This window comes from Periplaneta americana, chromosome 8, assembly GCF_040183065.1.
Source record: "Periplaneta americana isolate PAMFEO1 chromosome 8, P.americana_PAMFEO1_priV1, whole genome shotgun sequence".
Lineage (NCBI taxonomy): Eukaryota > Metazoa > Arthropoda > Insecta > Blattodea > Blattidae > Periplaneta > Periplaneta americana.
In genome coordinates this window covers 130,935,862-131,224,219 of record NC_091124.1, presented here as the reverse complement: position 1 = coordinate 131,224,219, position 288,358 = coordinate 130,935,862, and the positions used below count along the sequence as shown (strand labels likewise).

The following is a 288,358-nucleotide window of genomic DNA, read 5'->3' as shown; positions in this document are numbered from 1 at the left end:
TGTTGAATTGTATCCTTATCATTTGCAACGTGTACAGGCCCTGTCACCAGCAGATTACCCTGCACGAGTTAGGTTCTGTCAGTGGTTCTTGCAGCAGTGTGGTGTAAATCCGAACTTTCCTGCCTTAGTATTATTTACAGATGAAGCACAGTTCACACGAGATGGCATAACAAATTTCCACAATCAGCATGTATGGGAGTATGAAAACCCACGTGCAACTGTTCCATCTCATCACCAGGTGCGGTTCTCCCTCAACATGTGGGCCGGTATCATTGGTGATCGATTAGTTGGACCCCATGTACTTGTAAACAGACTTACGGGGCAGGCGTACACAAACTTCCTGGAAAACACCATACCTCATGTTTTAGAAGACACTCCACTGATCAATCGTCAACACATTCACTTCTTGCATGATGGCGCTCCTGCACACTTCAGTCGTACGGCTCGCCGGTACTTGGATCGAAGGTTTCCTGGTCGATGGATAGGTAGAGGTGGCCCAATTGCTTGGCCTCCACGCTCACCTGATCTGAACCCTCTCGATTTCCGGATACATGTTGTAATGAACTATTTTGATTGTCTACATTTGGGAAATACATACTTGAAATTATGCCCCGTATTTTTTAAACATTCTGTATATTCATCCATGCTGAACTGTTTATCTGTTGGAACCATGTGGAAAGTTGAAGTTATCACTGGAGCAATGTAACACTCTTTGGAACAGTTGGAACAGGTTATATCACGAAACTGTTTCGATACAGTTTCAAATAAACTGTTCCAGATTTTTTTACCCATCTCTAGTTCATAAACCCTCGTTCACACTTTTCAAGTAACTTGAATTCAAGTCACGTGATTTCAAGTATCAGGTCGCAGTTCAGACATATTCAAGTTATTTTGTTTTGAAGTAGGATAAAATGGCGTCGATGGATGTTTTATAATTAGGAATTTCTGTAGTAGCAAGCCTCCGTGCCAGGAAAATGATAAATATATTGAAGACATGAACGACGCATTGTTCAGTAGGAATTAGATTAGTAAGAGAAATACACGACCATTGACCATTACAAATAGAATAAGTGAAATCTTCAAGTAGATTTAATAATTCTTATCGCAAATGTAATAAAATATGAGCAAGTTTGATTTGCCATAATTGAAAATGATTATCTTGAAGCTGCTACAGTTTCCAAAAAAATCTATCAACCACATTGAATCATGCCAGTTTCGGCGATAAATCTCATCCCTCCAAGCAAAACTCCTCTCCTCTTAATCCCTCTTATCTTTCTCACTTCTTCTCTATCTACAGTTTAATGAGTTTTTTTATTGTCTTTCATAGGCTATCTCATCTGTGTCCACGTTAAAATATCTGCTTTTCAGTTCTTCAATGAATTCTTCCTTTCTTGGCAACTTCCTTTGCATTTCTATTACGAAACTCTGCAGTTTCTATAATTCGCAGGCCTTCCTGAATTTTATACAACTTCATAAACTCAAATATTTGGTAATTATTTCACTTACTACTGTTTCCTATTATTTTTAAGTTCCCAGTAGAACTGAAAAAACAATCAGCTGTTAATTTAACGCTCTTAAAACAGCTGTTAATTTAAATTCCCGCGCTTTTCTCCTTGAATTCAAGTTATCAAGTGACGTTCCCACTTTTCAAGTGTCCTTTCAAGTCAAGTAAAAAGTAGAAAGGGCTCAAACTTCACTTGAAACTTAAATCCAAACCGTTAATTGATTTCAAGTCAACTTGAAACATAGTTCACACTTTTCAAGTTCGTCTTTTCAAGTGACTGAATTGAAGTTAGTTGAAAAGTGTGAGCGAGGCTTAATATCCATAGCCTAGTTTTTAATATGTAAATCGTATCTACATAAAGCAAGAGCTTATTTAAATTGTAAAGTAACTGTAATTTGTTTGATGAAGATTGTTGCATGGTAGTAGAAAGAAGGAAACAGGCAAAATTGAAATTATTACAGGATCCAGCTGAGGCGAATAGAGATAATTATTTCAATAAACGGCGGGAAGCAAATCGTACGCTTAGGAATAAAAAGAGAGATTACTTGAAGGAAAAACTGAATGAGGTAGAAACAAATAGTAAAAATAAAAACATTAGAGATTTGTATAAGGGCATAAAAGAATTCAAGAATGGATATCAGGCAAGGGTAAACGTGATTAAGGATGAGAATGATGACTTGCTTGCAGACGCTCATTCAATCCTGAACAGATGGGAACACTATTTTGGACAACTACTAAATATACATAGGGCAAATAGAAATGATCGGGACGAAATTCAAATACAAGCTGCTGAGCCATTTATACCCGAACCCACACTTTCTGCAGTCGAAATTGCGATAGAAAATCTGAAAAATTATAAGTCTCCAGGTATCGATCAAATTCCAGCAGAATTAATACAAGATGGTGGAAGCGCATTATCTACCGAAATTTATAAGTTGTACTTGCTATTTGGGAAAAGGAAATTGTACCAGAACAATGGAAGGAGTCCATAATCGTACCTATCTTTAAGAAGGGGGACAAGACTAACTGTAATAACTTTCGAGGAATATCACTTTTGTTGACGTCGTACAAAATTTTGTCGAATATTCTTTTGAGAAGATTAACTCCATATGTAGATGAAATTACTGGGGATCATCAGTATGGTTTTAGGCGTAATAGATCAACTGTTGACCAGATATTTTGTATTTGACAGATAATGGAGAAAAAATGGAAGTATAAGGGTACAGTGCATCAGTTATTCATAGATTTCAAAAAGACATATGACTCTGTTAAGAGAGAAGTTTTATATGATGTTCTTATTGAATTTGGTATTCCCCAGAAACTAGTTCGATTAATTAAAATGTGTCTCAGTGAAACGTATAACAGAGTTCGTATAGGTCAGTTTCTGTCAGATGCGTTTCCAATTCACTGTGGGCTAAAGCAAGGAGATCCACTATCACCTTTACTTTTTACCTTTGCTCTAGAGTAGACATGTCAGAAATGAGGCATTCATTGTGCATTTATGTGCGCGGATCGTCGTTCTGTGCGGACTGCATCATTCAGGAGTTGCTCTTACCAGTTCTTAGCTGGAGGGGTGTACAATAATTTATTCTGCGCTTCTAGTGTTGGATTAAATAGGCATTTGTACATCATAAACACACTTAGCAGAAGGAAAAAAAAAGTTATTATCAGTGTCTACATTTGATACTTGTAATACAAGAAACATTAAGCTTACTCAGTTATACTTTATAAAGTAGTGATTTGTAAAGCATAATTTATTAATATGATTTTTATGTAGTATTTGAAGAAAAAATATTGCAGTAATTTCGAAACAACAAAAAACGAACAAGTATTTCATTTTACGTAGTAGGTACTAATTATTTTAAAGTAATAGACCCTACTCTTTCATTGTTTCTCATTGGGACCATTGGTACACAAATGTTGAAGAAAATATTATACTTACAATTAATTACATGCAGTAGAACATTGTGAAGTTTTTACACTGAAATCATTTCCTTGCTGTATGTCAATATAAATTAATAATAATATTAATAAATAATATAAATTAAGCTTAGAATTTAAATTCACACATATGGCATAGTTTATTTGAAAACGTTGAGAGTAAATATCGAAAAGTTGGGAGCGTTACTCAAAGAAATTAAAAGTGTAGTTCACAAGCTATGAAGCGACTATATTCTCTTCATGTCAGATTTAAAGATTTATTAATATAAGTATATTGAATTAATATTGTGACGTGAGATGGAAAATTTGCCATTATATATTTTTCCAGAAAATTTTTCCACCTTGCAAATAGTTGTTTTCTTCTCTCCTTACAACCTCAAGAGCCTCACATGTATTCCTCACTATGTTCCTGTGTATTCAGCGTAATGCTCTGTAATGTCGCTTCTATATACGACTACTAATTGAACATTAACATTTTCTCCGACAGAATAGCGAATAAATTCCTCTTCCCATTCTGTACGAAACGTTCTTTCCTGCTCGTAGAGAGACAGAGGGTTTGTAGAGCGACATTTTTACCGACACTGATACCTTCAGTATGTGAGCGAGACAGAGAGCAATGTACAGGAAACTCCCCTTACCAGTATGAATGACTTTGATTACACGATGTAATCACGATACCCAGTTTGGTCACCGCTGATCTACATGAAACAACTGCGGTCTCTATGGAGACGATGCATGACAACAATAGCAATGCCGTTTCTGTGTTACATACGTTCTGAATACATTGCAAGATGTTCCGTTCATTCAGAACAGCGCTCAAATATTTTACCGAAAACCGAAGACTACGGGAGTTTGCAGTAACATCAATCGAAGTAGGGTCTCTGTTAGGCGCAGATTACGGCATATATACAATCATCACCGGCGACAAACGCATTGTTCCTCAGGGCCCCTATCCCAAAGAGGTCATATTAAAGGATAGGCACAGGCGGCCGGGACTGCGGGAGGAGGACCTGAATTCACCATCAGAGAAAGAGATCAAGGTGACCGACTACACAAAATATAAGCCTCGACCACCAGAGCCAGGACAAGAGCCAGACCAGACTGGTCAGGGCGGGCAGTTGACAGGAGAAGAAACCCCACCGCCAAGCATCTTTATTCCTCACGACAAGAGAAACACCGGGCACTTAACGGTTGTGGAGGGGGGGGGGAGTTGAAGAGAGTTTACTCAGAAGACATAGCTCCAGAAATTCCCGAACAGGGCCAAGATGCAAAGAAGGGGGACGACAAACCGTCCTCGCCCCCTCCCCCACCCCCTCAACAATAAGGTATGATTACCATTTAATACGAGAAAAATTCGTACCGGCACCGGGAATCGAACCCAGGACCTCTCAGCTCTGCGCGCTGAGCGCTCTTTCCAACTGAGCTATGCCGGGACACGATCCTTGGCGCCGGCCTAACCTCTCTCGTAATGTTTCGGCCGGCGCCGTGGATCGTGTCCCGGCATAGCTCAGTTGGAAAGAGCGCTCAGCGCGCAGAGCTGGGAGGTCCTGGGTTCGATTCCCGGTGCCGATACGAATTTTTCTCGTATTAAATGGTAATAATACACATTGGCTACTTCATAGTACTGTAGACGTGTAATATTCAATGAGGTAGGCGAGACCTCATACATAATGAATATTGACGTATTGTAATAAGGTATGAGTTTACACATTCAACTTACAGTATATAAGTTTTATATATATATATATATATATATATTTGATGTCAACATTTACATCCATGTCATGTGGACCTCACAATTTCTGTAGCCTATTCGGTGCCACAATTACGTTCATTACAGATATACCTTTTATAGACGCTCTTATAATTTAACTTTTGACCTCATTTAAATTGTTCAGCATTCACACCTTTAAAATCTAACAACTAAATTTAGATCATTAAAAAATTGACACTTTTACGACTGTGTTCTTGATTTTCAGTACACTTATATCAAACACACACAGTTTCTAATAATACTTGTTACTAAAACATACTAATTGTCCAATAAGTTCGTTATTGTGTCTGTTTTTTGTGTACATTTCAATTTCAGATCCCACTAATTTTCTACATATTATACTTCGCTATCCTAGCTAGCCTCCTCCACCATACTACTCACCTATTTTCATTATCTCTATCGTTTTACTTAATTTCCTATTTCACTCCTCTAATTCATTCAAAATGGACACTTTTAACACTCCGTTCTTTATGTTCAGTTCACTTAGACTATATCGAACACACACTGTTTCTAATAATACTTGTTCTGTTTCTTGTGTACATTTCATTTTCAGATCTTACTAATTTTCTACATATTATACTTCGCTATCCTAGCTAGCCTCCTCCACAATACTACTCACCTATTTCCATTATCTCTATCGCTTTACTTAATTTCCTATTTCACTCCTCTAATTCATTCAAAATTGACACTTTTAACACTCCGTTCTTTATGTTCAGTTCACTTAGACTATATCGAACACACACTGTTTCTAATAATATTTGTTCTGTTTCTTGTGCACACCCTTAGACAAAAAGAAAAAAAAAATGACCGGACTCTTGAAGCGTAAATTTGTCTAAGTTCCGTTCGGCTGTGCGCCTGATACATAAGGCAAAAATCAGAGTAGCAAGGACGAAACCAGCAAGATCCAAGAACGTACCGAAATTTCCCATAACTATGGTCCAGGCACCCAACTATGGTCCAAAACGCATTATGTTCTATTTAGTCCCCCAAGAGTTCGGTGTTTGCCATTTAAGGCGCCACTTTGATGGAATTGTGTTCCCCATAGATGCTTCTATCTACCATTACACGTGGCAATGATATGGATGCTTAACAAGATCAGTGTGCATCGTTCTATTGTATGTGTGAAGACATGAAATCATTCAGTTTGTGATTATGTTTTATTAAGATCTCCTCTGTAGAATTAGTACGTTATAGATACCTGATTCTTTGTACAATTAAACCTGGCTATATAGTGTTTACTTTCACGTAATAATTACACTGGCAGAGGGTAAGGACTCTGCGTGAAAAATGTTTAACCTCAAGGCTAGAAGTCAGTCCTCAACTATGTACCACGATTTTTCGTGGACCATAGTTGTATTTCATTTTGAAATATTTGTTACAATAAAATGTGATCAATGTGATTATTTACTTCTGCAAATACGGTATCTCAGTATATTCTAAAACACTATTTAACATAATAGGCAAGTAAGCAAAGAAACAGGCTGTTCCAGCATCAATGGTACTAGCACGAATGATGGTCCGGTAAAATGAAAACTTCAGGGTAGAAGGAAAACAAGCGATGAAATTGAATTGGATACAGATTATGATTCAATTTCAGAATTACAAGAGAAGTGGAGATTCAAAGGATCGAAATAAGGCTAATGAATGTAGTTCTCAGTACGATAAATAAACATTATCAGTAATTGATTTGCTTAATATTTTGCTAAGAATATGTTAGTTTATTTTGATACCTTACTTTTGTTCTTTGATATACATTCACCTGCAAAAAAACGGGCCATCTACATTTTCTTTCAAATTTTTGAAAATTATAGAATTTTTTAAAAGATTGTAGGTGTGCTGAGGTTCATTTTGTTATTCATTTATTTTGTGATACGTAACACTGTAATACTGAATACGTAATAGCCAACAATGATCTGAAAAGAAGATTCGTTCTTCTTGTAATATTGTGTATAAACTTCTTGGACTCATTTCGAGCTAAGCTGGGGATGTCTACAGACTGGTAAGCTCTTTTGAGGAAGTATTGGAGTACTTCATTGTATACAAACGTCACTAAGTCCTACCGATTCAGCAAAAGGGTTGCATTGATAGAAGCGTTATGTGGCTGCAGTTCTTGGGATTCCTCGATCGACCTTACAACGAATGTACCATCGCTTTAGAGAGACAGGAGGTTATTCCAGGAGACCCGGTTCAGGGAGAAAACGAGTAACTTCGGCTCGTGACGACCATTTTATTGTCCTAAACACATTAAGAAATCGCCATTCCACAGCTATTGAGACTAGAAGAGCCTTCCAGAAAATAAGACAAGTTAATGTGAGTGAGAGAACTGTAAGAAGACGTCTAGATGAATGTGGGCAGATTTCAGAAGACCAGCTAAAGGCCCAGAATTGCTCCAGCAACATCATGTTGAACGATTACGTTTTGCTCGCAATCATGCTAATTGAAACCTGGGGGATAGGCGACGAGTGCTCTTCAAAGATGAATCGAGATTTAGTTTACAGATGGACGTGAAAAAGTGTGGAGAAGAGGAGAACGTTCTTCTTCATGTTCCTTCAGTTTATGTTTCAGTTTCCAAGGTGGGTCAGTAATGATATAGGGTGACATGTCGTATGAAGCTCACACAGAACTTGTTTTCATTAATGGAGGTGCTTTGACTGCTCCAAGATACATCGAAGAAGATCTAATTTAACATTATGGTACCATATGACCCACTTATTGGTGAAACGTTCCTGTTAATGCATCACAATGCACGCCCTCATGCTACAAGGATCGTGGATGAGTTCCTTCACGACGTTGGATTGAATAAGATGGCATGGCCAGCAAGATGTACTGACATAAACCCTATTGAACATGTGTGGAGACTGCTAGTGAAGCGAGTTAGATGCCTTCTAACTCCTCACAGCAACTTACAGCAGCTCCGAAATGTTCTAAGTAAAGAATGGAATAGAATCGACCAGACTGACATCCAGAATCTGATCGAAGGGTTGAATCGGCGAATGGGAGGTAATACCCGCTATTACCAACATCTGGGTGGCCACAAAATGAGTTGAACATTTGGAAGAAAATTGATATAATTTGTAAGTTTTTACACCTTTTAATTATATCCATTGTTTGGCGTTGAAAATAATAGCGCAAATGATAATGAATAAGTTTTTTTTTCTGGGAAGCAATGTTTCCTTCATTTTTCATAAAGGATTTTCTGATTCTCACCTCGTAAAAAATTGAGAAACTTTAGGTGGCCCGGTTCTTTTGCCGGTGAGTGTAGTTGTTCTTTATTGCAGAAAAATGACTTTCAGATTTCACTTGTTTATTGAGTGTTTATGTAATTTGTACTAATAAAAAGAATCCATGTACTTTTCATTTATTTTTCGTATTTCTGTGCTAGATTATGTTTCTACCCTTAAATTAGAAACTCAATGTAGTGATTTACGAATTATTACAACTCCAGCTATAGTCCATTCATGCTTTCAAGCATGAATATATTAGTGGACCATAGTTGGGCAACTCAGAATACCACTATGTACCAATGCTTATTATTTTTTTTAACATTTGTAATTAAATAATTTTACACACATATGCCATTATTTATTTAATATAAACTTACAAGAGTCCGAAGCCAAAATTTCACTTAATCTGGATGAATAATACTGAATATACAAAGAAAAATGTGACAAATGTGGACCACAGTTAGGGGAAACTATACGGTACAATACTCTTATATCGGCAAACAACGGTTTGAACTGTGTATGTGTCATAGTTCCGTGGTAAAACTCTCGTATCCGCCTTCGCATAAGTATATATATATATATATATATATATATATATATATATATATATATATATATATATATATATTGTTTCGTTTTATTTTTTTCTCTACCTAGAAACAAATTAAACATTTATTAACGTGCACAGGAGTTTGGATTAGTTAAAAAATTAAACAAAAACATTCAGTAATATCGGAGACTTCTTCCTAATTACCCTTGAATTAAAATAGATGCTCAGTTCTTGGATCTTCTCCCTTCTCCATAAGGAGTATTGTTCAGTTACCGGTACTAAAATTAGTATTAGTAGTAGTAGCAGTAATAATAATAATAATAATAATAATAATAATAATAATAGTCTAATAATAATATTGCAAACAACCAGAATAATAACAATAATTATAAATGTAATCTTCATCTTAGGATGTTTGGTGACGTATACACGTCCGTTGATGTGACATATTAATGAATTTAAATACTATTAAATTTAAATACTATTATAGTCACAATCATGCCATGGTAAGAAAGAAAAATTTCACAACCTCGAGCGGGAATCGAACCTGCGATTTTTTTTCTCCGGTTAGGCGCTCTACCACTGAGCTATCGAGTTCGTCTCACGCCAAACGCTTGGAATTATCCTTTCATACTGGCGACTCGATGTCGAGGTGAAATTTTTCTTTCATACAATGGCATGATTGTGACTATAATAGTATTTAAATTCAACAATAATTATATTCATAGTATTACAAACACAATAATAATAATAATAATAATAATAATAATAATAATAATAATAATAATAATAATAATAATAATATTATTATTATTATTATTATTATTATTATTATTATTATTATTATTATTATTATGTTAATAGTATTGCAAAAACGAGATGAATAATGTTAAAGACAAAACCAATACGTTCCAGTTATTGGTTACACTCGTAAATAGTGCCGTTACATATCTGCTTAGTAAAAACTCCGTGGTAACAGCCTTGCTTCTTGTGTAGGCGATTCAAGGTCGTGTACCCCGTAAGAACGTCAGATGTTTATTTCTATACTGATGTGTAATTTATTTAGAGAGATCTGGAACTTCTGAAAACATGTAACTGCGCATATTAAACGTGAAACAACCATTCTCTCTTGTCATTATCAGGGGTAACATGGCTGACAGAAGGCATAGGCCAGATACGTGTAGGCAAGATCTTCTTTCTCTTGTGAGGGAGGCCGGATTTTCCGCTACTGTGGCAGGTAGGCGACTAGGGCCCGATTGTATAAACCATTTAATCTTAGATCAGAGGTTAAATTGATCCTTGTTTCAGCTGAACTTGGAATTTTGTGTTGTATAAAGTCTAATCTGAGATTAATTTGTCTCAAACTAAAGTCAACTTTGACTGAAGAAATTTCTCCGATTAAGTTAGACGATCCAAGTTCAGTTATTTCTTTTCTGTTTGAAATATACGAGTGACAGATTGTGCAAATAAAATATCCATTATTATTAATATTAATAGATATGTTAGGTACATATATATATATATATATATATATATATATACACATATTTCTTTCAATTTCTTGCCTTAATACACAAAGGAGTGCACGATTCCACAGCTAGAAGATGAGTAAGATTATCCAGAGAAGGAATTGAACAACGTTAACCAGGTTCTGGTACAAGACGTGTTTAAACTCGTGCATAGAATGCTGCTTTAGTTGCAGAAGTAGAAGCGAACCCTCATCAATCTGCTTCTTCAATTAAAGTAAATGCCCGTTTCCCTGGATCTTCTCGCACTGTCATAAGGCGTCTATGGGACGTAGGACATTATCCAAGAGTGGCAGCAACGAAAGGGTGCATTACTGATATGACCACAGATTATTCCGCCTTGCATTTGGAGAGGAAAATGTTAATTTCGATTGGAATAAGGTAATATTTTCAGACGAAGTTACTTTTTCCTCTGACAATTACGGGCGGCAAGTAGTCTACCGTTCACGGGGATCCCGATACGATCCTACCCATGTGACAACTCGCTTTCGCAGTGGCCGTGTATCTGTTCCATGTTGGGGCTGGATATCCAGTGACGGCCTGGGTGTTCTATGGCGTCTCGACGGAAATCTTATTGCCCAACAATACAAGGTCTTATTGGAAAATGTTATGTTTCCCTCTGTACGGATGATATATCCTGATAATGATGAGATCATATTTCAACAGGATAACCATCGTGTTCACACATGTGCCGAGATCATGAGATGGTTTTCAGAGAGGCCATATATCAGACTGATAGAATGACCTCCCTGTTCACCAGATCGGAATGTCCTAGAAAATGTGTGGTCGGAGGTGAAGAAAACTGTGAACGCGATGATAAATACAATGCCACAAAAGATGCACTCTGGAACATTATAAAGGACGCTTGGGATCGTGTATCTTCACGTCGACAGTACCTGAGACGCCTGATCGCATCCATAACCCGTAGGTTGCAGGCAGTTATACATGCGGAGGGATTACATACCCGGTGTTGAATTTTTTTTGTCTATTTTGATTTTTGTTTATTGGTCTCCGAGATGTATTTCTTTATTTATTTAATACAAAGAAAAGGATTATGTTTGTTTATTCCTATCTCTTTAAATACAAGATACAAGGGAAAGGAATGCTATTAGCCTGTATATCTAGCTTGCCCTTTGTAAATATTTAACTTTCTGTTAAATATTTCACAATACTGGTTATTATCAGTATATAAGAAGTAAAAAATGAGAATGAAAAAACAAAGCATAAACTGAGATTCGAACTCGAAACCTCTCGAATACAAGACCACAATACTACCGACTACGCTATGCGAGAGAGAGTCGATAACTGTTCTCTTTAAGAAGAATTTTATATAATCATCAGATAGTGGTGACAGTGGAATGTTGGAAACATTTACTACAGAAGAAATTCGTCCGCGTGTATATCATGCTCTGACGAATGCACCCGAAGTCTTCCGAATCGGACATAGATTCTGGAGCCCGGTCATTTTTTTTTTTCTCTAAGAGTGTACGTTTCATTTTCAGATCCCACTAATTTTCTACATATTATACTTCGCTATCCTAGCTAGCCTCCTCCACCATACTACTCAACTATCTCTATCGTTTTACTTAATTTCCTATTACACTCCTCTAATTCATTCAAAATTGACACTTTTAACACTCCGTTCTTGATGTTCAGTTCACTTAGACTATATCGAACACACACTGTTTCTAATAATACTTGTTCTGTTTCTTGTGTACATTTCATTTTCAGAGCTCACTAATTTCCTACATATTATACTTCGCTATCCTAGCTAGCCTCCTCCACCATATTACTTACCTATTTTCATTACCTCTATCGTCTTATTTAACTTCCTATTACACTTCTCTAATTCATATTTCAATTTACTTACTAAGTCCTTAGTCGTCTCTTCCATAGCCGTCTCTGCACCTGAAACGTCCAATTCACCATTTTTTGTTACAAACTCGTCATTCTTTTTCTTCACTTCACTTCTCACCATTTCAGCTCTTGCACTCACAGAAACAATTTCACTTCTCCTCTCGGCACTGACCTTCCTTCCCACTAATCTGGTTAAATCACTTGAGGTTCTATTCATAGATATTTCGCGAGTCCGCGCTACGAGCGTGCTAAACTAGCCCCGGCTATCGACTGTTACTTGTACGAGATTCATATCATATCATATCTTATCGCTAACACTGGTTTATGAATGCGAGAAACGTTAGTTCGCTGATCATCCACCGGAAGCTCGCGCTAAGAATATCTATGAATACGGCCCTTGAATTTTTACTCGTGTCACTAAACTTCATTGCATTTGTGGTACTTACGCATCTCATATCTGATTTCTTCACATATGTTTTCTTCTTCTGTATTCTTGATCTCAGCATTTCCTGGTTTTGTCTCGCTTCCTCCGGCGCGATCTGCAATTCAGCAAATTCTCTGTCGTCTACACGTACCTGGTCAACGATCTTGTTATGATAGTAACTCTCCACCACAATTACTGATTGAGCAGACTTTCCATCACTTGTCACGTATATTTTGTTCCAGTTCGAATTCCGATCTTCATTTAACCTCTGTTTAGTTGGGCTGGTCGGTATTAATCCATGCCAATGATTTTCTTCAATTTCCCCACTTTCCACTTTGTGCGATAACTGCGGTTGCTTCATTTTATTTTTCTCTTGACCATTCTTCTTCCTCACGATTGTAATTCCATCAGTTTGCCCATTCGTACCTTGTGCTCTCGTGTCTTCAGATCTCCTCCGCTCTTTTGCATATTGATATTCTCGCTTCTTCGTACTTAATCCAAATATTGGATGATCTTCATTTGTCTTGCAGAATTCTACGTCATAGAATTTCCCATTGATTTTTAATTTGTCTTCATGTAATTTTGCAAAGTGTCCATTCGCTCTTGCCACCTTCATAAAAGGGAGTAGTAGCCTCCTTTTACATCTGATCTCGTAGCTCAGGTCATTTCCAACTCTCATTCCCGTTCCTCGCACTTTGGTAAGTGCCTTAATATTTTTTCTTTGGTTACTATATTTGAGAATCTTATCACAATAGGCCTTTTATATCCTAATCCGATTCTCTAAGTCTCCTCGATGTCTTCTGCTCTTACCTTCAGTTTGAAGATCTCGTAGCATACTCTGCGTACTGCCTCCCCGGTTTTTATTGCGAATTCACGACCCTTTTCGTCTACTCCGAAGAATAACAATGTCCTTTTTCTTTGATTTATTTCGTACTGCTTAATTTTCCTCTTCATTTGTTCTATTTCTTGTCTCAACAATTCAGTCTTCTCACTGTCTCCCTCTATGTTTGTCTTAACACTTTAAATCTCTTGTCTGTAGTCACTTGATTCATTATTATTTGTTCTTTCTTCATTATTTAAATCTCCTTTTTCCGATCTACTAACTCTTTCGCCCCTGCTAATGTCTTCTGTTGTACACTCCTATGCATTTTCACTTTCTTGGATTGAATCTCCTGTAACATTTCCTGAGGGCAATGCCTCTATCTTGCAACGTCAGAGCCGCGCTCAACTTGCGTCCGTTCACTACCAGTGATTCTTGACAACTGTGACTTACAGATATGCAGTGGCTGCGGGATTGAAAATTATTGATTCACATTTCAATAATTGTTTTTCATGTACACATGAGAAAACGTATTACAAAAATATAGTCTTAAAATAAATAATAGTCACTGTCAAGTTAGCAGTCCGAAGATTGGTTGGAACCTCGTGCCCAGACACCACATCACGCAGTAGCTGTCCAATGTTTGGGTCCTCCAGCTGCTCCCTCCTTATGGCGGTGTTATCCCATCCTGGGCTCGGCTGGGCGGCAAAAGCTCGGACTGCGTGGGTGGCATCTCGCTCTTCTACTTTCAGGCAATGTTTGCAGCCATCCGGGCATGGGCGTCGTGACAAGGCATCAGCGTTGGAATGTTTCTTCCCTTGGCGGTTCAGAGGTGAAGTTGTACCCTTGCAGACATTGAAACCAACAGGCGATCTGCCCCTCCAGATTCTTGAAGCCCAATAGCCAGGTGAGTGCAGAATGGTCTGTCCACAGATGGAATTCCTGGCCATACAGGTATTTGGGGAAATGCTTCAGGGCTTCCTCAATGGCAAGCAGTTCTCTACGTGTCACACAGTAGTTTCTCTCAGCCTTGGATAATGTTCGGCTGAAGTAGGCAATCACCCTCTCTTGTCCGTCCTGTTCCTGAGAGAGTAATCCGCCGATGCCTACGTTGTTAGCGTCCGTGTCGAGTATGAACTTCCTTCCAGGGATGGGGTATTCCAGTACAGGAGCAGTGCAGAGCGCCTCTTTCAGTGACTGTAAGGATGACTCCGCCTCGTCCGTCCACTGGAATTGTTGTTTCTCCTTGGTCAGCTGAGTTAGAGGCTTAGCGATGTTGGCGTACCCAGCTACGAACTTTCTGTAATAAGTGCAGAGGCCGAGAAAGCGGCGCAGCTCCTGCTTGTCCCTAGGTCTCGGCCATCCTCTGACTGCTTGAAGTTTCTCTGGGTCCGCGGCCACTCCGTTGGTTCCTTCTACATGCCCGTAGTAGCAGCTTCTTCTGGAACAGATGACATTTCTCCGGGTTCAACTTCAGCCTGGCTTGTCGCAGTCTCTCGAACACTTTCCTCAGGTTCGACAGTTGGTCGCCGAAGGTCTTGCCGACCACGATGACTTCAAGGTACAGCAAACAGGTGTCGTATGTAAGGCCTCTCATTACGGACTCCATTAGTATCTGGAATGTAGCCGGGGCGTTGCAGAGGCCGAACGGCATAACGGTGAACTGCCATAGTCCCTGGCCTGTAGAGAATACCGTTTTCTCCTTGTCCTCAGGATGTAACGCCAACTGCCAGTATCCTGACTTGAGATCCAACGTCGAGAAGCACTCTGCTCCGGCCAGGGTGTCCAAGGTGTCGTCAATTCGTGGATAGGGAAAGCAGTCTTTCTTGGTGACGTCATTCAGTCTTCTGTAGTCCACGCAGAAACGCAGATCCCCATTCTTCTTCTACACCAGCATCACAGGTGATGACCAAGAGCTGTCGGATTCCTCGATGACCCCTCTGGCTTTCATGCCCTCCAGTTGACTGTCAATCTCCCTCTGTTTAGTTATAGGGACGCGTCGAGGAGGTTGTCTGATTGGGTGAGCATTTCCGGTGTCGATGCATTGATGAACTTTCTCCGTTCTCCCGTAGTCATTTTCAGACAGACTGAACAGTCCTGAAATTCTGTCAGTAGATCGTGTACTTGTCTTCTTTCTCTTGTGCTTAAATTCTCCGTCAATTCTCGAGCCAGCTCTTTCAATGATGTTTCTAGAGCTGGACATGGTCGGTGGTACACCTCGTTATCTTCCAGAGACGTCACAGACACTACAGGTTCGGCGCTACCTAGTACAGTTCCGCTAGGCACCTCCTTGTCCCGATTGGTGACATTCAGGACCCTCACCGGTACCACCTTCTGGCTCTGGAGTAGGGATCTGCCAATATAAACCCCATCTATCGGAGTTGTCTGCGAATCGAGGAGCAGGTTTCTCTTAGGTTGTCCGTCCAGTCTTGCCGTCACCACCATCTCGCAGTCTGCTGGGATTGTCACTTGATTCTCCAAGGCGAGTCTGCTGGCCATGGGTTGGTCTTCGACGTCCCTCAGGAACACTTCATCCTGACCAAATCGGAGGATACGGCGCCGGACTTCCACCGTTGCATCGAAGGTCCGCATGGGGTCGAGTCCCAGGATGACGTCTTCAGTGATGTTGGCGACGAACACACACATCTCCAGTCTCCTCTTTCCCAAGGTCAAATCCAGGAAAACCCCTTTCTGGATGGGAAGGCTCTCGCCTGAAGCAGTACGTAGCTCATATCAGCGCAACGGCGTCCTCCCAGGTAGACCACGCATGACTTCCGGTCTGGCGGTGGTGAGCGACGCCCCGGTGTATACCAGTACTCTGCATGGGCGGCCTCTTATCCATCCGTCAGCAATCAGCCCATCGTCGCATCTTCTGTTAACCGTCTTCGTGATCAGCCGTGGGGATGGTGATGACGGCGCCGACATGCCCCTCCTCGTATCGGCACCTTTTAGTTTTTCTCTCTGTGACCAGATCGGTCACAGTTCTTCCTTAAGTGTCCGTGTTCGCCGCAGGACCAGCAGGTGGGAACTCCTCGTCTCCGTAGCTCGGGTGACTTCGGTTGACGTTCCTCGACGTCGGCCGCCGCGACGCTCTTAGCCCGGTGCGATGCCGAGACGTTCGCCGTCAACTTGGGTGCCTCCATTCCTAGGGCCGCCGCCAGAACTGCGTTGATGGTACGATACTCTGCCAAGAGTAGCTGTTGTCTGATTTCGGGGTCTCGAACTCCGCTGCCGAAGTTGTAGGCCGCATCTCCAGCGATGAAATCAGTAGGTAGGCCCCTGAGGGCCTTATGGTCCAGTTGTTCCAGCGCCATTGCAAATTCTTGTAGTGACTCGCCAGACTGTTGGACCCTCGTTTTCATTTGGGTCCTGAATGCTGCCGCAAGATGAAGGTCACCATAACGTCCCCCCAAAGCCGCCATTATCTCAGCGGCTGTCCCGTCTTCTGGAACGCTGTGATGAATCTCTGACGCCTGTCCCTGAAGCGCGCCCAGCAGCTGAGTTGTTTTCTGTGTTGGCGTCCACCCATTGTGCTCTGGGATGGTCTCGAACTGGCGACGGAATATCGCCCAAGACGTCGTACCGTCGAACTTCGGCGTCTTAACGTGGCAATGTCTGGCTGAGGGCTATGATTCCACAGGGCCACTACATGAGGTCCTCAATTCTGTCGCCGATCTTTCCACGGCCCGTTGAACTTCCTCGGCAATTATCTGTTTCTGTTCTCTAGCCTGGCGATTCACCAATGCGAGTATGTGCTTGTTTTCTTCAGCATGTTGGTCCATTAACACACTCGTCTTTTCCAGCAACTCACTTGTTTCCTCTTGACAACATTCGAGAGCGCGAATTTTGCTGTCAAACTGGTCTACATCCTTTCTTAGTTTGGCCACTGTCTCGTTTATAGTTGGAAAATTTTCATTTAGTCTGTCAAAATCGGCTATAAGTTCGTCTTTCGCGATGGTAACAATTCCATCTACCCTGGCTGAAACGCTACCAATCTGCATAGCGACGTCCGTTTTCACACCACTTATGTCGCTTTTCACGTCTGCTTTTACTTCACTGATGTCGCCTTTCACTCCACTTATGTCACTTTTCACTTTACCTATGTCGTTCTTCACCTCACTAATATGTTTCTTCATTTCTGCTTTCATTGCCGTGATGGCTTCAGGATTTGTTGTAGGTTCTCTATTATGTCGATAGTATCTTGCTTCCGACACCAGTTCTAACTTTATTACAAAACAAGAATGTAATTTTATCGTTTCACAATAGTCACTTTCTATAATTTAGTTTAAATACTCCCGTCAACAATGGGATTTCCACTCCACACAGTAACACGGTATTCGTTATCGCACTCCACAGACGACAATGACAATTTACTTGAATTATTGAGAACAACAATGAACTGTTAATCTTAAATAATTTTCACAAAGCACTATTTACAAATCAGAACTGTCAGTTCTCAGTTCACAGTTCGTTTGCCTTGGCTAGTTCTTCTAGCTCAGTTACTCAAGTTCACAGTATCTCGAACCCAAGACCTTCAGAGACAGTCCACTGAACTTCGAACTCAGGTTTCCCAACTGCGGTCCACTGCACTCAAACTCAGGGCTTTGGACGCTCACACAGCTGCGGACACACTCAAGTCGAACTCCGGTCTCGAAGCTGGCTCCGCTGCTACACAAGACTGGCTGGCTTGCTATCCACCGACTGTAACAACTGCTCAAGTTCACTCGCGTGCCGTATTTTATAAACAAACCATAGTTACGAGAAAGTACGATGCTAGAAATATCCACGGATGTCCAGAAGATGGCACTCTCGAAATCTCTGGATTTCTCCCCTCACTCCGCTGTCGCTATCTCTACTCTCCTCTCTACGCCACAGCACATGCCCCAGGAAGCAGATGCGCGCGCAACTTCCGACCCTAACCACGGCCGAACTTGCCCTTCTTCTGACAGGTCGTTAGATCGCATCTCGGCTGTCACAATATCATATTACTATATTGCTTTATAATTAATGTTAACATACAGTATTATGTTAAAACTAAGTAATAAGAAATATTTTAATATGAGAAATTTAATATAAACAACGTGACAATTTTAATGTGTTCTCGCCATGGTGTTAACAGTATCTGGTATGTCAAAAGACTTCAAGTCTTTGCAATAATATCGCAATTGACTGTACTTCATTTTTTTCCAGATCCAAGCCCTCTCCGCCCTACTGGTGCAGGTCACTACCACCACGGCCGGAGTCACACCAAACGCCGTCGCCCCATCTGGAGCTCCTACTCCGCCACTCCATCAACAACGCCCTCGCCGACCACCTGGCGCCGGCCAGTACCATCATGGCTGAAGTCACACCAAACGCCGTCGCCCCCATCTGAAGCACCTATTCCGCCACTCCATCAACAACGCCCTAACCGACCACCTGGCGCCGGTCAGAGCCATCATTGCCGAAGTCACACCAAACGCCGTCGCCCCATCTGAAGCTTCTACTCCACCACTCCATCAACAACGCCCTCGCCGATCACCTGGCGCTGGCCAGTACCATCATGGCCGAAGTCACACCAAACGCCGTCGCCCCCATCTGAAGCACCTATTCCGCCACTCCATCAACAACGCCCTCGCCGACCACCTGGCGCCGGTCAGAACCATCATGGCCGAAGTCACACCAAACGCCGTCGCCACCATCTGAAGCTCCTACTCCACCACTCCAACAACGCCCTCGCCGATCACCTGGCGCTGGCCAGTACCATCATGTCCGAAGTCACACCAAACGCCGTCGCCCCCACCTACTCCGCCACTCCATCAAAAACGCCCTCGCCGACCACCTGGCGCCGGCCAGTGCCATCATCGCCGAAGTCACACCAAACGCCGTCACCCCCAACTGAAGCTCCTACTCCGCCACTCTATCAACAACGCCCTCGCCGACCATCTGGCGCCGGTCAGTACCATCATGGCCGAAGTCACACCAAATGCCGTCGCCCCCATGTGAAGCTTCTACTCCGCCACACCATCAACAACGTCCTCGCCGACCATCTGGCGCCGGCCAGTACCATCATGGCCGAAGTCACACCAAACGCCGTCGCCCCCATCTGAAGCACCTATTCCGCCACTCCATCAACAACGCCCTCGCCAATCACCTGGCGCCGGTCAGAACCATCATGGTCGAAGTCACACCAAACGCCGTCGCCAACATCTGAAGCTCCTACTCCGCCACTCTATCAACAACGCCCTCGCCGCCCACCTGGTGCAGATCAGTACCATCATGGCCACAGTCACACCAAACGACGTCGCCCCCATCTGAAGCTCCTACTCCGCCACTCTATCAACAACGCCCTCGCCGCCCCCCTGGCGCCGGTCAGTACCATCATGGCCGTAGTCACACCAAACGCCGTCGCCCCCATCTGAAGCTCCTACTCCACCACTCCATCAACAACGCCCTCGCCGATCACCTGGCGCTGGCCAGTACTATCATGTCCGAAGTCACACCAAACGCCGTCGCCCCCACCTACTCCGCCACTCCATCAAAAACGCCCTCGCCGACCACCTGGCGCCGGCCAGTACCATCATCGCCGAAGTCACACCAAACGCCGTCACCCCCAACTGAAGCTCCTACTCCGCCACTCTATCAACAACGCCCTCGCCGACCATCTGGCGCCGGTCAGTACCATCATGGCCGAAGTCACACCAAATGCCGTCGCCCCCATGTGAAGCTTCTACTCCGCCACTCCATCAACAACGCCCTCGCCGACCATCTGGCGCCGGCCAGTACCATCATGGCCGAAGTCACACCAAACGCCGTCGCCCCCATCTGAAGCACCTATTCCGCCACTCCATCAACAACGCCCTCGCCGATCACCTGGCGCCGGTCAGAACCATCATGGCCGAAGTCACACCAAACGCCGTCGCCCCCATCTGAAGCTCCTACTCCGCCACTCTATCAACAACGCCCTCGCCGCCCCCCTGGCGCCGGTCAGTACCATCATGGCCGTAGTCACACCAAACGCCGTCGCCCCCATCTGAAGCTCCTACTCCGCCACTCTATCAACAATGCCCTCGCCGCCCACCTGGTGCAGATCAGTACCATCATGGCCACAGTCACACCAAACGACGTCGCCCCCATCTGAAGCTCCTACTCCGCCACTCTATCAACAACGCCCTCGCCGCCCCCCTGGCGCCGGTCAGTACCATCATGGCCGTAGTCACACCAAACGCCGTCGCCCCCATCTGAAGCTCCTACTCCACCACTCCATCAACAACGCCCTCGCCGATCACCTGGCGCTGGCCAGTACTATCATGTCCGAAGTCACACCAAACGCCGTCGCCCCCACCTACTCTGCCACTCCATCAAAAACGCCCTCGCCGACCACCTGGCGCCGGCCAGTACCATCATCGCCGAAGTCACACCAAACGCCGTCACCCCCAACTGAAGCTCCTACTCCGCCACTCTATCAACAACGCCCTCGCCGCCCCCCTGGCGCCGGTCAGTACCATCATGGCCGGAGTCACACCAAACGCCGTCGCCCCCATCTGAAGCTCCTACTCCGCCACTCCATCAACAACGCCCTTGCCGCCTACCTGGTGCAGATCAGTACCATCATGGCCACAGTCACACCAAACGACGTCGCCCCCATCTGAAGCTCCTACTCCGCCACTCTATCAACAACGCCCTCGCCGCCCCCCTGGCGCCGGTCAGTACCATCATGGCCGGAGTCACACCAAACGCCGTCGCCCCCATCTGAAGCTCCTACTCCGCCACTCTATCAACAACGCCCTCGCCGCCCACCTGGTGCAGATCAGTACCATCATGGCCACAGTCACACCAAACGACGTCGCCGCCATCTGAAGCTCCTACTCCGTCATTCCATTAAAAACGCCCTCGCCGTCCACCTGGTGCAGGTCAATACCATCATGGCCACAGTCGCACCAAACGCCGTTGCCCCCATCTGAAGCTCCTACTCCGCCACTCCATCAACAATGCTTTCGCCGCCCACCTGGTGCCGGCCATTACCATCATGGCCGGAGTCACACCAAACGCCGTCGCCCCCATCTGAAGCTCCTACTCCGCCACTCTATCAACAACGCCCTCGCCGCCCACCTGGTGCAGATCAGTACCATCATGGCCACAGTCACACCAAACGACGTCGCCCCTATCTGAAGCTCCTACTCCGCCATTCCATTAACAACGCCCTCGCCGTCCACCTGGTGCAGGTCAGTACCATCATGGCCACAGTCGCACCAAACGCCGTCGCCCCCATCTGAAGCTTCTACTCTGCCACTCCATCAACAACGCCCTCACCGTTCTCAATCTAACACAAGTGCTTCTTAATTTTATTGAAAAATTGACGATTTATTCAATATGTATATCGCAGAACCATTACTTTACCTTCCCGTGATTTATGTAAAATTATTTTAATGACAATTATTTATTTCCACTGCAAGTACATATAAAATTTATGTATTGAAATATTTTAAATCTTGTATACTTGATCATATCATTAAGTTTTCTCCCTGCATTGCTGACAACACAGTAAGTGCATTATAACAGAATCGAGGAAACTGGAAAAACGAGGCTTCTTGGCCTCGATTTTTTAACCGATTTCCTTTACATGATGAAAGAGAGATGGAACGGAGAAAAATTCTCTCCGGCGCCGGGATTTGAACCCGGGTTTTCAGCTCTACGTGCTGATGCTTTATCCACTAAGCCACGCCGGATACAATCCCGACGCCGTTTAGAATCGTCTCAGATTAAGCTCCATCTCTTGGGTTCCCTCTAGTGGCCGCCCTCTGCACTACGTCATAGATGTCTATGAACGCAGGACCGAAGTCCATACATGTGTTGAGGTGCACTCAGATGAGTGACTGATTGGCCGGGATCCGACGGTATTGGCGCCGTCTTAAATCACAAAGTGATTTATTACGCATATCATATATATTTTGATGTACCGAAGTACATATGATATTTCCATGCAGATATTCGGCGTCATCACATGATGAAAGAGAGATGGAACGGAGAAAAATTCTCTCCGGCGCCGGGATTTGAACCCGGGTTTTCAGCTCTACGTGCTGATGCTTTATCCACTAAGCCACGCCGGATACAATCCCGACGCCGTTTAGAATCGTCTCAGATTAAGGAACCCAAGAGATGGAGCTTAATCTGAGACGATTCTAAACGGCGTCGGGATTGTATCCGGTGTGGCTTAGTGGATAAAGCATCAGCACGTAGAGCTGAAAACCCGGGATCAAATCCCCGCGCCGGAGAGAATTTTTCTCCGTTCCATCTCTCTTTCATCATGTGATGACGCAGAATATCTGCATGGAAATATCATATGTACTTCGGTACATCAAAATATATACGATTTCCTTTATTCTTTTACGCAATTAACGCACGTGGACAATGGACATTATCATAATATTAATTCGAATAATAAAGAAAGACGGTAATTATATTACTAATACTATGCTAGTTACTTATGCCTTTTTTCAATGAACTTTGATTTCGTTGAATTTTTTTTACTTTCTATCTACCGTCACCGCCTCTTTATCCCTCCCTCCCTCCTCCCTCTCTTCTATCCTTCCCCGCTCTCTCTCTCGCAATATTTTCTCTTAATACCGACTATCTTAATTTCCTACAGTATCATTAGGCCTATATTTAAGTTTAACACGTATTTTTGCCTAGGGGTGGGCTCGAAGTGATGAAGTTAACCTCACCAGCAGGACACTTCAGCGATCATGCCCACATTAGGTTCAGAAATAATATCTATACTAATAATGAATCTGTAGCCGAAATTTTTCTGGTAATTTTCGATTTTCCAGAAATAATTGGTCCTAACATATACAATTAACCAGCCTGAAACCGAAAATCTTTTTTTTTTTAATTTTGTTTGTATGTCTGTCTGTCTGTCTGTCTGTCTGTTACCTTTTCACGCGATAATGGCTGAACGGATTTCGATAAAAATTGTAATATAAATTAAGTTCGTTGTAACTTAGATTTTAGGCTATATGGCATTCAAAATACATTATTTAAAAGGGGGGTTATAAGGGGGCCTGAATTAAATAAATCGAAATATCTCGCTTATTATTGATTTTTGTGAAAAATGTTACATAACAAAAGTTTCTTTAAAAATAATTTTCGATAAGTTTTATTCCTTGAAACATTTTGATAGGACTGATATTTAATGAGATAAATGAGTTTTAAAATTAAAATAACTGCCATCTAAGGCCGTGTAATGAATTAAAAAACAAATGGCTTCGTCTATAAGGGGCCTTGGACAGCAACAATCGAAAGCTATGAAAGATAGCCTACAGAGAATGTTTCTGTCTGTATGAAGTAATATCGGAAGCTAAATTAACCGATTTCTATAATTAATTACACTAGTCTACAAATTTTAACTTTGAAAATTGTGCCGAAATGAAACATTGTTACTATCCATATATTTGCCATGCTGAATCCAAAAATGGAACCCATTTTTCAGCATCACCCTCAGATTTTCAGTTATTACCCTTATTACACTTCTGAAAAGTTCGATACTAACTAAGCAGTTCCACATTTTTAATATCTAATGCAGAATGCACAAACATAATCTTCCACTATTATAGTGGTGTTAGTACTAAAAATAAAGTATCCTTCATATTATAATGATGTAAATGGCTATTTATATTTACGTAGTGGAAGGCAGGCATCGCTTTAAAACACTTTTTTGTGTATGTTGTAATATTCTCTCTTAGTATGAATCAGCAGTAATCACTCATCATAGATGGATCCAATCAATGGCGGCTCGTGGGTATTGAATTAAGGGGGGCTGCATACAAAAATAAACCAAGCAACTTTTTTTTTAAAAGATTAGTTCCATGCGCCTTATCTTGTAAATTGTGTTTAAATGAGACAGGCTCATGCCAGTAGATTTACTGGCATTTAAAAGAATCCTGCTGACAAAATTTCGGCACACCGGCGACGCTGATATAACCCCTGCAGTTGCGAGTGTCGTTAAATAAACCATAATTTAATTTTTTATATGAAGATTTGAACCTTAGAAATATCTAACTGGCGATGTTGTAGTTGGTTATATATACATGATACATCAATAAATGAAAAAAATAACTGAGCCAGAAATTGAATTCAGGATATTCAAGAGTACGGACCAGGGCGCTTGCCTCATTTATTGTGATGTTAGATGTTTCAGATTCCATTATGGTTTGAAAACATTCTAGCAATGCCTACTTATTCTCATGAATAACATTTACTGTTCTCATTTTAAATCCATCTTGTTGCCCCAGCTGATGGAATTATCTTTGAAACACATTAATCTAATACAGACTGTGTGGAGATCGACAGAAGAAAGCAGGGATACTGGATAAATTAGCAAAAAATATGCGAGCCTTTGTATTATGTTTAGCGGCTCTTTCCATTATGATGGGCACTTCATTTCACATTTCTCCTGAATTGTTAAGGTACTGAACTGAATAGACTGTAAATAGTGTACAGAATTAAACATTGTTGCACTTGTTATACTCACAACCGAGCCCCTACAGCCGAGGCTGCGCAGAAGTTTAGAGTACGGACAAATTGAAGCTTGCGTCCGCCGCCATGTTTTGGGGAAAGCGCCGGATAGCAGAAGGCTGTGTTATGCAATGTTGAATGTTTAATTCGTATGTTTGTGTATCTTATAAATCAATCTGAATGGATAAATGAAAAAAAATTATATTAACATTTAAAGCAACCATGTTATGGACATAACCAAGCGTACAGTAGTTACGTTAGTTTGACAAGAAACAAAAGAAGACTGGAACAATTTGATACTGAAACCAAAGACATTGTATAGTTATTTGATAACATATATAGCGAACAGAAATACAAATGCATATTGTAGTAATAGTTCAGATGAAAAGAAAATTATCAGTATTAACTATTATTAACAAAACACTGCCAGCTATGTAAGGCATTACATTAGGCCTATATTTTAAACACAGGTTTGCTTTCATGTGAACAAGAAACGAACAATTATTATTTATCTGCTTTCATTTCACATAATAGACACCTGTAAAATAAAAACAAGTACATAATGTTTAGTTTGAAATATAAGTAGGCCTACCATACATTAATTTATTATCACAACTGTAGTAAGAAATAAACGTCACATGCATGAATCAGTCATATAGGCCTAATAGAACTGAGGTGTAGTTTACAGAACATCTTGCCTATTGGTTCATCATTATTATTATTGATTTCGTTAAATCTTGTCTTTGAACTTTTTTATGTAAAGTCGTGTTGTACTGGTAACTTTAAGCTATATGATGACACCTGTTCTTTATGTAGTACTTTCTTTTAGTTGGCTATTTAACGACGGTATATCAACTATTAGATTATTTAAAATTGATGGTATTGATGATAGCAAGATGGTATTTCGAGAGATGAGGCCAAGGATTCGCCATAGATTACCTGACATTAGCCTTACGATTGAGGATATCGAAATAAAAAACTCAACCAGGTAATCAGCCCAAGCGGGAATCGAACCCGCTCCCGAGCGCAACTTCGGATCGGCAGGCCTTATTCGACTGAGCTACGCTTCTTCATGTAAGCCTACTTCTATGGTCAGTTTAATAAGTTTAAAATGTGATTCTCGGGGGGAATCTGGGAACCCATTTTCTAAAATATGTTCCTATAGTTGTAGAAAGATAGTACAAATGTTCTACTGTTATCACATTGTTTTTCACACTATGTAAGAGAGACCCTTGGATGGTAATCTGCTATATTCTCTCTCAACATCTGTATAATCGCTCTTTCATTTAAGCGACACATTTCTATAATCTCAAATGATGATATGATAAGATTCCGATTATTCTTTCGTTAAAGAAAAAAGAAAAGAGATTTTGTTTACTGCTAATATGTACGATAAATTGACCATATTTTCTTAATGTTAAGAACAAAGCGAGCAATGCAAACACATTTTCACAATATTGTCATTGAGAATGATGTAAGAATGAGGGAACTGCAATGAATGTCTGCAGTTGAAAGTTCTAAAGAGTGATATCGCCTCTGATTCTCAAAACATTGAGGATTATTATTAAAGTGCGTTATGTGTTTGGAAAATATCATTGAATATATAGCCATCTTTTTAGCGGACATCCCCCTCTTTGTAATATAACTTAAATAAGTTATTTACGTATTTTCTACCGTATATAAAATAACATAAGTAAAAACATCCCATGTTTTCTGTCATTGGAAATATAAATAAACTAATAAGTCTATTTATGAGCAATATAAAGCTTTTATATTTAAAGCAATGCTTAGTTACAGTATTTATATTTATTTATTATACGTTAGAAAATACGTAAATAAGTTTAGTTATATTACAGTGCAGTTGGATGTCCGCTAAGAAAACGCCTATATACACAATGGTATTTTCTAAACTCGGAATGATTTATAGAAACAATCATTTGTGCTCCCCAAACATGGCGTCGCGCGAACCTGCGCGAGAGGTTTCAAATTTGTACACGACACCAGCGCCAGTTGTGTGTCTAGATATATATATATATATACAACGTCTTTGCTCACAACATTAAAGAAAATGTATTTAAAACTGCGCGCTACTGACAAACTGCTGCAAATTTTGCAGCGCCTGGGAACTCTGGAATCACGGCAAGGGGCAGCAGGGTGAAGGGGTAAAACTAAAGCGCAAAGCATCCGAGACGAGACTGGCAGCTCCAGGGGAGGAAATGGCTTCACCCCATAGTCCTTGTCTCTGGTTTCGATCTGGCAGCACCAGGGGAGGAAGTGACTTCACTAACGATTGCGTGCATGTCATTGAGAGCGAAATTAAAAAAAAAATCGACCCGCTAAATATAGACTGTATAATAAATGTAATTCACAACATTAAACGAGACAAGAGCCACAAATGTCTGGGGGTGCTGCAGCTCCGCAGCCCCTCTTCGAAAGCCGCCCCTGGATCCAATCTTCCTTCATAACGCTGTTCCATCTGTAAAATGTATTGGTGAAAGCGTTCCCTTTGTTTGTCACGCACTGCACCCAAGTTTTTAGGAAAGAAATCTAAATGAGAATGCAGGAAGTGAATTTGACAGACATCCTGCATCCAAAATTCTTATAATTTTGAAAAAGATTCTGAACTAGTTCGTCATGATTTTCTTCCTTCTTGTTGCCGACGGACCCATTCACAACACTTTTAAATGAGTCCCATGCTGCACGTTCGTTTGGAGTTAATTTTTCTAAAAAAATTGGTCACCCATCACTTTTTTAATCTGAGGTCCAATGAATATTCCTTCTTTTAATTTTGTATCACTCAGACCAGGGAATATTCTCCTTAGATATTTCAGACCTTCGCCTGTTGTATCCATACCTTTCATAAAGTTCTTCATGAGCCCTAATTTAATGTGTAAAGGATGGAGATATATTTTTTGTGGGTCCACTAAAGGTTTAAATTTTACATTATGTTTTCCAGGAGTGAAATCTTCTCTTCTTGGCCATTCCTTGACTGTATAGTGATGTTGGGTATCTCGGCTGTCCCAAAGGCACAGGAAAAAGGATATTTAGTGAATCCACTCTGCATTTCATGTAGAAGACTTTAAGATCCCGCAAATATGCCAACAATGGTTTTCATATTTTAATGGCTTCAAGAATACGACACATGTTTTTGTACTGTATGTTTCTTTCATTGCTGCGCTGTATGCTACAGATATGGAGGGAAGTTTATTGCAATTGTGTAACAAAATGGCTTTCAGACTTATTTTAGAAGCATCTATAAATAAGCGCCGCTCTTCAGCATTATGTGTAATACCTAGTTTTAATCTGTCCATTTACATCGCTGCATGCACAAACTCCAGAACCTGTAACTATGAAAAATGGTAGATCCTTATTTATGTTTCTAAATACTGAAACATTAGCATCTTTATCCAGCACCTTCCATTCCTGAAGACGAGATCCTAGAAGCTCAGTCAGCTGTTTAGTTAAGTACAAATCACGTATACCAACCATTGAGTTCTACCTATGTTATTAAATGTGGCTTTTCTTCTCTCTCTCTTCATCTGGGATGTAGACGTCATCCCTTGGTGTAGAGGGCTGCACATCATCAGATGACGTTATGTCAGGTTCCGATTCTTCTTGGTATGTAGAAGGTGGAATGGGAACAGGTAAATTTTCTCCGTAAGGTATTGGTCTTATAGCTGACGGGAGATTAGGATACTGAATGAGTCTCTTATTTTTTTAAGAAAATCCAGTAACATTGATTAAGCAGAAATAACAATCATCTTAGTGGTTTTTTTTTGCTCACACCATACCATTGGTTCGGAAAGTTTTTAAAACTACGCCTTTGCTTCTTCATTTCATTTCACACAGAACAGCTCACACTACTAACAAAACCTCTACACTCGAACTAAACAAAGTACAGACTGTCTCTGTTTTCATTACCAGGTACCCTATAAGTCTATCTTATCTTTCAAATATCAACAAACCATGATTCAGATGTGTCAAGTGAAGAGGGACTTGGCATAATGGATAGAAACCAAAGAAGCGCTGCTACATATATACTAGGTATTGAAAAATGTGTATAAATTCTATATTTACAACATTAAATTATTGAAATTTATTTCATGTGTACCTTGCTAAATGGGAATACGTATGCATATATCAAAATTAAACTTAGGCACCTGTGGCTTCCACCAATTTCCTCAAGCGGCCGGTAATGGAATCCACAGTCTTCTGGAGGAAGTTGCGTGGGGCATTGGTGATAATGCCCCGAATCCGTGATTCCAATTCTTTATCGTCTCTGAACGGATTATGGCATTCCTTCCTTTCTCCATTTGGCACCATCTCGAACGAAAACAACGGGAATCCACACTTCATAGCGAGCAGCAATCTGCGCACTCTCGCGAACACATAGGTGATCGACCATCTTTGCTATTGTTGCGCGAACTGCACCTCACGGCCATCATCTATACTATGGACGAACAAAAGTTCAAATTCTATTAAATGATTTATATATGCACACAATTTTCATTATGGTTTCATCGACATTAAAAATTCTACAGCCAATTAATAATACCTAGTTACTTCCCGCCCGCACTGTATTTATGGCTATTCATAAAATATAACATTGTTGCAGTGCTCAGAAACCTGACGTGATGGGCAAAATCTGATTACATATTCGTAATCAGCGCATCAGACTTGGTAATAATCAGCATTCTGTTTGTCGGCACAAAAAATGTTGTAGACTAGTGTTATTATTTCACCATTGAAAAGTTTAGTTTCTCTAGATGGACATAATGCTATAATGTTATTACAGTAACTTCTGATATAATATAATATAATATTATATTATATTATATTATATTATATTATATTATATTATATTATATTATATTATATTATATTATATTATATTATATAATTTAAGTTATTTGAAGGGTTCACAACCATAGTTGGCCAAGCGCCATTTACTGAATGCGTAGAAAACAAGGGTTAAAATTAAGTTATTAGTTATTACCATATATCAATGGAAACATATAACAAGTAAAATAAAATATACACATTAAATCTAAATTATGTCAATCTTCATTAAACTATGGTTGCATGTAATAAAAATTAAGAAACAGGTTAAAGGAATTGTCATTGCACCAAATGAATGTCTCTGGACCAAAATGATCGCATTTTAATTATTTGGATGCAATTTAAATTAAGTAGCATATTAAACGATTTATCCTTCTATCAAACATGAATGTTCCCTGGATCAAACGTCCTATTTTAATTATGTAATTACTTTATATTTATTTCTAACGGGTGCAGCGGAGCGCACGGGTACAGCTAGTTTTAAATATGTACGCCTTACATGTTTAGGATTGAATATGAATAAAAGAGAGTGTATGAGTGCAAGACTCCGCTCTGTTTTTCTTTTGTCTTGATGTCTTGTTGTTATTTCTGTTTACAAATCAAGCGTTATAAATAATTTAGAACAGAGATATAGTCTATTCAAGGGGTAAATTAGAGATATAAGAGAAATTCAGGCTACAGGAGATCTCTAATTTTTTGTTTCGAAGAGTGTACATTGCAACAATGGAAATAAAATAATTTCCGTATTCATTTCAATCTGTTTTCGGTGGGCTGCAAAATATTGTAAGTCTACACTAGCGTTATCAGAGAGAGACTAAACGGAGCAGAGCGCTCCACTATGACTCGTTGCGTGCTCCGGTGTTTCCACAGACATAAGCAAGTTCACCCTCCGACTGTACTCTCTAGCTCCACAACCGGGTTTGGAGCTTACAACTCTGACACTACTGGTCTACACCATATGGCATACACATTTTAAACTATAAACTTCAAAATGCATATTACAAAATAATAAACAAAATCAAAATAATGTGCTATTAGGAAATAGGCTACTAGAAACAAATCCATCAAATTTATCAAATCACTTATCATCATCCCACAAGTGTAGTTGTCTGAAATCGGGAATAATACCAGTCTTTGCAATTATTGTAAGCTGATACTTTAAATTAACGTCCGTAAGTCTGGATCTCGATTTTGGTTTAGCAGCTTTATCTGCGTAAAAAACTATTCGCATATCTAAGTGGAGCCAAACATTGATACAATTTTCATAGTGAAACTATGTAGATTTGGGTATATTAATTTACAAAGTTATTTATGTATGTCCAAGCCAACAATGTTAGTTCATTTACTTTTGGTAAGTGTGTCATTTTGTAGACAACCTCTATCTGCAAATTTAATCGAACATGTCGGACAGCAACAAGAAATGGGTTTAAAAATAATAAGAAATCGTTCTCCAAATTTTTAAAATATGAAATCTATTACTGGAATAATTGTATGATTAAATTGTCTATCACTTGGGTGGTATTATAATTGACTACATAGATACATTGAAAATGTTGAATTTTTTTTAAATAAATAAAATGGTGTCGAGACAAACCATTTACTTATATATCATAACTAGTGGCTTGTGCAGCAAATGCTGCTAACTAAGTTCATTAGAAGTTCAAATTAAAATTTTTCAAATTTATTTCCAATGAAGAATGCCAGATATTTTGGAAGTTATTTCCTTCCATAATAATGAAATATACTCCTCTGAATGGTTTTCTTCATGCTAAATATTGTTTATTGAACCTATACATCTATACATTTTCAGTTCTTGAGTTTCGATGCGAAAACGCAAGTAACATCGTCAGGACGATCAGTCGGTTTTACATGTGGGAGTGAAGCAATAGCTATTTAGGTTATTGCGGTTAGAGTTATGAAAATATCAGATTTGCCATGCTTTCCAACAATAGACATAGCGTCTTGGTATAGCTGCTGCTTGTTTCATGAACTACCTTGAAATGTAGAGGGTAGAATAATTTTATCCTGCCAAGAGATCTTGATAAAGTGATCGGGACACAACGTTTTATAGGCCTTTTATTTTTTCAGTAAGTAATACCTTTTGGTCTTCCCTTAGGCATTATAATTTTTGCGCTTCCTCCAGACAATACTTAAGAGAATCACACATATAAATATCTATATCACTTACTTACAAATTGCTTTTAAGTAATCCGGGGGTTCATTGCCACCCTCATATAAGCCCACTATCGATCCGTATACTGAGCCAGATTAATCCAGTCTCTACCATCATATCCCACCTCTCTCAAATCCATTTTAACATTATCCTCCCATCTATGTCTGCGTCCCTCAAAGTCTTTTCCCTTCAGGTCTTCCAACTAACATTCTATATGCATTTCTAGATTAACCCATACGTGCTACATGCGCTGCCATCTCAAACATCTGGATTTGATGTTCCTAATTAGGTTAAGAATGCAGTGCGTGTAGTTCTGCGTTGTGTAACTTTCTCCGTTTTCCTATAACTTCATTCCTCTTAGCCCCAAATATTTTCCTAAGCATATTATTTTCGAATACCCTTAATCTTTCTTCCTCTCTCAAAGTGAGAGTCCAAGTTTCACAGCCATAAAGAACAACCAGTAGCATAACTGTTTTATAAATTCTAACTTTCAGCTTTAAATATCTACACCACACCACCATTAAATATAATATAAAAAATACCCATAACACTTGATTAATAATTATACAAATATTTCACTTGTAAAAACAATATTGTAACAGCCACATCGAGACTCGATCACGCGTCCCGCAAGAGGGCAGGTCGCGCGGGAGTCGGTACGGGCTCCACTGAGACTGTGGAGCGGCACGCGGGGGGAGATGATAGGAGAGGAGAGGAGGCGACACGCTGTTCCGCGGACGTGACGAAGGGAGAGGGGGAAGTAAAGCAGCTAGTGACTGAGGGGGAGAAATCCAGAGAATTCGAGAGTGCCATCTTCTGGAACATCCGTCGAAATTTCTAGCATCGTACTTTCTCGTAACTATGGTTTGGTTATAAAATACGACACGCGAGTGAACTTGAGCAGCAGTTTAGTTAGTTGTGGTAGTCGTTGGACAGCAAGCCAGCCAGTCTTGTGTAGCAGTGAAGCCAGCTTCGAGACCGGAGTTCGACTTGAGTGTGTCCGCAGCTGTGTGAGCGTCCGAAGTCCTGAGTTTGAGTGCAGTGGACCGCAGTTGGGGGACCTGAGTTCGAAGTTCAGTTGAAGGTTTGGGGTTCGAGATACTGTGAACTCGAGTGACTGAGCTAGAAGAACTAGCCAAGCCAAACGAACTGTGAACTGAGAACTGACAGTTCTGATTTGTAAATAATGCTTTGTGAACATTAGTTAAAATTAGCAGTACATTGTGGTTCTCAATAATTCAAGTAAATTGTCATTGTCGTCTGCGGAGTGCAATAACTAATACTGCGTTACTGTGTGGAGTGGAAATCCCATTGTTGACGGAAGAGTTTAAATTATTGGAAGTGACTATTGTTGAAACAATAAAATTTCATTATTGTTTTGTAATAAAAGTTACAATATTGTTACCTTATGTAAGTTTTGTATAGAATACTACACATCCGTCACTCAGTAAATATTATAGAAATGAAGATTTACTTCAAATATTCTCTACGCCTACTTATATAAACCCAAACGATTCACTTTCATATCATCAATAAAGCATTAATCTGTATAATTAGTGGAAAATACATCTTGGCATTCACTATAATAATATTTCATTTCTAATGGTAATAATGTCATCAAACATTCTAAGTTTTGTAGTTTTTAATATCAAATACACAGACAGCTGTACTTAGAAAATTACACACCAGAGAATCTGACATGTAAATTCTTTTTAATAAGTCATGAAGTTTTTAATAACCAATATTACAGAAACGTTCTGAAAAAGTTACACGAATGAAGATCGACATATTGGCATTATAGTGTAAGAGAATCTGAGCCATATGAACTCAAATATGTCAGAAATCCTGCAAGTCGTAGCCTTCGTGAGATATTGTTCATTGTAGTGTGTTTGTGTTTTGTTTTATTCTGAAAACCCATTATATATTTCTCAAAACTGATGACAGATTGATTTTGGAAAATACGAAAATGATGTAGGAAAATTGACATTTCACTGAAAACTACTATTTTTCTGAAAACTTTGAGTTCCAAGCTTCAAAATGAGGGACCATTTATTAAAATCCGTTCAGCCGTTTTCCCGTAATTTCCATTACCAGTTCAAATTATATATACAGAAGTATAAAATTACATATATTCAAAATCAGTTACATAATAAAAAGGGATTAGCCTATAATATACAATTTATAAGACATAAACTGCTCGAGATAAATTCGACGATTAATTTACTTGAGATATAATATAAAATTAATATACTAATAGAAGAATACATGTGGGTTACAAGACATGAAAAGTTGAATAACAAAACCGTAACTGTGTTACGCTTGTATTATTATTTAGAATACAGAATGGTAGTTTTAGGAGAGTAATTTTAATAATTTTTACAATGGTTTTACCTTAACGTGTTCGAATTGGCCCCCTTCAGTACTATTACAAATGAGGAGTCCACTGCAAGAGTGATGGATGTCATTTGGAATACATTTTTCAGGAGAAGCAATTGAAAGATTGAAATGCTTAGTGCTCAAAGCTTAACTGTGATTTTCCTGCAATTCTACCCTGCTTATGCATTCACGTGACATAATAGATATACAAGAAGAAACTACTCGATCCGCTGTACGTTTGAGAATACAAGTGCGCTGCCTGCTGATAAGTAACGTCAAATTTCTTTTTTTTTACTTTGATTGCAATAATTTGTATCTAATATAAGTTGAATAACAAAAACGTAACTGTTTTACGCTTGTATTATTGTTCAGAATACAGACGGTAGTTTTAGGAGAGTAATTTTAATAATTTTTACAATGGTTTTATCTTAACGTGTTCGAATTGGCCCCCTTCAGTACTATTACAAATGAAGAGTCCACTGCAAGAATGATGGATGTCATTTGGAATACATTTTTCAGCAGAAGCAATTGAAAGATTGAAATGCTTAGTGCTCAAAGCTTAACTGTGATTTTCCTGCAATTCTACCCTGCTTATGCATTCACGTGACATAATAGATGTACAAGAAGAAACTACTCGATCCACTGTACGTTTGGGAACACACGTGCGCTGCCTGCTGATAAGTAACATCAAATTTCTTTTTTCACTTTGATTCAGTGGCGGCTCTTGAACTTGTGGATTGGGGGAACTGCAGTAGATTTTGGTACATACAAATTTCACTTCTTGATATCATTACTAATAAGTATAGCACAAAAATAAATGCACTACATATCGAAAAATCAAAACTTCCTGACTTAGTTAGGAGATGTCTGTGGCATCATTTGCCATAATCGCTAAAAAAAACTGATACCATCGATTTCAGTCTGAATTTCAAATCGGCAGACACTCAATATGCAATCTACCAGTTCATCCTGAATTGTTCTAGAATTACCTTTAAACAGTGGCATGTTCCAAATGATTTGTGAGAGACTTGTTTAGATTACTCACGAATTACACCAGAGTTCATCGAATCGTTTTTTCATCATGTCCCCTAAGGGGAAGTTCATATTGGCCACAAAATTTGATACAATCGATATTTTTTTAAATAATTTCACGATTTTTCCTCATTTCTTGATTATGTTTGAGAATGTTTGTTCTGTTCATTTCACTTAGTTGCGCAGCAATAATAGTTTTTCCTAACATAGCCAATGAAACGACATTTTTCAGGTGAGACTGCGAAGTTTTGTGCTTTTTAATTTTTAGGGGCGAATGTCCTAAATCTGTCACACCACTCCTAGTCTATGCAGTATCATCACCGATGAGGAGACATGGAAAACAAAATACAGATTTTTTTTTTTGTTCACATCCACGTAACTACAAATGCTTAGCGTAAATGTTATTGTTATTCTTCCTTACATATATGCACTATTTCGGCTGGATGAAGCTTGAGTAAGATTTAAGTCGGGTAACGGACGACCCTGCAATTTCACTTCATTACATCAATCTTCTCCGCAAGGGAAAGTTGACAAAAATAAAATTAATATTCTGTAATTCACACACTCTCATGCTTGCACATTTGCACTGGTTAAGTTACGGTACTAAGACGTCACACCAAAGCAACAATGTTCTAAAACTGAAAAAGAAGTCTCTTTCGTATTTTACGTGCTATATCAAAAGGATTCTACTCGTGCAATCATTTTGAGTTAAGGCAAATCCTACGATTCTACTGGAGACTGGATATATACGTAACAATAAGGCAAAAGAGAATATTAATTTCGTTATATTAACTCGATAAGATTTTACAACAATAATTATGTGAAGAGAAAATAAAAATGTTGTCATTAAGTTTCAAAGGAATAGAGCAGGGCTGTCGAACAGTGCTCTCAAACTGTGAACCGATTAATCTGTTTCCTACCGTAGCTGAGCTGGAACGACAGCCAGCTCGCTGTAGCAGTGTTCTGTACGCAGTGTCTTTATCAACTCTGGCGGCTAGTATGGATATGGAACGACGATTCAATAGTGAGTGGACAGATAAATATTTATTTATCTTAAAGGACGGAAAGGCACATTTCTTAATATGTAGAAAAGTACTTGGATACATTAGCCATCATAATATCAAAAGGCATTTTAATTCTACACGTCATGCTGAAACTTATGGACCAGAAAAGTTATCCGGTTTCACTCGTGAAAAGGCTGTAGAAGAATTAAAATCAAGATTGGATTCAGAAAACCATCATCATCGAGTATTAGTAGAATAAGCTTGGTTCGTGCTAGCTACAAAATTTGTGAAATTATTGCAACGGCTTCAAAGCTATTTAGTGACGGAGTATTTGTGAAAGGCTGTCTCATAGTTGTTGCAAAAGGGGTATGTCCGGAATATGTTAATGATTTTAAATCTATATGTTTGACTCGTAATATTGTTGCAGAGCGCGTATCATAAATGGGAGATAACTTGGAGGAACAACTGATAGCAAGAATGAAAACTTTCACTTATTACTCACTATAGCTCTTGATGAAAGTACCGACCGGAAAGATACGGCGCAGCTAGCTACAGTATATCATAAGGAGTGTCGATTCAGATTTCAATGTTCATGGAGATCTTGTAGATGTCATTTCACTAAAGAATCGAACTCGAGGAGATATTTTTGAATCTGTAACAAAAACTATGAACAAATTTCAAGTCACGCTAAAAATAATTAATTTTATGCATCAAGACAGTTTACGTTTCCGAACTTGAAGTTGCACTGCTACAAGACATACACACAAAGTTTATATTTTAAACATGATATTAACAACATTATTATTATGATCTATTTCCGTCACTAACAAACAACATTCATGGAATGACCAAGTAGATAAAACTCTGTTATTATTATTATTATTATTATTATTATTATCATCATCATCATCATTATCATAATTCATCCTCATGTAGGCTACATTCTTTGTTTATTGGAGTTCATCAAGTGCAAATCTAAACTGAGTTCCTAATCAATTGGTAAGATGTATAAAAGTTATCAAAGTACCAGCCGCCGCAGTTTCGCTTTTGTTTACTATCATTCGGCCGAACTGCCTGCAACCTGTGTTCAACCGTTGCATGGTAAGGGAGGAGAGTGAAGGCTCTGCAGTTCACACCTCGAGAGCGCTGTTCGACATCCCTGGAATAGAGAATCCATTTGACGTAGCATTACAATAGCGACGTGGGAGTGGAGGAAAGATTTTCCCTTACGGCCTGGCTCTGCAAGCCACTGCAGCGAAATATGGGTTTTAACAGCGGCAGTTTCCCTCTGCTTCCCTTCACCTCTCTACCCCTTCACCAAGCAAGACACACTCTCTAAGAGCTGCCCACCCTGCAGATCCCAGGACGACTTTGAATGCAGTGTCAATTCCAATACAGTCGACGCGCAAAAAGATTATGCTAAGATAATAGTACATATTCCTGGCCAGATGAAATATAAAGCAATTTACTAATAAAAGCTGTAACAATTCTTCTACAAATTAAAGCAAATATTATTATTGTTCTGTCAAAGCAGGGAGTGCTGCAGCTCCGCAGCTCTTATAGACGAGCCGCCCCTGCTTTGATTGCAATAATTTGTATCTATAAGTTGTTTTACGACAGAATTTTTTTTTTTTTTTTGATAATTAGGCCTACTTCGAAGCAGCCGATGAATTTTGTTTAAAATCAATAAATAAAGCATAATATTTACATGTTGTTTAAAAATTTATTAAGGTTAAAATTCTTCAAGGCACTTTGTCATTATCAACATTGAAAAATTGTTATTATTTGGCATAATAGTAAATAAATGTTGATAAAATAACATTTCCTTTTCATATTGCAAACAAAACCTTTTTGACAAATGCGTTGCTTGTCAGTGGAATGAGTAACAATAATTTAACTTATCTGATTAATGCAATTGAAATTACGTACTTCTACAGGAAATGCATTGGCCGTTTTTATGATTATTTATTAAACAAATAATTAGCAAGAAACAATCCGTATAAACAGTAACATGAAAGTTTTTTGCCGGTGGTTTGCTTTGAGGAAAGAGATATCTACATAATGCAAAAAATCCTAAATTTAATAATAACTTGTTTAAGCACATGTCTTGTGTTTGTCATCTGTGAAACATGGCTACAAGATGTTCGAGACAACTCGAATGTTTGTTTTTTTGTGATGTGAACGCATACTGAAATGTGTGCTTGCGTAACGCTGCCACAGATGCTTGTGATGGCTGAGTGGTTCTGGAATAATCAATTCGTCCCTTTGTGATCAGTTTTTTACCATAGTTCCGTTGAAATAATTTTTTTGTCATGCGTCAGTTCCGTCCGAAGGATTTTTGGTTCGTTATTCATTTCCGTCTCAGCATTCCCATCTTCAATGCTAATACATTCCCATTTTGCAGGCGTAGAATTGTCTGTAACGTAAAAAATTGACTTACATGTTTTCATGAACGTTACAGGTAGATTAAAAATGCTATTTGTGGATTGTTATTAAATTATGTTTTTTTATTTAACGACGCTCGCAACTACCGAGGTTATATCAGAGTCGCCGGTGTGCTGGATGCACTACATAATAAGGGGTAGATCATTTCTTTCCAAAATTCGATGTTGTGAAAAGATGAAACGTTGTTTAAAATATCAATAAACTGCTCGCTATTCAAAAAATAAATAATAAAGTACAGTGGAAACTCTTAAGTTCGACATCCTATAGTTCGACTGCTTACGTAGGAGAATTAGACACGCCACTTTACGGACACTAAGAAATGGGTTTGCCATTTAAATAGGAATTGGTCCTGTGTCTTGTAGTGATACTTTTGTTAAAGAAAAACAGAATATTTTATTGATTAGGACATCCATATTTAATCACTGACTTTAAATTAATGAACACTTCTTTTTCTATTTCAGAATTGTGCCGTTTGTGAGACGGAAATGTCGAAACTCACTGTGCGCATACACAAGTCTCGGGGTGGACAGGAAATGCAAGTGCAGTACTGTATTCGTTGATAAATAACCAATAAGAATTTGTATTCATTTCACCTGCCACATCCACCACCTTTATTGGACTGAACTTTCAATTCTGTTTTGTCGAACTTAGGAGAGTCCACTGTACAAAATTAAACCGTTGAGCTGCTAAATCTATTATTAAAACTAAATCAAAGTTAGCTTAAATAAAATTCCAAGAAATCGATAAAATATAATGTATCAATAACATAAAAAGTAACAAATCATAATAGTAAGATATAACAATTCCAAAAAATAACTATTTCGATGACATTACGTCTCTCAACATCTTCAAGTGTGCATCCTCTCCTAATTCATCTTCTACGTGGCCGCGTGGCTATCTTTGCAGTGTTTTTGAATATCACATTTACTTGCTGTAATAATTGTGTTACATAGAAGAATGTTCTACCGCCGTCCGTTAATTATAAATGCCACGGACTACCAGGTCGGGTCTCCTTATCAATTATTTTGCTCGATATCACTTGCCCTGCCGTGATGAACTCGCCACTGATCCAGTATACTTTAAAGGTGGTATGGTCGCCTGTCCAGTCAAGACACAGAGCAAGCAGCAGGTACAGTAGGGGAGGTAATACTTGGCCTGTGACCTTATCATGCGCCGTGACTATATCACCAAGACGTATGGCTGGGGAAGATAAGTTTTAGTCTGAGATAAACGTCCGTGTTAGTAGATTCGTATAATATTAACCAACATGAAACAAACCCTCTTTCTCATAGCTCAATTTATCCCCTCTCGTCGCGCAGTTGGTATAGTGCTGGCCTTCTGCACCCGACGTTGCGGGTTCGATCCCAGCCCAGGTCGATGGCATTTAAGTGTGCTTAAATGCGACAGGCTCATGTCACTAGATTTAGTGGCATGTGAAAGAACTCCACATGTATTGTGGGTCCCTATCACCACGGGATGGCTCGTCCTCAGGTTGCGGATCGAGGAGGCGGCCTCCAGATATGGAGGGTAGCTGTGAATGTATTGAATAAGCAGTCGCGGACAGCCGATGAGGGGTGATCCTCCAGCTTGGGGATTGGGCGAAGGGCTAACAACCCATCACCGTAAAAGAAAACAGCTTGTTACGAAACCTTCGAATAAGCCTCGGAATGGGACTGATTCTCTGGCACGACCACAGCAAAGGAATAAGGTTTTGAGACTTGGTACTTGGAATTTTACAAGTCTGTATAGAACAGGATGGGTAACATTAGTAGCAAAAGAACTAGCTAGATCTCGGAAGGAAATTAAACGCAGAATAAATATGGGAAATGCCTGTTATTATTCGGTTGAGAAGCTTTCATCATCCAGTCTGTTGTCAAAACATCTGAAAGTTAGAATTTATAAAACAGTTATATTACCGGTTGTTATTTATGGTTATGAAACTTGGACTCTCACTTTGAGAGAGGAACATAGGTTAAGGGCGATTGAGAATAAGGTGCTTAGGAAAATATTTGGGGTTAAGAGGGATGAAGTTACAGGAGAATGGAGAAAGTTATACAACACAGAACTGCATGCTTTGTATTCTTCATCTGACATAATTAGGAACATTAAATCCAGACGTTTGAGATAGGCAGGGCATGCAGCACGTATAGGCGAATCCAGAAATGCATATAGAGTGTTAGTTGGGAGGCCGGAGGGACAAAAGACCTTTGGGGAGGCCGAGACGTAGATGGGAGGATAATATTAAATTGGATTTGAGGGAGGTGGGATATGATGATAGAGACTGGATTAATCTTGCTCAGGATAGGGACCGATGGCGGGCTTATGTGAGGGCGGCAATGAACCTCCGGCTTCCTTAAAAGCCAGTAAGTAAGTAATAAGTAAATAAGTAAGAAAGTAAGTGAAAGAACTCCTGCGGGACAAAATTCCAGCACACCGGTGAAGCTGATATAACCTCGGCAGTTGCAAGCGTCGTTAAATAAAATGTAATTTAAAAATTTGTCTCCTCTCGCACAGCTCACTTGTCAGGTCTCGCCTCCTCATGTATACCCACTCACAGAATGTGCTCCCATGCCGACCACTGTCTTAGATGAATGTCCGGCTTCGTGATAACCTACAATTGTAAGTATGATTAATGCGAGATTTTAAAATTTCAACACTGCAAAGTAGGATAGAATGAAATAAAATCAGACATACTACATCATTTCCGGAATTTAGTTCTGTTAGCTCACTTCATCCCTACAGTCGAAAGTAGGAATTTTCTTTGTGAATAGCAAGGTTCAGGACACATTTTATACAAAGGGTACAAATTATGATCTTGCGATGTGGAGATAATAACGCTGTTTTTCCCCAAGAATCGAATTCAGCCATTTGGAGCTGTCATTGTTTCAAAGTGCATTCCTTAGTAATATTGTCATCTAGTTAAACGACAAATTAGTTGTAATTATAATACCAGGTAGGCCTATAGCTAATCCTTGTTTAAGTTTACATAATAAGGTAAATCAGGCAAATATGGACACTCAGATAATATAGACATTGTTAAGGTAATGCCCATGTTACCCTAATACTTCGTGATTTACGAAGCATCAGATAGCATGCTGGTAAACCTGAAATAAGGTGGCAAACCGTAGTGTGAACAGTGAGCTATATACTAAACAGGAGGTACCACCTCAATGCTCTTTCCTGTCTGAAAGCGTGACTGTTGGTGAGGGTATTGCTCTCTCTTTCTAACTAACGTGTTTCAATGAGTCTTTCGTGAGGTTGATGTTGCACATGCGCAGTAAGCAATAAAGCCGCGTTTCCACTATTGCAACTGCGCAGGAATAATGAGAGGCAAACAACAGTTTCCACTTAAAACGTCGTTTCCACTTTTGCAACTGCGCAGGAATAACGAGAGGCAAACAACAGTTGCCAGTTAGGCAGATATGCTCAAGGCGAAATGCAGGAATAGACTGTGTGCGCCCAATCCTCTCCCGCTCTGGGACCGGGAGACACTGGCAACTATCTGCTTCTTCACCAGCTGATTTCAGGCCTTCCGTAGGAGCTGCCGTTTTCATTCCAAACATTTGTATAGGTTCGGTGCATTCGACTAGTTTGTCGAGTATTTTTTCATAAGTTATCTGTATGTGAGAGTGTGATGAACTGGTCTAATGAGAAAAGCGTAGAGTTTACTGAAGAATACATAAATTATCCTGGTCTTTGGCGAGCCTCAGAACCGGATTATAAGGACCGTCAGAAAAGGGGGGATGCCCATCAATTTTTAGCAGAAATCTATGAGGTGGGATTTACAAAAGCAGTCAACTATAAAATTAAAAGTTTCAAATTCCACTTTCATAGGCATCACGCAGGAGCGAAGAAAACCGAATTAATTAGTCTATACATCTTGATCATAAAACTTTTAACATTATATCACTTGGAATATGAAATATATATATATATATATATATATATATATATATATATATATGCCTCCACGTGTTAAATAACTAAGTTACCTTGTTGACTAGTTTCAGCCTGTGAGTTATCCTCAGAACTGGGTGGTCTTTGCGATTTATGATTGCGTTTCCTCTGGGACTATGTTTATATAGTGTAATGTGGAGTCAAAAAGTGTGTGTGTTCTGAAATTGAGTTATGTGTTCAGGATTTGATGCGGGTGTGTTTTTGTGTGTCTGTATATTTCGTATTGTTCTAGTGTGTTTCATTTCTGTCTGGTTTTTCGGTTGGAGATGTAGAATTTCCATATCTATGTTCATGTTGCTGTAGGTGTGGTTGGCGTTTGTGATGTATTCTGCGTATGTGGAAGAGTTTTGTAATTTGATTATGGCTGTGATGTGTTCTTTGTAACGTGTTTGAAATGATCTGCCTGTCTGTCTGTATACACCTGTCTCATTGTTCATTTATTTACTTATTTACGTATTTATTTCTTTTGTTATTCACTTAATTATTTATTCACGTATTTATTTTTTGACACACACAGATATATATTCCCTTATGCATTTATTTGATCACGTATTTATTTATTCATTTATTTAATCACTTAATTATTCACTTATTTATTTATTCATGCATTTATTCACTTATTCATTCGCTTGTTTATTTAGTCATTTATTTATTTATTTATTTATTTATTTATTTATTTATTTATTCACTTATTTACTCACTTATTCATTCACTTACATATTCATTCACTTATTCATTCATTCGTTTTTAGTTTCACTTGAAGCATGTACAGAGATAGGTTTGGAAGTAAATCTCGCAAAGACAATCTATAACATTAGGTCTCGTGACCAGGACATTCTACGAAATAAAAATATAACAATTAAAAATGTATCCTTCGAAAAGGTGAAAAAATTCAAATATCTTGGAGCAAGACTAACAAATATAAATGACACTCCAGAGGAAATTAAATGCAGAATAAATATGGGAAATGTCAGAAATTATTCGGTTGAGAAGTTTTTGTCATCCAGTCTGCTTTCAATAAAGCTGAAAGTTAGAATTTAAAAAATAGTTATGTTACCGGTTGTTTTGTATGGTTGTGAAACTTGAATTCTCACTTCGAGAGAGGAACAGAGATTAAGGGTGTTTGAGAATAAGGTGTCTTATGAAAATATTTGGGGCTAAGAGAGATGAAGTTACAGGAAAATGGAGAAAGTTACACAATGCAGAACTGCACGCATTTTATTCTTCATCTGATATAATTAGGAACATTAAATCCAGATGTTTGAGATGGGCAGAACATGTAGCACCTATGGGCAAATCTAGAAATGCATGTAGAGGGGAAAAGACTTTTGGGGAGGCCGAGATGTAGATGGGAGGATAATATTAAAATGGATTTGAGGGAGGCGGAGACTGGATTAATCATGCACAGAATAGAGATCGATGGGGGGCTTATGTGAGGGCGGTAATGAACCTACAGGTTTCTTAAAGCCATTTTTAAGTAAGTAATGGTTTATTTGCCCTTCTGTCCCTACGGTTACGTATTATACTCTGTCCCGATAATCCAATTAATCATAAATAATTTTAACCAGATAATTATTGGACTCCTCTGAAAAAAGGACCTTGATTGCAGAAAAAAGACATTTATTCTATTGTCTTACTTATTTTTGTTTATTGTTATGTTTCACAATAAATTAATTTAGTAACATAATAATAATTAATAAAATCTTCCTTTTACTTGAGTTTAGAGAGCCTTCACAATCGTCAGGAAAATTTCTTTTATAGCGTCAAATAGCAGAACCTGACAATTTGAAAGTGAATCTTAAAATTGGAACGTTGTCACTAGTGGCTGAAAACCTTACACACATGTATATTTTGATGTACCGAAGTACATATGATATTTCCATGCAGATATTCTGCGTCATCACATGATGAAAGAGTGATGGAACGGAGAAAAATTCTCTCCGGCGCCAGGATTTCAACCCGGGTTTTCAGCTCTACGTGCTGATGCTTTATCCACTAAGCCACGCCGGATACAACCCCGACGCCGTTTAGAATCGTCTCAGATTAAGCTCCATCTCTTGGGTTCCCTCTAGTGGCTGCCCTCTGCACTACGTCATAGATGTCTATGAACGCAGGACCGAAGTCCATATATGTGTTGAGGTGCACTCAGATGAGTGACTGTTTGGCCGGGATCCGACGGTATGGGCGCCGTCTTAAATAACAAAGTGATTTATTACGCATATCATATATATTTTGATGTACCGAAGTACATATGATATTTCCAGATATTCTGCGTCATCACATGACGAAAGAGTGATGGAACGGAGAAACATTCTCTCCGGCGCCGGGATTTGAACCCGGGTTTTCAGCTCTACGTGCTGATGCTTTATCCACTAAGCCACGCCGGATACAACCCCGACGCCGTTTAGAATCGTCTCTGATTAAGCTCCATCTCTTGGGTTCCCTCTAGTGGCCGCCCTCCGCACTACGTCATAGATGTCTATGAACGCAGGACCGAAGTCCATATATGTGTTGAGGTGCACTCAGATGAGTGACTGTTTGGCCGGGATCCGACGGTATGGGCGCCGTCTTAAATCACAAAGTGATTTATTACGCATATCATATATATTTTGATGTACCGAAGTACATTTGATATTTCCAGATATTCTGCGTCATCACATGACGAAAGAGTGATGGAACGGAGAAAAATTCTCTCCGGCGCCGGGATTTGAAACCGGGTTTTCAGCTCTACGTGCTGATGCTTTATCCACTAAGCCACGCCGGATACAACCCCGACGCCGTTTAGAATCGTCTCAGATTAAGCTCCATCTCTTGGGTTCCCTCTAGTGGCCGCCCTCTGCACTACGTCATAGATGTCTATGAACGCAGGACCGAAGTCCATTCATGTGTTGAGGTGCACTCAGATGAGTGACTGTTTGGCCGGGATCCGACGGTATGGGCGCCGTCTTAAATAACAAAGTGATTTATTACGCATATCATATATATTTTGATGTACCGAAGTACATATGATATTTCCATGCAGATATTCTGCGTCATCACATGATGAAAGAGTGATGGAACGGAGAAAAATTCTCTCCGGCGCCGGGATTTGAACCCGGGTTTACACACATGGCCAGTGTGGTAATTGCTGAAACTGATTCACGATAAGAAATTCTCCCTGGTCCAATCAATTGTAATTTAATTTCATAATCTGATCTTGATGTCCGCGTAATTAAAAAAAAAGTGATATTTCGGCCAGCTCACTTCCTCGATCATCATTCTAGTTTCAGCCCTTCCATTGTGATATTTGGTTATCCAAAATGAATATGTGCGCAAATAGAAATGAGATGTGCGCAAGAAAATCTGCAACAGTTGTTTGCCTCTCATTCTTCCTGCGCAGTTGCAATAGTGGAAATGTGGCATAAGAGAGACAAGGACAACAGTATGTTAGAAAGAGATAGTAATACGCTCCGGCGCTCAGCATTCGCGTAACACTTTTAGAGCATTGAGTCGTGCATCCAATGTAGTATAGAACTCACTGAATGTGAATGATGTAGACCAGGCATGTCAGAAATCAGACACTGAAAGTGCAGTGTGTGTGTGCGGAACGCCGGTCTGTGCAGATTGCGTCATTCACGTGTTGCTCTTACCAGTTCTTAGCGGGAGGGATGTACAAGAATCTATTCTGCACTTCTAGTGTTCAATTAAATTTACATTTGGACAATATAAACATACTTAGCAGAAGGAAAAAACACAATTATTGTCAGTGACTATATTTGGCAATAATTGTAACACAAGAAACAATAGATTTACTTAGTTACAATTCACAAGGCAGTCGTTTGTGAAGAATAATTTATTTACAAGATTTGTATACAGTATTTTAAGAAAATATAAATATTGCAGTAATTTCGAAACAACAAAAAACGAACACAGTATTTCATTTTACGTAGTAGGTACTAATTATTTCAAAGTAATACTCTTTCATTGTTCCTCAAGCATAATTGGGACCATTGGTGCACAAATGTTAAAGAAATATTTTACTCCCAATTACATGCAATAGGACATTGTGAGGCTTTTACACTAGAATCATTTCCTTGCTGTATATTAATATAAATTCACATTATTATTAATAAATTGGATAAATTAAGCTTGAATTTAAATTTATATATAGTTTATTTTGAAAAATCTGAGACAAGTATCGACAAGTCGTGAGCGTTACTGAAAGAAATTAGAAGTGTACCAGTAGTTCACAAGCTGTAACGCGATGGCATTCTCTTTATGTCAGGTTTAAAGATTTATTAATGTAAGTATATTAACATAATATAGATGGAAAATTTGCCATTATATATTTTTCCAGAAAGTTTTTCCACCTTGCAAATAGTTGCTTTCTTCGCTCCTTACAACGTCAAGTATTCCTCACTATATTCTCATCACTTAGCAGCTTATGAAATAGAAGTCGTCAGTCGCCTAATCTTTGATGCCTGTGTTAGTACAGACTCCAAAACAACGCCATTGTCAATTTCGTTTTGCCGCGAGAGTACTGATTAAGAAATAAGCACTGGGGAATATCATATTTTGAGAACTTTACTCATCTGATTTAAACTGTCACAAGGCTCTTACCTCGACATGGGTTGATGAAAGCCTTTCATTTTAAAATAATTATTGTTGGCTGAGGAAAACGTAACAATTATGTTATATGATCGTGATTCCTCTTCTTCGTTATATCTGTGGAGTCCTCACTTTATTTTTCATAACGCATTCACATTTACAGGTCAATCAGCACCCGTACCGATCTGAGTTACTGAAACAAATGCTGGTCTGCTGCTGCAGATACTGTATAGCCCTGACGCGCGCCCCTCCAACCTGATTCACTCCCTCCAGGTAGGGGAATAGGAATTGCACATTCCACAGAGACAGCTGCACAATGTGCGCGACTGCACAATGTGCAGGGTTTTGACATGCCTGCTCTAGGGTATGTCATTAGGAAAGTTCAGGATAACAGAGAGGGTTTGGAATTGAACGGGTTACATCAGCTGCTTGTCTATGTGGATGGCGTGAATTTGTTAGGAGAAAATCCACAAACGATTAGGGAAAACACGGGAATTTTACTGGAAGCAAGTAAAAAGATAGGTTTGGAAGTAAATCCCGAAAAGACAAAGTATATGATTATGTCTCGTGACGAGAATATTGTACGAAATGGAAATATAAAAATTGGAAATTTATCTTTTGAAGAGATTGAGAAGTTCAAATATCTTGGAGCAACAGTAACAAATATAAATGATACTCGGGAGGAAATTAAAAACACAGAATAAATATGTGAAATGCCTGTTATTATTATGTTGAGAAGCTTTTATCATTCAGTTTCCTGTCAAAAAATCTGAAATTTAGAATTTATAAAACAGTTATATTACCGGTTGTTCTTTATGGTTGTGAAACTTGGACTCTCACTTTGTGAGAGGAACATAGGTTAAGGGTGTTTGAGAATAAGGTGCTTAGGAAAATATTTGGGGCTAAGAGGGATGAAGTTACATGACGATGGAGAAAGTTACACAACACAGAACTGCACGCATTGTATTCTTCACCTGACATAATTTGGAACATTAAATCCAGACATTTGAGATAGGCAGGGTATGTAGCACGTATGGGCGAATCCAGAAATGCATATAGAGTGTTAGTTGGGAGGCCGGATGGAAAAAGAACTTTAGGGAGACCGAGACGTAGATGGGAGGATAATATTAAAATGGATTTGAGGGAGGTGGGATATGATGATAGAGACTGGATTAATCTTGCTCAGGATAGGGACCAATGGCGGGCTTATGTGAGGGCGGCAATGAACCTCCGGGTTCCTTAAAAGCCAGTAAGTAGTAAATTTGTATCGTATTGTAATGCTAAAATAAAGTTATATTATATAAGAATATGTCTACGATATTGTATTTGGATTCTTTATCAGTGTTGCCAACTAGACGGAAATTCCGTCAAAACTGATGGAATTTCAACGTACTGGAAGGGAAAAGATAGGCTTTGACGGGTGATGGATTTTCTAGCGGAAATTATGATTTGCATCACCTTTTGACTTTTTTAGCTACTGTAGTTTTTAATTGTTTAACTTTTGGCGGATCTTATTTTTTCTTTGAACAGCTTCTCCCATGCCGTACCATGTTATTTTTATTTTAATCAAGATTAATAAGTAAGGAGGGGCGGCCCGTCCATAAGAGCTGCGAAGCTGCAGCACTCCCTGCTTTGAGAGGAAAATAAAAATAATATTTTTTTTAATTTGTAGAAGAATTGTTACAGCTTTTATTGGTAGATTGCTATATATTTCATCTGGCCGGGAATATGTACTTTTATCTTACGCATAATCTTTTTGCGCGTCGACTGTACTGGAATTGACACTGCATTCAAAGTCGTCCTGGGATCTGCAGGGTGGAACAGCTCATAGAGAGTGTCTCTTGCTTGGTCAGGGGGTATAGAGGTGAAGGGAAGCAGAGGGAAACTGCCGCTGTTTAAAACCCATATTTCTCTGCAGTGGCTTGCAGAGCCAGGTCACAAGGGAAGATCTTTCCTCCACTCCCACACCGCTATTGTAATGCTACGTCAAATGGATTCTCCTTTCCCTTGAAACTTAATGACAACACTTTTATTTTCTCTTCACATAATTATTGTTGTAGAATCTCATCGAGTTAATATAACGAAATTAATATTCTCTTTTGCCTTATTATTACGTATATATCCAGCCTCCAGCAGAAATAATATTTGCTTTAACTCAAAATGATTGCACGAGTAGAATCCTTGTGATATAGCACGTAAAATACGAAAGAGACTTCTTTTCGAGCTTTAGAACATTGTTGACTATCAGTATATGAGGGGCCCGAGATCAAAATGGGCTATGTCATCCAAAGTAAATTTTAAGAAAAATGCAAGAATGTCCTACATCTCATAGAAGAAAGATACAAATGCGGAAATGACTCTAATTGATGAAGACGTCAGTAGTAAACATGCATTCCATGTTTATTCAAATCATAATGTCCAAATATTCGTTGTGTAAGAAAATTTAAATTTTTATATCCCATTTTGATGCATTTATTTTGAAACTCATAACTCTAATTTTACATTGCTTGATCTAATTGTGCTTTTGAACATGATTTCGTTAAAATAAAGATTTCGAAATAATTTTATTTTATTTTTAATAGCACTATTCCCAAAACAGTCACAAGAAACTTCAAAAACTGAAAGTGTTTTACTTAATTATTAGAGTAATTGCATGGTTTTACGAAAATTATAAGAAAATCACTCTTCAAACATGTTCACAGGAATTTTTAACAAGGAAAATATCCGAGCGTTTCGTATGGGACTCGCATTCGGGGGGCCCGTGGTTCGATTCCAAGACCAACTAACCTGAATGTTGCTTAGGCAAATGCCGGGTTGGAATTTTCATTGCAATGTTCCATTTTCTCTTCCCCTCCCGTGTAGAAAAAAGAATTTCGATTTTCATATCAAATCATTCATCTTTCTCATCTCATTCAATAGCCAACCGTTCTTTGGTTCTCACTCTTCCGCTATATGTTTTATTTTTATTTTAGTACGTTATTTTACGACGCTTTATCAACATCTTAGGTTATTTAGCGTCTGAATGAGATGAAGGTGACAATGCCAGTGAAATGAGTCCGAGGTCCAACACCGAAAATTACACAGCATTTGCTCATATAGGGTTGAGGGAAAACCCCGGATAAAACCTCAACCAGTTAATTTGCCCCGAGCGGAAATCGAACCCGGGCCACCTGGTTTCGCGGCTAGACGCGCTAACCGTTATTCCACATGTGTGGACCTTCTGCTATATCTCTGTCAGGATTCATTCCTTAAGAGCACTTCCAAGGGCACTCCGACACCTTGGAAGGCCCGTTGGAATGGATTCTATGCTGCTTGGTCGCCTTTTCGGTATGAGGGTGGGAGACCTCCATTGGTTGAGCAGATGAGGGGTGAGATGCGGCCGGTTGGCTGGTACAACCTCATCCTCATTCATCCCATAAATTCGGGGTGCACAATAGGTCTTAGTATGACCGATGTGCAAAGGGTCATCCTAACCGCCCGTAGCCACCATGACCTAACCTAACCTAACAAGGGAAAAGCATGTGCAATGGCCATTAACATCCTCTTCTCCATCTTGTTCGTTTGTTGGCACATTCTTAGTCATACGAATTTGGAGGCTTATCTGCGAATGGTCTTCTTCCCAGAACAATCCAAAATGTTTCTACAACAATCCCTCTACATCCATGATGTATCGATGTATTGATAACCTACAGAAAAATTTCCTTGTTTGCACTGTCCTTATGATAAATATTGTTTGCTCTAAAAGCGTAAACATGCTCGTCCTTCAAATAAGATGAAGAAAAAAGATGTTTAAATTCTGAGATCTTAAATAGAATGTAGAAGTCTCATGTTCTAGCATGTGTAAGAAAATGCATTATGTCTCAATATTTTGTCTTATCTCTGCTCAACTACTGTTTCATTGTACGTGTAATATTGCTTGGTTTAATATGTTGCTTGGTTAGAAGACGTGGAAATGTCAAATTTTGCTGACAATCATAGATCAAAGTGAGAAGGTCTGGAGATATCTCATTCTTGATTTCATAAAAACCTTTCACTCTCAGCAGATGAATACGTTGAGCAGTCATAGCCTGTAATCTTCTGTCTGACGTAGTATTAACGTAATTCATAAATTAAAGCCTATTACATTAGTTTAAATAAATATTTTTCATAGCAATACAGTCCTTGCCTTATAAATTAGAACAGAATTGTAGAGGCATAATTACTGTGCAACTAAGGTCTAAGCCATGTTAGTTTTCTGACAAATCTAGAGGAAAGACTTAAACCACGCAAGCTTTGGCAAACATAGACCATTCTGTTTCATGTGCTCTGCAAATATAACGTAAAGATGTGAAATATAGCCCATTTTGATCTGTTCAAATAACGGCTGGCATATCCCATTTTGATTCATTCATTAATAATAACATATCCCATTTTGATACATGTACTAATTTTCTCCATGCATTTTACATGTCTAAAATAAACCATTTTGAAACTGCACCTTTCACAGTGTAAAGTATTCAACCCAAACTTGCCAATGACGTCAATAACTCATTTTATGAAAAAAAGTCACATAGCCCATTTTGATCTCGGGCGCCTTATATGTGAGTGTTGCTTTGGTGTGACGTCTTAGTACCATAACTTAACCGTGCAAATGTGCAAGCATGAGTGTGTGTGAATTACAGAATATTAATTTTATTTTTCTCAACATTTCGAATAACGAATACGTTTTTCAGACATAAAGAAGTGCACAAATATACATGGAGCGCAAGAGGCAGCAAGTCCATAATTGACTATGTACTGGTAAACAATAAATTAACATCCTTGTTACAAGACACTGGAGTGTATAGAATCTATGATGTCTACACAGATCACTTCTTATTGATATCTACCATAAATTTACCGCATAGATGGAAGAGACCAAAACACCTACCCAAAGCCCAAGAAGAAACATTTAAAATAAATCTACTTGAAGATAAGAGTATACGAAGTCTATACCATGAGAGACTTAAGAATCTCACCTCATATATGCCAGTGAATAATAATATAAATCTTGAATGGCAAGAATTAAAATCAATTCTATACCAGGCTGCATCAGAAGCCCTAGGAAAAAGGAAAAAAAGAAGAAATAGTCGCTACTTACACTTTTGGAATGAAAAATTAAAGGAATTAATTGAAATTAAAAAGAAGTTATATTTAAATTACTTACATACACGTTCAATAGAAGATCATGTAAAATATAAAAGACAATCAGCACTCGTAAAAAAAGAAATAAGGAAATTAAAAAGGCAAAGTTGGGAGAAATTTATTAGTGATGTAGAATACGATATACATGGCAAACAAACGAAAGCATACAAAATATTAAGGAAACTGAATCAAACTGAGAAAGATGATTTAGAATTGAACCCAATTAGTGAAAATACATGGCTGAATTATTATGAAAAATTATGGACAACTGAGCATAATTACAACTTTGAACATTTATCTATAAATAACGAAGACGTTGATCCGATTACGATAGAGGAGTTAAAAGATGTTGTAAAGAACAGCCGGAACAGAAAAGCTCCCGGCCCGGATGACATTAATATGGAATTAATAAAGTATGCTCCTGAAAACTTTATGTACAGATTACTAAATCTTTTAAATGTTTGCTGGAAATATGGATATTCACCAGAAGAATGGCAAGAAACTATAATTATCCCAATATTTAAGAAAGGAGACAGGAGAGATTGTGGAAATTATCGTGGGATCAGTCTTCTAAATACCGGATATAAAATATATTCTAAAATAATAACAAACCGATTAGCTGTTATAACAGAAAATATATTACTGGAAGAACAACATGGTTTTAGGAAGAATAGATCCTGTATCGATTGTGTATTCTCCATAAGCCAGATGATTGAGAAAAATAGGGAATACAACATCCCAACTTATATTGCCTTTATTGATTACAATAAAGCTTTTGACACTGTTAATCGTCAAAAATTATGGGAAGTATTGAGATCTAAAGGAATACCAGATCATCTAATAAGGGTAATACAAGGCTTATATAGTAACACTAAAATTAGAATTAAACTAAAGAATGGAATAAGCGAAGAAAGCGAAGAAATAACACGAGGTGTTCGACAAGGGTATTCTTTATCACCTGTTTTATTTAATTTATACATTGACGACGTCACCAGAAGGTGGCTATTACATATGGAAACAATTTTTAACCGAACCAATACACCTCTAAATACAATATTGTTTGCTGATGATCAGGCTATATTTACAACTACAGAAGATGACCTCCAACGAGCTTTGTTTAAACTGAACTGCATCGCCAAAGAATATGATCTTCAGATATCTACTAAAAAGACTAAAGTGATGGGTTTTAAGGGAACAACGCCATTAAGAACAAAAATAATTATTAATAATGAAATCATAGAGCAAGTGAACTGTTTCAATTACCTAAGCTGCATGATATCATATGAACAAATTAACGACATAGATAGGAAGCTCTCTAAATTCCAGCAGTTAATTGGCACGATAAAAAGAACACTAAAGAAGAAAGTTAGGACTGACACAATTTTAAAATTTTACAAAACAATGTCGATTCCAACATTAACCTATGGGTCCGAAACATGGTGTATGACAACTCAACAAATGAAAAGAATAGAAGCAGCTGAAATGAGACTGCTAAGGCCAATAGCAGGATATAGCTTATTGGACCACAAGCGAAATGAAGACATACGACAGGAACTAAATATGCCAAATATTATAGAAACTATCACAGAATATAGGAATAAATGGCATGAACATATATGTAGGATGGAACCAACTCGCATTCCTTACCGACTACACCATTATAAACCCCAAGGGAGAAGACAAATCGGACGCCCTAGAAAACGCTGGAAAGACCAATTTTAATATTGCTATGGAGACGAAACGGGCCAATGGGCCCAAATCGTATTGTTGATGATGATGATTTTTCTCAACTTTCCCTTGCGAAGAAGACTGATGTAATGAAGTGAAATTAAAGGGTCGTCCGTTACCCGACTTAAATCTTACTCAAGCTTCATCCAGGCGAAATAGTGCATATGTAAGGAGGTATAACAATAAAATTTACGCTAAGCATTTGTGGTTATGTGGATGTGAACAAAAAAATTCTGTATTTTGTTTTCCTTGACTCCTCTTCTGTGGTGATACTGCATAGACTAGGAGCGGTGTGACAGATTTAGGACATTTGCCCCTAAAAATTAAAAAGCACGAATCTTCGCAGTCTTACCTGAAAAATGTTGTTTCATTGGCAATGTTAGGCAAAACTAATATTGCTGCGCAATTAAGTGAAGCGAACAAAACAAACATTCTCAAACATAACGAAGAAGTGAGAAATAATCGTAAAATTATTTTAAAAAATATTGATTGTATCAAATTTTGTGGCCAATATGAACTTCCCCTTTGGGGACACGATGAAAAAACGATTCGAAGAACCCTGGTGTATTTCGTTGGTTGCTACAGTAATCTAAACGAGCCTTTCAAAATCATTTGCAACATGCCACTGTTTAAAGGTAATTCTAAAACAATTCAGAATTAACTGGTAGATTGCGAGTTGAGTGTCTGCCGATCCGAAATTCAGACTGAAATCGATGGTATTAGTTTTTTTTTTTAGCGATTATGGCAAATGATGCTACAGACACCTCCCAACTAAGTCAGGAAGTTTTGATTTTTCGATATGTAGTGCATTTATTTTTGTCCTACACATATTAGTAATGATATCAAGAAGTGAAATTTGTATGTACCAAAATCTACTGCAACTCCCCCAATCCACAAGTTCACGAGCCGCCACTGTATGTAAGCTGTGTTAAAATTTGTTTTTTTATTTATATATAGATATAATGAATTAACCTTATTAATTTTATTTAATTTTGATGGATTCTGACAGCCTTCTTCAATTGCAAGCCGGAGCCACACGTCGGCAACACTGTAATTGTCAGCCGGAGGCCGACCATACAGTACACGTGTTTGTGCTAATGCCGATTTTCAATGTAAATTAATGTTACACTATAAGTGTGTCGATGGAATTATGTTCGCGGTCGTACCAAACGTTCATTATTAATGTATTATAAACTATGTGCGTGTTGGCAATAAAATCAAGACAATAAATGAAAAAAAAAAAATGGTTGCAGTCTTTGGAAATTTTTACGGTTAGTGATGACAAAGTAAATATTAAATATTGTATTAACTACATTTTTATAGTCTTACTTGTGGTTTGTGATGTATCAGAATTCTAGCCAAATTGTTGGGTCTCGCCTGCTATATCAATAAAGTTACGCCGTTGATTTTCAAGTTCATTGTAAACAGCTGTTTTGTGATCCCATAAAATAAGTTGCAGATTTGAAGATTCGGAATGCCTGCTATACGTCAGAACTATCTATAATTTGTAGATGCATACACTCACTTTGTTGGTTTTCAAGGTTTATTTATTGATATTATTCCTTTTGTAATAAATTAGTTATAAACATGTTTCTTTTCACTTCGTATTTACAGGATTTAAAGTTCACTAAGTTTACGCTAATTGGCACATACTTAATAGATAATGATGTGTTTTGTTACGTATGTTGAAGGTAATTTTCTTACTTGGCCTTGGCCTATTTAAAATTATATTTTTTTAAATTTATAACAAATAATTTAGGATAACAGTATTGTTATGATGACTGGCGAGGTTCAAACTAAAACTGGCTTCCTAGGTATCGGAAATATTTATTGAAAAGCACGACAAATCACATGGAATTAAAATGTAGGCCTATATGATATTCTGGACCTTTCACGTCAGAGGTGAAACAACATAAAGCGACAAAACATTGTCAATTTAATAGCCACATAATGGTTGATTTGAATAGGGTATTGCGAAAGTACGTCGTTATTTTATTTATTTTTGGTAGAAATAACATTTCTTAAAGTATTTATTTATTTTCCCTAGTACCATCAATTGAAAACACGTATGATTTTAATTTGTTTTAAGTTATAAGTGGCTGTATGCAAGTACTTAGGCGGTATTCTGAAATTCAAATAAAATACCATTTCGGATTCCGTAATAAATTTCATACATCAATACGCTGAATCTTGATCATATGCACTTAGTTTTGTATCAATTAATGTCGAAAATGTACATGTGACAACGAAATCAAAGCACTAAAACGTGAAACGTCATGCCTTTATTTCGCCTCCGCCCGCCTCCTCTCTGCGTTGCCAAACCTACCCATGCTCCGGCTTGTAACTAAAGAAGGTTCTGATTCTGACGGATTTATATTTTATAGGTGTTAGCCTAGATCACAGTCTAGTATCACAGCCGACTTGATGTTACCTTCGCTTTTTTGTATACGGCCTTGACAATAGTAATATTTTCTTGAAATTGGATAATTTCTCAATTCCACCACGAGGCGCTGTCTGCCAAGCTCTGGTGTCCACAGAAGAAATACTCAATATGAATTAAAATAAATGATTAAAGAGTAAATATAACACTTATAAATAATAAATAAGAAAATAATGAGTGTTATTATGTTTAGTTCTGTTAATTATGGTAAAAGCGTGAGTTTAAAAGCAGGGAAGATAACACATAGTAACCTTTTCAGTTTAAGTAACATGACAGAGGCGTAATTTTGTAGTTCATTCGCTGAGTAGCACCCCTAGCCTAAACTGCGATGTTTCTAAGTAATCATTATGGTAAATATTTACCATAACTTTTACTGAGTTTTATAATTTCACTCACTGCACTGATACATTCCACTTGATATTGCAGATTCAAGAATCATAGTTTCAAGATTTTGCGACTCAGTGGATTATAAGCCGCATTCTTCGAAGGAACAAGCTTTTCAGTTAAAGCTGCTGCAATGTTATCTAGAAGCGGCCTAACAAATTTCACAGTAATTACATTAGCAAGTCGTTTTTGGCCGTCTTCGTCACTTTTATTATTTTTTTAATTCGGTTATTTTACGACGCTGTATCAACATCTAATTTATTTAGCGTCTGAATGAAATGAAGGTGATAATGCCGGTGAAATGAGTCAGGGGTCCAGCACCGAAAGTTACCCAGCATTTGCTCGTATTGGGTTGAGGGAAAACCCCGGAAAAATCCTCAACCAGTTAACTTGCCCCGACCGGGATTCGAACCCGGGCCACCTGGTTTCGCGGCCAGACGCGCTGACCGTTACTCCACAGGTGCGGACTCTTCGTCACAAATTGGGCATTGCAAGAGAGGGCATCTACACAGTAACGGCTCAATTTCCGAACACAATTTTTCTAATATATTCTTGTTTGGTATGAATGGTACTGCCCGTTCAACAAAACGATGAATGACTGATAACACTGAAACAAAGATAGGTTTCGGATATCGCAGGGCTCCTAAATCTTGATTTGCAATAAGACTCATCAATGGAGAGCTATTAGTGTTCTGAGCTATACAATCTAAGCATCCCATGCAGGAGACCCTTTCTTCCACTATTCGTACTACACATGTATAGCCACCAATATATGTCAAATTTGCTGTTTTCATTGTTGGTAATGGAATGTCTGTAAAAAAAATCCATTCCTGGTTTACAAAAAAAAAAAATCAATAATAATAAATAATAAGAACCACAGAAAATTTTAATGAAACACTGTAACAATTACTAGTACTGTAAATCAAATGAATAATGTCATTGAATATGCCTATAGCTTACCTGATCGGTTTAGTAGCTGTTGCAGGATGTTCAAAACTGACTCAGGAATACTATATGGTGCAGCAGCGGTATCTGGCATATCTACTTCTTGAATAGGTCGTCCATTTGTGATGTCAGATGCACGGTTCTCTACACTGCTAAAGTTTGACATGCACAAAATACCCGTTTTCAATATCTTTTGTAAACTGAAGTTCACTGCCCTTGCATCCAACATGTCATTTGATCCGGAAATACGGCGCAATGTACTAAAGAGCGACTCAACAGGATCACTTGAAAATGCTCTAGTAAGAACATAATGGTACCCATTTTCTAAAAGATATTTAATGCAGAGAACAGTTGATTTTGTTGTCAACGTGATAGCTTCATATGTCTCGTTAGTTAGGAAATGTTTTTGACGTGTGCTACTTGCACACTTCGTTTTATGAAGATAAGAAAGGAAATAATTTTCTAGCCAGTCTAGACGATAATCATCCAAAGAGAAGAACTGTTGCTTATCATGATTTCTACTTTCCACATGATGTGTATTGTTAATATCATGCATTGCGAACCACTTGTTGATATTTTCCATAAAAGTCAATGTCGCATCAGAATCTTTGAATTTGTGGGCTTCAGGGTGTGAGCTTGTATTTTCTTTCAATGTTCTGATAGCAGCAATTACACATGGAGAAAATATTTCTTTTGCCCTTCGAACGTTCATTTTTTCAAATGCAGTAGGCTCCACGTGTTTTTTCGTGAGATATCTGACAGGTTTCTCTGTATCATCTTTTTGGAGTTTGTGTAACAATTTCACATATTTCCCTGAGATTGTTCCAGTACCATCAGACATTTCACGTTCCAGGAATTGGGTTCTGATGTTTTTCAATATGTGGCACTGGTCAAAACTTAGAAATATCTTTCTGTTTCCATCACAAGGGTGTGTGGTCACGGGTTTCAATGAACCACCTGAAAAATGCTTCATCATTGTAGTATTGCTTTTATGGTTGTCAGAAACAATTCTAATAACTATAAAACCACATTTCTCGATTTCACTAATCACTTGCAATGCTAGTATATGTAACTCTTGCCCTGATAATTGTTTTGTGAAGAAAAATGCACATGGTATACGGTAGCTGGTTGAGAGCCCCCTTGAAACAAAACACAAGACTCGATTAGCCACTACTTCTTTCTTGAGAATATCAAGTATTTCATCCTCATTCCTTTGTGCTTCTGTTGTTTCCTTATAGCCAAAAAAGTATCAAGCTTGCGATCGTATATTATCTTAGGGTTGATTGCAGCCCCATCTACAATAAGTGATGAAAAACGCTCAACTACAGTGAGGTTTTTTGCCTCTAAGACCAACCTTTCTTTAATCAAAGGAGTGACACCAGACGAGCAATCCGTAGGAGGAGAATATCTCGTGAGTGTTCTCTTAGAAGGCAGTTTAAAAAACCCTCTTGATCGTATATGGGAATAACCTTTAGGAGATATGTATTGCAGTATTATGCATTCTCTGATTGTCTCAATATTCCACCTTGGTATTCTCTTTCGATGATTAAGCAGCTGATCGAGGATAAATTTTGCATGAATACTGCCTTCATCTGCATCTTTCTTTACATTTTCCAGTTCCTTATGTAACGGATCTCTTTCAATTAGTTGGAGTTTTTAGGTTGTTTTCGTTATCTTATCTTGCTTCTCTTGTAACAAGTCGTGTAATTTTCACACCCAATCTGTTAATATTTCTTTTTAGCTCGTCAATGTTGACAGCGTCTGCTTGCGTGGCTTTATGGTCATTTTCAACTGGCAAGAAGGATATGTCACTAAGTGATGTTGAACCACTCGGGACATCTTGTTCAAATAGTGAAAAACCAATATTACTAAAAGATTTGCGTTTCTTTTGTGGAGGGAGATCAGTTTTAGCAATAGTTCGTCTTGGTCTTTTGATATTTGTCACTTTCTACCTAGGATAATGATGGAATATTGTTGGCACAGCATTTGGTTTTAATCGTCTAAATTTTCCATTATTAGAATAATTTTCTTCCTTGAAATGTAAACTACAACCGACTGAAGATGGGGAGTTGCTGTTTGGAACGAAGTCTTGGCGTGAAATCACTTTAAGCCATTTTTCGCAACTTTCTCTATCACTCGGAAATTCGTGGAATGCTATTATTCCTCCACTCTTTTTCTATTCGAAGTATACAATGGTACATAACAATTCGTCATTTTGAATCACATCACAATAAACTCATTTACCAGTAGAAAGATGCACAATATTTTAGTATAATCGCACAAGAAACCATACACACATTCCTCAGCGAACGTTGGCAGCTAATACCATCTGGCGGAAATTTCATATTTTCTCGATTACAGCTTTAACCAACGAGTTAGAAATCGAGTTAGATTTCTAACTCGTTGGCTTTATAGTAAGGACAAGAGAAATAGGCGGGTTTTTGGTCTTGTGCGGAAACGACTCACTCCACACTTTCCCTAGCGGTTTATGACCTGAACAAAGAGACCTTCCTGTCGCTGCGTTCGAATGCTAGTTGTTGACAAGTGCTCGTCTGTGATACTACTGTGTTATAGCTTGTTCGCAAATATATACAACAATAAACAGTATTTTTAAATACTAATTACTGATTACAAACAGTATTTTTAAATACTAATCATTCAAGTAATCGCTATCATGTCTCAGTCGAGCCCTGATATCAGAAGTCATACTAAAGGCGTTATTTATCAAGTTTACTGTTTCTTGAAAGAACTTAAAGATTGTGAGGACATTAAAAGTGTACTATCATCAACGCAGACAGCTACTGCCAAGGCGTGTGGTGTTTCTCTGCGATCGGTTCAGAGAATTTATGCAGAAGGGAGAACAGCAGAAAACAATGCTGCGGAGCCATCTTTTTCGTCTCCGAAGAAGACTGTAGAACATAAGCAGCCTGTCACTGATATAGACGATTTACAGAAGGATCTCATTAGGCGTAAAATTCAAGAATTTTATGACCAAGGTACGTACCCCCACGCGGGAAAAAGTGATGGAAGCTGTTAATTTCGAAGGCTCTAAGAGTTCGATGGGCAAAATTCTGAGAAGACTTGGATATACAAACAAGAGGAGCAATGACGGCAGACGTTTTCTTGTGGAATGGAACGACATCGTTGCAGCACGAATCTCTTTCTTAAGGAAAATGCACGACATCAGAGAAGAAGAAACTCCGCGCCCAATAATTTATATAGATGAAACGTGGGTGAACCAAAACGACAGTAGAATATATATATATATATATATATATATATATATATACATACATACATATATATATGGACTGATTCATCATCATCTGGTGGTCTTACGGTGCCCGTTGGAAAGGGGTCACGACTAATTGTTTGTCATGCAGACTCATCGAACTATGGATTTATTGAAGGGGCAAAGATGGTATTTCAAGCAAGCAACAGTGGTGACTACCATCAGCAAATAAACAGCGATGTGTTTAAAGAGTGGTTCATCGATCTTCTCCGGAGTCTGTGTCATCGTCATGGACAATGCATCGTACCATTCGCGCGTGTTCGAGAAAATTCCCACAACAAATTCCAGAAAGTTAGAAATTGTGTCCTGGCTCGCCAGTAAAGAAATTCCTCATGATCCTCAAAAGTCCGTTCCTGAATTACTCCAGATTGTGGATAAATATAAAGGATTGTTCCCCAAAGTGTATGAGTTAGACAACATTGCTGCAGAGATGGGTCATGAAGTAGTTCGTCTACCGCCTTACCATTGTCAGTATAATCCAAACGAACTAATATGGGCGACAGTAAAAGGGGAGGTTGCAGAAAAAAATAAAACATTTAAAATTAAAGACGTTAGAATGTTGCTGGAGGAAGCTTTGGACAGAGTAACAGTGCATGACTGGAAAAAATGTGTGACGCACTCTGAGAAAATACAGGAAGAGGATTTTATGAAAGAAGTGGCCAGGGATGTGATAATGAAAAGAATTGTAGTAAATTTAGCAAGTGACAGTTCTGAAGTAGACAGTGATAATGACGGTGAATTTTGACATGTTTTCGAAGTAGTGGATTTTTTTAAACAATGAACAAATTGAACTTTATGATGCCTGTATTTTTATCAGTTCTCTAAAAGTTTCACTGTATGTGGAGTTGATAATGACAATATTTTTTGCTTATACCGGATAAGTAATATCCCCTTAAATGTGAAGAAGTGAATAATTTGTTGTGTAGGCCTAACGTGTATAATTACTGACAAAATTGACAAATTTTCAGACTGAGATGATGACGACGATGAAAGTTATAATCGTATAATTAAATGATACAAACACATTAATGGCAGTGCTTCTTATTACATTGAATGTTTTATTTGTTTATAATTTCTACCTACTTTGATCGGAGTTGAAATCAATACATTTTACTGTTTCCGCGATGTGTAACTTATATGTGGACCAACTAGTTTAATAATGCATATCCACAGATTATTTTTGTATTTAATTATTGATGGATTGCAATAATACAGACTCATAAACAAATTTAGACTGAACGAAACTCATCGTATAGATTTGGAGTACTGTTGAGTGCCTAATTTTATTTATAAAACGATTTTTTTAGTCATACTTATTGTGTTATTTCTTTTGTTAAGCTAAGCCTTTCATGTTTCATATAACGTGTACATTTTCTACACATAGTACAAAATAATATATTAATTTTTTACACTTTAATTTTTTATTTTCTCATGATTCACAAAGTTGATAACTGTATAAACATTATATTTTAGTATTTACTATTTCAATATAATATTCTGAAAACACATAAAAACAAAATAGGTCTAATTGTGTGTGATGCTAAATATTTGATTTCTCGTATTAAGTTTACATTACATTATAATAATTATTACATTTGTGAAATGGTTAACTTGCTAAATATTATAAATGATAATATCATCTAAAGTCTGATTAGTGTAATATGTTACTATTCAGCGATGTATGCAATGGAGGGGGAAAGAGAACTGGCCGTCATAACCTATTATATCCCGGCTTAGTTACCTCATGAGCGATGCCTTTTTGTTGTCACTTGTGAGTTTCAGACCTGTGTTCGGACAGTTGGCTAAACAAAACAACAATATTCAGTAAATCAGGTATTTGTAATTACTAGAAATCACATTATTATTTTATTTGTTCTTTAAAGTTTTCCGATAGTGCAAAACGTGTGAATGGACGAGTAAGTTATTTGGGACAGGACCATACACCATGCAGGTTCTGAGGGTGTAGGAGTCGGGGTAGTGAATGAGGGGTTCGCCATACCCGCCTATTTCTCCTGCCCCTAGTATAACACAGGGGGGTGCAACTTGATTTGAGTTATTTACAACGTTAACTGAGAGACATCTACCGACATTGGTAAGCAATAAGTCCTCGTTCCTTCAATAATTCCTCAATAGATGGCAAACAAATCAACAAATCGAATTCTGCGTCGATGTTTTGCGTACCGGTATGTGTTTTCATTCGTATTTCAACGTGTTTTGGGTAATATTACTCAGAAGTTTTGTGCTACACGTGTTTTCTTCTATTGAGGTAAGATGATATTTACGTACTTATTTTGCATTGGAGATCTGAGATTATAAATGAAACATAATGAGCACTTATTGTGTTGTTTATTTATGTATTCGTGTCTTTTGTTAACGTGTGTTACATGTGTTCACCTATTCTATTCTGAGAAGGAGGTGATATTTAGTACTTATTATTTTACAAATGGAGATTTATTTGCTGAAATTATAACTATAAGTGAATAATTATTGTGATGTAGTTTTAACACATTGTGATTGAAGTTATTATGAGGTGACATGATTGATACGTTTCAAGCAAACAATGCAAGAATTAAACACATAATATGTTTAATTAACTTAATTGATTGATTAACATAATATGTATTTATTATTTAATTACTTATTAGGGATGTAACAAAAATCACTAGTATTGTCTGTCATTCCAGCATGTCCCAGAAAACCTGGGTAAAAACTTGCTCTGTGCCTGGTTGTCTGGGGTCAAATAGAAGAGATTCGGACTTACCATTTTTCCACTTCCCGAAAAATGTTGAGGTTAGTAATATTGATTACTTAATCTATATTCCTTTAAATTACTCTTGTATTTGTACCTACAGAGAGTAATACAGCAATGTTTTTTTTAGGCGAGTCCATTTTTATATGCTAAAACCTAACCTAACATTTAAGCACGTGATTAGCTGTGCAATATTGCAGTAGCCAAACATGTTTTGTAATAATAAAAATATCAGTAGTAGTTGCCCAGATCAGCTACACCAAATAAAGTGCAATCTTCTATTGCTTCACAGGTTTCTGTGAGATTTATACAGTATAATGTAAAACACGTGGTTTTATTTTGCAGCCACAAATACTTTCAGCATAAAAATCGTTTAATGCTTACCTGTACGGTATATTCTAATGCATTGTTATAGCCCGTCTCTCCACTTCTTACAAGTATAACACTAGAGAGTTTAAGAACGCAATACTAGAGAAATAGACAATTTCCCTAGTAACCTAATTAAGATTGGCCTCTCACATGTTATGTTGGTAATAAATTAGTAACATTGTAACAAATACGGGAGGAGCTACAACAATACATAAGTATAAAGAGATGTCATAGGATTTTTATTTTGAAATTATTTGTGCGTGGAAACTAAAATCACATGTTTATGACTATATAAATCACACAGAATCCAGTGAAACAAGAGGAAACTGTGTCTCTTTTGGTGTAGCTTTTCAGGAAAAATACCATATTAAATATAAAAATGAATCAAAAGAAAAGGTTCTTATTTAGTACTGTCACTAGACAACCCTACTTGAAATGAAAGTATCTGAGAATGCGCAACAGTTTTTGCATTTGCATGTACAAACTTGGACTACTCCCGTTTCACAAATTGTTGTTGAAAACAAAGCCGGCATTGTCAAAAATGCCTAGAAATTCTACAAAGTAACTACCTAATTGCATATTTTGCTAGTTACATAATCATAGAACTAGAAAGAGACTCGATCTGTATGATATACGAGCTTAGAGTTTCGAACAGTATCATAAAATTCGTAGTTCTTAAATGCCCCAGAATATACAATAGACCCAAGGTTGTATGATACTAGAGTAGGCCTATTCTATTTACTGGTAATTCTAATTAATACTTCTACATTTTACAGGGCTGTACATTGGGCAGAAAGTATAGGTGTAACCTATACCGAACATACTGCTACGACACTGTTCAACATAGTAGTATGCAGTCGTCACTTTTCAGAGACTGATTTTAAAACAAAAGAGAGAAAAGGTCTCAACTGGTCGGCAGTTCCATCTTTGGATGGATCAATCACAAGCGCACATTCAGACTCACAATCGAATTACTCTTCATCCGCACAACTTTCTTATCCTTCATCCATTCTATCAACTATACGACTTTTACCAGAAAATGAACTTACCCAATTGTCTCCTCAAAAAGACCTCAAATTCCTACAACCCTCAAAAACCTATCAAAGAAAGTCCACAGGCCTGTGTCCCTCCTCCTTTGCCAAAGAACACATTCCAGTCCCACCAACACCAGACATATATTACTGTTTTCATACAGCATGTCATTGTATCAGTTTGTTTTCCAGTGAAATTACAGAAGTAGCACATAAATAAACATTCTTCGACATAAATATCTCATTTCCTCACAATAAACATTGTACTTTGCTGAGAAAAATGTGTTAAAATGGTTTATAATCTTGAACACTTGCATAGTATACGAATTTAAACAATTTTTACTTACAAATGGCAATGTACTGCGTATTTCTGATATTAATAGAAGTATGTAAATGTAAAAGAATCACTACGGAGACTCACAGAGTGTGCCCTGTTAGTGCATGAATAAAGTGGCTTTTAAAAGCCAGACGAATGCATAATAATAGTAATAATGATCACTGAGAGTTGTTCCTTATTATTTTGATAATGTAGTAATAATACCTGTACAATATATTTTGTGTTCTTTGTGCTTCTTCCACATTCTTTTATGTTACTTTACAAATAAATATTTCTGGAACACTATTGTGTCTATTGTGTTCATTTGTAACTATGCTTGCTCTGCTCGATCCATATTGTGCTGTAGAGGAGGAGGAGGCGGCTGTGTGAAATATGAGGGTAGTATGGATGTGTGGAGGGAGATGAGTGAAATTTTGGTTAGGTTTCGAGAAAAATGCAATTTGCAGAATTAAAATTATCCGTGACTTTTCATTTTTATGTGGGGCAAGTTTATAACCATCATCTTTCTCAAAATGTATGGTTTAGTTTAGTTTCACAATTACAAACAGATTTTTGTGATGGTAGTCATTCTCGCATTTTACTTTTACTCCATTTCCTGATTCAAATAATATAAGCTTCAACAGATTTCATGCTAAAAAGTTGACATTTTTACAGCATATTCTGACAAGTATGGTTAACAAAACTGCTGAGACTTTTTTTGGGTAAAGTAAATATTTTCAAAATTAATATGTGAAATATTTAGTCAGACATAAAAATTGAATTAAAGATTTTTAACTCTCTGCATTCGAAATTCAAATTATGGATCTGCTGTTAAATTATATGCATCATAGACATATGCATGTCCATATTTTGTGGGAACAGATATGTTTTAAAATAGGTGAAAATAAAATAATAATAAACTCTAAAGTTTTCACCTGGTACTGCTGGAACTTACGGACATTAATACTAATAACAAGAGGTTCCTGAATACAGAAATTAAGTCGCTAGCTTAAAAAATGGAGAAGGAAATTTAAATCCTTAAAAGTTCCCTTTCCATTCCTTCCCAAACTGAAATACCAAGCTGAGAACTATTGATTGTTGTTACAGGCAGGTGGGCTGGGAAAGGAGGATAAAATTATAATCAAAATGCAATATAAATAGTTCTGTACATTGTAGTGATTTTTTTTCAAATAGACCTTCGCCTTTTACAAGATATATATGCAATATTGTATATTATACAATAAAAAAAAATTGCATTCAAACATTTCCACCAAAAGTGAAATGTTTTAAAAGAAATAATTCATCCTGTACTAGTAAATAGAATGGCTTGGTATAGTAGTTACCGACACAGCAGTAGAGGTGGGTGGTAAAAATGCTGTTACCGTTTTGTTTACAAAAGACTACAGATGGCTTTACGGTCGTCCTGGCAGCCTATATTGGCATTGTTTTAGCATTGAGCTGCATATCTATCTGTTATTTGTCTATGGTATAACACATGGATCAACATGAATTGTCAAGGCCGGTAAGGAAGAAGCAAAGCGAGCATCAAGTCGGCCGTGCTAGTATATACAGTCGCGAAGCTTGGGGTGATTTTTTGCATTTCTCGTGATAGTTTCTAGCCGCTTGGAGCGTTGTGTGTACTAGGAACAATAGACTGTGTCACTGCCATTGTGATCTAATACAGGCCGTAAGGCAGACCATGTGACTCGCTTAACGCGATCACGAAGGGCAGCGTTTCAACCATAAATTAATTGGAATGCATAAAAAGCAACATATATTTCTCTAAAATGTAGTGTAATTGCATTAATAAAATTTAAAACAATGATTAGGAGACACTTCAGACATAATTCCTTGCGAGTTAAGGTGTAATATTATTTTTGGTGTGAAAATGATGTCGTTCGTATGTGTAATAGACCTACCTGCCCTTATTTCGATTAAATATTGTGAAATTATTGTACATTCATTTATGCACGAATCAATAATTTTCAGTTGTACCGCACGAATATTAAGATATATTGAAATTATAGGTTATATTTACTGTCCCAGTTGCCCTTTTCTGTTTAATTTTAGTGGTCTCCAGTTCCCCGCCATTCATATGGAAATATTATTGGTTATGTTAACTATATCTTATATTCCTAAATTCGCAATTATACATTATAATTAAGCATAGTGTCATGTATGATACTCCGCACATTCAATTTGTCTGTATTTTAATACTGCAATTGAGTGTTGAATTACTGTATTTATCTACTACCTAAGAGACGAAATAACAATCGTATGTACATTAATTTCATAAGAGTGATATGATAAATTTTCTGTCTTTATCAAGGAAGGTAGATGTGCTATATTAAAATCACAATATAAATTCTTCTTTATTAAACCTCAAAATAGCTTCCATTCTAAACTTAAAATGTTGATGCGAAAAGATTATGTTAACATGTAAAATTCTCTTCACATTAAAATAACACAGTTTTGTAATAATTTCTGCAACATATTATGCAACAAGTAGCAAAGGGAATTTATGGACACATTACACTAAATAAAACTTAGCTATGATACGCAATAAAGTTATAATATAATGATTCACTGACCTCCATACACTGAAATAGAAAACCCGAGCAAACATTACGAAGGTCTAGATCGAAAAAGCATTGACTGTGCCGTATTTCGCAATTTTGTGAAAAGCTATGTAACTGTGAAATGTTAGTTATCGGTTGTAATAACTGTAAATGGCCAAAATACAATAATTTGAGTAATAATATGGGACAAGGAGACGTTTGTTGCACTATAAATTCTAAGAAAAAGAGATCAGATTTATCCTTCCGAAAGATCCAGGAAGGTGAGTTTATAATAGTACATTATGCAACGAGCCTATAATGAAGGTAATTAAGAAGTGAGTATGGATATTTATGAAACGAGCGCAAGCGAGTTTCATAATTTTCATACGAGCTTCTTATTTACCATTATAGACGAGTTTCATACGACTTTTTACGCTCGACCATATTTCTAACTTGATATTATTAATTTTATTGAAGCTGACCTGGAGCAATGTCCCGTATGTTGTGAGATGTGCGCAGACGCGAAAGTATTGATTTTTTCCGAGGAACAGATGTCCACATTGACCATAGGCCATAAGAATCTACAGAGATAACATTGAAATTAAATTAGACATTGAAAAACGAGATGACAAATTGAATTTATTTTAATATTATTTACAATTAACGCTAATTATTATAGTAACAGAACATAACCTTCTGCGACAGTATTGCATTTCCAGCCTCCGTGACTTTTCGCTAATTCTCTTTCGATTGCATATCCGAGAATAATCGATACTTGCGGTTTTATAACGGTAGAAAGCTGACCTGTCATTGGCTGAACAGTTGTAATCTGAGTCGTCATTGGCTGAAAGACCTGCCCTTTAATGAGTAGGTGTACTTTAATGACATGCATTAAAGGTCAGCTACCAGGTGTATAATTACCATAGACAAATAAATAGAAAGACCCACAACTCAATGCATTACCTTCGACATGCTATTGACGCGACGTCGAGACACTTGGCGGCAAAACATCGGAACTACATCTCGTTACACATAGCGGCAGAATGCGGAACTACAACCCTTGATGCTCGGCCCGATCGGTATTACAGGTATCCGTTATGCCAATATTAGAGCACGATCGGTACTGCAGATACCTATTATACCAACACATACTGGTATTTTTCATATCGCCAAAGGAGTGTGTAATGGTTTATCAGTTTAAATAACATGTTTAACCACAATATTTATATCACATTTTTGTTTTAACATGTGAATATAAATATAATGGTTGAACATGAAACTGAAAACCATTAACACACTCCCTCTTTTAACACCGTCATTTAACCCTTTTATTAAATTAATTTATCAAATTTGACTAATAAAAGTTTTTGCATCTTCTAGATCAAATATGTAATTGAGATACAGGATGCGAATAGGATAGGATACTTCTCTCCAAAACACCTTAAGCACTATTTTTAAATAATGTTATGTATCATGTATTGGAAGATAAAAACAAAGATTGACTTTGGAATATTGACTTCGAAGTTATTATTGGTCAGTTATATAATTATAATTCGCTCTTAATTTTTTTATGTCAAACATTAGCTTGAAAATAGTCATAAGATGTTTTGCTGTGACATAGTACAACGCACGTTCATAAACATTTATAAAACACCATTTTATTTGTTTTACACTGTCAGAGCTGAACATTTATTTTTAAAAGTAACTGATATTAGTTTAATATATGGATATTAAAAATCTAAGTAATCAATAATCACCACTGATAAAGAATACAAAGAAAACTATTTGTCTACAACAGACATAAAATTAACTTAGACTTTTAATAAAAACACCATTAAGAAATACAAGTAAAAAAATTATTTTTCATTCTCTGATGTATAGTTGATTCAAAACACTGAACATATTAGAAAAAGTGCAATACAATTTATTAGAGATAAGTCTATACTTCCCAACATTTCCTAATTTTGAGCTTTGATACTGAGTGTTTGATTTGGTTGTGGCCCCATTGCTCAAAATATGTTGTTGTTGTATTCTAATGCCAGGGGTTTGACAAAGTCATTTGACCTCTTGCACTCCAATATTTTTCGAAGATATTATCATGGCCAGCCACTGAAGCACAGATTTTGAGGTGTTCCGAATCCATTTCTTGGTTTGAGTTGCACAGTGGGTAGTTAGGGGACTGATATATTCCAATTCTATGCAGGTGTTTGTTTGGCCAGACAGTCATGGCCTGTTGCCAATCTAAATGCAGCTACAGACGATTTTCGTGGTAAATCGGGAATTAACTGTGGATTATGATGCAGAGAGTTCCATTTTTTCCCTTGAGATTTGTGTTATCAAATTTTGTTTGTTGAAGTCTAAGTATGTAGATTTAATAAATCTTTTCACAGAGTAATACGTAGATTTAGTAACAGGTCTGCAAGTAGCAGTGCTGCCCTTCTTTGCTAAAGCATCCGCATTCTCGTTTCCCAGGATTCCACAATGGGATGGTATCCACTGGAATACAATTCTTTTATTGAGTGATATTAATTGAGAGAGCATTTTAGTTATTTCTGCTGTTTGAGATGAAAGTATGTATTTAGAGACTATTGATAGAATAGCTGCTTTGGAGTCTGACAATATAACTGCATTCTTAAATTTATTGATGTGGCATAGAAGATTCCTGAGACTTTCACTTATTACAATGATTTCTCCGTCAAAACTTGTTGTTCCATATCCAAGAGATCTACAAAGTGAGAAGAGACAAAATATTGTACCATAATTACTCTCTTCTTAGCTGATGTTATACAAGCATTCCATTATAAAAAAATTTAGTTGCTTCTGTACCATTAAAGTAGTCCCGCCCAGAAATCCGATTGGGGGACTATTTTGCTGCATAGAATTGGAATATATCAGTCTCCTAACTGTCCATTGTGCTACTCAAACCAAGAAATGGATTCGGAACACCTCAAAATCTGTGCTTCAGTCGCTGACCATGACAATAATTTTGAAAAATACTGGAGTGCAAGAGGTCAAATGACTTTAATGCCAAATGCCTGGCATTAGAAAACATCAACATATTTACTGTGGTCATGATAATATCTTTGAAAAATACTGGAGTGCAAGAGGTCAAATGACTTTATTGTCAAACGCCTGACATTAGAAAACAACAACATATTTACTCTCTAAAAATTCTAAATAATGCACCCAAATCTCATCAGTTGCAGAAGCTACAGATTCGTATCGCTGCCACTGGACTCCCTCCTATTCCTTATAGATGACACAACTGAAATGCTCATTGTACTAGTAATTATTATTTGTATTTATATTACTATGTAATGTTAACTTAGGGTCTTAAAGATCGTTAGATTTATCTTTGCCCTATATATTACAAAAATTATATTGCTCATAATGTAGAAGTCAAGTACTGTACTTTTTTTTTTTCAGATGAATGAATCAATTCCCCTTATTTTCCTTCAATTAACTGAAGAAATCAACACATTAAACGAAATGAGATAACAATGATAATAATAATAATAATAATAATAATAATAATAATAATTCATTCTAGTACCGAGTTCATGGAAAGCATGGGGCTCTACCTCCATGCCCCCCAAATGCCTTCTTGGCATGTTACGGGGATACCTTTACCTTTCACCTTTAATAATAATAATAATAATAATAATAATAATAATAATAATAATGAATGAATGAAGACCATTACCATACACTTGTCAACAAAATTAAACACAATTTTGTCAAAAGATAAAGACAATGAATGAATCACTCAATGAAAGAGAATACAGGTTCAAATTGATACCACAGTGAAGTGCAATGAATGAAGCAATTATGTTAGGTGGTGAAAAAGGTTAATGTAAGTAGGCTGGTGATGAAGTGGGTCGTAGTTCTTGAGTGGGATGCCAAGCATCCCTTGATGGAATGGCCCCTCTTAGTAAGTTATATCTGAAGTCACCGTTATACTGATTACTGCGAAAATGGCTTGCACATATATAGGCCCTTCTGTAAGGATGAGGATTTTCTGCCACAGCTGCCCACATGTGGTACCTGTTACAATCAAAATTCTATTATTATCTTAAAAAAATACACAAACCAGGGTTGGTATTAATTTAAATTAAGGATTTAATCATGATGTAAATAAAATAATTTTCTTTTTATTTACATCAAATAATTGTTACTACTTAAATCACAGATTAAAATTATATGCACCTAACATGATTAAGATGAGAAATTAACTTCCTGAAAAAAAAAATATATAAACGTTTTTACATATGACTATTCTGCTGCTTCTTAAAACTATTAGCAATATATATGAGTAGCAAACTTGCATCTCTGCAATGAACAAAATATTTTCTATGGTGAAATATATTTTTCTTCCTATGAATTCATATAAAATTTCACCACAGAAAAATCTTTGTTTATTACAGACATATAATTCTAGCATTTTCTGAAGAAATGGACAGGTTTTGAAAGTTTGCTTCTCATATGTCTTTTCCCAACTCCTAATTAAGGAGCAACAGAACACATGGTACAGGTAGTCAAGTAGAGCCTACTTTCGGAATCACCACCTAATTAAAGCACAGTATGATGCTGAGGATTGAAATGAATAGTTGTAGCTCATAACAATATTCAAAGTAAAAGTTGCACAATGCCAAATGGACTAGGTATTTATTCTGGAAACACACAATGCTAAGCTCTTCTGATAAATTTATTTGTAAATATTAATCTCCCTAAATAGTTGAATTCTTTTCTAATGAATAACAAACTGAGCATAATATCTTGCCTAAGTCTAAGCTAATTATTATTATCATGAAGTGCAGGTTATTAGTGCTGTAACTCTTCATGTATTAATAATGAGGCCTATGTGTAAACATAGTAAATTATTTTTGAAGCGATGCTGTTAATTACTTAAAATAACACATTAACAAAATACACAATTATGTAGGAACTAATGCACAAATTAAGTTTACATGAATTACAAAAGAAGGCAAAAATTCATTTTAATAAACAAATATGAATTTGACAAATAATTCTCACTTAAATTTAAAAATCACTACAGTTTACCAACCCTGACTATTTACTGATGATATACGAGGCCTGTCTAAAATGTATCCGACCTTAAATTTTCCCGCGCAAAGTAGTGATTCTAAGGCGGCGCCACTGTGCACGGTGGAAGGAGGAACCGTAATGCGCATGCTTGAATTTTTCACAGCATTCGCTTGTGCCAGTCACTGGCTGGTGGTCGCCAAGTAAGGTGCTGTTCTAAGTGTTTGTCGGATTTAGTTTTCTCGCAAGATGACTGAACGAATTGAGCAAAGGTACTGCATCAAATTTTGTCAAAAGCTTGGTGATTCTCAAAGTCAAACAATTCGTAAGATTCAGCAGGTGTTTGGGGAAGATGCGATGGGTGTAACACAAATTAAGGAGTGGTTCAACCGATTCAAAGATGGCCGCACATCAGCGGAGAGAAAGCAGCGTTGTGGCAGGCCCCAAACTGCTCGGAGTGCAGCTGTTGTTGAGAGGGTGCGAAATTTGGTGATGGCAGATCGTCGTTTGACCATGCGGGAGATTGCCGAAGAGGTTGGAGTGAGTAAAAATTCTGCACATGCAATTTTGCGTGATGATTTGAACATGAACCGAGTGGCTGCGAAATTCGTGCCCAAGTTGTTGTCCCCGGAACAAAAAGACCTCCGTCGTGACGTTGCACAGGACCTTCTGGACACCGCCAACACTGATCCTGGGTTTCTGAACACCGTGATAACTGGAGATGAGTCATGGGTGTACGGGTACGACCCAGAAACAAAAAGACAGTCCTCGCAATGGAAGCATCCCGAGTCTCCAAGGCCGAAGAAAGCGCGGCAGGTGCGATGCAAAATCAAGATGATGCTGACTGTTTTCTTTGATGTCCGTGGAATTGTGGAACACGAATATGCACCGGAAGGACAAACGGTGACAAAGGAGTACTATCACGATGTTCTCCAGCGACTCCGTTATGCAGTTCGGCGCAAAAGACCAGACATGTGGACAGCGAACAACTAGCACTTGCATCACGACAACGCCTCGCACATTCATCCCAATTGATCCACACCTTCTTGGCCAAACATGGAATTACAACCGTTCGCCAACCTCCCTACTCTCCAGACCTGGCTCCTTGCGACTTCTGGTTGTTTCCAAAATTGAAGACACCACTGAAAGGATCCCGTTTTGAGATTAGAGAAGAGATAATGCGGAACGCGACGACGGAGCTGAACACCATTCCAAAAGAAGACTTCCAGAGGTGTTTCCGGCAGTGGAAGGATCGGTGGGTTAAATGTGTGCAAATACAAGGGGCCTACTTTGAAGGGGATTAGGGTCCCAACCCCGTCAGGTATTTGAAATATTTTTTCTGGCTAAAGGTCGGATACTTTTTAGACAGGCCTCGTATAAGGATATCTTTGCATTGAGCTTATGCCAATGCCATTGCTTACCTTTTAAGCTGTGCTGCATTACTTGGCGCAGGAAACAGGAATAACCAGGTCTTCTCATTACTATCCAATTTCTGACAGTACACTGCAGCACATTCACAGTGTAATACTCCGCCATTTGTCTTTCTATCAACTGAAACAAACCAGCAGTAGCCTAGTATCATACAGTATAATGCATTAATAACACTACATTTCATAGAACAATTGAAGGATTGCAGTATAATCAACGTTTGTGATATATTCCTGAAAGAATTCTATCCACGAGTCTATAAAAATAATAAATATCTCCGGCAATTTAACTCTTTTTATTTTATCAAAATCATTGCAGTAAAGGTACTACTGTTAACTGTAAAGTCAAATTTCTAAAATATATCTTTTCGGGAACAACACTTCTTTACTATTGCGTTACCAAGCTAAGGTACCCCGCCATCCTTTGGTAACGCAACTGTAAAGAATTACATCGGGAACAACGTATTTAGTCATATCAGATTCTGTCCCACGAATTTTAAGATGTCTGACCAACTTAACTTAGCTATATACAAAAATAAGATGTTCGTTCATACGCAAAGTGTATATTAACTCTGTTAGCCTACCTTCAAAGCTCTTGGCGTAATTGCAGTTATGCCTAATACACTGTTGTAATTCAACACAGAAGTCAGTTCATCATGTGGTAGTAGTAGAAGGAAGGTAATCGCGTTCTGAAGTTTATCCCTGAAAACAATTACAGATCTCAGTTTAATAAACGTTTAAGATATGATGGAAGAATTCAGTTTAAATTAGAAAACATGACGGTGCAGTTAAGTTTCATCTACACGGTTCAGTTTTTCATGCTCGTACGCACGCAGTCTGGGAAGAATATTGAAAGAATCAAGTTTAAAGCGCATGTTGAATTAAGATACATTAAGATTTTCTATCTACAAGGTACGCCATATTAATATTAAAATACCAAAATACCATGTGATGGAGTGTAAAAACCGATTATAGTTTCACTGACCAAGTTCTGCAGCAGCGAAAGCTAAAATAATATATTATCCTGCACATTGTGTGCACTTCCGTTATTATTAATTACCAATCTTGCAGGCATTGCTTGAATGTGTGAAGTTGAAAGAAAAGTTGAACCGTGTACATGTAATCTCAAACATATTTCTTTCTTACCTTTAACGTTGCGAATTATTTCTTGTTGCAGGATAGCACCAGTAACTTCTCAATTAACTCGATCTGTTCAAATTTTTTCCTTAAGCAGCCATGTTCGTCCATTCCATAATTTATACAAGATTTAAACAGAATAGGAATGCCAACGTCCAATAATTGATCAACTGAACAAATGAGGTTAATAGGTCATACATAACTAATATGGCTACTTTGTCCTCGAATGAAAATGCAAATTAGCTATATAGTAATAGTAATAATAATCCGAATATTATAAAACTGACACATCCTGTAAATAATGGATATTAATAATATCTGTTTAAAACTGTCATATTGGCAAAACTTATAACCAAAGAACTTTCGAAACCAAAGAGTTTTGTACTGCTAATTTTACAAACTCTGTGATCGAAAAACAGCCAGCGCTGTCCTGACCACATGCGGCAAACTATGGAACATCTATGAGCATCCAACAGCTATCATTTGAGTTAAGCCAAAGACGTTATAATAGTATAGTCACAGTCTAATAGATACAGTCACGCAACTCATACGTATAAAATATGCCAACATTTGACAGCTGGCGCGACAGTAGCCCTCTAGCGGCAGGCAAGTTAAAAGTGTGCACACAACATATGATAACACATCAGAAAACGGGTTTTGCGTAATTTATTTTATATTTTTATGCTATACAATAAGTGTATATGGTTCTTACTAATTCTACTTTAGAATCCTGGAAGAATTTCACACGCAGTTAATCTACAAGTTTCAGAAGCTGGGAATAAACGTAATTCTTTCTGCTCCTTACAACTGAATCATGGCCCTGATCACGTATCATGGTTTGAAATAATATAATTGTTTGTACGTGGACGGTTAATTCAATTCATTCCTAAATATATTTATAAACCATTGGAACTTTATATTTCCTGTGAGAAGAGTAAAAATTGTAGGGCATATCTCGTAGGGTACATCGCGTGGTGAACTCCTCTCCCTATTTCCTGAGAAATTGGGGTAAACTCGGCCGCTGAGGTAAACTTAAAAATAAAAAAGGGGAAGATTTAAACCTTAATTTGACAGACATTGATTTATGAAGTTCATTATTTTTAAATTTTTATTATTATTATTTTGAGTCGTTAATAGTGCTGATATTATGGTTTAAATTTTTATGCAAAGTTTACCGCATTTTACATTACATTTCCAGTTTTCACACATAAGCTTAATTTTAACTTACCCTACCTGTATAATATGTAATTTACATGCACTTACTGTTATTATGACGTAGGGGAGAACAAATGAATACACAACTTTGTTGAAAAAATTGTAGCTTCAATTAACTCAGAAAATGTAGGCCTAATTTTATTTTCAGAGCAGAAGTGGTGTAAGTCAAAAATTTGTAATGAGGGTTAAAGTAAACATTCTGTAAAATACAACGCAAAGTAGCAGTTAATATTGAATTTATTTAAATTATTAGTAGTCAGTGAATAGCACGAAGGATATATTAATTGCTACTTTGCGCTGTATTTTACAGAATTTTTACTTTAAACCTCATTACCTATTTTTGACTTATACCACTTCTGCTCTGAACGGCTCAAATAATCACTGGTAATGTAAAATCAACACCAATAACAGTCATGCAAATTATTACAGAAAAGATTGCTTTTTATATTAAATTTAAAAAGGCTGTTTTATTTCTTGAGAACTTAATACGTCTGCCACATGAATCTACACCAACACATCAGAAATTGATCGATATAGTCTGGATTTATTCAAGAAGTGAATATTTTTCAAAAGGATTATAATACGCCAGGAAGTCTTGAAAAAATTAACACCGTAATCCCTACTTGAATGCAATATAACATCATTCAACTTTTGAAAAATATAAAGAAAAAAACACGAATACAAAAATTATGGAATTACTTGCATTAAAAACTGTAGATACATTATCCAAAATCGGAATGGTTACACATTTACCTACACATATGATCTCTGCAAAAAAAATGATATACTGTAACAGGTATTTACTTTGTTTTTATTTAAACTCTCCTTCCTGACGTACAAATAGGTAATAGGTAACTGATAACTAATAAATGTTTTATAGAGCACAATACGTAGGCTACCTACAGCGTGGATTATAGGTTATGACTGAGTTATGATTTTCTCTTGGTCTTTAGGGAATCTTAAGAACGACAAATTCGGAGATTTAAACTTGTTGTTACTGCAATTTTCGTCATTGCACACATTGCATTTATTCCGACGCATGATTAAAACGTTATTATAACATCTCGCATACCTTCAAAGCACGTGCTGGTTGTATCAACCCTATTACCAATGCCTTGCCTGCCACTTGAGCGCTAGTGTCGTGAATGTTGGCAAAAAAAGTGTTGAAGTTGCGCGACTGTATCTATTAGACTGTGGTATAGTTAAGCCAGGTTCAGACGGTGCAAGTTTCTGTGATGGATTCCAAGGTGGCAACGCTGATGGCCGCCCTGCGTGGTCACTTGCTGGCTCCCGTGTTGGCTACGGTGACTGTAGTTGTTCACACGGTGCTGGCTTTATTTATTTGTCTATGGTGCTGGCTCTTTTCAGAATTCAAATTGGAAAATCATCTGCTGTTTTATCTGTTGCCAACACTCATGGTCAAAAACAAACTAAACCGTGAGTGGAAAACAACTAAAGTCCTACACTAACAGTAGTAAATGTCGTAATAAAGTAATTAAGCCATAAGTACAAGACAGCTAAAGTCTGATATAGTTGTTCTTTTTAGAAACTAAAGAATATAAAAAAAAAGTAGGTTTAGTTGGAAAACAACGAACATGGCGACATGGTTTCAGAGGTGATATTATATGATCATCTTTGGTTTCCAGCCTGCAAACCATCACGAAAAATAGCAAGGAACCTACCCTCGAAATCCAGCAAGCTAGCCATCCACGGACCCACCAGAGCGGATTACTTCCGGCCAGTGACCACGCAGGCGACCCATCCGCGGAGCCACCTTGGAATCCATCACAGAAACACGCACCGTCTGAACCGGGTTTTAAACCCCCTGATAATTACTACATTTCGGCATGATCGAGCATAAAATATAATATATACTTTATGAAAATAATATATGTATTTCGTATTTCAATAGTGGAGGGAACGTGTTAATTTTTCAAAAGAACACGATATTAAAAGTACAATACATTTTATCGTCTGCTAGGGAAAGAGTCTGTGATGAGGCGATAGGTGCGATCCTGGTGGCTAGCAACTTTCTATGGATGCATTTTTCAACTGTCTATGTTTTGCATATTTATTAAGTATTGAGCTTCGCAACTGTATGTACTAAACTATGAGGGTGTTAGACTGACAGGACACTTCTTGTGGGCGATCTAAACTGTAAACACACATCATGGGGATGCAGAGTAACGAACCCAAATGGACATCGTCTTTACAACTGCATTAACAACCTTGGTCTCCATATTCTCGCACCAACTGAACCAACACACTATCCATATAATCCCGCCAATCTTCCCGATATTCTTGACATCGGAATTCAAAAGAATATGCATTTACCAACTTATATTGCATCATTAACAGCACTTGATTCAGATCATTGTCCAGTGTTGATTACTTTCCATTTATCTCCTAATGTAACACCTATTAACACCTATGTAACGCCTTATTAATGGTTTTGTTGATTGGGATAAATTTCAGTTGACTCTAGACTCAATGTTAGTCACAGAATATAATCCACTAACAGCAACAGATATTGACAATAATGTTCAACATTTTACGGACACAATATGCTCATGTGTAAATTATTCTACAATGTGCTCCAATAACGCGCTACTACTTACCATCTTCCATACTCCAATTAATTAAGGAAAAACATCGTATTCGTAGACAATGGCAACGAGAGAGGCAACCGTGGCAGCGGAAGAAGCTGAATCATCTCATACGATTAGTCAAGACAAATCTTGAACAACATCGCCTGCAGTCATATCAGTCTTACTTATCATCTCTATCTGAAGCTGATAATACTCTTTGGTACGCTACAAAGCGTATTCTACGCGAGCCAACAGTCATCCCGACACTTCAGTTAGACTCTCAAATAGCCACAGACACAGAATCGAAATGTAACTTGCTTGCATCTCATTATCAACATGTATTCACCCCAAACGAGAATAAAAATGAACATACTACCTCTGAATTTGAAAAAGAACTTACAGAAAATATTAATAAGCCGACTGTGCCAGAGAAAATTTCCTATATTACTCCACAAGAATTGTCTCACTTCATTCAAAGGCTTCCAAATAAAAAATCTCCAGGCCATGATCTTATACCCAACATTGTACTAAAGAAACACCAACAAAGCTCTTACTTACTTGACGATAATTTTCAATGCTGCCCTTTTAATTGGGTACTTTCCTCGAGCCTGGAAGCTTGCTGAAATCATTGTTTTTCATAAGCCTAACAAACCTAAGCACTTGCCATCAAGTTATCGACCTATTAGCTTACTGCCCACGCTATCGAAATTGTTTGAGAAGGTTATTCATCATCGCATTTGTAAATTTACGTTCCAAAACAAGATAATACCAGATTTTCAGTTTGGCTTTCGTCCAAAACATTCCACAACACACCAACTGCAAAGAGTCACTGAAGCCATTATAAAAGGCTTTGAAGAAAAACAGTATACTGCCACTGTGTTTCTGGATATTGCCCAAGCATTTGATACTGTTTGGCATGATGGTAAAAGGTAAAGGTATCCCCGTAACATGCCATGAAGGCACTTGGGGGGCATGGAGGTAGAGCCCCATGCTTTCCATGACCTCGGCACTAGAATGAGGTGGTGTGGTCGGCACCACGCTCTGACCGCCTTTTACCCCCGGGAAAGACCCGGTACTCAATTTTATAGAAGGCTGAGTGAACCTTGGGGCCGTTCTGAAAGTTTGGCAACGAGAAAAAATCCTGTCACCACCTGGGATCGAACCCCGGACCTTTCAGTCCGTAGCCAGCTGCTCTACCAACTGAGCTACCCGGTGGTCTAATGCTAAAATTATATAGAATTGGTTTTCCTCACACGCATCGTGAAAAGTTTTTTTATCTGAGCGTCAGTTCTCAGTACGTATAGATGGCATTAAATCAACGCTTCGTCCAGTTTTAGCCGGAGTACCACAAGGATCTATACTGTCACCACTTCTCTTCAATATCTTCACATATGACATTCCATGTTTACAACCGTCACACATAGCTATGTATGCAGACGATACAGTTCTCTTTTATTCTCATAGTAACCTAAATACTGCAATCAGCACTCTTCAGACATCCTTACAGGAGCTGTCTAAATGGTTCTCTGACTGGAGATTACTACTCAACATTACCAAGACAGAAGCTAAAATCTTCTCTTTAAGGCCTATTCATAATCCACCTCCTTTGGTTCTTCTAAATGAACAAGTTACATGGCTCTCTAGTCAAGAAGCTGTCAAATATTTGGGAATACTATTAGACACGAAACTTACATGGAATGCCCATATAATTCGCATTGTTACACTAACCTCTTCTAGAATTCGAAAATTATACCCTTTGGTTAATAGACGTTCACAAATTGGATTGGACTGTTCAATGCTACTCTACACCTCGCTTGTATGACCTCTTTTAACTTATGCAGCGCCAGTGTGGGGGACAGCAAATAAGACACACATGCATCGCCTACAAGTTCTCCAGAACAAGTTCCTGCGTACTGCAACAAATGCCCCCTGGTTTGTAAGAAATCAACAACTGCATCAAGAATTGAGAATTCTTCCACTAGAACAGTACATCCATTCAATGTCAAAATCTTTCTTCAACAAACTTCCTGGTGTTCCTGGAGCTGTGACATATAACATTGGAGCAAGATCTTGTCAGCCATCTCGACTTAAAAGGAAACTCCCTCAAGACATCCTTCTTAGTGATACTGACGACTCTTCATAAATTTAATACAGAAAATCATCATATTTTTGTTCACATAATTCACAAAAATGTTTAATTAATTAATTTAAATTAGAGGAGCCTTTAGAGCCAACCTCAGCATGATATTCTGCATGTGATATTCCATCATTTATACTCGGCACAACATATAGTGACGTACTAAGAAATCCAAGATGGCCGTACTTCAGTCTTACCGACTTTGAACGTAAAGCACTAATATTAATTCTTTTCAATAAATTGAACAAATTGTCAGTGGAGAGCATTTAAAAATTGTGGATCAGAATAAAACAAACTCTGTAAGAAAAGTAAAACAATTTATGCCACGAAAGATGGTATTATGTGCCGTAAATAAAATTTGAAGAACAATTTAAATGGTCATGTCTTAAAAAAAATTATTCTTAAAACTACATTACATTCATCACTATTATTTTCCATTTCTTTTGCTGCACATATTCCTCTTTAATAGATATAGATACGCATGTATAAATATAATTAAAAAGTACAATGAGAAAAGTGAAATTTTATTTTTAACTAACCAAGTAGGCCTAATGAAAATTTAAAAATCATACTTACTCTTCACGACCAATCTCTATACAAAAAAAAAAAAAAAAACTTTAATTTTGTATAATAAGGATTTGTTTCAACCAAATGAAAGGACAACTTAAGTATTTTTATTATTTCAGGATTAATGGAGAAGGGTGATGTAATTATATATATATATATATATATATATATAATATTGTTGTATAACAATATGGAATGCTGACAAGTTGATGTATTGACTCAGCATTACACAATTCTAATATCCCGACTTTTGCCTCAGGACTAAGGGAATACTTCGACAAAGGACAGATTGCAAATAACTTTATTTTATATCTTCATTATACAAATTTAACATAAAGCACAGTTAGGCAACAACAAAAATACACAATGAACAATCAACTGTATTATTTTCTGTGTAACAGCACACTTACTTTATTTTTCTGAAAAATACAAAATGATATAAAAAGAAAATAACTATGGTTTTGGATAGACATATTATGTTTGCTCCAGCATTTGCATCAGCCATAATTCTTAAATTAGTCATTATATTACCAAATTTCCAGACGTCCTCTTCCTTAACCAACCTCTTGATAATGTTTGGTGGCATCATGGGATCCTTTGAGACTAAAAGAAAGACAGAATTTGATTTAACACAGAAATTGTCAATGTTGAAAGAGGATCTGTGCATGTTTAATATAAGAAAGTAATTACACATAGCCCCATATAACAATAACTGAATTAATTTTTAGTAGAATTATAGTGGACATTATGGTGACAATACTGGACTGGACAATTAATGATGTAAATATCAGTAGAAAAGGGGGGGGGGAAATTAAAACTAAAATAAAAAATATATTATGTTATACACAGAATGAAAATTAATACTGCATAAATAACATTGTACCGGTATCTAAAATATGACATCAGGCTTTGAAACAGAAATGTTGAAAATAAGCCAAACTTTCAGTGCAATCTAACTCAAGGATCTGGCAAGTTTTGTAGCAAAATACCACCCTCACAGAATCCTTTGCTTTTGAAGGTACACAAATCTAACTATATCATATTTCGTGAAAAAAAATAGTGGTACTGATATAAGACATCATATTATCAGACACTTTCACTTTCCTCTGAATTAATGGTGGCCTCTGATATGCCTGTCTAGCTGGAAGTCATTGTGCAAAATGTTAACCCTCATGGCATGGATGTCGGAGAGGTTGGTGTATCTGAGAGACCAACGAAATAAGCCTCACTGGCTTCTTGGAACATCACGATAGCTAATCCCTGGAAGGGAAACTCTATCGTTAAGTCCTAAGCAACAGAAAAAACACAACTTGAATTTATCAATGATGAGATCATCTAGCTTCCTTGTATTTGAATGTACAGTAATCTATCCGTAGACATATCATATTTTGTTAAAAAAATAGTGGGTTTTGATATGAGGTGTCTGATCATCAGAGATATTTTCACTTTTCTTAAATTAGCGGTGGCCTCTGATGCACCTGTCCTGCTGTATGTCGTGCAAAATGGTAACCCTCATGGCCTGGATGGTGGAGAGGTTGGTGTATCGAAAACCAGCCTCCTATGACACACCTTGGGCAATGATTGTGTTGATAAATTGGTCTACACAACTCGCTTCATATGGCTGAATGACAAACAATTAACCACCATTGGGGGGGGGGGGGGAATTACTTATGAATTACTTACATTTAGAGAATCACCTTTCCAAGTATCGTTTATTCCTGTTTGCATTGTCTGGCAATGGTAACCCCAGTCTCAGTCATGTCTACAAAATTCACATTTAAACATAAATAATGCAATTTAACATCACAGTTCATTACTCAGATTCTACAGAAATTACATTTACCATTAACTGATCTCGTCTCCTTTCGTTGTGGGTTTGTATTCTGCAATTTTATTGTGGTAGAAAGCATTATCCATAACAATAATCGAAGGACCTAAATTTCTCAACCCAACAATAAGCTACCTTTACACCCACTTCTGGATTGTATTCATGGCACCATAGTAATCTTGGCCAGTCTTCAAATTGGATGCAAAAAGTTAAATCTGCATCTATAAAAGAGACAAGATATTTAGATTCTAGATAGAACACATAATAAAAGTTACTACACTATATATAGTTTAATAGTATTGTAGTTATATTACCAGGTTCCAGCTTGTACAATGACCAGTCTTCCTTCCACAGCAGGTCGATGCATAACTCCTTGAACCTTACCACCAACGATACTGGTTTGCTCCATGAATGTGTTGCAGTCTATGAAATATACATGGAATTAATAATGTTACAACATTTATTCCCTTTACTATCTTAAAATATTGTAATAAAGCCTGCCATTCATAAAAATCCACGTTTCATCCAGAAAAACAACAAACTTTGGACCCTCACTTTTCATATTTCTCACATATTCTCTTAAAATTAATATTTTTACTTTCTCTTACTAATGTGAGATTGCCCTCTTTTTTCAATTTAAACTACATTTCCTTCAAAACTGTCCTTAATGACGAACGTGATCCTTCAAATGAAGTATGTAATCATAGTTTCCTGTTACATGGCCCAGTACCAGCATGGCTGTTACTCTTTTTCCTGAACAGGAATGAAAATAGTACCGGTAGTGGTAAATAAGAAGTAATTATAAGAGTAAAGTCTACAGTCTTTTAACTTATTAAAAATTAAAAAAAAAAGAAAAAATGTTACTGCCATAATTTTCTTCATCTCGATTCGGTCTATCATATACAAATCTTGCAATGACTTCCTTGGAAAAATTATCTGATTCCAGTTATAGATTGTGGATATTTCTTGTTTTTCCCTGGTGTAGACAGCATATGCTTCTTTTCAGATTTGGTAATAATTATTTCTACTGCATTCTATGAATGCTGTGATAAAAGTATGGAGATTATATATTTTATTTACAGTATTTACTTACAAATGGCTTTTAAGGAACCCAGAGGTTTTTGCTGTCCTCACATAAGCCCAACATTCGTCCCTATCCTGAACAATATTAATCCAGTCCCTAGCATCATATTCCACCTCCCTCAAAATATTATCCTCCCATCTACGTCTCGGCCTCTCCAAAGGTCTTCAAACTAACTCTATATGCATTTATGGACTCACTCATTCGTGCTACATACCCTGCCCACATCAAACGTCTGGATTTAATAATGTTAGGTGAAGACTATAATGCTTGCAGTTGTGCGTTGTGTAACTTTCTCCATTTTCCTGTAACTTCATCCCTCTTAGTCCCAAATATTTTCCTAAGAACCTTACACTCTAACACCCTTAATCTCTGTTCCCCTCTCAAAGTGAGAGTCCAATTTAATGCTTTTTATACATACATGCCTGTGGTGTAACAATATCTGGAACAAGTAAACATATAATATGCTCCTTTTTAATTATTCCTATAGCCTTAAAGATTATGGTAATACATTGAAGTACTTGGGACAATAACAACAATATTCTTCTGCGTTATTGAATACGTATTTTTTTTTTTACTTAATTTCTAACAAGAATATTTTTATACATACGAAAGGTTATCAGTGATGGGACTTTACTTTATTTGGGACTTGTATTTCTAAGTAAGCTTAAAATTTTTCAAAATTCAGTTGCATATAAACTCAACCACATGCACTAGTTTATCATGAAGTTGCATTAGATTAGGTTACAGAAAAGTCTTCGTATGTTAAATTATGTGTAAATATTTTTTAACACACTATCATGGATGCATCCTTATGGAATAAGATCTGTACTGATCCCGTCAAATATTATCTATAAAAACAGGTAGGCCTACTTACAAGGGATTTGCAATTCTTGCCATTAGAACCGCTTTGGTTTGACAGATATCTTCATATTCTGCTTCAGCCTTCAATTGTCTGTACATATTAACCACTGCTTATTGTAAGCTGCTCTGTAACGAAAGTATTTTCTTTCTTGATGTAGGCCTATAAGTTCTTCAGACTCTTTCCTTCTGGACATGTTATAACCTTAAAATAAAGTGATTATTGCATTTTAAAATATGAACTACATTTAACCAAACTTCAATCTTGATTTTATTCACTTTCATTAGACTGAATATTTGTAAGGTTATGTAAAATTATATTACGTAATTCTCCAAAATAACTGCACCATAGGAGACATTGTTTTCCTTTGTTCCACTGACTTCTGTGAGATTTTAACACATGGTTTTAGTTTGGAGCTATAAATACTTTCAACATAGAAGTCATTTGATACCTGTACATTCTAATGGATAGTTGGAAGTTTTTATAACAGCAAACTAATAAACCACGTGTTTATCGCTATATACATCTCTCATAAGCCAGTGAAACATGCCTTCTTTGATGTAGCTTCTCTGGATAATACCTTATATTATGATAAAAATGTAATTGTTATATCATATAATTTATTTTTATATGGATAATGTTTTAAAGTTAAAATAATGCTCTTACCTCAACAGAATCATCTGTAGGCCTAATTGTAAATTTCACTATTCTAGAATATAAGTATGCCTATGTAATATAATATCTTAATACATACTAAATAACAGTGAATCTTAATATAACACAACATTCTAATATGTTAATTTATTGTAATATTGCAATATAATGCTCCAAAATGTCTACTTACCTAGAAACATACAATACCGGTAGTTCTGATAATAGCAATAATTCCACCACATAGTTGTATTATGTGATGTGATGGAAATAGTAACTTCACGTACAACTCGCAATTCCCGGAATATATTATATATATATTATAATCGCGATATAAAATACACGCACAATATTACGTTTGAATAAATCTAGTGAATTTTAAATGGAGTAGCGGGTAGGCCTGAATAATAATGCCAAGTGTACCAACATAAGAACTACAAAATGACTATCATGATATCTAGAACATGTGAGTGTTGAAGTAAATGTTGCCAGTAGTGAAGTGAACCTGGGCGCTGCAAAAACACTAGATTTCAGCTGGTGATCACGTAATGGGGGGAAAATGTTGAAGTTGCATCTTAGTACCTCAGGATATGCTGTGCCAACAATAACAGTGGTTTGTATAGCAAGTTTGCTGGTCGACCAATATAAAAAAAAAATACTGACAGGGATACAAGTTAGATATTGGCAACACTGTTCCTAATATCGATTCTCGTAATCAGTAACTGGGACAGTGTTGCCAACAGGACGGAAATTCCGTCACTGTATGATTATTATTATTATTATTATTATTATTATTATTATTATTATTATTATTATTATTATTATTATTATTATTATTATTATTAAGGAAGTTGCGTAAATATTTGCTTTTATTTGTCTATAGATATATTGAGTGGATCTTATATATATTTTTTAATTTTGACTGATTCTGACGGATTTCCAGGTGACAGACGGGGATACAAGGTATGTGTTGGCAACACTGAATAGAGGTATAAGACTTCAGACTTTCATGTCAGATGAAGTATTTCGAGTTTTTATTCTTGGAAAGTGTTATTCTGTTATAAAGAAAGTTGATTTAGTGCGTAATTTCTTACATGCGCCATTTTTATGTAATAAATTATGGCAGCGTTCCATCCAACTCATAGCGGTGATATTGTACACCTAAATGTTGGCGGAACAAGGTAACGTCTGTGTGACAGGGATATGACGACGCTTCATAACCATAAAAGTATACTTCGTTATTGCATTACGAATTAAATTATATTACATACACTACGTATTTTAATGACGCTGTACTTCAGAATACCGCGTAAGTACTTATGGACAAAGACTGTGCAAATTAAAAATTATTAAAACACATGGGGAGATAAATAATACATACAAAAGATACTTCCCCTGGACCAAAAATAACGACATATGTACTTACTCGGTATTTTGAAGTCGTTCCTTTAATGAGACAATATAAATTGTTTTCTTGAAATTGGGCCTCTGCCTACAAAGATTTTAGTGCGTGATAAACATTTCAGACAGATGAGAACTGAAAACAAGATGGGTTGGTGTGAGTCAACATGTTCCGGGATTCTTTTATTATAGGCCTAGGATGTCGCTTAATTTTCGTCAAGTTTGACAAACGATGACATCACAACATGGCGGTAGTTACGTCACAACATGGCCGACGTAAACCAACACAACGAGTAAATAAAACCGCTCTTATCCAAAATAGCTCAGTTGGTAGAGCAGCTGGCTACGGACTGGAAGGTCCGGGGTTCGATCCCAGGTGGTCACAGGATTTTTTCTCTTTGTCAAACTTTCAGAACGGCCCCAAGGTTCACTCAGCCTTCTATAAAATTGAGTACTGGGTCTTTCCCAGGGGGTAAAAGGCGGTCAGAGCGTGGTGCCGACCACACCACCTCATTCATATGCCGAGGTCATGGAAAGCATGGGGCTCTACCTCCATGCCCCCCAAGTGCCTTCATGACATGTTACGGGGATACCTTTACGTTTACCTTATCCAAAATAGGATATCAGCAAAACAATTTCACAACATCTCATTCTGGAATACAACCCATCCGTTCTTATTCAAAATAGGATATCACCAACATGAGCCCATAGGTGAAATTTCGGCAATTCGACACTATACACGGCAAAGAAAACGTATTTATATCATTGATTTCACAGTATTCGACCTCATGTCACTGAGATATCACCTCAACTAACCCTCTAACCTTCTCACATACGTCGACCTCACGTCACTGAGATATCACCTCAACTAACCCTCTAACCTTCTCACATACGTCGACCTCATGTCACTGAGATATCACCTCAACTAACCCACTAACCTTCTCACATACGTCGACCTCATGTCACTGAGATATCACCTCAACTAACCCACTAACCTCATGTCACTGAGATATCACCTCAACTAACCCTCTAACCTTCTCACATACGTCGACCTTCTTCAGCCCTCCGTTTCACTCCTCTTGGGCCAGCAACGCACTCCATAGCCAAACAAATCACCAGTAGCACAACTGCTCACGAATTGAACAAATAATAGAATGATTTACACACCATCCAAACACATGCTTTACCGGTATGCCATTCAAACCTCATCAGTACCAACCACCAATAAAATTTACACTTATATCAACCTAACCACCGGAATCCACAGCGACCTCTATATTTACCCTACTAACCGATGACGTCAATCTTATGACATCACCCCATTCCTCATTCTAGCCAACATATATTCTCATAAACATACTATCGATATCCTATAGTCATATAGACCCCATGTTCCTTTATTATTGTATTGTTAAGGAGAATAAAATTAACGACTATTTGGATTTTTAAAATACCGGTGTGTTATTTTTCCTTAGTTTACGACCATTTACCCAAATTTCGCTCAACTGCTTCTTTTTTATTAGAACTGAGTGACCCAGCCGCATGACTCGAGGATCAGTTACAAGTGAGATTTGGTTTGCTCAGGCTTTTAGTGGCGTATGCCATAGCCCTGTGTAAGACATACCAAAAACCAGACCTAACCTGTCACTGATTCTCGATGATACTGATGTCCGTCATATTGATTAACTTTTTGTGCCGAATAACCATTTAGCCTATTCTATTTAACATTTTTAAGCTTTTTTTTTTTTTTTGTATTATTTACTTTTTCCTCATTTCTGTGAACTATAGGCAATATTTACATTTACAGACAGTAACCCTTGATTAGATTCTTAAAAGCTTTGAAATTGAAAATTACTTTAAGAACATCTCAATGAAATTGTCATTTCATTACTGGAAATTTACGCGGTAATTCTTTACAATTGCGTTACCAGAGGAGAGCTGATATCTATCCAATCCCACCTACCGACGAAAATGCGTCTATGGAAGGCATACCAAAAGCATGAACCATTCAGTCTGACCTGTCACTGATACTAGACCTTATGAAAAATTGCTGTCTACCTTTGTACCTACCAGAAAATTTACATGCATCACTGTTCAATTTATCTTTTGTTTATAGTATGTATGACTCTACTGGAAGTAAAGTGCGTAGCCTACATACATCCTACCTTTCTTATGTGCAGTCCTGAACACCCTCGTCCCTACTTGAAACATAAAAAATTACAAAATTAGATCACTACATTGACAGTGCATGAATAATATATAAAAGCGTGTAAATTTGTATACAACAGATAGGCTATAGCCCATCACTGACATTAAAACCTGTGCCACAAACCAGTGTTCGTTCGTGCGCAGGTTGTCATGGTGGGGGATCTGTTGTGTTGTAGATACACTCCCTATCGACGTCTCGCAGTGAGTACGTTCTAAACTATTCAAAACAGCACTTGTATCCGTGTCCAATCTTTCACTTTTCAATCAATTATTAATATTCCATTTTGACGTATTGTGTAGAGTTAAAACAGATTGTAATTTATAATAATGGAAGGGAAACCAGATGTGCGCGGCAGGCTTTTGAAAAGTGACGCGCGTAAAATTATTATTTATAACATTGCGAAGTGTTTAAGGGGTTAGGTACAGCTTACAGCACTAAAATTTTTGGAAATATTCAACTTTTTTTCCTTCATCACTGTATCTTGTACAATAATGAAAATTGGTATGTGTATAACACTGTCCTTCTGCTATATTAAAAAAATATTTTTACGATTTAAAAAAATAATTTATATTTTTTTTACAAATTCAAAATGGTGACAGTTCACTGTGCAGTGATGAAGCGTTTCCCTCATAATTCATACACTTGTTAACTTTTTCATGTTCTCTCTCTCTTTTATTTTATTGCTGAAACTCATGTTTACAATATCATGCTCTTTCAACTACATTCCTTAATAAATAATATTTTTTTATTTTGTTTTAGAAGAAAGTAGGCCTACTGATACTTGACCATTTTTAAATGAATTTATTTTTATCAGATAATCTATCAAAGGTAGAGGATTGATCTTGCATCATATTGTAGATATAACATACGTAAATATACAAAAAATTTCATCACAGAATGTTGGATAGTTTTTGAGTTATATGGGAAATGCTTTATCACTGCAGAGTGAAAAAAAAAAAAAAAAAAAAAAAAAAAAAAAAAAAAGTAATTTTTTTTTTTAATCGTAAAAATATTTTTTTCATATAGCAAAAGGACAGTGTTCTACACATACCAATTTTCATTATTGTACAAGATACAGTAATGGAGGAAAAAAATGTTAAATATTTCCAAAATTTTACTGCTGTAAGATGTATCTAATCCCTTAAAAGAGAAAAAAAAATGAATTTGAGTTGAAATATAATGTTGTTACATCAACAAGGAAGCTATGTGAGTTTGGGTCAGCTTGATAAAAAACGTTTTGAAAGAAGGTGCAGTGTCATTGTCTATCACAGTTGGAGTCCGACTAGTGTAACCCGGCCTAGCGAGCTGCTTGTATAGTGATGTCTCCTCCTCCATGGCCACGTGAGTATTGGAAAAGTCGAATGACGTTATGTTCATTTTGTTGTATAGTCAGCTGTCCGAAGACAGGTTTGAACCTCATAAATGGCACCAATAAGGTATCATTCATAAGGTAACTAAGTCAGGAGGTAATGGGATAGGGTGGCCAGTCCCTTTTCGACTTCATTGCATACATCACTGACTACACTAATTTATGTCCATTATATACACAACTAGCTGAAAGAGCCTTGCGTTGCCCTAGTTTTCCTTTTTGCTTCTACTTTTAATTAAACTGGTTGTTAGACTTTTCGGAAATTCAGCAGTAGATAACCAAAACGAATTGTCTTTACTAAGCTTTCCTTATCCATAAAGATGAATTTTTACATAGTGTCACTTACATGAATTAATGAACATCTTAGCCAAATGCCTGCCAGGTTTAACTCGATTTAAAACAGCTGTAGATCAGGCAACAAAAAGAAAACATTTCATCACGTGCCTTACGTTCAACTATTTTCTAATATATTGTAACTTTTATTCAACAATGATGTGACGTTTAATCACACACCCGTCAACAATGGGTATTCCCCTCAACACAGCAACACAGTAGTCGTTATTGCACTCCACTGAACTACAGTGACAATTCACGTGTATTATTGAGAAGAACAACAATGTACTCCTAATTTCAACCAATGTTCAGAAAGCACCATGTACAGAACAAAACTGTCAGTTCTCAGTTCACAGTTTGTTCGCCTTGGCTAGTTCTAGCTCACTCACTCATGTTCACGGTATGTCGAACCCCAAGTCTTCCAGACACAGTTCACTGCACTTCGAACCGAAGACTTCTAGATACAGTTCACTGCACTTCGAACTCAATTCTTCCAGACGCGGTTCCCTGCACGTCGAACCCCGCCCTCCAGATGCAGTTCGTTGCATGTCGAACTCAAGACCTCCGGTTACGTTGCACTCGCCTGGATACTGCTACAGTTATGGACCTACTCAAGTTCACTGCACTTCGAACTCAGATCCTCAGGAAACGTCTCCGCTGTCCAGATTAACTAGCTCTCTCGCAGCTGACTGACCAACTCACTCACGGTGTTATATTTATTTACCACGATTGTCTAGAATGTTCTGCATCGCGAAACTTCTGGACCTCCATAACAATCTGTTTCCAGACGTTTCCCCTTCTTTCTCCACTTAGCGCTGTAATCTTTTTTTTTTTACTTGCTCCATGCTGTGCCAAACGTCCACCGAAGCTCGAGCTCCGCTTCCCCCCCCCCCCCGCACCTTCCTTCCCACGCGCCATTCCCTGACGCGGCCAGCATATTTCGGCCTGTCTTAAATGTTATGTTTTATTTAACGACGCTCGCAACTGCATCCGGCCTGTCGCCACATTATATATAGCCTATATGTATTTTTTTCTATTATGGTGTAGTTAAGGCCTCAGGCACTCTCCCCATCATCAGAAATACAAATAAAATAGTAGAAAAAATCAAACTATAAACAAAGTAAATCTAAATGAAAATTTATACAGCCTACAGTCACACAAATTTTAAATGAGTTATCATTGTCTTAAAGTTCATCAAAACAAGAACACACTCCTCAGTCCTATGTGTCCACTTAGTGTGGACTCAATGTTCTCCAGATCTTACATTTTATGTCTGTCAGTTAGTGACCATTAAATTTCAAGTAGCTTATCTTAGTAGTGGGCATCAGCGTATTAAAAGGCATCACAACCTTTCTGCCATTTCCTTCCTCCCCCCCGCAAATGTGACGTTGCACAAAGGTAGAGATAAAATAATTATAAGTTGATCTGAACCTGTGCTGACATACATTTCACTTAATTTCATGTCTATGTGTGCTTTCATTGAACTTCAGAGACATTTGAATCCATTGGAGTGTCATCGTGAACCAACATTTATTTCTCTATTGGTTGTACTAAGTAATCAATATATACGTATATAATTTAATTTATATTGGAAAATTATTTTACCCCTTGACTCTGTATGCCAGCTTATATCTGCATTCTTGAGAAAAGTGGCATAAGTCAGTTTCCACAAACATTTTTTATTAATTTATTGACAACTTATGGAATGTCTGCTCGCTTAGGAAAAGAGACATAAGTATTTCTCCCATTACAATAATTCATACAGAAGAAGATCAACTCGACATAAACCAGTGTGAAGTCAGTTTTTTTCCTTTTCCTGTGAAATTAACATTTTTGACTTGTGCCACTTTTCCCGAGCACTACAGATATCATACCCAGGTTTTTTAAATATGACTTCAGAAATTATATCAAGCAAACTCAGTACATATAATTATACTATTTTTTTATAAACAGAATGCAGATACAATATATTTTTTATTTTATTGAGTTATTTTATGACGCTGTGTCAACATCTCAGGTTATTTAGCTTCTGAATAAGATGAAGGTGATAATGCCGGTGAAATGAGTCCGGAGTCCAGCACCGAAAGTTACCCAGCATTTGCTCGTATTGGGTTGAGGGAAAACCCCCAAAAAAACCTCAACCAGGTAACTTGTCCTGACCTGGTTTTGCAGCCAGACGCGCTGACCGTTACTCCACAGGTGTGGACTGATACAGTATAATTTCGTAAGAAGTCATTGTTTAATATAAAGAATAATATTGTGGGAGACAATGTATATTTTAGAAATTAAGAGATTGTTCTTTCCACAACACTTAACATACTACATTGGCAACATGTTTATTATACAGATAGAATTTCGCAGTAACACATTTTTGGACATGAACAACAATATTTTGAGAGATATATATTTTGGAATTAATACAGTGTTATATTCCGTGGCCTTACATTCACATACTACATTAGGAACATGACAAAAGTATCATTGAATTGTTTTTGATATGCGTACATTTCTTTGTTTTCCACTTCATTGCAGATATACAGTGTGTATATATATATATTACTTACTTACAAATGGCTTTTAAGGAACCCGAAGGTTCATTGCCGCCCTTACATAAGCCCGCCATCGGTCCCTATCCTGTGCAAGATTAATCCAGTTTCTATCATCATATCCCACCTCCCTCAAATCCATTTTAATATTATCCTCCCATCTACGTCTCGGCCTCCCCAAAGGTCTTTTTCCCTCTGGTCTCCCAACTAACACTCTATATACATTTCTGGATTCGCCCATACGTGCTACATGCCCTGCCCATCGCAAACGTCTGGATTTAATGTTCCTAATTATGTCAGGTGAAGAATACAATGCGTGCAGTTCTGCGTTGTGTAACTTTCTCCATTCTCCTGTAACTTCATCCCTCTTAGCCCCAAATATTTTCCTAAGCACCTTATTCTCAAACACCCTTAACCTATGTTCCTCTCTCAGAGTGAGAGTCCAAGTTTCACAACCATACAGAACAACCGGTAATATAACTGTTTTATAAATTCTAACTTGTGTGCAAGAAATGGAGTATTTTATAAAGGCATCATATATGAAATGTGCAGAGACTGGACAAAAAAGCATAATACACTGGATAGAGTAATAAGCAGGCATGTCTTATCGAGGTTTTATATATATATATATATAATCCCATCATCGACATTAAGGTTGATAATAAAAAATCGAGACTCAATCACTGCAGCTGCGACGTGAGGAGGATGTAAGTGCAGGAAAGTGAAGTGTTGTAAACATGAGGACTTGGAGAACATGCACACGGCAAACAACTATAATTTTTTTTTCGAAAGAATTAATTATCGGTATAGTACATATTGTAAATGTCTTTGACGTACAGTACAGTAATTACACAATGGAGTAATACCATCATTTCCCATAACTATGGTCCTGGAACACAACTATGGTCCATTTAAGCTTTGTACTCCATAACATAGTACCTCATTTATCTATATTTTTGCTGTACTATAGTTTGAAGTCAAGTCACTGCAGCTCTCTATGAACGGTCTATGTTACTTCTACAATCTTCTTTAAATAGTTGTATCGTGGTCCATAGTTGTGTTTCAGGACCATAGTTACGGGAAATGACGGTACTGTATTACCTTTCATGAATTGTGTATTTCAATAAAGGAAATTGTTAATAGATACTGTATGTAAGTCAAAGTTAGTATACCCACCTAATACGTGGTCCCGGTTAATACACGGTTTACATGCAGTTCCTTGAACAGCATCTTATCAGGGTATTACTGTACATATATATATATATATATATATATATATATGTGCTCACTTGAAAGCAAGTTACATAATGGACACTGTGAAAAACACGTAGTTTTTAAGTGAATATCTGCAACTTTGAGCAACTGTCCATGAGCTTTATTTTAAAGGTACTGGGTAGTGTTGTTTACAGTATTTTCGCATATAAATATCAATATATGCTATAAAATATTTTTTTGCTCTGTTTTTATCAAACACAGACTAATGTCCTTTGCACTGTGTGACAAACAAATGTTGATGAGTAGTGAGGTGGGCACAGAAACAAATAATTATCTTTCATTGTTTTAATATTATAGACATGGCAGAAAGAAAAGTCTACTGAAAAATAATTGTGATTGTCAACAGTTAGGAACACCTGTTACAAAAAATTTTAATCTCACACTTTTTAAATCCCCCCCCCCCCCAGGTCAGAAAATATTATTTGAGAAAATGAGTGGAATAAAAATAGTATGTTGTCAATTACATAAGCATAATGTGACAAATACGCATGATTTTGCCCTATAAAAATATGACATGTCTCCACATTTTCACTTCTTGAATTAAATACAAAACTGCATTGGCAGATTTGGAGAAAATACAGTTAAATTTTGGATGCTTGAACACTGCTCATAGACATTTCGTAATAGAGACTGTCGGGATGTACTTGTTTGAAAAGCCTTTATCCTTTTTATGCTTCGAGCTGGAAATGTGTTATTGGATGTGGTTTCGCTGTTTTTTTTTTTCATCTAATGTGATTTCCGAATTTCAAACAGTGCATTGTTCAACAGTTACATCAGTCTCGGTGAAATCCTGATTGCATTCCTGAGCCAGGAAGAAAAGTCGAGATTTGGATACTTACAGCATGATGAAATTGTGTACTAAACCTGCAAGGAACATGTTAGTAGACTCCCCACATGATCTCTGTGCATTCAACATCTGCTCATAGCTGATGATGTAAAGTACACTAAATTCGTTACAAACATACTGTTGGTTTACAGATGAACCAAATGGAGGAAACTTAATTTTAACAACAGTCAGGGAGTAGAATTTTCCGTTGTTGCAGGTGTGCTTTGCCTTCAGTCCCACATTCACTGCAGTGCAATGAAAGTCAAAACTAAAATAAGTTATAAAATATGGTGTGAAAAAAAATATTACCAAGTAGGCTACACTAAAAGGACAGAAAAGGGGATTATGAGCAGAGTGAAGCGAAAAAGGGATAAAGATCCCAAAAAGGGGGGTAAAGGTGCTGGAAAATTATCTCCATTCTCAACTGAGGCAACATTTAACATACTGTAGTGGTTTCTTTCAGAGATCTGTAATTTTCCCTAAAAAAGGTGCACACCTAAAAATTCTAATCCTGATCATTCATATTGTGCCATGTGATAAAAATTACTGATATGTTTCTTATCTTTTCATTTCTAGATTTTCAACTTCTCGTCACACCTTAATGTGGGTGCCTGACTCATTCTTCACAGCTTTACTTAGTGGCAGAATATCAAGTTTGAGAGATGAAATGGGAGCTATATTTATCGACAGAGATCCAAAGCTTTTTGCTACAATCTTGAACTATTTGAGGACAAGAGATATTGACTTAAATGTAGACATACGTGCATTTCGTCATGAAGCAGAATATTATGGAATTACACCATTAGTGAAGAGATTAATGCTGTGTGAAGACTTAAGCCAATCATCATGCGGTGATGTTTTGTTTTATGGATATCTTCCTCCTCCATGTATGTACATTATTAAAACTAACCACATTGTGGGCAAAGTCTAGATTCTGTATAATGACTCGAGCTATTGTTGCACACTATCAAGTTGCATACAACATATTTTCAATATTCTTCTCTCTGTTCTGCTATCATCATTTGTCTGCTAGGAATACGTATTCCAACTGATGTACTACTGTTATCAATCAGTCATCAGCAGTTCCCTCTTGCCACCACATCCATGTTACTGCTGAGAAGTAGTTCCACTATCAGTGACAGTGTTAGGTAGGGTTTGATGAGGAGACACATTTGTCACAAGTGACACATGTCAGTAATAGCCACACTTTCAGTGACAAGTTACATAAGGTTTGATGAGGAAATACATTTATGACAGTTGATACTACGATGGGTTACAGCCCAATTGTCAGTAACAAGATTAGGTAGATTTTGATGAAGGAATACATTTATGACAAGTTACACTATCAGTAATAGTTCTACTGCCAATGACAGGTAGCCCATTGTTACAGGGCAGAAAAAATGTATTTTTTTTTTAATTAAAATTAAAATCAGTGGTGTTTTATTTAAATAATTTTTTTATTACAATAATTTTTTTAATTAAATATTTTTATGCAAATCTAGTCTTTCAGGTAAAGCTCCCTGTGAAGCAGATTTGAATAATTTCAAGGGAAAAATTGTTCCGGGGCCGGGTATCGATCCCGGGACCTCTGGTTGAACGTACCAGCGCTCTGCCAACTGAGCTACCCAGGAACTCCACCCGACACCGTCTCAACATTTCCCTTTATATCCACACAACTCGCGTGGGCTGACGAAATGCCAGAGACCCACATCGAGTGCACACAATCTCTCTGTGACTTGGAACAATTTTTCCCTTGAAATTATTCAAATCTGCTTCACAGGGAGCTTTACCTGAAAGACTAGATTTGCATAATATATACGTCACTGTGTACGTTAACAGAAAACCACAATTCCAAGTCACACAGAGATTGTGTGCACTCGATGTGGGTCTCTGGCATTTCGTCAGCCCACGCGAGTTGTGTGGATATAAAGGGAAAAGTTGAGACGGTGTCGGGTGGAGTTCCTGGGTAGCTCAGTTGGCAGAGCGCTGGTACGTTCAACCAGAGGTCCCGGGATCGATACCCGGCCCCGGAACAATTTTTCCCTTGAAATTATAAATATTTTAAATTAATTTTTTTAATTGTATTTATTGAAGTAAACAAGGTATTGTTAATACAAATCACACCAATGACCAAACAGGAGTTAGGCTTTTACCAGTTTTAAGTTAAAAAAAAAAAAAAAAAGCATACATGAAACAAATGAAACCAGAAGAAGCTCCAAAACTGAATGCTTAACCTAAAATACAGAAGCCTAATATACTAATCAGCAGGGAAAGGATTTATATGTAAATACATATTTACTTATAAAGCTAATATAATTTATATTTTGCATTATCTTTATGTTTCACAATGTGTAGGGTTGAAAAATCCTACTTTTATTTTCCATATTTTTCCATATTTTAGAGTTTAGTACATATTTTCGTTAATTTCCATATATTTTCCATATTTCATATAAAACAGTCCATATTATATTAGGTTTAACAATAAAACAAAACAAAATTCCATTAACTTTTAAAAATACATTTCAACAATAGAGATTTAAACACATGTTCAGTAATCCCTTTAACATCAGAGTTATTTGAAAATTAGCAGTCCTATCAACAATGGGAAAGTAAGTTACAAAACTGTATTAATTTAATTTAAAATTTTTAACAGACTTCAGTTGTGCAGCTCAACAGTTAAATGCCAGTCAGAGTACACATAGGTTCAGTTTTGTAAATCATACTATAAAGACGGTAAATATGCCAAAAGTACGTCATTCAGTCAATTTAAAATCAAAACTAACAAGTTACATTTCAGAATTTAAAGAAGATGGTTTATCAACTGACAATAAAATATTATTTTGTAATTTGTGTCAGTGTGCAGTATCATCTACACAAAAGTTCCTGGTGCAACAACACATTACAACTAGTAAACATCAGGCCAACAAACAACTAAATTCCAAGCAGAGACAATTGTTTTTAACACAACCAACAACATCGAATGTAAGATCTGAGTTTAACATCGACCTGTGCCGTTCTCTCATCTCTGCTGATATTCCTCTCTACAAACTAAAGAATAAGGTCTTCAGGGAATTCCTTGAAAAATATACTCAACATACAATCCCGGATGAGTCAACACTTAGGAAGACGTATGCTCCATCCATCTACGATGAGACAATACAGAAGATAAGAGATGAAATTAAAGATAGTTCAATTTGGGTTTCCATTGATGAGACTCCCGACAAAGAAGGTAGACTTGTTGGTAATGTAGTTATCGGTTTGTTAAGTGAACAATATTCTGAACGAATTCTTTTACATTGTGATGTTCTAGAAAAGTGCAATAACAAAACTATAGTTAAACTGTTCAACGAAGCTATGGGTATCCTGTGGCCAAAGGGTATTATGTACGATAATGTGTTATTCTTTATTAGCGATGCTGCCCCTTATATGGTCAAAGCTGGACAAGCATTATCTGTTGTATATCCTAAATTGACTCATTTTACTTGTGTGGCGCATGCATTTCATCGTGTGGCAGAAGTGGTCAGAGACAATTTCCCTAAAGTAGATTTGTTGATTTCATCAGTGAAAAAAGTATTTCTCAAAGCTCCCAGTAGAGTTAACGTGTTGAAAGAAATGTACCCTGAAATTCCATTGCCACCAAAGCCAATTTTAACTAGATGGGGTACATGGCTAGAAGCAGTTGAATATTATGCCGAACATATAGACTCTATTAACAATGTTCTCCTTGCATTGGACTCTGAAGATGCAGTCTCAATTGATACTGCGAAAACAGTTACCTGTGACATAAGTGTGAAGAATGACTTAGCTCACATTCAGCATACATTTTCATGCATCATAAAAACGCTCAAAAGTCTCCAAAATAGGCACCTTTCACTATCTGAAAGTTTTGAAATTATAAATAGTACTGTGGAACAACTGAATCGTGGTAGAGGTAAAGTTGCAGATGCAGTAAGAGCTAAGGTGGACACTGTACTTTCAAAAAACCCTGGATATGAAGAACTACAAAAGGTTGTTGCTGTGATGAGTGGTGAATCAACAGTGAAGATTAACTTGGACTTATCCCCAGCAGACATTGTGAAATTGAATTATGTACCAGTTACTTCTTGTGACGTCGAACGCTCTTTTAGTCAGTATAAATCTATCCTCAGAGACAATAGAAGAAGATTCACTTTTCAGCACTTGAAAGAAATGTTTGTAACCTATTGTTATGGTAACAGACAATAAAAATTGTGTTTTGTTGAAACTACATTGGAAGATAAGGTACGTCCATTATATTTTTTGTTTAGTTTGATTAAAATGTACCAATATTTAACGTACATAGTCATTTTTTTATAATTTTAAGTCCATATTTAATTCCATATTTTGGTAAAAATCCATATTTAATTCCATATTTTGGTAAAAATAACTACATATATATTTACATATTTCATATATTTTTAGTCCATATAAATCCGTTCCCTGCTAATCAGACTCCTAGTTAATTACATGTCTGCATAAGCATACAAGCTAGATAGATACATTGAAAACATCATCAGAAACAATATACAATTCATCAGTCATACTGCAGTCAAGAACAACACAGACCTAGTGAACCACATGAAGGACAAACACAAACCCCACAATTCAACACTAGCATCGTTTGATATCACAAGTCTAGATACAATCACTCACATACCCATTTGTGAAATAATAATAATAATAATAATAATAATAATAATAATAATAATAATAATAATAATACTAGAACATATGTCAAAAGACAACAACACTCCAAAATCACAAATAGATAAAAACTCAGCAAATTATTTTGAAATAGTTTCTTCATCTTGGATTGTGTTTAATGATGTGTGCTTATTCAAATGTTTGTATAGGAACACAAGTTTTTATCTACTTAAAGATTAATTTTTGGTCCTACAGAATACATCTGTTATGGTAACAATTGATATTAGAGGAGAAAAATCACTCCGGTGCCAGGGATCGAACCCAAGTCCTTGGTTCTACGTACCAAGTGCTCTAACCATTGAGCTATGCCGAAGTTCAGTCCACAGCACCAGATCGAATATTTGATCCCTGGCGCCAGAGCAAATTTTTCTCCTCTAATATCAATTGTTACCATAACAGATGTAGGTATTCTGTATGACTAAAAATTAATCTTTACATACAGTGGATGATCAAATTATTAGGGACACTTGGTAAAATTAGGAATTTCATCTTCAAATTCACATTAAACACGAGTAATTTGGATTTTCTCAACTGGAAAAGCTTTATTACTCTAAATTGTGTTTTATAAACAATATTAATGCATATTTAATTATGTAATAATGAATATGGAATTAAATAAACAAGAAAACTAATATTTTGTCACACATCCATTTGCAGCAATTATAGTTTTGGCATACTAGAAATGCATTGAAGACAATTCTTTTTAATTTCTTGGCTGTGATACCACATATTGATCAGTTTTTCTATTAAAGATTGTTTATTTTAATAATTTCTGAATGAATTTGCCTCTTCATTAGCTCCCAAATATTTTCAATCGGATTAAGGTTCGGAGAGTTACTAGGTCAGTCCAGAACCCTAATTTTGTTATCAGACAGAAATTTTGTCACCTTATTTGCCTTGTGACAGGGCGCAGAGGCGTGCATGAACACAAAATAACCATCTGGATACCATTCACGGACTTGTGAAAGAAGCCGTTCCTTCAGAACCTTTAGGTATTGATATTATCTCATCATTTCTTGAGCAAAATACAGGCGACCAGTTCTATGACCACTAATCACAGACCACACCATGATGCTTAGAAGATGTTTAACAGTTTTCTACATAGAAAGGCGCCAATGAGAGGTGCTGGAATCAACATATCTTCTATGACAACCCGTCGGAGGATCAAAGAGTTAGGGTTTTCATGTCGCACTCCAACCAAGAAACTATTCCTGAAACCATACATAGTGAAGAAGCGTCTCTCTTGGGCAAAGCAACATCAATCTTGGACTGTGGATGAGTGGAAAAAAGTGAGTTGTTTGTCTTTCACATGATTTCTTTGTTAGTCACAATTTTACTTTGTGCAAATGTGTTTTATGTAGGCCTACTGTTCATTTCTTTTTTCAGGTGTGTTTTTCAGATGAATCTATCATACAGATACTTGCTGACAAATCTGTGTTCGTTAGAAGGCGTAAAGGTGAAAAGTACAATAATGACTGTATTATGAAGACTGTTAAACATCCTCTAAGCCTCATGGTGTGGTCTGTGATTAGTGGTCATGGTCGTCTGTATTTTGTTCAAGGAATGATGAGACAATATCAATACATAAAGATTCTGAAGGAACGGCTTCTTCCACATATCCGTGAATGGTTTCCAGATGGTTATTTTGTGTTCATGCACGCCTCTGCGCCCTGTCACAAGGCAAATAAGGTGACAAAATTCCTGTCTGACAACAAAATTAAGGTTCTAGATTGGCCTGGTAACTCTCCAGACCTTAATCCGATTGAAAATATTTGGGAGCTAATGAAGAGGCAAGTTCATTCAGAAATTATTACAAATAAACAATCTTTAATAGAAAAACTGATCAATGTGTGGCATCACAGCCAAGAAATTAAAAAGAATTGTATCCAATGCATTTCTAGTATGCCAAATAGAGTTAATGCTGTAATTGCTGCAAAGGGATGTGTGACAAAATATTAGTTTTCTTGTTTATTTCATTCTATATTCATTATTACACAATTAAATATGTAATAATATTGTTTATAAAACACTATTTAGAGTAAAAAAGCTTTTCCAGTTGAGAAAATCCAAATTACTTGTGTTTTACATGAATTTGAAGATGGCATTCTACTTTTACCAAGTGTCCCTAATAATGTGATCACCCACTGTAGATTCTTCGAGTAACAGTGTATATTACTGTGAAATCCCGACCATCATGTTACTCAATTGAGTGTGCTCCCTGTATAATGGCAGTGTTGACTTAATATAAATGTCAACTTGGAGTCAGGCCCCAAAGGAAAAAACACTGGAGGAGAGGATTTGATTCAGTGCTGTGGATTGAACTTTGGCGTAGCTCAGTGGTTAGAGTGCTTGGTACATAGAACCAAGGACCTGGGTTCGATTATCAGAAGTTTTTATGCTTTTTCTGTACCAAGCCTGTTGCGTAACTTAGAATGCACAACACCAAATATAGAGAAAACACATTCTACACTAGCAAAGATGCTCTTGCAGTTAGCAGCTGACTAATTGCATTCATGACGTCTTTGTCATTAGTAATGATAGATTCTTGTGAATTCCACCACTGCTGTGCAGTCATCTGTGTACTGTGGGCAAGATTTTGCTTCATACTTCACAATTGTACATAAGAATGAGGATCCACTGTAGTTAGTTTGAGCAAACTGAAGTGCAGATTCACGTTCCTCTACTGTTAGTTTATATTGGGAGGAATGTTGAAGCTTAGGATAAACCAAGAAAGCCAAACAATGTGATTGTAGCACTTTTGAAATATCTTTGTTGTGGAATGATTCTTGTCTTCATGTATTATATTTATTCTTTCCAAGTTGTCTTTCAGAGCTTTCCATTCTTCGACAGTTTGGCCAATTGTGCAATCATTTTTCTGACAAATGTCAGGTGCTACTGATATAGATTTTAACATATTTAACAAGTCTTCTGCATTATGCTTAATTTGAAAGTCACTCACTTTTTTCGAAATCGAGCTGGGAATTTTGTCTCTGTTCTCTTCAGAAATTTTCATGAACGTAGACCAAGTTTTGTGTATGCAGTGAGTCAGTCCACAAGTGTGTTCCATTTCACATCTTACGGTAATATTGACTGTCCACCTTCATTTTTTAATTTAGCATTTGCAAAATGATTGTTGCGAAAGTATTTTACAATTTCTGTGACATGTTCTTTTACATTTGGAGCATTTTTTTTTATAAATCTTGAGATGGAAGGTTCAAAATATGGGTAGGACAACCGTAAGTAATTACATCAAAGTCTTCACAATGCTTAAGAGCATCTCTCATTTTTGACATATTACTTGCATTACACTGGTCTGCGTCATTTTTCAGGTCAACATGTTCATAGCTGTTCTTTTATATTTTGTGCATGCTGAATTCAGAAATATAACTCATTTTGCTCAGTCAGGTCAGATTTTCTTGCTATCGCATTTTTTAAAAAGTGATATTTCAGAGATAAATTGTATCTTATAGTTATTAGACAATACTAATTATGGTTTCAAGTCTGACTTAGATGTGCGTAAATAGTAAAATATGTATATAGAATGAAACACGAACACCATTATTGTGGAAGGAAGGACCTTTTCAAGGACTTTCGTGCGTGTTTTGCATCTGGAACATCCCTCTTGAGGTAACCTGCTAGCAATAGTCTGCAAGCATGTTCACAGCCCAACAATTCTGTTACCTCTATTTCTTCACTCGAATGTCTCAGTGAAAGCGCTCGCCTTGCTCCTCTCTGTATTCCCCACAGTTTTCAGGAAAGTAATCTAAATGCGAACTGAGAAAGTGCATCTTTATGGACATACATGCACTAAGAGCCTAGTAGCTCCGCAGGAGTTTCTCAACAGCATGTTTGTAATCTGAGCTCCTACGGTTGCCCAGAAAGGTCTTAATAATAGACCTCAATGCGAGCCAGGCATTACTCTCTTTATCCTTTTTATGATCATTGAATTTAGCACCATTCATAAGCTCCCTGATTTGAAGGCCATCAAAAATACCTGCTGTTAGTTTTACCTCACTGACACGTGGAAATTTCTGACCTAGGAAAGCAAGAGCTCTTTTTTCTTTGTTGAGTGTCTTGACAAAATTTTTCATTAGGCCACATTTGATGTACAGTGGCGAAAGTAGAATTTTTGAGGATCCACGAGAGCTTCTGACAGAGCATTGTGTGAACCTGGTTTCAGGCTAGTCTTGCTTTCCAGATGCGTTGAAGAAAGTGCAGCACACACGAGATACGAAAGGTTTGTCCTGATCACCAATTTTGACACCAAAGTAGGCATGATATTCGTGCATTTTCCTTGCAAATGGAGTGATTTTAAACTATCGATTGGCATAGTGACTTTACCACAAATGTAGTAAAATCGGTCAGGGTGAGTCTTGCACTTTCTATTAATTTTGTAAAAACGTTCCTTAAATCAGTCTCATCACTGAGAAAGCTCAAGCCAGACTACGTTGAGCTGCAAGAAAGAGTTGATTTTACCCCCATCTCTCTCTCTCTCCCTCTCTCTCTCCCTCCCTCTCTCCCTCTCTCTCCCCCTCCCCCTCCCCCTCTCCCTCCCTCTCTCCCTCTCTCCCCCTCCCTCTCTTCTCTCCCTCTCCCTCCCTCTATTTCCCTCCCTCCCCCTCCCTCCCCTCCCTCCCCCTCCCCCTCTCCCCATCTGTCCCCCTCTCCCTCTCTCTCCCTCTTTCTCTCTCTCTCCCCCTCCCCTTCCCCCTCTCCCTCTCTCTCTCTTATGCTGATTTACAAGTACCCTATTTCATTGTTGCAGATATATATTTTAAAAGTATCTCTTATAAGTTTTGCATTGTCGGCAGTCCGACCAGAGTGTTGTGGCCTTTGCATAGCCATTTTGGCTGGAAAGAAAACAGTGTCCTTTAGGTGGCGCTGCACCCCTTCCTTGTCTATGATCATATTCTATAACACACAGCAAGCTTTGACGATATTGTCAGCTGTTCTTTCGGTAGTTTCTATGGCTTTTGAAAATATTCGCCATTTAGAATACAGAATGCCGAAGGCACACTCCACTGTTTTTCTTGCTCTTGATAGGCGTTTATTGAAACATTCACTGTCTTTTTCAAGATTTTCACCACTGTAGGGCTTTAGCACATTCTCCAGAAGGGGATAGGCTTCATCGCCAATGAAAACAAATGGTACCAATGTGTTTGTTGATGGCAGATACTCATTCAAAGGAATATTAAGTTGCTTATTTTTTAGTAACTCATACATATCTGAGGAGCGGAATGTGCCTCCGTCACTCTGCTTTCCATACCCACCAACATTAATTATAGTAAACCTATAATTTGCATCTACCACTGCTTGCAGAACAATGGAATAGAAGTGTTTATAATTGAAATACATCGTACCCGAATGTGCAGGGCAATTGATACGAATGTGTTTCCCGTCAATCGCTCCCAAGCAATTAGGGAAATTCCATACATTGAAGTACTCTTCCGCAATCTTCCTGAAGGTATCTGATGTTAGAACTGGCATATGCAGCGGTTGTAAAATTTTCCATAAAATCTCCACAATTTCCTTTACAATTAAGCCAACTGTAAAAGATCCCATGCGAAATTCAAAAGCAAGGTGCTTAAAAGAAGCCCCAGTTGCAAGGTACCTATAAGTATAAATCCAGTGTTAGCCCATGAAAACATAAATAGGCTGCATATTCAAAATATGTAATTTAAATCAGATTTTGGTAGTAGGCTGGAGGAGCTCTTATATCCGATGATATTCCGTGAATTTTCATTGAAATGATGTTTTAGTCTACAAAAATATGACATAAACTTTTCGTATAGATTCGTAACTGGAGCTGAAATTTAATCAATTTTAAAATTACAAATAGTGAATTCGGACAAACGAACATCACCAAACATGTGTAACGTGTTCACCAATAGGCCTAATTGATATAATGGAAGTCTTCGATCTCATTTTAAGAGTTTAATCGCTTTCTGCATATATCTTAATGCCACGATAAATTAAGAAAAAGAAAAATAATAACTGATGTCAATAAAATTATTGAGAATGTTCACTAGGCACTATTTTGTAAAATAAATAACTAATATCAATCAAATTATTGAGAATGTTTACTAGGCAGTATTTTGTAAAATAAATAATAACCAATATCAATCAAATTATTGAGAACGTTCACTAGGCACTATTTTATAAGAATTGTACAGTATTTACCTCAGTGTGAGTACAAGCCATTCTTCCTGCAAAATAGGATTCCCGTGGCAATTTTTCCAAGTCTTCTGCATGGAATCTTTAGTTAAATTGAGAAGATAATCGAAAGTTTCGATTTCCATTCTCAGGTAGCTAAAGAATTTTTCTGGGAAGTTTCGCACATTTTTAAAAAGATGATGATATTTGCCAAACGCACCTCTTTCATTATTTATAGGGTGAACGGAACACTCTCGAGAAGAGGATTCTTGTAAAATTAACCACTTTGATCCTACACTGTCTAACAAATCGAATTCGTCCTCACTACTTGAATCCATTGCGATATCAAGTCTACACAAAGATTCCAAGGAGGTGACCTAATCAGCTGTGAGTCAGCTGAGAGATTAAAGCGACCTGCAAACAAGCTCCAATTTGTGCACACCAAGCTTCCTTGTCTTTCATAAACACTGATAGCGGAACCTGCTAGCTTTAAAGCTAGACGCCAACGTGTTCGTACCCTAAGACAGCTATTGGGGAATGTTCGTTATTCGACTACCTCTGTGTGACTCTGTAGTATACGAGTAAACATTGGACTCCTATTTTTGAGTATCAGTTGTTGCTGGTTCGAATCCTACCAGCTCTAGTAGTAAGTACGTTTACTTGTACAATATAATAAATAAAAGTATTGTCTTGAGATGAAATGTAACAGCTGAAGACAAGACAGAGGATGGAAGAGGAGAGGAGGTTGTGGAGAAATGGAAGAGGATGGTTGGTTTGCATAGAGAGGCATCTGTTAATCAGGTTTTTAAATTATTTCTCGTTAGCACTGTAAATTTACGTAGTCACGTTTGTGCAAGAATGACTGAAGTTATTATACAGGTTCTAGACTTTTTCCCAATATGTAGCTATAATTAATACAAATATAGCTCATCTTCACTTTTTAATAATATTGTCGATTTTGTGGCAGGTATACCAGTTCAGGATCCTGGTGTAACGTGTTCATCTCCACCTGGAGAAAATTCAGCAGCTGTACATGCAGCAGCTCGACCAGGCTCTATCGTGCGTGTTCCAGTTGATCCTAGTCCAGCATCTACTTCTGTCAATAATGGCAATACAGCAGTGAGCACAACTGCACCATCATTGCCTACATTGCCATCTGCCATAATTTCTTGTGTCCCTCCTCCTGTTCCTCCTTTGGCTCCTTTGTCAGTCCCCGCTACTCCAGTAGTAACCCCTCCATGTCTTGCTCCCGCTGCAACCACTGCAGTTACTATTAACCCAGTATTATCCACTTCTCATAATAATGGAATTTTGTTAGGAGGTGCTCATGTCCTTGGCTCACATCCACAGCCTCCTCAGCGATCTGTGTCAGGCCATTCTCGAAACTCATCTCTGGATCTTCGGGTGTCATCGAATGGCTGTGCAACAGTGTCTTCTCGAAGCTCGACAGATATTCGTAATATAGCTGGACGGTCAGCAGTTGGTCACTCCAGGGCAGCATCATTGGACCTTCGCCATACACGGAACTCATCAGCAGATCTGAATAAGCTCTTTCGTAATGACGTGGGATTGGTGTTTGGGGCTCATCAAGGTAAGAAAATTGTTGAAATTTGTCTGTTATGTGCTGAGTTATTTTAGTATCTATTGGATAATTACATTGTGTTGATTTACTTCGTTTAATTTTTTTTTTTTTTAGTTTCTTTTCTAGAAGGGTTTCTTTGTTGTTTGGACTGAGTTGCCCATGTCGTTTAATTCTTACATTGAAAAAGTCACAAGAAATTGAAAGTTATTAAAACAAGGGAATTTGCTTTCTGTCAGAAGGTCTTCAGTTTATTTACACAAAATTACTGTATGTCTCAGTGTAACATATGCCACATGTTAGATTTTATTGGTACTGGATGCTTCCTACTGCTTGAAGATCAAACTACATCACACATATCACTACTGCTATAACAAGATGTGTGTATTCGGATTGCAGTATTTCTTTAAAAAGTGTGTAATGTGCCTGAGTTAGATTTTCTTTCGAGCATCATGTATTAATATATAATTCTTACGTATGTACAGAGTCTGCTTGTAAAATTCGAAGGCTGTTTGCAAAAAGATTTCCTGGTGTGAAGATTCCAGCTTGTGTAATAATCTATAAATTAGTACATAAATTTCTGGAGACTGTACGTATTACAGAAAGTACAGAAAGGGAAAAAATATTTTCATGGAAGACACATTAGATGGCATTGACTACCACTTGGAAAATTCCACTAAAAATCCATTATGTGGCTTTCCCAACTAGCTGGAATTACTCTTTCTTCTGCAGATATAGACCTACAGAGTTGTTGAAAATTAAACTATACAAAATTAATAGCTCATGAATTCATGACACATAAAATTAATCCTCATAACACACACAAAATTGTGTGCAGAGCTGTATCTGGATGATTCCTGGAAAAGGCATACATTTCATGACTTGGTTGTGAATAACATGCATGATGGAGAAATGAACCTACATCTTATTTTCTTCTCTGTCGAAGCTTGGTTCCATCTCCATGGCTACATAAATTCGCAGAATTACCAATACTGATCCATTGAAAAACCAGATATTAGTCACGAGATTCCCAGATATGAGAAAGTTTGTGTATGATGTGCCATGAGTAGGGAAAGAACTGTTGGACCATTAGTTTTTGTTTCAAGAAACAGTTAATGTCGATAGGTATGTAAATCCAATATTATATGCTTTTTTTTTTCAAGAGTTGAAGGAAATGGAACGAAATTTACGCATTTCAACAGGATTCTGCCACTGCTCGTACATTGAACATTTGCGTATGAGAAGTTGATAATATGTTCCAGGAGATTAGTGTTAATCTGTGGCCCCCTATTCTCCGACCTGACTCCTGTGATTTTTGTCTTAAGGGTTCACAGGACGAACCCACGCACCTTGAAACATCATTTCTCGATGGGAACTTAAACTCGTGATGAAGAACATGTTAGTTAAGCAGTACCAAAAATGTATAGAAAAAATATTACCCAGCATCAACTAAGCATGCCACATATGAAAATTGCTGCACAGGTGGACCCTTTATTATAAACTTACCATGCATTCTATGGTCTGCCATAAGACAAAGTATACTGATCAATTATAATATAAAATATAATTTAATTTAACAAATGTAATTGAAATTGGATATCAAACAAACACTAGAGATAACAAAAGATTAGAAGAAAAACATTCTTAGAATTTAAATACACTGACGTTTTAATCACAGTTGCGCTCAAATCTCCTGACGTTTTGTGAGTGCCAATAACATGTGAGCACGATGTTGTCACAACTACTCTCTCCATCTTTGTCTCTCAGCAGCAGTAGTTTTAAAACTATGAAGTGCGACCCTTTACCTGAGGTTGGTTTGATAGGGAGATGCAGAAAGCTTCTTAATAATAATAATAATAATAATAATAATAATAATAATAATAATAATGATAATAATAATACTAATTTATTTTTATTCTTTTTATTTACTTATATTTAATGTGCTGTACAACAGCCAGTGACCAATTACAGTTCAGCACAAAGACAATAGGGAAGCCTGGGGCACAGTGGGCATATTTTGTGGTTTATAATTTTTTGTGCTGAATGATAGTAATATATGTGGATTGTGTGATATGCAGTGTGAAGCCTATACTATCTAGTATCTCTATAAATTTTGTACATCTTTTTCTATTGTAAATTTTAAGAATACAAAATTGAAATGGAGACCATGTCAAAATGCTCACTGTACCCCCGTCATGAGCCAGAGTGGGCAATGGCATGGGGCACTGTGAGCAATCATTAAAAATTAACTCAAATATAGTTTATAAACAATAATATTCATGCGTTACCTTCACTGGGCATTATAGCCTTTCATTTTCTGTGGCGCTACAGCCCATGAAGGGCCTAGATTGGCCAGCCGGCTGCTGCCTCACGCCCACATGCCGAAGTAGAGGTGGATGATCATCAAACCAGAATGGAGATATTGTGTGGTTAACATGATGATCCTCCTAGCCATTATAGCTGGCTTTTGCTACCTATTGTAGCTCCCCAAGTGCATCACAATGCTGGGTGGGCACCGGTCCCATACACTGGCCGAAATTTCATGAGAAAATTTCTTCCCCCATGAGGACTCGAAACTGCGTGCCACGGTTATAGGCATTCATATTAATGGAAAACACTAACATTGCTACTGTCCGTTTTGTGCCACCAACTGTGGAAAGCTTTGGAAGTTTGCAAATTATATACTTAAATTGACTTCACCTGCTTCTGCATCTGTAGGAAGTGAGAAGTGCCGGTCGAATTTTCGTGACTTCTGAAGGTATGTCAAAGTTGCGATATTTTTTTCATAATTAATTGCATTAACAAGTGCAACGAAATAGTATTTCTTTACCTTCCGTTGCCACGGTCACAATAAGGTAATCATTTTTTTTTTGGGATCTTCTACCATATTTTTTTCATCCTCCATATTCACATTTAGGTCATCAACATCTATATATATATATATATATATATATATATATATATATATATATATATATATATATATATATATAATTTGAAATGGTAATGGAAATTACGGGAAAATGGCTGAATGGATTTTAATAAATGACCCCTCATTTTGAGGCTTGGAACCCAAAGTTTTTCGGAATAATAGTAGTTTTCAGTGAAATGTCAGTTTTCTTACATCATTTTCCTTTTTTCCAAAATCCATCTTTCGTCAGTTTTGAGAACTAATTAATTGCATTCACGGCCGACTTGATGTTCACTTCCTTAAGCGAAGAGAGCATCAAGTCGGCCGTGTTGCATTTCAGAATAAAACAAAAAAACACACTACAATAAACAATTAGGCTATTACACGAAGGCCATGACCTACAGGATTGCTGACATAGAGTTCAGACAGCTCAGATTCTTTCCTATCATAATGCCAATATGTCAATCTTAATTTGTGCAATTTTTTGATAACGTATAAAAAATAATTTACAGGTCTGATTCGAGTACAGCTGTGTATTGGATATTAAGAACTACAGAACTACAAAACTTAACAATGTTTGATGACATTATTACCATTAAAAATGAAATATTATTATAGTTAATGCAACACATAATGCTATACTGATGATATCAAAGTGAAATCTTTTGGGGCTTTATGTAAGTAAACGCAGAGAAAGAATATTTTATATTAGATCTTCATTTTTATAATTTACTGAGTAACGGCTATAGGCCTATATAAACTTATGTTACTGGAAACTATAAAACTCACGTAAGGTAAGAATATTGTTATTAAAAATGAAATACTTTTACAATTATTAATCAAGTGATGTGGGTCCTTTTCATATATGTAATGACAGTGTGATATAGATATTTATATGTCTGATTCTCTAACTTTCCTTGGTAGTAATTGAGTCATGCTTCCTATTTTAGCTGCGTCTTTAAACTACATCAAAATTAATTTCATATTTCTTTGGTTTAATTGATTAGATTTGTGATCGCTGCCAAGCATATTTTGTTGCAGGGAAAATAGCATGCCATTTCACTTCTTGCTACTGTGATGAGTAAGTTTATTTCCCGCAACCAGCAACAAATGAAACACTGAAGCTGCTAATGATTTATGATGGACAATTTTATTTAGGGCGCATATAAGATTCTACAGCTCTGACATATCATTCGCCTCATTTTCCACATCTCAGCAATAAATTCCTCACAACAGCCAATATTAGAGAAAATATACGAAATAACATTCATTGTTACACAAATTAATCCAGCAGTATTTGATAGATCAGTATTGTCTGGAAGAAGCGCAAAAAATTACAATTCATAAGAAAAGACCAAAAGGTATTACTTATTGATAAAATAAGAGACCTACAAGATTTTTTAGTCTCTTGATCACCTCAGCAAGATCTCTTAGTGGGAAAAAGTGATTCTGCCCTCTACATTTCAGGGTAGTTCACGAAACATGCAGCAGCTATACCAAGATGCTAAGTCTTTTGTTCAAAGCATGACAAACCTTACATTTTCTTAACTTTCACATACAATCCGCAATGACCCGAAATAGCTACTGCATTACTCCCACATGAAAAACCTACTGATCATCCTGACATTGTTACTAGCGATTTCGCATTGAAACTCAAGAACTGAAGACGGTTAGGTTCAAGGAAAAGTATTTGGCAAAAAAAAAAAAAAAAAAAAAAAACACATTCAGAGGGAGTATGTTTCACTATTGTGGAAGCAAATAACTGTCAAAATGTCTGGTATTCTTCATTGAAAATAAATCTGAACAATTTTTATTTGAACTTTTTATGGACTTTAGTTTGCAGCAATTGCTGCACAAGCCACTAGTCATCAATATAATTCAATGATTGAATGACAGAGCCTTCACTGTGTAATGAGCTTGTCTCTGGTTCAAGCCTCTGCCTTACATGCTCAGGCACAGGCTTACTGGAGGCCTGGATTGCAGAGTTGCTCGTGTTTCTTTTTTTTATTTTCTATTTCTAGCAGCTCCTGTTTTTCTGAGGTGTCAATTAGGATTCTAGTCCGACCTGGTTTCTTTCCACACTGGACTGCTGCTTTCCTCATAGTTGCTTTAGGAAGGAGATGGAAGGTCACAGGTTCGGTGCCTGGCCACGGAACAATTTTCCCTCGAAATTATTCAAATCAGCTTTACAGGGAGTTATACCTGAAAGCTTGATTTGCATAATACACGTCACTGTTCGTTAACAGAAAGCCACAATTTAAGTCACAGAGTTAGTGTGCACTCAGTGGTGGTTGCTTAACAGTTGTCAGCCCACTTTGAGATCTGTGGATACAGAGAGAAAAATTGGATCGGTGTCTGGTAAAGTTCCCGGGTAGCTCAGTTGGTAGAGCATTGGTACATTTAACCAAAGGTCCCGGGTTCGATGCCCGGCCCCGGAACAATTTTTCCCTCGAAATGATTCAAATCAACTTTACAGGGAGTTATACCTGAAAGCTTGATTTGCAGTTATTTGATAAATTTATAAAATTATGTGTTCTTCATCAGATGAAGTGGATGAATCTGAAGGGTATAGTAGAATGTCCTGTGGAATATGGCTCTTGATTCTTGTGGGTTGAGTGGATCTTTTCAGATAGTACTTGTGTAAACTAATATTGTTTTGTCTGTCATTTTTAGTCTTGGGTTTTTAATTGCCCTCAGTCTTCATCATGGAACAAATGGAAGAGAACAGAAGATTTCAAGCTGTATTTCTCGATTTGTTAAAGAAATGTTCAATTGTCCTAAACAAATCACTGTTGCTTCAAATTAAAGAAATGTAGGAAAGGCTTATGCTGCTTTCAAATCACGATTTGAAGAATAATTAAACTTCTGTAAATGTACAGAAAATAACGAAAGAAGTGCAAAATATCAAGAACAGGGTAAAATCTAAAATTTATTTGAAGGAGGTAGGGAACAAACCCTTAAAATTGAAAGAAGGGAATAAAAATTTATCGGATCTAATAAATGGTGAATGCAATCCTTTTAGTAGGAGATTGGAAGATAAGTAACTGCAGTAGGCTATATAGGTAGGCCTAAATTTAAAATGTAAACATTTATAAGAAAGCAATTTTATTGGCTAATTGAAAGGAACACTGTATAAGATATTATTCCCTTTACAATATTATACCAAACATGATTAGTGATCACATAAGAATATGTGAATGCAAGGGAGAGGCTATTTACAACTGTAAATTATGATTTCCATGATACTAATATTGCTCTATCAATATTATTATTATTATTATTATTATTATTATTATTATTATTATTATTATTATTATTATTATTATTATTATTATTATTATTATATCAACATTACATGGATGTTATGTGGATACATAGCGGAAGGGGGAAAATAGGAAAGATTTTAAAATGCTGAGTTTTCAGTGAAAGATCTGTCCTTGGGCAGAAGACTATGAATGCATATCGTCACCAATTGTCATCATAATATTCACAATTTCATTAAAAAATCTCTAATCTTATCTTCTGTTTTTCTTTTAATTCTTTACTTATTTAATTTTGAAGGAAGTGAATAATAATAGTAACAATAATAATAATAATAATAATAATAATAATAATAATAATGTATTTAACAGAGAAATTTATATTTTGAGTCCAACAGTATTAAATTAAAATAAAAAATATCTAGAGTAAAATATCACTGTTTTGTCATTTGTAGTAGAAATGTGTCCCATGTAAACCATTCGAAAATTATTTTGGACATGCTGCGCCTCATAGCAATGAGTGGATAAAGAAGCAATTTCATCATTGCAGCATTTACAAGTATAATTTTAGAAAATTTTTAAAATGCTTCAAGTGTTATGATATATATTGCATCTAATTACACTAGCCTGCGAATTTCAACTTTGTGTTTGTTGGCTAAACTAAGTAATGTGATTTTATAATGTCGATGTGCTGAATCCGAATTTTCAATCCGTTTGTTTCTATCACGTCAGGTTTGTTTGCAAAATCACTTTAAATGTATTTTATAATTACGTGAATTTTATCACAAACTTTTTCTTTTTACTTTTTTATTTCAAATTCAAAAACAATATTTAAAAGACACAATTTGCTGAAATTATGTGTATGGTTGTTCATACATGTCACTAGAGTGTTTTTGCTTTGTTTTGTCTTGTTTACTTCACTATTGGGTGTATAAATTATCACAATGTAGGCCTATTGCACAAAAAATTACACTACTTGCTTCTTAGTTGAGAAAGTTCTCGTGTTCCTCTTTCTTTTATGTTTCTCTTCAGGTATTTCATGCTTTAACATGCAACAATAATCACCAAGCATACTGATGCTCCCGCATCCCTGGTACCTTCTTTTGAACTCCTGCAGATCCTTGTGAAATAGTTCATCTTACTCTTAGCTGAAAAATCCTAGATTTTCGGCGAAATAATCTAGCTGAGAAAACAGAAAATTTTGATACTCATGTTAGAACCAAATTCCTTGTATGCTTCAAGCATGTTAGCCACAATGTTTCGGTAATTAGGATCCTTGTTGCCAAGAAATTTTAAAACAACTTCACAAAACAACATACATGCTGATTTCTCCTTTTCATCCATGCTGTTTTTAAATGCTGCACCAGACATGTTTTCTTATGTCAGGACCATTAAATATATATCTTTTTTCAATTTGCTTCAGATAGTAGTGGAAATTTGTCACATATGTACTTAAAACAGCCTCCTTCTTTATTTAAAGCTTTTACAAGCTGTTTCATTAAGCCAAGCTTGATGTGGAGAGATGGCAGCACAACTTTAGAAGAACTCACAAGGCTTTGTCACACAACATTCTTACAACCGACTTCCAAATTTTGTCGAGGTGGCCAGTCTTTCATAGTCCAGTGATCAACTCGTGCCCTACTATCCCACACGCAAAGAATGCATGGAAATTTGGTGAAACCAGATTGTTGACCCAGCAACATAGTAAGAAATTTGAAATCATCTCAAACTTGGCAGTTGTGTTCCTATAGTCTAGTCGCAATAACAGCAGTTGCAAATTTGTGTATGATTTTTTGAGGATCACTGAATAGGCAGCGGGCACTGAACCAAAAATGTTTCCGTTATGAAGGAGGAAATCCTTTAAACTTCGCTTGGAAGCATTAATAAACCGTCTCCATTCACTTAGGTCGTAATTTGGAAGTCCAAGTTTTAGCTTAAATTCTTTCACATTACTGCAATATACAAGATTATCATCTTCGGAGAAAAAGTATTTAAAACCTATTTCACGTTGTCAGTACCAATAGAATGATGTTTGTTTAAGATTTTCTGGTCGCACAGGGATTGGTACATTAGGCACAGGTAAAATGGCTGACCGAACAACTGAATACACGATTTGATTTTTATGTTTAGAATCGTACCCCTTCACATCACACGAACAGAAGTAGCAGTCATTACTATGGTTCGACTGCTCTCTCCAAACCATAGGTACTCCAAAAGATAGCAATGGTCTTCTCCAATTGATTAAATGACGAAGTTCTTCAGTGCATACTCTACATACTTTGTGTGATGCCCAAGCTTTACTTTGGTCTCCAAGTTTGATTCCAAAATAGGCATGGTATGACTTTTTCACAAAATCTGTAATATTACACCTCTGCTTAGGCAATGTGTATATCATACATAAGTTATATAACAAAAGTGGTCTGGATTATTTAGACATCCTCAATGCAACATGGTAAATACTTTCTTACTGAACTAAAACCTTTCAACATTCTACTTCACAATAAAGCTTCAAACTGATTTCGTTTCATTTCCAGATGAAACGCAGACTAATGAAATGAGAGAAACTAGATGAGTTGAGTTCAGTCTCTCACCAAGGAACGGCGACATTTCTATCTTTCACAAATAAAAATAATGACAAGGCTGCATGTTATTTCGCCCTAACTTCCTTATGTGCTTGCACTCCCCATCTGCTAAGAAACATCCAGTGTCCTTGGTTTTCAATATAAACACCTTAAACATATGTTGAATACATTTGGTTTTCATATCCTAACATACTAAACCTACATATGTTAATGCATTACAGGTTAAATAACTACGCTATAAATTGTCGTAATATATTATAATAAAATTAAAATAACAAAAAAATGGTACGTGATAGGAACTTTTAGGCTTTGAACTTGATTTCAGCATGCTAAAAATACCATAAAAACATTAAAACTTTGGAAGCAGGAATTTCATCGCATACTAGTGTTATTGGTCTGCCAATTAAAACATTCTATTAATTAATTAGTAATTAATATAGAGAATGAATTCATTGACTCACTAGTAGATACAACTCGTTTACTCAAAGAAAATGACGCCATAAATATACAAGAAGAAAAACAAATCAAATGGAAATACAGTAAGTAAATAAATAACAGAATAACCACGTATGACTAAATAAAATTATTTACAGAAGACTATAATTTGGTATGGCTGGAACTTAGACCTGCAACTAGAAAATAGTAAACTTAGTCCCTTTTCCTCGCTTTCTTTCAGAACAAATTAAATAATATTAAGGGAAAAATTGTTCCGGGGCTGTGTATCGAACCCGGAACCTTTGGCTGAGCGCGCCAATGCTCTACTGACTGAGCTAGCCAGAAATTGTACCAGACACTGGATCAATTTTTCCCCTTATATTCACATACCTCAAGTGGGCTGACAAGACGTCAAAGACCCAACACTGACCAAACATTATCTGTGTCGTAAAATATTCAGAAGGGGTGTGGCTTGGCCTTTTTCTATTACTGATTGTGACTAAGTTATAAGAATGTACAACGTGTCATAGAGTGGCACTACTTTCGTCTTCAGATGAATAAGAGAAGGTTGAGGTTATGAAGGGTATCCTACTTAGGATTGTCAAGTGGATGTAGCTGTCAGTAATGTTGCCTTTCCCTTTTTCCCTTATTTCACCTAAGACAGAGGTAGAGCAAATCTTCAAAACGTCGTGAATTCCTATATCCATCATCAGCCATGGAAAAGTTTTAAGCCTCACTTTTTCGAAATAATGCAACATTGCTTTCACCTTCATTAAAAAGTAATAAATTAAGAAGTAGATGATATTTAAGGTATTTAATATTCTACTTTAGTTTTGATCCTCTCTTTTAGTATTACAGTACTTCACATGGAATGACTTTGTGAGCTCTTTTCGTAGGTCCTTTCCATATGGCTGACAAGCAAAGATTCTCATGGGAGTAGATAAAGTTAATTTTTTTCTTCCACCATGTTGTAATGTTAAAACAAGTGATTGTACAAATTTTGGCCACTCAAACGCAATTATAATAAGTATCCCAGGTTGTACAAATTTTGGCCACTCAAACGCAATTATAATAAGTATTCCAGGGCCTGTTTACAGGAAGAAAACACAGTTTCATTGAAAATATTTATTGAAACAGTAACTGTTGAGTTATTTTTCAACATATTCCCAATTGGAGACGTGCATATGGCTGTTGTACACTTGCTCCGATCCCATATGGCAGACTTCTATGACACAGAGATATAAAAGGTGATCCCATGTTATAACAATTGTCTCAATTCCGGTGGGGAATATGTTGAAAAATAGCTCAACATTTGTTGTATCTGTTCCAGTAAATCTTTCCGTGAAATTGTGTTTTCTTTTTGTAAATGGCCCAAGGGAAACTTATTTTTTACAGCCCTCATAATTGCACTCGAGTGGCCAAAATTTGTATAAGCAATTGTTTCGTCATTATTAATATGATGGAAGAAAAAGATAACACTTTTTTTCTGCCCCCATGAGAATGTTTTCTTGTGAGCCAAAGAAATTGGCCCATTTTACTGTACGTCTGTGACCAGGTCTGGTAATTGGTATGTAGTCACACACCTCTCAATTTTATGAATTCTTCAGACTCCCCCTCTAATGATAATCATTATATTTTGTTTTCTAATTGGTAAACAGTCCTGCTCTTTGCTTTTTCCAAACCTAAGAAACCCTGTAAAATCTCGTTTGGTTACAAACTACAAGATAGAGCTGTGTAATATTAATTTAGTAAACTTGTATACAGGTTTATTGATGTTTCAGGGTCTAGTTGGGCAGATCCATTGAGGGTCCAGATAGTGAAGGCTCATCATAACTGGATTGCTGTGGCATATGCCCATTTTGTGGCCTGTTACAGGTGAGATAATAATTAATTGTTGATGGAGAAATCCATACTAAAAGTTTTAGATGTGTTTTCATGCTTCGGAAATTTAGACACTAACAATAATAATAGCAGTTCCCACCCGAAGTTAATTTTGGGAATTTGTTTTCAAAGCTCAGCGAAGTTTTAATATTAAGATTTCATTTTTTGTTTTCAAAGCTCAGCGAATTTTTAATAGGCCTATTAAGATTTCGTTTCACCCCCCCCCCCCTTAAGATTTATTAAATATGGTGTTTAAGTTTACCTGCAAATTCTTGAGCGTTTGTCATTAGCAACGCGTCTGTTTTTGTGCTATTCAGTTAAACAAAATATTCATTCATTCATTTAGTGCTCTGCCCAAGGGCAAGTCTTTCACTGCAAACCCAGCTTTCTCCAGTCATTCCTATTTTCTGCCTTCCTCTTTGTTTCCCCATATGATCCATATATCTTAATGTCGTCTATTATCTGATATCATCTTCTACCCTGAACTGTTCTCCTGTTCACCATTCCTTCCAGTGCATCCTTCAATAGGCAGTTTCTTCTCTGCCAGTGACCTAACCAATTCCTTTTCCTCTTCCTGATCAGTTTCAGCATCATTCTTTCTTCACCCACTCTTTCCAACACAGCTTCATTTCTATGGACATTAAAAAAATGGGATAATGATGTTTTTTCCTTTATTTATACAGAGTGGAAGTGAAATACCCTGCAGATTTTCAGAGCAAATAGCTCATGTTGTATGTGACAAAAAAGTGTAATATCGTATTGGTGAAAAATTCATAGTTTTCTCAGAAAAATGTTTTCTTTTTCTTTTTTTCTTTTTTTTTCCAAATATTTCAACACCCCCTTATTCGGTAACTGTTGCAAGTAGGATCGTGATTTTTTTCCACATTGATAGAAAATCTAATAAAGAATCAGTTATCCCTCTGGCATATTTCAATAGCATGGCCAATTTTCGTGTAAATTTAATTTAAAACCCACCAATTTCAAGCCACTGATCAATCCGACGAGATTGCAGCATTGTAGCCAGAGGGAGGTGGAAGTTAGTTCACCTAGGGAGACAGACCTGAGTTCGTTGACCTCTTACATCTATTTTACGAGAAGAAAGAAATGACAATGTTGTCAGACTGCTGAATCTTTCAACTGAATTTTCTAATTTTATTGGTTTTATAATATTATATATTGCAGTAATGAACCGATTAGGTACATTATCTCATTGGCCAATATCTCGACGAGTTGTTGCCTGTTAACTTTATCAAAAGCTTTAACGAAATCAATAAAACCTATATGTGTTTCATTATTAAATTCTCTGTGTTTTTCGACCAATATTTTCAGTGTGAAATAATTGTCGCAATAAGACCTTCCTTGTCAGAAGCCATTCTGTTCTCCCAATTTGTCACCATAGAAGGTAGATAATTTGTTTTTGCTTATGTTAAAATATATTTTTGTAGCCTGTGTTTATGGACTGATGCCCCTATAGTTGTCACAGTTCTTCTTACCGCCCATTTTATAAATTGGAACCACAAGACCTTTTTGCCAGCTAGTAGGAGGGTTGGAACCATTCCAAATAGAGTTCCAAAAATACAGAAATCTATAGGTAAACTGCAGTCCAGTGTATTTAAAGAGTTCTATGTTTATCCCATCTTCCCCTGGAGCTTTATTATGTTTGGAATTTTTAAGAGCTCTAATCAGTTCTTCAAATGTTATGTCTTCTGTAAAACTGGTATGAGAACATTGTTGGTGAAAAGGAGTGTCTGTCTTGAACCATAGGTTTTGGAAATACTTAAGCCATTTATCAATAGTAATGGGGTTAATAACTACGTTCTCTTTAATATCGGAGTTTAATTTCTTTAAAATTTTGAAGGTTCTGAGGCATGGTAATGTGAGTTTCTTTTGAAGCTTGAAACAAAATTTCTTCCCTGTGTTTTTTCCTTGTGGCTCATTTGACAAGTAGTAATACTCAAACAGAGATTGTTTCATCTCATGAACAATAATTGAACAGATGTTTGAAACATGAGTATGACACATTTAATCAAATCAGAACTGAAAACTGCAGTCAACTTCAACTATTACGTGAGACAAAATCTGTCTCAAAATACTCTAAATTTGTCTATTTTATATGTGAAATTTTATCGATTCCTGCCGTATTTTCTTCAAACAAAGTTGGCAACCCTAGATAGGCACTCTGGTGCCGAGGATCAAATCTGGGAACCACAGCTTTACATACTGGGTGCTGTTACCACTGAGTTACGCCGAGGCTCAATCTATGGGGCCAGATCAAATCTTTCTTCTTTTGGTTCTTTCCCTTAATAGCCTTACTCCATGTTCAACATATATATATATAGTGACAAATATTAAGTCATCGCATCTCATCACACAAGGGGCGCACTCATTTGAGTGACTTAGCGATCTCCTCCTCCCTCTCTCTCCACCCTCCTCTTCTCCTCTCTTCTCCCCTTCTACCCTCCTCCCCTATCTCTCCCTCTCTATTGTTTACAACAAAATACAACTGTCTAGAATCTAGGCATTCGAAAATTAAACAATTCTATTTTTCGCTCTACCCTACTGCTCATATCTCTCCCTCCCCTTTCCCCTTCCACCTCCTCCCTCCCCCTTTCCCCTCTCCATATCCCCTCTCTCCTTTCCTCACTCTCCCCCTCTCTCTCCCCCTTCCCTTTTCCTCTAACTCTCCCTCTCATTTATAGCATAAAGTTCACCAGTTGAGTAGAAGGTATGGAAATGGAAGAAATTTATTAATTCGGGTGTAAACTTTTTCTCCCGATCTTTCAAAGCTTGAAGATAATTTTCAGTGCATTGAAGACTGTAATACATGAATAGTGAAATTCTTTTTTGGAATAGTTGGGACTGACAGAGTATATATGATGATATCATTTCTATCTAGCAATAGTTGAACTATGTCCAAAGTTTAATAATTGCTAAGATAACTGGGCAAAAAAAAAATTAATTCTCGCTGTACATGTTATAGTATGATTGAAGTCTGAGAATCTGTAATATTTTACATATGAGAACACTTGTGATTGATGATTTGTTAGTTTATTATTGTGGAGCATCTACAGTGATTGAAGTACTTAAGAAGGCATAACAGACCTTTTTATTCTTCTAATCGTTTTGTGTTTATTCTAACATTCCTCACTTGTGAATAAAGGATATTCATTTCAAAACTTTGTGTATTGTTTGTATTTCATTTAATGATGAATAAAGAAGTCATTGCTTCGTACTTCTTACATAAATTGCTCCATAGTCCATAAGCACAGAAATATGGATATATATATTTGTTATGTTATACTCTGTGTATTGAAACATTAATGCACATCTTTTACATGATTTGTAGATTGAAAGATTCAAGTGGCTGGCAGCATGCATTCACTAGTCCTCACATAGAGAGCTGCATTGAGAGAATAGCAATCAATGCTAAAATGGGTCAGGGAGGCAGTGGAGAGGCATCATCAAAGATGGTGGCTATTTCTTATGGTAACCAAGTTCGCTTATGGGGAGTTTCCGAGGATGGAACTAGGACAAATATTGGTGAGCTATATTTGATTTACTTTTGGTACACTTACACTAATCAGACTTCAGATTTATATAACAACTGTTCTTTCTCTGACACATATCGTCAAGTGAGATGTACTACCTGATAATAGATGTACAATCTTAGAAAAAAAATTTGTCGCATATATACTTTATAAGTCCCAGAAAGGAAGCAATGCACATGATCAGAGGACGAGCAATCTGGTTCACAAGAGAACAACTAGTTGAGGTAATAAAATTAGTTTTGTTTCGTTGTATGTCTGATCATGCACAATGCATCCTTTCTGGAATTTATAAAGTTTGTGTGCAACAAATCTTTTTTAAGACTGTACAGTGTTTGCCAAAAGAAGCAGTACTGAAAATATTTATTGAACTGAAAAGTTATACAATTTATATATATATATATATATATATATATATATATATATATATATAATGGACATGAAGATGGCTCACTTTACTCCATTGTTCTCTATAAAAAAAAATGTTAAAAATGCTTTCCATTATGTTCCAAACAATACTCATAATGTTCGCGTACATTTCGAAACATGTTTGCAAATGTAGGTTGTTGCAATTGGCGAAAAAAGACTACGATTTTTCCTCGCAATTCTACAATTGTTGTCAGCTGGTTCTGTCGAAAAATTGATTCCTTCAACATAACTCATATATATACGCATCAAGTGGTGTAAGGTTAGGTGAATGCGATGGGTACAGAAAATCTGTTCCAAGGGAAATTATGCATTCACCAAAATGTTCCTGGAGAAAATTGGTAGAGTGGCAGATGGCTCCATCTTGTTCGAACCATTGAGTATGATGTGCGATATTTCATGCATGACAAAGTCTTCACAGAGATTGTGACACCTGAGTCAGGATCCACCCATGATTATCGTTATTTGTCACAGTAACAGGCCAACTTGTGCAGCCTTTTCTTGGAGTGAGGACATTTCCTGTATGGTGAAACTTGTCAACAACTTGTAATAAAACCGCGTTACTCGGCGGAACTTTGTGAAACTTATCACGAAACTCATCTGAAACTTGTTACAAACTAGGGTCATTTGTGCGACCTAGCTCATTTGAATAGAAATAATAGTCTACAATAAACACTTTTTCTTCAGTTGTGAGAACCACTGCATTATGTATCAACAATCAATGAGTTCAGATAAACAAACTTCACCATGGACCTGTTTGTTTTGGTGCATACCGTACATATCTCTTTGTCTCTTATAAATTGTAAATATCAATTTAACTGTAGAGCCATTATTTTCCTTCTTCTATTCATATCAGCTACAGCGCCATGACTTGTGAGAAAGGACTGACATATTTAGTTGGTGGGACTCATATAACTTCGAATTATAACAGTGTGTGTGTGTTTAATATTTGCTACAATTACATACTTTTCTATAGAAGATGTTGGAAGTGCCTCCTCTCAGCAATAACACATTCCTGACACCTTCTAATGAAATTCTCATTTACACCTTCCATTTTTTGAACTGTAATAGTGGCAGTCAGTTGTTTGATGTTACCTTTCAGCTTGTGTATAATATGTGTGTGAATTATTTTTGTACACTTCTTTTTTAGGGTCTCCCATAGTAGAAGTCACATAATGTATTAAGATCAGGAAACTCATAGTGGCAATGACAATCTACTAGGGTGACCAGATTCACATCGATAAAAAAGAGAACACAAAGCTTCATGAAGGAGGACATTGTTCGAAAAAAAGAGGACAGAATATATGTATGACTTGAGGCTTTCCCAGCGTTTGATATAGAATAACTCTTCTCGGGTTCAGCCAGGTGAGTTGGAGATTAGCTTCCAAGCTTTCAACGGCTAGCTCTGCCATCTTTTCCAGGGATGAAGTGATGTGGGACCACGTCTAGCCGGTATATATGCAAAAATAGGGCTTCCCGCTGCGGGCCAATCAGGAGCTAGTTCCTAGTCCCGACTGCCAGGCGCATTCTGGTTGGTGGACGCGGCAGCCAATCAGGAGCTACTTGCTGGATACACCACACTAGGAGAGTACTGGACACCATCGCCCGCGAGCTTCTAGACATCCACCTCCAGTTGACTTCCGCAGGATTGGGAGTGGATTGACACCACGGCACAAGAGCAACTTTACAGGAGAAAGGCGACCACTAGGCAAAGTGATAAATTTAATAGACTGTCTGTTGCCAACCAGGTCACACCACACTGACCGCGTGGTGGTGAACCTGACTGGCAGGACATTGGACCCGAACCAGGTATTGGCTCTAGCGAAAGGACTTAACTTTGCCCTAGCACCTAAGAAACCTCGTGTAAAGGAAATCATAAGCGGAGTGGAACAAGCTGTCCACAAACTCCCGACCGACACTGCGGAAGAGATTTGCAGGGACGTCTGCGGAGCCCTCATAAGGGCCGGTAAAGCCACACCCAACATCACAAAGGCAGAACACCAAGCACTCCGCTCGTTACGAGAGGATGAAAGTATTGTGGTACTACTGGCAGATAAAGGAAACGCTTCAGTCGTCATGGAGTCCAATACATACCATGAGAAGATCCTGGAACTACTAGCGGATCCATTATACAAGACACTCAGCCGCGATCCCACGAGCTCCATAGAAAGGCGCACAACAGCCTTACTAAAGAAGGCCAATCTGCCAGCCAAAGTGACGAAGTCCTTGACTCCACATTCCACGAGACCACCTAGACTCTACGGGTTGCCGAAAATCCACAAGAAGGAGGTTCCCCTGAGACCTATTGTCAGCGCCATAGGTTCTCCCACCTACCGGCTGGCCAAATACCTCACCAGTCTTCTGAATCCTCTTGTGGGAAAATGCAGCCACCATGTGAAGAATTCAGCAGAGTTCATCAAGACTACAGAGCATCAGAACAAATCCGTCTGATATTCTGGTGAGTTTTGATGTTGTGTCCTTCTTCACTAGAGTCCCACTCAAGGAAACGTTGGAGTTATTGAACCTCACTTCCCGCCTGAGGTCATTGGACTTTTTAACCATACGCTCAGTTCCACCTACTTCATTTACAAAGGGCAGTATTATGAGCAATCCGACGGTGTAGCCATGGGCTCACCTTTGTCATCTGCCATAGCCAATTTGTACATGGAAGACTTCGAGCACAGAGCCCTGGAGAATGCGCCCCTGAAACCAGCTCACTTCTACCGCTATGTAGATGACACTTTGGTCATCTGGCCTCATGGAGAAGAAAAACTTCAGGAGTTCCAAGAATACCTGAACAATATCCACCCGAACATCCAGTTCACGAAAGAAGTGGAAAAAGACGGATGTCTCCCCTTCTTAGACATTCTCATCTCTAGGAAGTCAGATGGCACACTGGGTCACAGAGTATACAGGAAACCGACTCATACCGATCAATGGACGCAGCCACCACCATCCAGCACAGAAACGAATGGTCCTGTCGACTCTTCTACACAGGGCGAGAAGGATTTCGGACAAAGAGAGTCTCCCTTCTGAGATCTGTCACCTACGTAAGACGTTCCAATAGAACAACTTCGGCAACAGGGAAATTGGCTTGGCCCTCAGAAGGTCCTCTTCGGACAAACCTCAGGAGACAAAGGGCATGGCATACATCCCGTTCTATGGCCCCATCTTGGGCAAAATTAGCAGAATGCTAAGAAAACACGGGATTGAAACCATCCATAAGCCGCCCACAAAGATCCAGAACTTGCTGAGACCAGTTAAGGACGACCTTGGTCTTAGGACACCTGGTGTCTACAGAATACCTTTTGAGTGTGGGAAATGCTACATCGGGCAGACGGGACGAACTATTATGGAACGCTGCAAGGAACATCAACGCAGCATAAGACTATATTATCCTGATAAGTCTGCAGTAGCCCAACACAGCCTAGAAACTGGTCACAAGATAGATTTCGGTGCCACCCACCATCTTGGACAAGACATCAGGTTACTGGGACTTAGTTATCAAGGAAGCCATCGAAATCCAGCTAGATGGCAATAATTTCAACAGAGACGGGGTCTACAACTGAGTACAGCATGGAAACCTGTCATCAATACGCTTAGACCACCAGCACACAGCAGACAGTCGGGACCAGCAAGTAGTTCCTGATTGGCTGCCGCATCCACCAACCAGAATGCGCCTGGCAGTCGGGACTAGGAACTAGCTCCTGATTGGCCCGCAGCGGGAAGCCCTATTTTTGCATATATACCGGCTAGACGTGGTCCCACATCTCTTCATCCCTGAAAAAGATGGCAGAGCTAGCCGTTGAAAGCTTGGAAGCTAATCTCCAACTCACCTGGCTGAGAACCCGAGAAGAGTTATTCTAGAATATATGTACTTAGGTTCAGGCTTAGAATTACATTACACTTTAAATTGCGTCAATATTTGTTTTATTACAAAATATTTACAGTACAGATTAAGGCTTATACCAAACTTAAAAGTATGTTAATATTGTAGGGTGGGGTTTTGCTTTGTGGTCGCATAACTTAATAATAAATAAAGAGGCCATGGGATCCATAGTGGGTAATTAATGACTGCCTTTTATTCTGACTTCACTTACACATTTGATAACATTATTCCTATACAATATAAAACCAGAAACTGAAGCCAGATTACGAATATTCCACATTGATAGACTTAGCACCAACGCGCTAGATAACAAATCACTGTAAGGATTAACAATGAAATTAGTACTTCATATAACTCTTACAAGTGCGAGTGCCCTAACAAAATCCTATAAAATCCATACCCACAAAAACTTATAAACTAACCCACTTAACACACTTGCCCTGAACACAACTCTGAATGAATAAGAAAACTAACCATAAAAGATGAATAACCCAATTCAAAGCTAATAATTTAAGCACTAAAAAGCCAAGCCAATATTGACCAACCACGCAGGAGTCCCAAAAATGGGGAAAACCCGACTAGAGATTCACAACACACCATAAAAGGAAATGTAGCTGGGCATAGAACACTCGATTAAGAGTTTATGCGTTGGGATCACACACACTAGTTACCTTCATCCAGCACTTACAGTCAGATTGATAGCCTGGTGTATATTCCGGTGTAAGCTGTAATGAAGATGTCAGTCGCCAGTTCTAGTAGATCAATAGTGATGTTAAAATAAGCAAGCCGGCTCCAATCACTGGCACCAAGAATTAACTCCTTGGCTTGTAGAACTTGCGGCAAATATACCGACAACACCATGTTGAAGGCTGAATATCCTTGCGAAGTTTGGTGTTGGGCAACACCGACACACCGCGTGCGTCGATCTCCCGATGTAACCAGCCCCAATCGCCAAAACCTGTGCTATCACCCTCCATAGGTAACAAGGCATCCCATACACCCCGCACTGCAGCCACTGCCACACCAAGGTCCGCTCACCACCGAAGTATCCTCGAGACTCCTCTGCTGTACTTGCTCCGATCTCTACCCCCGGGACGAACAACCCGGAAGTCAGGAGCCGTTATATACAAATCAGCCAATGAGATGGCAGCTCTCAGAGTAAAAAGAAATAACAAATATGATAGGTGGAATAAAGTAAACTAACGCACCCTATTAAGAAAAAAGAAAAATAATTAAAAAAACCAAAATAAAGAAAACACCACGCGCACTGATAGCATATAACAGAACTACCAGCAAATGATTAAGAATATATATGAAGTACAAAACTGCGGAAAAGATGTCGGGGAAAGGAAAAAGAATAGAAGTGGTGAACAGCACCACAATATCTATTTTATTATAAAATAATTATGAAAAAATAATAATGATTTTACAGTTATGTAGCTACATATTATGAAAGTCAAGGAAATTATAATTATTAAAGAGGACAAAAAATATCTATTTAGATCAAAGACGTTGTAGTTATATATCTAGACACACAATTGGCACTGGTGTGCTGTACAAATATGAACACACTCGCACAGGTTTACATGACGCCATGTTTTGGGAGCACAAATGATTGGTTCTGTAAAGCACTCGGAGTGTAGAAAATACTATTGGGTATATTAGCGGACATCCCCTTTCATTGTAATATAAGGAAACTCATTTACATATTTTCTAACATATAATATAAAATAACAGAAGTAAATGTAAATACTATAACTAAGCATTTCTTTAAATATAAATGCTTTATATTGCTCATAATAGACTTAAGTATTAATTCATTTTTATTCCCAATGACTGAATACATGGAATATTTTTGCTTATGTTATTTTAGATACGTTAGAAAATATGTAAATAACTTAAGTTCTGTTACAAAGAGGGGGATGTCCGCTAAGAAGATGCCTATATACCCAATGGTATTTTCCAAACTCCTACTGCACTGTGATAATAATCCTCAGTATTTTGAAAATCAGAGACGATATGACTCTTTAGAACTTCCAAACTGGAAACAATCATTACAGCCCCCTCATTCTTACATCATTCTCAGTGACACAATATTCTGAAAATGTGATTGTATGCATTGCTGACTTTGTTGTTAAATCATTAAGAAAATATGTATGAATCAGCTCAATTTATGGATGTACCAGCAGTGAACAAAATATCTTCTTTTTTTTAACGAAAGAATAATGGGAGTCTTGTTATACCATCATCTGTGATTACACTGGTCAACAATGAAAATGTTTCTTGCTCAAAAATAGCTAATTCTTATGTATTTCCACCTGCTGAATTCAAAAATCACCATAAAAATGACAGATTAGCTCTTGCTTTGGAGATAAAGTGACATTTCATTTTTTAGAGTAAATATTTTCAGTTTGGGGGAAATTTGGTTTTGGGAGTTGGCACACCTGTCAAATAACAAAACACAAATGTTCTTCAGCTGTTTGTAAGTTACAAACATAGATATTGTTGCTATGACTGTGAATTTCATATTGTTTCTGCTATAATTAATGCAGAATTTCTGGTTTGGAAGTGGTTTTAAAGTGTAAAATTTACAAAAATGCCACGAAAATTGTGTGTTTGAAGTAGAAAATGAAGACTGTGTGGAACAAGAAGAAGAACCCAACAAGCCTTCCACATCCCATGACCCTTATATTGAGGAAAAAAGATGATAAACCACACAGACTGAGTCAAGCGGAATTGAGTGATATCCACCTGTCAAAGGAGAAGGCAGAAATTCTAGGGTCTAGAGTACAGCAATGGAATCTTCTCGAACGTGATGTCAGGGTCTCACAGTACAGACAACGTCACAGGGATCTGCTTCCCTTTTTTGAGAAGAAAAACAATCTTGTTGTTTGCTGCGACATTAATGGCTTATGAAATGTTTGAATTTGAACCATGATCCAACTGAATGGAGGCTATCCTCCAAGCTTAGTTTGAAAGCTATATTACTTCACAATGGCAACCGTCTTCCTTTTATTCCCATTGGTCATGCAGTTCACATGAAGGAGACTTATGCAAATATGACAGCCCTCTTCGACTCAATCAAATATCATGAACACAAATGGAAAATCTGTGGTGATCTAAAAGTCATTGCTGTACTCTTGGGAATGCAACTCGGGTACATAAAATATTGCTGCTTTTTATGTATGTGGGTCAGCAGGGATAGGAAATCACATTATATTCAAGCAGACTGGCCTGCAAGAAATCATAACGCTAGCGAGAAAAATGTTGTTGCCGAGCCTCTCGTGGACCCAAAAGATGTTCTTCTTCCACCCCTGCATATTAAGCTGGGTTTGATAAAAAAGTTTTGTCACAGGTATGAACCAAGAAGGACAGGCCTTTAAGTACATAAGAGAGAAATTTCCGAAATTAAATGATGCCAAAGTCAAGAAGGTATTTTTGTCGGGCCACAAATTCGAGAACTTGTAAAGGATCCTGCATTTGACCAAGTTTTGGAGGGGAAAGGAAAGGAAGTTTGGAAAGCCTTCAAGGCAGTTATTCATGGATTTTTAGGCAACAAAAGAGATGATAACTACACTCAGTTGGTGACAGTGATCCTGCAAAAATACCATCAACTCGGATGCAACATGTCCCTCAAAATCCATTTTCTCCACTCCCAGCTAGAACTTTTTCCCTCCTAGTTGTGGAGCTTTCAGTGATGAACATGGATAAAGATTCCATCACGATATTTCTGTTGTGGAACAAAGATATCAGGGCCGTTGGAATGAAAAAATGCTTGCGGATTACTGCTGGTCTTTGCGTAGGGATGCTCCGGAACTCACACGAGGCAAGCTAAAAGATGATGATCTCATGAAGCCATATACGAGGCCTGTCTAAAAAGTATCCGACCTTTAGCCAGAAAAAATATTTCAAATACCTGACGGGGTTGGGACCCTAATCCCCTTCAAAGTAGGCCCCTTGTGCTTGCACACACTTAGCCCACCGATCCTTCCACTGCCAGAAACACCTCTGGAAGTCTTCTTTTGGAATGGTGTTCAGCTCCGTCGTCGCATTCCGCATTATCTCTTCTCTACTCTCAAAACGGGATCCTTTTGGTGGTGTCTTCAATTTTGGAAACAACTAGAAGTCGCAAGGAGCCAGGTTTGGAGAGTAGGGAGGTTGGCGAACGGTTGTAATTCCATGTTTGACCAAGAAAGTGTGGATCAATTGGGATGAATGTGCGGGGCGTTGTCGTGATGCAAGTGCCAGTTGTTTGCCGTCCACATGTCTGGTCTTTTGCGCTGAACTGCATCACGGAGTCGCCGGAGAACATCGTGATAGTACTCCTTTGTCACAGTTTGTCCTTCCGGTGCGTATTCGTGATGCACAATTCCACGGACATCAAAGAAAACAGTCAGCATCACCTTGATTTTGCTTCGCACCTGCCGCGCTTTCTTCGGCCTTGGAGACTCGGGATGCTTCCATTGCGACGACTGTCTTTTTGTTTCTGGGTCGTACCCGTACACCCATGACTCATCTCCAGTTATCACGGTGTTCAGAAACCCAGGATCAGTGTTGGCGGTGTCCAGAAGGTCCTGTGCAACGTCACGACGGAGGTCTTTTTGTTCCGGGGACAGCAACTTGGGCACGAATTTCGCAGCCACTCGGTTCATGTTCAAATCATCACGCAAAATTGCATGTGCAGAATCTTTACTCACTCCAACCTCTTCGGCAATCTCCCGCACGGTCAAACGACGATCTGCCATCACCAGATTTCGCACCCTCTCAACAACAGCTGCACTCCGAGCATTTTGGGGCCTGCCACAATGCTGCTCACTCTCCGCTGATATGCGGCCATCTTTGAATCGGTTGAACCACTCCTTAATTTGTGTTACACCCATCGCATCTTCCCCAAACACCTGCTGAATCTTACGAATTGTTTGACTTTGAGAATCACCAAGCTTTTGACAAAATTTGATGCAGTATCTTTGCTCAATTCATTCAGTCATCTTGCGAGAAAACTAAATCCGACAAACACTTAGAACAGCACCTTACTTGGCGACCACCAGCCAGTGACTGGCACAAGCGAATGCGGTGAAAAAATTCAAGCATGCGCATTACGGTTCCTCCTTCCACCGTGCACAGTGGCGCCACCTTAGAATCACTACTTTGCACGGGAAAATTTAAGGTCGGATACATTTTAGACAGGCCTCGTATGATTCTCTTTAGACCCAACCATCTGCCAGGTATTCTTCCATAAATTTAGAACTCATAGAATGTAACCGCCATTTAAAAAATATTAAATGCACTTTCAATGTTGTTGGCATATGTAATTAAAATGTATTGTTTTCTCTTAATCCGTTAAACTGAAATACCTATTGTGTATCACAGAAAATAGAGCTAAGAAAAATTTTTCATTGTCATATTCGTTTTTCTCAACCCAAAATTAGTAAGAATTGACTCACGAAGTGCAGGAAACATTCAAAAAATTTTTTTTTGTTGGCCAGTGTTATAGAAATATGTCTCTAAAGTGAAAGAGCATTTACACACTTGTTGATAGAGAACAATGGCATATTACCATCCAAGGGTCTCTCTTGCATCGTGTGAAAAACAGTGTGATCCAAAAGGTGAACACTTCTACAATTTTTCTTCAACTATAGAAACAAATTTTAGGAAATGGGTCCCCAGGTTCCCCCAAGAATCATATTTTAAACTTGTTAAACTGGTCATAGAAGTACATAAAGAGCTACAGGCATAGCTCAGTCAACTGCTGATATGGAGTTGCGCCTGGGCATGGGTTAGATTTCCACTTGGGCTGATTACCTGGTTGGGTTTTTTTCCAATATCCCCAACCATAAGGTGGATGTCAGGTAATCCATGACGAATTCTCTGCCTCATCTCGCCAGATATCATCTCGCTATAATCAATACCGTCGATACTAAATAACCTAGTAGTTGATACAGCATCGTTAAATAATCAATTTAAAAAAGTACATTAAGAGCAGGTGTTATCACACAGCCAAAAGTTACCGGTACAACATGCCTTTACATAAAAAATAGTTGTAAGACAATATTTAACGAAGTCAGTCTTAATAATAATAATAATAATAATAATAATAATAATAATAATAATGGCGGTGGTGGTGGTGGTGGTAGTGGTAGTGGTAGTGGTAGTGGTAGTGGCGGCAGCCAAAATATTGATTGATTTATAAGATACAACAAACATATAGTATATATTAATCATTCAACATTACATAGTATGAGTACAACCGTCTGCTAGCCTGTGCTTCTCTCAAAACATGGCGGCAGATCCAAGCTTCAATTTGTCCCTACTCTAAACTTCTGCACAGCCTCAGCTGTAGGGGGCTTGATTTAGATTTACATTCACATCTCGATTTCTCAATTTACTAGCTACCTCTGAGCAACGACCATAACAAGGAGGAGCAAAGAGAGTTGTTATGATCATTGGCAAAGAGTATATTCCATTGATGCTGCTGCCACCTACAGGCAAATTACTTGAACAAAGGCGTCAAATCAGATAATTTCAAAATATCAGACATACAAGTTACAAAAAGGAGGACATTTCTTGATTTTTTAAAAATCTGTCCTGACTCTGGACAAAGGCCTAAAAAGGAGAATATGTCCAGACAAAAGAGGACATCTGGTCACCGTACTCTCTACTAATGATTCTTTCCTCAAACACTTCTGCAATAAATTTAAAGATTTTAAAGATTCCTGTATTTGCTGTGGCTGAATCTTGTTGGAAATATGCATACTGACACTCAATGTCAGTAATAATTGTGGGTTGTCTGTATCATTCACAACACTGCTAAGAACTCAGTTCTAGAAATTTACGCGACCAGGTGATGGCATTTCATAAATAATAATACTAATTTTGTGTGGTTTTAGTTTAAGAAGTTTAGTTGCTCTTCTCACTTTTCATTGTGAGATGTTTGCTTCTTGAGCGAATATAAATTTACAAGATAGAGCATCACCAATTATAGAACAACTGATTTACTTTCATGATTATTATTATAATTTAATACAATGAAATCTGTTCAAATCAGAACCTGAATAATCCGGAATTCTGTTTATTTCGGAACAATTTATTGATCCCAGCAAATTTCGTGTGTATTATGTGTAATTTTTCTTGCATAAAATGGAAACTGTCCAACGTGGAAACGGAAACTGTCTGCTACTGTTCAAAACTGAAATAATATTTTGGCCACACTACTTTAATGTAAACTATATTTTGAAACAGTGTGTGCTTTCAAATATGTAGCCCACTAAAATAAAAACAAGTTTTCTTTGCAAGATTTCAGAGAGTGCGAGGCTGTGTTGGCCTGGTGGTCATAAATTTTATTATGCTGTTGAATAGGCAGACAAGTAAGTCCCTTGTAAGATTTTCAATGTTTCACACCCATATACTGTCCTAGCTATGTTGTGTAAGTCATCCCCCATTTTCGCCAAGTTTTTACTCAATAACCACAGTGTGATTTCTCCTAAAGAGTTTATCGTGCACAGATTCCATTTCCTTTATTTTTTTTTCGCAAGTTTACGCACACTATTTCTATTATTTAGATTAGGCTTGTCAGGGAATTCTCTGTAAAATAAGCTTCACACTTCCCTGCAAGAACTTATTTTTACCTATGAGTCTGCATAAGCATTCTTTGTTGTAATGTGCAATTGTGATGGCATAGCATAAAACCACATGTTAATTAAATTATAACACTATTAAACGTTAATAATACTACTGAATGATTAATAGCAGTCACTCCTGTGGAGCTGCACCTGTAACATCTTCAGAGTTGTCATCAATCACCACACATCATCATTTGAAGAAGTTGTTTTGTGCTATGCAAAGATTTGAATTATTATGGTAAAATCAACTTCCAGATTACTGCTAGTAATTTTTATGATAATACAATGTGCCATATATTACCAAGAGAAGTATCCTGGAGTACTACTCTGGCTGCTGTTACTATGATTTTTATATTTTGAACCATTATTATATAGTTATACAAAAGTTACGCAGTTATTGTACTGTTATTTGGTGTTCGAATTTTTCTTGAAATTGAAAAAGTGTGTAATTCTTAAAAATTTGTAAGAAATGAGCCAGTCAGAGTTTGAACACGAAATTTACGACACGAACTACTAAAACTGTACTGAATAAGAAGAAAAAGTATGAAATCTGAAATCTCTCCGACATCAGCAACTACTATAGTCGTGAAAACTTGGAAGAAAATAATTTTGGCCAAAATTAAGATCAAAATATTTCTTTTCTTTATTCATTATTTTGCAAACTTTTATATGCCATTAATAGATGTAACTGTCTTGAAAAGAACAAGTCTCTATCTTCAATCAATCTGATTGAAAAAAATATTATAAAATATCAAATTTCAGCACTTTTTTGCTGTGTTATGTGATACGCCTGTGGAAAATCCTTGAAATTTTGAGACATAACTGTTTGCCTGGTTTGTACTGTAGAGAAAACTCTTTCAAATGATAAGTGAGTAAAATATTTATTATTAGTCATTTGCTTTTAATAAGACATATTCAGTACCACGTTTTTGTATTCCAGTGCTAATTTTCAAAACTTTGGACAGCTCTGGCATGCAAACTATTTACATTTCACGATTTTCCTTTCAGAATTATGCATGTTATAATAAGATCCCTTAACGAAAAAAATAATGTTAATTTTGATGATAATCATGCATCATTTTTTTTTCAAATTGGTTGAGTTCACATAATGACTCTAATGTCAAAAGTTATAATGTCAATCTATATTCACATATATTAAATATAGATAATATATTAAAATCACCACATAAAGTATAATAAAATGAACATAACGAATAACCAACATTAGAACTTGATTTTCTCTATAATGCTGTTCTCTGATATTTCCTGTTTTTTTTCCTTGCCCTTCAGTTTTAGTCTGATGGTTTGGCAATATTTTTCGGAGAGAGGAAGATTCTTGTATTTTTTTGTGTTACACACGGTTGAGTGGGGATTGAATTTAGTGGTATATAGATTTTATTTGTATATTTCTTAACTGTCAATTTATGTCATTTTTAGCAGTTCTTCACTAGATCAGCCAATCTCCAATTTTTATTTTTTGAGTGTACTTTAAAAATACATGATTAAATATAATATTTTATTTTGAACTGTATTATTCCTCCAGGTACATTCAACCTTCATGTAAGAGTGGAATACTTGTTCTTCATTGGTAGTCAATTGGTAGCTCTGTCGCCAACAGGGAAGATAGGAGTATGGCATGCCATGACACAACATTGGCAAATTCAAGATGTGGTGCCCATTGCATCCTTCGATACAGCAGGCTCGTTCCTCTTACTAGGTTGCAACAATGGAGCTATCTATTATATAGGTGGGAGTCTATATTAACTAGAAACATATTTTAATTTTTTTTTAATAGAGCAATGTTGAATGTAAATGTGAAATATAGAAACTTAAATGAGGCTTATTAATTTGTAGTTTCAGAAGATACGTTTTTAGTAGTTTTAGTGCGGTGTGCTATTCATTTATAAGAGATATAAATTTTGTATTGTTTTGTATTCACAGATATGCAGAAGTTTCCACTTCGAATGAAAGATAATGATCTGCTTGTGACGGAGTTGTATCGAGATCCTTCCAATGACCCTATTACTGCCATTTCCGTTTATCTTACACCCAAAACAAGTAAGTTGAAAGTAATCATTCAGTTATGTTGCAATAATAATAGTAATAATAATAATAATAATAATAATAATAATAATCAATTTTGAGTGATAATGAATGTGTATATTATTCTCAGAAAAAAAACCCTATCCTTGTTTATGCATGTTTTAATGCAGAGTGTTCCACAGCATAAACAGATACATGTAGATGTGATTTATGTGAAATAGGTTGATTTTACGTCCATATATCGATGGCTGAGAACCAGACTGTTCTAAGTCCAACTTTTTATAAGAAAGAAATCTGTGTTTCATTGTGTTCCAGTTCTTGTCTGCATACATGAATCGAACAGAATTGTAAATATTTCTCTCCATAAGATTGCTATGAAGCTGTTCCAAATTGTTTCATGAAGCTTTGAATGTCAGGAGTTGAAATAGCTCTCCTGAAAAAAAATAGTAAAATGGACTTGGAACAGTCTGGTTCTGGGCCATCGATATGTCAGAATATACGGTTGGTGTTAAAGTTCACTGACTGTATAAATGGCCAACTGCAAACAGTTTTGATTTCTTACTGGTAGTCCAAATTCATAATTTATTTATAAATATTTACAGGTTAAATTTATTACTTAATTTATTGGTGGGTTTTCATTGCCTCCAAATATGGTAATTTAAGTCTGCTTGCTCAGCAGGGTCGAAATCCTTTTATGAGTTTGGGAAGTGGGGGACCTAGAAAGTGAGGTTCACGATTTCCAATGATAGGATGTGTGGTGAGGATGATGTTTAAAAGAATGGAATCTTGACATAGGAGAAAATACGCTGATAAATTTTGCCTGGTACTTTTACATGTTGTAAATTTGCGTGATTCTCTCCTCTTCTGTTATACCACCTTTTTGCAAGAAGCTATGTTAAGGATTTTAGCACTTAAAAATTCATTGCCTTTAGACGTGTTTGACGCATTAACCTCCCTAATGTGAAATGTGGTAACCACTCCACCACTGAGGACTATTGATTAGACATCTAAAATCAGAGAGTTAATATTCACTCAGTTTTATGTATGTAAATTCAGTTGAATTTTTATGAATGTTCATCTTTAAGTGAAAGTGTAAAATTTAATATCAATATCTCATGTTCAAGTACATTTTACTATATTATTGAAGATATGATCCAAAGAATTATATGTATTCCCAAAGCAACCTCGTCAAAGCCAGGATGTTACTTGTTAACTGTATCTTATACAAAAAAAAAAAAAGTTATTGTTCAAATTGTAATTTACCTTCCAAATAAACAAATATGTGAGAATTGCTCCAAAAGAAAATTTATAAACATAATATGGTGCAGTTTTTTTTTTCTTTTTAATTGTAAATTATGTTTTATTTAATGATGCTTGCAACTGTCAAGGTTATATCAGCATTGCCGGTGTGCAGGAATTTTGTCCCACAGGAATTCTTTTACATACCAGTAAATCTACTGACATGAGCCTGCCATTGACGTGGGCTGCGATCGAATCCACAACTTCGGGTACAGAAGGCCAGTGCTCTATAGACTAAGCCATTAAGGCATTTTGAACATTCGAGAACTGTCTCAATATATCACGAACCCTGGCAAAACCACTGGAATGCTGAAGAATCTATCACTCTCGAACCTTAATAGAGCATATGAATTGATCAACACTTACTTCCAATTTAGTTTACAGTACTAAACTAGAAATGGTGAGTGGCAAGTTACAGTTTGTTGATTAAATCGCAATATTTAGTGTCCATGCTTTATATCTTTGTGTAATGTGGATAAGTGGCTGGAGCACTGAACTGAATCCTGTTGACCCAAATTTGATCTACGGCCCTGATTTATGATTTGCGTTGGCCAAGTCCATGGTCCAGTTAAGGCAGGAGTTTTCTCTGAGAACTTTGGTTCCTCCGTAGCATCTCAACAGATCAGCATCATCTTCAAGTAATGTCTCTCATTCGACTAGCCATGGCTGGTGCACCATTAGTGCACACTGAAATGCAATTTTTCCAACATAGTTCATTGTGTTCCAATGCAGCTGTAGGTGTCTAATCCTATCGACATCAGAGACAATTCTTTGCATGATAGGAACTGATGAACAAGAAAATCTTCATCATATAAATTGGGGGTATGCTGGGAATAGAACTCGGTTCACAAGGCTGTAAGTTCAGTGCTCAAGGCACTAGACAACTGTGGCAGCTTGATCTAAATTCTATGAAACCTTAATTGAGAAAGATAAATGAAAATCCAGATCTTGTGAGGCACATGATATTTGCAGATGGGCTTAATTATCGATGTTAGCCTCTTGACAACCCTCATAGGATGGCACAAGTGCAGACATAGCATCCTCAGAAACTCGATGTGTGAGCAGGAAATGACAAAACTGCTCTGTTTTTCGTAGAAGGGAATTTATTTTGATAAGCATCTTCAGTTTTTGTGAGAAGTTATCCCAGCTTGCAGACAGGTTGTTTCTCAATGTTGTTCAGGAAAACATCTGATTTCAGCAAGATGGTAATCCTACGCATTTTAGAGACAAGTAGCAGATTTTCTGAATGAATTACAGTAAAATTTCTTTTAAATGTTTTGCACTTAAGCATTTTTCACACATGCATTTTTTTTTTTTTTTTCCTTAAGTTCCAACAAAATTCGTATACTTTCCATGTTAATTTATTTCGGTTATACACTTTTAGTTTATGCGTTTTTTACACTTATATGATAGTACTTTCCATACCCATGTTCTTTGCTGCTCTTGTTACAAATAGATATCATTGACTTAAATCTATCATATTGTAACTTTTAATACAAACAAGAATGTAACTTTTATTCAAAACAACAATAATTACTTTCTACAATTGAATGTAAACACTTCCGTCAACAATGGGATTTCTACTCCACACAGTAACACAGTATTCGTTATTGCACTCCACAGACGACAATGACAATTTACTTGGATTATTGAGAACAACAGTGTACTGCTAATTTTAACTAATGTTCACAAAGCACTATTTACAAATCAGAACTGTCAGTTCTCAGTTCACAGTTCGTTTGCCTTGGCTAGTTCTTCTAGCTCAGTCACTCGAGTTCACAGTATCTCGAACCCCAGACCTTCAGAGACAGTCCACTGCACTCGAATTCAGGACTTCGGACGCTCACACAGCTGCAGACACACTCAAGTCGAACTCCGGTCTCGAAGCTGGCTTCACTGCTACACAAGAGTGGCTGGCTTGCTGTCCAACGACTACAACAACAACTGCAACTAACTAACTGCTGTCAGCTCACTTGCGTCTCTTCTTTTATAACCAAACCATAGTTTCGGGAACGTACGGTTCTGGAAATTTCTACAGATGTCCAGAAGATGGCACCTCTCGAATTCTTTGGATTTCTTCCCTCAGTCGCAGGCACATTACTTCCCCCTCTCTTCCGCTGTCACCTTTTCTCCTCTCCTCTCTACGCCACAGCACATGCCCCAGGAAGCAGACGCACGCGCAACTTCATTTGCCTTACCGGGCCACCACTGACCTTGCCCTCCTTCTGCCGGTCACGAGATCGTATCCCAATATTTTCAAATATAACTTTGTTATTACTTAGTTAAAAAATTATTCTATTATAAGTTGTAAATTTCAGAACACGGATTCAACTCTTCCCCTCTACCCCCACCACACCTACCTTGCAGAAAGCTACTTTCCCTGCAGACTCCTCTCTCTGTCTCTCTCTCTCTCATGTTCTCACACCTCATCTTGCTCCATACGAGACACTCGCCACCTCGAAACATCGGGGCGAGAATTCAACACCATGGTGGGCACTGACGATCTCCGTGTTGCACATGAAGTGTGGTGTCGGGGCTGCAAGTCCCGATGATGATCTGACGTGTAGCACATGATAAAAAAGCGGGGTGTCGAGGCTGCAAGCCCTGATGTGGATTGCCTGAAAAATTCTAATCAAACCATTTATCAATTTTACAAAAGATTCTCAAAATAAGAACCATTCACAGCCAAACAATAATCCAATCTATTAACACATGGAATAAAGCTAACCATACAAAAGAAAGATGCTACATCAACCCACGCTAACCGGCTAATGTTTAAATATATCGACTGTCGAACCACATGTCGACCAAATAATCTGAATAGAATGTTTCAATGATGCGTTCTCCAACCAACCAATATTAAATGTAATTTTAAAAAATTACAAAATATGGGCGTGCTGTTTTGTTGAAAACTATTTTTAAAAATAATTATTCTGAAGTAGTTAATTCAGACAAATGATTAAGTATTATATAGGCCTACTTATCAAATAGGAATATTTTGGCGTCCCAAAAAAGATTATCGGGACAATGGGACAGGACTTTGGAAAAAAAGGATGATCCGTATTTTACGGGATGTATATGAACCCTGATTTAGAGTGAGCCACAGTAATGTGCACTTATACTTTATTTGGTCCACATAGAATACTAATTTTATTGTTATCATATTTTAATTTTTGTTGAAACTTCGACATGCTCCCAAACCAAGCACAGTAAGATAAATTTACGTAAATTATTGAAAATAATGTAAAACTTGTAACAGTGACCTTAATTACTTAAAATGAATTAACGAATCAGTGAAATCAGTTCATTACATTATATTATATTGAGTTACTTTGGATTAACTTTTGTATAATTATTTGCCTGTATATTATGCCACTTATCAAAAATAAAGGAGTTCAAAATAACACAATTGAGAATATCCTTCTTAATTTAAATCTAGAATTGATTAGAAAAATTGTATGATATTAGTATATTCAAAACATTACTCCTGTCCATAATTTTATAATAACAATACAACAATAAATAGGTATCAAAATATTACAAAGAAAGGATTCATGCAGATATTTTTTTTGTGAAATCAAATAAGTATATCACTTTGTAATTAAATATCAGCATTGTTTTTAAATTTTGTATGAAATATTCACTTAAGAAATCATATTAATCGTGGTATGGTGAAAGAATTATCCACATCGATCAAGTATCTTCTGAGATAACTTCATACAAACACACAACACTCTCTCTTGTCATATATATATATATATATATATATATATATATATATATATATGTATTTTTATGATAAACATTTATATGCATATAATAGATTACAATGATACTCATATAAAAATAATGTTAATTGAATATCTTCTGTTTGTTGTGCAAGCAGAATCATTTGTTTTCACTTTATTGTATTAGTTGATTAAGGTGGCATTGATATAAAACGCATTGTTATTTTAAAACTCTTATGTCTCTTTAAATATTGGTCCTATCGAAATTTTTGTATAGAATAAAACTTGTTGGAAACAGTATTTTGAACAACTTTTATAATGTATTTTTCTAAAAAATCTATAATACGCAGGATATTTCGATTTATTGACTTTAGGCCCCCTTATAACCCTCCTTTCAAAGAAAATATTTTAAATGCCATATAGCCTAACTTAATTTAACTTAATTTATATACCAATTTTCATAGAAATCTGTTCAGCCATTATCACGTGAAAAGTTAACAAACATCCAGACAGACATAAAGGTAAAAAGGTATCCCCGTCACATGCCATGAAGCACTTGGGGGGCATGGAAGTAGAGCTCCATGCTTTCCATGACCTCGGCACTAGAATGAAGTGGTGTGTTCGGCACAAAAAAATACTGTTTCCTCCCATTCTTCTTTAAACACACGTTTCCGAACAGATGTTGAAGGTCTGAGAAAGAATCAATATAAATCTAATCAGGTAACCCGCCACTGATAGATGCCTGTGTACTTGAGTTGTAGGGGAATTGGACAGAAGGGAGGGGGTGAAGCAAAGACAGTTTACTGTGCTGCCTCTGCGACATCACTATTGCTAGTGATCATGATGAAATTTTCGCCGATCCCTGCTGTACAGTATTGCCAAATGAAGCATGTTGAATTGTGAATGTGCCTACATTTAAAAAAGTGCGATGAAATGAAACCTATGTCCTGACAGTAAAATGCGATGAAATGAACTGCAGCAAAAAATGTACATTTCATGTTTATGCATCAGCATAAGCGATACCTGGTGTGAAAGATTCAAAAATGATATTTTTTACGGTACTGGAATGTCGTGATAATGTATTGCACATGTGCATAGCTGCATTGTTTCCGAGAAAGCACATGCTGCATTTGTGACCATGTGAACTCAGCAGCAAATGAATTTCCATTACTTTGCTTTAGTTGGAGGCCTATTTAGTCCAATGAGAAGTTCTGTTTCTGCACATTTGTTACCATATGAATTATAGTCAGTTTTTTTTCACCTCCCCCCTTTTCCAGAGCCAAATTCTGACTGCGTCAGCATGTAGACGATTTATTACTTTTCTTTCTATGTTGGTCTTGTATTCAAAATAACTGGAAGGTATTATGTTTCCTTACTTTCGTTTATATTGGTGTTTTTAAAATTGACATGAAATTTTGATAAATTATGTTTTAATGAAAAATACTGCAAGTTTGTTTTGTTACTGTAGATTTATTATATTTTTTTGTTCATTCTGCAACTTCTGATGCAATATATATTTCTGGGTGTCGTTTCTCCATGCCCATCTTCCAAAGTCATCTGGTGGTTTGAGCATCTTGAACATTTAAACCTCTAATTTTCGTGCAATTTATAGTTTCTTATATCCATGTCTTTGTAAGTATTTCTTTTATCCTTGTCTGTTTTGATTTCCACTCATATAATTTTTTCGGCCAACTCATTATTCTCAATAAGTTACCAAACCAGTTTAGTCTTTTCATTTCTATCTTCGTCAAAACAATTTCTTTAGTGTTTATTCTTTCTGTAATTTCTGTATTCTTAATAGGAATTTCTACATAGATGGTCCATTTCTGCTGCCTTCATTTTTCTTCTAAAATCTTCATTCAACACCGAAATTTCAGTTCCATATTCCAAAACTAATTCCAGTAGGGCTTTTATAGGATACATTTTTTTAATCTTTCTTTAGGTGTTTGCCCCCACCAAATTGAATTAAAACAGGATATAATAGGTTTCTCTGTTCGACGCTTTATTTTACTTCTTGTTTTCTACAACCCTCTGTTTTATTTATCATTATATCCAAATATTTAGGGCTGTACTTGTTATATTTAAACTTTTTCATTGCTATTTATTGTCAAATATTTGAATTTTTTTTTAATTTACTGTAAGGACCCCCCCCCCCCCATGACTCATGTAACCTTTTTACAGTGAAATCTAAACCAAAATTGTATTGTGCAGTAACTATCTGGTCATCAGTAAAATTAAGCGTAATAAGGTTATTATTTCTTAAGACAACCATGGCTTGACATCTTCTTTTCTAGTCTTCTAAAGCATGTTGTTTGTAAATGTTGAAGAGTGTTGGTGAGAGACAGCAGCCTTGTCTTAATCTTTTTGTAGGTTTCATTAATTGTGATAGGTATTTTTATTACATACGTAAGCAATATTGTTGTCATGTAATTTAATTATTTCCATCAAAATTCGATTCGTGGTACCTTTTTCTAAAATTTCCCGCAGTTTATTCCTTGGAATTACATACTCTTTCTAAATCCATTAAAACTAAATGAGCTTCTTCACCAACTGACATTAGTGCTGCTTATGATTAGGTTTTTCTCCGGAGTGGTTGTTTGTGCACTTTCAATCGGAGACCTCCAGTTACCTCCGATTGATGCTGCGCAGGTTGTATATGTGCTGCGGCGCAGACATACATTTTCCCCTGAGCATTCCTTTAATCGGATCAGGTAGTGATTGGAGTCTGTTGACGTCCCACATTTCTTTTAAAATAAGTGTGTAATTTTTGTTGTTTATTTTCTCTTTTTTATTTACCTCTCTCTCTCTCTTTCTTCAGCTCTTCTTTTTTTTCTTGTTTTGCTTGAAGTACTATGTTAGTTGACAGATTTTTTTTCTAGTTTTGAAATTCATAGTATATGCGGAAAGGCGTATTAGTTTTATGTCATTGATCAAATTAATAACATTAAAATTAACTGAAAACTAACGCAGAAGTAAAGCTTTTCAGTAAATGTAAACATTTATAATTTTCCTGGAAACACTCGTTTATTCACAAACAGTTTTTGTCAATTATTATTCTAATCGGTTTAGTTTAACGTAAAATATATTAAGGGAGTTTCAGAATGGAACAAAAGAAACGTGTGGTATCAATGGGTTAAAGTTTACTGTCCAAAATAATTTATTAAGATTCTTCACCAGACAGGATTTGATCATTGTGTTAAAGGGTGTCAGTATTTGAACTGTCTCTTCTAAAATGCATCACTCTTCCTCTGTAATAAAAAATATAAGCGGATATCAACTTAAGGATAATTGTAATTATATTATTACCATACGTTTCTTTAGTTTCAGAATGAAACTCAATATTTTAATCTAATAACTCAAGTTGCCTTTTAAATATTCCATATAAGTTATGTATGATTTTTATTGCCTCGAAAGTTACGTTTTATAGAAATTTCAAGTCTTTTTTTTTCTTATCTGCGGACCTTTGGAAAATAGCACTAAAGCAGTTAAAAAAATCGTATCAAATGTTTTGCGTAATTTTAAAACTACGAAAACGATGATATCACTAATTGTCAATGTGTATCTGAATGGTAATAATTTATTTTTGACAGCAAGTACGAGTAGCACAACCGCGGCTCTTAATGTTAGCCTAAACACTTACATACCTACATTTTAAAATTTAGACCTACTCAGAGAATCTAACTAACCTGGTCCACGCCATAGAGATTTCCAAATACTGACCTGTTAGCGTCCTAGGAGCATTTGGCTTTTCTGGCAACACAATCGCAAACTCATATTTCCTTTCAAGTAAGCTGCTCATCACTGAAGTTTGGCGTTTCATCTCGTAACAATATGCTGGATCAATCTTAGAGGGTCCTTTTTTGCTGAAATTCTTCTGCTTTTCAGTTTTTCATTCGCAATGTTACTCTGTCTGCACACAAAACCACTAAATTATTTATTAGAACTTTTATATATAAATCAAAGTAAACACACTCTTAAAAGAATTCAAAAGTGTTTTGAACAGTTAAATTTGCTTGCTTACTTTCTTCAAGTTCGCGATTGTGCAATCGCTTCAAATAGTCTAACAAATTCGAAGTACCACCACCCTTACAGTAAATTCGCCCACAAAGTTCACAGCGTGCGACTTTATTATTATCTTCAACTAATTTAAAGAATTTCCATGCAACGGATATACGATTTGGTGCCATTTTTTTCCACTCACAACTACCCTCAGTCCGTACACGCAGGTCGTCCTTGAGCTCTACGTTCTCGAACTGTCGCTTTGCTCTGAACCACCGCATCCCTCCATATGTCCCCTGTTCCACCTACGGTAGTACCGGAGATCACCAGTGGAGAGCTTTATTCGTAATCTCCGATTCCTCTGCGGTAGTAGTCACTCCGATGAGCAGCACTAACTGGCATTCTTTAGTTGTTGTAGAACAAGCAGATTACCCATACAAGACTGCACTGCTCTAAAACCATTTTGATCCTCTCCAATTTGACCTCTAATTTCTTCCTCTAACTTCATTTTTTTAAATTTGGAGAATAATGTACTAAGTATTGTTATCATACCAGGAGAGTCACCAGAAGTTTATAGACAGGGCAGAGGGGAAACAGTTGTGCATGCATACCACGCTGTTCATGACAGTATTCCTCTTTCACAAACATCTACTGCATGTGTCTTTGACAGTGTATGCTGGTTTGTGAAATAATAGTGGCATTTTGGTTGCGTTTTATTAGTTTCAACAAGACGAATGGTTTCAGTATACCACAAGTTTTTGTAATATAATAGTAGTGCTTTATTTATCGTTGCCTTGTAGTATTAATAGAGTTGATAATAATACAGTTAGTGGATGTATGTTATAGTATACTGGTAGTTTAGACTTACATAGTTAACAGTTTCTTTTGTTTATTAATTGTAAATATGTAGACAGAGAGGAAGCAAGGATTGACAATCCACAGTGAACAAAGATATATTATTACTAATGTAATAAAATGCTGCATTGAAGAAGAAAGTGTGTTGTTTACACATGAAAAAAAAACAAACATTCAGACTACCAAAACACAAATGTAGATGACTTTGACTGGAGGGCGATAAAATATATCATTGAGGATTCTTATTTGAACAAGAAAGTAGTACCAAGCTGGAAGAAACTTTTGCCTGTGTTACAAGACAGAATTGATTTCAAATGGAAGGCGACAACATTAAGGTGAATACTGAAGGAATTGGGTTTCAGGTAGGGGTCATTCCATATCATATCATCACAGAAAAGTGCAATTCTCAACCTTTGTATTTTTATTTTAATGAAACTTATTTCACATTTAGAAGATGTAAAGTAGTTGGTTTTAGATTTTTTAGTGATTTGTTTTCAGGGTATCAGTCTTTGAAAACTAGCTATTATGTCAAAATTTGATGCATTGACTAGTTTTAAAAGTGTTATATTTTCAAGACCATTAAAGATATAGTTGTGGGACAGTTTGTCATCAGAAAACTTATGAAGTGAATTTTAAAATTGTATATGACATGATCTGAAAAAATTGTTTAACTTTTCATAGTCATTCAATATAATTTTGAAAAAGGAACAGAAAAAATGCGACCCTTAATTTTCTTTCAAAAAATATATTTGCTGTATCATTAAATATATTAACTGTGTTCCAAGTTTGAATTTGGGATGATAATGGGATCAAGAGATAGAAATTAAATTATAGTAAGTACCATAACCTATGGAATTTTAAAGCATACTTTCAGACGAGTTTTGTCACGCCTGTAATTTCTAAGCTGCACAACATATACCAATGAAGTAAACGGTGATTGACAGACAAAGGCTCAGTGTATTCAATGTGACCTTGATTTGGAACAAATGACGTCATCTAGCAATACGATTGAGGGGGGAATTTGAGGCATAAATTGGTGGGTCGCATGACAGCAGAGACAAACTCGAGAATGTGAAGTGATAGAACATTCACAGTTGTGTCGAATATTGGTAATGAATGAAGCTACAATCTCAATTCAGCAACAATCAGGAGTCTACAAGTTAAATTGGGAAAAATTCGTGAGTAATGTTGAGTCAAGAGAGAAAATTCACACTGTCCAGGCATATGCAACGCAAGTGGAGTGGGCTATATATAAGCAGTGGATACCTTACAATTAACATCCCATCTGAACAGATGTAGTCACGCATAAAACTTGCAGCTGTCTCTGAAAAGTACCCATTTTTTTTTTTAAGTTTATTTATACACACTTAGCATTGCATGTGTAGCATCTTTGGGTATATCATTAGGCTGTGGACTATTGGCTGACTTTGACACTTAAAAAATTAAGTATAATTGGAAAGGGTACGAAATTAGCTTTCTAACAGTTTTTTAATCAACTCTTTACACTTAATAGATCCCAAATTAGAGTAATTTTTATATCACAAGTCATAAAATAAAAATATGAAAAATGTTTAAACTTTGCAACAGCATTGTGTCAAAACGGTTTTATTTACAATGTTATAAATGTGCATAGGTACATACCTCCATGTAGTCTACGATCAAATAAAATTTCATTAAAATCTGAAAAGCTAGGATAGTGAGCTGTGTTATTTGATTTGAATGACCTGTAGAGTAAGTTTGCATGCCAACGAAAATGTTTAATTGAAAGGGAAAACGGAAAACATTGTAAATTAGAGGTGTAGATACCTACAGAAAAATAAATAGGTACATACCTCCATGTAGCCTACGATCAAATAACATTTCATTAAAATCTGAAAAGGTAGGATTGTGAGCTGGTGTTATTTGATATGAATGACCTGTAGAGTAAGTGTGCATGCCAACGAAAATTTTTAATTGAAAGGGAAAACGAAAAACATTGTAAATTAGAGGTGTAGATACCTACAGAAAATAAGAAAGCTTAGGGAAGAGGGTAAACCAATTTTATACCTGGACGAAACATGATTAGGCACCAATTTAACATTTCACAGGGGCTGGCAGCATAAAGACATTACAGGAGTTTTGACTACCGTAAATGTGTCCGACAGACTCATTGTTGTCCATCTCGATGGAGCTAATGGATGCGAGTTATTATACAAGGCAAGAACAGAAACAGGTGATTGTCATGGACAGACAAGGTCTAATAATTTCGAAAACTCGGTGACTCCCAGTCTATCTACTCCATCTCCAATCGTCATGGACAATGCGCCCCATCATGGAAAAGAATTAGATAAGGCACTGACCAAATCAGCAATAAAAAAAGAAATCTTGACTACTTGTGAAGGCATGGAATGCTATGTGAAGAAAATATCACAATATTCACTTTTTTTTTTAATAGAACAAATTCATCTTAAGTGCACACCTGTAGATTAACGGTTAGCGCATCTGGCTGAGAAACCAGGTGGTCCGGGTTCGATTCCCGGTTGGGGCAAGTTACCTGGTTCGGGGTTTTCCCTCAATCATTGTAAGATATAGTCATAGTAAGTGACTCTGTAGCCACAATACAATCAGTAGTATCAACAAATCAACCAAAAATGGAAAAAAATAAAAGAAATCTGTTCAATGATTAAACAAATCCAAACTTTAAATAAAATCATAGTTCTCAATTGGTTCCCTCACATTGTGGTATAAGCAGAAATGAGAGAGCTGACATTCTAACAAAGAGAGGCACTAAAATTGAACAAAATCAAAACTATAATTTGTCATATTATTCAATAAAACAAATTATTAAAGATAAAATTAAAAATAATTATATGTCCAAATATTAAATACTACAGAAAATTCTCATTGGAAAAATTTACTAGAAAGACCTCATTTAATTCCTGACCTACCATGTAAATCTGCTATGGCCATGTTCAGATTCCTTAGTGATCATGATTGTCTGGGTAAACATTTGCATAGAATTGGCATCCTGTATATTCTAAATTGTGTAGTGTGTTCTCAAGAAGAAGAAATGGATATGAATCATTTAATACGTTGTGAAGCACATTAACAAAATAAAAGTCCTACATCTAAATGCTGGGAAGCAAGAGAGAAAGTAACTCGATTGTTATATCAAGAACTCTAAATACCTACCTATCTACCCAATATGTACAGTCCAGTGGCGTGCGCAACCTATTGCATTAGGGTAGGCTCTTCATGTTTGCATGCTACATAGGTATACAACTTACAATATCTCGAACATATTGATAATTTGATATAATTTTAGTGAGTTCTGACATCAAACCAGAGCAGCAGCCAGAAGGAGGGTAAGAAAATAGAAACTTCCGGAAACTAATGATAAAATAAATTGGTAATTAAATAAATCATACCTTATTTACTTAAAGGTGAACTCCATTCTGCGTTCCTTTTTAGAAAACTCCTCAATGACATGTGGAATGTAGGGGATTTTCAGATTTCTTTCAGCTTTTTCTTCTCAATGGACATCAAGGCTAAACTGCTTAATCTTTCTTGCCCTTGAGTTGATCTTTGAAGTGATTTAATCCGCTTAAGGGCAGAAAATGACCTCTCAGCAGATGCAGATGTGCTTGGTATGGTCAAAACCAGTAGGGTCAATTTGTACAATTCGACAAATTCTGTGTGGAGTTGTTTTGATTTTAAATGTGTCACCAGTTCATGAGGGTATTCTCCACGAAACTCTTCCATTGAATATAGGACTGTCAATTCATTTTTTAGACGAACTATATCAAACACTGCACTGTGCTTTACATTCAGCGCATCCAGGGCGGAATTAGGAAAATTTAATTTATAAGACTGAAATTTGTTTGGATCAAGCAATGAAATAAATTCCAACTGAGGGAGATTTCCAAACCTATCTGTAATATGGTTTGTCACATTGTCTATTTTTTCAAAAAATATTCTCCTGTATTTTATGACATCATTTTCCAGGCATTTTCTTTTTCGCGGCACTTCTTCACATTCGACTTCATTACAAACATCACTCCATAATGCATCAAATCTGTATCTCTCATGTAGAACAATACGTTTTGTTTCATTAACCTTTTCTACACAATACAGAATATCCAAATGCTTCGTTTGAAGAATGTTGTACAGAATGTCAATGTATGCATAGATCTTTGATAACACATTTAGAAGAAATTTGGTCTCAAACTCTGAAAGGAAAGACAAATATCCACGCGCAAGAGCAACAGTTTCACTTTCCCAGTCTGATGAGTTGTTGAGTATATTTTTAAAAAAGTCCACCAGCAATTTACGGTTCTCTTTTACAATATTGACTATTCTGGAAGAGAAATTTCATCTTGTGGGTGCATTTCTTGGAATTATTCTGTTGGAATATTCAGTAAGAGCATGCGCGCGTTTTGTAGACTTGGAGAAGAAGCTACTTAGTCCATTCAATGTCTGAAAAAAAGATCCGGCACTCCTTAATACTCATAGCTGACTGAGATAAGACTAGATTTAGGACATGACTGAAACAATGAACAAATAGAGCTCTAGGATAAATGTCTTGAACTGTGGTTTTAAGTCCATTTATTTCTCCAGCCATCTCTGCCGCACCGTCATATGTTTGACCAACTAATTTGTCTCTAATATCATAAGATCCCACTATGTCCATTACATGATTAAATAAACCATTACAGGATCTATCTGCACTCACATCAACGAAGGAAATAAACGTTTTTTGAACCTGTGCTGTCTGGTCATGGACATACCTGAGAGTGGTGGATAGTTGTGATTTGTTGCTTACATCGGATGTTTCATCTAAAATAACTGCAACATGCTGGGCCATGGAAATGTCATTCTTAATAGATTCCATCAACACGCCACTGATAGCAGCTATCAGGTCATTTTGAATTCTGTTGATGTGCCCTTAAATGTTGTAGACGACTCTACATGTTCTCGAAGAGTAGTGTCGTAGCTGCTCAACAAATGTAAACATTCTATATAGTTGCCTTTGTTAAGTGAATCTTCACTTTCGCCATGCCCTCTGAACGGCAGTACTTGCATGGCTAAGAAGCACGTTGTGTCGATTAGGCTTTTCATTATTTCTCTGTTCTTCTTCACCATTTCATTGTGACGCGCCACATCCGATTTCAATTGTTGATCAAGTTGGGTGTCAATACGAACACTTCCAAAACAAGAAAGCTGAACAACCGAACGCAAATGACATTGCGATCTTTCGTGTTTGACAATGGCATTGCTGAGATTATTTAAATTATTATAACCCTCTTTGTTCCACACACTTTGTTCGTTACAAATTAATGGTTAGCACGTCTAGCCGCGAAACCAGGTGGCCCGGGTTCGATTCCCGGTCGGGGCAAGTTACCTGGTTGAGGTTTTTTCCGGGGTTTTCCCTCAACCCAATATGAGCAAATGCTGGGTAACTTTCGGTGTTGGACCCCGGACTCATTTCACCGGCATTATCACCTTCATCTCATTCAGACGCTAACCTAAGCTGTTGATAAAGCGTCGTAAAATAACCTACAAAAAAAATCGTTACAAATTAATAAGCATGGCCAGCAAAATAATGACTGCATCCTGTTAGCTAATTAGTTTTCACATATTGGTTCACATTGAAATAACGTAAATATTCTCTACTCTTTTCTTTATGTAAAAACTTAAAGTTCGGAAGCGCCGGCACTGGTCTTCCCCCCACAGTTACAATTTCAACTTTTTCGTTCAATGATCTACAACCGAAAGTCCTTTTAAAAATCTGTTCAATTATACAGTGATCTTCTGCCATATTACAACAATATCGCACTAGTTTTACCTCACTTTGTTTAAATAAACTCTATAACACACTCACTTTGCCAATAGAAGTTCAAATAAACACTATAATACAGTAATTTCATCACCAAAAGCGCTTTCATTAGCGCCTACCAGCCTAACGTACTACGGCAATGGGCAAGACACGTAAATCAGGGCGCATGAGCCAGCTGTTCTAATGTACTGATTATGAAGGGAAACACTACGCTCACTGCAGGGCCAGGGAGGCTCAGCAAGCCGAGCTGCCCAACTCTCCAGTGACGAAAGATGACGCGAGAGCGAGCACACAGCGGACAATAATTGAAATGCGACGTACAGTACCAACCAAAAGGAAATGAAAATAGGATGCCAAGCCAAAATTTGCTGAAATTAGTTAAGGACTCTGCAGACTTTCTTAAATTAACAGCATTACTTTTAAATACAAATTTAATAAATTTCTTCCTGTCTGTCTGGGTAGGCGCAGCAGACCTAGCCTACCCAGAATGCACGCCACTGGTACAGTCAGTTTAAGACAGTAGTGTATTATGATAATAAATAATAGGAAGAATTTTAATTTTGTCCTTTATATGTGCAGAAATTTGATCCGAACAAATGTAACATTGAAAGATTTCTTGCAGAACAAAAAGTTACATTTTTTTACATATTTCTGTACATATAAAGGACAAAATTAAAATTCTTTCAATCATTTATCATAATAGATTGCTAATATTTGGAATTCAGTCATTCGCTTTCCCAAAACATGCTATGAAATGTTTAATATAAAACAGTTTTTATCTCGAAAAGGAAGCAAAAACTAGCAAAATTGTATTAGAATTTTTTGTTTGAAATATCTCAAAGAATAACCCCCTGAAATTAATAACATTACTTACAGTTCATCCTATACAGGACAAGTCTAAAAGAATGAAAAACTTTACACAATTATTATTAATAAATTATTAAAGATAGGAGAACATATAAGGCATCAATAAACAGCACACACACCTCTCAAAGTTTTATTCATACTTATCGCACGTACTTTGTTGCTATGTTATAATGGCAAGTGATCGGGAGAAGGCATTCTGCGAAGACAGATTCCCTCTCAACTGTACAACAGCATTTCCGCACATGTTTTGTTAAAGATCCACCATCTCGGAAGAACATCTACCATTGGTACCATCAGTTCGAAAAGATTGGTTCTCTATGTAAAAGGGAAGAGCACAGGGCAGGCATATGTATCAGATGCGAGAGAAGATTTCACAGCAAGCCCGCAAAAATCCACGTACCAAACCAGATGTCAGCTATAGTTGCCCCAAAAAACCATATGGTGTATTCTTCATAAGTGACTGAAACCAAATTACAGGATCATGCATCACCAATTCTGCATGGAGATGCAAGCAAACATGGGGGTTGAAGATTTTTGTAGGCCCCTAGTTTTCTCTGAAGAAGCAACATTCCCTGTTAATGGGAAGGTCAGTCGCCATAACATGCAAATATGGGACACAGACAACTGGTAAGCCATCGTTGTGCATGTCTGGGATTCATCCAAGATCAACATTTTTTGCGTCATATCACAGACAAAAGATATGGCCCACTCTCCTTCTGTGAGGGCACCATAACTGGGATGACCTATTTTCGCATGCTGCAGCAGTGACTAATCCTGCAGGTAGATGAGGACTCCAACGACTACCTGTTTCAACCCCATTATCACAATGCAGTCTGGCATTAACCTGAATGAACTGTTTATTGGTCCTACTACTACCAATGACCTGGCATGTTGCAATTGGCCACCCAGGTCACCTACATTATCCCTGTGATTTTTTCTGTTGGTGGTAAATGGAGGGCGCTGTGTACTTGTAGCCCCTGTAACAAGATCTGCCAGAGTTATGGCAGAGCATGTTGCCACTGCCATGGAAACCATAGATGTGGACATGCTGTCTCGATTATCGGCTGGACATATGCCACATGAAACACGGTTCCCACATTGAATGTTTGTAAATCTTGGTGATATAAATAAAACTTAGAGAATTGTGCTGTTTATTGATGCCTCGCATGTTCTCCTATGTTTAATAGTTTATTCATAATAAATACATAAAGTTGTTTCATTCTTTTAGACTTGCCCTGTATATGCTGATTATTATTTATTATTCCCATGGCTTGACAACTTCTTTTCCAATCTTTCAAAGTGTTTTCGATGTAAATGTTGAAGAGTGTGCTGTTGATAGACTGCTGTTGTTGAGAGACTTGTGATACTGTTTCACTTAATGTCTTTTCTAGGACACTTCTATAGTTTTCAGTGTTGTTCTTGCAAAATGCCCATGTTACAATTTTATCTGCATACAGTATATTGCTGGACATTTTATTCCTTTTATCTTCTTAAGTATGTATATATACAGAGTGGCCCAAATAAAGTGTTACAAGTTAATATCTTTTAAATGAATAGATAAAACCGAATACTTCGTCTTCTGAATTTTATTGGAGAAGGGGGTCTTCCAAATTGTGATATGGGCAATATTTCCTCAGGGCCCTTCAGATTTTTAAATGAAACCGTGAAATTTTTTAAAAATACTTTTGTTCCCCTTAATAAACTAAGCAACTTTTATTGAAACTTTTTTTTATATAACTTGTTGAGCAGTTACAGGGTATTTTCATTGAAATATACAGTAGTAGAAAAGATTACAAAATGAATACGGAAATCAATAACTACTAAGTTATTTACTTTACATTATGTCATTAAGTGCTCAAAGTAGCCTCCATTAACATCTAAGCACTTGGTGATTCTTGTGGAAAGGTTTTCTCTAACTTTTAACAACATACAGGGGCTAATAGTGCGACAAGCTTCACTTATTCGACGTTTCATGTCCTGTTTTGTTGTAGGTGGTGTAAACATGACTTTTTGTTTCATGTAACCCCCCCCCCCCCCAATAGTCCATTGGTGTTATATCGGGTTAGTGAGGTGGTCATGCAACAGGTCCAGCACGTCCAATCCACCTGTCAACAAATTTTTCATGTAATGGTTAACATGTACATATTGCAAAATGTGGTGGTGCGCCATCCTGCTGATACCACATTTCTCTTCTCGAATTCAAGGGAATGTTTTCCAAGAGGGGAGGTAATTCTTGGTTGAGAAAATGGCAATGTGAGTCGGCAGTAACTGTGCCTTCAAAGAAGTAAGAACCGATGACAAAGTTACGAAGGATTCCACACCAAACATCCAGTGACCAACGATGCTGAAAAGGCACAATTCTCTTCCATTAGGGGTTTCCAGGTGCTCAATAATGCATATTATGCTTATTAACATGTCCAGTGTTTGGGAATGTCTCTTCATCTGAAATTAATATGTTTGCCAAGAATGAACCATTCTCTGCAATAACATTTGCGTAGCCACTCACAAAAAATAACTGAAAGCTGAAAATCTCTCTGTGTGAGGTCTTGATGCATATACATATGATAAGGATGGTAATGGTGATGCTTCAGTACAGTATCCGACTTATCTGTGGATTTACTTCTACAGCGGCAAGAATATTGATAGCATTTTAATCATTCACTTTTGACTTTACCTTCAAGTGATTTTTGTTCTTTACACTTCCATTGTTACGCAGCCGTGTTTCCAGTCGTTTGAATTTCATGTGAGACATTTGCACCCCATATCATTCATTAAACACTATGCTGCAATTCTATAGTTTCTCCTGCATTCACCTAGCACTAACATAATATTAACTTTCTCATCATAAACTGTCATATTTCTGAATCTCGAAGAGCCAGCCAGATATTTTGAGAGTTGAGGTGGCTTTGAAATCATATTACTGAAATAAATGGAATTGAAATTTTTTAGATAAGATTTACTATGTGTTTAGATGTTAATTAAGGTTATATTCAGTAATTAATAAAATTATGTAAAGTTATAGCATGGTTTATTATTATTTATCTGTATCGGATATGTCTCGTTTCAAACACCCTATACCATTTCAGAATTTCAGTATAGAAAAAAATATTTTAAACAAAAGTTGCTTAATTTGTTTAGGACAAACAAAATATCTAAAAGTTCTATCATCATTCCATTTAATATTCTGAAGTTACTCCCCAGGAACCCCATTTTGCGGCACACTGAAATGTTGTCCATGAAACTATCATGAAGGCCCCCTCCTCCAAAAACTGTAGGAAAAGTCAGCATTTCGTTATATTGATCCATTTAAGAGCTATTAGCTTGTAACACACTATATTGGCCACTCTGTATGTTGAATTATTTACATAAACAATAAAGACATCCTTGTGGGAGATATGTTTTGGATTGTTTCATTGTTTAGGTATAACCATTATATCTTACTGCTTCTGGTGTTGAAGGAGAAATTATTTCAACCATCCTACATATTTTCGGTAACTACCTTTCTATGTAATTTTTTTAGCAGATTATTTTTCCAGCGCCATATGCTCCCATCTGACCTATTAAAATGGCGAGAACAGTGCATTGTTTTTCTTATAGGCTTCTTTGATTGTTTGGGAGATATTTAATATCTCAGTTTCTATACTCATTCCTGGTTTGAAACCAGCTTGTTCATCATGTGTTAATTTTTGGCCCTCCAGAAAGTGTGTCACTCTGGCCAATACTATTTCTTCCCTCAACTTAACAAACACAGGTGTTATGGATATTTGTCTGTAACTTGGAATTTCTTCATATGGTTGCTGAGTTTTAGCTACTATAGATGTAATTATTGCTTTTTCCGTGCTGTTGGTATTTGATTTGAGTCACCCAATATTTTGTTGATTACAATATACCAATTATATATGAATTTGTGCAAAATCAATGACAGACATATATTTAACTGTACAATTTATAAACGAAGGCGTATATCTTTATCAGATTATAAAAAATATGTAATCCGTACAACGAAAGTTTATTCCTGTTTGCATAGTCAATGACTTGTTTTATGTATTTTTTTTGGATGGTAGTTCAAGAACATGAATTGAACGTAAATATCATTGGCAACATGTTAGGATAACTGAATTTTTACGAAATGCATGAAGTGTATAATGTAATGTATGTGTCATCTTCGTGACAGATTCTTTTGTGTGCAAAGATAATGCACATAATGATTGGTTTCCGATGTTGAGCACATGACAATAAGTATCTTACTCTTTAGTATTGATATGGAGTAATTAGGGCCCTCCCTGATGAGTCGGTGCAAGAGTGGTACAGCTGCTGTGCTACATTTGTTTGAACGATGTTGTGCTACACTGGACTCCCTCACTGTACAGCATATCTGTGGCATACATGTGTTTTTCTCTGCATCACTCCACTGGACATTTTCTAAATTCTCAGTATTTATTGAACCTTCTAAAGGACATGTCATGTAGTGATGAAGATATTGCATTCTATGAGTATTTAAGGTTATGAAGGAAAAGGAAACGATACTCGGTGCATCCATACATTGAAAGGAATATCAACTGTACAGTAAGTTGTTTATAGTAACACGAGAATTGACACTAGATGATTGATTTGATTCATTAATATTTTATTCTATTAGTAAAAAAATGTTACCTGAGATTCCTGTTTTTTTGGCAACCTCTCTCCATGCATTTTCAGTTATGTCTTTTCGTGAATATTCCACTAATTTTAAATTGTAAAGCCATGGTTATTTCCCTACCAAAAGATCTAACTGTATTTCCACTGACTTACTTACTTACTTTTACGGAACCCGGAGGTTCATTGCCGCCCTCACATAAGCCTGCCATTGGTCCCTATCCTGAGCAAGATTAATCCATTCTCTATCATCATATCCCACCTTCCTCAAATCCATTTTAATATTATCTTCCCATCTACATCTCGGCCTCCCTAAAGGTCTTTTTCCCTCCAGCCTCCCAACTAACACTTTGCTGTCGTCATGCCAGAGAATCAGTCCCATTGCGAGGCTTATTTGAAGGATTCGTAACAAGCTGTTTTTTACGGTGATGGGTTGTTAGCCCTTCGCCCAACCCCCAAGCTGGAGGACCACCCCTCATCGGCTGTCCGCGACTGCTTATTCAATATATTCACAGCTACCCTCCATATCTGGAGGCCGTCTCCTCGATCCGCAACCTGAGGATGCGCCATGCCATGGTGATATTTCCACTGACATAATGGCAAAATTTTCTTTGTTACAAATAGAAATATTCACAATTTTACTCGGGAAATTCTGCTTGCCGCGTGAGAAATGTGCAGCAAGGCTGCATGCCAAAAACATGTTGTATCAGTACTGTGCCGTGTCGACCCATGTGAGACTGCCATTTCAAATATATGGCTGTGACATTAACTTGGCATGCAGAGCGCTTACCAAGCTGATGTCATACCATTGCTCTACCAGCCCGTCAGGGAGCGGCCTAAGAAGTTATTTTCAAATTGTAGCTACACCTTGTTTATGTAGTTATATGTACTCTGGTGAGTATTGTTACACACAGAGTACTGAGTTGTTATATTTCTTTATTAGATATTTCTACAATTCGATGTTGTTGTAACATCTTATACCGAGAATTGAGAACGAAATAATGGACATAAAATTTTGCCATTATTCATCTTTATTCTCGAACAGAAATCTTGTCCTCGGTGGTCTAGTGGTTACTATGCTAGCCATTGAAAATGAGGCTTGCAAGTTCAAACCCGGTCAAGGGCAATGAATTTTAGAGAATGATGAAAATATCTTTAGCATCACGTTTTTTCTCATTCAACACTGATATTAGTTCAAAGTTGTTGTATGGCTAGTTACATATCACAAAAACATCTTTATTCACTGCATCGTGAAAAAATAATAAATCTAATCAGGTGCACAACTTCTCTTGCCTTGGATGTCTATGACAGATTATGTAACAGTGCTTCTACAGTGCTTCAAGTTTTTTGAAAAGGATTTATTATTGTATCTTTGTGTTGTAGCAGATAACTTCAGTGAAGTTTAATACCTACCATATTATTGGGAAGAAGGTACATGAAATAGGTTAATTTTATTAAGAAATTTACTAATAGTGTTTCTGTTCTGCTTCTAACTGCATATTCTTTGAAGTAGCCAACGTTTCAGTAATGTGTTGATAATATGATTTATGGACTAGATCTTCGAAGTAGAAATATGGGAAACATTTGGCTGCACTATAATTTTGGACCATTACATAAGGAAAAGATTCTAGAAGAAAAATCATTAGAGATTAGAAAATTGTTACTTTGTACTCTTTTGCGTAAGAACTTAATTTAAAATGTTATACCTGTTAAAAGAAATATAATTTCATCTGCATATTTCGCATGCGTATTGACTCATCAATATTTAATACAGACAGAATCTGTCTACTGTTTATGAGAAAAATTTGTACATAAAGACAGACGAGTGAAACAGGTAAGGTAAAGTGAATATATGATTGGATCACTTTCTTGGTTTTCGTAGTTTTAATAATAATAATAATAATAACAATAATCATCATCGCCATTGCCACTACCACCAATTTCACCTTCACCATTGACAGTAGTTGAAAAGCAAATTCACTTCATTTGACGTGTAAATATATACAATTTCCCTGTCCTGTTTCTGTCTTGTTCTTTCAAAGAAGTCTGGGTATTTATTATGACAGTATTAGATCTAAGTAATAATTGCAATAATTTCTTACAACATTTTGGTGTCACAGGAACAAAACAATATCTTGTCATTTAGAATGAAGCTAGTTGTTTTCATTTAGATTTCATTTATGACACTAGATGTCTATTCTTCCTGTGTTCTGAGAGCCCTATGACTATTTTTTGTGTATTTTCTTAATGTGAAATATTGACCAAAATTATTTGTGGTTGATTGTATTGGAAATAATTTATTATTCTGAAATGTAAGTCTTTAAAAATAAAACTTGAAAAGCAATAAAAGGTTATTATTAGCTTAGAGCGTGCCAATGCATGCATGAAGTAAAATGAGACTTGATTGCTTGGACATGACTTCGTGGTGACAACATATTATATAGCATCCTTGTGTTTTCATGCCAGCACCAGAGAGGGGGAGGGAAGGTATGCTATGATTGTATTCAGTTGGCACAAAATTATTAAAAGCAAGTGAATGAATGTGTGTGAGAAAGGGGAGTGAATTTGTTTCCCATTTCCATATATTCAGTAGAATTGGAGTTAAAATTATTCAGAAAGAATCTTAAGGGCTAGCAGTTACGTAAAAATTTAGACTTGATTATATGAGTAGAAACCAGTTCATTTATAGTTACACTTAGGCTTAGGTATTGAAGTATAAATGAGAATAAATGTTTTTACTCCCTACAGACTGTAAATTTTGAACTTGAACTTGCATCTCAAGTCATTTTCAGACATTTTCACGCAAACATTTAAAAGGAAAACAGTATATCTTACATATCAGTGATGTGTAGTTGCTGTCATTATTTGTGGATTTCATATAATATTTTTTCCTCGTAAATAACATTGTCTGACGTTACTGCTTTCTAAAAATGTTTAAATCCTTTTGCTTACTATGATACTTTCTTTCGGAATAAAATAAAAAGAAATTTAAGTAAATATAATATTTTTAGAGACTAACAAATATATAAATTATTTGATATGTCCAAACTAGTGGTTTTCAAAATATTATTTGTTTTGCTTTGTGTATGTGATAAGCTCTCTGAAATTAAGACTTATTAGTGTGCTAATTTGATTCATTCTAGTATTCTGAGGAATACTTTCTCTCTCTCGTTTTGGAATTAGCAGAACTGTACACAAAACTCTTGTGCTTTATAGAATGGAGATTATGAAATAATCTTTTTATTTTTCTTACTTTTGGCTACCTTATGTAATATTTAATTCTGTAACTTACATAATTCATGTTGTACTTATACAGCTTTCTTGCGTGTTTTTAATATTAAAGGAAATTAAGTTAACTTCTAGAGAGACAGTGTGCTTGATGGTTTCAAGTGAATTGTTTTTGTCACTTCTATTCTTGTGGATGAAATTTTAACATTTACATAGCCTAGTTAATCAAACTGCAGAGACTAAGAGGAAAGTAGAAAATCGGAAAGATTGGAGAATTCTGGGTTTATGGTGAAAGACCTGTCCATGGACAGAACATTTATGTATGTATGTTTAGTTAATAATTTTCGTCGTTTCGAAAATGTTCCATATAAACTCTATGTTTTAATTTATTATATGCTGCAAAAAAAATATTCCAAAAATCACATTAAGAAGTGAGATTTTATTTTTTACTTCAAGTAAAATTGTTACAATTTATAGTTTTAAAAAATCTTAATATAATTCCATCGTTTTAATGGAAAAATACAGTCACTATAATTAAATTTATTACAAAAATACTTCGTACTAAGTGCCTTGTGAAAGAAACTTTACAAATTTTCAGCAAAGAAGTAGGAAAATATTGTAAAAATTCTTTGATCAATGATAACATTCAAGAACTGGAACAATTTTAAAAGTCAGCAATATTTGCTAATAAGCAGCCCAGATGTTGCCATAAGAGGTCTTAGAAACACATCTAATACATCGCAAATCTTACGAAATTGATTTGTGAGGAATGTTTATCTTTTTCATTATGCCATATGCTATTCGTCTATAGCTGCGTCTACACAGTTCAGTATTTCATGTGTGTATGCATACAATCTGGGAAAATATTGAAAGAGTCAAGTTTAAAATGCGCGTTCAATTAAGATGCTTGAAGATTTTGTGTCTACATGGTGCGCCTTTTGAATGTCATCTTCACTACATATAAAAATTAATTTTAAATATCAATCTTGCTTGCATTGCTTCAATGCTTAAAATTGAAAGAAAAGTTGAACCATGTAGAATGCACCTTATTACTGTCATATGATCATCTCATTGACGCATTGCATGTAGTTCAAAGGAGTCTGTAAATAAAGATCTATCTCGTCTTTGAAGAGGTTTGTTAAAAGTAAAATAAATTATACAGACACAGACTACTGTATGAGCACTTAACAACACAAAAGAAACACATTAAACCATTGTCGTTGGCCTGGTTGGCTCAGTTGGTATAGCACTGGCCTTCTATGCCCGAGGTTGCAGGTTCGATCCCAGGCCAGGTTGATAGCATTTAAGTGTGCTTAAATGCAACAGGCTCATGTCTGTAGATTTACTGGCATGTAAAAGAACTCCTGTGGGACAAAATTCTGGCACACTGGCGATGCTGATATAACCTCGCCAGTTGCGAGTGTCGTTAAATAAAACATAACATTTAAACCATTGTCTGCATGGTAGGATTATAGTGCTTTCAGATATGGTCAACTAAGATTTTTCTGAACTCTGCTAGTCAGTGTAGAATTCCATTTTTAACATGAGTACACTTGTAAGACAAAACTAATTTGCCTCCAGTGATAGAGTGTTAAGCCGTGGTGGATAGTAGTCAAATGTCCAAGGTAGGCAAAATTTACAAAACATAATGACATAATAATATATACAGTGATCATCAACCGCCTATATTCCAGGCACTCACAACCCACAAAGCAGTGCTTATTTTCCATTCTATATTATGCTATGCTGAAAATGTTTTGCTTGCAGTATCTGCTCTTAATGCAGGTGCTTGGGGAACACTGATCCTTCTTACAAGCATACTGCTTAATGACGTCATCATACCGCGACTCCTGTTTTTCAAACGAATATAGAAACTCTCTTTCAATTGATGCTGTGGCTAAGGCTGTCTCTCTACTCTGTCCCATGGTACTCCTTAAATAAGACTTCACTCTGTTCAGGCAAGAGAAACTTCTGTCAACACTACAACTTGTTGCTGGTATTGTTGCAGTTAAGCAAAACAGTCTGTAGGCTTCTGGCAATACATTCTGTATATCACTGTCCGCAAACATCTTGATAATGTCCATTGCACTACGAGACATGAACTGATCGTCCGAATAGACGAATTCCAATACATTTTTCAGTCGTGAAAAATCGAAGTGAAGAGAATAATGACTTTTTAATGAATTTAACTCTTTAGAAGGTAAACTTTGTTTGAATTCACTAAATCGTGATGAATCTACCAAGTGAAGGAATTCTAATTTCTGAATGTCTCTGAACCTAGTCTGAAGCTGAACTATAATGTTATCTAAAATTTCAAAGTATAGAGAGTGAGTATAGATATGCCAAATCAGAGCCCTATATATACCGTAGATAGTGAGTGACGCAGCAAGTAAGAGTGGATTCCATGCGATATGTGTGAACGCAGAAGCTAAGCAGAGTTGTGAAGTGTGAATAACCTTAGTGTGTATCCCAATACAAATATAATACAAGGGAAAGAAATTAAGGTGGATATTAATGTATATCAGACAACAATTGGATGCTTTAACAGCAGAAGAAAAGTTGTGGATAAGAAAAAGAACTACAGTGGATGGGAGCAAATTTTGTGGGCGATAGGAACAATACTAGCAGTATTGCTCATAATTGATGAGGTGGAAGTGAACCCAGGCCCTGCGATGGGTGCAGATGAAACAACCTTAACTACAGTTATGGAAGAAATGAGTAATAGATTTGAAGACATTATGCAGAAAATGGATGAGATTGGGAACGAATTCAAGTAACTACTTACATGAGCACAAAAAATCGGAACCAACAATGAGAACATAGGAAGCTACAGCAGGAAAACAGTCATCTACAAATTAGAATAAATAATTTGGAAGCTAATCAAAGGAAGAATAATTTAATTTTCTTCGGAATACATGAAGGAAGATGGAAAGGAAGGCTAGACATTTACGACCTAGTTTCCCAGGTTTGCAGAGAGATCTTTAACATGTACCCTTTAAAATGAGAATCATATAGAGAAAGTGTTTAGAGCTGGGAGAGGCAGAAATCCGCCTATCATCGTGAAATTCGCAAGTATGAGCACCAAAGACTATATTATGAGCCAATTAAAAAACCTGAAGGGCATGAAAATTAGGTTGGACTAGGATTTCAGCTTTGAAGTGAGAAATAAGAGGAAGTTTCTAGTACTATTTATGAAGGAAGCAAGAATGAAGAGAGACTTTGCGACTCTTGTAAATGATAAATTAAATATAAATGGGAACATATATGATCTAGAACGCTGTCAGTAAAACTATAATTTACCTAAATTCTAGATGAGGAAATCGCCTAGAAGAGGGATAGCAGTTATAACCCAGAATCCAGTGAACATGGATCGTAGTGATGAACATAACTTCATCACAGCAGAGAAGCGTGATGAACAGACACATCAGCAACCAAACTTGTGGAATAGAGGAACATGAAGATCAGTGAATTCCACCCAGCTGATAGAGTCGTCAGCGGCAACCAAAGAGAGATTTTCAAGGAAGACAGGCATAAGAGGAGCAGGCACAATCAAGCAAGAAGATCGTCTAATGAAGTAACATTATCTTCTCCAAATGGCAGTTTACTAACTATGACTTCAAAGAAAGATCAGAGATCCTACAATCTGAGGAGCTGGTGCTTTAGTAGAGGTAGGAATGCAACCAAAGGTATGATTTCATAGGGTCTGAAGCTAGGCAATGAGGGAGCATTGAAATACTGTTTTATTAATATCAAAGGGATTCTGAATGAAATTAATAATAAGATTTGAATAGATTATTGAATAAACATAATAATAAATAAATAAATTTAGCTTCCCTTATGAAAAGGTTGCCAGATTTGACAAAGCGTATTACATATAATTTGGAAACACACCTGAAAGGTAAAATGATATACATTTGAAACGGTTAGGGAATCGAATATGCAAAATGTCAGAAAAATTTACACATAAGAAGCGTTTGTGCTCATTCACGGTTAAGAAAGGGGGGGGGGGGGAAATATCATCACCTATTACATCAATGTGGGGCAGGCTATATTTATCTTTATAGAACGGGATTGTTGGTTCATAGATCCGTTTCTTTTCACTGTCCACCTCATGCGGTTGATCTGCATGTGTCTCAAATCTGATGGTGGGATCGAGAATGTATGCCGAGTTGTTCTTAATAGCAATGATATCAATTCGCCAAACACTTCCTTGCGTGGCTAGTCTGTGCACCTCTTGATGGACCGTAAACCCTACTTCCTTCAGCGCCTCAGCCAGCATAGAACGGACAGCATGGTGACAGATGTTGCGAAGGGCCTCACTATAGGGGCAGAAGCCAAGGATATGGGGAAGAGTTTCAATCTCGCTGAGACAACGCCTACATCGCAGAAACCTGAATGAACGATAATAAAAAAATAGTAATAAAAGATTTTATTTGCATTGCAAAGACATTAGCAAAACTTGGAAAGCCAGGGAGAAATCCGGGGGGGGGGGGGGTAGCCCTTTTAGTCAATATAGAAATAGCAGATAAAGTAGAAATTAAGTCAAAATTAGAAGAAATGATTTGGGAGAATTACTAGATTGCAACAAAAAAGTGGAATGTATATTAGGCTGTACATATGTACACCTGAATAATTCCAAATATGCAAATAAGAATTTCTGGGTTAAGCTGTAAGAAGAAGTAAATGAATTAAGGGATGTATACAAAATAGAGGAAATACTAATCATGAGGGATTTCAATGGGAGAACAGCGGATGGAAACATAGATAGCATAATAGTTTGGTATGAAGAGAGAGAGGTTAAAATGTAGCAAGGATAAAGTAGTCAATGAAGAGGAGAGGTAATTAATAAAATTCTGTGAGGAGTTGAATTTTGAAATAGTAAATGATAAATATTTAGAAGATAAAGAAGAAAATTCAGTTTCGTTAGTGCTAATGAGCAAGCCATTTTTGATTATACACTGTGTCCCTTTCAAATCTCCCACATTTTAATTAATCATTGCTATAGGTCGCGCCAGGGATTTTGGCAGATGGATTTCCTTAATGTAAACTGGAGAGCGAGTCCTCACCGCTGCAAGAACGGCTGTTATCTCTGTCGCAGTGGAATGGGTAGGACATAATAGTAAACATGCACGCCCGAGTATTTGTGCACTCTGGACAGTCACCTCTAAAAACTAAACAAATATTACAGTAGTCTATATGTGTCTTTGGTATTCCCAAGAAACTTGTTCGGTTAATTAAAATGTATCTCAATGAAACTTACAGCAGAGTCCGTATAGGCCAGTTTCTATCTGATGCTTTTCGAATTCACTGCGGGCTAAAGCAAGGAGATGCACTATCACCTTTACTTTTTAACTTCGCTCTAGAATATGCCATTAGGAAAGTTCAGGATAACAGAGAGGGTTTGGAATTGAATGGGTTACATCAGTTTTTTGTCTATGCGGATGACGTGAATATGTTAGGAAAAACTCCACAAACGATTAGGCAAAACACGGAAATTTTACTTGAAGCAAATAAAGCGATAGGTTTGGTAGTAAATCCCGAAAAGACAAAGTATATGATTATGTCTCGTGACCAGAATATTGTACGAAATGGAAATATAATCTGTTATATATATGTATATGGAAATATGTTAATCCTTAGTCAATAGATAAGACTGAATTTTACGAAATACGAACATTAAGGGATGGAAAATGGGAGGCAGTAATGATCAAAATAATTATACCGATTTATTTTTTTTTTAACCAGCAGACGTGCAGCCTTTAAATTTAAAACAAAGATTCACTCATAAAATTGGGTTAGACTATTCATCTCATCTCTCAGAATTGTTTCTAAAATGTATAAGGAAAGTAAAAAAATTCAATTTCATGTAGGCTACTCCCTTGAAATAACTTCAGTTTTTTTTTTTTTTTTTTTACTTCTGAGTAGAGAGGAGAGAGAAAGAAGTCGACGATTTTAAAAATTCACTAAACTATATTTAACTAGAGACATAAAATTTAAAATGAAGGTTACTCTCTACAATATTAAATGGTTAAACATTCTTAGATTTTTTAAATACCATATCCTAAGGTACTGATGAAAAGGCAGAAGGGAGTGAGAAATCTCATGTCATCCGATCTCGATGAAAGTCGATATCTGGGGATCTTTGTGATCACATTATACGAATAAGGTATTATTTAGTCCGACTCTGTCCGTCCCTAAAGTGGTGGAGTGGGACAAAAATGGGTGAAAAATTAAATTAGATATCTTAGGGGTTTTCGAGACGAAAATCACGAATAATACAATTTGTGCGAATTCAACATGGCAGTTTCAGTACTATGAATTATATTTAAAAAAATTAAACATCGGATATCGCACAGGTAACACATGTACAGTATTTAAGGGGGTATGTAACACCTTTTGATAGTAGGCCTATACATTTAGTAAAATCCAAAGTGTAATTTCTACATATTCTGAATGAATGTTGTGCTGGAATTTAATATAGTCATCAGCCAATACCTCTAGATTAATAAACAACTTTTTAGAATTCATAAAATACAGTATTTATTGTGAATGGTAATTATATTTTTCAATTGGTGCAATTTGTGCAGGGAAAATTGGTTTCTCCGATATTTTGTATGATTTAGAATATTTTAAAATGCTTTCTTCTCTGTTCTATTCACAATGTGCGTGTGAAGAAAATATTGCCCTTGTAATATCCATTACAATCCTATTTATTATACTCTTATATAAATCTAACTTCCGCAGCATGCAATTTTATCCAATTAACCAAATTATATTTTGATTCTTAAGAAGAATCGTAATTTTATTAACTTGAATTGTCGCACCACCAGTAGACGATTCCTAAATTATTACTGGACAGATCTTGTAAATTGATCTGGTAAGGGTAGGATTATATATATGCGCAAAGCAATGCTTTTTCCTTTTAATTAAGGATTAATTTAATTTAGAAAATGTAGGAGACGTATTGTAAAATCATTGCGAACGGAAGTCATTTACATTTATTAAAGGTATTCTTTGAGTAGGACTGTACCGTGGTGTGTTTCATAATAAGGATAATTGATATGAGCTGCTGTTATGAAAATATGAACGACTCAGAATGTTATCGCATCTCATTCTCGCAGCTTACACAAACAATATTGGCTCTCCTACTGGAAATGTCATCGAGGTCATCTGCCAAAATCGGTGCCTCCGACTATAACAAAGTATGCAGAATTATGAAATGAGACTGGTATTAAAAGAAAGAGAAACTCAAAGAATTGTTATTTCATTTGTTTCAAAATTCATTTGTCACATGTTGGGCAACAATGTCATAAAACAAAATGGCGACTCCGCAGAAACTCAAAGAATTGTTACTTCATTTGTTTGAAGTAATTCATCTGTCACATGTTGGGCAACAATGGCATAAAACAAAATGGCGACTCTGTAGTAATGCGCACAAACTGTTTGCTGGTATGCAGAGACGAAATCAGTAATTACAGTGCAAAGAAATTACCGGAGAGAATATGGAGAAAATGCACCTGATAGGAAAATCATTAAGGCATGGTGTGAGAAGTTTCTGGTGACTGGAAGTGTGAACAAACAATCCGGAGGTTCTCGTCGACGTTTCTGCGAAGAGAAGATTGAAGAAATTAGGGCAGGATTTCAGAGAAGTCCTTAAAAATCAATTCGCCATGCATCCCAGCAGTTCAATATGCTGAGATCAACTGTGCATCAGGTGCTTCATAAGCAACTTCGTGGTGCAAATTATTCAACAATTAAAACCAGATGACAGGCCATGACAACAGACATTCACTATTGAAATGCTGGATCGTATTGACAGAGACCCTCAATTTCTTGGAAATATCTTGTTTTCAGATGAGGCAACGTTTCATATATCAGAATCTGTCAATCAGCACAATGTAAGGATCTGGGGTACACAAAATCCACACATCTATCATGAACATGTCCAGGATAGTCCAAAAGTAAATGTTTGGTGCGGCCTGATGAAGAACAGGATTATTGGTCATTTTGCTTCCCTGAGGAGTCAATAACTGGACCGGTATACCAAGACATGTTGGAACAGTTCTTGTACCACCAGGTAGCTGATATGCAACCTCAAGTAATCTTTCAACAAGATGGAGCCTTCCCACACTGGAGCCTGGATGTTCGAAATTCCCTCACAGAAACCTTCCCAGATCGCTGGGTTGGACGTGGTGGACCAATTTGGTGGCCACCACGTTCGCCAGACATCACACCACTGAACTTCTTCCTCTGGGACTACGTAAAAGACCGTGTGTTTGCGACTCCAATACAAAATCTTCAAGATTTACGAACCCGTATTCATGACATAATTGCAACAGCATCAATGGATGTGTTGGACAGAATGTGGAACAAAATCGAATACAGATCATCTAATGAATTGTTCGTGCTACCAATAGTGCACATGTAGAGATGTATTAGTGTGTGACAACGAAAATTCTTTGAATTTCTCTTTCTCATTTTATAATTTCGCATACTTTGTTAGCAATGATTAATTAAAATGTGGGAGATTTGAAAGGGACACATTATATAATAATATCAGGTGAATTAGGGGACCAAATAAACAATTTCATAATAGAGGATTGTTCCTTAAGCAACTATATGGCCTTAAAGATTGAACTAAAACTAGACTTTCAAATTTATAAAAGAACGGAAGTATTTAGGATGTTAATAAATTTGCAAAGAGAAAGAGTGATTATAAGAAAGTATTGTGGAAGGAGGAAAATACGACATAATTTTCGAATTTACTCAACAGTGAATTACTACAAATAGATATTGAAGGGATGCTATTATAGGATATAGAAAGGCTGTAAGTTCGATGTACCAGAGGGTAGCTAGAGAAGGGAGAAACATGATGTATGTTTCAAATAAGTTACATAAGAGGCAAGGGAACAGTTGGTATGATCATGAGTGTAGAATGAGCAAGAAAAAATATAAAGACACATACAAAAAGTGGAGAAGGAATAACAATATGAAGAAAACAAAAAAAAAAAAACTTTATAAAATATGAAAAGGGATATAAAGAGTTACTGGTACTTAAAAGAACAGCCATTGCGAATAAAGAGCTAGAGAAATTAAAAGTAATAATATAGCAACTACATGGAGGGCTATAAAATCAGTGTCTAAATGAGAAGATAGGAATAGTGGAATTGAGGAAGAGGTTTGGATTAATAATTTTAATAAATTAATGGAAAATAACTTTTTACAGGAGAGATGTTTAAATATTGATGGAAGTTTTAATAAATTGGAAGTACAACGAAATATTGGACACAAACTTCAAAGCAGATGAATTATTAGGAATTTTGAGGAAAATGACGAATAAAAATTCTGCAGGAGTAAATGGATTTCCCAGTGCAGTGTTGGGAAGAGTTAGGCAAGAATGAAGAATGAAGTACATTACTGTTGAAAATTCTCAACACTTTGAGAAGTAAAAATGTTATTTGGGAACTATGGAGGGTGGCCATTTCAGTTCCATTATACAGTATAAAGGGAAAGCAGAAAAAAATAATCCAAATAATTACAGAGGAATCTCATTATTAGAATGCTTAGGAAAAACGTATACTGGGTTATTAACGAGTAGATTAAGGAAGTGGTTAGAGGAATATAAAATTATTTCAGATTTACAGAGTGGTTTCAGAGAAAAGAAAAGCACGAGTGACAACATTTTCATTATTAAAACTATTAACGACAAATATATGAACTCAAAAAGAGGATGTATGTACTGAGGTTTCATAGATGTAGAAAAAGCGTTTGATTCAGTCAATAGTGAAAAGTTATGGTTTAAAATGGAAAATATGGAAATGAGTTCTAAATTTATAGAGAATGTGAAAATGTTATATGAAGAGATAGGGTTCAAGATCAAGCTCACAGAAGGAAAACTATCCAGATACATTAGCCAAATAAAAGGGGTAACATAAATGGGAAATCACTGTGTTGTGACTTAATTTGAGTCACAGTCTTGAATGAGGTACTGTGCCGTGTGGATCGAAATAAGCAGACCTCTACTTCAAAAGTCAACAAGCTGTGGCAGATTAACATTTACAATGTCTCTCTCAAAACCTTCAACCTCTTCAAACAAGCGCAAATTTAAAGGAGAATGGGAAGAAGAGTTTTTCTATGTAGCAAGTGGAGAAAATGTTACCTGTCTGCTATATTCCATAACGCTATTAAGCATTTTTAAGGGAAATGTTGGATGCCATTATCAGTTGAACCATAAAGATTATCATCAGATTATGGGCATGGAAAGGGAGTATTATTACAATAATTAAAGGACGCTTATAATAAACAAAGTGAAGAACAGACTGAACCAAATGAACATGAAATGACAAAGAAGGTATTAATAGCCAGTTATTGCGTAGCATGGGAGATTTGTAAAGCTATAAAACCTTTGTAAGTTAGTTTGTGAAAAAGTGTGTCTTAAAGTTAGCTGAAATTATTTGTCCCCAAGAAAAAATACGTTCTGAGAAAGTATGTTTGTCCAGACGCACCATAGTAACAAGAGTAGAGGACATATCAAAATATATTGATAGAAAATTGTAAGTGCAATTAAATGAATTTGAACATTTTTCAATAGCTTTGGACGAACGTTTTGATATAAGTGATACTGCACAATTAGCCAAATATGGTTAATTGTTTGTGGTGTGAATCAGGAGTTAACAGTAGCTGGAATGTTTTCTGGGTTTAATACCTTTGTCTGGACAAACAATAGAAGAGGATATTTTTACAGCAATTCGTACTTTGTTTACAAATAAGGATTTGGCCTGGCAAAAGTTAGTGTCCATTGGAACAGATAGCTATGATTGGTGAAACGAGAGGTTTTGTTGGTAGACTGAGAGTATATTTACAAGAGATGGGTATAAATGAGAAAGTGTATTATTTTCATTGCATTATCCATCAGGAGTCTTTGTGTACAAAAGTGCTGAATCTGGATAACATCATGAACATTGTTGTGAAGACAATCACTAAAATAAAATCTAAAGCACTTAAGCACCTTCAGTTTCGAACATTTCTGAAAGATATGGGTCAACATTATGAAGATTTAATTTACTACACTGAAGTGAGGTGGCTTAGCCGCGGTCGGATGCTACATAGATTCTTAGAACTTCGAGAGGTAATTGCTGAATTCATGCAAACATAAAGATTAGCTGTTCGTAAGTTAGAAGACGAAGATTGGTTAAATGAACTGGCATTTCTACCAGTATTTGTGAACATTTTAATCAGTTAAATACACATTTGCAGGGAAAACAAAAAAAATATGGTAAATGCATATGGAGACGTGAAAGCATTTATTTCGAAACTAGTGACATAACAAAAACTACAAAATTACAGCAATCTATTAGAAAACTTACATATAGAATTTAATTGTCAGCGATTTAGAGATTTCCAACAAATGGAAAATGATTGTTTTTTTTTTCTTGCTAATCCAGTCACTGTTGATGTGCGAAGTATGCATTTGAAGTTACAGTTGGAAGTTATAGAAATGCAAAATGACATAGTCATTAAGAGTAGTTGTCACTGTCTATATAGCTCAAGCATTTTTGAAATACTGCCAAACTCAAAGTATTCTAACCTTCGTAAATTTGATTCCAAAATGTTAGCCATGTTGTGCTCCACATATCTATGTGAACGTTATTCTCCTTAATGAAATATGTTAAATCAGAACGTAGGTCTCATTTGAGCAATGAACATTTGTTAGCAATATTAAATATTGCTCTCATGGATGAAGAACCAGATTTTGAAGACATCTGCAGACAGTAATATAATGAGTACCAGAATCTGCCAGGGAACAGTCCGAAACAGCTGTATTTACATTTCCACTCCTCCCAACTTGTCCCTGTACCACTGGTTGCTGTACTCTGAGTCGCAGGGTGCAAGGCAGTGTTGTTTTGAGCCCATGTCTACTCAGTATATATATGATATTTTAGATACTATTTATAATACTAACTCTCATTGCCCAGTCATTTTCAATAAAACAGTGCCAGGACTACTATTCGCTGATGATTGTGCCATTGTCCCCCCCCCCCCCCGATTATTGGTCTACAAAATACTATTAATGAAATTTAAAATTACTGCATGAAATGGGACCTGAAAATAAACGGAAGAAAAACGAGAATCCTAATTTGTAAAAACGGAAGTAAAATGAGTAAAAGAGAGAAATGTTTTCTGAACAGTAACTTGATTGAATATATTTCTAAATTCACATATTCAGATGGGTAAGGTAAATGGATGACGCAAAATGAAGTGGCCTTTAATAAAGAAAATGGTGCACTTACAGCTTGAATAAATGGCAGAATATAGAGATTTAAAACCTGTTTATTTTTATAGATCTCTTGTAGAATTGAATATATTGTATAATATAGAAATTTTGGATAATGATTTATCTAGCCAGCTTATAGGTAGAATTAGATATTAATTTTGTAAGACATTTCTAGGAATTCCATGGAAAGCTTCTAACCTAGCTGCTAGATTCGAAATGGGGGTAGATAGTATTATGGGAATGATACTAGTAAGGAAAACAAAATTCTTAAGTCATATTATGGCGAAAGAGGATAGTACCATTGAAAAGAAGTGTTTACATTTTCTTCGGGACACGAAATTAAAATTCAATTGGGTGGAAGATTTAAAGAATAAGGTGGGTGAGTAGATTAGGATGACAATGAATTTGAATGTAATTCGTAAAATCGTAAAAGAAAGGTGTAACGAAATTACGAGACAAGAGTTATATCAAAATCTCAAGGGATTAAGAATATTAAGTAATTTTAAAGACATAAAAATATCATGGGAACAAGAATATGTAAGCTTAAATAACAGGGAAGTGAGAATGGGCTTAGCTTGGTGGAGGCTAGAAATATGGAAATTGAAAAACAGGAGGGGTCCATAGAGAAGGATATATGCCCCCCTTTGTGGCATGAGAGAAGACGCGTTCCATGTAGTATTAGAAGGTCAAGAAACAGACAAAAAAAATTAGGGTATTAATAGATGTGTTGCATATAAGAAAATATGTAGTACAACTTTACTAATGTAAACGAGTTAAAAAGTTAGGAAATTTTTAATGATAGTGAAGCTGAAATAAGAAGAGAAAGTTAAAACTAATTATGTATTAAATTGATCTTGAAGTCTGTGTGTATGTGATTAGATAGTAGTTAAATTGAATGTGTTATGTTTTGAGGGGGTGGGGGGAGAGATATATTGGATTAGTTTTTAGGGTAATGCAAGACTTGGCATAGGTGAATAAAATTGTAAAGTAAGGCAAATCTGAACCAAAGGCAACAGTGAAATTAGGAAAGATTACAACTGAAAATTTCAAATTGGAGAAAGGAACCAGGCAAGGAGATGGGCTGGCACCTCTCTTGTTTAATATAGCCCTACACATTGCAATAATAAAATCAGAAGTCCAAATTAATGGAACTATTTTTAATAAGACACAACAGATTTTAGGCTATGCGGATGATGTCATCATCACCGGAAGAAGGATACAAGATGTTGAAGAAGCCTTGATAGCATTGGATAAGGAAACTCAGAAGCTGGGATTTAAAATAAATACAAAGAAATCTAAATTTATGTCAGTCACCAAAAGACAAAATGATCAAGTGAAGGAAGTTAAAATGGGAACATATAAGTTTGAAAAAGTAAAAGAATTTACATATCTCGGATCAATATTGACAGCAAATAATGACCTAAGGAATGAGGTACAAAGAAGAATAAATCTGGCTAACAGGGCATATTATTCACTTTTACCAATTGTTAAAAATAAAATAATATCTAGAGAAATCAAAATCAAGATTTACAAAACCCTAATAAGACCCATTATAACATATGGTACAGAAACATGGGTTCTGAATAAAAATACATGCAAACAACTAGCAGTATTTGAGAGGAAAATCTTAAGAAGGATATTCGGAGCAATTGAAACAGTGGATGGATGGAGAGCCAGATATAATAATGAGATATACGAACTGTACAAGGAATCGGATTTGGAGGCGCACATAAGATGTCAAAGACTGAGATGGTTGGGTCACGTCACAAGGATGGAAACAACAAGGAAAGTGAAGATTGTCTTCAATAACAATCCAGATGGAACCAGATTAAGAGGAAGACCGAGAACAAGATGGTGGAACTGTGTACGAGTGGATGTGAATAGATTAGGAATAAGGAATTGGAGGGAGTTGGCGATGGATAGAGAAGGATGGAAGAGAGCCATAGAGGAGGTTAAGGCCCACCTGGGCTGTAATACCAAATAAGAAGAAGAAGGCAAATCTGGGGTAATAAAGAATTATAACAGGTCTGTCTTTCAGAAATGTGATTAATGAATAAATATTATATCATATCAGTACTATTTTTAATTATTTTTATTTATCGGAGCTTCCTCAAATTAGAGGCTGCCATTAGACAAAGCATACAAAACAATACAAGAATAAATAGATGATGAGAGCTAAAAGAGTAAGAAAAAAGGCGAACAAATACACAAACAAACAATGGCAGTTTACAAAAGAAAAAAAAAATTCAAGTAAAGAATCAATGAAAGCTAAGAAGGAAAAAGAAAAATGATAATGGTGCGTCAATTTTTTTCATACACTGAATTAGAGTCCATATAGGTGGTTCCGTAAAAGTTTGACTGACTCTTTAATTATGAGGAGGGCCAGTTCATTCAGAAAAGATTTGTGCAGTCCTAGGGTCTTACAGAATTTAGAAGAGAAGTTGGGTATCGTTCCTCTTGCTCCAAACATCAATCCCATAACACTGATATCGTGAAGTTGGTATTTATCTTTATAGTACAGGATGGTTGGAATGTAGATTGCTCGTTTCTCCTCATGTACGTCTTCGGGCTGTCCTTTGTACATTTCAAACCTGATGGTGGGGTCGATTATCATACCTTGAGACAGGGATTCGCTAGTGGCGATTATGTCAATTCATCTGTTACTGCCATTATCGGTGGTTCAGTGGACTTCTTCATAGACGGTGTATTTTAGTTTTCTAAGGGCATCGGCCAATTTAGTTCTAATTGCATGGTGCCTATGTATGTGCAATGTTTCGCCATAAGGGCAGGCTCCCAGGACATGTCCAAGGGTTTCTATCTCACTGAGGCATCACCTGAGACCTACCGGGTATGGCTCTTACAGCGCTTACGTTGGCAGTCATCTTGATAGCCTCCTTCCATTCACCGCTAGTCATTCCATCAGGCTTAGTTATCCATTTGTTAGAGGGAGTGAATTCACTGTACAGAATAACGCCTTTTCCCTTTTGAGGTAAGTTGCACCATGCGTTGTACTCTCGCTGGTGTAATTCGGTCCTAATTTTTCTGGTGTTTATTACTCCACTCGTAGAAGTTAGGTGTTCAATTTCATCGATTTGAAGGTTGTTCAAACAATGTTTAGCTTCCTCCATTAGACATTTAGTGTTGTTTATGTACATATTATTACACATATTCAACTTCATGCAAGAGTTGACGTGTTGCAAGTAGGCTTCCTAACGTGCGCAGAATATACCTAAGCCTTTAAATTTTTTGTCGGAATACAACATATTGTCTGGAATATCTCCAGGAAGTTGTAGGATGTCCTTAATTGAGCTTTTAATAAGAAGATCTACATCTTTGAGGAACTTGACAGGTAATTTATCAGGAGGGGTTGTTTGAAAAGGGTATACAAGCTTCGGACAAATGAAGGAAGAAACCACGTTGTGTTTTTGGTAAGGCTGGAGCAAGGGTGAGGTGGTTAGACGTTCTAACTGAGATCGGAGGGCTTCCATAGTTCTCGCGGAGTCGAAAACGGTTTCGTCATTGTAAGTTACTCCAAGATATTTGACGGTTTCATTGATGTCTAATGCGGGCACTTCTGTAGTGGAATCGAGGTAAATAGAAGACGTATTAAGTTTGCCGTTTACAATAGAGATGCATTTAGATTTTTTCGCGTTAATCTCCAATCCAATTTCATGAAGTCTTCTAGTTGCTATTTCGGCAATATGTTTGGCAGCTTCAGAGTCTTTCCCAACAATTACCATATCATCAGCGAGCTCAGAACGGTTACATTGGGAAGACCTGATACGAGTTTAAAACCATATTCTTCGGCAGGTTCTTCGGAAGTAATCTCATGAAGGATGTGATCCATCGCGATGTTGTATAATGAAGGCGATAAGGGTGAACCTTGCATCACACCTCTTGATATTACTATAGGTTCCGTTTTTCTGTGGTTAACCTCGATCTGAGTGGTATTAACTTCCTGTAATTTAGCGATAAGTTCGGCTAAGGGAGATGGCACATTGAGAGAGGATAAAGTGTTTCTCAGATGGAGGTGGCCAATATTGTCAAACGCCTTACGAATGTCCAAGAATACCAAGGTGGTGTTCGTTTTTCTGGATTTGGCCTCTTTTAAAATAGAATTAAGTAAGGAAGTGTTTATTAAAGTACCGGGGCTGTTTGTGAATCCACGTTGGAACTCATGAAATGTAACAATTTTCCTAAAACGTTTGTCGAGTACACGCTCGATGATTCTTCTTAATATGGAACAAATGGTAATTGGTCGCCAGTTGCCGAAGTCAGTAACATCGCCTCCTTTGTAGATTAATATAGTCCGTGCTTTTGTGAGGCAAGGAGGTATTTCACACAACGACAGCATACGTGTTGCAATTAAAGAAATTATTTCATAGCAAACTACATTACGAATTGCTCTCATAAGCACGTGGTCGGGTCCAGGTGACGTATCAACAGCTATTTTGTTAGCAGCTGCTACAATTTCTTCTTTGGTTATGGTAATGCTAAACATTTCAGTTGGGGTTAAATCATCTGTATCGGAGACATGTTCGTAAGAAGGACGAATGCAATTATTAGGGACGAAAAATTCTTCGAGAAGGAGTTGTGTACTTTGTTGACGTTAATAGTACAGCGCTGATTATTTTGTCTCAGTACCGAATGAACAGCTTTTCTTCTTTGATTAAAATATCGGAATTGTGTAAGTTGGTACATGTATTTCGATCGACCTTTTTCCCTATCTCTCTCTGTTGCGCGTTCGGGATTGCTAGACTGCTCGTAAGAGCGTTGATTGTTGAATAAACTTTTATCCTGTCTTGCTTCGTAATATTTACGAGCTGGGTGTTTCGGGCCAGGGAGTAATATAATGACGTTACAAGAAATTGAGAAAAATTGTCAACTTTACTATAGAAATCCTCTTCAGTAGTAATATTTTCAAATTCAGCTTTCCAGTGATACATATCTTGATGATATTGATTTAACTGCCTAGAAGAGGAGTTATGTGGAGATTGTCTGACAGGAGACTTCTCTGTGGTAATGGAATCCAAAATAACGTCAGGACTAACTAACGATATTAAAGTTGTATCATTGTGTTCATTGCTACTATGTTTTCTATTTTGCCAGTTGGGCTGTCTTTCGACTATAGCAATCCTGTGTTTTTCTGGATGGGCACGTGCTATATGAATTTTAATGCCATGTTGTCCATGATAAAATTTTCCACAGTGGGGGCAAGGCGTAGTAGAGGAAGGCATGCTCATACATTGTGAATTGCATTGAGTATTATCCTGTGTGGAAGAATTTTGAGTGCAGTTAGATTCGTTATATAATGTTAAAACAGGAGATGTCTCAGAGTTTAATTAGCAACTCATTGTATATGATCATATATAAAATTAAACGACTTTGTAGAAGCTAAGAAGAAATCATAAAGTTGTTCCAGATTTATCGGATTTATTCGCCAGATCATCTTACGAACTACAACAAATGCTCCAAGAATTAAGCAAGCTCATCAAAGATGTTGGCCTCTCAGTGAATCAGAACAAAACCGAGATAATGTTAAATAAACCACCAAGATCAATAGAAGTAGATGTACCGGTAACAGATCTGCACTATGTGGACGAATATGTATATCTGGGTCAGCTTGTATCATTCCACCACAAAGTGGACAAAGAATAAGAAGGAGAACGACACATGCTTGGAAGGCTTTCTGGTCACTTAAATTCATACTCCTCGACAAAGCTTTAAACTGGAAACTGAGTCTAGGGGCCCTCAACACTTGAGTCCTGCCAGTACTGCTATATGGATGCCAAACTTGGTCCCTTAAAGAAAGCAAAAAAACATGGAAGCATGCCAAAGAAGAATGGAATGGAGGGTACTAGACATATCTCTGAGAGACAGAATATCCAGCAGGACGCTTCAGGAAATCATGGCATCAGAGTACATCAGGCAACGTGCTACAGCCATAAAATGGAAGTGGAGAGGATATGTGGTGAGGCAACAACTCGACAGATGGGCACAGATAACCACCATGTGGGACCCCTACACGGGCAAGAGGAACCAAGTCGGGCCATGAAGAAGATGGGCAGACTTCTTCAAGCAACTTGTAGGAGCTCACAGGTCTAGTGCCGCTCGGTGCAGATGTGCTTGGAAGGAACTAGGACATAATCTCAAAGTGAACAATAAACTGTGAAATTGGCTAAGCGTACACTGTATTTAGACTCAAGTAACATGTATAATCATCCAACTTACGTGGAGTAGTGGGCTTATTCATTCATTCATTCAAATATCATATAATCCTGTGGCGAATCCTCGGATTCATTCGCCAGATACCAGCTCAATGTCACCACCCCATTGACATTAGATAATTCTGTAGTTGATTGCAGCTTCATTAAAAAATCAATATTCAAAACTGAGACATATAAATCAGTGGCAAGGTGTACATGTAACTGCTGTAAGTGCCGCGTATACTCTCAAATAACGAGAGAGAGGGAGTGGCTATTATCTGAGGGGGGGGGGGATTTTCAAAATCAACCCAAATGTCCGGCAATTGAACCTGTGGACTTAGTTTTTGAAAATGCTTGGCTTTTAAACAACGGAAGTTAAAGATTCTCGACATACTTAGTATCTTGGTTTTATTCACGTCAGGAGCTCAGAATGCCACTCAATAATGTTTGAAGATTTGAAGTACAGAACTCATTTCACTTCCATTTCCTTATTCTTACTGTTTTACTGTCAGTTCACACATGACTCATATGAGGTTCTATTTGTCCTTTTACTTCAATTTGCGTATGTAATTGGTTCACAGGAGCTTTGAGGTGAGGATCACGAGTTCTTTGCCATGCTCGCCAAGCATTTTACTATTTCTTTAATTCAAGTACAGTGATCTAAGGAGACGAATCACTTTGTTGTGGAAGTTCATGACAGGATTTTCAGATTTTCAAGAATAAAATACCGGATTCTTTTAAATCAATGAATTATGTTAGGATATACAGTGTTTAAGAAGTAGACTACTTTACTATATCCATAAGTGAATTATCTTCAGACAAGATTTAACATAAAATATTTAAAACAGCATTGATTAATAATTATAGGATTATGTAATTATTTACGACAGTGGTCCAGTCCATTACCAACTACTTTGCCACAATAAAAAGAAGGTATTTACTCGTAAATTGTGTTCTCTTACCATCTGTCCTCTCCTTACCTGAATATTCTAAAATATCCACATTAAATGTGGCATATTCTTGTACAGGAATTAAATGATTATGGCAGCTTGACTGGCCACTAATCTAAACAATTATTACCTATTATTTAGAATGAAATATTAACACAATACCATACATTTTTTATTTGTCATGACTTGTTGGGTTTTATGAATTGTGACAGAAAAAGGGAAAACTTTAGATGTAAATTCCCTGGCCAACCCATAGTACTAAATTTAGTGAATGATGTAGCGTATTAGGTATGTAAGTTTTAATTTTGCAAAGTGCCTTGAGTTCGCGGAATGTAAGCAGTGGCTGAAGCAGGAAGAACCTGCTGCTGGCCAGCCAACAGAAACACCAGGAATGTTTGCTGTGACTCATTCTATAACTCTAATGAAGAAATTTCGCGTTAATCGAAATTTATCATCATGTAAAATAATTAAGATACATTATTTCCAGATTTTCTGGTACAGAAGTATACAGTGCACTCTAAATTTCACACAATTTCTTATTATGCATTCATACACAATCTGTTGTGCAACTATTTTGTATAGTTGTGCAATAAAGGAGATGTCTAAATTGAATGTGATAAATCCTGACATCTATTGTCTGTGTATGATACCAGTGTTACAAGGAGTCGTAGTAAGCGCTGAAGTTAATGTAAGACAACTTAGTAAATACTGATAATTTGTATTGATATTTGGAAATAAATTCTTTGCAGCATCACAGTACTTTCTTTTATATCAGAAGAAAGTAGATATCATATGCAAATAGCTCTTAAGAAGTAAATTCTCACTCAATTATGCAAATATTTTTGTGTTCTACAACTTATACTTGAAAAACAATGAAATTCCGATAACAGGTGGTGCTCTAATCAAATACTGTATTTTTGGAAGCATACCCTACAGCAGCAGTCATCAGTACAGAGCACCATGGGGCTAGCGTCTTTTACCCGCGGAGAACACACTGCACTATGGTGCATTCGTAGCTGCTAGTGGGTATGCTCTCTACCTCTTTGTGCTGCACGACAGGGCACACCGGACAGCTCCGCTTATCCTTTACCCATTTCAGCGAGTGCTAACGACGACAGCCCTACACTGTATTGTTGACTTATTTTTGCAAGGGAAAGGAACTGGCCACCTTACCCCAATATTTCCTGGCTCAGTTGCCTCATTAGTGATGCCTTATTGGTGTCACTTATGAGTTCCAACCAGTCTCTGGACTGCTGACTATATATGCATACATTGTTATCTAGTTTCACAAATCTACAGAGACATCTGTGGGGCCGTAATTTTTCAAATGACATCTGTGATACCAAAAGTATGTTTGTAATAATTTCAGTACTCTGAAAATCAAGATAAGTCATTATAACATGCAAGGCGACATAAGACTGATCACATACGATGGAACTTCTCGACGACAGCTTTGTTGTGTTATTTAGTGCCACATTGTTAAATTGTTCCTGGTATTGTTCTTTAACCTTTAAGAGCCATGCGTCCATTATAATGGCCAGCTAATATTATGGTCATGATGTTACATAATATGTTATAAATTATATGTTATATATGAAATACGTCAATATTCTTTAATTTTATATAATAATGAAGACATTGCACTTGATTAAAACAATAACATTTTTTTGTTTTGTTTTTTGTTTTTTTTTTTTTTCTCTCAAAAAAGGAGCAAAATAATTTCAACTGCAGTCAACTGAAACCTCGTCAGCTTCGATTGTTTTACATGGGCCCTCCCCATCCTTTACCACAGGCTCAATTGACTGCAGTGGCCAGAATGCGAACCTGCGATATTTGGCATGATATGCTGGCTGGACATATCTTGTGTGCCTTAAACCGCTCAGCTAATGAACCCAACACGAATTTACCCAATTATGCAGGTATACGAACCCCTGGTTAAGAGTTACACATTTGCGTGCAATAGTGGTATAAGTCTTCTGGCTTCTAAGGGTTAATGTGGCACAAGCTCGGTCCATTCTGACACTCCATTCCATATGACCGGAAATAATGCTCGACAATAATCAAATCATAATTGTAGCACTAACCCCAACCCTAATAATACAATATGTCAAACTATCATATAAAATAAATAAATACTTGGTTCCTGGGGAAAGATGGATAGCAGATGAACTGTAATTTCAGTATTGTTTTGCTGCATACTTGTACAGATCTAATAATGGTATTATATAAAATAAAAATAATCACTAATACATAATACACAAGTTGCATTAAATGTATTTCACTCTCAATCAATTATTTGCAATAAATGGGAACCAATTTGCTAAAAATCTAAATATCACAATAACCTCCAATCGAGAATGTAAACATTTCGTGCAATTACAGGAATCCTGTGAATCCCTGTTACTTTTTTCATTTCAGGCACATTAGGACAGTTTAGGAGAAAGACTGCATATATACAGGTAGATAAATGGATAGACAGTTTTTTAATAAATTTCTTGGAATAAATTCGATGGTGTTTGGGTAAAGGTGGTTAAGTCATAAAAATGAGTTCTAAGATAAATGAAAATCAAACTTCGAACTCTTACTGCAAATCAGACCCTATTTTTTTTTTACAAAAAATAAAACACACCCATGAGACTACAGATTTATTATTAATACATCTGTCTGTCGTAACATATGACCATATAGGCCTGGAAAACAATTTAAAAAATATGCATATATGGAATAGAGAGAAAAATCAATACAGTAGGTAGCAAACATAGTACAATATACAATTTATAAAGTTTAAAAATTAAACATTATATAAATAATTATGTAAAATGCCTATGGATTTCTTTAAGATATTTAAACAAATATGTTTAATATCTTCGGATGTCATATCATATGTTTTAAAATGTCAGTAGTATATTTATATGCCAATCTGTGGGCACCAAAAAGCAAACTTCTCACCTATTTGATGTGATCTAACAATTGTAATTATTGTTAAAGTTAATATTGAGTAGATTAGAAAATAGATAACTCATATATTTTCTCCAATATTTATAGCCACTAATATTTACCCATGTGTATAGTATAACTTTGGTTTTTACACACAAAACATAAAATTGACAAGTAATTTGAGATTGGATACATTTTTAAGCAAAAACCATAAAAATTACCAACTTAACCCCTTTTCCACCAAAAAAACTGATGACTTATATCCATTGCACCTTTAAATAATTATTTCTAGTGAAATAATTTAGGTGTAGGAGAATGAAATAACCATATTATGACATGTATTGATGACCTCTAATTTATTTATTTAAAAAATAACAAAAATGGACTTGTCACTACACAAGACAGTCTGAATAAGTGACAGAGCTAAAAAGTAATGACATACCAATACTTATGATAATATTAAACTTGTTAAATAAACACATTCGTTGTGTTAAATAAGAAAACGGTTATGGTATTTATGTAGTGATTAGTTTTGGCCAGGACTTTACAATATTTTCAAACTTTTACTGAGATTTTGTTCTTTCTTCTGGTTTCTTTTTCTGAGTGTTTGGTGGAAAAGTGTGTGGGCAGAGGTGGGGATGTGTTTGCAATGGTAATGTTGTGTTTAATTACATACTTTCCCAACAAGGTACCAAGAAAGAATAAACCAGAAGAAAGCGTAAGACCTCACCAGAAGTTTGGAAAGGCGTAAAGTTCATCCAAAACTAGTCACTAGTTAAAGTATCATATTAGTTTCAGTATTTAACACAGTGAAGTTATTAAGTTGTCCATTTAACGTTATCGTTAGTAATATTCAAGTGTTAAAGTGTGTAACCAAGAATGAAAACCAATAGACTAGGTACTCTTAATGTTACGTTTAGTTATGAAAGTGGCATAAACAAGGCCATTTTGATATATTTGCTGGATCTTATAGACATAATTTTTCTCCTTTTAATTTTGATCATTTTCTTCCTTATCACTATCTTCAATAGCTGTTGGGAAATATCCGGAGTTACCCTTGGAAGTCTCTCATAAATGTTGTGAACTAGATTATGCATGTGGCAAAACAAGGCAAAAAGATCTTGTTTTTCTGAACTGGAATCAAAAGTGGTCAATTGCAAGACTGATGAGGTAATAATCGATTATGACTTTGGCCTTGTCTAGACAAAGAATTCTTTTTTTAATTCTGCAGAGGCATCCAAGGTGTTTTTGTAGACTAGTACATTGTAGTTAATCCCTTCACATATTCCAGCCATTTAACTCTGTTCCCTATCATCATTGTTTTCTTCATTCTCAATGCATATACAAATCAGAATAGCCTACTCAAGAAATGTGACTGAGTCATCAGATATACTTTGAAAGAATGAGTTTTTCTACAAGAGCAAGCAAGATGAATCTAATTGTGTGGATGATAAACTAGAAAGTAGTTTGAATAATTTGTAGAAAGTAGTTTTTCCTCTCAATTAAAGCATGGTCAGTATCATGCTATCTATGTAGGTGTGTATACCTGGGATCATTGTGCAACTCAAACCAAGAAATGGATTCGGAACACCTCAAAATCTATGCTTCAGTGGCTGGCCATGATAATATCTTTGAAAAATATTGGAGTGCAAGACTATTGTCAAACGCCTGGCACTAGAAAACAACAACATACCTGGTATCAAGAACTTATGGTCTATGTCTATAGGAATCATTTCTTAATGCAGACATGCACATTGCCACCACATTCTTATTATTTCTTTGTTTCTTTTTTGTCATCCGGATGTATTTGAATATTATATTAACAGGATATTGTGAACTTTCCCAGAATACAATGTCCTGTTTTTCAATTGAAATCCCCACACCCTCAAAACAAATTTCATTTACATTTGAAACTCTTCTACAAGAAATACATAATATAATTATGAAAAAATATCCTATTTGGTAAAGATGTTACTACGTAGCACAATTGAAGTCAGTTTAAATACAATGTGTAAAAAGAGATAATCCCTTTCCTCAGTAAAAGTGTAACGTGTAAAAGGAAATAAGTGACATAAATCCCTTTCCGCAAATCAGTATTGCAGTTTTTGGTTTGAACCATTTTTACACTCTTTCATACTGACCATATCGAAAGAGCTATAACTTAATTCTTTTTACCCACTTGTAGAATTTATCTTCTGTATTCACCTGGGGAACAAACCTTCTTTTCACAAAAAAAATGACTTAATCTCCTTTACCCGAACACCATCGAATTCTTTTGCAGCATCACTATACTTCCTTTGGTATAATAAAGTAAGTTTATAACTTTTTTCTCTCCCTAAACACGCCTCAAAGACGTTGGTCTTACTACAAACAATAATTTTTAGTTAAATACACGAATTTCATGAATATTTACTTATGTAGAACAATTGTGTCGCCACTCCTTTCAGAATGATGCACTTCTGGAAGTAAGAACCTCAAAAATAACAGAATAAATATCAGACAAAAAAAAAAAAAAGCTCTCATGTCAGTCCACACCTGTGGAGTAACGGTTAGCACGTCTGGCCGCGAAACCAGGTGGCCCGGGTTCGATTCCCGGTCAGGGCAAGTTACCTGGTTGAGGTTTTTTCCGGGGTTTTCCCTCAACCCAATACGAGCAAATGCTGGGTAACTTTCGGTGCTGGACCCCGGACTCATTTCACCGGCATTATCACCTTCATTTCATTCAGACGCTAAATAACCTAGATGTTGATAAAGCGTCGTAAAATAACCCAATAAAATAAAAAAAAATAAAAAGATCTCATGTCAGAATATGTTTATGGCACTGTGGGAGATATTATAACCAGTAGTAGTGTGAAAGCATTAGGGAAGTCGTGCTTTTTTTCTCCATGTATCCAGGACATAATACATAAATTGTTATTGAACTTCTTTAGTTCTCTGTGATAATTTTTTCATCAGTGTTTTAAATCATGTAAAATGGGAATTTTCTGCAAATCTTTCTAAGGATTTTCACATTGTCTTAAATTTGAGTTTGTGTATTTTATATACAGATCTTAATCCTATTCAGTACTGAGAATGTTATCTCAACAGAGTTTCTGGTTTTTCGGAATATTTGTATTGAAGAGATATAAAGTTCATTTTGACATTTATGGTAGTACTGGCATAGAATTTGAATTTATTGATATTCACAAACTTATATTATGATACATAGTGTGTCAATGATAAAGAGGTTTATTATTTATCTGGAAATACAAATTAGTAGACAATTTTTCCTAACTACAGCTCATGCATTTTGTCAAGACACTCCCCCACTCTTCCTATAGAGCTGCACACTAGATCGGATGAGTCTACTTACGAATTATAGGGGAATGGGTTAGTTTTTGCCCTGAACTCGGTAGACACATGCTCGACCTTCTCTTCTACCTTTACTCCCTCCACAGAAATGTTGTTCCCATACTGCATATCGCGAGTGTCTTGACAAAATGCATGAGCTGTATTTTTTTTTCCAAAACTCTTATGTCCACATCCCTTCAGATCAAAAACCAATTCAGCCACAGACAGTTTTTCCAAAAGCCTTTAATTACACTATATATGAATTTTTCCAAATCAATCACTTTCACAGTCCATGTACAGACCCAGAAACAAAATTTGGGCCACCTAAATTTTCCAAGTTCCAGTTATAACATACTGCTTATGCTCAGTGCTTATGGCTCATGCTCAATGCTTACTGAGCATGTGCATGTGCAGTATGTTATAACTGAAACTTGGACAATTCAGGTTGTCCAAATTTTGTTTCTGGATTTGTACATTTTTGGAAAATGAAATTAATGAAAGGTGTAGAATTTATTTACAGCGGTTGTATAGTCCGAGCGTCAGCTATGAAACCATGGCAAGAATGTGGCGTGGAACTTGGTAGACTGTACTATACTTGCTGGGTCATGTTCCCCCGCTCCCCACCTCCTCATAGGGCGCGGTTTCAGAGCTGGCGCTCAGACTATACTTGAAATTTACAAATTAGAAGAAAATATTATGCCCAATGGCACACAGATAACCAATAACATTGTTTTCTTCCTTATAGATATTTAGAGACAATATTGAAAATTCTTCTGTTCACAATCCCGTACTCCCCCCCTCCCCCCGAGATTTACTTATTGGCTGGCCAAAATCAAGCTTATTCAACATCATCTTTGTGTTGGATTGCTCTTTTTGTAATTTTATAAGGAAAGCATAAAAGCTGGGAAGATGGCTCCCAATTACAAGTGGAAACCTATTATGGAATCCTTCTGACAAATTCTTTGTTCTTGCAAGCCTTTGTCAGACAGCATATACTGCTTCACATCTGGGGAGAAAAGCGTGGATTTGTTGTTCTTCTTCGCCCTCGCCCTAGTCTTCCTCGATTGTAATTTTGTTCCAAATAGTCTTCGATTGGTATAAAATCTTCAGGTGTGTTCTCAACCAGCTCATCAGAATGTTGCAATACCTCATCTGGTGGTACAAAAGCTAACACACACATTGCCTGTGGAAATGATTTTATTTCATGATTTACGGGGTCACTGTACTGAGCTTGGAGCCCTTCTGCTTGATTCTTCTATACACATTTTGACGTAGATGGAAGAAACGCATACTAATCTGGCCCCAAAACATTCGGACTGCATTAATAATTCCCAATTCAAAGTCACTCATGACAGTTTGTGGGATGGTTATTTGAAACCCGAAATATCTTGCTGCATCAAAAACTACATTGAACACCTTCATGTAGTCAGCTTCTTCTTTACATTCCAAAAGAGAAAAATCAAATGGTAATGCTAACATTTGGTCAGAACCTTGCCCACTGGTTTGATTGACGGATTCCAGAATTGTGAATATTTGAAAAAATATCTTTGGGCTGCTTTTGAAAGTGCTGTCAACATACCAGTTTGCATTCCTTAGCAATTGGCGTATATTGTCTCTTGTGCCAAATACAAGAATTCTCCCACTTTCATTAGCATATTGCTGATCTTCATATGAATCATAACACATAAAGTTATCTCCATTTAAAGTTGATCGAAATCATTGTGGAATCTTGTGAAGTTCTTAATTTGTTTGGGGATTGGCTGTAATGTCCCCTAATCACTCTCTTGCAAAATTTTCCTAAATTTTGTCAATCTGGTAGAACAGTTAAACCATCGATGGCACTTCTCTGAGCTCATTGCGTAGAATTCTCGCAAGTAGCATCTCAGGATTTTCTCTAGCGATACACTTTAGATTGGTTACAATTTTCACTGATCATTTCGATTACACTTCCAGTAAATTTTCCCTTTTCTCTCTGAATGTCTGTAATATAAAAATCCATCTATGTGCAAGATGGTCCCTTTGCCACGGGAATTTATGATTTCAGCCATAGAAAATTTGTTGAAACTTAGAATGTCGTGCAGTCATGGAAACGAGTAAGACTGAAGCTTGTTGTTTTGAAAAAGAAGATGTCATGGAACTTATTATTCTGGAAAAGAAGGTGCTGTGGAACTAAATGTTTTGAAAAAAAAGATGGTGTGGAACTTCTGTCTTTTGGAAGAAATAGTTTGCAAATATTGTCCGATATGTAAAAATGGTTTAATAGTACTTCTTTCCTTTGTAGCCATAATTGACAGTAATGAGTAGCTCTTAATAAAGAGGTAATAAACTGAATTATTTGTTTGAATTGCGAAATTTAGTTTAAAAATAATTATGTACTGCGAAAGATGATTTTAATTTATCATCACCATCATCATCCAAACAAGTATAAAGTCCAAGTCCAAAACCTGTTACTGTCTCAGTCGTTCTCAGTCCACCGGTTTTTTTTTTTCTGGACAGCCAAGAGATCTCTCCATTTAAAACTATTATAAAGAAACATGACATACCGTCATTCTCTCCGGTTACATTTTTTCTAAATTTGAAGTGTCTTATTGAGACATATGAATAAGAGAATTCAAAACGTGACTCTATTCTCCTTTTGTTGAATGAGTGCTGTGTGCCTGTTGTACATGCAACTACATTTAGAGTGTAGATTCTGGCCACTTTTGCATGATTTTCAGGTTCTTTGCATTCCAAGTGGTGCACTTTTGCTTTTACTTGTAGCACTGCCAATAGTTCCTTTCTGAAATTACATTTACAAACGACAGTATAATGGGTGTGGAATTGACTGATTGAATACACATTAATTTAATAATTAGTAATAATTTTAATATTTATTTCTACTTGTCATTCAAGTTAGAGCAGGTGATAAGAGTGGCTGGTTACAGACTCATAAGGTGAGGATTCAATCTCATGCAGGTGCATGGACATTTTTTCCTTATTTGGAACTTCCAGAAAATACTCTGGGGCTAACCCATCCCCTTTTTCGATAAATTAGTCAGTCTTTGTATTTTAAATTAAGATTGAAACTTTTACCTTATTCATTATCAAAAATAGTATTACACTGCAGAAGACATAATATATGACTGTGTAGCCAGATGCCATTCTAAACTAAGTGCAGCACAACAAAGAGGGAGTGAAGTAGACTGCTGTAGCTAATTAGTGTCTGTAAGTATACTTTTTTTGTTGTGTTGATGAAAGCTCATTTTTCGTTTTGTTTTCGTATTTTATGTTTTTTATTTGAAGTAATTTTACGTATGCATTGAATGTTGTTATAGAAATTTGTAAACATGTTGCAAACGTTTACTGGTTCTACTTGTGAAACAGATCCTCTCATTGCACAAAACATTTCAAGAGAAGTTATACAGATAATGGAACTCTTGTTTTCAGTTATCTGGAAAACATTTTAATTGGTGGGGAAGGGTGGGGGGGAAATCTTTGTGAATAGGTTGCAGTTATGTTGCTGTCACTTGTGAGCGAACTGTACTCATACCATTTCATTTTGAAGTAAAAGTAAAGAGACTAGTAATAGTGATGTAAAATGTTAAGGTTGATGATACCAGGGCACTTTGTTAAACACATCTCCTTAGTAGTGAAGTAAATAATTAGTATTCCTAATTGATTTTGAAATGAAAACCTTTAAACAGGATAATAAAATCATTATGTGGGATCATAATTATTAATTACCATTGTTGAAAAATGTAAAATGGGACTCAATTACTAAAATTCAGGAAGATGACACTGAATCACCAGTGGAATGGCAACTGGTTTGGGTGAAAGGAATGTAAATCCCAAAAGAATGATACTACCATTTCACCTGTTTGGAATTGAATGATTATTCACGTACTGAATGTTTATTTTGCCATACTGTGTGAAATATAATATTGATGGCCTAGATCTAATACCACATATGTGATTTTCCAAAATTTTCAGGAGAGACATAAAACTGTTTATTATTTATACATTCTATCTACTTGAACCATTGCTCTTTCCTGAAAATTTTATAAAAATGACATACATGGTATTAGATCTAGGCCATCAATATGCAATTTGTGATTTCTCGTGTTTTAATTGTTTAAAGTTTTGTATTGTAACAAAGTGTACACTGTATATAGCGTAAAATAGTTTAGTGTAGTGTGAACATAATGGTGTTTAAATAGTATATACAGAGTGAGTCGTAATTATGTACTATAAAGCACTGCAGAGTGTTCTATACACCAAAACAAACATATTTTGTCATATAAACATATAGCCGATACTGCATTGTATCAAGATATGACAACATTGCGTTATTCCAAAGCTAGTCTACCAATTACCTGTGGCTAAAATCAGAACTAACAGTCGGTGTTGTTTTGTGGTTAAAAGACATGTATTCATAGTTGGCCATGTCTTATAGTTATGGTGCTGTTTTGATTCATGATGTTGAGTATTATAACTGAGATTAGTGCTATATTTACTTTTCTGAATTGCATAATAAAACAATTGGCACTAATACAGAATGGGGGAACCATACATAAACAGTGAAATGACTGATATGATCTTGATTTATGGTGAAGTAAGAAACAATTCTGCTGCTGCTGCTCGCATCTATGCCGAACATTTTCCTGCCCAACAATACCCAACTCTAAAAACATTTATAGCAGTTGAACATCATCTTAGGGAAACCGGTCGCTTTGCACCTGTGATGAACAATGCCAGTAGACTGAGAAGTTGCAGGACTGCTGCTGCTGCAAACATAAGTAAAAATAACACTAATCTCAGTTACAATACTCAACATCATGAATCAACAAAACATCACCATAACTACAAAACATGGCCAACTATGAATACATATATTTTTAACCACAAAACAAGACCGATTGTTAGTTCCAATTTTAGCCTTGGGTAATCAGTAGACTAGCTTTGAAATAACGCAATGTTGCCATATCTTGATAACAATGCAGTATCTGCTATATGTTTATATGACAAAATATGTTTGTTTTGGTGTATAGAATACTCTGCAGTACTTTATAGTACGTAATTACAATTCACTCTGTATAATTATTATGGCTGAAGAGTAAACTGTGAACATATATACAAAAGGAAAATCTCTACAATAGGACCAACAAACCTGTATCTCAAATATATTGAATAACATTTTGTGCCAACAATCCTGAAATGTCCATAAAAAATTTAAATTTAAATTATGTTTTATTTAACGATGCTTGCAACTGCCAAGGTTATATCAGTGTCACCGGTGTGCTGGAATTTTGTCCCAAGAGTTCTTTTACATGCCAGTAAATCTATTGACATGAATGCCATCAACCTGCACCAAGATCAAACCTGCAACCTAGGGCACTCTACCAACTGTACTACCCAGGCCGACATGTCCATAGATGAGGTGGCAAAACTAACAACAGAAGTAAATGGAGTGTCTAAAGACAAGCAATGAACATCTGGAAAGAAATTGAATTCTCCAAAAAATCTCGTCAGACACTGAAACAAGGTAACAAGCACAATGGAGCTACCAAATATGCAATTCATACCAAAATACACCTATCCTATTTTCGCAATGAAGTAGTGGTAATATTCTTGCCACAGTGAATAATAATGGAAGTCTTCCTGACTCTTCATGTACCACACTACATCGTTTTTTTAAAAAGTGCAAGTAAAATATTGTAATATGAGAAAAGGAATTATTAACAGGGATTGATATTGTACGATGGCATAGAATATATCTGATATTAAAAAAAAGGTAGAGAAAAAGAAATAAAAATATAGTACTTAGATGAGATACGGGTGAATGCAGGGCACACTGCAAATAGCACATGGACAGACACTACTCTTACTAACACGAAAGAAAACTTTTCTTAAAGCCTTGACGGGAATAAAAAATCCTAATGGCAAGGGCATGAGATTCATTGTTCTACATATTGTCAGTGGCGTGGGTTTTATTTTGAGGATTGACTTCTTCTTTTTGAATCGAAGATAACAAAAGATTACCACAAAGAGATGGGTGAGAACAGTTTTGAAAAGTAGTTCCCACGAATTCTTCCTCTCCTTTGAGAAGATTCATCAATATTGTACACTATAAGATGGAAAAGTTGCCCATAGTGTCATGGACCCTTGATCAGATGTGAAAGTGATATGAAACAAAAGGTCTTTCCTACGAATCTGATTACCATAAAGTTCATTTTATTGACAACATACTATCAAAAATGAAAATTGAGTGTCATCGATATAAAGTTCACAAGATGGCTGCCAAGAGCAAATGGAAACTTTTACATCTGTCCCCATTTCATAGTGAAATAAAATGCAGTTGAATTGATATGAAGTCAAACGCATGACATACAGGAGTATTGTTTGAGGCATTACAAAAGAGACTAAAAAAAACCGTATTTGCCACTTTAAGAAAGAAGATAAAATGTGGCAATTAGTCTTCCTGACATTGAAGATTTTGGACTTGCTTCTCATTAATGTTAACAATGAAAGTGGCTGCCACAGCTATAGCACCGAGGGTGATGAAAGAGACGGAAACAACACAGTCAATGATTCTGACATGTTTGGTATCAAATCACTACCATATGATGCTTAACAGGTTTTTTTTTTTAATGTAACATTTAAATTACTCCGTCTGTAACAGCATGCAATTAATTAACTGCAAGCAATTATTTTTTTTTTTTTCAGAACAGGTACTAATGTAAACTCTTCTCATATACTTTGAGGATACAAGGGTGGGGACATTGTTTACTTCTGCTTCCAAGTGAAATGGTATAGGCTCTATCTTACGTATTCTAGTATGATGTTTGGTCTAATTAGAATTATGCAGTGCTCCTTCAAACATGTGGTGTGACAGTCCATGGAAGAAAAAGCAGACCAATAGACTACCAGTCTTACACCTGTGTACTTTTTTTTTTCTTGTTAGGAGGAGGGAACATCCCACGCACTACGACCTGAGGTCTATTGTACACCCCCCGGTATGGGATGAGTTGCGTGTCCACCGATCCTCTATGTGCACCGACCTAACCACTTGACCCCCTTAACGACCGGTCCCTACAGAGTCCATGTACCACCCCTGCTTCGGCAACCTCCCCCGAGAAGGTCTTAGTAGATGAGAATGATCATCTAACCACTAAGGGGCATCTCTCAGCCATTATAGCTGGCTTATAAAGCCAGATTTTGCTACTTGCTGTAGCTTTCCAAATTCATTATGTTCCTGGGTGGACTCCCGTTCCATACACTGGTTGATATTTCATGAGAAAATTTCTTCTCAATGAGGATTCGAAACAGCAATTATTCTTTATCACTAGTCCAAGACATGACACTGTGGACTACTCAACTACATCACAAAAAGAAGTGTCGTTTGCAGGAATCATCATCACATGGGTAATTTTTGTATTAAAGAAGTAAGACATATACAGTTTAATAATATTTTAAGGAATGACAATATTTTTGGTCAGGATTATTACATTTTGAGTTGTCATCTACCATATTTCACCCATCATAATGAGAGACATTGTTGAGAAGCATAGATAGACCTGTACATATCCACTTGTACATTTTGTTAGTAAAATGTGGACACAGAATGTCCACAGATTGTATATTAAATACAGTGCCTTTTAATAGTTTAGTAGTAGTAGTAAATTAAATAAAAGTAGATATCCCTCTTCCCCCATGAATTAATTTTCGCCCCAAATTCAAAACCTTTCCCAATTTCAAAATGTATTGTAACATTATTTTAATCTACTTTTAGTGACTATTAACATTTTTTGTTGGTCAGATTTTGAACGTTCTTTAATTTTTGTTAAATGAAATTCAAGTTGTTGCAATGTAAGGAAAAGGGCATCCACTTTACATGCCCCAAAGGTGCTTGAGGAGCATGTAGGTAGAGCGCCATGCTTTCATAAACTCACACTAGAATGAGGTGGTGTAGTGTAGGTGACTGCCTTTTACTTCCGGGAATCTTGCAGTTTAAATGTCTGAATGTTAATAGGTATAATGAGTTTGTCAATGCTAATGGTCAGGTGCATCAACATTGTTTAAGTTTTAACAGCCATTAACTGTTAACTTTATGTTTATTAAGTCACAATTATGGTGCACCAACGATAATGATTGTTAAAAGTTTGCTTAAACAGCTGTAAGCTTTAATTTGTAATTGATGGCCAATTAAGTTAGTTGACAATAGTTAATTACTTCGAAAGAACACAAGGCAGCAGAAACATTCTGCAATGATAATTTTGAAGATGAAATGCTGTATTTAGATTATCTAATTTGACATGAAGGCCAGCGCGATTAAATAAAAATAGGACATTCGAAGAAAAACAAGATCAAAAAATGTACAAGTACTTTCGTTTGTATCAATCGTCCTCCTACCCCCATTATTCCACGTTTTTATAATGTTATTGTTAGTAATAAGGTTAAGAAAATTTTTATTTGGATTGCATCCTGCCTTTAAAGATAAAAAATTATTTTAGAATTCTCCTATCACCTTCACAAGTAGAATCGTTACCCAAGTTGCTGATATTTATATGTCTTGCTCTATGTGACCGAATTGGTATACAAAAATAAAATATTATTCTATTCTGAATTAAACTTAAATTTTATTAAAACACGCTTGTTCACTTTCACTTCAATATCTTTGATTAAATTAATATGAATTCCTTTTCCTTTAAGCATGGCGAAATTTGGATTGGAACACCCTATTTCATAGCCACATCCATTACTGCTATAAAAAAAACCTGCTTCGAGCACAATTTACCTTCCATGTAACTCCTTTTATTAAGAATTTTAGATAAGAGCGCAAATAGCCATAGTAGCTGACACACCCTTTTTAAACCCTACTACTACTACTACTCCATGTAACTCCTCCATAACAGTCCGTATAAGGAAACAAGGAAACTCAGCTGATAAGTGAACATAACCGAGCTGCTTCGTAAAGTGAGATTTCAATGTATACAAAATTGTATATTGAAATTGTAATTTAATGTAATCATTTATCTTATTTTGACGTTACAGATAATTAAATTATTATTAGAAGTACTTCAAACGTTGTAATTAACCCTTGATTGACATTTCTACAAAAGATCTGTAGCATATAAATACTCTAGGAAAATTGAAGACAAGAATTGTTATTCACTGCATACCATTCCACATTGTTCTAGTGAGCAATCAACTTAATATTTGTTAGGAAAATTGCGTCCCTGTATTTACATGAAATCTTTACTAACTAATTTCACTTCATATTTCGAAAAATTTGTTGTTCTCTGTCTCTTCGTAATTGGCTTCATTTTAATAACAGTATGAAAGCTTTTGTATTGTGAGCCGAATAATCGACAAATGGAATGACTAAGATATGTTCAGTTTTGTATTCAGTGGAGAAATCGATAAGTTGAGAGGTTCAGTTCGATTACCAGCTAATGCCATTAACATATTAATCATTAAGTTTGGTGCATCCTATAAGCAGTTTTAATACCTATAAACTTCAGTAATCTTTACGAAACTGCCAAAATTCATCGAGGTCGGTGCACTTGACCATTGATCTGCATCTTTCCTTAGACCACTGCATTTCAATAAAAGAAAATATCTTTCAACTATTGTGAACCGGAGTTGCAAAGAAAATCTGAATCATTTTAGTTCCATCGGTAAATGTTTTCAAACCAGTTTATTACATATGACTAAGGAGTTGCAGTTTCGCTATCAAGTGTTATCCATAGGTGGACATAGGGGACGACTTGGAGGTTAAACCCCTCCCCCTAAGTTATCCTAATCTTCATTCCATACCAAGAAGACTCCATATGTTAACTTATGCACATATCTGAAGTGCTTTCTACTGGCTGCAGTACAAAGAACCTCTTTATGGTGCCTAGAAATCGATGTTAGGGGAGAATCGGGTAGTATCGGACATCGGGTAATATCGGACAGTGAGTTTCTTTCATCTACCACACGATGATAGTACCTGATTGACATGGTTACGTTTCTGTGATGTCGCATAGAGAAACGTAACCATGTCATTCAGGTACTACCATATGGTGGTAGATGAAAGAAACGCACTGTCCGATACTACCCGACTCTCCCCTAATTAGTTCCCTCTTACATTCTGTTATATATTTTCGGAATCTTATTGGGAAATTCATTGTTTTCTAAACACGAGAAGGAAATATAATATATGCAGCATTAAAAAATTAATAAAGATGGTTTATTGACCAGGTCAAGCACGGACAGTTAACAGAGAGGTGTGATAACATAACAAGGAGTTTGTATGATTTTTTTGTGGTTGCATGACCACTTAAAACCCTAACCCAAACACGGACATGGGAACAGCAATTGGTCAGTCAGTTTCTGTGTTATTTGCCTCTTGTACTGTATTAGAATACGGTGTCAGTGCTGTGCTATGTTAGATTGCGGGTTAACATCCTGCGATGGTACAGTAATAGTAACATTTATAAGATGGGAATCCTTTAGAAACTCTATTAATGATGCCCATTGATTTGTTGAATTTTACAATTTTCTCTGATAAATACAAATTCCCAACAAAAGAAAGTTTATATCTTAAATAATTAAACTCATTAACTCTTTCCAAAATTGTGTTATTTAAACAAATTTTGCTTGGTATTAGGTATTTACCACAAAAGGCCATTATTTTTGTTTTGTTAATGGATATTTCCATTGAATATTTTTGAGCTATTAAATTTAAATTATGTACTGAGCATTGCAAATCATCTTCAGATGTTGTTAGTAAAACAAGATCATCTACAAACGTTATTACATCTAATTTTAAATTTCTGTTAATAGTGATATATCCGCGTTTTGTTTCTCTAAAATATATGTTAAAGTTAATGTTTACCTTGTGGACATAGTGTCTTGTAAAAACCAGTTGGCTGGGTATGGAATGCATAAACATATGTATTTCTTGTGTGATGCAGTGGTCTTTAGAAATTACTTCTCATGTCGAGCATATTGATAGAACTCTAAGCAACTCATAGTTTATTTTAACAAGAAGCTCACTTTCCACGGGCTTCACCAGAAGTTTTTTTTTTTTTTTTTTTTTTTTTTTGTGCTAGTCACTCAACAAGCTTTTCACTAAGGAAAACACTCGTTCTACTTGTGTTTTGCTAACAGGAACAGTTTCACAATCTTTAATAAGTTAGAGGCTGCAGATTTGCTAAAGAAATGAACCCATTTATGGTCACCTGGTAAATCTCAGGTTTTAAGAGTTTCGATAACACTCCTTAGAACTACGAATTCATTGTGAACGTCGTGACTGTTTATACTCCTATACTATAGGCATTTAGCTACAATACCGTTTACTTTTTTTTTTTCTTAGTTTTAATGTCATTTTCATTTTTTGGCCCATTTTTTTGTATATTGATCATTTAATAAGTTTTATTTTTTAAATTAATTTTAATGTAAATAATAACATTAACAAAATAATTTATCTAATTTCATATTATACAGAATTGCACGCAAAACTGTCAAAGGTCATTTCATCTTTCAAGCTAAAGATGGTGAATTTCTTAAAAGGAGAGGTCTCGAACTTATTTAAGTGGTCAAGGCTTCACTGATACACATTAGCAACAACTTTCCTAAATATTTCCTGATCTGATTTGATTAATTTCTTCAAATTTTGATTAACATTAAAGATTGAAGGTTTTTATTTAGTGATTCTAAATTGGTATAAAGATCTGTAGTTTGCATTCCATTTTCATACTTATGTATGAAATGCACATAAAAAGGGTAAGCTACTATTTATTTTGTTCCTTCATCCTTTTATGAAAGTCCATATTAAAGAATATGTCCCTTCTTCCCCTTGAGAGAGAAAGTAAGATCGAATAGTTTTCCAATTAGCAAATGCTCTAGAGCTGGCAACAAGGACAACCACCGAACGGGAATATGCTGTACAATTGTTGAATATTCTTGTTCAACAAACTCAGAAAAAGTTTTAGAACTCAAGTATTTTCGTTCTAGTAGATGAGAACTCGTAAACATTTAGTACTAGACACTCGACATGAAATTTAATCAGTTTGCACACATTTTTAGCCATATAGTAGTATGAATAAGATGGCCATTGCAGTTCCTTTGAATTATATTACTCTTTAAAGATTTTAAATTCTGAAAAACTAAATGATTTTTTCATATTTCTCTTCTGTGTTGACTGCACCGAAACGTGGTCTATTATAAACTTTTAAATAGATTGAAGTTACTCAGAAATATCATCAACCGTTTCATTAGCCATGTATTGTGGATCCCTATCACCATGGCATGGTGCGTCCTCAGGTTGCGGATAGAGATGGTCTCAAGATATGAAGGGTAGCTGCGAATATTGAACAAGCAGTCACAGACAGCCGAAAAGGGGTGGTCCTCCAGCTTGGGAGTTTGGCAAACAATTCATCACCATGAAAAAAAAAAAAAAAGATCTTGTTATGAAACCCCTACATAACCTTTGGGTAAACCGAGACATAGATGGGAGGATAATATTAAAATGGATTTAAGGGAGTTGGGATATGCTAGAGACTGGATTAATCTTGCTCAGGATAGGGACCGATGGTGGGCTTATGTGAGGGTGGCAGTGAACCTCCAGGTTCTCTAAAAGTCATTTGTAAATAAGTAAGTTTCATTAGTATCGTCATAGAAGCTAAATTAAGTAATTTATCCTTCATCTTACATACCTTACAAAAATATTAAGACACTCATAAGCACTTAAGATTGCCTTGGAAAATGTGCCGTCTTTTAAATCATTTTGGAAAGAGTAGACCGAATGTCGAAGATCATCTTATGAAGTTGTTACAAAGACTATGTTGTCTGCAAATACTATTATTATTATTATTATTATTATTATTATTATTATTATTATTATTGTTGTTGTTGTTGTTGTTGTTGTTGTGTCAACTGCCCATAGACAGGTCTGAACCTCACAAGTGATACCACTTATGAGACAACTAGGCCAGGAGATAATGGGGTAGGGTAGCCAGCTTATTATTATTATTATTATATTATTATTTTTATTATTATATCATTATTATTATTATTACTATTACTATTATTACAGTATGCACCAAAATATACAGTACTGGAACAATATGTTACTGTTATTTGTTGTTGTTAGTTATCGGGATGATAATATAAATGTTCAAAATGTGCTCCATTGCGCTGTTGACAGTGTTCATAACGATCACGCAGATTTTGAAACATATTCTAGAAGATAGGTTGCTGCAGAGTCCTGAAAAACGAGACGATCTTCTGACGTAATGCAGGCACAGTTGTGGGTGGATCATTACAGTTGAAAATGTTCGCCTTTAACATTCCCCACACATAAGCATCAGGTGGTGTAAGATCGGGGGAATTGTTGCGCCACTAACTTTAAACTCGACCCACCTTAATAACCATTTCTGTACAAGCGAAAATAATACTCCACTATGAACACTTTTTCCTCCGTCGCGAGACCCATTGTCAATTCCAACCACACAGCACAACTTCGTTACACAACTAGCAGTACATAATGGTGATGCAACAACACGCAGATGCACAGGCATGCGCATGCAGGCTGTGCGAAATCCAGTACTGTATATTTTGGCGCATACCGTATTACTATTATCATTATTACTATTACTATTATTATGACTATTGTTATGACTTATTCATAGCTAATTTCATTGTGTTTATAAGACACACTTAAGACTTACAGCGAATTGTACATACAGTATTTATCCTAATTCCTGTATAGACATTACATGCAATCATAGGGATTTCCTCTAATTCTCTTCACTCTTTTTAATCTCATAATGCAATGTTTATAACACTTTGAAGTTTGACCTGAGCTTTGAAATGACCTTGTTGATGATATGCTAAGTAAAATGCAACTTGATGTAAATGTAATTCTGTTCTAGTTAAAAGCAAGCAAATTAATAATTGATTCTAAAAAACTAAATTGGTATTTAATATTCTCCAGCAAGCAGAAAGCAGTGTAACAAAACTCTGTAATTGAACTAGGCAAGGAGAAATCCTAGAAACAAATAGAAAACTTAAATACTTAAGACAGGTAATAATGGATAGTATTCTTATCTGTTGTTTTTATTGTTTAATCAACTGTCTGAAAACAGATTGGAGTCTCATAAGTGATACCAATAAGGCATCACTCGTGAGGCAACCGAGCCAGGAAACAAAAGGGTAGGAGCCAGTTCCTCCTCTCCATTGCATACATTGCTGACTAATAATATATTTCACTAATTAAACTTCATAATGTTTAGGAACAGTTGTTCTTCCTGTGACATGTATCGTCAAGTAATATGTACTGCCTGATACATATATCAGCATATCATGAAGAAAATCATATGATGTGGACTTCACAACATTCAAGATTATATGTAAAAACAGTCGAATCTATTTTCATTGTCATCAAAACTTTCCCATGACATGTCAGGAATTTACAACAAAGCTTGCTTCTAGACAAGACATAATTATTAAAAAGGATTCACTCATCAGAAAAATATGTGATTTTATGCTACAACAGCTATACTCTTGTTTTTTAATCTTATTGTAATTTAATCTATTTTAGTAATAATAATAATAATAATAATAATAATAATAATAATAATAATAATGCATTTATTGATATTTGTGTGCTGCTCAAGAGCCGTTGGCCAATTGTAATCCAGCACAGTTGCTGTTGTTTAGTCAACTGTCCGAAGACAGGTCTGTACTTCACAAGTAATAACAATTATGAAACAACTAGCCCAGGAGATAATGGAGTAGGTGGCCAGTTCCTTTCCCCTCCATTGCATACATTGCCGATTAGCTACATATTACACTGATCAGACTTCAGATGCATACAAACAATTGTTCTTCCTCTGACACATACCGTCAAGTGAGATGTACTGCCTGATAATAGGTGTACATATCAGCCAGAACCTCAATCAGAAGCACCAGGACAGTAATACAATACAAACAGTAAAATACAGTAATGTAAATAAAACGGTATAAGTAGTATAATAGTGTACAGCTTTCAAAAACAATGCCATAGTATTAATAAAGAGGTAAAATGAACAAGGTTAACTACTTGTAATGTTAATTAAAGCAAACATACATTAATATTAATATACGAGGGGGGGGGGGGGGGCAAAAATAACCGGAATTTTTTTTTTCTTTTTTTTTTTTAACTCTACATTCACAGTACTTTAGTCCCCTTCAAAGTATTGTCCATGTGCATTAATGCACTTGCCCCAATGCTTTTGCCACTGCTGAAAACAGTGCTGGAACTCTTGAGGCAGGATGCTGTTCAAAGCTGTTAGCATGTTTTCTTTGACGTCATCCACATCACTAAATTGCTTTCCTTTCAGATATTTCTTCATCCATGGAAACAAAAAAAGTCCGATGGAGCCAGATCGGGTAAGTAGGGTGGTTGAGGCATAAGCACCATGTTGTTTTTCAGAAACTGTCGGACCGTCAGAGGCTGTGTGGGCTGGAGCATTGTCGTGGTGAAGCAACCAGTTCCCATTTCTCCACATTTCGGGCCATTTTCGTCGCACACTCTCTCGTAATCTTCGTAACACATCCAAATAGAAATGTTGGTTCACTATTTGTCCTAGTGGAACGAACTCTTTGTGGACAATGCCATTCACGTCAAAAAAACAAATCAACATTGTTTTCACATTGAATCGCATTTGACGTGCTTTCTTGGGTCGTGGTGAATTTGGAGTTTTCCACTGGCTCGATGCTTGCTTTGATTCTGGATTGTACCCATAGCACCAAGACTCATCCCCAGTCACAATTCTTTTAAGAAAATTTGGATCGTTCTGCACTTCACTCTTCAAGTCACGGCAAACTCTCACGCAGTTTTCTCTTTGGTCTTCTGTGAGCAAGTGAGGAAAAAAATTTTGCAGACACCCATCTCATGTGCAAATCTTTGATTAAAATTCGCTGGACCATGCTCAATGACTGGTTGGTTTGCTCAGAAACTTCGTCAATGGTCTTTCGACGATCTTCATCTATTGCACATTTGCTTTTGGCAATGTTTTCGTCATTTCTTCCTGTCGAAGGATGCCTGGGGCGTGGCATGTTTTCAGTTGACATTTGCTAGATTTGAAATGGAAAAACCACTTGTAGACCTGTGATTTCCCCAAAGCATCATCATTAAAGACTTGCCGAAGCATCCCAACAGTCTCAGCTGCAGTTTTCCCTAACAGAAAACAAAATTTGACGCTCTCTCTTTGTTCCTTGTGATCAGCCATCTCACTAATCACCAAATGGTTGAAACAGGAATGCAAACAACACAGCACCACAAACAAACCACTTAACTCAGACTGACGCCAGCTCACTGACGGTCGCAGGAGACCCCAAACTAACACCACCTAACAGCACAACTCGTAACTACAAAGCACGCGTGTGCAACAGTTCAGTTCCGGTTACTTTTGGGTCCACCCTTATAGTATGAGAATGCAAAGTAATTAAAATGTCTTATGTTTCAGATTAATAATGCAACACTTAAAAACACTTAATAATATGCTACTACTATACATTAAATGGATCGAACTCACATCTCTGCATATTAGCATTTTTTATGCATCTAGAGAAAGAGATTTAGAATTTCTAGTATAGAAAAGTTTGTGTACTCCCAATTCTTTCATAGGAATACGGAAGCTGACATTACTTATGAAAGATTCACAGATAATGTCACTCTTGATGACCTTACAGTAGAATATAATTACAATCGAGTTCATAATATAAACTTCGACATTTAAAGTATTCACTATTTATCTCATAGCTATATCTAGAGCAAGTAAAAATCTGTATGCACATAAGGATATAAATTTTCTTTGAATATTTTCCAATTTGACTGAATCAGTGATTGTAAGAGAGTTTCAAACTACAGATACATATTTAAATTTCGATCTCATTAATATATAATATAACATTAATAGGGAATCTGCTGTAGAAAAAGAACAAGTTGTAGCATTCTTGAGTGTGTAAATAATCAACATGGTTATGGAAACACAATTTACAGTCAAGTAAAATGCCAAGGTTTCTTATACAATCTTTTCTGTTTATAAGTTCATTGTTTGGGGAATAGTTAAATTTTAAAGAAGTAGTTTTATGTGTAAATGAGATTGCAAAAGTTTTAGTTTCATTAATTTCCGTCTCAGTATCATCAGTCCATTTTACAATTGAGTTGATGTCATCTTCAAGAATTTGACAGACAGCACTACTTTTGATTATACGAAAAATTTTAAGGTCATCATTCATCAGTGAATAATAGATACTAAGAACTTATTCTTTTACTAATAATCAATAAATATTAGAAACAGGAGAGGTCCCAATGCAGAACCCTAAGGGAAGTCACATAAAATCTTAAATGGATCAGAGAAAGAATTAGCCAGTCGTACACATATTTGTCGATCAAATAAATAATTTTCAAACCAGTTTACATAGCTTGTAGAGAGTCCTATATTTTCTAATTTATGCAGTAATATATTATGTGGGACTACATCAAATACTTTACTGAAGTCAAAATATATTCAATTGATTTGACCCTGTGTTTCAACTACTGGGACAATCTGATTCAAATAATAATAATAATAATAATAATAATAATAATAATAATAATAATAATAATAATAATAATGTCACTGGGAAAAAGAAAGAGTGGAAAAATAAGCCAATAATATCTCTTTTGAGCATCATAAACCACTGTTCATAGCTGAGAAAACAAATTCCTTCCACTTTCGTTTTGGAACATGTGAACTTTGATTCATAGAACGTCTTCACTAGGCCAGATGTGCAGTCCATGGACTAGAAACTCTGATGGTGTTATGGTATGGAAAGCAGAAGTACCTTCTTGTTGTAGTGCAACTGTTATGTAATTCTTATCTGGAATAACACTTTTGAAATACGTGGACAATTTAGAGCACAGGACTTCTGCCACTTATTCGATGACAGAAGTTCTTCCGCCACTGACATTTTTAACATTACATACACAAAGTCTGCAAAACTTGCTTTGTTTAGCGTGCCTAATAATGATATGAATAACTGTTAATGTCTCTGATAACGATTTAACTATAATAAAATAAAATTGCTTTTGAATACAGGAACAATTTGGGAAGTTTATTTAAATTTGGGGACAGATTTCAGTATGAATTCGGGGAAATGGAGATGTCTGGTAACATTACCTTAAAATCCCGTTGTATTGTGAGCTGAAAATATCCTGGTGTGGATTGGACGTGGTGGACCAGTTGGCCTGGTTGTTCTCCTATCTTATGCCACTAGACTTTTTCTTTGGGCAGCGTCAAGGACACTGTCCATCAAAATATTCCAACAATACCAGAGGACACAATGTTGTTGCTTATACATCTATTCAGCAGGCAACAGTAAAATGATGTAGGGCATCTCTCATCCAAAGATTGGAATTACACATTAATTCCAGTGGTCTTAAAACCATCCCCACAAACAGTAGTCTAATGGGGTAAAATCGGGATATCTAGCTGGCTAAGGAAAGGGACTGCCATAGTCTATCCATAGCCCTGGGAATTTGTCATTTAAATAATCCACTACTTCTCATGAAAGGTCAGGGGACACGACATCGTGCTGAAAATCCATTAGTTGTCATATATGTAATGGTATTTCCTCCAGTAATGGAGGTAATATCTCTCGAAAAAATTGCAAGTACTTTTGCCTCATAATATGACTCTCGAAAATGTTTGAACCAATTAAATTATTGTTTAACAAACCACATGATGCATTGCAAATGGAAATTATGTACCACAATCTCGTGGGGATTTTCCTCTGACCGAACATGTAAATTATTTTATTGAAAACGCCATCATGAGTAAATTGAGCTTCGTCACTAAACAGAATGAAGTGATGCAACTGAAGATCACCATTTATTCACGCAAAAAACCTGCATTCATCTAGCATAGTTCTCTGGCTAAAGATACTGAACTCGCTGTAAATGATAGGGGCGAAGTCAGGTCACATACAGAGGTGTTACCAGAGTTTAGTTATCTCTATCCCTGACCCTAACTTCAAGATGTGTGTTGCTGCAATCAGCTGTAATGTATGAAATGAAGGTTCACAAGAATTTGTGTTATGAGAGGAAAAACCGTGATTCTATCCAAAACTATATAAAATCAGACATGTGTATATGATGTCAGGAATCAGATCCAAGCACGACCTTCTTGAATCATTCTGTATATATATAAATTTAATATAAAGCAATGATATATTGTGTTCTGCACTTTAATATTAGAATGAAATATTATTATACAACTGTTTGTCTCGTTGTGTTAGGTTTGTGTGGCAACTGGATTGAGATTGCATATGGGACAAGCTCAGGGACTGTTCGTGTAATTGTGCAGCATCCAGAAACAGTAGGCCATGGACCACAGCTCTTCCAGACATTCACCGTGCATCAGAGCTCTGTGACCAAAGTAAGTGAACATTTTTTACATTATTTTACAAATACTTGTAAAAACTTTCTAAGCAGTACTTGATTATTCTCAAAATGTTTTACTTCATTATTATAGATAGAAAGTTGTTTGATGCTATAAAAAAATTATTTCGAGATTTCATGGAGATATAAGTTTCAGCATTGCCGATAAAAAAAAATTGCTTTTGTACTACTAATAACAAAGAAAAATTATTTTTTGCTTGCTGTCTGTCATTCTGTCCAAACATTTTTCTGTGTAGGCTAATAGCAATACTTTCTAGCTTCGATTGTCATGCTATATACTAAACATAATTTTTGTCCAGTTGATGGTACTGCTGTATCTCCTGGATGACTATAATGCTTTTCATGTGACTTAGTCTATAGTCTCCTCCACTCAGAACACTCTCTCTCTCTTGTAAATGCGGAAGTGATAAAATATTATCACAAAACTTTTTTTGTGAATCATTTCATTACAATTATTGTAATTTGAAGCAGCTTATATTCAGAGTGTTTCAAAAATACGGGGCATAATTTCAGGTATGTATTTCCCACATGTAGACAATCAAAATAGTTCATTACAACATGTGTCCGGAAATGCTTTATTTCCGAGTTATGGCCTTCACAACATTGAAATTCACCGGAACGTTTTTCTTTCCGCAGGTCGTTGCCATCAAAGAAGACATTAAGAGGGCACTCTGACAGTTCATTCCGAGGCGAAGGTTACATTCAGTGTTGTGTGGGCGTTAGACTGTGCGACATGTATTCAAATCAAGAGCTGGCAGAGATACACTTCATGTACGGTAAGGCGGATGGCAATGCTGCGCTGGCTCGTCGTTTGTACCAGGAGAGGTACCCACAGCGACAATGTCCAGATCGGAAGACATTTGTACGTCTCCATTACCGTCTGTGCGAGTATGGAAAATTTAACTCTCCTGGTTTGGGAAGGGGACGACCAAGATCTACAACTCCAGAAGTACAGGAGGAGAATCTGGAGGCTGTGAACATGACTCCTTCTATCAGCACACGAAGGGTGGTGTTGCAAGTCAGTGTTCCTCATACGACTGTCTGGAGACTGTTGAAAGAGTATCAATTGTATCCTTATCATTTGCAACGTGTATAGGCCCTGTCACCAGCAGATTACCCTGCACGAGTTAGGTTCTGTCAGTGGTTCTTGCAGCAGTGTGATGTAAATCCGAACTTTCCTGCCTTAGTATTATTTACAGATGAAGCACAGTTCACACGAGATGGCATAACAAATTTCCACAATCAGCATGTATGGGAGTATGAAAACCCACGTGCAACTGTTCCATCTCATCACCAGATGCGGTTCTCCCTCAACATGTGGGCCGGTATCATTGGTGATCGATTAGTTGGACCCCATGTACTTGTAAACAGACTTACGGGGCAGGCGTACACAAACTTCCTGGAAAACACCATACCTCATGTTTTAGAAGACACTCCACTGATCAATCGTCAACACATTCGCTTCTTGCATGATGGCGCTCCTGCACACTTCAGTCGTATGGCTCGCCGGTACTTGGATCAAAGGTTTGCTATCGATGGATAGGTAGAGGTGGCCCAATTGCTTGGCCTCCACGCTCACCTGATCTGAACCCTCTCGATTTCTACTTGTGGGGCCATTTAAAATCATTGGTTTATTCGTCTCCGGTGCCTGATTTGGAATCCCTTCGGAATCGAATTGTGGCATGTTCTGAGGACATACGCAATACTCCTGGAGTTTGGGATCGTGTTCGCAGGTCAATGAGACATCGATGTGAGGTGTGTATTCAAGCAGGAGGTGGACATTTTGAACATCTTCTGTAATGACAACGACCTGCAGAAAGAAAAACGTTCCGGTGAATTTCAATGTTGTGAAGGCCATAACTCGGAAATGAAGCATTTCCGGACACATGTTGTAATGAACTATTTTGATTGTCTACATGTGGGAAATACATACCTGAAATTATGCCCGTATTTTTTAAACACCCTGTATAATCTGTGTTTATACTCCGTTTAAGTAAAGATGCAAAACTAAAGAAACTCATGTATTAACTCTTGCATTCATTAGGTTCACAAAATAAAATCAGTTGTTTAATGCATTTTTATCTTCATCAAAATGCTTTAATAATAATAATGATGATGATCATTATAATTATTGCTGCTGCTGCATACACAAACACACAGATGGATATGTGTGTGGTCTTTGTTCTTACTAATCAGCTTTTGTTACTTTATTTTTTATTTCAGTAGGTAATTTTACGATGCTTTATCAACATGTTAGGTTATTTAACATCTGAATGGGATGAAGGTGATAATCCTGGTGAAATGAGTCTGGGGTCCGGCACCGAAAGTTACTCAGCATTTGCTCATATTAGATTGAGGGAAAACCTCAGGAAAAGCCTCAACCAGGTAACTTGCCCCGACCGGAAATCGAACCTGAACCACCTGGTTTCGCGGCCAGATGCGCTAACCATTACTCCACAGGTGTGGACTTGTTACTTTATATTTATAAGAAGTGCCATATCTGTCTTATTAGGAAATGTAGGCCTATATTATTCATGTAGTGAGAGAGTATTTTCTATCTGACTTAGGCCTGCATTACCATATATAATACCGGTATTAAAATGTAATCGACATATTATCTGTAGGCCTACTAATTTGTAATTTTGTCTGATATTTGTTTTCTTCATAATTTAATATTATGCGTGCACAGAACCTTAGCTGGAATGTCTCTGCTTATAGCTATAATGAATATTGATGGTCTTTAGTCCTTAAGTTTATATATAGTATTCGCTATTGTATAGGAAATAATTTTGTTTAGTGACTGTACATGTAATATTTACTATTTCCTTATATGTGGTCGGGGGGGGGGGGTGCGTGTGCGCACGCGCAGAGGTTTTTCTTTTCTTCTAGTATTGTTACAGTATACAGCATTTAGTGTTTATATAATTCGGAAGTATGTATAAATTCCTAATAAGAAAACCAAGGCATGTAGTATTACTCCGTGTAATGGAACATGTTGAATGGAGAAAAAAAAAAAACACACACACACACACAGAGACACAGACGGAAGAATAAGAGCCTACTTCTATAGATTCCATATAACACCAGATGCAACTTGCCCCTGTGAAGAAGGAGACCAAACTGTCGACCATCTTCTGCTTGAATGCCCCAAATACAACATGGAAAGACAAACACTACAGAGAAGCATAATAACCAAGGGAGGAGTTTGGCAACCAGATAGAAGAGACCTAACGAAAGGGTTCTTAAAAGACTTCTTCAAATATGTGAATGCAATTAACTTTACAAACAATTAAAATAGAATAGAACACAGAGTAGTAATAAGCATATCTAAATTATTGTACCAAGTATAAACTTTACTAAACTTCAGTATACCAAACAAATAGCGGTATAATACTAGCTTATATTGTAATTAGTCAACAGTCATTAACATAACAAAACTGAAATTCAAGTTAAGTAATATGCATTCCATGCAATATTGATGTAAACCAGAACATGTAGTATTACAGACTCTAATGGAATATGTTGTTTAATAAAGTTCCTAAAAAAAACACATACGCACACCCCCACCCCCTCCCCCACCCACGCACGCACGCACGGAATTTGGAAAAAATCTCATTAGTCGTCGTAAACACAATATTGCATTATTATTTATTATTATTATTATTATTATTATTATTATTATTATTATTATTATTATTATTATTATTATAACAATTTTTTCAGGTTTGCTGAGAACTTCCTTTATGAACTTCTCCTGACTTTCTTTAACAAAATTTTGATGCATGCTCATCAGCAGCCAGCAGATTTTGGGTCCTGATACTGAATGTTAGATGTACTTCAGTTGCAGGAAGGCCATTGAACTCATTGCTACACTGCCTCCATAAGTAAAGGAATGTGATGTCTTATCACTGTGTAGGGACCGAAAATCTGCCGTCTGCTCATCAGACATAATCTGGTCAGCCTTTCCTCTCCCATAGTGCTCCTCAGCCAGGGCTTCACCCTTCGAAACATACTGAAGGACCATTCTATGATCGCCACAGTGGCTGGGATTGTGCTCAAAATCGAAAGTGTAAGGAAACGATGGTGTAAGGAAATCAAGATATGGTAGATAATTTGTAGGAACAAAAGCCGCCCTAAATAAGGGTTCGATAGATCGGCCTACTAATCAATTCATAAAGAATAATAAGTAAACAAAACAATTTTGTGACACTTGGAAAGAAAAAGAAAAAACATTAAGATAAGGAAACGTGAATGCCTGTGGTAGTCATTATCACAGTCTGATGGCAGATTGCTCCAGTGTTTGCTTGTGAGCGAGCTGTGGAACAGAAATTTTGTTTCCGATTCCATAGCAATGCCTTATGCTTTTTAAAGTATTTTGTCAGTGACTGGGACTGAATCTTCACAGTCTTTTTTGAGTACCCGTCAGTGATTCTGTTAATGTGTTCTCCCACCATTACAAAATCCATGCTCTTTGCTTGCAGGGCATTAACTACTGGTTCCATTACTGTTGAGTATTTTGCAATTGTAGTTTGGGCAATGATGAACGGAGATATGGTAACCGCTGAATGCAGCTGGTATGCTGATTTTCTCGTAGTGTAGTTTCCTTCGATAAATAGTTTTTGCATTGTGTTGACAAGCTAGGAAAAATTTTGTGCAAATAGTCTAATGCTTCTATATTTCTCTGACCATCTAGTCTCGCACATTTGCAGAAGATTGGATACCAAATTCCTATCAACAGTCGATTCCCTGAAGAAGTATATAGTATCCTTTACAGTGGCAGTAGTGTTTCCAATTACAGGTACATTATTTGCGTCATTGAGCATAAGATTTATTTTATGGTTTGAGCAATGGAAAAATAATGCTCGATTGTATTTTTTCCCTAAAATAATTTATATGCTACCCTCTTTGCCTGCCATTGTAGAACAGTCATCAGAACAAAATCTTAAACAATTTTGTAGTGGAAAATTTAGCTAACCAAAAAATTTTCAATTACTTCTGAGAAACACAGGAGATAGTTCTTTCCCAGATCTGTCATATGTTTCGTCAGCTAAAATTGCGTAAAACGTGGTTTTCTTAGCATCATTTGTCACAGTCTCCCTAATAATGCCACCATATAAACATATTGATTCGTTTTGTATGTTTGGCGACATGTAAACGTCATTCCAACGACACCAGCTGTGTTAACTGCTGGAATAGGAACTCTGAACTGAACCTACTTCAGTACCACCCACTACACAAATCTGATCGTTGCTTGAGCTGTGCAACGACTGCTTCTTATCAAATACATAGCACATGAAAATGGATACAACACCAACATAATAGACAACATCATAAGAAAGACTAAACACAAACAAGAAAACGCAACACAAACACAAGAATAAAACAAATGCATCACATAACATACAGAAACAAGAACACATGCAGGATTGCATCATCATTCAAGAAACTAAAATACAACGTTGCATACAGAACACACTACAAAAACATCTTAACACACAGACAAAACACACAAATAAATACAACTGAACAGGTGTATACAAACTGTCATGCAATAGTTGCAATGACAAATTACTCTACAATGGTTAGGTTTGTCCACAAGAAGTTCCAGTACATGGGTACAATACTGCAAGTGGGTGCGGTAATCTGGGGGCCTTAACTCATGCAACACCTGGATCCAGTATGAATGAGCATCAAGTTTCTTAACCATGCACCACACACCTGTGGGTTGCAATTCCAGTTCCTTTGATATGCACCGAAAACTCTTCTTTGGTGACTACAGAACTTTCTCCATCACACAACCGACATTCTCATTGCTCCCGGTGGTGCAGAGTCTTCCCGAATGTCCCTCATTATGATTCATCACAGACCCTGTTTGCTGGAACATTTGTACCCAAGACAGGATAGCCTTTGGTGGTGCAGGTTTATGGAAATGGTTCTGGAAAGCAGTTGCGTTGAATTTGAGGGAAGGCCCATTCATTCTGTCCCGTCTCGTAACTCTGGAAATAATGTTCCATGCACCACGTGCATTCCCAGGGCGGCATATTGTGGCATGTCGGCTCTCACACTCATTAACTCAACTTAACTGTGAAACAAAATAAATAAAATACACAGACCGTAAGTTATCTTTAATTGTTGAAAAACATGAACTCAATTTCGGTGACCTTTTTTGTGAAAAAGCCTGTATAAAAATGGGGAAACTGCAACACTTCTTCCTCTATGATAATTAAAACATTTAGTTTTTCTGATCTGGACTCTAAAGGTTGACACTCACTGGCATGAACCTACCGGAACAAACTGGAAACATTCTGCATGAGATGTATGCATGTATTTTAAATGGTACACGCTCACTTGTCTGAATAGAAGCTATCGCCTGCTGGTCCTGACTGACAGGATTCTCGCGACACAACCCAAACAGAAATTTCGGGACAGCTGATGGCGATCGTCAGCATTCAGATGTCTTTGTTGATCTTCGGAGAAAAGTGTGTTGGGTGTTCTCAGTATTTTCCCACTCAACATGTACTGGTGCGTTGTTCAGTCAGATTATTCTTAAAATGGATGATGGAAAGTTAATTTTAACAGTGCTAATTGCTCTTCAGGCATAGGCAGATAGAGAGCCGTTTCCTTGGGGAGGGGGGCAGAGCAAAACTATAGAATCCCTATATAATGGGGTTATGGGGGATATCATTTCCCGTCGGCCTGGTTGGTGCAGTTGGTATAGCGCTGGCCTTCTACGCTCAAGGTTGCGGGTTCGATCCCTGCCAGGTTGATGGCACTTAACTCCTGTGGGACAAAATTCCGGCACACCGGCGATTCTGATACAACCTCAGCAGTTGCAAGCATCGTTAAATAAAATATAACATTTTAACATTTAACATCATTTACCTCCTTCCTCCATTGCAGCTTGATCATTGTACAGTACAGTATATCGGAATATGATCATTTAATGAAAATATTTTCGGGGGGGACATGTTTCTTACAGTGTTACATCCATATCCGTGATGTTTCGGACCGAATTGTATAAGGTTTGAACTGTAGATCTACTACAAATTATATTATAATAGGGCGTAATTTAAAATAATCTCTCTTTTTTTTCTCTTTCGTATAGAAACACATATACACCAATAAAACTGTGTAACAGTGCTAACAGAAACTTTTTTTATATCAAGCTTTCCTGAAGATATATGAATTGTAAACTCTAATTATTTTATTTAATCTCGTCTTTACACATTATACCAGGATCATTTTTTTTTCTTCTGCATTGTTGTGCAGTATGTTACTCATATTTCTCCAAGTGGCGCCCTGAACACCTGCAGACTTCTAACACATGAGTACAGGCTGTTACAAAAGAAACATTACAGTGCTTCCATTCCTCATGAGGTATAGAAATTCTTATACATTAAAAATTTAAAATAAATATTATAGTTCAGACACATGAGCTGAAGATATGAATTCGTCAATTTAAGCACAAAAACTTAATCATAAACAAAAGCAAAAAAAAAAAAAAATCCTTTGAATTCAATATTTTCTAACGTTAATTAAAAAAGTGCCCCCATGCCTCCCCATAATTCCACCTATGATTTCAGGTGCTAATAACAGATGAAGTTCTAAAAATTTTTCCTTTCTCATACAAAAGTAATGAAAAAACATTACTGGATCTTTACACAAATCTGGGAAAAGATGGTTAAATTCATCAAAAACACTTTTTTTTTTTTATGACCTTGGTCCTCTGATTAAGGTTCCGGGGTGCTGGGTAACTTTCGGTGTTGAACTCCGGACTCATTTCACCGGCATTATCACCTTCATCTCATTCAGACGCTAAATAACCTAAGCTGTTGATAAAGCGTCGTTAAATAACTTACTAAAAAAAAAAAAAAAGGTTCTGGCTGATATCCACATCTATTACAGTACACTTCACTTGACGATATGTGTCAGGGAAGAACAATTGCTTGTATGCATCTGAAGTCTGACTAGTGTAATATGTAGCTAGTGGGCAATGTAGGGGGAAAGGAACTGGCCAACCTACTCCATTATCTCTTGGCCTAGTTGCCTCATAAGTGATGCCTTCTTGGTGGCACTTGTGGAGTTCAGACTTGTCTTCGAACAGTTGACTAAACAACAATGTTATGACCCCCATATTTTCTTTTTTATTTTCTTATTTTCTTCCTCATCAGCTAAAAGACTCAGTAAAATAAAATCATCTTCGGAACTGCTACTGTCACTACTATCAAATACTCTATAACAATAATACTGCAAAGCTTACCTGTTCAGCATTGCAAGCGGCAGCGAAAAGTGACTGTGCTGCTATCTAGCGGCTTGGATTGTTTACACACTTCTTGCGGCGTGCTGGGTTACATGAGGAAAAACAGAGAGTGTTCATTTGATGTCAATAAAAGATGCAAATCAATAGTTTTATTTAAGGTCACAAGGTTCACAACATTTTAAATTAATAAGAAGTTACAATGTTATTGGAGTACAAATGAAATGGAACAATTCTCGTATTTTCAAATATAATTGTGATTAAGTTGTGCATGACTTTAGAAACTTTTGTTCCTTGGCTAATGATTATCCATTTTATTTTTGATGTAACAATTTACTAGCACATTGAAATATTTATCAGTGAAGATACTGGCACAGTCGCTGCTTTAGGGATAAAGCCTGTATCTTGTATTTTATCTTTTACATCAAGCAGATGTGATTTTAAGATTTCTGCAGGCATTGTATCTTTTGATAGAAAATAACTTATACGTAGTTTGCTTTAAAATTTTGCACATGCCTCGAATAATGAAAACCAGTGCTTGGTTTGCAAATGGTACTTCAGAAATTTTTACGTCAGTTGAAGTCTGTTGATTATGCCTATCTATACCTAATTCAATGAATCCCTCAAAGTGTCTGTTTTAGTATTATAAGTTATGTTTCCCTTCAAAGACATTTCATCTTAAACAATAATAGTTACAACCTTTTTATTCAGTGGTACACTATCGGATTTTATTTTTAATAATTAATTGTAGAATGGTGTGATTTATACCGGGCCTATACCAAATTCATGAAGTCAATTTTTGAGAGATCTAACTGTTGGTAAACATAATTTTCTTCTTAAATATCTTTCGTATTGAGGTGAACATTAATGGAATATTGCGGCAAAATGTTTATCATAACTGGAATATCGTTTCCCCATTTCCTTCTTTTTAAGCACACTTGTGACTAATGAATTCATCATCTTGAACAATTTTAATTAAATCGGCATTTGGACTTGCTGTGTTTAGAACTGTCATCTCCGGTTGAGCCAGTTTTTATCTTTTAGGATTTCTTGTATCGTAAAAGAAATTATCTTAATTTAGTGAAATATTAATAATGCCTTTAAAATATAGGAATAGGCAAATTATTTGTCCGAATAACTACTTGAATCCCTTATTATGAAAAAACATGAGTCTGCTTTCTTCACAAAATCAACAATTCACATTTTTATGTTACGTATCCCAAGACACACTATTTGGATAAAAAAGTAAAGACTTTCAATTTTTTATACAGAGAAACTATAAACAAATTGTGTTTTATATGAACAATGTAAAGTAGATTTATGCAGTTTAGTAACTGTTTCAGTTAACACAGAGAATAATGTCATTACTAATTCACTATCTAATTATACGATGGAGGAGTATGGTCTGTCGTTTCTGTCTGATATCAGAAAACACGCACCTTCCTCGATGCAAGATCTAATACGTTTATTTGGGACCTTCGCGATTTTTTTATTGTGCTTTGATTTTGACTCATATTTTCGGAAGAAGGAGCTGTTAAATTCAGTGAAGGAATAACTATTATCTTCAGTCTGTTATTAAAACCAGGGTATTAAAAATTAACAGTCCTACAACTGATTTAAAACTTCGGTATACTTTACCCAATTTATTACGCCCTATTTTCACTTTCCCCTATTGTTTCGAATTATGGTTATTGACGTCCGATAATCAAAAGTAATCCGAATATATTTTGTGATTTTTGTACATAATATGTTCTATCCCTCTAATTTTAAACGTTTGTCTAGAACTGTTGACAGCGTTTTTAGTTAGTGCTCACATTTTGCTTATGATATCGTTTGTGTTTTGTTTTTAAAAGAAGTTTAGATAAGGACGCAAATAGCGATAGCTGACGCGCCCTATTAAACCTCATTAACTAAAGTCTGTTTGCGTTTGTTTACCTATATGAGCATGGCACACCTAGAAGACAAAAGCAAATAACTAGTGCCGGTAGTAGAAGCAGTAATAATAATAATAATAATAATAATAATAATAATCAGCATCATCTTGTAACAGAAAAGTACTATTCTATATACTGGTGTTTGCATGACTACTCCCAATCTCTATCTTTTGGAAATCTGAAGAAAGTTCTAGCATATTTTGCTAGGCATAGTTTTTACAAAGCATAGTACAAACATTTTCACATTTAACTGGCATTGTGTAGGCTACAACTATAATGAGAATAACCCTTAGGACATCATGTGTTTTTTGAAGAATAAAGCTCTTATCACAGTTCATTGGGGTATTCGTCACGCCATCCTCACTGCGTCCAATCCCTGCCGCTAGATAGCACTGGCGAGTCATTCGCCACTTTTACCGTGAACTTTCCTGTATTATCATTGTAGAGTATTTGCTACTATCCCACTGCATGATTGAAACCAGACTGCCTGTCGACTGGTACCAGAATATTCCAAGCAGTGAGCATCAGAGCATCCGCAGAAGATGGACTGCTGTAGATATCCATTCTGGTCGGTTCGTGGCAGTGAGCGTCAACCTTTATGGCCCATATAATTTCATTTGTCACTTTATCTTATTGAAGAGAAAATTCACAAGACGATCGTTTGAGGTGTTGTCTGTATTTATTTTTTTTTCAGAGAGATTTCACCATTAGTTTCTTTAATTAGTAGGCTGATATCCCATCTGCAGCGTGCCTGTATGAATTGACTCATAGATAATGAATACGAAAATAAATCGAATAATTTAGGAGATTATTACTATAAATAGACGAATAGTATGCTAAACACTACTATGGTTGTTAGAGGAGAAAAATTCGTTCTGGTGCCGGGGATCAATCCGATGCTGTGGATTGAACTTTGGCGTAGCTCACTGGTTAGAGCACTTGGTATGTAGAATCAAAGACCCAGGTTCGATCCCCAGCACCAGAATGAATTTTTCTCCTCTAATAATCATTGTTACCGTAACATATATTCTGTAGGACCAAAAGTTCATCTTTACGTAAACACTACTAATTTAGTACCATGAATTATACGACACTTCCATGAGAGTTTCGAAATAGTTTTTTTTTGCAGTTTCACAAAACTTTCTCTATATATTTCTGTTATTAAGGAATGACAGAGCACTGGTACGTTCAGCCAGAGGTCCCGGGATTGATACCCGGCCCCGGAACAATTTTTCCCTTGAAATTATTCAAATCTGCTTTACAGGGAGCCTTACCTGAAAGACTAGATTTGCATAATATATACGTCACTGTGTACGTTAACAGAAAACCACAATTCCAAGTCACACAGAGATTGTGTGTCTCTGGCGTTTCGTCAGCCCACGCGAGTTGTGTGGATATAAAGAGAAAAGTTGAGACGGTGTCAGGTGGAGTTCCTGGGTAGCTCAGTTGCAGAGTGCTGGTACATTCAACCAGAGGTCCCGGGATCGATACCCAGCCCCGGAACAATTTTTCCCTTGAAATTATTCAAATCTGCTTTACAGGGAGCCTTACCTGAAAGACTAGATTTGCAGTATTTTGTATGTGTTTATTTCAAAACTATGTTTTTCAAGCAAGAAATCATAGTCCAATTAGGTTTTAACCAGAATTTGCAATTGCAGTGCCATTCTTTTAATTGTAGGTGACATTATCAGAGAAGTTCCTCGTATCTGTGTGCAGTGAATACAATCATGTTCGTACCTGGAGTGTGACAAGATTCCGAGGAATGATTTCCACACAACCTGGTTCCACACCTGTTGCATCATTCAAGATAGTCTCTCTTGATGAGGTAGAGCCTTATGTCAGTTACGCTGCTGGAAATGACTGTGGTAAGTTTTTCTATTTTATAATTTACATGCATTAATATCCAGTCTTATATATAGCAGCATAATTCTCATGGTGATGTGATCATGGGATTGAACAGGTCCATTTGGTGAACAAGATGATGAACAAGTATTTGTCCAGAAGGTCGTACCAGAAACAGATCAGCTGTTTGTGAGACTTGCATCCAATGGAAAGAGGTATGATGTTAACAGTTCTTTTATTCTTAATTCTTCATATGTGCATGTAACAACCAAATACTGACTGCTTTTTTTCAAAGACGATATTTCTTCTGATGTACACCCTAAGACAAAAAAATTGGGAAGACTCTTGAAGTCAAATTTCGTCTAAGCCCTTCTTGACCGTGTGCACAGTTCACAGTAGATTGAAATCTACTCTTTGACATGTAGTTAGCCTGAATTGCGATATTGCTACATGTTGCATTAACTCAGTGATGAAGTACAGAGTGCTGATCACTAGCAAGTGAAGAGTACATAGGTTCAAATCATCCTTGATGTGACTTTTTTGATAACATTTCATTATTTCATTTAATAATGACTTTACATTAACATTTTGTTTTCATCCTCATTGCTTAGTAGTATCAACTTTCTTTTTTAATGCGAAATATAAATATGTAATAAACTGCCTGACAAAAGAACCGTGACATTGAGGTTTTTTTTTGTAATATTGTTAATTATATCAATAAAAATTAATTTTAATTATACTATATTCAAACATGAATTGAAATTAACATTTGCTGCAACTTCCTTGTAAGACAAGAATCAGATTTGTATACCTTTTCATTTCTAAATGAGAATAAATGCAGAATAAATATGGGAAATATGGCTACCTGTAATTATTGGGTTGAGAAGCTTTTAGTCATCCAGTCTGCTCTCAAAAAACCTGAAAGTTAGAATTTATAAAATAGTTATATTACAGGTTGTTCTGTATGGTTGTGAAACTTGGACTCTCACTTTGACAGAGGAACAGAAGCTAAGGGTGTTCGAGAATAAGGTGCTTAGGAAAATATTTGAGGCTAAGAGGGATGAAGTTACAGGAGAATGGAGAAAGTTACACAAGGTAGGACTGCACGCATTGTATTCTTCACGTGACATATTTAGGAATATTAAATCCAGATGTTTGAGATGAGCGGGCCGTGTAGCATGAATGGGCGAATCCAGAAATACATATAGAGTATTAGTTGAGAGGCTGGAGGGAAAAAGATCTTTGGGGAGACCGAGACATGGGAGGATAATATAAAACTGGATTTGAGGCAAGTAGGATATGATGGTAGAGAGTGGATTAATCTTGCTCAGGATAGGAACCAATGGCGGGCTTATGTGAGGGTGGCAATGAACCCCTGGGTTCCTTGAAAGCCATTTGTAAGTAAGTATTACAAAATGTAAATCATTTTAATCAAACAAATACATGTTACAGACATTACATATTACGTTATTTTGACTTTTTTTGATGTACAGTACTTTTAATGTTTAATTCATTGGTTAGGAAATTAATATTATTCTAATAATTGATTTGTCATTTCAACATAATATATCTTGTTGTTATGTAATTGGTTTTGCTTAAATAATTAACATTTGACTGATACTTAAGTGTTCAATATGAAATTGTAATTAACGGACCTGATGATGTCTTATGTGAAACGAAAATGTCCATACAGATAAAAGAATAAAAAATCGAGATGGAAGACTATTATGTGAAATCGTCCACTTTAATGATAAGTTTAAAACGGAAATATCATCAAAAATCCAAATGACATTATTGATTTTTTGTAAATCATTTATTTTTTGTTTATTAAGAAAACTGTGATCTTTGCTAACAGATCAAAGTATTGGTGGGAGCTATCTTAATAGAGCCATAAAAATTACATAGAAGATGCAAATCAAATTTTTGTTCATTTACAAAATAAAGGCAAAAAATTAACTTAACCTCACAAATTACCAAATTATGATTTATTATTGCCAGGAGTTTTTTCTTCACAGGTTAAAAGATTATTAGTATCACTTACAGTGAGAAACATAAAATTACACTTAGTACGTTGGTAATATTGGTACCTACATTCTGGAAAAGAATACAAAGGAAATGGCATTAATTATTATTTTGAAATACTAATCAAATATGCAATTTACACAGTATCGCTGTGCTAAAACCTTAACATTTTCTGTCATACCTTCTACCAAGTGAAGTGATCAATTGTCAGACAAGTCCAGTTTCTGTAAAAATTAACTTTCAATTGAGAGAATAACCAATAAGTTAGAAAATGATTTTAAATTGTTAAAATATGTTCTAGAGATTAAAAAGATGAAACATCTAATGCAAAATAACCGTCTGAATTTTGATTGTTAGTCAAGTAAATATGATATTTATTAAAATTTAAAGTGGAATCAATTAATTGAAACTTAATAGTTTCCAACACATGTTTATTGGTTTCACTAAAATTTCTTTACAATTGGAGAATAGTGCAGACCACACCACCTCATTCTAGTGCCAATGTCATGAAAGCATGGAGCTCTACCTTAATGTTCCTGAATTCATCTTCATGGCTCTCTAAAGGGGACATGTACTTTTACCTTTATCTATTAAAATTGCCTTATGGTGGCATGCTATTATAGTCAGCATACTTTTTGTACAACTATTAATCGAGGGTATTCACTGTTGTATTATTGTCAAACTTTTCAAGAGAGAAAACAAGAAGAACTGGAAAGAAACTACATTTTAAATTTATTTTTACTCTTTGAACATGTATTTTATTTCTAGTCCACCAGATAAAACTCCAGTAATAAATAAACGAGAGTGGGTGGGTGAGTGAGTGAGTGAGTGATGCCATCTCTAAAAGTTTACTGCTGTGGCTGACTCTGCCTATGTGTGAATTTGCTTGTGGTGGTAGAAGCTTATTAGGACGAACAGATGTTACCAATTTGTTAATTTTCCCAGTTTTCTTAGAAAATAGAAAATTCTAGTGTATGGAACATAAAACTACATTAACTTGGCACAGAAGCATGTTTGTTTCTAATTATCTTCAAGTAGATAGAATCACATTTATCTCGAACTGTGTTATGCTAATATAATAACCCCACTGACATTAGAGATGAATTACTGGATGTGTATTCTCGTTTTTATCAGGGTGTGTGTGATTAAAGCTGTAGATGGCACTACTATAACTTCCTTCTGTGTCCATGAATGTGAGGGTTCCAGTCGAATGGGATCTCGACCTCGCAGGTTTATCTTCACAGGTCACAGTAATGGAGCTATTCAGATGTGGGACCTGACAACAGCTCTTGATCTCTCTTCTAAGGGCGAGCCAGGTATTATTAGTTTAATTTATATCTGTACAGTGTTTTGTAGTGTATAATTGTATGATCAATGCTGTTCAAAACAGTGTGCATTAGATTACGTTGTGTTTGGAGTAAGGAATAAATGTTTGTTCTCTTTTTGTACAACTTTGGATACCTAACACTATTAGCTCACAAGTAAATATTCTCGTGGAGGCAGATAAAATAATAATATGTGTTACAAGAGCGGTATGTTGAAGTTTTCATGTTCGAGGAAAAGTTTAAAAAAGCGAAACGTAGTTGAGCTTGTTTAATTTCTGAGAATTGAAAGAAAACATACCACTCATGTATCGTACATTATTTTGTGCAAAGATCGTTTATTACATACCTGAAAGAGGAATTTCTAATTAGTTGCAATGAAATCTCCATCTTGGTTTCTGTTCAATGACGGTAAATTTGCAAAACAAAAATATCTATCTTCAACATTGTTGCTTTAAAATGTTTTCTGTGTTTACTATACTCCAGCAGGCTGTGATATACGTCTGTCTTTTTTTTCTCCCAGTCTATGATGAGTCTGGAATCTTGTTGATTTTTTCACTGCTTCCTTAATGTTACTTGCATCACGAAAGCAGTAACTTTAGTGGAGTTGTAGAGTTTACTTAATTTTTGCAAATATTTAAAAACAATAATTAACAGTGCAATTTAGGTGAAATTGCAGTGGTAAGTTTCCAATTTATAATATTACTATATTGAACGTCTTTAAAAATAATATGTTAAAAGCCTAAAGCAGTAAAATCAATATGTCATTTAAGCGGTAAGAAGAGGGAAATTGTTACTGTGTGTTAGGTTGGAATTTTAGACTTTCCGTGGATTGGTTTTGTGCGGAAACCAAGCAAATACGCACGATCTCGCACAAAAATTATTTTTTCTGACATATGGAGCTGAAGTTTGTCAAATTCCAACTAGAGAAACAAAAAGAATTTTATGCTCGACCATGCTGAAATGTAGTAATTATACACCTGGTAATAGCCCTTTAATGCACCTCATTAAAGTACACCTATTCATTATAGTTCAGTTGTTCAGCCAATGAGAAATCACCATTGTAGCATTATAAAAGTGCAAGTATTGATTATTCTCGGATATGCAACCGAAAGACAACTAGCGAAATGTCACAGAGGCTGGAAATCCAATACTGTAGCAGAAGATTATGTTCTGTTACTATAATAGTTAGCGTTAATTGTAAATAATATTCAAATAAATTCAATTTGTCATCTCGTTTTTCAATTCTAAATCAATTTCCAGGTTATATCAAGATTAATGTTCATGTTATTCTCTAGATTATATCAACGTCAATGACATTCGTTCCTCGGAAAAAATCAATACTTTCGCGTCTGCGCACATCTCACAATTTAGAAGGTCAGTTCCGCTCCTCACTTAGATAACCATAATATGAATACTTATGAATAATTTCAAGTTAGAAATATGGTCGAGCATAAAAAGTCGTATGAAACTTGCCTATAATGGTAATTAAGATGCTTATATGAAAATTATGAAACTCGCGCTCGTTTCATAAACAAACATACTCGCGTCTTAATTACTACCATTATAGGCTCGTTGCATAATGTACTATTAAGTACAGAAATGGCTGTCCTAAGATGATCAACTGGGAAATCTAAAATGGAAAAAATAAGAAATAGACGAATAAAAGAAATTATGGAAGTACAAGACGAGCCAGACATTATAGATATAATAGAAAGGAAAAGTTTACAGTGGTATGGCCATATCAGAAGAATGCCAGAACAACAATTACCAAAAATAATTATGGAATGGATCCCACCAGAATGAGGGGAAGAAAGACGACCAAAGAAGACTTGGATGGAGGGCATACTAGCAGCTATGGATGCTAGAGGATTAGAGTCAGGCCAATGGATGAACAGAGAGGAGTGGCATTTGGTTTCCAGAAGACGGTGACAGCTGTTAGGACACTGGAATGATTGATTGATTAATAATGTCAAAACAAGTGCATATACAAATTTTGACCAATTGAGTACAATTACGAGGGCTTTAAAAAAATTATTTCTCAGGGGTCATTTACAGAAAGAAAACACAATTTCATTGGAAAAATTTATTGGAACAGATACAGCAAGTGTTGAGCTATTTTTCAACGTATTCCCCATTTGAATTGAGACATTTGTCATCCCATTGGATCGACAGATAAGGCAGACGGCTGTCACACACTGTCCGATCCGAGGGGCAGACTCATACGACAGGGATATAAAAGTTGATCTCACGATATGACAAATATCTCAATTCCGGTGGAAAATATGTTGAAAGATAGTTTAAAAATTGCTGTATCTGTTCCAGTAAATGTTTCCATGAAATTGTGTTTTCTTTCTGTAAATGGTACCAGGGAAACTTATTTTTTACAGCCCTTGTAATTGCGCTCGAGGGCCAGAATTTGTATAAGCACTTATTTGAACATTATTAATATAGTGGAAGAAACAAAATAACTTATCTGCCCCCATGAGAATGTTTGCTTGTCAGTTCCAAGCTTTCCGCATGTTTTAATGACTTGCTGTAAAAGTCTTTTTATATTTTTGCAACAATAATAATAAGATATAATTTATAATTTCATAATTCGGACGACAGAGAATGCTGCAGTCTCATAAGCTTACAAAGACATCTCTATCATCATTATCGATACAATTTGTTTTGTTATTCACACTCCCTCATCTGGAAGGTCTGGTAACGAAAGTGAAGAGTGGAAGGAGGAGGAGACGAAGAATGAAGGCACTGACCATGGACCATCCCTGATTGAAACACACTTAAACCCTCATTAAAATCTCTGGTTTTTCCTTAAAACCTTCATTTTGTTTCATGCCCTATTCCATTATCTTAGTCAAATTCCAGGAAATTGTCTTCTCTCTCTGAGATATGCAGTACAGTCATTGAAACAAGATGATGATTTTTAAGAAGTTGTGGTGCAAGTACTTTGAATAATATTTAAATGTCATTTTCTTTCAATTTTATGTCATTTTTCCATTACTTTAAGGGCATTTTATTGATAATTTTAAGTAAATTTTTAGGTCAACATCTGCCCCCATGTAATCACAATGGGCGAATTTATTCTGGGTGATGGTAAGAATGAAAGCCGTTGGGTGTAATCCCATTGGACGAGTATTTCAGAACCAGTGTTCTTGTGTGAATTTTGGGTCAAATATCATTGCGTGAAGTAGCCTGGACTCCTGCCCAAAAAATTATTTTGCGGCTACCTTGATGTAAGATGCTAGAGTCACTGTGAGCAAAAGTGGAACTTTGCACACTACAGGCGCACATTCCAGTCATTATTGTCTCCATAGTTACAATATACAACAGTACCTACTAAAATTTGTGTGAGCAATAGCTGAGCATAGTGGTCTAGTTATTATGGAATGGTCACTGTGATCCAGCACTGTGACCTATTCTGACTTGTTGCACTAACCCTCAACCTATGCGCATCCCCAAATCCACACCGACTAATTGTACTAAGGTTTGCTGCATACCAAGGTTTTGAGCAAGCCACCCCAATCGTCCCTAGGCCAGCCCCCTCCATTCATCACCAGAGTCCACACCTGTGGAGTAATGGTCAGCACGTCTGGCTGCGAAACCAGGTGGCCCGGGTTCTAATCCCGGTCGGGGCAAGTTACCTGGTTGAGGTTTTTTCCAGGGTTTTCCCTCAACCTAATATGAGCAAATGCTGGGTAACTATCAGTGCTGGACCCCGGACTCATTTCACCTGCATTATCACCTTCATATCATTCAGACGCTAAATAACCTAAGATGTTGATACAGCATCGTAAAATAACCCAATAAAATAAAATAAATTCATCACCAGCCAGCTATCAGGAAGTGCTATGGAATGATGAGATGGTGACGGAATTATGTAGATGCCTAATATGGGGAAAAACGAGAGAACCCCGAGAAAAACCTCAACTGCGACCTTGTCCATCACAAGTGTCACTATGGATTTAATGAAAAATCCCAGTCTAGACCAGGACTCAAACCCAGGTCGCCTGTGTGACAGGCTCGAGGTCTGACCACTCAGCCACTGCAGGAGGTCTGTTATTAACTTAATGGGCTTAGAATGTCTACTCCTATTCACTGTTATACAATTTCGAGTCCAGATGTTCACAAATAGCTGCTGACTTCATTTTAGCTAACCTTGCAGGATGGTAAGAGGAATAAGAAAGCACATTTCCTCAGAAAACATATTTTAAACGACAGCTGTGATCAAGTTTTTGTTTTCCTCTGTTTCACAGCTTCGCAAATGTCAGGAGGACCAAATGCAGAAGAATTGCTGAAGCTCTTGGACCAGTGTGATCTCAGCAACAGTCACTGTTCAACTCCTTGCATCTCACCTTGCCCTTCAATGGCTGCAACAGCTGCTGCTCGCATCAAGGCTTCCAATGTAGCATTCCTGAATCAGTCCCAGGACTCTGCAGACCGTGGCGGTGGAGGCACTCAGTGTTAGGCATGCAAGTTGTAATGTATATCTTGACTTTCTGTGATAGGTTGAGCAACTCAGAACATGTTTGTGTCAACAGCATGTTACTTTCTCTACAGTAAAACATATCTTAAGGGAGGATATTAAATCATTCTGTTTAGAAAATGAAAGAAATACAGTATGTTTTTACTTAAGAGTTTTATGTTCATACTACTGGCTATAGGCCTTTATATCTCTAACATATTTATTTGTATTTTCACTTGAATAAAAGTAGTAAATCTTCTTTATTATGACAAAAAATAAGTTTATTTTTTCCTGACACAATGTGGAGTTTTTAAGTACAGGTAGGACTATAAGTCAACTTGTTTATTTCACAACTAACAAACAACTAATGACTCATATACATACACATAACTTATTTATTTAGAAGATCTGTGTGTGCACCGTCATTCATTCATTCATTCATTCATTCATTTATTTTATTCCATAGATCTTACATGAGCAATGAAGCTTTAAGATGTGGAACATGTCAACATTTTACAATATTACAATTACAATTACATGACATAACTGAATATGACGCCATATTAAAATATGACAGGGGTAAAATGCCCCACATATTTTTTCCTCAGAATATATTTAATGAAAATTGTTGCAGTTTGGTGGCAATGTAAATTAACGTTTCTTCTTCCCACACTATTTTTCTACAGTCTCCATCATGATGTACAGCCTTATGCCAGCCAGTGGCGTAGCATGGCAATATGGTCTGAGTAGACTATATTAAAAAGTTATCGACACTCAATTTTTGTTTGATTTATGGTACAAACTAGAAGCAGTATATAGAATATAAGTGAGTACCTACCACATTCTATTAATTTGAAACAAGTTAATCTTTTTTTTTAAATCATGATATACCCAGTCCTAATAATTGTAGGCCTAGCTGTACAAGTGGACGAAACATTGGATATCTCATGCAAGCTTCTTTAATTTATCTCTGAATCTGTTCATTTAGAACTGACGTGATAATCTTAATCAGTTCGTTCTGGATATCTGGCGAAATGCCTTTGAAAAAGAAGAAGATAAGTGATCCTTCATAAATTGTTCTTCTTGTGCAGTATAATCTAACAATTCTAAAAAATTACCCTTATTCTTTGACTCCAACCTTTCTCTGTTTCCCCTGAAAGCTAGTTCTTATTTTCCTAAGAAATTTACAGCTTGAACAAGACGACCCAATATTTTGCGATGAGCAGACACTTTTTCATTGTGTTTAACGGCAGACAAATGTGCAGCTTCAGATAAAACATGTTCAGTTCGTGTACCCCTACCCAGTAGTTGAAACGATTTCCTATTATGAGTATGTCTTTTAGACCCTTCATGTTTGCATGCTTTCCGTTACTTTCTTTACACTTTGTATTCCTTCTTCACTCCACTTTTTTGCCCCCAAACAATAGACCTACTGTACAAACCAATACAATTTATTTTGAGTATGACTGCCGGTTAACCAATTACATTTGTCATATCACGATGTTTGAAACGTCCGCTTTTGTCTCTTCTAATGCAAGATAATGTCAAGTTTAGGGGTTGGTCTTTTACTTTTTAATTCGCACTTTCTTTCCTAAAACAGTGTCGAAAACTGCATTTTTAGTCAATATCAACCAAATCAATAGAAAACTTCCAAAACAATTAAAATAGGAATATTTATTTAACAGTTGAAACTTGGTCATTGAGTGAGGGATATTGGCGTATTCAGCCGACCGTTTCCCACCCTCATTATCACTTCAAGAGAGCAGGTAGTTAAAGACTAAACCCTCAAAAATAACATTCAGTCTCAGACACTGCGTCTTATGCCACATTTAAGGAAAATAAATAAACCCAGTCTTCCTTCAGCGGGCAGGTTAAAATTCAATGGAAAAAGCTATATAACTCACACTTGCATGAGACTAGGAAGGTTCCAGTCTTTACTCGACTGTTCTGCCGCATCAAATAATTTCAAGACTGCCTAATCACATGGCACAGAAGTTGGACACTATCGTAGTTTATTTATTTATATTTTTCGGTCAGTAGACTCAGTCTCAAAGTCTCCCCTGACGCTACACCACTGATGCCAGCATGGAACAAGTGCATGTTTTCCTTATCAGTACCAGCTCTTGTCCTGCATGTGTAACCATTTCCTCACTGCATCAGTTATGCTGTCGTCACTTTCAAAATGAGTTCCACACAAAGCTTCTTTAAGAGACCCAAAGATGAAGTTTAATGGTGCAGATCTGGGCTGTATGGTAGGCGGACCAGCATGGTCCAACCCATTTTGGTGATGTGTTCCCAGGTTTGCAGAGTTATCTTCCTGGAGCAACATTTCTGCTGAATTCTTGCCAGGCCAAACTTGCCAGAAGTGTTTTTTGAGCTTGTTCAGGATGTTGATGTCTGCCTCTTGAGTTAATGGTTACTCCTCTTGACGTCACATCCACAAGAATGGCTCCTTCACAATCCCAAAAGAAGTAACCATGACTTTTCCTGCTGAGAGAGCGTCTTAAATTTTTTTTTCTGGGCGAATGAGGATGATGCCACTCCATTGCCTTTTTGTCTCCAGTTCAAAATGATGCACCAAGTTTCGTCACCTGTCACAATCCAGGACAAAAAGGCCTCCCTTTCGATTTCAAAGTGCTCTAACAATTCAGAAGAAATGGCTTTGCTCTGCAGCTTGTGAGACTTCATTGTACCCAATTTGAACAGACTTAAATAACCGAGAGCCTCAATAATTAAACAAGCACTCTCAATGCTTACCGACAGCTGTAGGGCCATTTGTCATGTTGTGATATGGCGATCCACATGAATAATGACATCCGTCTGGAGTGTTGGCTATGATAGGTCATCCAGCATGCGGCAGATGTCGAAGATCAGTTTTTGCATTTCTTGACACCAGAACTCTCTGAGCCCACCACTCAAAAGTGCTCCTGTCAACTGCACGACTACCATACCCTGCACACTAACGTTTATGAATATTCACCATACTTTCGTTTTCGAAAACCAAAAATAAACTACTGTTTGCTGCTTGTAATGAGAGTCTGCAACAGACGCCATTTTAACAGTAAACTACATTTGTCAGAATGACTTGCAACTTTGTACACACGCGGGAGAAACATCAGATTTCAATCCCTCAAATGTGCACTTTTCTATCTTTGTTAATGGCTGAGAGAAAAAAAATGTGGGGCATTACTTTTTGAACAATGTTCGTAGTAGAGAACAGGGAATCTGCAGATGAGCAGGTGATTTTTTAAAAAGCAGAAGTTGGACTTCAAAAAGCAGGTAGCAACATCAAAGAAGTAATAGAGGAATTTAATTTGAAGATTTCAACTGCTAAAACAAAATCCATAGCATTCAAGAGAAAAAATTACGAACAATGTAAGATAGTTATAAACAGTGAAATTATTGAACAAGTATCTAATTTTAATCAGGAGCGGCTCGTCCTAATATTCTATTGTGCTATAGCACACCTGTAATTTTGTTAAAATAAATGTTGTTAATGATGCGAGTAATATTATGCTGCAAAAACATTACGAATCTGCTCATTTTTCAGATAGCATTAGGTTGCAAACAATTATGCAGTATGCTGAGTTGCACTGTAGCAAGAGCTGCACACTTTGAATGTTGGCGGAGGTTAAAATACCCTTAAGCGAATGACATATTCTCCCAGCATTAGCACGAGAAACTGGTCAGCAGTGCGCTATTTTTCCAGTAGAACCCTGAATCTGGGGTTGGTTGGAAACATCAGTAGTAGTGAGTGAAATGTTCTTGATCTGCCAGCAATTCTACGGGCTGATGCTGAACTTACAATGAAATTTAAAAATAAAGAATATTTAAAAGTGACTGCATTGTATATAATTTGTAGATATACTTTCTCCTCTCTGAGAATTCAAGTTGAATAGTATTAATGTCTTACATTATAGCAGATATTATTATTATTATTATTATTATTATTATTATTATTATTATTATTATTAATTATTGAAGTGAAACAGTTCGAAAGGCCTACACTTAATTTGATTATAAATCAGAAAACAAAAGATGGGAAAAACTGTGCAAACAACAGAAAATTTCACAGGATAGAATATGACAATAGTTGGATATGTTCTTAAGGAACGCCGTGTCCCAGGAACGCAACACTGTACTTGCTATGGTATCAATTGAGAAGAAGATTGTGTCTGGCATAAAAGGATAATAGAGAAGTTCTGCAGTAGGAAGTAGCGTAATATGAACTTAATTTTTGACATTAGATTAGTTGCATGTTACATTTTATGTATGTGTCCAATTAACCTGTAGCACACTCGATATTTTTATCACCGGCTGCCCCTCCTTTTAATTATTTAGGTTTTAATTTATCGTACTGTGCAGAAGAAGATTTAGATACAGGGTCCAGCAGAATGATCTCCCCGATTATAAACATAAATAACAAGACCACCATAGATCCTATTCAAAATTTTATTTTACCATCTTACAGAAGAATGTTTGCCATTTTGACATCACTTTATTTTAAAGATAATATCATCCAAATGGTTGCCCTCACAAATTGTACATCCTGAAACAGTGACTGTGCGTCCTTCTTTCTCAAAAAACTATGGCTCTATTATTCCAAATTGTGCAACAGCACACCAAACAGTAACATGCTTGCTGTGGAGAGGTCGCTGATGCATTTCTCGAGGGTTTTCTGGAGACCAGTATGGAATGTTTTGTTTTGACGCAGCCCAACAAATGAAAATGAGCTTAGTCATTACTGAGTACAACAGCATTACCTGGAACATTTTCCAATATGGTCTCGCAAGCATCTTGGTGGTTGAGCCAGTGACGGTACTGATGTTCCAGAACCACTATAACTTTACAGGGATGGAATTTGAAGTCTAGATGTAAGATTCGTCTGACATTCCGATCAGATATTCCCAATACCAGAGCATGTTTAATGCTGAATGTCGTGGAGATGTGGTAACAGCATACCTCATTGCTGCGATATTCTCAGGAGCCCAAACGTTGTGAATCTACTGGACGACTTCTGTTTGAAAATTGAACCTTTTGTCTGACATTTCTCACCCATATCAGTAGGGTTTTCTTATCAGGAATTCTTTCGTTTCGACCTACTCTAAAATAGCAGGCACAGCATTGCAATCACAGTTACCGTTTTTTAAAAAATGCTCAACAAAATGCACGATGATCTATGCCATGATGGTAACTGAAATGGCATGGCTTTTGCTGCTCAAGGATATATGCCACTAAAGCGTAAGTATCAAGAAACATGTATGGCGGCCAGTTCAAATTGGGGAGATATTCTGCCGGATCCTGTATAAAATTGAACAAATTACCGTATTTACTGCATAATAGACGCACTTTCTTTTGGATTTCTATAACAAAAAACTAGAGTGAGTCCTTTATGCGAGAAAAAATGTAATTGAAAAAAAAAAAACACGTATAAAGGTACGCCAGCTCGAATGCTGAAATAATCGATAGAATATGTAATATATGGGCCGCAACTAATTTATATATCGATTGCATCGCATTTAAGACGATCGATAGTTAGCTGCAGTTGTATAAACAGATGATAACGTGTAACAATGAATACAGCGACAATAAGACAAGACACTTTGTTATTATTAACACTAGTCTTACCTCATTCACTGTCAGATTCAGCATCACTGCTATCATTTGTCACAGATACACATTCCTCCTATCCTCTTCCCATAAATTATAAATCTCCCTCAAATGAATCCTTCATTTCCATAAAGGATGCTAGAATTATTATAACAGTGAAAATATAATACTATGCATAAAATAAAAAAATAACAAAACTCAGTTATAACATATAAATCTGTATTACATTACATTATACAAAATATTTTAGGCCTACAAAGTGTACAAGTTATCTAAGAATGAATGAATATTTAGCAGTGGCAGTGCGTCCTATGCATTCAGTGGTTCTGAGAACCTTCAGGGAAAACAAGGAAAAACAATTTAATTGTTTAAATAATTATGATTTACACTATCATTCTTTGTTTCTTGCTCATCTTTAATAAGTATACTTGCAGCTCTGATGTATTTTTGTCATATGAAAACCTTTGAACAGCAGAGATGAATACCTACATGTTTGTAAGCTTCCAAGCACAGTATAAGAAGAGTATGTTCTCTATACTGTGTTCCAAGGTTCAATTTCTCCTCGCCAGCTTCTGGACTTGCTTGGGGTCTGAGAGGCAAGGGGAAATGCTGAATGGCAAATGTGTTGTTGCACTGGTGTTTGGACAGCCGACACACGAAAGACTTAAAGCATATTCCCAATCTCACCGGACCGGTGGACAACAATGACGTCACGCTGCAGCGAAGTAGGATCAAAACTCCTGGAAGGATCGATGGGTGTCATGCCGACTGTATAAGTTGTCTGTGCTACGCTAGCAAAATTTTGCGAAATTTCCATACTGCCATCTCGTTCAAAGAAAAGAGAGAATAAACAATTTATTTCTTGAACCAGTAGTAATAACTGGTCTGTTGACATGTTCTCTCATAAGCCATTAACATTTTGTTTTTACGTTGTGTTCGTTACAAACAATACAGCAGAACTAAAGCAGAACACACCGCCATGACACAACAGTGCACGATGTCATTCATCTGCTAATTTCCGCCCTATACAAGAACCAATTAGATTCACTGATGGAGACTGCCATCACCTCTGCAAGCTGATGGCACCAGTGCGACACTGGTGGAGCATCAGTGACGCCATCGGTGAAATTCGGAACACGGTGATGCCATCACATTGCTCAGCGTTGAGATTTGGAATAAGCTCTTTGTGATGCAAACCGGAAGTTAGCTCCAATCTCTAGCCAGTGCTGCCAACCTTACCAATTTTTCGGTAGATCTACCGAAATCACATTATCTACCGAAAAATTTTAATTTCTACCGATTATTTATTTTCCAACTTTCTTAATTTTAATCTTTATTACAGACCCAATGTCAGATATGATAGCTTAGAAAGTATTCTATACATAACATCGACAAAGCATTGTCAACAATGAGTACAATAAAAATTAAGCGAATGCGAAAGTGACAAGTTTCTTTAATTAATTGCCTTCTAACAATGGAAATATAAATCTCTGTCTTCGACTCTTCGATATTTCCCTTTCTCGCTCCTCATCAACAATGAACAACTGTTATTTTAATGTGCAGATAAGCCAACCTTCTGTTTCTGTAGTCCAATAATCGTTTTCATTCAGCCATTCATAATCACATCACATTAGGTACTAAAAATTTCAGGTCAGGTGAAGGAAGTGGAAATCGGAATGGGTGACAGTGACTCGGATAGTGATTTTTCCCAAGCATCAGCTAGGCCTAGTAATTCGTGGAAGAAATTAAAGTATGTCCAGTCCTATAAAGGAGAATGGGAAAATATTCCTGATTTTAAGAGGTGGTTAAAACCAAGCAGAAAAGGGAAATATTATGGCTATTCCAAATGTTGTGATAAAGACATTAAAATAGATTCCGGTAAAGATGTCCTTATGAAACACAGTGCATCAAAAGCTCATCAGGAATTGCAGAAGTCCGTAGCTCGACAACCAACAATCACATCAATGTTCCCGGACATGGACAGAAACAAGAAATTAGAAGAGAGCGCTAAAGAAGGTAAATCATTTTTAAATAAAGCAATAACTTAATTATTCTATTTTTATATGTTCGGTTAAAATAAAGGTCAAAATAACAGTTAAAGGATATACAGAAATAGGTTGCATAAAATTTAATATAATATGGAATGGAACATAATATTTATAATAATTAGTTATAGGCCACCAGCAAAACGTGACATGACTGTTGTGTATGCTGTCCCTGTATGTCTGCAACTCATGGACATATTTTCGATACTTGTTGCCTGTTTACAGAATTCGCATCTGCTATAGGCGGATATTTTATATAGGGTACCGTAATTTTGATTAGGCATATTTTTCATTATTTCAGCTGAAATCCATTTGGCGGCATTTGCAGCAGAACATAGTTTAGCATTCCTAACAATGGATCATCTAAGCCCAGCGGTTCCCAAACTTTTTCAGCCATGGAGCCCTTTTTGAAGCAAAAGTTTCTCGTGGAGCCCCCAAGAAATGTTTAAATGTTACATGTACACCCGAAGTTAATGTGAAGAATGTGCCGTTTCTTGCGACAGAGTTTGTCAATGTCCGGTGTCATAGAATTCAGTTGAAGACGTATATCATCTTCTGTGTCCAAACAAGTTAAATATTTTGTTTTTGTAGCCATGTACCTCGAAAAGGTCGTTTCACTGAGGTACACAGTATCAAAAGGCAGTGAGAGAAATTTAGCTTTTGAACTTAATATCAAAAGATCTTCCCTTAACTTAACCCAAAATTCGGGAAATGGTTTGATTTTAAATTATGCCTGACAGTGGCTGTTCGAAACCATGTCTATAAGGACCTCATATCTGAAGCAGTGAGAGCTGCTGGTTTTGACCACTGGAAATGGATCTACAATCCACTCATATTTCTTTAGAATTGATTCCTGAGTGTCCCTTGGAAAGTATGAATTCATATTTTGAAGCAAATTGTCAAGGTGTTCTTTCATTACTGCTATGAATGAGACATTCATTGTTATATTATTTTCTTCTATAAAGTTTGAAGTCAATGAGAAATGTAAGATCCTTATTGTCGATGCTTTCTATGTAGAACGCTATCTTTTTCTTCAGTGCGACAATTTCGTCATCAGCATCGAATATAGTCTTCCGTTTATCTTATATGTAGGCAATGTGCTGAATTCATTTTTGAAAAATGTCTGCCAAGTAACATAATTTGTACAACCATTCCTGATCATTCAAATATTCTGCTAGCAAACTGTTCTGGTAATTCAAAAGTGAAGAAACTTCCGTTCAAAGTTCATGTAATCGGGACAACGCTTTACCGCGCGGCAACCATCGCACTTCTGTGTGTAATATTACTAACAATGACTTGTGTATACTACCCATATCTTCACACAGGATTTTAAGTAGTCTACACTGCGAAGGTCGTGCCTTAACAAAGTTGATAATTTTGACGGCGTTGTCTAGTACCTGCTTTAATAACGCTGGCATTTTTTCATTGCGAGGGCGTGTTGGTGTAGTACACAGTGACTACTTGTTCAATTTTTAAAACTTTCTTGATGCTTGTAACGGCGCCAGCAACAGGACCTACCATGGCCTTTGCTCCATCTGTGCACACGTCAATGCAATTGTCCCATGGCATCGAGTTTTCAATGAAGAAGAAAAAATTTCATTACCGCTTGTAGAGGAGGCAATGGCTGCAGAACAAAATATTTCATGAAAAAACCTGAAAATTCATACCGCACAAACATCATTAACATAGCTAATCCGGCAAATACCGTGGATTTGTCAAGTTGTAACAAAAATTTCATTTAACTGATATGGGAAATCATGATATTTTTTACATCTTTTCATAGATTCTGGATTCGATTATGCAGTGTTATTTGATAAGGACACACTGGAAATCAAGTTTGCAGTTTTCTCGTCCACCATGCACTTCACTACCTTCACTAATAGTGGTTTCATAAGAGTTTCAGCAAGGGTGAGGTTTACCACCAAGAGTCTGGTAATGACTAACCACGACGTTTTCAGTGCTTTCTCGTTGTTTGTTTTTACACGAGGTAAAATTTTGTCTGAACTGCATGGAGTTCGTCACTTTTTCTTTCGAAGTAGTCTGCAGTTTTATTTGTGAATTTTTTAATTGAGAAATGCCGTCTAAGCTTGGCAGGGAACATAGAACTATTGGGAAAAACTTTGTTACACATCACACACTGTGTATGTTCATCAGCAAACTCAGTGAATCCCATGTCCAAATATAAATCACCTTTAATGTATTTCATAAAATTCAATGAACACTATTATTGACCTAACATATGTGTTTTATCATTAAATATAAATCACAATATTTTCGTTTGTTACTTTCAATACCTCTACATTAGGCACCGTAGACTCTGAGACAGGATCATGTTCAACATATTCCGAACTCAATTCCCAGGAATTCGCACTATCTTCTTTGAAGTAAGGTTATAGCTGTTGTTATCTCCCTTTGACCGAGCACTGGTTGATGGCTAATGACGCTTAGGTCTTAGGGAGCCCGGATTAAGCCACAGTTCCAGTTCAACGAAAGTTTAGCTAACACATCTGCTATCAAATTAACATGCAGGTATACAGTATATATATTTTTTGAGGTAATGTAACAGTCAATAGATTGTAGATTCCATGTACCACGAATAACAAATGCTGCCTGCCCAGTATATAAAAAATAAAATAAATTTCGAGAATCATTGAGTACTTGGCAAGCAAGAAAGTTCGAGATAGTTCCAGTGACGAGTAGGTCTAATATTAATGCTTCCATGTAGCAAGAAGAACGCAAACTACTTTCTCAGAAAGTATTTTTCGCTTGATGGAAGTAGTTTCCGTTTTCCCGCTAGAGACTAGATGGAATTAGCAATTTTTGTCATCTTCATAACTTCCGCGGAACGGAGCCCCTGAGAATCATTCGCGGAGCCCTAAGGGCTCCGCGTAACACACTTTGGGAACCGCTGATCTAAGCCAACTGGTAAAGACCATATGTCCAGATTCCGAAATAGCAAAGAAGATAACGTGTGGAAGAACAAAATCCAGAGGCATTGTAACAAATGTTATAGGATGGGAAAGTTTTTCAAATCTGTGTAGTGACTTAAAGAACTCTAAATTTTCGCTGATTGTGGATGAATCAACTGACATCAACAAAAAAAACGTCTATGTTTAGTAGTAAGATATAATGATGCATCAGGGAATGTAAGAGATAACTTTCTAACATTAATTAAGTTGGTTGCTACAGACACGTCAGCATTATATGAGGATATTGTCAGTCTCTTTAACGCTCACAATATTCCATATAGGACCAATTTAATTGGCTTCACTTCAGATGGAGCGAATGTTATGATGGGGGTTCATCATTCCTTGAAGTCATTATTGTTAAATGATGTTCCTTCACTTTTCGTGATGAAATGTATCTGTCATTCTTTCTACTTGTGCGCATCATATGCATGCCAGAAATTGCCCAGATTTGTGGAGGATTTAACAAGGGATATTTTTAATTATTTTAATGTTAGCCCTAAACGAAAAGAGAATTTTGCTAAATTTCAAACTTTCTGTGATTGAAAATCCACAGAATTTTGCATCCAGCCCAAACAAGATGGCTCTCAGTTCATATGGTAGTTAACCCTTCGTTACTCGCGTTAAATTTCGTAACGCCAGTACTCACCTGGATTACAATGGTAATCCACATTTGTTTTTGTTTGCAGACATGGTTTAAACATTGCAATTAGATTTAAATGTTAAGAAATATATTGTTTTCAGTTATTACAGTAATGAGAATGGATATGTTACGCATAACGGAACGTATTAAATATAAATATTAATAATGAAACGTATTATAGTACACAAATTGCATTCAAGTGACATGTTTACATAATGTTTCCACACTGGACGTGTCTATGAGTCATAATTTATTGTTGCACCATAGTTATGAGTTAGTTCACTATAATCATAATTATGTAGGTTATCTAGAATTGTTGCTCATTCGCTGTTTGAAGGTCACCTGATCTCTTGATGTAAAGTCTCCCACAGGAAACGCAAGTTCACTACTGCTGACCTTTGTTACATCATATTTGATAACTAAATACATCACTCAGGGGTGTAGCAATGAAAAAATTCAGGGATGTAACAATCATTCACACTTCACATATAATATTTTACACATGTTTTTGCAGTTCAGATTTAACGCACATGATAGCCTAATCTACATCTGATTCAATTATCTAAGTAGGCCTACGCATTTCTTCCATACAGTTCAAACAAATTACATGTTTAGTAAGTCAAAGAAAATAGAGGCCAGTGTCGTGAATTTCTGCTTACATCATAGGCTGAGCATAACTATTCCAAGACATTCACAGCACATTTAGTTCTATTATAAAACGATATTATTTCATGTTTCTAGCTGCCTCCCGTTTCCTCATCCATTGCCTTATCATAATGCATGGTTGATAATACTAACAGTGTTTTTTTTCTTTGGTACATACGAAATAATTGTGCAGCGTTCATTGAATCCAAACAATGTACTGTTAACTTGCCTGTCTTAGTAGTTGTGAAATGAGGAGGGATTTCTCTTTTGTTTTCTTTCTATGTTCCTACAAGTGTAATTTTGTCATTTTCTAGAAGATCTAAACACAGAGGTATGCTCATGAAACAGTTATCGGTGGTCACATTTCTTCCTGTTCCTTTGATGGGATGAACCAGCCTCTTCACCACTGCATGTGCACTGTTACTTCGGTGAAATGGACAGTCTGGTTGAATACCAGCATAAATTTCCAAGTTATGAGTGTAATATGTTTTCACATCCACCTTAGCAAAAATTTTGATCCAACATTTTGTTGGTTTAGTAGATATATACTCTTCATGGGACATCGTCCTCTGAATGCAACCAACTGCTCGTCTATAGTTACATATTCGCTTGGACTACAGCACTTTTGTGAGTTCTGAACAAATAACTCTAATACTTCATGTATAGCAGCCAATTCATAAATTTCTTTCCTTTCCTTTTGTCATAAATGTTATCAAAGAGTAGACATCGTAACAAAAATTAGAATCTATTGTAGGTCATTGTCAGGTAAATTGACTCTATTCCTGTGCCATATTTATCCCATAGTTCAGTCTTCCCGATTTCAAGGTGCCAGCAAAATACAAAATACCCAAGAGTGCCTCAATTTCTACGTCATTTGTTAATTTGCAATCTCTGTCACGTCCGTAATTACGCTTCACTTTTTCAATACAAATATTAGTACCCTTACAATTACATTGATTATTGTCTGATCAATAAAGCAGTCAAAACTCTCTGTGTGGGTCCGCGCAATTCTTGCAGCCCTTTTAGGGCTCGATAAATGAATCACTATATTTTGTGCTCGTCTTCTCCCTCGTTGAGCTACTGGTTCTTCCTGCCAAATTGTAGTCTTTTTTTTTTATCCGTATAGCAGTTTCCATCATTTATAGACATTAGTCTTTCATCATCACCACCATCATCATCATCATCATCATCATTATTATTGTCTTGTTCTGAATTAGAATCGTGAACTTAATTCTAAAGATCTCCCCTGTTGCTTTCATCATCACTTTCATTTTCAATGCCATCATCCATATCTTCATCCAGCCATTTGCAAATGTTGTTTGTAGTTTCCGTACCCATTGGAGCAAACTGCAAAGAGGATGGAACGATGTCACACATTTTTTCATAAACTTACTGCATTGCATCACTTATAACCATATTAAAAACTATTTCACTTACCTGAACAAAAAACTGACGTCAGTACTCGCGTGGATTACAATGGTAATCCACTCGGAAAAATTGTGCATCACTTTATAAAACTTCGTATAACTTTCCAAAGAGTTGCGACAAATACGTCTAAACACCAGTAATGCCTCACTTAGACTGTGACGAGAAATTGCATTGACGCTCAACTACGCAGTGCTGCAGGCAGTGACGTAATAGAGGATTAAATATCAGTGGATTACTATTGTAATCCACGCGAGTACTGAAGGATTAAAAGGACTTTAGAGCAATATGGGGCTCTGAAATTGTATTTCATTGATGCTGTGAGTAATAATGATGTACTAGCTGCAGACGACATACTTCTGAAGTTAAATGACCCACTTTCAAAACTCTAGATTTTGTTCTCCCATTTTTCAATAATATGAACAAGGAGATGCAGGCCGAGAGTCCCAAATAAACGATCTCTACAATAAAGTAGGTCTCCTCCTCAGAAATTTATTTGATTGTTTCTTGGATAGGGCTTATCTAAAAAGCACTGCAATTGAAAATATTGATTTCAGAAATCCAAAACATTTTCTTAAAGTAGAGGATATGTACTTCAGTGCTGCAGTTAACAAACCTCTCATAGATGAAACCGTAACAAAGTCTCAATTGCAGCTCTTTAGAGTTAGGTGCTTGGATTTCTACATTGAAGGCTGCTGTCAGATTGTTAAAAGATTCCCACTTAAAAACAACAATATCAAATATTTAGACTTCATGAATCCACAAACTGTAAAGTCTGGCACTGTAGCATCGATAGTAAGTATTGCAGGTATTTTTCCAAATCTAGTAAAGGATACAGAGTTGCAACAGTTGGATACTGAGTGGAAAATCTTAAGAAATTTAGATATTGTGAAAATGTTTGATAACAGTGTGAAGTCTTTCTGATAGAGTGTAAGAAAACTCAAATATGGTGATGGTTCTGTAATGTTTCCAATTTTAGGGAAATTTATTTGTGATTTACTCTGTCTTCCCCACTCATCTGCGAATGTAGAGAGAGTATTTTGAGCAGTCAACTTATTGAAAACTAATGTGAGAAACTGTCTGAACACAGAATCATTAATTGGACTTCTCCATACCAAGAGGTATATAGCAAAAGCGACTGTTTCAATTTCAAAGTAAGCAAAACACTGATTAATAAAATATCAAAAAGTGAATTGTATCTGTATGGTTCAAAGAAAGAGGACAGTGATACATAGGTAGATTTATTCGTTCCATAATATTCTTACATTTGCTTTATAGTATAGAATAAGGAACATGTCCAATTCTTACGTTTAACAATAAAATGCAATACATATAAAATGCAAATATGAAATATGTACAGAATTAATACCTTAATAACAATAATCTAATATATAAAAGTGAATGTGGGTATGTATGTATGTTCCCTATACAAATCTACACGCTTTGACCAATATGTACCAAAGTTTGCACATTTAACCTTCTTAACCAGGAGAAGAACGTAGGCTATATTAAAATTGTTAAAATGGACGTTAAATTAATTAAAATAGTAAAAAATAAAAATAAATACGATCAAACATTCATCTAATATATAAAAGTGAATGTGGGCATGTATGTATGTATGTATGTATGTATGTATGTGTGTGTGTGTGTGTGTGTGTGTGTGTGTGTGTGTATGTTCTCTATACAAATCTACACACTTTGACCGATTTGTGTCAAAGTTTGCACATTTAACCTTCATAACCAAGAGAAGAACATAGGCTACATTAAAATCGGACAAATAGACGTTAAATTAATTAAAAAGATAAAAACATAAAAATATATACGATCAAATATTAATGTATAATATTAAATGCAATCTTCTACAGTCAATTGTTCTTTATTATTGTCTGTTGTATTCAACATCGACTTTCATGAGGCCATGGAAAAAGCAAAACGATATAAAATAACATTGTAGATACATCATGAAGGCCAAAATCTAGACAGTTCATGCATTAAGTAAGATACTTATGCAGTCCAGAACCGTATTATGTGTTTCTCGAGATAGTTGTAGATAGTGAGCAGACTGTTTTATCAAACTGAATTCTTCAATTCTTTGAAATCGCAAGGATTGTCAACACATAATTGAATACTTAATATTGAATCACCAATAGTACTATTGCGAAATATTGATCCACAAAAAGTATGCAATGGAACAGGAATTGGTGTGAAAAAACTCATACCAAACGTAACAGAAGTGATAGTATTAACTGGCAAAACGAAAAGAAAATATGATTTTATCCCACATATTCTTATGGTAGCCAGTAACATGCCATTCGATTTTAAGCAACTGCCATTTCACTGCGACTAGCATTCGTAATGACCATAGTAAAATAAAGCTCAAAGAAAGTCGCTCAAAGTTGCAGGAATTCACTTAAAACTCCGTGTTTTCCACATTGTAAATAAACTGCGTAACTTGCTTTCGAGTGAGCACACCTAAACATATATACACCTTTATACAAAAGAGGGAAAAACGAATTTTATGCATATCAATGATACTTTTCTCATGTTCCTAATGTAGTACCGGTATGTGAATATACGTAAGCCCACTGAAAATAACACTATATTAATTTCTAAAATACGTATCTTTCAAAATATTATTGTCCGTATCCAATAATGTGTTATTGCGAAATTCTATCTGTGTAATCATGTTGCCAGTGTAGAATGTTAAGTGCTTTGGAAAGAACAGTCACTTCATTTCTATAACATGTCTTTCAGAATATTATTATTTATGTTGACTTCTTGCAAAATTATACTCTTGCAGTCTGTATATAAAATAAAAAGTAATATATTTAATATGTTCTGAATTTGTTAGATGTAATATCTCGAGTCATATTTAAAAAGCCCGGGTATGATATAAGCGGACGTACAGCTGTTAAGGGGTAAAAAATCTTCCAATATAAACTGAATTATATATGTATATATTGATTCCTTGGTACGACCGATAGACAGATAAATTTCGGTTCACAATGACACCCTAATGGATTCACACTGGGAACAAGGGAATTCCCTAATTACCGTCAGCTCTCTGAAGTTCAAGTGAAAGCACAGGTAGACATAAAATTACGTGAAATGTATGTCAGCACAGCTTCAGATCAGTGTACAGATCTCATAATTATTTTATCTCTGCCTCAGGACAACGTCACATTTGTGGTGGGGAGGAAAGGAGATGGCAGAAAAATTATTTAATACACTGACAGCCACGACTAAGATAAGGCACTTGAAATTTAGCGGTAACTGACTGGCAGAGATAAAATGTAAGATCCGTAGAACATTGAGACAACACTAAGGGGGCATATAGAGATCGAAGGGTGTGTTTTTGTTTTGCTGAACTTCAAGACAATGTTAACTCATTTAAAGGTTGTGTGACTGTAGCCTGTATATATTTTCGTTGGGTTTTACTTTGTTTATACTGTAGTTTGATTTTTCTATATTTTATTTGTATTCCTGGCGGTGTGGAAGAGAAGGCCTAATGACCTTATCTACACCAGAATACATAAATAAACAAAACAAATAAATATATAAATTTAAAAAAAATTAAATGTGAAGCACATGATGAAATGTTTTCTTCTCTGTGCCTGATCTACAACTGTTTTAAATTTAGTTAACTCTGGCAAACATTTGGCTAAGGAGTTCATTAATTCATGTAAGTGAAGTTAAGTAAAGATTCATCTTTATGGACGAGGAAAGCTTAGTAAAGACTTGTTATGGTTGTCTATAGTTGGGTTTTCGAGATTTCCGAAAATTTAATAACCAGTTCAATTAAAAATAGAAGCAGAAAGGAAAACCCGCGCAACGCCGGGTACTTTCAGCTAGTGTATAATACTAAAATGCAATCTTCTATAGTCAATTGTTCTTTATTATTGTCTGTTGTATTCAACATCGACTTTCATGAGGCCATGGAAAAAGCAAAACGATATAAAATTACATTGTAGATACATCATGAAGGCCAAAATCTAGACAATTCATGCAATAAGTATCCTTATGCAATCCAGAACCGTATTATGTGTTTCTCGAGACAGTTGTAGATAGTTAGCAGACTGTGTTTTATCAAACTGAATTCTTAATTCTTTGAAATCACAAGGATTGCCAACACATAATTTAATACTTAATATTGAATCACCAATAGTACTATTGCGAAATATTGATCCACAAGAATTATGCAATGGAACAGGAATTGGTGTGAAAAAACTCATGACAAACGTAATAGAAGTGACAGTATTAACTGGCAAAACGAAAGGAAAAGATGTTTTTATCCCACATATTCTTATGATAGCCATTAACATGCTATTCGATTTTAAGTAACTGCCATTTCAGTACAACTAGCATTCGTAATGACCGTAGTAAAATAAAGCTCAAGGATAGTCGCTCAAAGTTGCAGGCATTCACTTAAATCTCCGTGTTCTTCACATTGTCAATAACTGCGTAACTTGCTTTCAAGTGAGCACATTTAAACATATATTATACACATTTATACAAAAGATGGGAAAACGAATTGTATGCATATCAATGAGACTTTTGTCATGTTCCTAATGTATGTGAAAATAATTTATCAGCATATCAATAACAACCTCATAAAATTACTTACAAAAAACACTCCCAAAAATAATATACACTTATGAAAAAAAAAATAAATAAATAAATAAAAAATTATTTGATTAACAAAATTTTCACCGTTATAATTACACATATATAAAAACTAAATATTACAGGAGAAAAAGTTCGTCCAAAGGGCTGGACTCTGGAATATATGTATGTATGTGAATATACGTAAGCCCACTGAAAATAAGACATTAATTTACGTTTTCTTTATTTTTGTTCATTTGAATTGATTGGGATGCCGATATTTTAAATCCAAGTTTTGGACGGCTATCATTTCGATATACTACTTAATTCTAAAATGTATATCTTTCAAAATATTATTGCCCATGTCCAATAATGTGTTATTGCGAAATTTTATCTATGTAATCAGGTTGCCAGTGTGGTATGTCAAGCGTTGTGGAAAGAACGGTCACCTCATTTTCTATAACATAGGATGTCTTTCAGAATATTATTATTTATGCTGAATAATGACTTCTTGCAAAATTATACTCTATCTGCATTCTGTATATAAAATAAAAAGTAATATATTTAATATGTTCCGAATTTGTTAGATATAATATCTCAAGTAATATTTAAAAAAAGGCCGGGTATGATATAAGCGAGCGTACAGCTGTCAAGGGGTAAAAAATATTCCAATATAAATTGAATTACATACGTATATATTGATTCTTTGGTATGACCGATAGATAAATTTAGGCTCACGATGACACCCCAACGATTCAGACTGGGAACAAGAGAATTCTCTAATTACCATCAGCTGTCTCTGAAGTTCAAGTGAAAGCATACATAGACATGAAATTACGTGAAATGTATGTCAGCACAGCTTCAGTTAAATGTACAGATCTTATAATTATTTTTTCTCTGCCTCTGTACAACGTCACATTTGTGGCAGGGAGGAAAGGAAACAGCAGAAAAATTAATGGTGTCTAATACATTGACAGCCACGACTAAGATAAAGCACTTGAAATTTAGCGGTAACTGACTGGCAGAGATAAATAAACAAAACAAATAAATATATAAATTTAAAACAAAGTTGAACGTCAGGCACATGATGAAATATTTTCTTTTCGGTGCCTGATCTACAATTGTTTTAAATTTAGTTAAACCTGGCAGGCATTTGCTAAGGAGTATTAATTCATGTAAGTGAATTTAAGTAAAGATTCATCTTTATGTGCGAGGAAAGTTTAGTAAAACAATTCGCTTTGGTTGTCTATACTTGGGTTTCCGAAATTTCCGAAAATTTAACAACCAGTTCACTTGAAAACAGAAGCAGAAAGGAAAACCTGGGCAACGCTGGGTACTTTCGGCTAGTATTTTATACAATGAAATATGTTTACCATTTAATAGTATTATAATATTTACACAGTACTGTGAAATGTCAAGAATTCATCTACAGAATAGAAAGTGTGAGATATTAAGTAATTTTTTAGTTTTACCTTAAATAATGCAGGGTTTTGGCTATGATTCTTAATATCTTCAGGAAGACCATTGAACATTTTTATCGCCATGTAACGTACTCCCCTTTGAAAGCATGATAAATTTGATGATGGCGTATGAAAATCATTCCTTCTGCGGGTATTTATACTATGTATGACTGAGTTAGTTGGAAAATTTTCTTTATTACATAAGAGGAAATTTATTGTAGAGTACCGTATATGTATTGATTTGTTAAGGTTAGAATCTCTAATTTTTAAAAAAATGATCTACATGATTCTCTAGCCTTTGCTCCAACTATTATTCTAATGGCTCTTTTTTGTAATAAGAATATATTTTTACTATCTGCAGAATTTCACCAAAATATTATTCCGTAGGACATAATGGAATGAAAATAGGCAAAATATATTGTCTTTAAGATACTGCTGTTTAGAAATTTTTGTAACGACCTAATTGCGAAGCATGCTGAGCTACATTTGGGGGTTATTTCTTTGATATGATTTTTCCAATTTATTCTATTATTATTAATATGCAAACCAAGAAATTTGGTTGTTGATATTTCTAGTAGAGGTATATTGTTGATAGTTGTGTCCAATATTTCAGAGATTAAATTTGAAGTGGCTTTAAATTGAATTATGTTAGTTTTATTAATGTTTAATGCTAGTTTATTGGTTGTAAACTAATCATAAATTTTAAGGAGAATTATTTGTGAATTTAAATACTATTATAATCACAATCATGCCATGGTATGAAAGAAAAATTTCACAACCTCGAGCGGGAATCGAACCTGCGACTTCCTGTACTTTGGTCAGGCGCTCTACCACTGAGCTATCGAGATCGTCTCATGCCAAAGGCTTGGAATTATCCTTTCATACTGGCTACTCTGTTATAGAGTACTTTCCATAGCGTCTGATCTAGTCAGCACTGCTTATGGGTGTGAAGAAACTATACAAATGTAATCTTCATCTTACGATGTTTGGTGACATATACGTCCGTTGATTTGACATATTAATGAATTTAAATACTATTATAGTCACAATCATGCCATGGTATGAAAGAAAAATTTCACAACCTCGAGCGGGAATCGAACCTGCGACTTCCTGTACTGCAGTCAGGCGCTCTACCACTGAGCTATCAAGTTCGGCTCCTATGGCATGATTGTGACTATAATAGTATTTAAATTCATTAATATGTATGTATGTATGTATTTATTTACACTGCAAGTGGGCAAGCACCCGGTGGCAGTGGTATATACAATATTAACAATACACAGTTAAAATGATAAGCAATACACAATAAAATTTACAATACATAATAAAATTTACAACACATATACAATTTTACACACAATACAATAAGAATACACAATACATATAAAATAAAACACCTAATTTTACAACACAACCTACATAATTATGTATAGGTCCTACATAATTTTCAATAGTCTTTCACTTTACTCTCATCTCATTCCCTGTAGTGGCACTATGACGCATTTCACTGACACTTTAGCACACATTTCACTGACACTCTGTAACACATTTCACTGACACTATAGAACACATTTCATTGACGCTATAAATTATCACTGATCGGAACTGTTCACTGCACTGTAAAACCATAACTTCACTGACTCACCTCGCTTCACTGATACAACAGTTCAAATAAGTCAAATAATTGCATTCTTATGCATACTTATAAACAGAACTACATTTAAACTAAACATTTCTAGTCTAAGGCCCTCTTACACGCTATTTTTAAATAATTTACAATTCAAACCAAGGAAGTAAACTCGTCAGGCTAGATAAATACATGTCACCTTAAAAAATTAAATGTTGAATGTCACCTCAATTTTAATTTTCACTTTATACACAACTCTTTAAATTATTCTTGAATCTCCTTAAGGAAGGACAGCCCTCAAAGACCGCTGCAGGTAGGTCATTCCAATCATTTATAGTTCTATTTAAAAATGAGAATTTACCTACATCCGATTTCTGTTTCCTACATTTGATTTTAAAATCATGATCGTTCCTACCATAGTACGTTGGCTTTTCTAACCGAGCCGTTATGTCTACCCATGCTTTCTGACCTAGATGTGCTCTATACAATGATGTTATTCTAGTTTTCCTACGTCTGTTTTCCAAAGTTTCCCATTTAAGTTCTTTTATCGTATCGTTCCCATCTTCTATTTTACCTTTAACCGCTATACTGGAGAATTAGCACGGTCACTTTGAACCGTGCCGTTACGTTTAGCACCAAATTTAAGTAAATACACAATGTCACCAACATAAGAACGTGACGTTGGTGTGTGGCGTAGTTGGCGGGAGAAATTTTTTCTCTCTCTGTCTACCTCCTTCGTTCTGAACATTATTGAGAGATAGCACCACTGTTAGCGACAATGTGTATTTGCGTAAATATTGCGAGTAAATTATGACGAGTGCCTTAGATGAGAGGCTCGGGACAGAAACAGTTTTGCTGTAGCGCATGCGCGGACCTCTCATGCAGTGGGAGCGTGATCCTTACTTGAATTTATTTTTGCGTGTACTTGCAGATTAAATGATTGAGATCCCTTCTTGCTCCGGTTACAGGCCTTGCATTTACGAAGGTTATGTTATGTTATGTTATGTTATGTTAGGTTAGCTTAGCTTAGATTAGCTTAGCTTAGGTTAGGTTAGGTTAGCTTAGGTTAGGTTAAATTAGCTTTGGTTAGGTTAGATTAGTTTTGGTTAGGTTAGCTTAGCTTTGGTTAGGTTAGGTTAGGTTAGCTTTGGTTAGGTTAGCTTAGGTTAGGTTAAATTAGCTTTGGTTAGGTTAGATTAGTTTTGGTTAGGTTAGGTTAGGTTAGGTTAGGTTAGCTTTGGTTAGGTTAGGTTAGCTTTGGTTAGGTTAGGTTAGGTTAGCTTGATTTGGTTCGTCCATGTAGTAGTTAAAATTATATAATATGACAGTTTTTGATTCGTAATATTGTTAAAAAATAATAGGCCTATAATGAAAGCGGTGAATAATTTCATGGTCCTTAAATTTTTTTTTCGTAAAAGGCTAGGTATTTTTCTATAGGCCAGAAATAAAACAGCAACGCCGTCATAATTACGTACTTTACGCTTTGGCGAACATTAACCGGAAATTTACTTTCCATCATTTTAATTGTATTCCGTGAAACACATCTTTTTTCCTGTTAATTTCCTTGTGATAACCTAGTTTATTATCTTATTACATCTTCATTTTCATTTAATGCATTCAAAAAACCGCCGTTGTACTACATAAAACCTTGAACTTGACTAATGGAGTGAATTATTTAAGAATATAGTCGCGAATTTGACTACCACCATTTCGATTATATTTTGTTTGATACGGCTCGGTACGGCCCGGTGACTAGTGGCCAGCGAGTAGAGTCGACTATCGATATTGGTCTGCCGTGCGTATTATCCAGTTGTTTTCCCCTTTAACAAATTTAGCTGCCCTATACTGGATTCTTTCTAAGGAATTTATCTGATATATTCTATAGGGATCCCAACATGTAGTTCCGTATTCCATTAACGGTCGCTCTAATGTTAGATATGCTATTTCCCTCGATTTGGGGCTAGCCTTTCTCAAGATTCTCATAATAAAGTGAAGTGCCCTCCATGCTTTGCCTGTAACATTATCAACATGCTCTCCCCAAGAAAGTTTGGAGTTTAAATACACTCCTAGGTATTTACAACATTGTTCTTGCGGAATTACAACACCACTGAATTCGTAATTAAGACTAGTTTCCTCTCGGGTTTTACAAAATGTTATAGATTTACTTTTAGAACCATTTATTTTCATCCTATGCTTTAACGCCCAGTTGTAAATGTTATTCAAGTCTGTTTGAATAGCATCTACATCTGAATTATTTCTAATCTTTCTATAGATAATGCAGTCGTCTGCAAATAGCCTCACATTTGATGTAATATCCTGGCATAGGTCATTTACGTATATTATAAAGAGTAATGGACCCAGAACGCTGCCCTGTGGCACCCCTGAACTTATATTTCCAATTTCCGATATTTCATTACCTACTCTAACTCTCTGGGTTCTACCTTTTAAGAATTCTTGGATCCATAGCACCACTCTTTTATCTATTCCTAGCCTACTTAACTTATCTATTAATATGTCATGTGGCACCAAATCAAATGCTTTCGAAAAGTCAATCACAACTGCATCGATTCTTCCGCCTCTATCTACCTCTTCAGCTAGATCCTGAACCAGCGACGTAATTTGACTATCACATGAGAAGCCTTCCCTAAAACCATGCTGGCGGTTGTAAAACCAGTCTTTCGCATTTAGAACATGACGAATATAATCCGATATCAAATGCTCCATGACTTTACATACGACAGATGTAAGGCTAATCGGTCTGTAGTTTCCGACATCTAATTTATTTCCACCTTTATGTATGGGTACCACTATAGCTGATTTCCAGTCACATGGAATAGCTGCATTGTTTATGGAAACATGAAATATACGCATTAAGTATGGAATTATGGCCTCGGAACCTAATTTAAGAATCTCTGTAGCACACATCAACGGACGTATATACGTCACCAAACATCGTAAGATGAAGATTACATTTGTATATTTTCTTCACACCCATAAGCAGTGCTGACTAGATCAGACGCTATGGAAAGTACTCTATAACAGAGTCGCCAGTATGAAAGGATAATTCCAAGGCTTTTGCGTGAGACGAACTCGATAGCTCAGTGGTAGAGCGCATGACCAGAGTACAGGAAGTTGCAGGTTCGATTCCCGCTCGAGGTTGTGAAATTTTTCTTTCATACCATGGCATGATTGTGACTATAATAGTATTTAAATTCATTAATATGTCACATCAACGGACGTATATACGTCACCAAACATCGTAAGATGAAGAGGATTATTTGTTTTGTATTTGAATGTGGCAAAGTTCTTGCTTGTAATTATGATACTTGTGTCATCTGCAAATAGTATAGGATAACCTATTCCTTTTATTATGGGGCCAAGGTCATTTATAAAAATTAGAAAAAGAAGAGGCCCTAATATAGATCTTTGTGGAACCCCTGTATGAACATTTCCCCATGTTGAAGTAGATTTAAAGGAGTTATTAAATGCGTTGATTTCCACTTTTTGTTTTCTGTTTAGGAGATATGACTCAAACCACTGATATGCTATGCCTTTAATACCATAGTATTCTAATTTTTGTAGTAGAATTTTATAGTTAATACAATCAAAAGCTTTGGAGAGATCACAGAATATCCCTCCTAATCTACTAAAAGCCAGGTTATGAACCGACTAAACAGGAAATAGTTGGCTTGGCGACAGGAAAGTGCGGGTTAGAGGGGTAGCCTGTGCAGCAACGAGTTAGAAAGAGAAGATTATAGAGTGGCCATGTTGTCCTGTACAGCGCTCTTTGCGGTGCCACCGCGAAACATGGCAGATCTGAAGGTGGGCGCTTAGACCACCTTTGAAGCGCCCACCTTTGTAAAAATTCGTCTGCTTACAATGTCGTATAACGGAGGTAAGAACTACAAAAAAAAAAAAAACCAAGAAAGAACATGCCTGTTGTGTGTGCTGCATATAACTGCAATGTCAAAAGGAAAAAGACAACTGATATATCATATTTCATATACATTTTATGAAGTTAAGTCCATAGTTTTGTTAATTAGCAGCATTTTTTTTTCATGCATAAATGTCTAACAACGCCGGCATAAACAAAATAAATGGTTCACTGGTAATGTACTTAAACTAAATATGGATAAAACCAATACAATTCCGTTTCAGACCCAGTCAAAAACAAATAGCAATACAATATTAAAACTGTATTTCGACACCGGCATCCTTTATTTCTGCTCCTTCTGTCCTCACTGCTTATACAAGAAGACGATCAGCTGTAGCTTATAAAAAGTAGGCCTATTTCGAAGACAAACGATTAATCAAATAAACGGTTCACTAGTAATAAAGTTAAACTAAATACGGATAAAACCGCTACAATTCCGTTTCAAACCTACTAATAGCAATCAAATATTAAAATTGTATTTCGACACTCGCATCCAAAATAACGCAAAACTCTGGGGTAGGTCGTATTGTTGTTAGCATTTTGACTGGAAGGACATGAAAGAACATAATTGAGCAGCCACGTGCAATAATGGGGTAAGTATGAACATATTTCGTAACTACTTACCCCATTATTGTACGTGGATGCTGATTTATACACTAATAATTATCTGTGGTGCCACAGCCCTTGAAAGGCTCAGACAGACCAGCCGGCTGTTGGCCTCATGTTCACATTTCAATAATAATTATACTTTACTGTAACAAAAAAACTGAAAGCGTGTTTTGTCATGTTTCACCCACATTACAAGCTTGGAGGTAAAGGTTGTTTACTACAGATAGGGTCTACTTTCATTCTATATCTTATGGTATAGTAAATAGTTTTGCAACCTGTAGAGATTGGGAAAACAATTTAATAAAATCATCCGAATCATACTCGTTCATTTTATAGGCAATCTTGCAGGTCGCATTTAAAAGAACCTAGGAATATTAACATTTTCTTCAGTATATTTGCTAGGACCTCTTGTCATACTACATGACAATTTTGCTTAGGTTATTCTTTTAAGCATTCCTTCTAGGAATAACTCAAGTGTTTTAAATTTAGCGTACATAAGTTTAGATTAAGTTCCTAGCACGTATTTGACGAAATACTAGGTTTTTCCACTTCAGTTTAACTGATTTATGCAAACGAAATTAAGACAGCTGACGATTCTAATGTCAGTTATCACCACGCCCACTTTGTTTTGGGCGCATAAGTTCATTACCGACGGTCGATCAATTTTCTTCAAACATGGCGGCGCAATGACCACTCTATATCTTTCTCTTTCTAACTCGTTGCTGTGCAAGTTGAGTATGGCGGGGTGGAGGGGGGAAGGAGAACGGAGCTTTTCATTGGACCTCACGTGAAAATGTCGTCTGCTAACGAAAATCTGGCAATGGAATCACGGAGACAGTGTAGCCAAACTTCCCAGTTCTTTTGGAGTACCACGTGCATTACGAGTCGCATTTCATACCAGCGTCATTAGCTCGTGCTTTCTTAAAAACAGTAATTTTAATTACTAATATTACTGATAATGTTATCGAGAACTATATACAATAGTTATTTTAAACATATCGGTGACAAACGCTGAACATGCTTTGAATCTCGCGCCACTATGTGGCAATAGAGCTCAGAAAGCTAGCAACAGAACGTTGCTTCCAGTTTAGTCGGTTCATAACCTGGCTTTTAGTATAGCAGGCTAGGTGCCGTGGTGGGTGCGGTGATGGTTTGCGTTCACACGGAGCGAGCTGCCTAGCATGCTGGATCCAAAGAGTTTGAAGTATTACAAACTCTTTGGCTGGATCCCAGTTTGGAAGTTGGAGATGCTGGCGCGGTACGATTTGTAAACATCAAATATGGAAGCTGTATGTGAAGCTGTACGAAGAAGACGTTTAGCAGCCTTTGCTGTTTTGCTGGCTTTGAACGCAGAGGAGACGGATCAAATTAAAAAGAGTAGAATGTGGAGCCGAAAATGATTACTGCGTAGAAATACGGACCAAGATGTCTTAAGAATGTTGTTTGTATAGCATAGAAACATGTTTCTTCTCTGTACGCCTCAATTAAAGTTCTGACTTGATCTTTGGTCCAACCGTAGGAATTCATAATCAAAATTTTCGACTTGCTCTCTTAAGGGGAGAGGATGGTATTTTTCAAAACTTTTTTCCTATTTGGTGTAAATTATTAATTTTTTGTATGTAGAGAGCTCATAGCTGTGGCAACTCAACCAAATAAAAATATTTTGAAAAAAAAAAAAATTATTTGGGGGCCCAAATTTGAAAAAAAATATACCCAATGCAGGATTGTACTAAAACTGATATATCTAAACCGTTTTAAAGATATATTCAAACAGTTTTTGCAATGTATTTGCAAAAGTATGTTCTACAAACTGTCCGTAACAGAATTTTGATATTAGTCCCTACGTTGGTAAAATAAACAATTAAAATTTAATAACAATTTTCTGATTTCCTTTCTTGCATGTATTTTTAAAATGAAGTCAATTAACAAAATTCTGTTACAGAGAAAAGTTTCCTAATAGTCTAAAGAATGTGTATTCGAAATATCATGCATGTATCTTTAATAGTTCAGAAATTATATTCATTTTGTCTAGCAATGTAGCAAAAAAAAAAAATTAAGTTACTGGAAACCAATAAAAGCGGGCGTATGATTTAAAAATCCATAGCGCAGGAAGTTTAAAAATGACGTCTCAACATCCGATAAGGGCACAAATACCCACAAAATGTTATGCAATGTATTCCACACATATCGAAGGGTATTTTAAAGAAAAAGAAACAATTTTTTTTAAATTTAATTTACCGGAAACAATAAAAAAAGGTGGGCGAGTGATTTAAAAATCCATAATGCAGGAAGTTTAAAAATAGCGATCCACACATATCACAGAGTATGCTAAAGATTTTTTTTTTAATTTAGTAACTTTTCAGCAAAATACCATCCTCTCCCCTTAAAATAGTAGCTTCTGCAACCTTCCCGAGGTTGATCCACACTGTTGTTTTCTCGCTCCCGAGGTCCCAGAATAGTCTAGATAACACCCTAGATCATATATACTAACAGATAGCTCTCTTATTTTTTTCTCCAATAACTCTTTGTTCATAAGTACCAGGTCGAATTTGACCCTTTCCTTTTGAAAGAATTGTAGGAGATCATATGATAAGTTATAACCTAAAATATATCAAGGCAACGTTATCTACCAATAGTAGAGTGAGCAAATTGATACGGTCATGTATGAGGAACCGGTATATTTTTACTTATTAGTGGATTTGGATGGTTGTGGAGGGATGCTAGAAATTTTGTACCAAGAGTTTTGATATAATCTGAAAAGTATAGTATCCCAAGATCATCATACAGTTGGCTATTTCGGATGAGATAGTCCGCTTCAGTGATGGTTCTACAGATGGCTCGTTGAAGTCCGTCTAGTCGTTTAAGATGTCGTGTATGTGCTTGAGCCCATATTTCACAGCGGTATGACATGTGGGATCGAATTAATACTTTGTACAGCATTGTTTTGATATTTAAAGACGTATAACTCTTGAAAAATGAGTAGAGAAGCATATATCTTTGGAAGGCCTTCTCACAAATATGTGTGACGTGATGTTTAAAAGTAAATCTCTTATCAAGAAGAACTCCAAGTTACTTGACGGTAGTTTTGAAAGGTATATTTTCATTTTGGATGGTGAAGGGCTGAAAGTGCTGCGGAAATCTTCGTGTAGAAACAACTGCTTGCGACTTGGAGCCATTTGTCTTGAGACGCCATTTTGTGGACCTTTGGGTTATGATACTTAAGGCTTCCTGCATTTGTAGACAAGCAAACTGAATGTTTATGTGCTTAGTATAAATAACAGTATCATCACGTATAGCATAATTTTACATTTGGATTGAATTGGTATATCACAGACATATGCACAGTACAGTGTTGGACTTAAAACCGATCCTTGAGGAACTCCTGCAGCTATTGTGTGAGCGTTAGAGAGATAGCATCCGTCTTGAACACGAAAGGTTATATCTGTAAGATAACTGGCGATAAGTTGAATATAATTTACAGGAATGTTAAGACTGTGAAGTTTATATAACAAACCGGTGTGCCAGACGGTATCAAAAGCTTGCTGGATGTCAATAAATGTAGCTACTGTATGTTGTCCAAGTTGAAATCCTCTTTGGATGGATGTTGTTATTCTGTGAAGTGCTTCTCTGGGACTATGTTGAGGTTTAAATCCAAACTGTTCATGGTGGATGGCATTTGGTGCAGTTAAATATGGCTTTAGTCGTGCCAGAATGATACGTTCAAAAATTTTTTCAAGGATGTTGGTTAGGCTGATTGGTCTATAACTTTTGGATAATGTTGGATCTTTTCCCGGCTTAACTATTGGTATAATATATGCTGTTTTCCATGCTGTTGGAAAATAATTATGATGTAGGCATGAGTTGAATATCTTTGTTAAATGTGTTATGGCTCTTTTTGGTAATTTCTTCAATATGGCTGGTGTGATTTTATCCGGGCCAGGTGTCTTCTTCGGTGCTCGGTTTCGAATTATGGTTTTGATTTCTTGTGGTCGTACGTGAGGTGTATTTCCAGGTTCAGGGCGATGTAATATGGACTGTGCATGTTGTGATATTGTTGTTGAAAAGTCTTGTAGTGAGGAATGATGATGGGAGGAGAATCGATTCTGGAAGGAGTTTGCAAGAGCTTCAAGCCTATCAATAGGATCATAATTAAATGTACCACTTGAGTCTTTAATAGGTGTCGATTTTTTTGTGGTAGTTTTTCCTAGCATTCGTTTTGTAAAAGTCCAGAAGGTTTTTCCTGTGGGCTTAATGTTTTCCACTGTGTCGGCAAACTTATTTTTATTGTAAGTCTCATATTTTCTTCGGATAGCACGTTGATACCGATAGAAAGCTCTTTTTGCTTGAGGATCCGCATAAAGATGCCACCGTTTTCGAGCTTGATTTAGATGTTTTAGTTCAATACTACCGTAGATGTTATCTGATGTCTCAATAGTCAATGTGGAGGACAATTCATCGAATGTTTCTATGATAGTGTCAGAAAATATTTGTATGGCAGTGTCTATTTCAGAAGTTTTCAAAGTCGGTAAATTACCCGGGATGAGTTGGTGCAAGCGTTTCGGTAGATTTAATATAATTAAGGGGATGTTGGGTTTATTAGTTATAGCTGTTACAGGTGGTAGTTTTCTTAGTTGAATTATTTTTCCTACTCCTCTATTAATTTGTTTACCTTTTTATTTAAAAACTTTAGTATTGTTAGTAAGTTTTTGGGTGGTTGATTTGGGTATATAATTTCAAGAATTAATATTGGTAATAAATTATTGAGAGGAAATTCCAATCTGTAACTTTCTCTGTAGAAGGTTGACTTGAGATCATATGAAAGGGGGCCTTGAAAGTCAAAAGAACTGGAATATGGTCAGAGTCGAGAGCGTTTAAGCAGATTTGTTGTACTGGAGAGTATTTCGTGTTATATAAACAAATATCAAGTACATCTGGATGATGAGTGGTTATCCAGGGAATTCTCGTTGGTTCTTTAGGTCCTGTAATTGAATAATGATATTGATCTGAATTTAATAGTAAGGTTTCATCTTTCGAAGTATTTAGTCTGGAATTCCATGATTTGTGTTTAGCATTGAGGTCACCACAGAAAATGAAATGTTTGTGATGTGTGATGAGCAGGGTCAGGTCATTTTTATTGAGTTGAGCATATGGCGGATAATAAACAGATACTATTAGTATTTCTGTTCCTTGAAGCTGGATGAATATACCAGTGGCTTCGAGAGTCTGAAAATTTGGAAATATGGCTGTTCGATATGGCATGGAGTTTTTAATGAGTATAGCAGTTCCTCCACCAGGTCGGTTGGTTCTGTCTGTACGGATAACAGTATAGTTGCGTATACGAAATTTCATGGTGGGTTTTAGATGAGTTTCACTGATACATGCGAGGTCAATATCATAATTAAGGAGCAAGGCTTGTAGTTCGTAAGTCTGGTGAATTATTCCGTTTGCATTGAAATTTAAGATGTTTAAACCTCTGTGTTTGGAAATCATTTAGAGGTCTTTTATGGATTGTTGTAATTGAAAAGATTAATGAAACCTTCAATGAATATTATTACCTTGGATATTGAGTCATTTGCATTTTGGATTTTATGAAAAGTTGTGCGGATAAGCTGAATTGTATGTTGAATGTTCAGTGAGCGTAAGATGTTAACAATATCTTTGAAGGAGTCTGATATTGATTCTGATGATGTTGATGTTGCACTTGGAGTATTGAATGTTGACTGGAAAGCTTTAGTGTTACCAGGATTAGCAAGTAAAGGAAAGTCGCTCTGTTTCCTTGTTGGTGGAGTAGAACGTTCTTCGGAAAGAATTCTCCTGTTCCTCATCTTCTCTTGAAGTTCCGCTTTCTTCTTTAGTTGAATGGGGCACTGACTGTAGCTGGCAGTATGTGCGCCGTCACAATTTGCACATTTTGGGATATGGACAGGACCTTTCAGAGGACATTCGGCGAATAAGTGGTTATTTCCACATTTAACACATCGAGTAGGCAAATTACATCGACGTGAAGTGTGTCCAAAACCCTGACACTTATGACATTGTGTAATATGTGGACGAGGTCTATATGACTCAATTTTTATGATATGATTGTTAATATCTTGCAATTGGTATATGGTTCGGGAGTGTTCATTATTTGGAAGTGTAAGCAAATACTGTAGATACTAATACCGGAAAGCTGGCTGTCATATGTGCGACATCGACTAACAGCGCTCAAAGCGGAAAGGTTTGAATAAGTTGACGAGAGGGTCGGCCGTGCGAGAGGAGATCGAAACATTTCTTGTGTTGCCTGCAGCGAGCTAGAAGCACAGTCTACATAGACTGTGACAAAAGTAAGATACAGTACTACCTGTTCTAATATAACCTATGCATTCTACAAAGTCACAAACTTTTAAGTAAGCCCTGATTGTTGTATTTTTATATTCCTGGCCCTAATATCGTAATTGTATTTACTAGCAAATATGATTACAATATAAAATGTTTCGAAATATAATATTGTAAGCCTTATAAAGCACAAAATTTATCTTGTTACAGATAACTTGGAGAATGTTAGAACTCCAAAAAGAGAAAAAAATTCGTCTGAGAAAAAAATACAATTTCTTACTAACAAACTAAGGAATGCGCAGAAAATTATGTCAAGACAAAGGAAACTCATTCAAACCCTAAGAGCTGACGTACAAAAATTGAAAAAATCTCATTCATCTTTAGAATGTGATCAATCGCTGGTAGAAGATTCATTTCTTACATCTCAGTTGAAGCTAAGAAAAAGAAAACCTATGGGAAGGCGATACACCGAGTATGAAAAAAATTTCGCACTGGCATTGCATTATTATTCACCAAATGCATATCGATACTTGAGGAAGACTTTCTGTCTGCCGACTATTCGCTCCTTACGTAATTGGCTGCAACAATTGGGTGTGGGTCCAGGTTTCAATGGGCAATAATGCAACTGCTTAAGATAAAATCGAGAAGTCTGACACCAGCTCAGAGAGTTGTTTCCATTGTACTTGACGAGATATCTTTGAAACAAAGTTTCTCGTATGATGCAAAATCAGATTTATTCGATGGCTTTGTGGAATTTGGACCGTACGAGAGTCAAAATCAAACAGGAAGTGGAGAATTGAAACCCGCAAATCAGGCTTTAGTATTTATGATTAGGGGCTTGCAAACCAACTACAAGCAGATAATAGGATATTTCCTACCTAATAATTCCACGCCCGGTGATGTTCTAAAAGATCTTCTTTCCGAAGCCATCCGCGAGGTTAGTAAATATGTGGCTAATTTCCTAAAGTAGTCGTTAGTGACCAGCCAGCCAGTAATATTAGAATGAGGAATTTATTGGGATGCGAGGTTGATAAACCATTTATTGAAATAGATGGAGAAATTGTGTACTTCTTGCATGACACACCACATCTCCTAAAGTCAGTACGAAACAACTTTAAGCGGCACGACCTTTCGTACAAAGATGAAGTATACAAGTGGCAACATGTTGTTGAACTGTATAATAAGGATAAAGATATGAATCCACGATTATGCCCAAATTTGAGACAAAAACATATAGAACTTCCACCTTTCTCGCCCATGAGGGTTTGTCTGGCTGCACAGGTGCTAAGTCATTCAGTCAGCAAGGCCATAAAAACTCATGTGTCGTTTCAGTCACAACCTGAAGAAGCTCTTCAAACAACAGAGTTTATAGAGCTAGTGGATCGTGGATTTCACTGTTTTAATTCATCGACCATGAACGATGCTAAATCCTCACGCAGGGCTTTACAAACTACTTCTTGTCATTGAACGACTCTACAAAAACTGGAAAGTCTGTTTTCAAAATTAAAAATTCTGAGCGAAAAAAAGACAAACCCACCTTGCTTTAAGGGTTGGATACAAAATATAATAGCTCTACGTCACTTGTGGAGAGATCTGGAACAAAATTTTAACTTTCGGTTCCTGCTTACAAGACGTATAACACAAGACTGTATTGAAAATATTTTTTCTGTCGTGCGTTCTAAGGGTAGTTATAACATTATCCCAGACAGCTGTAAATTCAAGTCTGCCGTCAGAGGAATTATGAGCTGCCAGCTCTTAACACCTTCAGAGAAAGGCAACTGTGAAATTGAAGTTAGTGATTTTTTAGTTACGAAGAAGGAGATTGAAAAAAGTTCATTTAGAATCTGCAGTGATTATCCAGCAACAGAAAACAGTTTTGTAGAAATCGCTGAACTTGAAGAGGACAATCATGATCAATGTATGATTCCAGATAATGCATTAACATATGTGACAGGGTGGGCTTGTAGCAGAATACCACATGAGATTTTCAAACTGGAACTAGCTAGTTTCAAATCTGAAAACTTGACAGGCATTTATCAGCATATTGCAAATAAAAAGTATGACAGTGCTAATTTTCTAATTCCCACAAGTTATTAGTTTCTTTATCTAAAATTATTCGATCAACATTTCACACGCACTTTAGAAAAATTCTTTCATCAAGCAGACAAGGTGTAAAAACCAAGTTAATGACCCTTACTTTTAAACAAATAGATCAAACTAATTCAGTATGTAACGATTGCAAACATGTTTTCGTTAATAAGTTCCTTAACGTAATGATCAATTGTTTTGTAAAAAATGAATGTGACAGAGTAAGTTGTAGAACAGTGACTGGAAAAAAGAACAGAAAGGCTAAAATAGTAATGCATCAGTAACCTGGAGAATAGAGAGTTAATGGGACAATTAAAAAGTATGTGCAGTAGCTATACTGTAGCTTTAATGATGTTTTTCACCAATGTGATATCTCTTTTAAAACATCTTATAATATTATTATTAGCATCATAATGTTCGTTCAATAGTTATGACAATTAAATTAACGAGAATGTAAATCTGACCGTTCTGTACTGATTTCTTTAACTCTCATGTAATATGTAGGAGGGGTTGGAAGGAATTGTGGTAGGCCTATATAGTAATAGGCCTACCACAATTCCTTCCAACCCCTCCTAGATATGTACGTAATCAAATACAGTAGAGAGCTTCGTACGTTATTTGAAGCAATACATATTGGAAGCATTGCTCAAACCAAGCCGCTAGACAGCGCTAGTGTTCTCGTGTCGCCGCCCGACACCATGTTAATCGCGTTGCTTTCCGGTATTAGCTCTCTACAGTATTTGGTGCAAGTATCCAGATGGGAATGGGACTTCGTGTCCGTATGCCATCAGTGTCATAGCAAGGAACAATAATTTGACGAATGTGTTCTATTTGAAAATCTAAGAGTTCAAGTTCTGTTTTGAGAGTAGCAGATTCTACAAAAGCTGGAAGTCCTTTCAGTACTACTTGTAGCAATTTAGTTTCCCGAGGTTCGTGTGAATAAAACTGAAGGTTTTCAGTTTGCAAGATATTATATAACTTGTCAGAATCAGCACGACAACTAGTTAAATATTTAATTCATTCAGCAGAGTATGTAATATTCAGTGGCTGGCTAAGTAGTGACTGCAGTTTTTTATTATTTGCAAAGAAATTTCCGGCTGAGATATTCTTCACAATAATTGGCGGCATTCGAGTTGATTTGGGTCTAGGAAAATCTGTGTTGTTGTTATCTTTTTGGTTCCCTACTTGATGATTATTTTGGTTTGGTGGTGATATGTCGGACAAGAAGATCGAAAACATTTTGTAGTTTGATATCCGGATGAATTAATGTTTCATGAGATAATGTTGTTTGTGTATCGGAAACTGAAGAATTTGGTTTAGCTTTGTCCGTATTTAGTTTCTGTTTCTTAACGACATGATCTCTTACTTTACTTTTACTTGAAGTTGCGTTTTCCGTGGGATTAATTTGTTTGCTAGTTGAATTGGGTACGCGAGTAGGATCACATAATGTAGTCATTGTAGATGTAGGGGTACTACTACTTGTTACAGATGCTGTGGTTGTTGTCGTATTTGAAGTCACTATGTTAAATACACCAGGTTGATTTTCGATTAGACACCAGTCTTCAGTATTTTGAGTCATTTTAACAGGCACCACGCTTGGCTCCGAGAGCCAAGCTAAAGTAATTACTTCACAATCACTCAATTATGATCGCGCACGTAACACTAAATGATAAAGAAATAAAGTTATAACTTAAACACCACACAATGTCGTTAAACTGTTAGATAATAATATAATTCCACTAAATATAACTTGAAAAAACTACACAACTACGTAAACACTAAACAGGGCGGAGCACTGTTCGATAAGATGCTTCTCCGATCAGCACTCGATGCCATAGACAAATAACAGATGCGAATCGAAAAATATCGAAAAATCGAAGGAGAATTGGGAGGAAAATTTAAAAGGTACGCAAAACGCGTCCTTGCAAGAGGTTGGGGGCTGTACAAAACTAAATATGTGAGCTCCAAGCCTGTTGGCCACTAGTCTCACTCCGGGTTACGCTGCTCCCCTGAAGGAGCTCTAGAAAATTTTGAAGGGGAAGCCGAAATTGGACGTAACCTCTTAGGTACCACATACGCGAGGGGGGCTTAGATTGATCAATTGATCACTGAACGGGGCGAGGTGGAGTTGGCTGGTGTTTGCCGTTAGGATGGCAAGACGCCGTCATCTGTTGTTCGATGACAAAGCAGGTGAAGGCCGTCGGAAGAAGCGCCGTGAAATCTAAGCTGCAATTTGAGAGGTCCCTGTCCTTTCAATTTGCGACTTATTGAGTGACCTCGTATGTTTAATAGGCTATTAATATTATCTGAACTAGGGCATACATAATTTATAATAAAGGTGGAGTATATATGGGGAAGGGCATATAGGTCCGTGGCCCATTTCTTATAGGGCTCATCCCGACATTTGTCTTACGCCTGAGGAAAACCACGGAATACCTTAGGCAGGATGAGTTGTCTCATATAAGAGACTAGCCAATTTGGCTATTATGTAGGAGGTCATGAGCCTTGTTGATTTGTCTCAATTTCGAGACCAGCCATTAGGCTATATGATGGCTCAATTGCGAAGAGGGGGGAGAGATGTAATTGTTAATTAGGGAGATTCATAGGGATATGAGTGCAGGTCCGTGGCCCATTTCTTTTAGGGCTCATCCCGACATTTGTCTTAGCGCCTTAGGAAAACCACGGAAAACCCTTAGGCAGGATGAGTTGTCTCAATATCAGAGACTAGCCAGTTGGCTCTTAGGTTGAATGACTCTATGAATCGATGGATATATACTAGCCAATTGGCTTTATTAGTTTTCCATCGATCAACAATGTAGATATGTTATGGAGGGATTTTGTTTAGCCCAGTTAAGACAAGGTCATTTTACAGCGGTTGCACTATCCAAGGAGTCTCATGGAGTTTAGTCGTGGCTACCAAAACCTGGGAGTAACGCCAGCCTCCCTGTCCTCCCGTCTCAATAGTATAGCTAATGGACCTGTCTGGTGTCTACGCCGTAACCTAGGATCATACTGGCCGAGGCCAGATATGAGCGGGTTGGGGTTAGCACGAGCTTCCGCATACAGGTTCCTAGCCAGTCGAGCAATGAACTCGTCTACGGTTGGCAACTCTAGTTCATCATGGAACTTTCTTCTCGAGGCGACTCGGGGGAGATGGGTAATGAGTCGAATCACCTGGCTTTGGACAACTTGGAGTTTACGGAGATGGGACACTGCCGCAAACCCCCATGCGGGTGCGGCATAGGTAATGACAGAGCGAATGAGGGCCTTATACATGGTAAGTCCTACCCTCAGGTTGTCAGGAGTTAAGGCCGCCAGAATGGGATAGTGTCTAACTATCAGCCCGTTGGCCTTACGAAGAAGGGATTGGATGTGATCTCGGAAGTTGAGATGAGAGTCCATAATGATCCCTAAATATTTAATTTGGTTCATCCACGGCATTTCTCGTCCGAAAAGTGTGGGTGGTGGTGGTATGTCTTCGAGCCTCGCTCTTAGTGAAAAGAGTATGGCCTGACATTTCTCTACATTGACCTTGATTCTCCAGTCGTGGAACCACGGCTGGAGGTGATCTAAGATCGACTGTAATCTACGGGACGCTAATCTATAGGTTTTGCCCATCGCCAAGAGGGCAGTGTCGTCTGCATAGATATACAGATGACTACTTCTGCCGTGGATATAGCGAAACGGGAGGTCATTAATGAATATATTGAAAAGTATGGGCCCGATAATGGAACCCTGTGGGACTCCTGCGTGAATTTCACGGGGGGGTGGAGAAACTAGTGCCTACACGGGTTTTGAATGTACGGCCTCGGAGGTAGTTAGAAATGAGGCGTATCATTCCATCTGGGACTCCCATGCCCAGTAACTTAACGAGGAGTCCCTCATGCCAAACCTTGTCGAATGCTCGCTCGATGTCCAGGTAAGCTGCAGCTACTACATGCTTCGTGCTCATAGCCCAGGTAATGTCCTCCGTCATGCGGAGTGCCTGGAGTGTAGTGGAACGACCAGGGTGAAAACCGAATTGCTCGTTCCTGATTTGGGGCAATACTATTTCAGTGAGGCGTCTATGTATGACCCGCTCCGCCAGTTTGCTGAGACAACTGAGGAGACTAATAGGCCTATAGTTGCTTGGATTCGTCTTATCCTTTCCGGGCTTTGGAAAGAGAACTACGTGAGCTTCTTTCCAGGGAATGGGATAGTGACCGGAAGCCAAGATGTTATTAATTATCTCTGCTATGCGCTTCATAGCTGACCTTGGGAGATGCTGCAATATAATTCCTTGGATACCGTCGGCTCCTGCGGCATTATGAGGGCCGAGGCGACGAATGAAATGGGCGACCTCGTGGGTGTTCGTAGGTCGTATCCCATTTTCCGGCTCCCTGCTAAGGAGGTCTCGAACCGATTCCTCAACAGCTCTGATATGGGGCAAGTTTAAATTTTGTTCCACGGGTTGAAAAGTGGTCTCTAGAACGTCTGCCAGTGCGGTAGCCTTCTCCTCAGGAGTAAAGGCCGTGACATCTGGACCGACTACTAATGGGTGAATAGATTGAGACGGATTGGACAGAGCTCGAGATACACGCCAGACATCTGACATGTTTCTACTGTCCATCGTCTCAACCTTGGATTTCCAAGCATCCACGACCGTCTCGTGGACCGCCTCACTGATCCGCCTGCGCAAGCGGTTCATTTCTATTCTATGTTGATCTAACCTAGTACGCTTCCACAATGTTCTTGCTCTATTGCGGGCGATCTTTAGGTCTCTAATATAGGCTGGGAGCTGCATCCGTACCGGTTGTGAAGACCGTTTCGGTATTGCAGCAACCATTGCCTTCTTTATGCACTCCGTCAGGTCGCTAACTGACCTATCTATCCCTGCCGGAGTGACTTCAGGAGGGAGTGGTGGAAGCGTAGCGGCTACCTGGTCTTGAAAGAACACCCAGTCTGCCGCCTTGTAGTTGAATTTCTCAGCGGTTGGGGAGAGTTCGACTGGGTGCATGATCTCCATTATCACCGGTAGGTGGTCGGACGGAAGATCATCCAGGGTTGTTAGTCTCGCTCTAGTTGTGAGACCTTTCACCAGAGCGATGTCTAATATGTCAGGCAGTTGATTTGCAGCATCCGGTACGTGTGTGGGTTCCCTAGGGGCCATCACGACGTATCCGTTTCCTGTAGAATTAAGAAAAAGCCTATCGCCCTGCCGATTGGGGCGTTGACAGTTCCAGCTAGCGTGCTTCGCATTGAGGTCGCCGGCGACTACGAATCTATCGGATAGACTTGTCACTATATCTAAATCGCGTTCATCTAGTATGCCCGGAGGACTGTAGGCAGCCATAAGCAGAAAGGGGAGTCTGCCTATGTAGGCTCTAATAGCCACTGCCTCTAATGCCGCTAGCTGGGGAAGGAGATACTCACAGTGCGCGATCGTAGAACGAACGAACACCGCTACACCTCCGCCTCTTCTACCCGCTCTATCTTGTCTATAGACTTTAAACCCCGCGCATCTTAAATTTACTTGGGGTGTCAGGAACGTTTCTGTTATAAATGCTACGTCTATATTATTAGCGTCTAGGAAAGCCCTGCACTCATGTCTATCATGTCTAAGGCCCCTGGCGTTCTATATACACATCCTAGCAACTCCGTCACTTCGTCTGGCCATTGAGAGAAACGAGGGAGGTTAGGAGCTTAAATATCTCCGGGAGGGCAGACATAGGATTCTCCATAAGGAGAACTATCACTCTGGTTAATCCTTCTAGGATTGGGGCGAGCGGGAGGTTAGGGTTTGCTAATTGCAACGCCTCGGCAAAGTGCTGAACTTGGTCCAAGGTCGCGCCTTGACCGGTCGGGCCTTTCGAGGTGCTTGCAATAGCTTCCTGCTGAGCCGGTGGGACAGGGGCGGAGATGGACTCTACCGTGGTAGCCTTGTTGGCTTTTCTGCTGCCCCTGTTGCGCTTAGGGCGCTGAGAAAGGGGTCCTACATTATTGGCAGCAGTTTGGGAGGCTGTCGCTGCCACGGTGGACCACAGAGGCGCGGCAACGGGCACTTCCAAAAGCGAAGGGATGGTCGCCTGCTGCTGCTGCGTTTGCTGCTGCTGTTGGCGGACCGGCCCGAGTTCCGTGCGTCGCTCCGCACGGGGCCCCTGCACAGGGGCGCGAGCCTGTGGCTGCGGCTGCTGTTCTCGGAACAGCTGCTGCTGCCTCGCAGCTCGCTCCACACGCTGCTGCCGGAGCCACTCGTATTGGATCGTCCGCTGTTCCTCGAGCTCTGCCCTCCTCCGTCGGGCAGCCCTGCTCGTTCCTTCCGTGGCATCTCTAACCTGTAGTGCCACGGGACACCCTCCATAATTGGCGGTGTGAGCGCCAGTACAGAGTGCGCATGTAGCGGGGACATCGTGCGGCTTGCGACAATCTTTAGTCTTATGGGGGCGTGCACAAGCTCGACACATAGGCTGCGCTTTGCAGCTAGCCTGCGTGTGGTAGTACCACTGGCAGTTGCTGCACTGAGGCGGGCGCTTGATGGGGATGTAGTCCTCAACTGTTACCCTCATCAGGCAGCACTGACGCAAGGCTCTCATTCTATCCCGGGTTTCGGGGGAGTTCTCCACATCGACAATGACCATTGGGAGTTTGACCTTTGTCCTTGATGAGTGCATCCTCGTCACTCGCCGGACGATTATGCTTTGGAATTCCAGGTCGCCCTGGATGTCCTCCTCATCTGTGTGAATATCTATTCCTCTTAGAACGAATCGCAGAGGCTTGTCGTTCTTGGGGCGCAGCAAGTTGTACGCTACTTCCCGTTCGGTCAGGAACCTGCAAAGATTTGCGTAGTCCCTTTCGCAAACAGTTTTCACGGCCGTCCCGCCGCGCGCCCTGTACGAGCATAAGCCCAACGGTTCGTATTCGGCCTTGAACTCTAAGTTCAGTCGGCCCAACGAGCCAGTGAAGGCTGGCGTAATAATAACGGGTGGCATATCACCACGTCGCCTAGTGAGGGCAGTCTCAACATCATCTTCCTCGTCCTCACTCTCCGACACGTGAGTACGAGCTGGGGAAGGGGGGCGGGGAACTGCCTCATCTACCTCAGGGGCAGCAGCCGTCTCCTGTGGGGCCTCAGGTTCGGCGGGGGGTGCTGCCTCCTCGGTCACGACTTGAAGAGTCGCCGCCTCCAATTGCTCCAAAGTAGAGAGAGCCGATCTCTCTTCCTTGGTGAGCTCATTAGCGGAAGGAATGCCGCCCTGCTGAGTCTTAGCTGAGCCCTTCTTTTTCTTCTTTTTGGCCTTAATGACCTGAAGTGCGCCGGACCCAGATGGAATCGGCGGCACTTCATCAGCCAAGACCGTAACACCACGGCTATTCAGTCCGCTAGGACCGGGCAAGTCAATACGTGTCACCTCAGTGATCTTGGGAGCTATCTTGGGAGGGGTGGGCTTTCTCGGGAGTCCTGAAGGGACTGGGATGGTGGTAGGGGGACGAAGCTCAAGGATCTCCGCAACGGGGACCGGGACAGGCGGCGTCCGTACAGGACCAGCCGATCGCAGGTTCCGACGCCTGGGCGGAGGAGTAATCTGCGCGGGACGCGACACGCGCAAGTAGGAGGTGGTGGGCCCTGTCTGGCTAGTGCAAACTAGCAACATAACAGATGCGAACTCCAGCTCTATTATATAGGCCTTAGAGTTTACAGTCGAGGCGGGCTTGATGTAGTTCAATAATCGTCAACAGATGGCACAATGACCAACACCATCACCAGAGTCCGTGGATATACCAGAGTAGCGCAATCACCGAGTCGGCCGCCATTGTTAGTCCTTTTCAACACGCTAGGGATAGGAATATTTAAAGTAAAACTAAGATATTTTTAATTTGAAGGGCAAAAACGTCTAAAGGATCTTCTTACATTATAAAACATTATTGTCAGTCAACATACTAATATAAAAAAACACCATTTAATAATTATAATAGCATAAATATACATTTAAGTGTTCAATACACTCCTTCATAAACGTCACAGTTATAGGTATTACAGCAACAAGAACTTAATAAATTACAAGTAACAAATTAAAATAACAATGTTTAAAATAAAATAACAATAAATCTAAACATTTCCAACTACATTCCTCGTGCCAACTCTTCGGCTTCCTCATATAACGGGACACTAAACTGAAATTAGTATTAGCATTAAGAGTTCACAACAGTGAAATCCATAACTACCATACTTACGAAGCTAGATTAATCAAACTTTTATCACTGATATATCTGCTTAATAGTGACAAGTGTACAAAATTGCATCCGCCTATGATACGTGGTTTGCATTTTATTAATTCTTTTATTAAAATATTGAACTGCTTTATATAAAAAGGCGCTTGCACTACAATTGACATTATACTTAAGTGATTTTCACTTATATGGATCCTTACATACGTGGAATCAAAGCTTACTATAGGGTTTGCTGTAAAATTAATCAGTAAATTACTAGATTTTTTTATTATAAAAAATAAAAAAGTAATAGCCATAAAATTTGTCTAGTAATTTACCCATTCGCTGTACAGAAAATTCCAATAGTAATATTTGTTCCAATGTATATACAGAATCATATAAGTGAATATCAATTAAAATAATGTAAATTGTGATGCAAGGGACTTTTTGTATAAAGCAATACAATGCTATTCTATTATTAATAAAATGCAAACCACTTATTATAGAGAGACGAAATTTTGTACATGTGTTATTACCAGGGAAAGGATTTATATGTAAATACATATTTACTTATAAAGCTAATATAATTTATATTTTGCATTATCTTTATGTTTCACAATGTGTAGGGTTGAAAAATCCTACTTTTATTTTCCATATTTTTCCATATTTTAGAGTTTAGTACATATTTTCGTTAATTTCCATATATTTTCCATATTTCATATAAAACAGTCCATATTATATTAGGTTTAACAATAAAACAAAACAAAATTCCATTAACTTTTAAAAATACATTTCAACAATAGAGATTTAAACACATGTTCAGTAATCCCTTTAACATCAGAGTTATTTGAAAATTAGCAGTCCTATCAACAATGGGAAAGTAAGTTACAAAACTGTATTAATTTAATTTAAAATTTTTAACAGACTTCAGTTGTGCAGCTCAACAGTTAAATGCCAGTCAGAGTACACATAGGTTCAGTTTTGTAAATCATACTATAAAGACGGTAAATATGCCAAAAGTACGTCATTCAGTCAATTTAAAATCAAAACTAACAAGTTACATTTCAGAATTTAAAGAAGATGGTTTATCAACTGACAATAAAATATTATTTTGTAATTTGTGTCAGTGTGCAGTATCATCTACACAAAAGTTCCTGGTGCAACAACACATTACAACTAGTAAACATCAGGCCAACAAACAACTAAATTCCAAGCAGAGACAATTGTTTTTAACACAACCAACAACATCGAATGTAAGATCTGAGTTTAACATCGACCTGTGCCGTTCTCTCATCTCTGCTGATATTCCTCTCTACAAACTAAAGAATAAGGTCTTCAGGGAATTCCTTGAAAAATATACTCAACATACAATCCCGGATGAGTCAACACTTAGGAAGACGTATGCTCCATCCATCTACGATGAGACAATACAGAAGATAAGAGATGAAATTAAAGATAGTTCAATTTGGGTTTCCATTGATGAGACTCCCGACAAAGAAGGTAGACTTGTTGGTAATGTAGTTATCGGTTTGTTAAGTGAACAATATTCTGAACGAATTCTTTTACATTGTGATGTTCTAGAAAAGTGCAATAACAAAACTATAGTTAAACTGTTCAACGAAGCTATGGGTATCCTGTGGCCAAAGGGTATTATGTACGATAATGTGTTATTCTTTATTAGCGATGCTGCCCCTTATATGGTCAAAGCTGGACAAGCATTATCTGTTGTATATCCTAAATTGACTCATTTTACTTGTGTGGCGCATGCATTTCATCGTGTGGCAGAAGTGGTCAGAGACAATTTCCCTAAAGTAGATTTGTTGATTTCATCAGTGAAAAAAGTATTTCTCAAAGCTCCCAGTAGAGTTAACGTGTTGAAAGAAATGTACCCTGAAATTCCATTGCCACCAAAGCCAATTTTAACTAGATGGGGTACATGGCTAGAAGCAGTTGAATATTATGCCGAACATATAGACTCTATTAACAATGTTCTCCTCTAAGATGCAGTCTCAATTGATACTGCGAAAACAGTTACCTGTGACATAAGTGTGAAGAATGACTTAGCTCACATTCAGCATACATTTTCATGCATCATAAAAACGCTCAAAAGTCTCCAAAATAGGCACCTTTCACTATCTGAAAGTTTTGAAATTATAAATAGTACTGTGGAACAACTGAATCGTGGTAGAGGTAAAGTTGCAGATGCAGTAAGAGCTAAGGTGGACACTGTACTTTCAAAAAACCCTGGATATGAAGAACTACAAAAGGTTGTTGCTGTGATGAGTGGTGAATCAACAGTGAAGATTAACTTGGACTTATCCCCAGCAGACATTGTGAAATTGAATTATGTACCAGTTACTTCTTGTGACGTCGAACGCTCTTTTAGTCAGTATAAATCTATCCTCAGAGACAATAGAAGAAGATTCACTTTTCAGCACTTGAAAGAAATGTTTGTAACCTATTGTTATGGTAACAGACAATAAAAATTGTGTTTTGTTGAAACTACATTGGAAGATAAGGTACGTCCATTATATTTTTTGTTTAGTTTGATTAAAATGTACCAATATTTAACGTACATAGTCATTTTTTTTATAATTTTAAGTCCATATTTAATTCCATATTTTGGTAAAAATCCATATTTAATTCCATATTTTGGTAAAAATAACTACATATATATTTACATATTTCATATATTTTTAGTCCATATAAATCCGTTCCCTGGTTATTACTAACTAGATCTACTACTGATAAACATTTTGTGAATTTAGCATTAAAAATATGGAAGTTAGTAATTTCAGTATAATGTCCCCAAGGATACACTGACGTCAGGTTTTGTCACTTTTGGTCAAAAAATCGTTTCTTTGTTTTTACCTTTAAAAATGCATTTTTGGTCTAAAGATGCCCTCTGCCAGTTTTCATGACCGTACGACCGGTCTATCAGCTATTTAGGGTCACGTTTTTAAAATGCTGCGGGCTTTGATTGTTAATTTAAATGCTCCATCCACGCCCTCCACTCTGAATTCTGCGACCATTTTGGAAATTACGCTCTACTTCATACATTATTTATTATAATAGATTTCCGATTGAGCCAGTGTAGCTTCTCGACTTCTCGAAATATTTTTTTTCATAGAATCCAACAGGTGTTAGGCCTACTTCAAAGGCTACTTTCCTTTAAAAACATTCAGTTACAAAGGAGAGCACAACTCTTGTCTAAAGGAAAATTCCGCTTGTTGCTAGTAGCCATAACAACGTGTTTTCCATGCTTGGTTTTTGTTTATGATACAAGAAATATTTGCAAGTTTCTAACAGTTTTATTGTCAGTGTTATAATAGTATCTACACTTTATAGTGATTTGTAAATAATATTTATCTATTATAGTGTTTTCATAAGTTTACATAGTTTTTTTAGTCACCTTTATTTACTAGTGTGGGTTAGGTGTGCACAGCGTGGTAGTGTATATAAAGGTAAGTTCTGTATATAATATGCTAGGTCTATATGTTTCAAAATGACTAGAAAATAAAAGACAGAGATCTAGTTCATTATTATCATCCAAAAATTTGAAGTGAATTTTCTCCACTTTAATTTACTGTATATTTTGCATTGCTAAAAATGCTACTCTTTCTACAGATTTTGTACTACGTGCATGATTTTTTGTAGAGTTTTTCTTAATTTATTTATTTTATGTCGTTTTAGCTTGAAGTCATATCGCGAAAATACATAAACAATTCTTACAGTTTACATAGAGTTTACTGTATTACAATAATCATTAGGATTTTTGAATATGTTCTTAACAAAACTTACTATCAGGATTATACCTAACACTCATATTTTTTTGTTGTTGCTGTTGTTTAGTCAAATGTCCGAAGACATGTTTGAATCCCATAAGTACTACCAATAAGGCATCACTCGTGAGACAACTAGGCCGGGAGATAATGGGGTAGGGTGGTCAGTTCCTTTCTCCCTCCAATGCATACTTCGCCGATTAGCTACATATTCCACTAATCAGACTTCAGATGCATATAAACAATTGTTCTTCCTCTGACACATATCTTCAAGTGAGATGTACTGCCTGATAATATATATGCATATCAGCCAGGATTTCAATAAAAGGTATTTTTAATACTATTTCTTTACGCTCGAGTTCGATTTTTTCTGTTTTTACACATTTAGTGCATTAAATATTTTTAATTATTTTTTTTAGTAAAATAAAAGGAAAATTGTATAGTAAGTTTTGTTTCTAAAGGTCTGACAAGTATGTAGACAAAAATTCTGGCCATAATAGTAGCAATTTTTGAAAACCTAAATTTATACAATTTAAAATTACAAATTAAAAGTACAAAATTTCAGAGATCTATCTAGAATAGTTTATAAAATTGAAATTTCACATCAATCAAACCTTAATAGGGTTTCTAATTTCTACGGTCTCTTCATTTTCCAATCGAGCCAAACAATACAATATTGTCTCAAGAATGAATTCAGAACTTCACAAATATATTATGTCATTCTTGCAAATAGCAAATAGGATTAAATTCAGAAATGCTTGATTTCAAAGGGAGAAGATGGTAAAAATTTGACACTGATCCTAATTGGTACGTGATTTTCATTTGTTTTATGTAGAAATATCATTGCTGAAACAACTTAAATTCTAGATTACTTTTATAAAAATATTTTGGGGCCCAATTTTTTTTTAAAATAAATATCAAAATACAGTCATTCATGAATCACACAATGTATGCTCGCTTAAGTAGTGGATCGTCCCTTTTCATACTTATAGTCACTTCTTTCCTTTTTCCTTATTTCTTTCACCTTATCACAACTCTCGGTTTCAACAACAGAGCTACTACCGTAGCAATATTTCTCGATGTCAAAAGTGCATTTGACTCTGTGTGGCATACTGGTATAATTTATAAATTAATCCAATCAGAGGTTCCTGATGCACTGATTCATATTATTGCTGATTTTCTTCGGAACAGACGTTTCTGTGTTAAGGAAGACGGCTGTTTATCAAGGCAAAAGAAAATTCAAAGACGAGTTCCGCAAGGCTCAGTACTGGGCCCTTACTTATATTGTGCATATACTTCAGATCTTCCAGAAACTGAGGTTAGCCTTATATGCAGATGATACACTAGCATACACTACACATCGTAATGCCGATCTAGCCATTGGTCGACTTCAACGGCATGTCCACCTTATAGAAGAATGGTTCCAACATTGGCGCTTAACTGTAAATACAATGAAGAGTCAAGTCATAGCCTTCAGTAGAACTCGAAGTGTACCACAAACTAAACTCACACTGTATGGTACTGCCCTTGAATTTTAGGATTCTGTTGAGTATCTTGGAATCCATTTGGATAGTCGTCTGTTATGGCATACCAACATTGCAAATACACGAGGCAAAAACAATAGCAAGAATGGTACAACTGTATCCCCTTTTAAAAACACGTGCATTGTCAACATCTAAAAAAGTGACAATTTATAAATTGCTGATTAGATCAGTGCTTTTGTATGGTTCTACAGTATGGGGATACGCACCTAAGACAACATTAGATCCCATTCGAGTTGTACAAAATAAAGTATTACGTGTAATTCATAACAGCGGGTGGTATACAAGAAACGAAGAGATACATCAAGATCTAAAAGTGGAAAGTATCCCAGTTATCATTAGGAGATTCGCTGAAACATTTTATAAACAGGCACATTCCCACCAAAATGTGTATGTATCAAAACTAGGAACTTATAACCCTCAGTACTACACAAGACACCGTACACCTTTGTTCCTCTTCTCATAGTTATCTGTCAAATTTCTTTTCACGCTGTTCATCCTGGTTATGACGGGAGTGCAGCATCATAAATGAATTACCTCTCAGCAATAAGTAAAAGTAATTAGGAACAGTCGGGAGATCACCCAAGATTTCGATACTGTATCCAAAAGTTGACGAATTAAAAAAAAAATCACCTTATCACCACAGTCTACTATATACAGTCGCGAAGCTTGAGGTGAATTTTTGCAAATCTCGTGATAAAGCGCTCCAAGCGGTTAGCCACTAGAAACAATATACTGTCCACGGTCGACTTTGGACTGAATCGTATTTACATCGAGTGCTAGCTCGTTGCGTATTTCACATTGATGCTTGTGAAATGTTCGTTATTGGTTGTAATGAAAATGTTAATGGCTAAAATACAATAATTGGAATAATAATATTTTACTAGAGACGTAGAAAAATTAAGTTTGTTTTAATGAAATTTATTGATCACGTTTTATTTTCAATTCTGGTAGGATTATTATTGCTTAGGCCTACTTTTTTTTTCAAAGGATATGTTTTTAATTATAGCTGTTAATTTTGTTGTTATTTTAATTTGTTACTTTAATAGAGACGTAGAAAAAGTCTGTTACAATAAAATTTATTAATCACGTTTTATTTCCAATTCTGGTGTGATTATTATTGCTTAACCTCAACTACGTAAGCCTACACTACAAGTACCGGTACACGTACATAAGTTAATCCATTAATTAATATTTCCATTATTATTATTATTGTTGTAAAGGGAAATGCAAATTAATATTTATTGGTTTCATAGTTAATTATCGCTATAATCTTGAACGAGTGAAGCGATTATAGTAAATTTCAGTTCGTTTTGCACAAACAAAAATAATATTAACCTATTTCTTGCAGGTATGTTCGAGTTTATGGTGGAATTTAATATACTTCATTAAAATAATAAATTAACTTTATGCATTTAATATTTCAATAATGGAAGGAAAGTGTTAATTTTTCCAAAAGAACACAACGAAAGTGTATCATATTTTGTCGGCTGCTAGTAGAGAGACCTGCGATGATGAGGCGATAGTAGCGATCGTAGTGGTGGGCAACTATCCATGTTTGCATTTTTATTACATATTGAGCTTCGCGACTGTATACAGTGGACTGTGTTATCACAGACAAAACAAATATGCGCTTTTTTCAGTTCTCTATGAACAGTTCTGAACACAGCAGTTTTGCATTTTTTCGCACTTAAATTACATTCTTTCCCTATGCAACTGTATACTGCATAGCGCGCGCTGGACTAACAATGGCAGATTTGTCGGGATTTGCGGTACTCTGGATATCCACGGACTCTGCACCACCACGAGACACGAACTCTGAACCGGTCTGGTCGGTCTAAATCGATTATTTCTTGCTTACGAGATAATCTCGTAAGCAACGGTATGTACCATAGACAAATAAATGTGTGTATGTATGTATGTATGTATGTATGTATGTATGTATGTATGTATGTATGTATGTATGTATGTATGTATGTATGTGCCACTGCCTTCACAGTCTAATACTTACAGTCACGCAACTCATACGTATAAAATATGCAACATTTGACAGCTGGCGCGACAGTAGCCCTCTAGCGGCAGGCAAGATAAAAGTGTGCACACGACATATGATAACACATCAGAAAACGGGTTTTGAGTAATTTGTTTTATATTTTTATGCTATACAGTAAGTGTATATGATTCTTATTAATTTTACTTTAGAATCCTAGAAGAATTTCACACGCAGTTAATCTACAAGTTTCAGAAGCTGGGAATAAACGTAATTCTTTCTATTCCTTACAACTGAATCATGGCCCTGATCACGTATCATGGTTTGAAATAATATAATTGTTAGTACGTAGACGGTTAATTCAATTCATTCCTAAATATATTTATAAACCATTGGAACTGTATATTTCCTGTGAGAAGAGTCAAAATTGTAGGGGATATCTCGTAGGGTACATCGCGTGGTGAACTCCTCTCCCTATTTCCTGAGAAATTAACTATTTTCCATACCGCAAATTGGGGTAAACTCGGCCGCTGAGGTAAACTTAAAAATAGAAAAGGGGGAAGATTTAAACCTTAATTTGACAGACATTGATTTATGAAGTTCATTATTTTTCAATTTTTTTTTCTTATTATTTTGAGTCGTTAATAGTACTGATATTATGGTTTAAATTTTTATGGAAAGTTTACCGCATTTTACATTACATTTCCAATTTTTACACATAAGCTTAATTTTAACTTACCCTGCCTATATAACACGTAATTTACATGCACTTACTCTTATTATGACGTAGGTGAGAACAAATGAATACACAACTTTGTTGAAAAAATTGTAACTTCAATTAACTCAGAAAATGTAGGCCTAATTTTATTTTCAGAGCAGAAGTGGTGTAAGTCAAAAGTGGGTAATGAGGGTTAAAGTAAACATTCTGTAAAATACAGCGCAAAGTAGCAGTTAATATTGAATTTATTTAAACTATTAGTAGTCAGTGAATAGCACGAAGGATATATTAATTGCTACTCTGCGTTGTATTTTACAGAATTTTTACTTTAAACCTCATTACCTAATTTTGACTTTTACCACTTCTGCTCTGAACGGCTCAAATAATCACTGGAAATGTAAAATCAACACCAATAACAGTCATGCAAATTATTACAGAAAAGATTGCTTTTTATATTAAATTTAAAAAGGCTCTTTTATTTCTTGAGAACTTAATACGTCTGCCACATGAATCTACACCAACAAATCAGAAATTTATCGATAGTCTGGATTTATTCAAGAAATGAATATTTTGCAAAAGGATTGTAATATGCCATGAATTCTTGAAGAAATTAACACCATATTCCCTACTTGAATGCAATATAACATTCAACTTTTGAAAAATATGAAGAAAAAAAAACACGAATACAAAAATTATGGAATTACTTGCATTAAAAACTGTAGATACATCATCCAAAATGGGAATGGTTACACACTTACACATGATCTCTGCAAAACAAAAGTATACTGTAACAGGTATTTACTTTGTTTTTATTTAAACTCTCCTTCCTGACATACAAATAGATAACTGATAACTAATAAATGTTTTATAGAACACAATACGTAGGCTACCTACAGCGTGGATTATTGGTTATGACTGAGTTATGATTTTCTCTTGGTCTTTAGGGAATATGAAGAACGATAAATTCGGAGATTTAAACTTGTTGTTTCTGCAATTTTCGTCATTGCAGACATTGCCTTTATTCCGACGCATGATTAAAACGTTATTATAACATTCGCATACCTTTAAAGCACGTGCTGGCTGTATCAACCGTATGACCAGTGCCTTGCCTGCCGCTTGAGCGCTAGTGTCGTCAATGTTGGCAAAAAAAGTGTTGAAGTTGCGCGACTGTATATATTAGACTGTGGTATTAAGGCTCCCCCAAACAGACGCGATACGGAATGCGTTACGATAGCGTTACGATTTTGCGATAAATGTTTTCATTGCGTTCAATGATTGTGTTCACACACACGCGATTATCGCAATATGCCTTATTATCGCAGCAAGTAGAACGCGACGATTCTGCGTTCTATTCTCCCAGAGATGTAGATCGCGAAAACGCCACGCGTTTATTTTGATGCTGGGTTGAAGTGTGTCATTTATGGATTCATCAAGTCCCCACACTGCAGGCTGCGCAGAATATAGGACTGGACCCAAATTGAAGCGATCGCTCGCCGCCATCTTGGGGCCGTGACGATAGCGGACGGAAAGCAATGCTGATAGAACGCAATCGTAAAACAAACTAAGATTTATTAGTATACAACATAAAAACAACCAAACATGAGCCTAAGAGTAACAAGGATAAAGACAAATATAAATAGTAAAACGTAATTACCTGCATTCTTTTGGTATAACATCAAATAATCAAAGATATTAATCCTGCACCTGTCAGTCATTAATCTTCGTCGTCTTTATGAATTGGGCATATTTCTATTTACATAATTCATCATATCCGTAGGATGGGCTTTCTGATATATATTTCAATAATCGAGTGAGAACATTAACTTAATCTTGCACATTGTGTGCATCTTGCGGTCATGAAAATAGCAGACGAAAAGTAATGCTGATAGAACGCGACCGCAAAAGACACTAAGATTTATTACTACACTATAAAAAACAACCAAATATAAGCTAAAAGAGTAACAAGGATAAAAACAAATATAAACAGTGAAACGTAATCACCTGCATTCCTGTAGTAGTCTACAACAGCAAATAATTGAAGAAACTGGAACTGTCAGTCAGTAATCGTCATCTTTGTGAACAACAGATATTAAGCTGTTATGCTAAAATTGTCAATTAAAAATTCTTGTCTTCGTGATCAGGGCTATTCAAATTTACACAATTCATCAAATCTGTACCGATGGAGTTCCTGAAATATTTAATTAATCGAGTTAGGACATTAACTTAATCTTGCACATTGTGTGCATTTTGCTTAGGCCTAATAATAAATATTTCAATAAACAAGGAAATGCATGAACTGTTATTATTAAATTGAATATGTGCAAGAATATCAAAATATTGTAACTAGGCCATATCTAGATAGAATGAAAATACTTAACCAGATTTATTTTTCACTCACCTATTGATTCATAAATAAAATTGATTTAGAGAGATGTTGTCTAACTATCTTCTTGTGCAAAGCAATACTGTATGATTTTGCAGTGTGATGACATCTGATTTTCACATACAGATTTATTGTCAGATGCATTATTCTTAAAATGTGGTTTTCGGGATATTCGTTGTCTAAAACATGGTCATGTAACTGGGGGAAAAGGATTGAAGAATTGAGCTGGTCCAGAACTAATTTTTTCACTTGACTTGCCAAAGATCCTTTGAGTAAAACCAGGATCCCCTCTTACTGTATTGTACCATGTGCGTAAGGTATTGACATGTGGTAAAGAATTATTTAGATTCTGCCTGAGATATTCATATGCAGCTGGTGAATAAAAGTGCATTGTTATGGCAAACTTCCTAAGTATATCAGAATATTCACCCTTCTGTTCACCAGCTGCTCTAGAAATTATATCTAACATCACATCCGAAAAATTATCCTGCGTGACTGATAGTGTGTGCTCAGAGGCAAAATTTTTTTCTTTCACTTCTTTTACTGCTACTTTCAATTTGTTGATTGAACCCTCTTGTTTGTGAGTTTTCTTTCTATATGTGGAATTTAGACATCTTAAAATTTCAATTTGTTCATTCTTTCTTTCCAGCTCTTTTTCCATTAATTTACATTTTTTCTGGGACTAAGAGCATAGTTGTGCTCTGTTACGACTTGATCAGTATTTATTAAAATAGTACCACTGTTACTTTCTTCATTTGTTTCATGTTTGTCTGATTCTAATGATCTCTTTAATACTCTACGGGGTGGTTGTTCAATCTGAAATAAATTTTAGAAGTGGTAAGAATTCTGAATGTGGACATACGGGTTCCAACACATAAAAAACATTAACTTATGAGCATTTTAATTATGATTTGCAAAATATAGACATGGATCTATGTTATAAGTAACTTCCAGTACCGTACTTCAATATAAGTTACAAATAAATGAACATTAAAATAAAAATTATTTTAAAGGTAAAAAATCTGGCTAGGCTATGGCCTTTTAAACTTATTTTGTGATTACCTTTGTGAGATGGGCTGGAAAATTAAAAACTGATGGAACTGCGTCAGGTTTCAGTAATTTATTACCATTAGTCTTCCAGAAACAAGATTCTATGAAATGAACTGAACAAAGCCTGTGGTGAATTGATGGTATAAATTTATCGCTTTTAACAGCAGATAACCATTTACTGAGAAGCTCAGGCTTTTGCAATGGAAACCTAAAAAGAAAGTTTGCGCTTACCCCTAAAAAAAAATTATCTTCTATTAACACAATAAATATGTACTAATGTTCTCAGTCATTTTACAATATCCTAATACAATATATGTAACTAACAGACTTGTGAACAAAAATTTCCGAATCCTTCTTACGTTGATTCGTACAGTTGTATGCAGCACAACTATACACCATGATTCCACTTGCGGAATTTATATAGGAGTACGATGAAAATAAATGATAAAAGAACACTCTTTGTACAGTTGTATGCAGCACAAGAGCACACGATGGTTTCACTCATAACATGATTAAAATACTATATAAACACTATATGTATGGGCCTCATATGTAGCAAAATAGTAGGCCTACACTGTGATTTCACGTATATCACAGGAGAACGATTAATTTAAACTATATAAACACTATATATACACACACACTATTGATTAAATTAATACGCACTTACTCCTAACACATTCAATAATACTGAATAACCTTCTATGTTATTTCAAATTAAGCGGAATTGTGATGTAAACATATTGTAATCACATGGCTCTCTGCCCCAAGATGGCTATGCGCGAAAGTGTTCAATTTTTGGTCGAGGAACAGCGCTCGTAGTGAGTCTAGGTTAAACTATAAAACGTCTTTGGGATTCATCTGCAAAGGAAGAGGAACCTCTCTTTCTTGGATGAGGATCGTCGCAGGCAAAGCAGGCGCAGGTAAGTCCATGGTAGTCATGTATGTTTAAAATAAACAATATAAAAATGTATAAAATGATGATTTAGCTTTTCTTTGCCAAGAACGTGAAATAAATAACAAGTACGGCTACCCGATTATAAACTTTATTTTTTTTTTAATTTGCTCTTTTTGTTGCAGGAGATTGTGGATTCACGAGTTAAATGCCACAAGGGAAGAAAAAGATGAATTTTATACCTTACTTCAACAACTAATTAGAAATGAAAAACATTTTTATATATATTTCAGGATGACAGCTCAATGTTTTGACGAGATTCTGGGTAAAGTAACGGAAGACATAACGAAGAAGCATATTAATTAGCGTAGCTCGAACCCACCCGAAAAATGACTTGCGATCGCAATAAGATAAGCGAAACACAGTAATGTTTGTAAGAAAGATATTTAATTTAGCTTAACGACCCAAATCAGTTACCAGTCATAAAAATATTCAAATTTAATACTAACTTTCTATAAAAGAATAACATATGAAGTATACTTTTGAATTTACAAGAATTAAACACAAAATGAAATTTAATTACATCTGAAACTATGAAAAACAAATTTGTGGAGTGTGAACAGTTTAAATGCTTAGGCCTATATTTTAAACAAAAAATAATGAATCAAAAAGTGGATGTACCGGTATTATAAACATGAAAAATATAAGTTCGCCTAATTTAAATCAGCAAAGAACTTCTTTGAAGAAAATCATATTGTGTTTCACCTTGATCTTCACTGTCAGCGATTTTTTGCTCTAAATAACAAAATTAACAATCATGTTTTTCCATCTATTTTTCACAGCATCGGCTGAAAGTAAAAAAGGTAGGCCTACCAATTATTTATGTTTGAGTTTGTCCTATCACAGTGTTAATATGTTTTTCTTCTTCTTTCAGATTTTTAGCGACTGGAGATAGTTTGTACACCAACAGGCCATAGTTTTAGGGTTGGTTTTCAAGCATTAGTGCAACTGTGATGGAAGATTGTGCAGCTATGTGAGAAAACATGAGATCTGAATTCATGCCAGAGCCTTCACGACGACTACGGGAAAGTTAAGCTCAACGCCATAGATGGGAAACACGTCACCATCAAGTGTCCTGACAACACTGGGTCATCTTACTTCACATATTTGAAGAAACATTCCATTGTGCTTTTAGCTGGAAAATTTGCAGCCTACTTCAGTCGAACGGGTTAAAAATGAAACTGCTGTAGACGTAAATCCAGGGTTTAAGTCACAGTCGCAATTGTCGCATTTTGCTACTCTACTTCTAAAAAATATAACAAACTTTGAATGTAAATGTGTAAAAATGCGACAACCACACTGGAGTTCAGAGACGAAGATGGTAATAGAGAAAATGAAATCAGAGATGTGTATGAACTAATTTGAATTTAAATGTAATGCTAATGGCATCATAGCATGAGCATGTTAAAAAAAAGTATTGAGCAATAGATGTTCAGAAATTGATTTCAAAGAGTGGTGCAATTCATGTAAATTAAGTGAACAATTTCTTATAATTGATTTATATAATTCCATCGCACACTGTAAATTGTGAGCGAGGATTTAGTTGCATGAATCTTGTAAAAACTGGAATTAGAAACCGCCTTTCAGTAAAAATAGTTAGCACTCTGCTAACGTTGAAGAGCCTACTAGTAAAGAATTTCAATGTTTAGAGTACCCATAAAATAACGAATTTTAATGTGAAGTAAATTCAGTAGTAATTTATTCTAAACATTCCTACGTCTAATGATTTACTTACATAAGTATATCTAGAATGTGGTAAGATATTGAAAGTAATAAAACTCCGACAAACAAATTACATAACTTTTTGATTCCACATACTTTATTAATTTTATATTTCTGCAGAATTATTTATAATATTGTACAAGCATTTTGCAGTTTGCACAAATATATAATTTTTTTTCATTTGTGCGACAGTTATTTATTTTCTAGCTTGAACCCCGCGTCAGTCTACAAGCCATTATGACATCAAATTATAAATAAATAATTGCACTTATTGTTTACAACTAACTTTGTAGCTACTCCTTCCATTTCTTCTCCTTTTCCATGCCACGGATTTTCCTTTACCAACTCAATAAAAAAATTCCACGTTCGTTTACAAGTAATCCGAAATCGCAATCTTTGAGCACAAGTGATATACACCTGCTGAAGGTAACTGGTCTTTGCGCTGTGGTTGGAAGACTAAAATCCGCATATGTGGTCACCCATTAAGATAATCTGATTGGCTGGGGACGTTAGAATATCGTATATCGCGGACGCGCCTGTTTGGGCACCTCTTCGCGATAGTGCGATATTGCGTTATCGCGAAATCGTAACGCATTCCGTATCGCGTCTGTTTGGGGAGGCCTTTACCACAGTCTAATACATACAGTCGCGCAACTCATACGTATAAAATATGCCAACATTTGACAGCTGGCGCGACAGTAGCCCTCTAGCGGCAGGTAAGTTAAAAGTGTGCACACGACATATGATAACATATCAGAAAACGGGTTTTGCGTAATTTATTTTATATTGTTATGCTATACAATAAGTGTATATGGTTGTTATTAATTCTACTTTAGAATCCTGGAAGAATTTCACACGCAGTTAATGTACAAGTTTCAGAAGCTGGGAATAAACGTAATTCTTTCTGCTCCTTACAACTGAATCATGGCCCTAATCACGTATGTCATGGTTTGAAATAATATAATTGTTCGTTGCGTGGACGGTTAATTCAATTCATTCCTAAATATATTTATGAATCATTGGAACTTTGTATTTCCTGTGAGAAGAGTAAAAATTAGTAGCTTCAAAATTGTAGGGAATATCTCGTAGGGTACATCGCGTGGTGAACTTCTCTCCCTATTTCCTGAGAAATTAACGATTTTGCATACCGCAAATTGGGGTAAACTCGGCCGCTGAAGTAAACTTGAAAATAAAGAAAAGGGGAGGATTTAAACAGTAATATGAAGTTCATTATTTTTCTATTTCCTAAGAACCGGTATTTCGTTTATTATTTTGAGTCGCAAATAGTGCTGATGTTATGGTTTAAATTTTTCTGGCAAGTTTACCACATTTTACATTACATTTCCAGTTTTCACACATAATGCCTAATTTTAACATATCTTACCTATATAATACGTAATTTACATGCACTTACTGTTAATATGACGTAGGTGGGAACAAATAAATGAACACACAATTTTGTTGGAAAAATTGTAACTTCAATTAACTCAGAAAATGTAGGCCTAATTTTATTTTCAGAGCAGAAGTGGTGTAAGTCAAAAATGGGTAATGATGGGTTAAAGTAAACATTCTGTAAAATACAGCGCAAAGCGGCAGTTAATATTGAATGTATTTAAACTATTAATAGTCAGTGAATAGCACGAATGATATATTAATTGCTACTTTGCGCTGTATTTTACAGAATTTTTACTTTAAACCTCATTACCTGATTTTCACTTACACCACTTCTGCACTGAATGGCTCAAATAATCACTGGGAACGTAAAATCAACATCAATAACAGTCGTGCAAATTATTACAGAAAAGATTGCTTTTTATATTAAATTTAAAAAGGCTCTTTTATTTCTTGAGAACTTAATACGTCTGCCACATGAATCTACACCAACACATCAGAAATTTATCGACACATTCTGGATTTATTCAAGAAGTGAATATTTTGCAAAAGGATTACTATACTCGAAGAATTCTTGCAAAATTAACACCATGATACCTACTTGAATGCTATATAACAGTCAACTTTTAAAAAATATAAAGAGAAAAAAAAACGCGAATACAAAAATAATGGAATTAAGTTACTTGCATTAAAAACTGTAGATATATTATCCAAAATCGGAATGGTTACTCATTTACACATATGATCTCTGCAAAAAAATAATATACTGTAACAGGTATTTACTTTGTTTTTATTTAAACTGTCCTTCCTGACATACAAATAGGTAACTGATAAGTAATAAAATAGTGTTTTATAGAACACAATACGTAGGCTACCTACAACGTGGATTATTGGTTATGACTGAGTTATGGTTTTCTCTTGGTCTTGAGGGAATCTGAAGAACGACAAATTCGGAGATTTAAACTTGTTGTTACTGCGATTTTCGTCATTGCACACATTGCCTTTATTCCGACGCATAATTAAAACGTTATTATAACATCTCGCATCCCTTTAAAACACGTGCTGGCTGTATGAACCCTGACCAGTGCCTTGCCTGCCGCTTGGGTGCTAGTGTCGCGGATGTTGGCAAAAAAATTGTTGAAGTTGCGCGACTGTATATATTAGACTGTGCCTTTACTCTATGTACTTTTCAGGTACTCTGCCATCTAGTGTGTGTTATCGCAAGCTCATTTGTCGACAGTAGCGACGCATAGCGCCCTTTATTTTCCATTGCGTCCAAATTTAAAATAAGCTTGGCTGATCTGTTTTATATATGATCTAGGATAACACTCATGATAAATAAGGAACTAACCATAAGTGGAAAACAACTAAAATTCTACATTAACAATAGTAAATGTTGCAACAAAGCAATTAAACAAGAAGTTTAAAACAACTCAAGTTCTATATTTGATTATTCTATGCTTAGAAACTATGAAATACATAAAAAAAAAATTTAGTTGGAGAACAACTATTTTGGTGACACTGAACCAGCACAGAAGTACGCAGGAAAAATAGCTAGGAACCATAGACAAATAACAGATAGATATGCAGCTCAATGCTAAAACAATGCCAACATAGGCTGCCAGGACGACCGTAGAGCCATCTGTAGTCTTTTGTAAACAAAACGGTAACAGCATTTTTACCACCCACCTTACAGCTGTGTCGGTAACTACGTTCACTACTATACCAAGCCATTCTATTTACTAGTACAGAATGAATTATTTCTTTTAAAACATTTCACTTTTGGTGGAAATGTTTGAATGCAATTTTTTTTTTATTGTATAATATACAATATTGCATATATATCTTGTAAAAGGCGAAGGTCTATTTGAAAAAAAAACTACAATGTACAGAACTATTTATATTGCATTTTGATTATAATTTTATCCTCCTTTCCCAGCCCACCTGCCTGTAACAACAATCAATAGTTCTCAGCTTGGTATTTCAGTTTGGGAAGGAATGGAAAGGGAACTTTTAGAGATTTAAATTTCCTTCTCCAATTTTTAAGCTAGCGACTTAATTTCTGTATTCAGGAACCTCTTGATATTAGTATTAATGTCCGTAAGTTCCAGCAGTACCAGGTGAAAACTTTAGAGTTTATTATTATTTTATTTTCACCTATTTTAAAACATATCTATTCCCACAAAATATGTTACTGGTCTGACAAAAAATGGACATGCATATGTCTATGATGCATATAATTTAACAGCAGATCCATAATTTGAATTTCGAATGCAGAGAGTTAAAAATCTTTAATTCAATTTTTGTGTCTGACTAAATATTTCACATATTAATTTTGAAAATATTTACTTTACCCAAAAAAAGTCTCAGCAGTTTTGTTAACCATACTTGACAGAATATGGTGTAAAAATGTCAACTTTTTAGCATGAAATCTGTTGAAGCTTATATTATTTGAATCAGGAAATGGAGTAAAAGTAAAATGCGAGAATGACTACCATCACAAAAATCTGTTTGTATGGGTAATTGTGAAACTAAACTAAACCATGAATTTTGAGAAAGATGATGGTTATAAACTTGCCCCACATAAAAATGAAAAGTCACGGATAATTTTAATTCTGCAAATTGCATTTTTCTCGAAACCTAACCAAAATTTCACTCATCTCCCTCCACACATTCATACTACCCTCATATTTCACACAGCCGCCGCCTCCTCCTCTACAGCACAATATGGATCGAGCAGAGCAAGCATAGTTACAAATGAACACAATAGACACAATAGTGTTCCAGAAATATTTATTTGTAAAGTAACATAAAAGAATGTGGAAGAAGCACAAAGAACACAAAATATATTGTACAGGTATTATTACTAAATTATCAAAATAATAAGGAACAACTCTCAGTGATCATTATTACTATTATTATGCATTCGTCTGGCTTTTAAAAGCCACTTTATTCATGCACTAACAGGGCACACTCTGTGAGTCTCCGTAGTGATTCTTTTACATTTACATACTTCTATTAATATCAGAAATACGCAGTACATTGCCATTTGTAAGTAAAAATTGTTTAAATTCGTATACTATGCAAGTGTTCAAGATTATAAACCATTTTAACACATTTTTCTCAGCAAAGTACAATGTTTATTGTGAGGAAATGAGATATTTATGTCGAAGAATGTTTATTTATGTGCTACTTCTGTAATTT

General features: G+C 36.5%; 1 protein-coding gene, 4 long non-coding RNA genes and 1 other non-coding gene across 12 annotated transcripts in view; 3 read left to right on the top strand and 3 right to left on the bottom strand.

The window, feature by feature from the left end:
- Nucleotides 1-63,554: 63,554 nt before the first annotated feature.
- On the top strand, nt 63,555-66,256 carry LOC138704336 (uncharacterized). The gene is made up of 3 exons (XR_011333325.1): nt 63,555-63,744; nt 64,163-64,268; nt 65,373-66,256. It is a non-coding gene; the product is annotated as an uncharacterized lncRNA (long non-coding RNA).
- Nucleotides 66,257-70,212: 3,956 nt separating this feature from the next.
- Nucleotides 70,213-76,383, bottom strand: LOC138705049 (uncharacterized). The gene is made up of 3 exons (XR_011333558.1): nt 75,556-76,383; nt 74,966-75,095; nt 70,213-72,545 (listed from the first exon to the last, which is right to left on the bottom strand). It is a non-coding gene; the product is annotated as an uncharacterized lncRNA (long non-coding RNA).
- Nucleotides 76,384-82,898: 6,515 nt separating this feature from the next.
- Nucleotides 82,899-87,502, bottom strand: LOC138705048 (uncharacterized). 2 transcript variants are annotated; one of them, XR_011333557.1, is made up of 6 exons: nt 87,239-87,502; nt 86,402-86,590; nt 84,758-84,866; nt 84,459-84,664; nt 84,299-84,377; nt 82,899-83,218 (listed from the first exon to the last, which is right to left on the bottom strand). It is a non-coding gene; the product is annotated as an uncharacterized lncRNA (long non-coding RNA). The 2 variants fall into 2 exon arrangements; XR_011333556.1 differs by having other exon boundaries at nt 87,231-87,501.
- A 478-nt stretch (nt 87,503-87,980) lies between these two features.
- LOC138705047 (BTB/POZ domain-containing protein KCTD3) lies at nt 87,981-227,741 on the top strand. 5 transcript variants are annotated; one of them, XM_069833620.1, is made up of 13 exons: nt 87,981-88,000; nt 97,573-97,883; nt 108,839-109,462; nt 120,420-120,513; nt 123,866-124,059; nt 137,542-137,745; nt 137,940-138,056; nt 161,706-161,726; nt 207,455-207,594; nt 219,487-219,673; nt 219,769-219,865; nt 222,807-222,988; nt 227,254-227,741. In XM_069833620.1, the coding sequence occupies exons 2-13, from the start codon at nt 97,598-97,600 to the stop codon at nt 227,463-227,465; spliced, it is 2,358 nt and encodes a 785-aa protein (XP_069689721.1). In that variant the 5' UTR covers nt 87,981-88,000; nt 97,573-97,597; the 3' UTR covers nt 227,466-227,741. The 5 variants fall into 5 exon arrangements, with proteins under 5 accessions (XP_069689721.1, XP_069689719.1, XP_069689720.1 ...); XM_069833618.1 differs by lacking the exon at nt 87,981-88,000 and adding an exon at nt 88,011-88,218; XM_069833619.1 differs by lacking the exons at nt 87,981-88,000; nt 161,706-161,726 and adding an exon at nt 88,011-88,218.
- TRNAN-AUU (transfer RNA asparagine (anticodon AUU)) lies at nt 114,727-114,799 on the top strand. The gene has a single exon. It is a non-coding gene; the product is annotated as a tRNA-Asn (tRNA).
- Nucleotides 227,742-287,930: 60,189 nt separating the features above from the next.
- The window catches only part of LOC138704335 (uncharacterized), a 2,622-nt gene continuing 2,194 nt past the window's right edge, over nt 287,931-288,358 (bottom strand). For both annotated transcript variants that reach the window (XR_011333324.1, XR_011333323.1), the window contains one exon: nt 287,931-288,358. This exon is cut by the window's right edge and continues 449 nt beyond it. This is a non-coding gene — a long non-coding RNA (uncharacterized lncRNA).

Bases quoted from the DNA above. Each gene is read 5' to 3' on its own strand.
- LOC138705047 (XM_069833618.1), top strand. From the start codon at position 88,157: ATGGCAGCGTTCCATCCAACTCATAGCGGTGATATTGTACACCTAAAT. The intron at 97,884-108,838 runs GTATGTACATTA...ATTTTGTGGCAG, and splicing joins TGGATATCTTCCTCCTCCAT to GTATACCAGTTCAGGATCCT. The intron at 109,463-120,419 runs GTAAGAAAATTG...TTGATGTTTCAG, and splicing joins GGTGTTTGGGGCTCATCAAG to GGTCTAGTTGGGCAGATCCA.